At 35.1% G+C, this 261,679-nt stretch overlaps 19 protein-coding genes, 8 long non-coding RNA genes and 1 other non-coding gene across 72 annotated transcripts; 13 read left to right on the plus strand and 15 right to left on the minus strand.

The window, feature by feature from the left end:
- The first annotated feature begins 1,822 nt into the window (after window positions 1–1,822).
- On the plus strand, window positions 1,823–6,552 carry LOC126874860 (uncharacterized). The gene is made up of 9 exons (XM_050637385.1): window positions 1,823–2,010; window positions 2,854–2,934; window positions 3,014–3,062; window positions 3,138–3,228; window positions 3,290–3,418; window positions 3,581–3,759; window positions 3,823–6,024; window positions 6,112–6,217; window positions 6,375–6,552. Exons 1-8 carry the CDS (start codon window positions 1,858–1,860, stop codon window positions 6,156–6,158), a joined length of 2,931 nt encoding a protein of 976 aa, XP_050493342.1. The 5' UTR covers window positions 1,823–1,857; the 3' UTR covers window positions 6,159–6,217; window positions 6,375–6,552.
- Window positions 6,553–9,823: 3,271 nt separating this feature from the next.
- Window positions 9,824–32,077, plus strand: LOC126874847 (homeobox protein ceh-17-like). Of its 15 annotated transcripts, none has more exons than XR_007693040.1 (6): window positions 26,829–27,527; window positions 27,613–27,728; window positions 27,837–28,032; window positions 28,171–28,255; window positions 28,339–28,416; window positions 28,496–29,131. XR_007693040.1 is itself a non-coding variant. In XM_050637361.1 (3 exons), the coding sequence occupies exons 1-3, from the start codon at window positions 10,919–10,921 to the stop codon at window positions 29,384–29,386; spliced, it is 945 nt and encodes a 314-aa protein (XP_050493318.1). In that variant the 5' UTR covers window positions 9,824–10,918; the 3' UTR covers window positions 29,387–32,077. The 15 variants fall into 15 exon arrangements, 1 of the variants encoding a protein (XP_050493318.1); XR_007693042.1 differs by having other exon boundaries at window positions 26,830–27,527; window positions 27,648–27,728; XR_007693032.1 differs by having other exon boundaries at window positions 26,830–28,032; window positions 28,496–28,843; window positions 28,991–29,129.
- On the minus strand, window positions 26,470–27,240 carry LOC126874883 (uncharacterized). Its single transcript, XR_007693084.1, has 2 exons — window positions 27,104–27,240; window positions 26,470–26,776 (listed from the first exon to the last, which is right to left on the minus strand). It is a non-coding gene; the product is annotated as an uncharacterized LOC126874883 (long non-coding RNA).
- Window positions 32,078–32,623: 546 nt separating the features above from the next.
- On the minus strand, window positions 32,624–48,771 carry LOC126874839 (muscle LIM protein 1-like). Of its 13 annotated transcripts, none has more exons than XM_050637340.1 (9): window positions 48,609–48,771; window positions 45,546–45,670; window positions 43,466–43,628; window positions 39,290–39,416; window positions 36,017–36,113; window positions 35,495–35,579; window positions 34,010–34,306; window positions 33,326–33,646; window positions 32,624–32,981 (listed from the first exon to the last, which is right to left on the minus strand). In XM_050637340.1, exons 2-9 carry the CDS (start codon window positions 45,658–45,660, stop codon window positions 32,705–32,707), a joined length of 1,482 nt encoding a protein of 493 aa, XP_050493297.1. In that variant the 5' UTR covers window positions 45,661–45,670; window positions 48,609–48,771; the 3' UTR covers window positions 32,624–32,704. The 13 variants fall into 13 exon arrangements, with proteins under 13 accessions (XP_050493297.1, XP_050493292.1, XP_050493293.1 ...); XM_050637335.1 differs by lacking the exons at window positions 35,495–35,579; window positions 36,017–36,113 and adding exons at window positions 35,307–35,394; window positions 37,326–37,422; XM_050637336.1 differs by lacking the exons at window positions 35,495–35,579; window positions 36,017–36,113 and adding exons at window positions 35,307–35,394; window positions 37,326–37,422 and having other exon boundaries at window positions 48,487–48,744.
- LOC126874885 (uncharacterized) lies at window positions 43,635–45,603 on the plus strand. Its single transcript, XR_007693085.1, has 2 exons — window positions 43,635–43,916; window positions 44,011–45,603. It is a non-coding gene; the product is annotated as an uncharacterized LOC126874885 (long non-coding RNA).
- Window positions 48,772–48,899: 128 nt separating the features above from the next.
- LOC126874874 (uncharacterized) lies at window positions 48,900–53,229 on the plus strand. The gene is made up of 2 exons (XR_007693073.1): window positions 48,900–49,189; window positions 49,282–53,229. It is a non-coding gene; the product is annotated as an uncharacterized LOC126874874 (long non-coding RNA).
- Window positions 53,230–61,229: 8,000 nt separating this feature from the next.
- Window positions 61,230–62,966, minus strand: LOC126874881 (uncharacterized). The gene is made up of 2 exons (XR_007693082.1): window positions 62,512–62,966; window positions 61,230–62,401 (listed from the first exon to the last, which is right to left on the minus strand). It is a non-coding gene; the product is annotated as an uncharacterized LOC126874881 (long non-coding RNA).
- Window positions 62,967–64,559: 1,593 nt separating this feature from the next.
- LOC126874854 (muscle-specific protein 20) lies at window positions 64,560–66,553 on the minus strand. Its single transcript, XM_050637373.1, has 4 exons — window positions 66,387–66,553; window positions 65,521–65,732; window positions 65,143–65,263; window positions 64,560–64,893 (listed from the first exon to the last, which is right to left on the minus strand). The coding sequence occupies exons 1-4, from the start codon at window positions 66,414–66,416 to the stop codon at window positions 64,702–64,704; spliced, it is 555 nt and encodes a 184-aa protein (XP_050493330.1). The 5' UTR covers window positions 66,417–66,553; the 3' UTR covers window positions 64,560–64,701.
- A 3,017-nt stretch (window positions 66,554–69,570) lies between these two features.
- On the plus strand, window positions 69,571–74,832 carry LOC126874838 (brahma-associated protein of 60 kDa). Of its 5 annotated transcripts, none has more exons than XM_050637330.1 (7): window positions 69,571–69,682; window positions 70,277–70,411; window positions 70,484–70,659; window positions 71,001–71,346; window positions 71,432–71,629; window positions 71,829–72,087; window positions 72,384–74,832. In XM_050637330.1, the coding sequence occupies exons 2-7, from the start codon at window positions 70,298–70,300 to the stop codon at window positions 72,788–72,790; spliced, it is 1,500 nt and encodes a 499-aa protein (XP_050493287.1). In that variant the 5' UTR covers window positions 69,571–69,682; window positions 70,277–70,297; the 3' UTR covers window positions 72,791–74,832. The 5 variants fall into 5 exon arrangements, with proteins under 5 accessions (XP_050493287.1, XP_050493286.1, XP_050493291.1 ...); XM_050637329.1 differs by having other exon boundaries at window positions 70,280–70,411; XM_050637334.1 differs by having other exon boundaries at window positions 70,280–70,411; window positions 71,016–71,346.
- A 586-nt stretch (window positions 74,833–75,418) lies between these two features.
- LOC126874858 (protein phosphatase 1 regulatory subunit 14B) lies at window positions 75,419–79,066 on the minus strand. 3 transcript variants are annotated; one of them, XM_050637380.1, is made up of 5 exons: window positions 78,900–79,066; window positions 77,571–77,786; window positions 77,401–77,490; window positions 77,274–77,315; window positions 75,419–77,038 (listed from the first exon to the last, which is right to left on the minus strand). In XM_050637380.1, exons 2-5 carry the CDS (start codon window positions 77,775–77,777, stop codon window positions 76,997–76,999), a joined length of 381 nt encoding a protein of 126 aa, XP_050493337.1. In that variant the 5' UTR covers window positions 77,778–77,786; window positions 78,900–79,066; the 3' UTR covers window positions 75,419–76,996. The 3 variants fall into 3 exon arrangements, with proteins under 3 accessions (XP_050493337.1, XP_050493338.1, XP_050493339.1); XM_050637381.1 differs by lacking the exon at window positions 78,900–79,066 and adding an exon at window positions 78,815–78,891; XM_050637382.1 differs by lacking the exon at window positions 78,900–79,066 and adding an exon at window positions 78,744–78,890.
- A 356-nt stretch (window positions 79,067–79,422) lies between these two features.
- On the minus strand, window positions 79,423–80,434 carry LOC126874859 (60S ribosomal protein L31). 2 transcript variants are annotated; one of them, XM_050637383.1, is made up of 3 exons: window positions 80,326–80,434; window positions 79,720–79,946; window positions 79,423–79,606 (listed from the first exon to the last, which is right to left on the minus strand). In XM_050637383.1, exons 2-3 carry the CDS (start codon window positions 79,938–79,940, stop codon window positions 79,456–79,458), a joined length of 372 nt encoding a protein of 123 aa, XP_050493340.1. In that variant the 5' UTR covers window positions 79,941–79,946; window positions 80,326–80,434; the 3' UTR covers window positions 79,423–79,455. The 2 variants fall into 2 exon arrangements, with proteins under 2 accessions (XP_050493340.1, XP_050493341.1); XM_050637384.1 differs by having other exon boundaries at window positions 80,268–80,402.
- A 1,024-nt stretch (window positions 80,435–81,458) lies between these two features.
- On the plus strand, window positions 81,459–92,045 carry LOC126874824 (THO complex subunit 2). Of its 3 annotated transcripts, none has more exons than XM_050637265.1 (28): window positions 81,459–81,666; window positions 81,807–81,850; window positions 82,437–82,528; window positions 82,625–82,738; window positions 82,836–82,951; window positions 83,042–83,172; window positions 83,250–83,629; window positions 83,693–83,871; window positions 83,978–84,570; window positions 84,651–84,885; window positions 87,508–87,625; window positions 87,707–87,869; window positions 87,957–88,138; window positions 88,273–88,557; window positions 88,636–88,748; window positions 88,831–89,026; window positions 89,109–89,237; window positions 89,301–89,429; window positions 89,492–89,737; window positions 89,818–89,969; window positions 90,047–90,176; window positions 90,252–90,357; window positions 90,540–90,574; window positions 90,646–90,756; window positions 90,822–90,882; window positions 90,959–91,020; window positions 91,565–91,629; window positions 91,748–92,045. In XM_050637265.1, exons 1-28 carry the CDS (start codon window positions 81,602–81,604, stop codon window positions 91,776–91,778), a joined length of 4,263 nt encoding a protein of 1,420 aa, XP_050493222.1. In that variant the 5' UTR covers window positions 81,459–81,601; the 3' UTR covers window positions 91,779–92,045. The 3 variants fall into 3 exon arrangements, with proteins under 3 accessions (XP_050493222.1, XP_050493221.1, XP_050493220.1); XM_050637264.1 differs by having other exon boundaries at window positions 81,460–81,666; window positions 88,273–88,554; window positions 89,492–89,749; XM_050637263.1 differs by having other exon boundaries at window positions 81,461–81,666; window positions 89,492–89,749.
- LOC126874841 (Golgi resident protein GCP60-like) lies at window positions 91,874–94,177 on the minus strand. Of its 2 annotated transcripts, XM_050637350.1 has the most exons (5): window positions 93,722–94,177; window positions 93,512–93,628; window positions 92,965–93,398; window positions 92,764–92,894; window positions 91,874–92,683 (listed from the first exon to the last, which is right to left on the minus strand). In XM_050637350.1, exons 2-5 carry the CDS (start codon window positions 93,534–93,536, stop codon window positions 92,218–92,220), a joined length of 1,056 nt encoding a protein of 351 aa, XP_050493307.1. In that variant the 5' UTR covers window positions 93,537–93,628; window positions 93,722–94,177; the 3' UTR covers window positions 91,874–92,217. The 2 variants fall into 2 exon arrangements, with proteins under 2 accessions (XP_050493307.1, XP_050493306.1); XM_050637349.1 differs by having other exon boundaries at window positions 92,965–93,628.
- A 575-nt stretch (window positions 94,178–94,752) lies between these two features.
- LOC126874829 (DNA repair protein complementing XP-C cells homolog) lies at window positions 94,753–98,638 on the minus strand. Of its 2 annotated transcripts, XM_050637288.1 has the most exons (6): window positions 98,493–98,638; window positions 96,545–98,363; window positions 96,268–96,473; window positions 95,934–96,198; window positions 95,682–95,850; window positions 94,753–95,555 (listed from the first exon to the last, which is right to left on the minus strand). In XM_050637288.1, exons 2-6 carry the CDS (start codon window positions 98,234–98,236, stop codon window positions 95,203–95,205), a joined length of 2,685 nt encoding a protein of 894 aa, XP_050493245.1. In that variant the 5' UTR covers window positions 98,237–98,363; window positions 98,493–98,638; the 3' UTR covers window positions 94,753–95,202. The 2 variants fall into 2 exon arrangements, with proteins under 2 accessions (XP_050493245.1, XP_050493244.1); XM_050637287.1 differs by having other exon boundaries at window positions 96,545–98,542.
- Window positions 98,639–98,884: 246 nt separating this feature from the next.
- Window positions 98,885–101,231, plus strand: LOC126874864 (uncharacterized). Its single transcript, XR_007693048.1, has 8 exons — window positions 98,885–99,039; window positions 99,354–99,445; window positions 99,798–99,856; window positions 100,073–100,220; window positions 100,417–100,477; window positions 100,663–100,711; window positions 100,891–100,946; window positions 101,124–101,231. It is a non-coding gene; the product is annotated as an uncharacterized LOC126874864 (long non-coding RNA).
- A 644-nt stretch (window positions 101,232–101,875) lies between these two features.
- On the minus strand, window positions 101,876–106,504 carry LOC126874842 (carbohydrate sulfotransferase 4-like). 2 transcript variants are annotated; one of them, XM_050637353.1, is made up of 9 exons: window positions 106,295–106,504; window positions 105,462–105,589; window positions 104,730–104,777; window positions 104,229–104,362; window positions 103,924–104,159; window positions 103,656–103,854; window positions 103,403–103,582; window positions 102,964–103,298; window positions 101,876–102,888 (listed from the first exon to the last, which is right to left on the minus strand). In XM_050637353.1, the coding sequence occupies exons 2-8, from the start codon at window positions 105,579–105,581 to the stop codon at window positions 102,977–102,979; spliced, it is 1,239 nt and encodes a 412-aa protein (XP_050493310.1). In that variant the 5' UTR covers window positions 105,582–105,589; window positions 106,295–106,504; the 3' UTR covers window positions 101,876–102,888; window positions 102,964–102,976. The 2 variants fall into 2 exon arrangements, with proteins under 2 accessions (XP_050493310.1, XP_050493309.1); XM_050637352.1 differs by having other exon boundaries at window positions 101,876–103,298.
- Window positions 106,505–108,625: 2,121 nt separating this feature from the next.
- On the plus strand, window positions 108,626–168,315 carry LOC126874837 (beta-1,4-glucuronyltransferase 1). The gene is made up of 6 exons (XM_050637328.1): window positions 108,626–109,188; window positions 154,164–154,710; window positions 158,594–158,971; window positions 162,076–162,411; window positions 164,281–164,523; window positions 165,134–168,315. The coding sequence occupies exons 2-6, from the start codon at window positions 154,345–154,347 to the stop codon at window positions 165,329–165,331; spliced, it is 1,521 nt and encodes a 506-aa protein (XP_050493285.1). The 5' UTR covers window positions 108,626–109,188; window positions 154,164–154,344; the 3' UTR covers window positions 165,332–168,315.
- On the minus strand, window positions 120,543–125,505 carry LOC126874872 (uncharacterized). The gene is made up of 2 exons (XR_007693071.1): window positions 121,300–125,505; window positions 120,543–120,892 (listed from the first exon to the last, which is right to left on the minus strand). It is a non-coding gene; the product is annotated as an uncharacterized LOC126874872 (long non-coding RNA).
- On the minus strand, window positions 159,139–164,274 carry LOC126874843 (uncharacterized). Its single transcript, XM_050637354.1, has 2 exons — window positions 163,311–164,274; window positions 159,139–160,889 (listed from the first exon to the last, which is right to left on the minus strand). The coding sequence occupies exon 2, from the start codon at window positions 160,480–160,482 to the stop codon at window positions 159,325–159,327; it is 1,158 nt and encodes a 385-aa protein (XP_050493311.1). The 5' UTR covers window positions 160,483–160,889; window positions 163,311–164,274; the 3' UTR covers window positions 159,139–159,324.
- Window positions 168,316–171,239: 2,924 nt separating the features above from the next.
- Window positions 171,240–179,620, minus strand: LOC126874827 (protein phosphatase 1D). Of its 7 annotated transcripts, none has more exons than XR_007693030.1 (8): window positions 179,482–179,620; window positions 178,782–179,424; window positions 178,062–178,412; window positions 177,760–177,980; window positions 177,542–177,688; window positions 176,026–177,410; window positions 174,184–175,898; window positions 171,240–174,103 (listed from the first exon to the last, which is right to left on the minus strand). XR_007693030.1 is itself a non-coding variant. In XM_050637285.1 (8 exons), the coding sequence occupies exons 2-8, from the start codon at window positions 179,083–179,085 to the stop codon at window positions 175,526–175,528; spliced, it is 2,724 nt and encodes a 907-aa protein (XP_050493242.1). In that variant the 5' UTR covers window positions 179,086–179,424; window positions 179,482–179,620; the 3' UTR covers window positions 171,240–175,525. The 7 variants fall into 7 exon arrangements, 5 of the variants coding, with proteins under 5 accessions (XP_050493242.1, XP_050493241.1, XP_050493240.1 ...); XR_007693031.1 differs by having other exon boundaries at window positions 171,240–173,312; window positions 173,410–175,898; XM_050637285.1 differs by having other exon boundaries at window positions 171,240–175,898; window positions 178,062–178,280; window positions 178,338–178,412.
- A 281-nt stretch (window positions 179,621–179,901) lies between these two features.
- On the plus strand, window positions 179,902–182,903 carry LOC126874877 (uncharacterized). The gene is made up of 2 exons (XR_007693077.1): window positions 179,902–180,907; window positions 181,105–182,903. It is a non-coding gene; the product is annotated as an uncharacterized LOC126874877 (long non-coding RNA).
- An 846-nt stretch (window positions 182,904–183,749) lies between these two features.
- LOC126874836 (protein maelstrom) lies at window positions 183,750–189,228 on the minus strand. The gene is made up of 10 exons (XM_050637327.1): window positions 187,768–189,228; window positions 187,191–187,392; window positions 186,717–187,100; window positions 186,473–186,636; window positions 186,146–186,394; window positions 185,903–186,031; window positions 185,758–185,800; window positions 185,619–185,687; window positions 184,494–184,550; window positions 183,750–184,407 (listed from the first exon to the last, which is right to left on the minus strand). Exons 1-10 carry the CDS (start codon window positions 187,990–187,992, stop codon window positions 184,391–184,393), a joined length of 1,539 nt encoding a protein of 512 aa, XP_050493284.1. The 5' UTR covers window positions 187,993–189,228; the 3' UTR covers window positions 183,750–184,390.
- On the plus strand, window positions 184,772–185,596 carry LOC126874876 (uncharacterized). The gene is made up of 2 exons (XR_007693076.1): window positions 184,772–185,428; window positions 185,554–185,596. It is a non-coding gene; the product is annotated as an uncharacterized LOC126874876 (long non-coding RNA).
- Window positions 184,851–185,042, minus strand: LOC126874889 (U2 spliceosomal RNA). Its single transcript, XR_007693088.1, has one exon. It is a non-coding gene; the product is annotated as a U2 spliceosomal RNA (small nuclear RNA).
- Window positions 189,229–189,695: 467 nt separating the features above from the next.
- On the plus strand, window positions 189,696–209,341 carry LOC126874451 (uncharacterized). Its single transcript, XM_050636522.1, has 3 exons — window positions 189,696–189,823; window positions 204,292–205,295; window positions 205,646–209,341. Exons 2-3 carry the CDS (start codon window positions 205,129–205,131, stop codon window positions 207,564–207,566), a joined length of 2,088 nt encoding a protein of 695 aa, XP_050492479.1. The 5' UTR covers window positions 189,696–189,823; window positions 204,292–205,128; the 3' UTR covers window positions 207,567–209,341.
- On the minus strand, window positions 198,637–204,281 carry LOC126874449 (uncharacterized). The gene is made up of 5 exons (XM_050636520.1): window positions 203,762–204,281; window positions 202,881–203,078; window positions 200,766–200,974; window positions 199,720–199,860; window positions 198,637–198,849 (listed from the first exon to the last, which is right to left on the minus strand). The coding sequence occupies exons 1-5, from the start codon at window positions 203,877–203,879 to the stop codon at window positions 198,832–198,834; spliced, it is 684 nt and encodes a 227-aa protein (XP_050492477.1). The 5' UTR covers window positions 203,880–204,281; the 3' UTR covers window positions 198,637–198,831.
- Window positions 209,342–209,931: 590 nt separating the features above from the next.
- On the plus strand, window positions 209,932–212,526 carry LOC126874446 (putative uncharacterized protein DDB_G0294196). Its single transcript, XM_050636515.1, has 2 exons — window positions 209,932–212,128; window positions 212,407–212,526. Exons 1-2 carry the CDS (start codon window positions 211,319–211,321, stop codon window positions 212,410–212,412), a joined length of 816 nt encoding a protein of 271 aa, XP_050492472.1. The 5' UTR covers window positions 209,932–211,318; the 3' UTR covers window positions 212,413–212,526.
- Window positions 212,527–222,538: 10,012 nt separating this feature from the next.
- LOC126874733 (uncharacterized) lies at window positions 222,539–227,495 on the plus strand. Its single transcript, XM_050637091.1, has 3 exons — window positions 222,539–222,589; window positions 222,925–223,158; window positions 227,009–227,495. Exons 1-3 carry the CDS (start codon window positions 222,539–222,541, stop codon window positions 227,369–227,371), a joined length of 648 nt encoding a protein of 215 aa, XP_050493048.1. The 3' UTR covers window positions 227,372–227,495.
- Window positions 227,496–261,679: the final 34,184 nt, after the last annotated feature.

Here is a 261,679-nt window from a genome sequence, read left to right on the forward strand (position 1 = left end):
ATATATATACATTATAATAAATGTATAGGTATTTACTGTAATGAGTATGAGAAATATATTGAAATTTCTGTATATTACGAATATTACATAGTATAGAGTAGAGAAAAAAGGTATAATACTACACAACTATAATATCAGAGGTATATAACATGTTCCAAATAAGAATACACTTACCCTTCAACTTTCCAATGGTAGGAAATGTTGTAGTAAGCTGTCAACACGTCTGATTATTATCATCACTAACTCAAAGCACATAAATATTTGTAACACAACGACCATTAATATTATTAACACTCGTAAAACCACTAATTATACCGAAAATATCACAAGATTCCACGACGCGTACATTTCCAAATTGAATTCGGACAAAACTAATATGGAGTCGACACAAATGGATCAATTGAGTGTTTTAATATACATAAAAATAATTCTTACTAAAATATTTCACCCCCAGAAAATCAATTTCTGTCTATTTATTAACGTTTACGTTAAAACAACTTTTTAATATAATAATTAAAATTTGTAATTTTGAAAAAAATTGATCTATGTACAGACACTTGACTTTAGCTGTCTTTGAATGTATCGTGTGAAGGGTAAGGAAAAAGAACGAGAAACGTCTGTTCTTCGTGATTTCCCATTTTATAACATATTTTGTTTATAAAAACTAGGATTGCAAACCTATCAACGATTGTAATGTTCAAAATGTCTCTATAAGATATATAGTATTAAAGATTTGGTATATTGGTTACAAATAGGGAATGTTTATTTTGTACTGGAACAAAATACAGATAAAAATTATGAATATTTTATTAATCGTTCTTTTTTATGACGGCTAAGTTATAAACTTCATTTTATGAACGATACAAATGGATTCATTGAATGTTGTTCCTTTTCTAATAGGCTAAAATATTGAAGCTTAATTATTTTCGCAATAAAACTTTTTAATGCTAATCTTGTGACGTAATGGCATTCTTGCTTTTCCCCTTACCCTTCACATTAAAAAGGATATGCTTACTTGCCTGTGTTTATGTATATAGAACACTTAAAATATTTTAAAATATTTCCAGTGATTTAAAAACAGACGATAAAATATTCTTTTACAGAATAATCATTGAAAATAATATTATAAAACAACTATCCACTGATAATAGTGAATATTACACGCGAATCAACACCTCGCGATACGCATGTCAACAAAAGACTAAATGTCCTATCGACGTTTCCTTTAGACCTTTTGCGTCATGTCGTTGTTCATTTGTTTATGAGACACTTTTTTATTAAACCTATCTTTATGGAACCAAAACTAATCTGACTCATACATTACATTACGTTTCTCTGAAATTTGGAAGCTATTACATTATATTACACATCCATTAAATTTTAAAAATCATTACTCAATTTTATTTTCAGCAGTAATGGATGTGTAAATAAAAATTCACAGTATTTGTCATCTCTTTTTTTTTTTAAAGAGGATTTGTACTTTCCAATACTTTTATTATCAAAACATCATTAAGTTAAGTCAGATGCAAATTTACGTAAGTTAAACGATTTCTTATCTTTAGCAAATCTAAATTTATTTCGATATACATTTTAAGCTTATTTCCGATTAGAAAATACGTTTAACGTACTGCAAAAAAAGATGATTTAAAACTGATTTCTGAGTCGATAATATTACACATCGCTCGGTTAATCGCCTGATGGTGTTATCGTCTGAGAATGAGACAAAGTATGTCGATATTGTCATTCCACGTGATACTTGGAGCATCATAAGAAGCGAGGTAACGAAATGTAAACAAACATTGAAACGCTCGTCAATCTCATTCGAAAGGCGCAATTCGTCTTGTCTCCTATCGTAAAATGGGGAAAGCAAGGCATAACATCGCGGCCAGTGACATATCTGTCGATGGACGAAGAAAAAGTGTTCGAGAAGAACAGAAAATTCGTAAGAAAAAGAAGAGACGTAAAAGGGACTTGACAGATCTGCATCAGAGAGTATTCAAATCGAAGAAGGTATCAATATACACATCTGTGCATATTATTATCACATTTTAATAGTATAAATTGTATATTTTGTCTTAAATATTTTATTTATTTTCATCTATAAATCAAATATAGAAATATATGTAATATTATATCTGATAAAAGTATATTTCTAGTTCTACGACAATTTTGGTTATGTCAGGTGATTGACATGTGTCATTGAAAATTTTATGAGTTACTTCAATGTTTTCCTCTTATTTTATTAACAGATATTGAATAATATTTGGGGATTTGAAAAGAATGTTTCGTAGACTATGTTATATACATACATATATGAAAATAAATATATACATTAATACTTTGCTATAGAATCGAATAAAGAATAAGTTTTAAGTTAAGGCTATGCATCTCATGAGATATATCGATAAATCGAACAGTATGAAAATAAGAAAACGCGCCATTCTTTTTATTTTTTTCTTCATTATGCATATTACGAAGAAATATGAATGTATAATCTTGTATAATTTAACACGGTTATTCATCTTGCTACGATATCAATTTTAATAACTACTAATTTTGTAATACTTGAAGCATATCAGAACTATTATATAAATTATTTGATAAATTAATTATTGTATATTTAGTTTAAATAACAAACTTTTTTATCATTAATGTTAGGAAATAATTTCTGAAATCGTAATAATATACGCGCAATTTTTCAGCAGAACCGGATGACATTCAAATTTTGGCTGAGTAATTTCGTTGAACTTTTGCAGCATTTCGACATACTAAAGGAATATATATATTTGAAAACTTAATTTACCTTCATTCCTCCACTTTTTATATTTATTACTTGCGGACAATCTCTTCCAGGATAAAGAAACGAAGATCGATGGAAAATCGAACAAGGCGCCAAATTCAAAAAGGCTGTCGAACAGGATTCTTCCGGGACCTGTAAATATAAATAACACACTATTTTAAAAAATTAACGCTATTTACAGCAATAATAAAAATTATGATTTTTCTATTCTAGTTGGCTGGAATATACAGAAATGGTGCTGCAGGAAAAGAAATACGAAGATGTACGTCTCATAATTTATAAATATATATCGTTTTATCAAAAAAAATAATTGATTAAATACTATAATTATTTATAGTTCAAACGAAAGCAGCTTTGAACGATCTAAACAACGCGCGTCTACAGGGAGACGTGCTTAAATTAATGGATGGTTATGACTCGAAATCAGAGTAAGTAAAAACACTATAAAAAGTTACTCTCGCTCTAATGAATGTATTTTTTAATTCACAGAGACGTTGTAGTTGAAAATGGCAACATAGAGGTTCAGAAAGAATTACTACTCGATTCTACTATCAAAGATATTCTCCAACCAACTCCTCCTGGTGTCCAAAGCAGTCCTATTTTGGGTAAAGTGGATGGGTAAGTCTCAGGTAATTTTCGTTGAATATTTTCACACAAGATATATACAACAACCAAAGATGTAAGTTTAGAGAGTAATTAAGAATCAGATCTTTTTATTTTTTTCTTTTTTGTAAAAGAAAAATGAATTAAATCATTATTATAATTACATACTTTTTATAGAAGAAGGAGAATTAAAAATGAAGGACACATAGAGTTCCCTCAAAAACCAGCAGAAAAAAAGAAAACGATTGATCCTGAAAATTTACGAAACTTTGCATTAAGTAAATACGAAGAATTATGCAGGGTTGTTTGTTCAGAAAATTTCGAGGAAGAAAATTTTCCAGACTGTTTCGGACCAGGTATCTTATTTTACATTTTTTAATTATTACAATATTCTCTTTCTCATATTTTTTCTTCGACAGATCCGCTAACGAAGGTGAAACAAAAATTAAGAACTATTTACGCAAAATCATTTCAAAATAAATGTTTACGGGACATGATTAAACGTGGTAATATTTTGAACGAATGCGATACACCGAGTACTTCGATGGATGATTCTTTTCCTCCAGACACTGCATATTGTCCTTCTGGGTATCCTCAAGACGCGAACTTAGTATCTGAAACTATTGATAATCCAGACTGGCATATTGATATTAAAAGTAACAAGGATAACGACAGTTTACAAGAAAGACAAAACCTATTTTTAATGCCAAAAATGAATTTAAGAAAAAACGAAATTAATACGTCCAATTTATTATTTCATTCATCTTCGTCAAACACCCTGGATGCAGGAATAAAGAACAGTCTTGAACCGGAAATGTCACACGAAATGAATAACATATCTAACAAGGATGAATCGACAGATGTAAGCAATCGTACTTCTCTAGAAATAAATTATTCTGCAAGTTCCACACACAAGAACAGTATTATGAAATATTTTGAAATAAATGAATTTGATTGTGAGAGGATAAAGGATAAGAATAAACCTCTCTTATTTGCACAAACAGAAGCAGAATCTCAGAATAGTTCTATTGATAAGAAACGTTTAATAAAACACAAAACTCAACGTAGACAAACAGTGCATTTTTTAAACAATGGATTAAAAAAACACGCGGAAGGACAAAATTTTAAAATAATGCAGCAAGTTAAAATGAAGAATTTGAAGCATATTCCTGCTATATTACGAAGGTGTAACAATGTTGTGGCGAATAATAACAATCGGCTAAATCTATTCCAGGAACCGATGCATATTAATAAAGAGTCTCGGAAAATGTTGTTCGACGTTGCACCGAAGCAGAACGTTCTCTTCACTTCGCAATCCGTGGTAACGGAATCGAATGAAGATTCAAAGAGGCCGCAAAAATCGAAGACTGCAAATACCTTATTCGATAGTACAAAAATGAAAGATCTGAACGTTCAAACATGCGTAATGGATTCACCAAGTATTTTTAAACACAACCAAACTCAGCAGAATCTCCATGCGAATGACATTTTAGTGAACAGAACAAATCCGCCAATACAAAAAACAGTAATGTTCACGAAGAAAGACTCGCGGAATATAGGACACTGTCTATACATAAACAATATAATTGCAGATGGAAAGACTGATAAGTCGAACGTCTGTATCATACGAAAAAATGTTCCTTTGCAGCATGAAAGATCGAAAAATAATTGTACTGTATATAAACACTACCAGGAAGCGCCAGGAAATTATTATAAAGCGTATCGATGCTCGGAAAATTCTGATAGTTCCAATTATAATAGTCAAGAATTTAAAGAAGCAAGCGCACCAGAAGTGCAGCACGTACAGGTACATCAAAAACCAATGGTTTGTGAAAATGGATTAGTAAGAAAGGTTATTCAACCTTCTAAATCTGAAAACGGTAAAAAATACCATAACGATCAACATGTTTGCTATGTGGTGGTAGATCAATGCAATGATGTGAACAACATGCAAGAGTATCCTTATGATAATGTGCCTGAAATTGAGAAATCTAGAACGGTGCAGAATGGACGATTCTGCCAAGAAGATATAGCTGATGTTGGTATCCTGAAAGGCGTGCAGAATTTAAAGATCTTGCCCATGGAGGAACAAGAGCCTCCGATACAAGTCGTTAACGATCAGTGTATCAAAAATGCAGTGATATTGGAGAAACAGCCGATTAAGTATTTGGCATTTGAAAACGATTCCAAGACTGAAAAAATTCCTATTTATATGCAAAGGAATAAGCACGTTGCTTCCGTCGATAATATAGAATTAATTAACTCGGGCGTTAATTATCGCGTGGTATCATATCCTCAAGAATCAACGCAGAAAATTATTTTCGTGCCAACGTGCGAGCAAAACAAAGTCGTATATGTGAAACAACAAAATTTGCCTCATTCGAATGTTACTTTTGAGGAATGCTCGCATCCCAGAAAGGTAGTTATGTGCCGACCTGAAGTACAATACGTCAAAGAGTCCTCAAACGTATGTGAAGTTCACCTTCCAAAACAGAACGTGGTGGAAATAGGAAAATCAGATTGTGACACGATTGTTACTAATTTACAAAAGGCGAGCAGTATGAAGAGCTCGAGGCGGGGTGGAGTGAATCGAGAGGGACTTCATTATCGACCGAATCATGGTAATTGAAATTAATTTTTTAGTAAGAAATTCCTAGTTTGCGACTTCATTTTAATTTTGATTAATTTTGTTCATTCTTTCATTTCAGAACATGATGCTTGTGTGAGGAATCAGACAATATTCTATCAAAAATAAGAATGCTGCGTTAATTGAAATGTACGTTAGATACATTTTTGCTATTATATCTTAATGAGGTATGTAGGATTATTTATCTATAATATTATGTATAATTATTCATTATTATGTGTTGTGTTTGCTAGTATTCACAAATATTGTATAAAAAATAGTGATACAAGTAATTGTTATTAATAATTCGCTTTCACTGATTATTGTATAATTAAATTTTTTCAGGTTTATTATGTATATTTATACAAGTGCGATATTTACACAGATAAGTAGAAACTGTCTTTGGAAGTTTATTTAAAGCGTATTTTGTTTTGATAAAACCGTTTGTTTTAAAATATAGAAAACAAACAGTTCTGTAATTTTTGTATGTTGCGTATAAATCGAATTTAATGTAAATTTTTCGTTGCGATTACAAATTACTCAAATATTTGATATTGATGTTTGCTTTGTATAATTTCTCAAATATTAAAATTGAATGTTTAAATACACCTAAGTTTGATTCTCCTAAAAATTAAAAATTTCGTACCAAATATTAATTTTTCTATTAAATTACAAAATATTGCAAATTACTATGTTTTATATATTTCATCTTCCAATAATATCACGATAGTTTTTAGAATATTGAATCCATTCATTGAAATTGTATTTTTGTTTTAACAAGATTGGATCGAAAAGAAATGTTGAAATTTACCTTATACAGATAGATATGCTGTGACTCCAACCATTCTGAGAATAATCAACACTACTTTCATAATAAATTAATAATAAAACTACTTTTTATTACCACTTTTGATCTTCGTGCCGTTCTACTTTTTATACTTTTATAATACGCGACTGCGCCAATAAAAATACTTTACCGGAAACAGTGGCGCTGTCTGTCGCATTTAAAATATTTGAATTGTACAAATTAAATTAAATTTAATTTAATTTAATTTATATCTAATGTAAACAATAAATTATATTCTATAATTTACTTATTAAAATTCAATAACGTTTTAGGATGATACAATAAACTACGTGAATTTTAATTATTTCATTCTTAAGTTATAATTTTAGTATTCGAAATGTCACCTGGTGGTATATATTTAAAAAATGAGCTGGCATTAAGTACGCATTTCCTGTGTTAGTTGCAACGACGTTTTATGGGTAGTGTAGAGCAAAAATATGTAATTTTTAAGATTATGGTGTTTATCATGGATAGAAGACGGAAAAATGTTGATTCATTGAATAAATTTGGTAAGTTCTATTTAATATTCCGTTTAATAGTTTCTATTGCGTTGAATAATAAGTTCGTTCGTGAAGTATACATTTCGAAAAGTGTTACAAAAGTTACAAGATACATAAAACAATTTTTTGATGAAAGATACATCTATAAATAAAATACTTCTTTATTAAATAGATTTTACGTAAAAGTAATGACAATTAATGTAAATAAACTTATCGCTTAACCTAAAATTCAAGTTTGAAGCTTTCCTGCATTTTCGTGTATTAACACATCGCGACATAGAAAATAATTGTAAATGTAATGTGCTGTAAACAGGATTAGCGGATAATAACGTTGCATAAAAGTGGATGACAAACGAATAATTGCAAGCCATTTTAATCAGCTCGCGGTAACATTTTACAGTAAGCTAACGAAAATTGTCACGTTAATAGATTTTATGCTTCATTATATCAGAAATACCGACACATTTTCTAATAATTACGTTTCAACAATAATGATTATTCGCTAGATCATGGAAGAATTATCCTAATGTTTTACTAAATATATGTTTGTAGTAAATATCTAATTACCTCACGACAGTCGTTTCTCGTTACAGTGCTAATGAGATTTCAAAATATTTTATATAATATATACGTAAAATGTTCTTAGAAGTGTACAAATATTTTCGTGAGCTTAATACTGTAATTATGAAAACGTGATATCCTTTCTTGCGAAATATTTTTTAAGACCAACAAGTATAAAACGATTTCATTCGTGAAAATGAAAGGTGATAGTGACAGAGCCGCGTGTAAATCGGAAGAAAAATAGTCGGCTATCCCTGGGACGTGAAAATATTAAATTGTATTCCTATGGGTTTTCGAGTCGATGGAACGGAAACGGAGGGGGGTAAAGGGCATCTGAGATCACTAACCAATATTTAATCAACTTTCCAGGAGAATATTATTCTCCCGACAAATCAAGGACATATGTATCAGACCGCTAAGGGGGGTTGACGTTCTCTCACTCTATTGATATAAAAGACGAAACGCCGTTTATGCGAGTGTGCGAGTGTTTACACGCGCACGCATGTTTGCCGTGTTCCCATAGACGTAGACACTAAACTTATTTTAGTGACAGTTTTTCAACGGATCCATCAATTCACTTTCCCTTTATTTATATTTAATTTACATGAATAGGTCGTCGATTTTTTATCTATAATTTTTCGCTTTGAATTACACAAGTTTGTTCATTATTATACGATAAAATTAAATTATGTACAAAAGTTATTTGTATCATTGTAAATTTCTTGTAACATTTTCTACCAATCAAATTTACCTCTATTTGAAAAAATATTATCACAGAAATCTAGTTTATAATAATCGACGAAGAAGATAAAGATAAAGAGGTATCTTCATAACGCATACACGTAAACAGATGCAACAGTGCAACAAAAAGTTCATATTATTGTAGCTTACACTAACATAATCTCTTATATAAGGTACGTGCAAGTTCGAGTTTCTATTGGAGAAGCATGGAGAAGTTGTGGGAAGGTCTACGCCAATGGATGAGTTCGTTCCTGTGTGTTCTCAGTATATACACTATGGACGATTTGGTGTTGCACGACGTACTACGTTCGCGTACCCTGGAAGAGAATTCCCCTGAGACGAGACACGGGGAAGAGGGTCGCGCACCAGGACTGCTCTCATCGTGGCCCTTTCGTGAGAACAAGTGCGAAACAAGTGTCGCACAGGTTCCTACCACCTATCTAAGGTCGGTCCCGTGTCATGTTTAGTCATGTAATTTCTCTATCTGCAGATAAATCATATTTCATGCTCTCTAGTCCCTTGGCCTTTATGTATACGATATTTGATGTTTCTACTGCCTTATGTAAATGGTTAAGAGATGTAAAAGCATGGTAATTCCATAGGAATATTATCGTGAATTTCGTTTATCAACGGTTATTGTCTAATAATAATTTAATGGGTCTAAGCACAATGAAAGATTATTTGTGTTTTATCCTGCTTAAAATAGTAATTTTATTTACAGCCCATTTTTTAAGAATTTTATTTTTCAGGTCCAAAATCTATGTTTTACAGTTCTCTTATGTTTTTGAAATAACTATTTGTATTTGGATTTTATTTGTAGTTCATTTGAGAAATTGTAACTTTTCAATTTCTATGATTTTTCAAATAATTATTACATTTCAGTTTCATTTACAGCCACATATTTTTAAACTGATTCTTTCTCAAAATTTATTTACAGCTACATTCAGGAATATTTCACAATAAATCTACAAAACTAAACGTACAAAATCTGTTTCAAGCAGCCCTATCTTCATTGTAGCCACCAAAAACCTGTAATTAAAAAACGACTCAAGCTCAGCCTACTCACCCCTCGAGGTAATCCATCATGCTCAATTCATGTAAAGACTAACGATGCCTAACATCAGCACTATCATCCAGGAAGCGAGGCACTCATTGTACCAAGGCAGCCGCAGAAGGAGCCAGGCGTAAACATACGTAGGATGGCTGAAGAGAAGCGTGGCTCTGGTGTCCAGCGGAAACGGCCTGCTCCGGAATCGATCGTAAAATCGAGACCAGGGGAGAGGGCTGGCATCATCGAATGATAGCGTTCATTCGGGCTGATGGCTGTTAGGGAGAGGTCGCCCGACGAACCGGGGGTGGCACACCGACGGGGATGAACACAGAGATTCGGAGGGCGGCGACTGTTCTCTCATCCAGCCGAGGGGTGGCACCATGGATCGACGAATCAGCGCCCAGAGAACGTCAGACAGTGACCAAACCCGTTTCTCCGTAACCGACCGGCGGCCACACCCCCGGCGTGCACCCTCTCCGTCCGTTATTGAATTAAGCTTATCATTTGATTTTGAGGAGACCCACCAGTCGGTCGTCTCGGGCTCTCTTAAGCGGGCCGAAAAACTTCTTTCTATCCGCGGCTATAATCGCAATAATTTGATATCGCTGATCCGATTACGCGTCATAAGCTGCTATCGAGCAACCGGCTGCCGCCCGCGTCCCTTAGCTCTTGTCCGCGATCAGAGAGAATTACGTGACGCTGCCACCGTTACTTGTACACCCTGGCCTGCTGATTAACCGAGATTTCCACGACGGAAGAAACACGCCGCTGCTAGGGCCAAAAGCAACGCCGCGGCTAAGGCCCGGCTGGGGCCCTCAGTTTCTTTTCTCGCGACACTCTCATCTTCTTTTTAATCCTGTCTACGCTCAGATCCCTTGAATCTGCATGCTGCAGTGAATGGAAGAACCAGCTGATCCTATTTAAAGTCGTGGAACTATCAGGATCAAGCCAGCCAACGACCCGGTGCTACTCAGATCAGCCAGGATCTACCAACAACCAGAAGGATTCAGTTTTATGGGATTCTGATTGAGTGAAGAGTCAAGATGAGGAAGAGATAAGAGAATTCGATGAACTGTCCAGGTGTTCCGCGCTCAGTGCCCTCGTCTATTCGCCTCTGACAAAGTCAGACACGCCTGTGACGAAGGAACTCTGCACTTTTGTCTTGGAATTTCGGTGCTTCGAGTGAACCATGGATTATTCGTACTTGAACCAGGCGGCTGCCGCTGCGGCCGCCGGTTTCGAGGCTTCTAGCTGTGCTCTGGCTGCCAGTGAAATGCAATGTGGATACGGGGACTTGAGTTCTTGCTCACAGATGAGCCAAGCTGCTTATCGTTACACAGCTGCGAGGGCTGCTGGTTATCCAGGCAACGCGGGAACTACGAGTACAGGAAGCACCACGCCGCTGGGGGCCCATCACACCACCCACTCTCATGCCCACGCGCACCACGGGGCCCATGCAACCCCCTGCTCGGTAATGGCCGCCAGATCTCAAGAGGTCCACAGACACGCCGCCTCGATCTTCCCGTCGGCCATTAATCTACAGAGTGAGTGCTTTTATCTGTTCTTTTTGGAAGAGGGGAATAGATTGTGTTGAGCTTTCTCTGGACGAGAAATGTGCTTTTCTATTTTACTTTTGTCCTACATTATATTTTATGATTCTATGATGATTTTATTTTGTATTATATTTTATAATTTTATAATCATTTTAATTTAATTCTTGTTTTAATATGCCAGAGATTGTTTAGGATTTTGGTAGCTTTTAGTTTAACGTGATTTAGTTAGTACTTGAAGGGATTGTATCGTAGAGTATTTCTAAGATCGTTTAAGCGACAGGGAATATTTGTTTGTAAATTTCTTCAAAAAGGAGAATTTGGTTTGACAGTGGCCACTCTCTTCTGTTATTCTATAATAATTCTATTCCATAAGTCTTTCATATTCCTCCACCAATATCCTTTAATTCTGTAACCCAGCTTGTGTTATCCACTAAAAAAATTAACCAAATTCATAAGTAATTTCCTTTTTCCATAGATGGGTACAATTTCTCTTTCACTAAAATTTAATTTATCTAAAAGATATCATAATAAAACTTCACAGTGAGTTTATGTACTTCACTTCTATCCGGTCTCTTTAATAGGAAGATAAAAAGTTAACATCGCTGTTTATTCAGAGATTTAAAACCCTCGTCGCTATCTTTATAAATAGTATCTTCTTGTTTATCTCTATTATTTACACAATTTCCAATAAATATATTTTAGGACATAACCATGAAACACTAGATCCGGAAAATTCCAAAGCAATTCCAAAGCACCAAAGTCCGTATTAATTGTAAATAAATGCTGCAGAGAGAATCTAATGAAATTCTCTCTTCGATCCAGCAAACTCCCGTTCCTCGAGGACAAGCGAACAAATCAAACACGCTACGTCGTTAAAACGATAGAATTTACAAAGGAACAATCAATTAGAGGTGCAGGAAGGCAGCTCTGAAAGGCGCAGGCGGGGCGAAGAAGACGGTCTTTCCCGCAGAAAAAAAGAAGAGGGTGGTCCTTCTTTTCTCAAGGGAAAGTTGCCATTGCATGGTCTCCATGCTCGAACCTACCACTGTGGTATTTCCTCTGGAAACGACGACAAGATGGCACTGAAAATCAATGGATGTGTCTCGTCCCCTCTTTCCCTCTCTTTCGTATTCTTGCTTCTCTTTCTTCGTCTCTCCCTCATTTACCGGTTCGTTCATCTGGTACCAGCTCTGCACTGTCTCATCCCACGTTTCCTTCACCCCTGGCTCACTCTTTCTCGCCCTCTCCCTCTTCAGTCACTCATTGCTATGGTTACGTTGCTCGCTATCCCAGCCATCCTCACCTATATTCTATAATCTATAAGCTACCTCGTGCTCACAGACACAGAGCTCTTCGTGCAAACGTTGCACCTTGGACCAAGTAATTCGACCACACTGATTTTCTTCATATTTTATCAGCCTCGCCAATGTGTGGCTGATTTAGAGGAACCCTGGAAGTTCCGTCTCTGACTACTGATTAAGAGAAAGTTGGGATAAGTTGATTTAGAGAGTTGGTGCAGTAGGTGAAAGTTTTATGCTAATGTAAGTTCGTCTTAGCAAGGTTTATGTCGGATTGATCAATTCGTTTCCTACATTTTACGTACCATGGATTTGGTTCTGAGATTTTGGAAACTTTTTAAAGAGGTTCATGAGGTTTTGGTTAACATTTTGTGGATTTTGTGATGCATGGGTTTAGTCGTAGAAACATAGAACAAAAGGTAGTTGGAAAAGTGTACCAAGAAATAACTCTGAAAATTGAAGATTAGGTAATTGTTCTGTTTGCAGTTAGAATTATGAATCGTGGATTTGGTTAAAGATTCTAGAAATACATGTACAAAAGGTACATAGCTAAATTGCAAATTGTCCAATAACCAAGAATCAAAGATTAGAATCAAAGAATATTAAATTGAATTCTTCCTCTGAACAATTTCGTAACACCGTTTTAATAAAATACAAATCATTTTCACTGATTCAAATATCTTTCTTTTCTTATTTTCAGGTGGATTAGGATATAAGGCTTACTCAGGACACGATGGTTTAGCAGAGAAGAGAAAACAACGTCGGATACGAACGACGTTCACATCGGCTCAGCTTAAAGAATTGGAGCGTGCCTTCCAGGAGACCCACTATCCGGATATCTACACTAGAGAAGAAATTGCCATGAAGATCGACCTGACGGAAGCTAGAGTCCAAGTAAGTGGTGTTTTAACTCAAAGAAAGAAGATAGTGAAACCTACAATGAACTGATCAGCTTCATTTTCTGTAAACTCAAATATGTTATAAATTCTATCTTTTAATATCCAAGAAACAGGTGATTTATTTCTACAAATTCATTCATTATAAAATTAGCACGAATAATAGTAAATTTATAGATGCCTTTACGAAATTAATATTTCTAACATCATTATTTTATTATATTTCACAATTTATAACGTTGATCAGTGTAGCTTCTGAATGACTCAATGTTGTACAATTCACTATCATTTTCTTTTACTCTCATGTGTATAATAGTCATAGCTCTAATTGCTGTTTGAATTTGTGCGCTTTTTTTATGATTGCAAATTGCGTTTTGAAATACAATTATAATTGAACACAACGAAACTCAACTAGTTAATAATGATAAAATTATACTATCCTCGTGAAAAGTATATCTCAGAATTATTGTATTTATATAAAGAATGTATTGCAAGTCACTTAACTTAGTGACTGTCATGATAGCCAATAGGATTATAAAAATCTTATATACTATATCATTATCCTAAAGAAATCCTCAAGAAAGATTTTCTCGTATAACTTTTAAAACTTAAATGGAGAATTCAATTAACCCAGCGACTGTCGCAATAATAAAATTGATACTATTCTTTGAAACAAGTGTAAAAACTCTAACGAATTTGACGATTTTCCTCAAAAGAGCGTTCCAGTCTGATTGCAAAGATCCCAATCAAGAAAAGCTGGAAGAAATAAGCTGGACAATAGATTATTCTTCCGTTGACTTTTACTCGGAGGTCCTCCCTCTGGCATCACCTAAAATGAAGCGCCGGAAACGGAGGGACAAGGGCGATGGTGGAACCCGGACGCTATGTAATTGCATTACAAGCCCCATTTTCGTTTTCACGGTTACCTGCAAGTTGCTGCTTGATGGATTATACCTTCTAATACATGTGACGGATTAACTTGGACTTCTTACACACTGAAGATTCTGCAGGGAGATCCTCGTGTCTTCCCATGACGCACAATCGAACACGCGTTATTTATGATCAAATTAATGTGTTTTGCATTTTGGCGGCTCTCACCAGCTCTTGTGGATAAACCAGTTCTCTCTTAATCTCAAATGCGTCGATATCCATTCTCTTCGCTTTTCTTACGTTTTCCTTTTTGGCTCTTTAATCATAAATTTTAGCGGTGCTCGCCTTCTTTGTAGTTCTGTATTATTTAGATAGAGCGACTCATATGAGGCATTAAGATCGAAAGAGCTAAGCCACATTTTTTCTGCGAATGTAGGTTTATAGATTGAGTGAGGATTTTTATGTAAACTGATACTTTTATGAACGCATCTAAAGAAATGGAAATTTGTACTGTTCTATTTAAAATTATAACGAATACTCTGCCTCGAATATTTTATGATAAATTTGTATTCTCTTCGTTTTTGGCTTTTAATTGCCATAAAAGAAGAGTATGATCGCACGTTCACCTACAAGAAGGGAAACTGATTGAAGAGTAATGTAAATTACAATGATCTGTCGTTGTCGAATATCTAGATAATTAATTGCTCAGCAATAGATCAACATTAAATAATCAAATAATAAGATTTATTTTCAATTATTTCAATTATTATCCGATACGTGATGTGCTCACGAATGGAATTTCCTCGTGTGATATAGGAAACATTGAAATATGAGATATTCATAATCTTGAAAGAATTCATTGATGGTGTTTTGCATTTGTACACTAAATTGTACAACTGCTGTTTCTTAAATCTATATACTAGACAATAGAATTTACATAAAAAAAATGTCAACATATTAATAGTATTCCATGTTTCTTATTAATATTCATTGGCATTCATGTGAGTTATGTTACGTCTAATTACATTTTTCTGTGTTATATACATTCTATGCATTTTTGAATTCTGTGCCTGAATTCTTAAATTGCACTGACTGTTTCGTGCTCGTGTCTATTTCAGGCTGCGAATTGCTCAGCTTATCGAGTATTGCTGTTAGCAATGATTGGTGATGAATTTGGAAATTGGATAAAATTCATACACTCTTATCACAAATCTACCAAAGTGTCAGGAAAGTTACGAAGCAGAGTTATTAGAACATTTAATAGGTGAAACAAATTCCAGCTCGGCTTCTGTTCCTCTAATTGACCTGGTAGTAACTTGAATTTGATCCTCCATTCTACCTAACAAAATTCGCACTTTCAATAAAATTTGATGCGAGATGAATGAATTCTATCTGAATGACTATTCACACCTATATCTTTTTACATCACAAATAACTGTATTTCTCGTATTATTCCATTTAATCACCCCTTCTGACATCAATCAATCTCACCCTCATAATTTTTAATCTTCAGCGTCTCCCTGAAGGAAAAGAGGATTATTTCAGTAATTTTCATCCTGGGGATTGATGAATCCAAAGTGTATGACTCTTTCGTCTATCTTCTTACTTTCTATTTCTCAATTGAACTTCATGAATATAAGGATACCTTTGACGATGTCTCTACATTTTAGGCAGATGTCTGGTCTCGTTCCAAGAATAGATGGCTTTCGATAGACAAGGATTGTGTGAAGAACCAACGTCTCCCTTAATCTTGATCCTTCTATAATAATAATAATCGTGCTTGCCAATCACAGAGGCTGCACGTTAGCGACCTGAGAAAATGGTAGTCACAGTGTGCTATAGTACGCCGAACTCTTGCGTCGGATTAAATTTATCACACCGTCCAAGTGACGGGAATTGCTCGTGCGACGATCATCGTCGTCACGCCAATGTGAATGGAACTGCGATATAGCTTGTTAAACAGAATTATTATAATTGAACGTTGGTATAATCATAGCGAAGAAGATAATTTACAGGAGCAGGTAAAAATTTCCGGATAAATAGATTTTTTTGATTTCTGTTAGAACAGTGAAACTTTGGGATTTTTGTTGCTGAGCTTTTCGTTATTAGTTGTCTCTCGTTATGGACAAATTTCTGTGAATCGTTTCTATGAATAAGAAGGATTTATAGCAATGGAAAATTATATCAAATCAATTGCAAAAGAAGAGCGTAATAGGAGATAAAAGGAACATTTCTTTATAAATATAAATAATAATATGTAATAAACATATAGTAGATTTCATTTTATCGACACTAGAACTACTGATAACTGAAGCGTAAAGCTTGTAAAAAATTACAGTCATTTTCATCACTTGATCAATATCAATGCTATTGATGTGCTATTGCTTCAATATCAATAATAGAGTTTTGTATGTACATTACACCTATCCGTGGGATTATCCGTTTCAAATATAAAAAACGTGTATACGTTTATCAATTAATTTAATAGAAAATTAATTCACTGATAAATAACTACTACAAACAATAAATATATATATAAATATAGAATATGTATAAGCATTAAATCCAACGTTTTCAAAGTTGCACTATCAAGGAATCATTTATTAATTTAATAAATGTTCCTCTTATTGTCCTCTGTTCTGTATTTGATTGATGTGTAATTCTGAAAGCCACGATGTACCGTGGCTAGTGTAATATTTTAAGAGCGAAAATTGCAGTTGCGCCAACAAGTTTAATGTCATAAAATCTGTATTTTGCCTAATTGCGAAACAGGCTGTTCACTTTTGACACTTATTGCCAGCCGGTAAATTCAGTTAGCTAGGAACTTTATTGCTGCTAACACTAATCACCGATGTCCCAGAAACATATTCTGAAAACATGTTCAGAAATTACATTATCAGGGAAAATGTAATCTCGTCGATGGCAACGGTGCAAAAATATATTGGAAACAAACGAGCTTAGGTGTTTCGGATTACGATATCATCCGCGACAGTTGTTTGTGACGTAAATGTCATGAGTCCTCTAACTATAGTATTAATAATTGATCCTCTAACGATAGTATTAATAACTAAAAATACGAATTATTCTATTATTAATAAGCAGCTTAGAATATGTTCAGCTATCCATTATGAAAGTAGAATTCCCAATTTGATAATCCTATAATTTCTATTCTATTAGTTCGTTGATAACAATAACGAAAAATTAATTATTCTATTATTAACAATGAAGGCAGTGTAATCTATTTATCGTGGAAATAGAATTTCTAATTCTGTCATTGTACTATATTTCAATCGTAATGGAATCAAGGCAATGAATTTTTCCATTAATCAAATTTCTAATTTAGTTTTAACTTTTTCTAATTTCCATACTTTTATATATAATTTCATCGCTTGATGAAATTACGTTATTGAAGAATAATAAATTATTTTCGCATTCCTATTAATTACATAGAGAATTTGAGAAATCAATGGCACAAGGAATTAGAATTGTTTAGCTGTAACCGAACGTTCTGCTTAGCTCATCTGGAAACCGTAAACGTGAACGTACTACGCACGCATGATAATTAAGCACGAAGTTACTATCAATTTTCTATTAGTTTGCGGCATCACGGGCCGACCGCCATTTCTAGAGAGGTTTTCCCTGACGTAGGGTAGTCGCTTCGAATCTTCCCTAATTCCTTAGCCTAAGGTCCACCCTTAAGACATCTGGAAACTTTATCGATTTACATCACAGATTCTCGTTTATTTTGTTGTAAGATACTTTACCAATATTCACCTGCAATTACGTACGATCGTCAAATTAACTTTGAGACATTTTCTTCGTTCTTTGTAGATCGTTTGAGCAACTTGGTATTTTGTACTCTTTGCAACGTCCATCGTTTGATTAATTGTGAATTAACAGTGTCGCACGACGCGAGAGAAAAAAGACAAGAAAATTATATTGTATTGTATTGTATGAAACTGAAACTGGACTCTGAAAGAAGCGAAAGGAGAGGATGAACAGAGGGATAACCGTGAAACAACGCACAATGGATTTCATTAAAATTTAAAAGAAGGAGAAACATGATGAAGAAGAGGAAAAGATGAAAAATGAATAGAGCTAAAAACAAAGAGAAGAAAAGGATCTGCAGTTCTCTTAAAAACAAGTTACCTTAAAATGGAACGCAAAACAAGATCTACAAGTAACAGATTAAAAATTCAATCACTTTATGATTGGCTCCGTTCGTCCAAGGACCAGGGCACCTCCATCGTTCCCCATAAATCAACATCTTGGCCGAGGAGCTGATCCGCTCAATTCGCCAGCATTATGTATGCTCGCAGGTTGTCTGGAACGTTAATGGAGTTGTAATTCATACGGAATGACATGTGACTCAGAACAGTGAAACGTGTCGCCACGCGACGTTCTGCCACCCCTGTCCATGGTGTCATCAATGGGATGTAGCACAGAATAGAAGCTACCAGAGGGTGAACAGGCTGGTGTTGCTCTGCTGGACCAACAACCGTTGCTCTTACCAGCTCCTGAGGGTCTACATTCAATTGAACAAAGTGGAACGATCTAGCCAGCTCGATTAATTCCATGGTGGAATCATTTTCTATCGCTTGAAACTTGTATGGTTTGGCGGAACATGGAGATCGGTTGGTCTTCTTGAAGTTGAAGCAATTGTGACATCTGTAACAGAAGTTGCAAGCTTAGATCTTTCGTTCAGAATGCTACATCAATTTATTGATTGAAATCAGAAAAGAATTGTAGAGTTTGCGTTAACAACTTTGAATTCTCTGCTTCGAATACTATATTCGCTTGTTCATGCGTGAATTTAGAGAAGAAAATTTTGTAAAATATTATGTAATATAATATTATGGAAGATATTTGATATATTTGATATAGATAAGATATGGAAGATATGGAACGTCGCTCCTAAAACTATAAGAACTATTATGGTAGACTGTTACCTTGGATTTTATGCCCTAGGTATTACAATAGTTATTTGTGATATGAGATCAGAAGATATTACAAAGGAGAATTGTCGTGTTGGGAAACTATGGAAATTGCATTAAGATGATAAGATATTAATAAAGTAATATTAAGATAATACATAATGGATATCTGAAAGCAGTACATTTTTACATTATGGAACACTATGGAGGCATTTAGAGGAAATCTCCCTTCTAAATATATTTCTGACATGTTATCATCAGGTTTATATATCCCAATAAAATCCAAATTTTGATGAAATTTTACTTCCACGAAATAACAAGTTTCCAGGCGTTATCAAAAACTGTGGCAGAGATATAACAAAGGAACACAAAGGGAACTAGAGGAGAATCGAGTAATTTAGAGATAGACAGCCTTGGGAGAGTCCTGGAAAATCAACATGAATTTCTTTTCCCCGGTGGGACACAGTCGAGCACCGTCACGGGAAGTTGGAGGGTGATCGGGGAGCAGTCTCTGACGAAGGGTCTTCGCCGGTAAGAAGAGGCAGTGTACTCAAAAAAGAGGAGAAAAACACACTTGGAAAAAGTCGAAGCAGAGAAGAAATACAAAGATGTATTCCACTAAAACGCAGACATAGAAGAAAAATAAAGGCGTCCTCCCCTGGGAGCAATAAATATCCTCATCTCCCATCTATATTAATTAGACGTTAGTATTTTGTGTCATAACTAACTACAGTATAAAATGATAGAATATACAAAATAGAATGAGAAGATAATTTGCGAATGAAATATTCATGACTAAAATGAGAAAAGATGTACATAGTGTAACAATCAATGGTATTAATAATTCTACTGTTAACAATTCTCTTCTGATAATAGAGAAAACACAGCCAATGATTCTGTCTATGATATATAGGAAAAAGGTCCACTGACGGTATTCCAAAGCAACAGAAAATAGCAGAATACAGTTTGCAGCCAAAAGGAGAAAGCCAGGAGGAGAAGCAGAAAAACATATCCGGCGTAGAAGAATGAATGATAAATGAACAGGGAAGATGTAGAAAGATCAAAAAGCAACGACGAGATAGGCAATAACGCTTCCAACGAAAGGATCCTCGTTGGGAAAGAGGCAAGGAAAGAGGAGAGAAGGGGGATCGGTTGGTTCGCTGGCGTCGAGGGATGAAATGGGGAAAACATTGGAGCTGGCTCGACTCTGGTAGGCCGAGGGTGGCTGATACACAAGGGGCCCATGGCCGGAGTGTGCCCTGGTAATTGCGAGCTCTATGTAGATCCACTTACGGTGATTAAAAACTGTCCTGCTGGGTATCATCTACGGAGAACGATGTCGACTGTTGCAAACACACCGGTGCACAACGGTATTCGCCGTTTTCCACGGAACTCCTTCGACGCTGGCCTGCGCGTTATCGCGCTGATAGTTCAGATTAAGCTGGGTAATTGGTGTTAAGAATGGTCTGAGTGCGGAATACAGGGACTGGTATTTAGTTGCCAGTTGGAGAACCGTCAAGGAGGTACTAGAGGAATTTAGTTAATGCGAATATATGTGGGTAGCATGGGATCTTTTATTTTTGTTCGAATTACAGAGTGAAGTTTTCTTCCTTATTTCTTGCTGCGAGGACAGGTCAGAGTATTTGGAAGAAGAATTAATTGGTCGAGAGGTATCTGAGGAAGTTTTCTTGAGTTAGAGTGAGGATTTTTGGTATGACGCTCCCATAGCAGCTATTTGCAATTAGAAATTGGTAAGTGTTATTATTTCTTCTGTGTTAGATGTCAGAATATTTGAGAAACGGATAAGGTGGTAAGGACATCAAAAAAGAGATTCTAATTAAAAAAAAAAACTAGTAAAGAGCATCAAGAGAGATTGTAATAATTTAAAAGGAAACGTGCAAGGGTATCAAGAAACAATCAAGAAGAAGACTCCAGCAGTGAAAAAAGCAGTTTGGGGAGAACAAGAAACGGATTCCACTCCGTGTAAAAGAGAACTTGAAAGTCAAAAGGAAAGATAAAAGAGAATTGCTGGGATGAAAAATAGCAGTGCAAGATACTGGAAAGAAATTCCAACGGTAAGAAAGTACAGGAACTTTAAGAAGACGCTTGTAATAATAGGAAAGAACCAGGACGCACAAGCATTAACAAAAAAGAACTTACAAAGACAATAGAAGGAAAACTCGATAATTGAATGAAACGATAACAAAAAAGAAAATTCCAATAATAAAAAATCTCACAGAGACAGTAGGAATTGAAGAACAATTACAGCCGAGATACGATCCTGACCAAGATTTCTGGGATTCTACTGTTCTCATACGTGAATCAACTATTAATTGCATTACTTAATCGATCTTACAGTACTCCTCATATCTAAGTTACTATGACTAGAGTCGAAAATACTGTTTCGCTTGACTTAAGTAGTGAAACACAGCAATGACAGCGAACCGTGACGGTTGTGGTCAGACACGAAAGTGGATACACAGTTAATGAGATCTGTCTATAGCGATTTATTCATCAAGCCGGATGGCATCGGCCTGTCCGATGCATCTCTTAATCAAGATTTTGTCTCTGCAGAGCCATGCGTTTCCGTCCCGAACTTATTTGGTTAATTGAAGAAGGTAATTTCTGACGGCTGAGAGTGTAGCAATCACCATCAACTGCAATTCTATTATCGAACGTCTGATTTAGTACCCTTAACGAATCCTTAACCGCTCCGGCTTTATTACTTAATCTTTAGACGAGCAAAATTGGAATTAGTTTTATATTAATAAATTAATAAAGGAAGATCAATAAAGGAGTCATGGTAAGAGACAATTGTTTCCTATTCAAGCATAGATAAATATCGTTATTGTATGAATATTTGTAGATCAATTATATTAATCTATTTTGTAAGGTCTATTATCGAGAATGATATTTCTAAAATTTGAGATTCTAGTTTGAGGTTCTGAATACAATTTTGCTCTGCCACAATTCTATTCGTCGTTTGTTTAAGAAGGATAAAGACAAAGTCAGTGATCCTAGAGTCCAATGATCTCTCAAAGCTTAGAACTAAAATTGAACGTTCAGTTATTAAATAAACTTTCAAGTTGATTGGATATTACATTTCGCTACTTTGTAACACGCCAGGTAAAATTTTGCTTCGTCTCGCGGTAATTCTATTTGCCAATTTCATTTAGCAAGATTAACAAAGAATGTCTAATGATCTTTCGAAGCTTGAAATTAAAAAGTTGCATGTCCTAATTTTTTATTGATCATCGATTAAATATAGAAATTCCGCTACTTTCGCAATTTCTAGATGAAATATTGCTTCTCTGCATAACAAATCTATCTCTCCATCTGTTAATAAAAAAAAAAAAAAGAAGATAAAAATAAGAAACAGCAGATAGTAATCTGCTTCCAAAGCTTAGGTTTAAACGATCGAATTACTTCATTTGTATTATTCAATGGAACGTGAAAATTGCGCGTTTTCTGATTTATCGTCAAAGCGGAAGTGATCAGGCGTAACAATGACTTCTCCTGACTTCCTGCCGTCGTGATATTGATAGCACCGCTTCGGATATATCCTTATAACTCGCTTAATGTGACGCATCGAGAGAATCTTGGACGTGCCGTGAATCTTTCACGAGCTTCAGCATCCTCCGGTATGAAAAGCGAATCCTTTGGTCTGATCGGGCGTCACATCTTTCACTTTCAACGTCCGCGTGACGAGATCTTAAAAATTCATCGAACGACGGTCAAAATTGAAATTAACATGAAAATCAAATAAGCAAAAATTACGTTATAGACGAATGGGAAGTGGTGAATTTGAAATCTGAGAGACGCGTTTCCGATCGTTGCGCATGATCCCTTCTCGTCGCTTTCCTACGTAAACGAACTTAGTTCCAGGCAGCTTGTTCTTTTTTCTAATCTTGTTATCGTACTTTTCTAACTTTCACTTCGCTTCTTGTACAAATTCTTAGCAGTGTCGAGCAAGTTCTTTAAAATTCGAAAGATTTCCAAACTCCTATTGTTCCCGCCGGAACCTTACCATCCGTCGGCAATTTCTCGCGTTCCAGCATTTTAATATTTATTTTGAGGTTATTCCGTCTGCTAATTCGATTATTTCCATATTCCTGAGATTTTCTTTTCCTGAAGTTGTATTTATAATTACGTTGGTTTATAGGTTTTAGGTTTGTGAAGCTTTATGTTTTTTAATTATTTCATAGTAATTTGAATCTTCTCAAAACAGGTGAAAAGATTCTGGGATATTAATCAGTGTCTCTACTTACATTTTTGTTATGCCACGTTTTTACAAGACTAAAAGAAAGAATCATAGACCAGATAACAATACGTAGATGGTATAAAGTGATGTCAAATTTTTGATCTGTCGTATATCTGTTTCAATGGTTCGATAAAATATTCTTTACTCGTCTCACGACATCCCACCACGTTGCCACGTCTTTCAATCCTGAAATATTCTTGTTTTCCGGTTAGGATCTCCATCGGTAAGTTGGGATCAGCCCCTCAGGGCGGCAACCGAGCAAAATCCTCTGTTAACCTATCCAGAAGGAGGAAATCACTACGACTCACAATCGTTAGGGTTAATCTAATGAACAAATACACCGCAAACTTGTTTCTATCGACACAGAATCCCTAATGGTCCGTCCATAAGCTTCCACCCTCTCCCTACCAAACTGTTTACGCTTGCTTTCGAAATATCTGTCCTCCTTTCCACTTAAATTACAAAATCCAATCGTATTCATATTTCAGTTGAAAAGGACGTACTATTTGGAAGAAGAAGAAGATCGAATAGAGCATAGATTTAATGACTCTCTGTTTGTGACTGAGATAACCTCGAATACTTTGGATGTTCCAGTTGCTGCCAGAACTTCCAACTTCGTCATTTTCTAGGTCTTCGTTTAATCGGTGAATTTAATTGCATTTATTTTTATGGATAAAATCGTTTTTCTTTTTGGTTACTGTTTTTTTTTTTTTTTTTTTTAATCTATAAATTTGAATCAATTCATTCTCGTTCAGTCGGTGAATTCAATTTCATTTATTTTTCTAGGTAAGATCATTTGTGGTTTGGTCGTCTTCTCTTGCTTGGAATCTATTTGGTTGAAGCAATCTTCGTAGTAGACTGGCTAAATTATAGTAAGGAATATCGCAGAGAAATAGTAATTTTCATTAGCGTTACGAGTCAAAGTTCTAATAACCGAGGAAAGTTGCCTCGACGGATCCGTCGCTACTCCTTATCCTATAGACGTTACTTTCATTGCCATCGTCTATTTCTCCATTACTTTGTACAGCTTACAATCAACAACAACCTTACAACAATAATTTTTTAATTCGTCCATTTTAATGCTTTCGTCGATTCCATTTTTCCTTTAATTCTCTCTGAAATCTATCAAAATACCTGTTACAGGTTCTTCAAAATCCATAATTCAGGATTCAGAGGTTCAGAAATTAGTGATAGAAATATAGAGGGTTGATCATACGAAGAAGAAGAAAATTTCCGAGGAAATATTTTTCAATGGGATCGTCATCCTACGTTTTATTATAATCGCCAAGATGAGGAATGTCATAAATCCGAATGAAAATCCCCTGCCATTGTTATTCTCTCGCACTGTCGAACGTTTAAATTAAACTGAGGATCACTGGCAATTTTTAATAGCCGTTTAATAAATGAACAGAATCTTTCAACCGCTTTAACCTTACCAGAACAGTAGCATGAAAAATGGCATTAATATTCGACGAGATTTCCAAGTTCTCGTTAGTTCTGAGGTATTTTTGGTTGGGAGAGACACGGATGGTTCAACGAATGTAACGTCGTTGCTGACTGTAGCCTGATGAAATTACGTCACCGTCGGGCAAAAACTATGTGACACACGCAGAAAGCCGCGGGTACGTGCCAGTGACAACACTAATAATTCGTATTTGGCCACCGACCAAACCCCGAAGAGACCGTAGAGCATGTGTGCCGTTGTTTGCCGAACGGACGACGACGACAGCGTGAATTAGGGAGACTACGTGCCGGCGTTAATGTTAAATAAATACGGTACGCCTAAATAAAATGCAACGAGCCGCACCGACAGATGTCCACCTCGTTTTGGATAAATATTTAAGCCTCGCTTTACGCGCCCCGTTGTCTCTGCTTCGCTGCTTTCCTCTGCTGTCAAACAGCCCTCGCTTGTCTTTGCAAATTTTTCTCTCAGCCGTTTCGGCTACCTTCATCTTTCTTCAAGTTCTCGCCGCAGACTTTTGCGACTGGCTGGCAGCTTCTCCGTTGAATTTCACGCAGAAGTCTCAAATATCTGTCTACATGCTCGATATTCGAAATCTTGCTACGTGGGAATTATAAAATCAACGTGAAGCTGTGTAAAAGAGCGGAAAGATATCACAGGGATTCAGCGAGGATAAGAAGGATCAACGGTATAAACCTAAAGAAACCTGACCTCCGACTGGCTATCGACTGCCAGGAATTTGTAAAATCATCCTTTGATTCATGGCTATAAAAATTCTAATAATCACAATATCAGAAATGAGAAGACAAAGGATGAATAACGTTAACCCCAAGAACCTCAAAATTTCCATTCTTTAGGCAATCTGTTCCAAAAAAAGGTACATTCTTTACCTTGCAAAAAATTCCAAATGACAGTCTCCTTGATTCCAGAAGCCTGCAAAATCCAAACCTAACGCTGCTGTGCGTCAAATAGGGATCATGAAATCATCATTCGGTTAATCGAACAGTGGAAGGTCTACAACACGCTCCACGTTCTTCTCAAAGTTTACACGAATTTCTGGAACGGAGAAAGCGCGGCTGTTGAGCAGAAGCAGTAGCAGCCAACAGCAGCAGCAGCAGCAGCAGCAGCTGATAAAATCCAATAGCAGTGTTTGCCGTCCGGAAAGGGCAATCACGTTCATCATGGTGTTCCGCGCCCCTGACTCTCTGAATCCACCCCTTTCCCCCTCTTTCCCGGCTTCTACCACTCAGCCTGCTCCTACAACGCAGCCGCACCTGGAAAATCTAGGGGTGGGATCCACGTGCGCTCATGCCGAGGAACGAACGAAAGGGGATACAGAGAGAGAGAGAGAGAGAGAGAGAGAGAAAGAGAGAAAGAGAGAGAAGATGAAGAGAGACGAACGATGGCGGGAAGAGGGAGGGCAGCTTTACTGGTCAGATAAACGGTAAAGCAAATAAATCCGCTACTTTAACATGCAGGTCACCGCCGCTTTCCGTTTATTTTATTCGTTAAATATTTCATTTGGCCAACTAGAGCCAATTACGAGCGTTGCCTGCGCCGACGTTTCGCTCTGACGAGCTGGACACGGACATGACGCGCTTTTACGCCATCCAATCCCCTCTTCCTCTTTGTCTCCGTGAATCCATAGACGTTTTTGGTCGGTTTTTCATCATCGTACATGGTCGCTGGAATTTTTTCACTCGAAGTGGATATAGCAGCGTAGTAGGCAAATGTGTCGAGTTGCAGAGTTTTCGCTATTATACTGTAGATTTTCTATAGTAAAAGAAAACAATGCGTGCAACGATGAAATGGAAATGATACGTCAATTAGATGGCGGATTTTGATTCGAAAATTCAGTTTTGTAGAAAGTTATTTTATACGTGAGAATTGGAATATTCCGAAGTGAAATTCGGAATGATAATTTAAACGAACGAAGGAACACGATAATTGAAGAATAGTCAAGTACATAGCTGATATGTAATTCAAGCAGTTAAAATACTTGGGAGACGAAACAAATTTTTACGTACATAGGTTCCCTTCCTTCACATTTCTTCGTAAAGATCTAATTACACATAAGATTAAATTGAGTTGGATATTTACCCTTTGCACTCCCATGTGGAGTGTGATTCGACATCAGTTTTTATCTCAGGAGCTCCTTTGTCGTGTCCCATTCGACATTCTTTCGTGTCCAAATCAATAGATGTCGCGCGCACATTATCGACGCTCTTACCAAACTGGCTTATTTACCTAACTTATATCAGTCCGCTCAGAGTTTGAAAATTGTATACCTGTCGTCCTGTAAATATTTACAATGAGTGAAAGGAGCGAAATAAATAAAGACTTTGACAGTAGTGATAGTGATGACTATGCAAGAAATAGATCTTGAGTATATAGTCGCTAAGCCTTAGGAGCTGCTGGTAACGAAATTGAAATAAACTTCGGAGTGCAAAGGGTTAAACGTGTTGGTTTGTTTTCTAAAGAGACGAATGATAAAATCGTAATAGTCAATTATATTAAAAACACTGTAAGTACAAATACAGAGATAGTGTATGTACGCTGATCGTAATCGTCGCTCGTTCAATGCTCGTAAGTCGATAACAATTTATTAGGTTAGCAACTAAGTGATTGCGGATTTTGTCATTAGGTGGTATTGCCAACCTAATAACTCTTCAACTCGCTACCTATTCGATTATTCGACTAGCTATTCGACTGTCCAAGAGACCACGTTCGTATATTTACATCGACAGGTGTCATTATAAAAAGTTCAAAGTTGGAGTTCATACGTAACTCCGGTTGACGATTACCAGTAACGACAATAATATTTTGTCCACAGTTCGTTTGTCTTTAGACCTTGCAAAACAAAACAACGTTGGTATTCCAAGGCACAATAATATGAGTTTCTGCCGATTCAAATCTTCCATTGACTCGTGTGTCGCTACAAAACTAACCCTTTGCACTCGATGGTCTTCTCGGTCGGGCGTAGCAGCAACTAGAGGTGATTTTGCGCATACGTGACGAGTGTCTTGTAGGTAATATAAAATGATTTTATAAAAAAATTAACTTAAAAAACATTATATTTTAATAATCTATATATATTTACATCTTCGAACATATCATTTTTTAATATCTTTTCTGTATTTTTTTTTTTTTTTTTACGATAATTTTAGAACATCTGTCAAGATGCATCCTTGGCTTGTCGGGACAAGTATTGAAATAATAAGTTGTTTTGTGTCTTTCTCCTGCTTCGTTTCGGTAAGAACACACCTTACAATCCTTTTTTGTTCTCGTTAAAATTACATGGAGCTTCACATTTAACCGAATTCCATCACAATTAGCAGTCGACGTCGAAGCTGGATCTCGCGGTTGTCGAATATCTCCTCTCAACTGGTCTACTAAAGTTCTTGTAAATCGTGGTTAAGTAGACTTTCGTTCTTTTGCTTTTTTACAGAATATAAGAATTAATTAAACAAATTTCCAAATCCATTTTTTTAGAGTTTCTAAATTTACGAAACTGTAACACTTCTGCCACCATCATCGAATGTGAACTAGCGTCGGAGACGTTGCCAGAACCATAGTTCCGGAAGAATTTCAGCAGAAATATTTCATCTGCAGCTTAAAGTGTAACACTTCACACTTCATAACAAACAATATAAAGAGCCAAGGAATCTATTTACGAACCAATACTGCGCTCTCATCAACTGGAGAGGTGGAAATTTAGCATAAACAGGGACTATCGCCTCTCATTCCCCTCTGTAGTGGCCACGCGGAACGCCGTGGTCACGGAAAATAGCCTCTCGAATGCAAAGGGTTAATACCCTATAGCTATAAGGACTCTTGAAGGTCCACGTTTAATTCCTTTACAATTTAACCGAAAACATTTGTCTCTTCAAAATCAAGTACTCGCGTCAAACCATCCAACGTTCCCTCTCTCATACATCCGCCTCTCATCTAAACAAAATCATCAAAATCTGTGTCCTATAATTGCAGGTATGGTTCCAAAATCGGCGTGCGAAATTCCGGAAGCAGGAGAGGCTGGCCCAGCAGAAGTCCACGTCCCAAAGCGGTATAGGAGTAGACAGCGGAGCTTCCAGTCCCGTAGGAGGCAACGTGAAAGCAGAAGGTCGTTCTCCAAGAAGTCCAGCGACGCCACCAGGCAACTCGAACAGCGTGATGTCTACGAACGAGGCGAAACCAATTCCGAATCCGAATCTCGTGAGCGTGAAACACAGCAGCGACACGGCTACGGAAGGAAACTCGCCCAACACGCGAGGAAGTAACAGCGGCGGAGGAACATGGGGCTCCTGTAGCCCCAGGCCCTTCTCTGCAGCGCTACCTCCGTATCTATTGGACCCGCTGCCTCTGAAAACCGCGAATCTCTACTAATCGTGGCGACGAAACCGCTCCATCCCGGCGAAATTATGTAAATATAGAAAATATCGCACGCCAGAGCGAAATACGGATGCTGTTCAGGCTCTTCCGTCGCAAGGTCGTTTTCATTGGTTCGTTGGACGCAGTCAAGCTTTCAAGCTTTCCTCGTCAAGGAAGCAATCGAAGGGAACAGGAACTTTTTGCTTTTGGATCCTTTCGGTGAGATTTATTTTCAGTTAATTCTAGTCTTCTGGAACTTTAAACGATCAAACAGTGAACTTGGAGGTCTAAATATTGAAATATTTGCAACTGTAGATACCTAAGAGTTTGGAATTTGAAGAAGCCAAGTATTTGAAAGACTAGATATTCGAGGATATTGTGGAGTTGCGAAATTCAGGTATTTAAAATTCTAGAAACTTCAGGGTTTGATATTTTAGCCGCCTAAATATCTGTAGCTCTGGAAAGCCAAACGTTTGAAATTTTCTAGCTACTTGAATACTTGGAACTTCAGATGTTTAATTGTAAATTTTGGTGCTCTAGATATCTACATTCTTTTTCTGGATTTCTCTAATGAGAATTGTTTTTAGCTACGTTTGATCGTTTACCTTTACAATTTTTTCATTATTTTTCATCGCTGTCTGTATTCGTTGCTTGTTGCTTTAATTTTTCATTAATTTGGGGAGTTTATTTAGATAAATTGGATTCTTTAATGTTTTTATTCTCTTTTTTTCGTGATTTACAGGAATCTTTGGTTTTTAGACATTTGATGAGATGCATTGCTAATTACATCTGCTTTTTATTTCTATTCACCTTTCGTTTTATAATTTCTTTCAGTGGTAACTGTGTGCATTTGTCGCCGATTGCTTTAATTTTCCGTAAATCTAGTCTCGTTTAGGCAAATATAACTTTTAATTCTCTTTTTACTGGCGCGTATAAAGTGAGATCATGAGAAACGACCTCGATGGAAGATATTTACGATGATTCGAAAAGATTCTCGCTGGAAAACCTAGTGATACCGATATCTAAGTACCGTCCTACATTCCTCGTTGATTAGTCAATGAATGGGTAGCATTTATGTGGATAAATCGCACGCAAAGATGTCTAAAAACAAAACCAATCCGGAGCAAGTTTGTGAAGAAAGAAGCCAGCAAAATTTTCCAAAGAATCTAAAAGAAATTTGAAATGTAACTTGAAGCTAGCAAGATAGAGAATTTCATTCGACTATCAAGATGAATGTTTTGACTTTAGACGTCTTAAAAGCAACGAGGAAAGACCGTGAACAAAGAAAAGATCTGAACAGCGTTCTCTCCACCACTTTTGTCAAAGTAAAAATAAGCGACACGTTATGGAGAATATCGATGTGGCCGGCACTTGTACAGTTGTTGCTATAAATATAGAAGATTAGTGTTTTACACCGTAAACTCATACTTACTGGTCCATCGAACAGGGAGCAAGGATTCTTTTCCCTTCAAGGTGAACAAAGAGAAGAAGAAAACGCATGTTTAAGAAAAGAAAAAGAAAAAAAAAGAAATAAGAGCGAAAGCTAGATTGTAGCTCCACCGACGTGTGTATCATTGGCCATTCAATATACATCCACAAGAATTATACATTAGCGTAATAAGATTTATTAAGGTCCATTCGTAATAAGGTGTATGTTAGTCCATGTCCCTGACGATACGAGAACCTTTCTGAGTGAAAGCGATCGAGAGAAAGAGTGAGATAGAGCGAAAGGTAGGAGAGAAGAAGGAAAGGCAGCCAGTTCCCGAAATGGTCGAAGGAAAACTTATCGCTGTTCGTTTCGCGGGAATTAAATCCTTCGGTCGAAGAGAAACGACGCACGTCCCATGAAGCGCGTTTAATCTTTAAGTACCGCGATAGAGATCGTTAATCGATAGACTACGGATTTTTATGCGAAATTAAATTGCCTGATGTAGCTGGTACTTCGATAAGAGTACCACGATTTTCTTAGATCTTTTGAAAGTCTAAAAGGATAAAAGGAATTAGACACAGACGTGAATGTTTCAGGTTGCGCATAAAGAATTAATGGATAAAACGAATCTAAATTCTAATTACTTTGATAAAATCCAGGTCTCTCGGTCGAGTTTGTGAAGATAATAAATTCGCAGGAAAATCCGTAGCCTGGTAACCAACAGCCTGGTGATTTATCAAGCCGAGAGAAGAAAAGGTATTTATTTTACACGAACAACTAGCTAAACGTGATCCACCGATCTCTGTCCGATCTGTGTTCAGACCTTCTGTCTATTTGCGGCTACTTAAAGATTAAATCATTGATGATTTCCAGCATCCCTAGGAAACGCAAATTCCTACGAGACTCTCGCAGTTGGAGGAACGTGTCGTTACTCTCTCGACGTTCAAACATATTTTTATATAGTAAATGCTTCGGATCTATCGTCTAGAAGAATTATCGGTAAGGATGCGCCGAGGCTTACTTGAAACGATGACTTTTCCTTCGACGAGGTCTTCGATCAGACACAATTGGAATGTCGAGAATGCCGTGGAAACGACGTTTCGCCGCTTCCCTTTCCACGAAAACACAAGCCAACCCTCTGGTTTGTTTTTATCTTTTTTTTTTTTTTTTTTGGTTCTCTTATTCTTTTTTTCTCGAAATATACATTTATTGAAAATAATCATATTTTGCATCTGTTCTTTTTCGCTCGTCATTTCTGTCGTTAACTACAATTGTTGCTGCTGATTGCGGTCCAGGTATTTGTCCTTTGTACTCTCTGTGTCATGCTCGTCACGCCTTTTCCCTCAGACAGCAGACCCTAACTGGAGAAAGTAGATGGAGTGGAAATTTGGCCCAACATTGGTCCCTAACGGAAGTGGACAGGATGCTGAGTCTGCTTTCGAAGAAAAAAGGAGAGCACCGAGCTTCGATCCCGCGAATTTTCGCCATACAAAAGTAATAAAAGCTTGCTCGTTTACATGTGGTTCGATTAATCGTGGTATCTCGGTCGTTCGTGCGCCACGTCGCCGAAGAGCATCGACGAAACGTGCGTGCAGTCTTCGTTACGATCGAATAATCGGTGTGTCGTCGTTTAGCGAACAAATTTCTTGGCTTTCTGTTTGATTTCTGGAGCAGCGTGTTTTTCGTCACTTCGTCGGAGTTAGTCGAGGAGTCAGGCGTCTATACATATACATATTCCTATACACACGAATAAACGAAGAGCCCAGTGCAGTATCGCTTGCCACGGTTCTGGTCGTTTATTCGGCTGTATATGGCGGATATAATTATATTTATGTGTATATTTATATTTATATATATATATATATATGAGACTGGTTTCCAGCGTTTCGACGTTCCTGAAGAAGTTAGGCCATCGTCAGGGTACCCGCCCCCATGCCGAAGCCTACACCCTTCGGCCCGAAATTCCGGTTGTAACAGCCACGGCAGTAAATGTCCCCGTCCGGGGCATCGTTCAGATTCGTAGAGTCTAACGAACGGTGGCACTCGGCACAGCTGAAGCAGCGCTTGTGCCACACGCGGTTCTTCGAGATCATCTGCTCCGCAGCGTACACTGGGTAGCCGCAACGCGCGCACCCGTGACCGTCGTTTCGCTTCTGACCCACCTGAGGCTTGGCATCGATGCTGCAACGATTTATGAAAGCGTCAGAAAAAGCTAGGGACGAGTGTTTAAAATCTGTCGAATAATTAGTCTGCGATCAGTGACTGTTTAAAACTTGACGTATCTGTAATTCTCTCTTTGGATTCTAATCACGTTATTGATGCAGATTCTCAGACCTGCCATGAAGAACTGGAAACCGGGAGGATCACGAATATGTCATCTATTCGTCGTTAAAGTTTAGAATCCGAAGTTGATTGTCTCTACGGGGAGAACTACTGTTTGAATCTTCTTCGGATTAGAGTCAAGATACTCGGATTCAAGACGGTTCAGTTCACATTAATCGAGCTATTAAGCGTTAGAAACTTACTATGAGGGAGCGTGATCTCCATTGGTTGAAACGAGAGTCGGGGTATGTCCGAACCCAAATCCTTTGGGTCCGAACAGTTTACTGTAGCAAGATCGGCAGTGGATTTCCTTGTCAGGTCCATCACAGGCTAGCATGGAGTCCAGAGGTCGATGGCATTCGGCACAGTTGAAGCATTTCTTGTGCCACATAGTACCTTTGGCGAGCTGTTGTTCGGCGGCAAATACCATGCCACCACAGCGGGGGCATCCCTGACCAGCTGGTGCCTTGATAGCCGTCGTATCAGGATTGTAAAATGGGCGAGAGGCTGATATTTCTTCCTCCCTGGAAGAAAAATTCTCTTTCACATCCTGTTCTTTCTAGAATATTCCCTTTCTCGTTCGTCGTTGTTCTATGGTACTTTGTTTGAATGCCTGAGACTCTGCAAGCTCGAACATCTCAGACTAAACATCTCGATACACTTGGGAAGCCAGAAGACAATTTTTGTTCTTTTGGAACCCTAGATGCTTGAACGATTTGACACCCAAATCTTTAGAATTCTAGAAATCCAAGTGTTTAGAACTCTAAAGACCCAAACGTTTGAAATTTTGCAAACCCAAGAATTTAGGACTCTCGTGAGCCAAGCGTTTCAAGTTCTAGATACCTAAATATTTTAAGAATAACTAACGAAAGGAAAGAGTTGCTCACGTTAGGCCATCGGTTTGTAAGAATCCCGATCCACATGCGAATCCGTATCCGTGCGGTCCCCATTTCTTTCCGTAGCAAGTCTTGCAGTAGACGTCTTTGTCGGGCCCGTCACAGGCGATGATAGAGTCGAGAGTTTTGCTGCAGTCGTGACACTTGTAGCATTTCCTGTGCCATTCGCGGCCCTTTGCAAGCACCTGTTCAGCAGCGAATACAACGCCACCACAACGTGGACAACCTTTGCCAGGTGGGGCCTTGATTACGGCGGTGTCGACCACGGTTGTACGAGGAGCAGCATCGCTGTATTACAAAAATTTGACCAACTTTTACCATCGACCCTTTCAGTCACCGATATTAAAGCATCGAGTTGCACGAATGACAAAATAAATTGTTTAAAAGTCGAATGTTTCTTTTTTTTCCATTTTACAGGAGAAGCTCATCTTTATTGAGAGGCTCGATGATGAAATTCAAATTTATTCTCGTTCAAGCGACTCGACTCTGGTTTGAATACTGGCAAGTGACGAAAAGAAAAAAGCAATCCATGCAAATGACCGGCTAGTCCATACCGATCGGCAATTAACATTCAAAATTCTCAATGCTAATGAAAAACACTACTGAAGAGGTTTAGAATGCAAGTTGGTAACGTCAGATACGAATGGTATATTTTCTCGGAATTTTATTTCATTCTTTCTTTTTTTTTTTTTTCTTTTTCTTTATAGTACTATCACGTTTGGAATATACGAGGAGGAGCATGCGTTTAGTGCACGATGCTGAATTAAATGTACCAGAGGTGTTATTTACGATGGTGTTTTAAGAATTAGTATAGTCAACACTCGGAGGCAAATTTAGCGGCTGAAAAATAAGACAACGGTGAAGGTGAGTAATAGCGCAAAGCGTTAAGGCGTCGATTCCTGTGTATGTATGTATGTACACGTATATCCGTGAAGATACATGCAAACGTCCGTTCATTCCATCTTTCACTCGTCCGGATTTCTTCAACTTTGAGAGGTAAATGGAGCTCGACCGGCTCCTCGAGTTAACTCTTCTCGTACGATCAAACTTTAACGAAACACAAATTACTCCATTACTGTTAAATTTGAATCTACTCGTTATATGCGAAGAAGAATTTGAATTTTCTCCACTTGAAGGAAGAATTTGGAAAACTACATTTGGCGTGAGAATTAGTTGAAAGAAAAACGGTGCACCCTAAAAATTGGGCGGTCAGGCGGACAGACACACACACACACATGGAGAGATGGAGTAGCTGATAATGGAATAGCATAACTATGGGGGCGCGTACCCCTCGTCCTCAATATCGCACTGCAGCCCGATCCACATAACCCCAGCATGGCCAATGCCTCGCGGACCGAATTTCTTCGGATAGCAAGCTGTTAAGCAGACAAGCGCATCATATATAGTGAGAGTGTAGAAGCCGAGGCGGGATATCTTTCGTTTATTCCCGTCTCAGTCTCGGCTCTGAAAACCCACCCATTGGCGTAGCAGTCGCTTTGTAGGGCGCCACCACCCTGACCATAGCCATAACCCTTCGGTCCGAATCTCTTTCCGTAGCATACTGCAGAGAACACGTGTTAAAGGTATCTGCTCGTTCTTGACCTAGTTGCCTGTCGTCCTCAGAGTATGGCATACTTGGATGTGTTCTATATAGCCTTGTACATTTTCTTCTCTTAATCTTCGTCAATTTTACAGATTGTTCATTACCGGTCGATACTCGTCTTTAATAGGTACGAATATTCAACATGGTTTTTCCGTTTACATTATTCTAACACCAGGGAATTTATAGAGTTTCCGGTAAATGTAGGTAAAAGTAGACTAGATCGGTAGTAGACCAGAATATAAGAACAGTGTGAATTGATGAGTCATGAATTATAGGAGGACACAAGTTGAACCGAAGCAGACTAGATTGGGTACCGACAATGATTGTTACCATCTTTGAATGAACACATCCAGTACTTCACACCTGCGGATCTTAGAAAAGCGTAACGTACTCACCTTTGCAGTAGATGTCCTTATCAGGACCTTCGCAACAGTTGACCGAGTCTAATCTCTTGGAGCAGTTGGCACATTTAAAGCATTCCTTGTGCCATTGCTGCATGGCACACAAAGGGACGTGTGTTAGTCACTGAAACTGGGAGGGACCGCAACGTGTCTTACGTTCTATTACACATAGTTATTCCCAATTTTTGCAATCGTTATTCTCTAATAAATTTAGTTGGAAAATCATAGTGCCTATTTCTATCGAAACAGAGACTGAGGCGTTCTTGCTGCTGTTACTTTCCAACCAGCGTCTTGAAAATCGTAACAGAAGTTGTGAGTGAAAGTGAAACAAAAGGAAACAAAGGTCAGAACACTTCCGGGGGCATCTCAGGACAACACGTTGAACCTCGCTCCTAGAAACGAGGTCTCTCTCCCGTTTTCCAGAGGAAAACACGTGGACTAAGTCTTCTTCACGTTGGAGCTCGTTTTGTGTGACTATTTATGGAACACTTTGCGCCAGTGTATACCACGGATCTTAGTTTTAACTATGGATCATCGCTAAAAAGGATACAGAGGATCGACCAAAGACAAAGGATGCAAATCGTTACTTAGGTCCACCAGCGACTACATTACATCCTCTCTCTAACTTTTGTTTCAACAAAGATATTTCATCGAAATTGGACTCTGGTTCTTCACATCGTCATTGTGCATAGGAACTATAGGAATTTTCTTGGTATTTTTCCCCATCATTTCTTCTTTTATCTAAATACTACGACTTTACGAAGTTTATCTCTGCACTGTGATAAATATCTTTCTTAAATCATGGAAATTTTGTCGTTGTGCTTCTGATTTGTTTACTGAGCTTCTGTAGAGTATCAGTTATCCTTAAGAAAGTAATAAGCAAGACAAAAGAATCGTATTTAATTCAGTTATAAAGTTGTGGATCTCACAATAATTTTTATAGAAACGATTAATTTTTGTTGAGTAAACAGAACATAAGATATAAATTATTTTTTACGATATTCCTTTCATTATATTCTATCCATTTCTGGTTACTAGGATTATTATCTAAAAAGTGAAAAATGAAAGCTTTCAGAAAGCGAAATATTATTAAAAATATTATCTAATCAAAAAATGTTCGTTTCATTCAATATTTCTTATTATCTGTTATTATCATTTATATTGTTTTTAGAGAGAGAGTAACATACTCATTGACTGACCTAAGTATCTTCGATACACATTTGGACAGTGTGTGCAACTGAGATAAAGAAACGAGCAGTGAGAGAAAAGAAAAAATACAGATTTGTTGGATTGCAACAGATACCTCGACAATATATCTCGCGATCAGGACCATCGCAATGAAGCGTCGAGTCCAGAGACCGTTGACAGGTTTTGCACTTGTAGCATTGCTTATGGTAAGCCTAATCACAAGAAGTAGGAATAACCATGGTATCTCAGGGACAAGTTTCTTCTCATGATCGATTCGATAGAATATTGGTCTTGGTACCGCGACGAGCCGTACGTAACGAAAGGGTTAATATCCTAGCTTGAACTTGCAAACACAAGATACTATCGATTTGTATGATATACGTTCGTAAAAGTTGCTTGCAAGCACTTGATGTACCTCCAATTGGCTAACGTCCCCGAATGTCGTCATACACGGTTAACAATAGACTAGAAAGATGAGACTAATCGAGCTTTCTCTTGAACATTCTGAAATTTGATCTGTGACAAAGTATCGTTTGAGAATTCTGAGGATGAACGTTTATCTGTTCTTCGATTCGCTCGTTATATGAAATGACTTTAAAAAGAATTGAAAAATATCGAGGAAAGAAAAGAAAATTGACACATAGAGGAGCAGCTCAACAGCTATAGTCAGTGGTCTATCTTGCCCAGTTCCTTTTTACCAAACACCTCTATAAATCTTGTCACTTATATACCGAGATTAAGATAACTATGAAAATTTATTCTCAATAAGAGACCTTGACACGAAAAGCCCATCGACGATCACATTGTGAAACTTTTAAGCTCCATGATCGATCAAGGCCGCTTAAGATTCTACCTGACCGACGTACGGTGACACCATATCGAAGGTAAAAAGGCCGGACAGTGTCCTAAGCAGAGAAATTAGCCTGCATCGACTTAATCCGCGAATTGTTCCAAGTTATTTTCCAACATCGAACGCGGCAAGGGCCAGTTGGTTCACTGCCAAGTCCGACGAAGACAGGAAAAACTCTTGGGCCAGCACCAACGGCAACAAGCTGCCGTCGACTCATCCTCCAAATTCTCTTTCCGCTCTTATTTTTTCCTTCATTGTTATGAAATTACGCGTTTCGTCAGACGAGAAGATTACGGAGGCCCGTCACGCTCCACCAACTACCTGGCACCTTGTCAGCCAGTGATCTAGTCAATTTTAGCATCGCATAACGCGAGGCCGCTCTCGAATGCTCTGCATACGCCACAAAATTCGATCAATTTTATCTTGCGTTTTCTAAATGATCGAAAACCAGTGTTTTACAGTCTAGGTCTGCGCAAGATCGAGGCTACCGTGTTTCGACACTGGTCCTTCCAGAACGTTCAACGGAGTAAGATTAGAAGTGACTAATCGTCGGCAACGAGATTCTAAGAGGAATTCGTTCAGTCCAATTGGCGGCTCGATTAATAACTCCGGATTTCATGAACTGTTTACAACTCCCCTCTATTTGGATCACACGGTATCGGGTTGCCTGAACAAAAATAAAGCGGTCGCGGGCTAAGAATACTTTGTTAGTAAGACTTCTTCCTTTGGTTTCTTCTACCAGCGAGACATAACTTGTGGAATTGTGGAGTTTTTTTAGAAAGGGCTCTAGAGCTCTATGGTATATTTAGGCAGCCTGTGTGTTTTCTAGTCAAATAGTTCGATCTTTGCGACTAAGCTACGACTATTGTAATCTATTTAGTACGGTTGCAAGGAATACCGAAACATCTCCCAACCAAGAAATTACCATTTTGTCTAAGCTACTCTATTATCATTCGAAGAATTTTTGTAGCAGAACATTTGTACGACTCGAGTGGAGCATCCTGAGAACAAACGTGGACTTTTGGCAGCATTCGATACTGTCAGCAACTTTAACAAATTTGATTCGAGTTCAAAACTGGAATATCTTTTTCTATGGCTGAAATATTTTGCAACGTAGACTTTTTGTGGATTTTTCGTGGAGCTTGACGGCGGCTTTGACGAGTCGCGGTACCAAGGTATAGCACAATGTCTCGAAAGTGAATGGGGCGAGCAATTCTGTGGAAACTCACCCTTCCTCGAGCTAGCATCTGCTCGGCGGCGTACACGTATCCTCCACATCGGGGACAACCTTCCCCTTCAGGCGCCTTCGCGATGGCTCTCGGTTCCAGAACGGCGTTCGATCCCCTCGCGAGCTCCCTAAAAACGTGTCCCTTGTAGAGATCAGATTGTCACTCCTGGCTGGTGTCATAAGGTCAAGCTGTGATTTCCAATTGGCGTGCCAGCGCCCCACATTTCCACCAAAAATTATTCATTCTGAGCAGATTGGAATTAACTTCTTTCACAGCCGATTTTTTTCTTTTGTGTTTTGTCTCTTCCAAAGATCTTGTACAATTGAGATAAGAACTGAAGCTGTTTACAGCAGGGTTCCTTAATGCCATGAGGATAAAATAATAGAAAACGTTGGAAGTATTCTGTTTGCAACTGCTTGTTTGAAACTTGTTCGTTATCTGTACTCTGCACATTTAATAGGAAATATTGAAATTATTAGTGAAAATAGTTAATACTTGTGAACGTACGAATATTTATTAGACCTATAAGGTGTTTCAACATTTCTAGTCAATTACCTGTCATTCTGATACACTTCACAGTCGTGTGTAACAAGAATACAAAAGCTTTCTGCAGCATTTGTCAATAGGCAATCGAGGAATATTAAAAATATAAGAATCTTTCAGTAAGTAATCAAGAATTATTGAAAACACAAGACTCGAGAATCTATGAGTAGGCAACGAAGAATTATCAAAAATACAAGCTGCTGTATTTTCCAAGTTTCATTAACACAGATAATAATTAGACAAGATAATTTCTCTCGTTATTTCTGAATTTTTCATCGCCACTTGCGACATTTAAATGAACACAGGGTATGCCAGAAAATTCTGAAATGTCCACTTTTAGCTATTTACGTTGGAGGATAATTTTAGAAAAATTCCAACCAGCTGCAAATAAAAACAAAAAGGAAACGTAACTGCGCGTCACCGGCTGCGAAAATGTTAATTCGCCATAGGATACCTGAATTAATTTCAATAAATTCTTCGAATCTTTCTTCTTTTTTTTATATCTGGTTATAAAATGACTTATGGGGGTATTATATTATTGGGGGGCGTTGGAACACCGGGGGTTGGGGAATCACCAGGGACAAGCAGACAGTACAAGAAAACACCACTGCAAAAAGCAGAAGAGGGAGAGTCGACCAGTAAAATGACGAAACTTCGAATCTGAAACTGGCTCGGTGAGAGAACGTGAGCAACGAATTTCCCAGATTTCCCTTCGAGATTCGATGGCAGTTTCCGTCGTCTACGGGTCGACGCACAAGACTCTAGGTGAACAACTGATTACCAGAAACCGGTGAAAGAATAACAACCCGGCTGTTAGAGTGTTAGGCACATGTTAGTAATCGGTTAGTGACCCGTTTCCCCTTCGCAACCACGCAAAAGTGGCTTCCGCCGAGCCCCGAGAGGAGAGCCAAGAAGCGGATCGTGTGATAACAAGAAACCAAATGATAATACGTTTTATTGAGAAAAAAGAAAGAAGTGAGGACAGAGCAAGTGGCACAAGAATGAAAAGAAAGAAAGAAATAGATAGAAGTAAAAAGGGAGATCAAAAAAAGGGATCCAGAGGAAACCAAAAAATAGGATCATAGAGAAAGCTGAAGAAGGTTCTTGATTAAATCAATTGAAATAATTAAATAAACTGAAGCAGTTCTAAAGAATTCTTTTACATTGTTTGTTTTTTTTTTTTTTTTTTTTTTTTTTTTTTTTTTAGGAAGTAGCTGAAGGAGGAAACCGAAAAAGCGTTCATCTACGTATAACATCTGTATGCGTGTGTCTCTGTAAGCGTGCATTATTTGGATGCCTATTTACGTATATGTATGCGCGTGTACCTGTGTATGTATGTATGTATGGAAAATCGCGTCTATAAACAGAAGCACCCATAGAGTTAGACGTGTTAGCAGGGTTACGGGGTTACGTGTGTTTGAAAAAAGAGGTACGAGAGGCCGTGCAGGTGTGTACCATGGATCGATCAACCGAGATACGTTTGTCGTTATCTGTGGATGATAATAGTCGTAGGGGGAAAAAAAATCACAGAAAAAAAGAAAAAAAAAAGACGTTTCTCTGAAAAGTTTCAAGCGATTGGTTTCCCTGTGAGGCGGTAAGAAAGAGAAAAGGCAAAGAGAGAGTCAAGAGATAAGATAGAGAAGAGAGAGGCGGAATCTGACTCGGTGCTCACCATTTTTTTCTTTTGTTACTCGCTAGTTCCCTTTATCACGAGGATTTTCGAGGGCAGGCTCGTGATAAAGCGACATATATCGTTCGATCATGGGCCTCCGGTTGGCTCGCACTCGGCGGGGCTGGCGGGGGTAGCAGGGTATCTTTTTGCTTTTTTTACATTTTTCTTTGTTTTTGTTTTTCTTTTACTTGACTTTTTCAGTCGGTCGTTTACTTTTCGTTCGCGCTGTCGTACTTTCTTTCCTTTCTTTCTTTAGACAGAAGAAAACAAAGAGAGACGGGGCACTCGAAGTTGGGGGTGGCGAAAGGTGAAATTGGGGTTTGCTAGAACGGTTAAAAGAAAATTGGACGGGCCTGGCTCCTGTGTACACACAGATTTTTCGTCCTCGAACCGTGTTTGCTCGGTTCGTTCTCCGTTGTTGCATCGATGATGCCAGGTGGATATTTTTCAGCACTTTTTTATATGTCTAAATGTTTAACTATGTATGTATATATATATATGTATAGAGCTAAGTAGGTGTGTAGGCACGTACAGTGGGTCAAAAATGTTTTCGACATGTACTAGATTTATAGCTTCGATTTCTTTCTCCATCTGTACCACAGTAATCCTATTTTCTACTTGAAATTTTCCTATCTTCGAACTCTGTCGTCAGAGAGATCCATTTGTTTCATGGCAAGAACATTTTTGTCCGACCGTCAATGCGTTTGAAAAAACACTCGAAGCAAGTGTCAATGAAGAACACCAGATTCTTCTGTTTTTTTTTCTTTCCCTTTTTAAGTCTTTTAATGGCACTTATTACAGATGGTACAAATGATTCTATAAACTAGCGTAATGTAGTGTAGTAATCGCATAAAAGAAACGAGAAAGAGTATATATATATATATATAGTAATATATATCTGTATGTATATAGATACGGCTCGAAAAAAAGAAAAAAAAGAAAAAAAACGACCGTTCTTGATCCAGTCGTTCACACGGACAGAGAGAAAACGTGAGACAACAACGAAAAGAAAGAAGACGAAAGAAAATAAAAGAAAAGGAAACTGACGGAGAGAGAAGACAACAATGAAGTAAGACAGGGGGACAGAGAAAACAGGTGATATAGAGAGAGAAAAAAAAAAAAAAAGAACAAAAGAAACGAAAAGAGCGAAGACAAGAAAAAGTACGGGTAGTTAAACGTGACAAAGAGAGAATAGTCGACTAGATTAAAACACAGTTAATTATCAATTAATTATAACGTCGTCGTCGTTGTCGTCGTCTTAGCATCACCATCACCATCACCATTATCACCATAATCGCTGTCGGTGCCGATGCACGACGAGAGAATCATAAGGAAAGTGAGGAACCGAAGTTAAGGCGTTTCCAGGGAGCAGTCAGGATCAAGGACGATAAGACAAGAAGAAGAAAAAAAAGAAGATGGCAATTAGAAGGTAGGAAGGTGAAAACGAAGAATTAAAGTTAGAAGTTCCGAATGAGAATAAAAATAAAGTCAGGCTAAAAGAGAAATTTTGTTGAGACAGAGAGGGAGAAGTGGTTACAGGGACTCTGGAACAGGCCAAAATTTAAATGGACCACGTAGTTCGACACAGTCGTGATGCTGTATACACATAAACGCAGACGCATGCTCTCGGTCCTTGGGTTCTTAGTAGGCTGCCTTTGCTTCTTCCAATTTCGTTTCTTCCGGATACGGTTTATTGTACCAAGAAGAGGATCATGCTGTTGGATCATTGGGCTGTCGATGATGGTTGAGTCGGTCGTATTCATTCGATTTACGATAATTATTTTTTTTTTTTTCTTTTTAGTTAACGGCACGTGTATGGCTCTGAATGGGAGGTGGTCTGATCGTACAAACGACTGAGGGGAGAATCTTGTTGTTGTTTTTTTCTTGGTTTGGGAGAAAATAGGAGTTAAGGCTAGGTCAAAAGGGTGAGGAGAGGTTGGACGACGGGCAGGTGCACTCACTCGCTACTCTTCAAATGTTCGCCCTGATCCATGGACAGGCAACCAGCGCCTCCACCGAAGCCGTATCCTTTAGGACCGAACTTGCGTCCGTGGCACACTTTGCAAAATAGCTCACCCTCGTGCTCGGAGCAGTTTGTCGAGTCGAGCAATTTGCCGCACAGACCTGCAACACACAGGCATAGTTCGTTTGGCTTCCACCTAATCCATCATCCTGATATTCCACTCGAATAAGTGGATTCGCCCATTCATGACCAGACTATACTTAAAGCATCTGTAATGCGAGAATCTTTAAGAATCCCTTCTTCAAATTAGATACGTGCTCGGTGGAATTTGAATGGGAAATTGTTTCAAGAAATTGTGGGATATTTGAAATTGTGAGAAACAGTAACCAAAGGGTTGTCTTTGTGAGGATAGGAAAGCGTTGAATGGAACTTGATGGGGAGAAAAAGTGGTGAGCTTTTGTGATCTTTTTTTCTTTTTTTTTTTTTTTTTTTAAGAAACTATACGCTATTTCATACCATAAGCTTGTTGATGTGTTTATCTAGGTTTGAAGCAGCTTCAGGAACCTTTTGATGGAAAAGTAATGAATATGATGATAACGAAAGAAAAGTTCATGACCCTATTGGAATTACTGGCTAAGAAAGATTTAAAAAGCCATTTTTGATACAAATTGAAAGAACACAGAATTATGCCTGGCAATATTTGTCACTGGATCGAGTTGACAGTTTACAGACTTGTAATTCAACTAATATAATTAGATAGACAGAATGCTTCACCTACTTTCTTCACTGGCTGCATCTTGCTAATTACAGAACAACCTAACCCAGTTGAGAGTTAAATTTATCAAGATTTTCTTATAAAAATCACACGAACAGTCCACAGTAAAAATCACGAATTTGTTCCAAAATCCAAACCTGACCCAGATCGTTGAAATACTCAAAAATACGTTCTTGTAAAACCACCAAATTTTTATACAAAATTCCAAACTGATCGCTTTGACTATTCTAAAAATTCTAATTTTAAATTTTCCACAGATGTATGATCAGCCATAGTCTACCAGTCGCTATAGTCGAGATGGCCCTACGACGCTAATCAACAACCCCATAATATAATAATCCATAAGCATTCAGCCAAAACTTAGCCTTGTTTGGTAATAAGAGAAATAAAAAATCCATAGTTATTTATTTATTAATTACTATAGCCACCAATTACTAGCCCTACTTCGACCATTAACCAACAGGCCCATAATAATTATTTATGTAATTATTAATTATTCAAAAAATGGCCTGATTTTATAGGAAAAAATTTGTTTAAATTTAAAATATTCACGAATAAGTGACAGTAGCGGCTGAAATTTTCTATGCAGCTTATTTCCGCTGGTACCTAAAGCCGCGAATGAATATTCAATGGGGGTTGCTATTTCGAGTAGGATCACGAAGTCCGGATTTTTCTCGGCGAGTTCGCGCGGGTCGTTGCACCCTCGGCTTGACGTTGGGTGGCGGTTCTATTTGATTTCTGGCTAGCATACAAAACTAATTAAGGCCAAGACAAACCATCCGGGACTGGGATAAAACTTATTTATAGAGGCGACTAATTTTGAAAAACGGCCGATGGTGTTTTTGCGCAATGGGCTGCCTCGGCCCCCAACACCCCCGATAATTCGTCGTTCGATTAAGAAATTCTGCAACTCAGATTATGCCCCTGTATCGATCGGTTAATTTATAGAAATACATTTCAAAGAAATTTTACGTTTTTGAAGCAATAAAAATTTCAGCGAATTTGTATTTTCAGGTAGATAAGTTAAACGCTTTTGTATAGAATTTAATCGAATCTTTTTATCCTAAGTTTAGCGGAAAAAATAGTTTGAGAATCTGTGACGTGATACGTTTGTCGAAATCGGTGAAATTTGATAGAACGAGAAATTTTACGAACACGTTATATCAACATATTATTTAAATGGATAAAAGAAGCTTGAGAATGTTTGAAGAATCGTGTTTGTCGAAGTTGAGTCTTGAACCATTGGCTAAAGGGAAATACGTAGCATACTCTCGAAATAGTAACATGCGATACAAGCACTTACCACACTTGAAGCACATCTTGTGCCATTTGAGTCCTCCGGCGACGCGTTCTTCCGCGGCGTATACGGATTTGCCGCATTTGGGACACTTGGGGTGTTCTACTGGCTTAAAAGGCATTTTGTCTGTACTGAAAAACAAAGAAAAATCTTCGATTATTATCTCGATTATTATCGACTATTCTAAAATATTTCATTTATTTATTTTCCCATATGTTTACCACTCTTCTATAGGTATGAACATTTTATTTATTTTCACATTTTTCAGATTATTTTCCAAATAATTAAAGATCAAATTTATCCTATTGTGTGCTGTGATGGAATATTTTACGAAAGTTTTCGAAGAAGATCGAGGCAAGAAGATTGGAATTGAAATGTGGAGAGTAAGTCTCGTATTTTTCGTATATTTTACAGTGCATAAACAACGAATAACAATAACACCGGTAACTCAGCCACCGATTACCTAATCCCGCAAGAGGAACATAAACAGTTTCAATCTCCGCCCTACTGCCGGAGAACGAATCTATTTTTACCAAGTTCGAATCGCAACGTGTATTCTCGGTGGCTAATATCCGCGAAAAATACGGACAAAAGAACAAAAACGAAGAAATTGAGTTTCTTCAGGAATTTATTACGATCACAACATACCATCTTATGAAACATTGGAATTAACTTGATTGACAATGATATTGTCGATTAACATACTGTATGTTAACCCATTGATAAAATTAATCTCAATTCTTCGTCGAACGATCTGTATTCATAGAAACGGGACGAAGAACGTAATGGAATGATGAAAATTGCAATAATCCATTCTAAGAAAAGGCCACACGGTTCCCTTAAAGTTTCGTTAATCATCATTCATACGTCGCAAGGAGCTCTTAATAGAAATGATAATAAAATTACTCTAGAATGGGAATTCGATACTTAAATATTGCAAGGAAAAAGATTTTTAAGTGCTATTCTTCGTCAGTCAATGATAAAATGTCAGACGAGCTTTGAAAGATTGGAAATTTTTAAATTTCCCGCCACGTGGCTTAACATAACCTAAAATAAACATAGGTGTAAAAGGCTGAGGAGTAAAATAAACATGACGACGAATAAATCATTCGTGTGCCAAATATCAGAAGTCGTATTGCAGAGATAAACATGCTATTCGAAATACAAAGTTGCAAATGTGGAAGTTTCGACGATGTGACTTTTGGAAGCGGCTCTGGTGACGAGTATACTGACCACGGTATTAGTAGAAACGCTAGAGAGACCACGAGAGATCAGGAAGAGAGACAGAGGATTCTATATCCGTGCAGACGCAAGCCGGATCGCGAGGCCGTATTAGGGAAGGTGCTAGATTCTCCACAACGCGGTCGCCATTACCCCTACCTTCGCGTCCAGTTGGTCCTTCCTAACCTATACATCGTTTTTCATGTTGTCTATATCTACTCTTTCAATATTGTCTAAGATAACAAAATTATTTAATTTGTGACTCGACTAGCTGACGAAATATTTCAATGCCTATTCGGTATTTGCAAATCTTCCTAACCTATACTTCATTTTCTTCCATTTGCCTCGGTACTTTTCCATCATGATCAAGGACGATCAAATTATTTCATCGTAATTCGGCTAACTGATAAAAAGTTTCATTGATTTCCTAATCTGTATTTCATTTTCTCTCAATATCTAAAACAACAGAAATATTTTCTCGTAATTTCGATAACCGATCAAGTTTGAAAGTCTTGTCAATATTTCGATCTTAAATAAAAATCTCTGATCGAGAAAGGAAATAAATTTTAGAAATATCGAAACGAGATAATAGTGGATTATAGGATCTATGATGACCCTAACGTGAATTCGAAATTCGGATCTCGTCTCTTCTGATGAATTCGATTGAGAAACTTGGTAACTTAACTTCCAAGTATTCTATCGGGTGAGTCATCAGGAAAAAGTAACGACGATACTTTTGTACGCGGTTGTTTGTACATACATATCTCCGTCTATGTTACATCATAAGAGCCGAAGAATGTCTTCTCCACCCCCGTGTATACTAAATCCGGACGATCTCAAATTTCATCGCGTTTTAGCGAACCCGTCACGCGTTTTAACTTTACGGCCCGCGTAATTCTGCTGTGTAAGACGCGTCTGACTAAATGTAGCTTTCCACTCGGACAAACATTCTCATCAAATTTTCCGATCCTCTGGCTTAACACCGAAGATTACGAAAGCCAGATTCTCCATCCTCCGATACGCCTGAATTCTTTTAATTGCCATTTCAACAATTCTTTGTCCAATATAAAATATACTTTGGTAGCGAGAGATGAGAATCGAAATGATACTCGAGCTTTGCCTGAAAAATTATTCGCTCAACGACCATAAGAAGAAAAATATGACAAGATCAACAGTTTTGTCAATTTTCTGACTTTTGCGTCGTTTGTTTGCCAAAAGAGAATATTCTAATATAACATTGTCAGTTGCAGAGAAAAATGGGGTACAGCTACAAACTGCAGCGTATTCAAAGAGCCAAGGGTATATTCTGTCACACGAAAGAATTCAAAGATACTATTCAAATTCGATGCTGTAGGACCTAATGATCTAAGGCGACAAAATAATCTCCTCGTAAGCCAATTAACCGCTGAAAATGTTTGCAATGCTTGCAAGGTACTAAGCTTATCTTCCACCAAATGCCATTGTCTGAAATAACAAAATTGAAGTCTTTCGTAGGTCGATCGGGAAACGTAACAATTTTACCTCCTGCGATCTTCACTTTGAATACCAACATAATAGAAGAGGGATAACTGCAAAATTCTCACTTCCAATATGATCCTTATTATAGAAAGCAACTAACTACGAGTTGGAATCTCCAAGCGTAAAATTATCCAAACTTAATAGAAGAGGGATATAACTCCAAAGATCTCACTTCCAATCGACAATTCGATCGACATCGAAAACCAACCACTCTCTAACGTTTTCTTGGGAGAATCCTGAAAATGGGTGTGTTGTAGGTTGTACGATGATGTCTGGATGGCCGTGGAACACTGTTGCTTACTTGCTCGCTGCGTGTACTCTACTACTCACCACCGGATGTCGGGTTCGAAGTCACGAAAATGAAAATCGGTAAACTCGGGGAGGAAGACAGGCGTGAAAGATGAAAAAACACCGAGTAGCACTCTACACCGCACTAATACTGGATTCGAATGGCTGTTCTCGCGTCGTGCCCGTCCTAGTCATAGCCAGACCTTTGCACACGGCACGTGTGCATCGGAACGTCAGTGCTGTTGACGACAGCGTCGCGGCGGCAAGAGGGAGTTACACTAGCCGCCTTCCATCTAGCGGGGGTGTTACACTATACTTTGGGATACCGAAACGGCCGCTACTCGTTAACTCGCTTTTCTTTTCTTCGCACCTTATCCTGACTCACTGTCGCTTGATTCCATAAGAATTCCAAGCGATCCTACATATTTATCTGAATTTCTATCTCTATAGACACAATCGGAGGAACAGCACATCAGCTCCTATTTGTTTTATTTCCATGTTTTATACAATTTTGCACGTTGCGAGAATTCTGTGCAGCTTTGCATCTTTAAATGTCGCATAGAGTCCAAATTACATGGGAACATGACTGTAGCTCCTTTTTGCTATGGAATGTTCCACAAATTGTGAGTATTCAGTTGCAGTAGAATTTTGCTTTTTGGATATAATCGAGTAACGTTGGTTCTCGTTACTGCTCATATCGGTATGTTTCTTGTAGAGGATAATGGGGTTTGGAAGAAGTTGCGACGATCAGGACACGTTTGGAATTTTAGAATCCAAGTTACATGATATTTGGTGTGGCTGCTTTGCGTTGTTGAATATTTCACAAACTGGAGATGTTAGTGCGAATTTTCAGGAAATTGAAGTAATTAAGAGATATGGAAGTTGGTAGAGGATATTGGACACTAGTCTGTTGCTGCTTATTGCTGTGCAACTTTTGACAAGTTGAGAATATTAACGTCATCAGTGTCGCTTCTATCAATGAGTCGTAGGAACATTGGATGTGAGGTAGTAGAACCCTTGTTTTATGGCTGCTTTTGTTACCGCCTGATAAGTAGTCTAATAGATCTTATTCTATGACTATTTCTACCGTAATCTGACAAGAAAATATTAATAAGGAAGTTAAGATGAAACTTGATGCTATACGAAGAAGAACAATGTAAAGGAATTTTATATGAACAAACGATATGAAAGAAACACAAATTTCGAACAGTCTTGATTCTCGTACCTGGTGCTCACTAAGATCATCGTCTCTATCTAAAATCTAGGTCAGTTACATTGAAAAAGTTGTAACACAAGTGACAAGGAAAAAGAGCAAATTCCTTTTTCTTTAAAGAACCATCTTTTTCTGCAAATATCCATTTTGCTAGGAATAATTTGATGTGTAACGATAGATGGTATGTAAAAGATACTGCAAACATTGAGATAACAATCGGCATACTTCGGAAACGTAATATTTACGGCAGGAGAAAGAGAGATATTCGCCACGGGAACGTTAGAGAAATATACAATAAGATGGGCCACGATTTTGTAACACCGTAGTAACGGCGTGGATTTTTAGAAAGAAACCGGAACGCAGCGAGAATATATCTATAAACGAGCCGAGAGAGCAATGAAAGTCGAAGCCTGTAAGAAATTTCAGAGAAACCTGAGAACTCTCTACGCGAGATTTTATTTCATGGAACGTGAAATACAGGCCTTGGAGGAGGTTCAAGGATCTTTCTCGTTCAATCTTTAAATCCACTCTGTTTGTTTTATTAACGCCTTTATAAATATTCCAATTTTTATGTGGCTCAAACTTAATCAAACATAAATTAACGCTATTATTTATCATGTTGTTAGAGTTGGTTCGTTTCACTTTCATCTAAATCTGCTCCATCTTATTATTTTTTTTTTCTAAATATTCAAGTTTACATGGTCTAAATCCAATCTCGATTTTTACTCAAGCATAATCAAACCTGAATTAAGCTATTCGTTGTAATATCGTTGGAATTGTTTAATAATATTTCAATTTCGTCCACATCAACTTTTTACTCTTCTACATTTATTGTCAAGAATGTTTTTCAGATGTTGAAAATTTGGTATCAAACCTAAGCCCAAACTAAATTAAACCAAGCTATTTGTCATGATATTGTTAGCGTTGGTTTATTTCAGTTGATGATTCGCTAGCTTTTTCAAAATGCAGCGTTTGAATCATGCTTCCATATTTTTTTACTTAACTCAAACTTGAATTGGTTTACTTCAAACCGTATCAAACTTCGTCAAACTTAGCCTAACTGTTGATCGCTATCTCTTAAAATTGATATACTCTTTTAACCTGATTGAAAGTTTGATGGGTATAATTTTGGATGAAAATTTAGGAGTGTTTGAATAAGGAGCTAAAAATTTGTCAATAGCGGTCTGAATCATGTCGATGACAATGCGCCACGTATTTTGGTATTCGTTTACATTGTGCTACACAGGAAAATATGTTTTCTGAGCGATGAACCAGCGAGAGAAATACCAAAATAAATTTATTACTCATACGTTTTGGACTAATTCCCGGGCCCTAATGGCATTCGCGAATTACAGCAACGCGATACCATAATTTTTAAATTAACACCAGTCGAATTGGCACTAGTTCAATTTTTAACAAAATCTTTCCCCCAACTTTTTCCTCCAAAAGTAAACTTTCTCCTCTATCATCATATCATTAATTATAATTTTTATTCTAGAATGAAAACGAAGAAATCATTCAGGGAAGTAACTACATATATTAAGAGACTATAATTCAGAAAAATCTTAAGGCCAAGAGATTCCAATTGAAGGAAGAAAATCCAACACACAGTCAGCATAGGACAACATGGAAGAACTAACTAGCCACTTGGAAACGAAGAAAAATGACGTTTCAAGAGATAACTTGATAACTACACATTTATAAAAAATTTCAATATGCAAAAGTATACAAAGTACATAGACTGTACGGAAATATCGAGAAGCATGCTCAAAATATCAAAAGCGAAGAAGCTCTGGTATTATTTAAATGATACGAATACAAAATTCTACTTTGGTTCCATTACTCTACACCTGTTCGTAAAGATACGAATTTACTTAAAAATCCACAATCTATTCAGTTGTCATTGGGTTGTATTGACAAAATCCGCAATCACTTAGTTACCAACCCAATAATAATAATATAAATTCCACATAGAGATGACAATTTAAATTAATCCTGAAGAGGAGAACTTTCAAGGAGCAACATCAAAGTATGAACCAACCAGCTCAAACGATAAATTTTAAAAGAAAGCTTCCAGACAAATAAGTGCGTACATTAAGAGTGCATAATTATATGAATTTTGAAGAGGAGAAATTCCAAGGGCTGAGACAGTTGGACGAAAAGAGTCCAGCACAATGGCTTCCTGAATGCTGAGCTTGCGTGGGCGTAACCGCGGTGCGATCATATACTCGGCGAGCTTTTTACATAAAGCCACGTGCACGCATATAAGTCTTTCTAAAAATAGAAATTTGAGCAAGATACTATTAATAGTGGATGAGTGTGTTGCCACAGTGGATGTGTGCGTGGCTCTCACTCGGTTTCGCTCGCTGCTCGTTACCGACCAGCTTTTCGGAAAGACCGCCCCTAACCAAATGAAAGAAAAACGCAATTCGATCCTTAGCTACCACTAGCCCATTTTCGCGCCGAGATAAAAGTCCAACTAGCCTTCCTCCTATAGTTTCGACCTTGTTCCTCGTTTCATCGTTATGAGACACCAAAATTATAAATTTGATCCTTTCGATATGAACATCGCGGATGATAAACGTAAACGTCGAATTTTCATAGATCTTTCTGATGTTCGATCGATGTTCCGATGATGTTCTGTTACTCGATAGTTGACGACAAGAATAATATTTGTTGAAGTCGAAAAAGTGACAGGAAAAATATTTTTTTTTTTTTTTTCGTAAACGACTCGAGATATTTTTGATATTACCAGAAGGATGAAGAGTTACAGATTTATTCTTCGCTCGAATCGGATTTACGATTTTGCTCGAGTTTAGATAGTCGTTAAATAAATATAGGTAATTAAGTAAAAATACGTGATGGAAAATTCGCCATCGCGATTTTCGAATTGGAAATAAACCGTAGTATTTTATTTTAGATAGAAAGTTGAGTCTCAATTTTTACTTAGGCCAGTTTATGATCTCGCTTCTCTTTCGTTTCTTTCAAATGGATTTTATCTTTTTAAGTGTTTTTTTTTTTTTTAATTTTTTATTCTATAGGAAGAAACTCACACGACTATTTAGATATATCACGGGTGATCCCTTATGAAACATTCAACCCTAACGTTCTCCGTTGCTATTTTAACGCGTGGACAATAAAAAATGTATAAGTACACGTATATAATTAGAACGTTGTCCGGAGACACGTGACACGTCACCGCGAAGCGTTGTCTCGCTGATTGACAACGAAATTCGATTATGCGCCTGAGAATGGATGTCCGTTCAATCGCGTCAAAAATAGCGGAAACCACAGCAAAGAGGAAGTGCTTAAAAATTCATCGCTACACGAAAAGTGCTCGCTTTATATATATTTAACCGAGAGGTGCAACGATCTCGTCGTGTATCCATTATGCAACGCGACTGCAGAGAAAATTCATGAGATGTTCAATAAAAAGCTTAAAAAAATCAAGTAGATAATCATACAGCATGATGTATTAAAATACTCGATTCCTAATAATTTCTACGGATGAATCTCTTTTCGGTATTCCTATTTTTATTATTTTGTTGTTTTAATTCTGTCATAGGAAGGAATTCGAAATAATTAATTAATAATAAAATTCTCCATTGTTTTCGCTTTAAACGAATAAACATAGCGTGATATGCTAATTTCTAATTATCCTGAATTTTTTTGCGCCGAAAAGATACAACCTAAAAACTTGTGCAATAAATTTTCATAGTACTTTGAGTAATGGGTAAAGTCAAAGCCAAGCTGTTATCGCTGCTCGAAGCAAATCTCTTCAGGCGATGAAACTCGGCTGATAACAGGAGAGATTTTGCACAACATCAGAAAGGGCCCTATTAGCAGCTATTAAATTGAGCCAGTGCACATAATGCAGAAATTCTTGACTTGTTCCACTTGACCGTCTCTCTCCTTCGCTCCTCTCCACAGGCTGAAATTATTTCCGTCCCACTGCGGGTGTTACATGATCACGGAAGAGCTGACTTGGAGCCCATCCCCGAATATCATCCATTCAGTTCCCTAGTTCATAGAAACCCGCGCCATTTCTCTTCCAATCTAACCTTATTTTCTCTCGTAATCCAAGGAATATTACGAAACAAAATTTTCTACATTACCCCATCGTTATATAAACCTAGAAAAATGCTGATCTTTGGCTACATTCAACTTGGTTTGACTGTGTTTAAACTAAACTTGGTATATCAATTTGGACATCAGATTTCCCTCAAACCTAACCTTAATTCTTTGATAAGCCCGTAAGAAACCTACCACAAAATACACCATTATCGTACCAACCTCTAAACCTAAGAAAACACTGAAACATTTACACAATTGCCCTTCGACTTCTACGCGTTTCTCTAACCAAAGATTCATTTTTCCACGCGAAATCGCGACCAGACCTCGCAGGCCCATTTGTCTCGCGGAAGATAAAGTAGAAACCATGTAAAAATACCGCGTGTTTACAAACACGAAGCGATATAAATAAAAAGAATAATCGGCACACTTTCCCTAAATCTTGGATTCTTTTCAAATCGTTAATGTCCCGACGATGTGAAGTTCATGGGGATTTCTTGAGAAATAAGAACGTCGGTTCTTTGGATGGCGAGTTTGTAAGACTTACTTCCTCGTTATCACAACTGGTTCAGAACACGAAGCTCAGGAAAGCAGATATAAGTATAGAAAGAGGACGGCCTAGTTGCCATCGCGGCCATCCGAAATATTAGAATAAGCCCACGCGCGTAATACAATCCCGTTGGTAAGGTAACCAAATTTAGCATGTGACTTAGCAGACGCCCTCGAGACACTTGCACGCACGATGACTCAGCCTGAACAGAGGAGAACGGAATCGAAGGAAGAAGACGAAGGGGTAAAACTGACTGGGTAGGGGAACTAACTGCAGAGAAAAAATAATTGCTAGTGGTCTTCATTGCACAAGAGACTTCGACTGATTTTTGGGATGCCTGGTTTGGCTTTGAATTCTCTAAGGTAGCCTATTATGTTGGTAGGATTGAGGAACAATGGTGGGAAGGATTAATTTTTCATTACAAAGTTTCTTCGCATTTGATAATTTGATTTTTGGATCTACATTTAAGTTTAATGAGACTTTAGTCATTTAGGGATATGAATTATGATTCTTTTCCGAATGTGTTGAGTTAAGTTATGTTAAGTTTGAAATGTCTCCGCACTGTATTCGATATTACACCGAAATTGAGTCCAACTTGTTAAGGTTAGGTTTGCATCAATCTGAATGGAGGTTAATATTCGTTTTGGATTACTTTATTCGTAGTTTGCATTAAGTTTGGTAATTTAAGTTTATCATGACATAATTTTGATAACTAGAGCCCGATTTAAAATTCCAAACTTAATACTCCTTAACTTATATCCATGATGAACCAAATTCCCTAACTTATTCGAGTTATGAATCCACTAAGATTGGACTCCAATTTAAGTTAGCATCGTGCCGGGTTTAAGTATCCCAGCTGTCTTTCGCGTACTAAGTTCCAACTTAGTACATCTTAACTTATATCCACAGTGAACCAAATTACCGATCTATGATCCGAATTCGGGCTTCACCATGATTGGATTCCAGTCTAAGTTAGCCTCGTGTCGGGTCTAAGTTAAGCCTGCGTTTAATCTAGACTATCTTTTGCAATAGTCCTTGGTCCGGTCGTGGTTAGGTCAGGGTTGGATCGGAATTAGAGGTAAATAAAGTCTGACAGGAGGTTCTCGATGTAAATCTCGAGTACTTAGGGTATTTTTTCCAATAATCCTTGGTCCAGTCTAAATTTAGTCCGGCCATAATGTTGTTCCTAAACGAAGTTCAAGTTTATTATAACAGTCGTTTTAAAGTTTTCGTCGTTTGGATATACTTTGTCCGAAATAAATTGAGGATTATATTCGTTTTAGAGCCACGTTAAGCTCAAATAGATCGGTATAAGTGGAATTTCGGTTGAAAATTTATCCAACTTGTTGGATAAACAGAAATATTCCATTGATCACGCTGAACATTTTTATTTCTGTGTCTGTATCTCTTTGTTTCTATTCATTTTTTCTTTTCTTTCTTTTTTTGGGATACTAAAAATGTCATGTGACGTACCACTAATGCAATGTTTTGTTGGAGTTTGAATCACGATACCTATTGTTCATTTGTCAATGTTTAGTTCGGGACAGAATTATGATCATTTTTCTTTCTTTTTTAATTTGGCAATTTTTTTTATTTGATAGAAATTTGTAAGAAGTTTGTCTCGTGGTTTACAGTTTTACAAGCGTAATACCCTGATTAATGTCATGGCTTTACTTAAGTGAACGACCTACTTACAAAATGTTGCAGTTTGGCACAAACACAATGGCTCTCATTGAAAGAGATTGATCACGAGAAATTTTCATTATAAGATATGCTACTCTAACAGCGGATTAATAATTAAATGGATTTAACGATTACTCCCATTTTAAATGAATGCAAATATTATTTCGATTCTTGCAACATTGTAGATTTAGGTTACACGTTTAAAACAGGTAGTTACTGTGATTACGTTTGAATTTGGTTTGATCAGGTTTGAATAAAATTTGGATTAGGTTTCGCTAAGTTTGCATTTCATTTAAAATGAAAACTTCCACCATGGTCACGTTTGAATGTGGTTTGATCGAGTTTAAACTAGGTTTGAATTCTTTCGAATTTGTATAAATTTTGGTGCACATATACCCAAAATTTGGCAAAGTTTGAATTAGATTTAAGGTAGATTTGCGTAAGTTTGAACAGAGGTGAATATAGATTAGGTTCGAATAACTATAATAATAGTAACTCGAGATAAGTTTAAAGTAGATGCACAGTTTCAAACACCCAAGAGTCTGCGAAGGCGAAGTGTTACTTCGCGGTTGTTAAAAGTAGAATCGAGACACAATGATTAGTGACGAATTATACATTTCGCAAACTGGTGATTCACGAACTCTATCTTGGCTAGAACAAGATAGTTGGCCACAGTATTCTCGTGCATTCCACGTAAACAATTTTCTTAAATCCTTAAGATTTCGCTTTCTTCCTGTTTGTTCGCTGCAACAATGTCATATCAAAAAACTTGAAATTCCTAGAATAAACACTTTAGTCCAGCATATTCCAAAAAATGGAAATCTCAAATCTTGTCAGAATACCTTTAAAAAATTGTCTCGGTGTCAATTAACGAAATCAAAATTATTATTATTTAATTCGTCAAAAATCTAGGAATCCAGAAATTCGATGTAATAGTTACGATATAAAAAAAAAGAAAAGGATCGAATCGTGGAAACACTTTGCAGGGCGACAAGAAATCTGGTACAGCTCACGGGAGTTAATTATTGGAAGATTTACGACGCAGTTTCCGGTAGCCCGTTGCCTATCAATCACAGTGAAATATGCGACCCATTCGCCATCGAATTTTGGCTGATCGAATTTATCGCGCTGGAGAATTTATGTAAGAAATTTGGCTGCAATGTGCCACTGAACTGTTACTGTAATTTCCATAATATCGATCATTTTATACGTCTCGGTACTTCCTTGAAAGGAAAAAAATGACGCATTATTTGTCGAGATAATTGTCATCAAAGAAAGCTCTATTCCTTATGTTTACGCGCTTACTCGTACGTAGTTAAATATAGAGATTCATTATTCACTAGAAACTACTCTGCCAATATTACTTGGATAATCTTCAATTCCATTTTCCAATGACACAGTCAGCATCCTAATTTTGATGCAATTTCGCACACTTTGTTGCGGCCGCCACACGTCGAACATCTAGCTTAATTACCTGCCATTGTTCATCAGCTTTTGCGATGTAACGTTCGCCGAATTAATCGCTCGGTTTCACATATGAATCGTTAATTCGAATTGATGTAGCCATGTTCTATTAAATGATACTCTATTTTGGAAATATTAATTATTGATCGTTAGGACATAAAGAAAGATATTCCCTCACCCTTTTCGTTAGCCCAAATCTACTGCAATGTGATATTTCCGATAAGAATTCTTCCCGAACCTGTTTAATCCTAACCTAACTTAACCACATTATGATTCCTATTTAATAAAATTCTCCAGAAAGCAGCATTTAAAATCTAACATAACCTATTTTTTCTCCCAACCCAGACTCGATATGACATCTTCAATGAGACTTTATCCGAAACTTTTGTAATCCGAACCTAACCTAACCTCGTCATAATTCCTGACTCAACGCAAAAAAAATAATAATAAAAAAAGGTAAACAATAGTAAATAGTAAATAAAAGTATGTTAAGAATTTTTACAAAGCAGCGTTTAAAATCTATCTTAACATACTTTTATTCCTAACCTCCATTCATGTTCAGTAATCTATCCTAATCAAAGACACAACACAAATCTCTGTGTTAATCTCTTAACGTCTAGGGTCGATTCCTCAACCGACTTACCGCTCGTTAATCGCTCATTAACGCATTCGTTAAACGTGACAAAACAGATTAGTCGGCCCTTGTCGCACGTGCGACAATTTATTTCGCGGCCGCGGATATTTCGGTGGCCAATAAAGTTTCTTCAATAATGATGATATCTGATAGGGATCCGATAATAGAAAGGCAGACTAGAAGTTAGGCAGCCGGCCCAGTTTTTCATGTAGCCGTAACAACGAGCGCGCGAACGCACGGGCTCACGCTGACAAATATTTTTCAAGGTAACCTAAGCTGAAATATACCACCTCGACTCCTCTGCATAGCCGATTTAATAATTCCCCCCTCTGGCTGCCAATTCCAAGTCCGCTCACTTGTTACATTAGAGTGACATAATGACTCGGTCGCACGCGAATCGCTCTGGACACTCTCGCGAACGCGTTACGCAAGCCGCGGTCGCGTGACGAAATAACACCGCGACCTCGGTTGCGTGGACTTAACTTTGCTGGAAATATAGGGTTGTTCCTTGGAAATGATTTTTTAATATTTGCAGTTAGAGTTTCAGGACTTTTAAGACTATTGTAACGTTTCTGGGGCCAATCTTAATTAATATCAGTGACAGATTAAATTGAGGTTAGGTTTCTGTTACACAAACAGTCTTTATGATATTAGAATAAAGAATATTTGGCTCCTTGGAAGATGCATTTTTAACCATGAACTTTTGCGATTTTTCAATTTTGAAGAGTACTGTAACCATTTGTTTACTAATATCAAGCAAGTTTATATAATGATTTGTCGAAACTAGAACGTAGTTTCGATTCAAAGAAATTTCGAGAAACAAAGAAACCGAGAAGTTGGCCCGCCATTTCGCCTGTTGAAATATGAATATGTCATCCGAGAGATTCGAATGTCATATGCAGTTTCTGAACGTCCTGCAAATGCCAGGAATTGCATACGCGGTGTAACATGAATTCAGGAATAATGTACCATAGTTGGCATGAAAAACGAGCGAGGTGATCCTCGTTAACTACTATCTTACACGTCAAAAACCTCGACTACAGCAACCATTATTTTAAAGTAACTTTGAATTAATAACGCGAGAGTTAAACATCTCGATAAGCAATAATTCGTTATTTTTAAACATAAATATTTTACTCAAATTTTCAAACTCTAAATCGAAAAATTCCAGTTCTCAAATTTTAATCCAAATTTCAAATTATCAAACTTTCAAATTTTCAAATTAAGGTCCAGGAAATTTCGAATTTCCAAAACCACGAATCCAAAAGTTCAAATTTTCAAGTTTGACGATCTAGATTTTTCGCAATAACTCTGTTGCGATCGAGGAGAAATTTTCCTCCCCTGGTAGAATTAAACGAACCGACATCCAACTAATTAAAATTTCCCCCAATTTTTTTCGACAGTATCCAAAATTGTCTCACCCTCGCATCGTTTTATTTAAACGTAGTAGCTAAATATATTGTTGGTACATTGTTTACAATCTCCTTAGATCACTACAATATTTAAATCGCGCATCGCGTAACCAATCGGTGCCAAGATTTGTAAATTGGGAAATTTAGTAAGAGACGAGTTGTAGAAATTTAATACGAAATCACTCAAATTAACTCTCTGCATCTTGAAGAATACCGGTAGGAAAGGGTTTTAAATTAAATCCTGGTGCCGGATGCTACGACTATGGCTGGCGCCATATCAAAAGGCACAGTTGCTTCTCACGCCAAGTATGTAAGAAATGAGAACGACTACCTCGATCATGTCTATTCCTGAGTCCAAGTTTCCTACCCTGCTCAACTTCGTTTCATTTTATTTCACGTTCACCACCAAGAAAAAGTTACAAGTCGCGACAGTCTCATTTCGAGGTTAGTTGGCCATTTTTCAATCAAACCTGTTTACCCTCTCCTGTCAACTTCGTGCATACCACTTGAAACGTTCAGGAACGCTTGAAACGTTCTCGTGTTTGTATATCGTTCCAGGAAATGAGATGAGTTTCAAAGATGAAAGATTTAAGACGGTGTCTTGATATTTGAAAGTAAAATCGCGCCATTTGTAGGTCCCTTCCGTTTCTTTTCTTTCAATATGGAGGCCAACTGAATCAGAATATCAAGTTAATTTAATTTAGATTTCTTTTTCAAACCTGGATTATCAATTAATAAAATTAATAATTGAAAATTACTAGCATTTATGTCTATGTGTTACACTCAAAAACATTGAAATGTACGGATGGTGCAATAAATACTACTGTACTGCCGCCAGTAGCGCTTTTTTTAATTGAACAGGTAAAATTTTTTAAAATGTGTTGTTCAATGGTTAATTCTTTGTTGTACAGTTTATTTGGAAAAACATTTCAGCAATTATTAATTTCAGTATCTTGTTAATCAAAAAATAAAAATTTTTAAATACAGAACAATTAAAAGATACAATTTTTGCAAACACGTCGTTTCAAGTCATTCGTCTTTGTACTTTTTATCTGGGAATGCTTTTTATTGTTGTAATTTCAATATCAGAATATGAAATACACATATAGTTGATGTAGAGTCATCTACTCGCAATTACGCCTGAACTACGATATTTTTGCAACTCCGCTATCCGCTACGTAGTGCCATCTTCTTGAAACGAATGTAAACACTTTCATAGACCATACGATGGTAAAAATAATATTACCATTGCAATTAAACATACACTCCAATTAAATTACTAATTTAATTTTATACTATTGATATTCGCCTGATGTTTTGCACAAAAAGCAATATTCGTCGTCTTTTTCTTTTTTGTATGTAATTATAAAGATTAGATTTTTACACAAAATTAATTTTTAATGAATAAATTAATTTACAGGAGAAAATAGTTTCCAAATTTTCTATGATGCTAGAATCTGTGACGACAATCAAGATTATAGCAAATAAAGTTGTTTACTTGTGGAAAAATACGCTTCTTGTATATAACTGTAGCAATAGTAACAATAATAATATGATAAACAAGTAGAGGGGCATGCTAAGATAAAATAAGACCACGTCAACTTGTTTTATATCTTATTTAAAATGTTGTACATCATTTTCATTTTTTTTTCTTTTATTTCCTCTTTATGATTTTACAATTTAAATTTAGAAATGCAACAAATGGACCAAATGAAAGTCCTTTAAAGGTGTCTGTTATAAATACATGTGATTACATTCGCACCTAACCATGATACGATTCCTATCTTTATCCACAAGATTTATTATACTTATCCACGTCAATTTGTCTGCATAATTCACCAGAATATTACATTTTCCCGCCTCCAAAATTCCAATTCAATTCCAACAGTCATCCCCCTTCAATCGATCTAAAATTAGATTCTGAATTTTAAATCAAGAGCTTTTAATTTTGAATCTTCTGGAATCCTTTACTCTGAAACTTTATAATTCCAACCAAAAACTGACCAAAAGAAATGAAATTCCCCTTCCAAGAAGAATGCTCTATACAATTTTTAAGAGCGCCGAAATGGTGGTTTTAAAATTCCTGGAATTTTTTACAACGAGATTTCAAAACCTAACCTAAGCTACAGCCAAAGAGAATTAAATTCTCTTTGCAAGGAATCCTCTATAGAATTCTATACGACGCCGAATCCAAAAAGTTCTTTCAAACGAAATATCTGCTGCGTCAAATTTTCTGCAATCTGTCTACACTAAAATTCGTAATCCTAACCTAAACCATAGTGAAGAATAATTAAGTTCCGCTTGCGAGGAATGCTCTATACATTTTTATAATACAAGTCGAATAGCGCGCGCGGGCTTTTTCAAATTTCAAATTTCGCATCCTAAGCTAAAAATTAAGTTCTAATTAATTTCTATCGCTCGAGAAGTCCTGTAAAATTAATACGTAGAACTACGGAAGACATCAAATCATTCTTCGTCTATCGTTTAGAAAATTAAAAACACACCACGATTTTTACCTGAGAAACGAATTATGCAACAGATTTTCAAACGTTTATAGTTGGCAGTGAACAATAATTTTTCCTTCTGTAAATAACACCGCTATACCCACGGAGTCTGGTGCAGCGGATACATAGATGTCGCCAATCTCGAGTCCTCATTTCATAACCGATACGTTTAATTATTCGTGATTGAATCGTTAAAGCTGTCGCTGAACGCAAAATGGTCGAGACTGTCAAAGGATATTAGAAACGATGATGGAAGACGTTCCTTCGCCGCTTTTCCAGAATTGTGCGGCGTAGATTCGCGCATCTGGAATAAACGAAAATAATTTTAGACCGGCCTGTTACGTCGAAGGCCGTGGCAAACTCTCGAATCTCGCGGCACATGTGTCTACAACCGCTATACACAATGCTAATTACAATATCACTATTTTCGTGTCGTCTCGAAGTCGAAAGCCAACACGTCTCGTTGTGATTTCAATTTACTTCCACCTGTTGTTTATCGTCAGAAAATCTTTTTCATTATTATTATTATTATTCTCGTAATACGTGGGTGTTTTGGGATTAAGTTGGAAATAGTTTGTCTTGGTAGCAAAGATTTGCCCGAACGAATATCGTCGTAAATTTTAGGTCTGCGATCCACCGATTCTTCCAACCTTTCAGTTTCGAAACGAAAGTTTCTAGGTATTTAGGTTCGAAAATTGTATTTGCAAATTTCAAACTAGACATTTTTACGAGATCTCGAACTTTTAAATTTCTACTCTGAAACTTTCGCGATTTTTAAATTAAAGACATTTCGAATATTTCGAAATCTTCCGAATAGGAGAATTTCTCGATACTCGAAATCGATATCTGAAGCTTTCAGTTATCCCCTAACCTCGAAATGTCTAATTTCCAATATCATGTGTTGGCAACTAAGTGATTGCGGATTTTGTCATTACCACCTAATGAGAAGATCCGCAATCACTTAGTTGCCAACCTCACACAAACTACATAAATTCTTCAAAAATTCAGTTGCTCGTAACGAATTTAGCTTCTATCGAGTAGAAGCAAAGTTTTTATCGAATACGATAGCCTGAGTCTAATTGCATCTGTAAAACAAGGATTGTGGCTGCATTTGCCAGAACAACGGATGTATGAAACCAGTTCAAACACTGTTAAACATTCGTCTTGGTCAAACATTCGGTGTACACACGCGCCAGCCATTCAGAATCGAAATGACAACAGAGAAATTTCTTACAAATTCGCCAACTACAAGATGCATCTACACTTCAACAGATAATACGACGTTTTTAATAAATCTCGTTGTTTCTGCCCATTAACAAACTCCTATATGAATGTTCTGACTTAACCCCAATAGAATGCAGTCGTTGGTTTATTTGCTTCTCTTTCTATTAGGAACACAAGAGTCTAGACTTTCTGTAAATCATCGTAACCTTCGAGCACCGGTGTATTTTTATTTCCAGCGTTCTAATTATACTGTGAGAATGTGGTCACGCGATTTGCCAGAATTCTCTCGTTTCTCCACTATTCTTCAAAATTCCTTCTATCTTCCCTTTGTTTCTTTTTTCCGACGTTGTTTCTCATTCAACTTAACGTTGATCGAATTTAATCATCGATTAAACGCACCAGTGACGACAGAAACGAATCTAGAAATGCTGGAGCACGAGGTCTCTGTGATTTCTGTCGTCTGAAAATTTCTATCCTTCGTCCTACTTTTTCCCCTTTTTTTGTCTTTTATTTCGCGCGATCAACGCAACATCGATCGAATCGAATCATCGATCGAAATGAAATTGAAACGCGCCAGTGACGACAAAGACAAGAACGAACGTAGACACTCGCAGGAACGAGGTCCTCGTTGTCTGGAAATTTTTATCCTTCGTCCTTTTTTCCCCCCTTTTTTTATCTTTTATTTCGCGCGATCAACGCAACATCGATCGAATCGAATCATCGATCGAAATGAAATTGAAACGAGTCAGTGACGACAAAGACAAGGACGAACGTAGACACTCGCAGGAACGAGGTCCCCGTTGTCTGGAAATTTTTATCCTTCGTCCTTTTTTCCCCCCTTTTTTTATCTTTTATTTCGCGCGATCAACGCAACATCGATCGAATCGAATCATCGATCGAAATGAAATTGAAACGAGTCAGTGACGACAAAGACAAGGACGAACGTAGAGACTCGGAGGAACGAGGTCCCAGTGAAGTTGAAGTTTCGAAAATAATCGCGATAATTCGGGAATTGGCGGTATTCAGAGACGAAAAAGACGAGGATCTGGACGTTGATGTTTCTATAAAACACTGGCAGCCGCTTTAAAAACGCTGTTAACGTCGATCCGCAACGGCCACCGTCACGTTTGTAGTATTTTTACACCAGCCTCGAGAATACTCTAGAAACCTTGGAAAATTTCGAATGACGAAACGACACGCGGCAATGACCTAATAAGGGCGAGGATAGATACAACCAGTTCTTTGTTAAATAACAAATATATATTATATATATTATTTAATTACAAAATACAAAATAAATACATAATATATATATTTATATACATGGTACATACAAAGTATAAATTTTCTTTAATCTAAACCTGTTGATATCGCGTTGATTCACTTTCCTAAGAGGATCTTGCGGGTGGCACCGATACTTTGGCCAGATTGGGTGGCACCTTTGTTGGAACCGGCCTGCAGACCGATCATCGTCTCACCGGCGCGCAATTGTTCCTCCGTGAACTCGCGTTTGCATTCCTCAGCAGGTTTAGGTCCCAGGTATGGTCCTTTCCATTCTGGATGCTTGTACGTCTGTGGGGAAGATTTTATTTGCAATTTAGCGAAACTTTTCGTGGAATAATCAAAGGATGAAAGTAACGTGGAAACCGATTATCGAGGTCAAGCTAAAATATTGTATTTCGTTACAGAAGTTAGACACTGGGACGATTGGAAATTAGAGATTGTAGGTGGCATGGAATTAAACTAAATAATTTATTCGATTGCATAATTAAGCTACGCGCCTATTCAATACCACTGATCCGGTTTTTTCATTAAACTTACCGTACGACCAAGAGCAAAGAGGGTCGTCACCACCTGTGCGATGTCTTTCTTCTCCCACAAGTCGACCGTTTGGAACACGTCAACGTCGTTCACGCCGTACTCTTTCAAAGCTTTCTGGAACCTGATAGTAAGAAGCTGATAGTTTCATCTCGTTTTATTGATACAGTTCAAACTGCAGATATTTATACAAATTTATCAATATCATTCAAAAGAAAGAGGAACTTACAGCAGAGGCAAAATGTTTTGTCTATTAAATATCGCAAGAGAGTAATCATACTTTGGATATTTTATCAATTTTCCTGCGTATGTGTTCTTGCATCTTCAAAGATTCAAACTTATTCTAGGTTCACTTTTAGGTGATTTGCAAAATAGACTTACGAGTTGATATTTTCCATCATTTTGAATTGACCACCGCTGCTATTGATCTTGGCGACGGATCCAGGGGAGATCTTGTTCATCAGATGGCACAACACCTGTCCATCCTTGAGGACATCTTCGAAGGCTTCACCTGGTGGGAATTTCTTGCCCAAAATCGACTCGATCCATTCTTGGGCCTCTTTTTCCTGCTCTGGGTTACGCTTTGCAGCGATCTGCAACGAGACAATCGGGTGAAATCACTGTTTTCGCGAACTATCGTTAAACAAGTACAGAATTAAAAAATAAATCATCTTCGAACTGGGAATTTCCCCTAAAATACATCGGCTGTATAATTCCCGAAAAGTTCCGATAAATACCGCGAGGATATCTTTCTCGAAACTTATACAGATCACTGACGAACCATCCACGTGAAATCCTTCGAAATTTCGCGGAAAAAGAATTTTCTGGAGAACACTTGTCAAATCCAAAGAACGAGCAATTTTAAACATCGAAACCCATGAATCTTCCCATCCGTGGTCACCGATATCGATTACGAGATTCACAAAGCTGCAAAGCTCAGCGCAACCCTTTGAAACGCAGAAGCTCGCACGAGACAAATTCATAGGCTTGCGTGAAACGATTTTACACATTTGCATCGCACGAATTTAAGAATTTGTCTCGTACGAGTCGGAAGATTTACAAGACACGCAAGGATTGTTGGAAAGGGTAGCAGAGACGAGCGGAATATTCACGATGGATGGATTCACAGCAGAGTTGGCAGGATGCGACTGAGCGAAATAAAGTTGCAACGATCTCGCACAAGGCAAAATGTTTCCGGATTCTTCACGAAACGAACGTACGATGCACGAAAATCCTCGAGCTCATACCTTGGCGCGCACTTGTCGTTCGAGAGCCATCCTCGTGCTTTGCGGTGCTTGTCGAAGAGGACTGAAATGCTTGGTCCTAGAGCCGATCCCTCTTATAGTGGACGAAGATGGCGGGAACACGGCCCACGCTTTGGAGGAAACTGTCCAACACCTCGGCTGCAGACCTCGTGTGTTTCGAAAATGACGACGCCACGTACGTGTCCATGTATCTATGTTTACCAGTGTAGGAGTACGTGCTTTCCGCAGTTTTCGACGATCTAATATTAGCGGCTTATTCACTTGGACGTAGAATTTCCAAAATCGCCACTGCCAAGCTGCGACTCCACGATACACGCGATAGTTGTTCCACGTGCGACAGCATTGGAAAAATCATGCGTTCGAGTTGGGTAAATTTGATCCAGTAACTTGTATATAGTCGTTGTATTACAGTGGAGTAGGTGAGGTCGCAGCAAGTGATCACGCGCTGGAAGCTGCAAGAGGCAGAAGATTAGGATGGTTTTGCAACTTGTGCAAGTGCAGATGGGATTACCTACTCGTTTGTGTACTTGGTCGTGAATCGGAGTTTCTATAAATTGTAGTCCTTTTCGTGGTTTCATATTTGCTGATTCGTCGCGAATTTTGGAATTTCCGTAGAGTAGATTTCGAGATTTGCACGACGCAATTTCAGGCATTTGTATCACGTAGGCGATTAAAGGTGGTTTAGCAACTTGGGAAAGAGCTTTAGGAATTTGGAGATAGGTGAACTGTATGCTTGTGTACCTGCTTCTGAATTGGAATAAATTATAAATAACTTTGAAATTGAGCATTGGCTGAACTGAAATAAATTGTAGCTTTTTAGTAGTCTAACTTTCAAGATTGGTGTGTCATAAATTCTGAAATTATGCATACTGTACGATATCAGAAAGTGTTATAATAATTAACCAAACATAATATAACTAATTTGTCGAAAGTGCTGAAATTTTGTTGCTTGTAAAATTCTCCACTAGATCGTAATAATGTTTCTCTTATTGCTGATGTATTTTATTTGCTCCATTTCGGTGGAAGCGCACTGTGGACTGCGGTGGGTGGTGATGGATTGAGAGGCTGACTAATTCTAGACAGTTCTCCTTCCGCTTTCTTGGTCGTATTACTTATTCACTGTGTTGCTTCCTTTCCACGATTTTAATAGCTACTCTTATTAAACTTAGCTACTTGATACTATAGTAAATAAGTAACTACATATGAAACATAGTAGGTAGATTATAGTTGCCAATAGATGCAAATTTTGTAAATAAATCTAAACTTAAATTAATTTCTAAGAAAGATACTATACAGAATTTCAATTCCAAATTAAATTAAAAAACTGTTACATACCGCAAATGAAAATTTCAATATAGAATTAAATTAAAGTTGAAGCCGAGCTTTATTTTCGTTAATGTTGCGCTGGAAAGTAAAAGATTTAAGACTTTATCATCTTTCATTTCGATAATAAAAGCCGCAATTATTTCAAATTTCCTATTAACTGATTTATAAACTTGTCATTTTAACGAAAAATACGATCTTTACTTCGTTCCATATTCTGTTCCTCGACTTTTGTCTATAAGTCGCCATATTGTTACTCAAACGCACTCCTTCGCTGCATTCTACGCTCCAAATATTCGACAAAAAACGGGAAAAAGGAAATTCGATTGCGCAAAGAGTATCAGAGGTTTTTTCTTTAAATAACCAGCCGTCATATGGGTCGAGTTATTATTACGTTGATCCACTTTTTGAATTCACGTGAAGAGCCAACAGATTGAGGATGAAAGCCCGCCAAAAGACGGGAAATTTAAAAATTCTTATTTAAGATGGCGCTCTTATAAAAGAATTATTTAAAATTCAAACCTAAAAAGAAATACATTCTTTTTAAAAAAAAAAATAACAAACATAGTGTAAGTATGTAAATAGAAACAAGCTACGTCATTTATCTCAAACTAACATAATTACAGAATGTTTTATATTTTATGTATTTTTTAAATCATCATTTGAAATTTGAAATTATTATCTCAATAAAAGAAATATATATATATATATATATATATATATATATATATATATATATATATATATATATATATATATATATATATATATATATATATATATATCTTGAAATACGTGTGAATGAATGCACAAAATTTAATGTAGCCAGTATCTGTAGTTTTCAAGAAAAAAAAATCACGAGACATTACCATTTCTAGTCTAAGCTTAAATATATTCCTAAAGCTGTTTCCTATGGGGATTTTTATTCGCGATAACGGAGAATTGCGTAATCAACGTAACTCTTATTCCAACGATATGGAAGATTCTTCACTGGCGAAATCGCTGGCTACTGACTCAGATTTAAATATAATCGCGGCATCTTGCGTATTTCCATTTCCCCTCTTCGTTGTCAACGAGCAAAATTTTCGTCGAAATCTGATAATTTCGGTTATTTCGAACACGTGATCAAATCGAAAATCATTATCGTTCCTAACGACCATTTTGTAACTTGAGTGGCCGTGCCATAATTATCGACACCTAATCCCACTTTAATTTGAGCGCGTTTTACGATTTAAACGCGGAATCATCCGGGATTAAATCCCCACGCGTCTCATGATTAATTATTGTTTTCATGAGAATCCGCGTGCGCAGGTGGTATTCAAGGTATTCTATTATTACTATCTTTTAATTGACTTATTCAATGTTACAAGAAATTCAGAATGTTATTACACAGTTAAAGAATTTGGAAATTTTATATATAGGAAATTTATTAAATTACTTTTTAAAGAAATTTACTATTATTTTATTCTAAAAATTCATATAAAAGAACAAAACTAATAATCGATATTTTATCACGTAGAAATATATTCTCATCTAACTACTTTAGCTTACATGAAAACAGTGAATAATGAAATAATTAAGTACTTTTTTGACAGAATTTTGTAAAGTAAGTTGTTAATAATACTTGAAATGCGTTAAGGTTCATATTATAGTTTCATTATTCTATAATTCTGTATTGGAAATTAGAAAGTCTTTAGTAAACAATTAGAGGAAATAAACAAAGTCATGAAAGATTTAAAAAAATGCTTTTAGCGTAATTCTACAATATTTTAAACTAAGTTACGTTATAATACAAAAACAGGTCCTTAGCAAATTAAAAATTAAGTTTAAAAAATCCCTGCAGACGGTACAGATGGTGGCGCCCTCTCATGAATCAGAAAAATTATTCCCCCATAATCTGCCGCTTTTCGAGAACTTATTAAACCTGGAGGAAAGCGGAAAGAAATTTTGAAGGCGTAGGTTGTTTTTCAATTATTTGTCAAATTCGTTTCACTTGTTCGTCGTTCTTTTTTCTCTTTTCATACTTTGATTCACATCAAGCCATAGAACATTGCAGTTTGAAACGTTCCAAGTGCAACTGTGTTGTGATGCAAAAATGCACTCAATTCTGACGGAAAAGTTCTAATTCAGCTTTTCGATATTCATCTTCTTTATCTTTTTACCGATTGTTTTATGAAATTTACCATTTTGTTAACAATGTTACGATACTTAGAAAAATAACACGATTAATTGCGACTTAAGTAGAGTTGTAATTAGGTACGCTTTTTCAGGTTATGTTTTTGTTTTCTAGTTGCACTAGTTTGACAGAAAAGCCGGAGTGTTTATTGAAAAAGCATTGTCTTTTTATTTCTGTGTATAAAAATAAGTAATTTTATGTACAAGGGACATAAATAAACTTTCTTATGTAATAAAATATTGTATATTTTGATAGCAATTTGTGTGACTTTGCTGTAGAATAAAGTTTGATAAAGTTTCATTTAAATTCTTTTGTTTATTGTAAACCGTACAACAATATTTGTATGAGTGAAACGTTTGTTGATTTCAATCAGTAGGATTATCACCAAAGAAACATGGCACAAAGGTTTCCTGTACCAAATACAGGAAATAATGGCCCTCCACCACAAAGGTATGCTGCATCATCTGTACCTCCTAATTTACGGCAGTATTCTAGCCCAAATTTTCCTGTAAGTATATAAGAATTAAGATAACTGAATTAACTGAAACAGTAAGGAACTTCTAAGTTAATTTTTATATAGATGCAGCAGAGATCCGGATTTACTCCTCCTCCACAAATGGCTAATGCAGGTCCCGGACCAGCCAGTATAATAAGAGCCAATCAACCATATTCGAACATGCGTCAAGGGCCTATGCCGACTCCACCTGTTGGAAAAAGGAGCGCAGATCAACGTATTCCTATGTCACAACAGAAACCGTAAGTACACTAACACTGCATGCTTTTATTTAATTTTGCGTCCATATTTTGTATTACTTTGCTCATTAACTCATTGCATTATACAATGTATTAACTAATTGTTTTTGTTGGAATAAACTAGCTTTTAGTATCTATGATTTTGCACATTTCAAAAAGCAATATGTCAATTAATTTTTTATCAATTTGGTTACTTGATTATTAAATTATTAATTTATTTGTCATCATCAAAATGTTAAAAAGAAACCATTCACTGAATTCACCAGGAACTTCACTGCATTTCATAAGCTTAAAAATTGGTTTATTGATTTTTGAATCTATGATTTTTACACAAACTCATATAGGTATTTTTGGAACAGTGATTTTTCACATTCCACGTCCAAGAAGAAGAAAAAGCTAGCAGACAAGATATTGCCACAAAAAGTGCGCGATTTAGTGCCTGAATCTCAGGCTTATATGGACTTACTTGCATTTGAGAGGAAATTAGACGCGACCATAATGAGAAAGCGACTTGATATACAAGAAGCACTGAAACGCCCAATGAAACAGAAAAGAAAATTGCGAATATTTATTTCAAATACGTTCTACCCGGCGAAAGAGGCTGGCGAGGGTGAAGAAGGTTCAGTTGCATCCTGGGAACTTAGAGTCGAGGGACGACTGTTAGACGATACGAAAAATGATCCTAATAAAGTAAAAATCAGTTTATTCTTAGAAAAGAAAACAATAGATCATCTGAAAACAAAGGATAATTCATTTATATTACAACGATTTTTAGGTAAAAAGGAAATTCTCTTCCTTTTTTAAAAGTCTAGTTATAGAATTGGATAAAGATCTATATGGGCCTGACAATCACTTGGTTGAATGGCACCGTACATTGACAACACAAGAAACTGATGGTTTCCAAGTGAAAAGACCTGGAGATAAAAATGTTCGATGCACTATTCTCTTGCTTCTCGACTATCAACCCTTACAGGTAACATTTCTTTTAAATAAAAGGGATGTACTAAAATTTGTAAAATTAAAAATGCTTAACATTCTAATTGCTCTGACTACTTTAATTTAAGTTAATTAAATTTTCCCAGTTTGACATCCTCTGGTTCTTATACATCCTTATTAATGAATAAAATAAATGTAAGCTAAGTTGGAATTTAACAGAAATTTTTTGGTTGCAGTTTAAGCTAGATCCTAGATTAGCCCGACTTCTAGGTGTACATACCCAAACGCGACCTGTTATCATCTCTGCTCTTTGGCAGTACATAAAGACACACAAGCTTCAAGACAGTCATGAGAGGGAATTCATAAACTGTGATAAATATCTCGAACAAATATTTGCCTGCTCAAGGATGAAATTCGCGGAAATACCACAGCGTTTAAATCCGTTGCTCCATCCTCCAGACCCGATCGTAATCAATCACGTTATTAGCGTCGAAGGTACCTATCAATAATAATTAGAGTGCGGATTTGTATGCATCTATAGGAAACTTGAAAGTGTGAAATTGCACAGAATGCACATAGTGTGAGAAAATGTATAATATATCCAAAGTATGGTGCTTTCTATAATACTTGATAGGCAAAACAATTTTCTGCCGAGCCTGTATTTTGTAATTATATTCTCAAAAATATGAGTTTGCAAAAGGATCCTCCAATAATAATTAAGAAGTGCACACCATATTTCAAGATTTGCAAAAACAAAAAATAACCATTTGTTCTATCACGTTCTAAATTAGGTACAGAAACGAAACAGACTGCGTGTTACGACATAGACGTGGAAGTTGACGATACGTTAAAAACACAGATGAACAACTTCCTGTTATCGACTGCAAGTCAACAAGAAATCCAGAGCCTCGACAATAAAATCCATGAAACGGTCGAAACGATCAACCAGTTAAAAACGAACCGAGAGTTCTTCTTGAGTTTCGCTAAAGATCCTCAGCAGTTCATCAACAAATGGATTATCTCGCAAACGAGGGATTTGAAGACCATGATAGACGTTGTTGGCAACCCAGAAGAAGAACGCAGAGCAGAATTCTATTATCAACCATGGGCGCAGGAAGCAGTGTGTAGATATTTCTACACGAAGGTTCAACAGAAACGCGCAGAATTGGAACAGGCGCTCGGTATAAGAAATTCATAAGTATAATCGAAGAGGCTTCGCTACAGTGTACGAAGTAATTATATCGAACAAAAGAAATTATTAAAAAAGTTATTAATAAAGTATTTGTTTAGACAAAATTTCTTATTTATTAAATTCGTATTACAAAATGTGAAACTGATAATATCACTTCAGTTAATTATTTCAATTTTATCTTAATCAAAAGCTGAATATTTTAGAACAATGAATAAAGTAATTATAGCGGACAAAGTAAAAGATTGATTAACATATATCTTATCTCATAATGATCATTGCTTAAAATCTTTGTTAGTAATTTATTCCAATTAAGCGATGAGATGTTGAAGGATTTGAAAACAGATATGTTAATTTATTCCCATCCTCCATAGATTGTCCTTTTAACATAATTACTTCGCATACTGTATGTAAAGTATTTATATAAATTTTTCTCTTGTTCCAATTGCAAAATCGATCGATTAACGTGTCTTACGCTTCATTCACAATGCAGTGTCGCTGTGACATTATAGTACGAGTGACATATTTTTACGAATAAGAAATGATGTATAGTAATCATAGAGGAATCTCATGGATAACAAATTTATTTAGTACGAATACGTATATCGATCTCGTATATCTTTATTCAAGCTAGTTTTTCAGAAGTCTTTTCTATGAGGATGTGTATCGCAATCAGCTACCGCACACTATAAATGCGAGAAACTTCTGTATAATATAACGAATAAACCTTTGATATAACTCGCTGAAACCATTTTAAACTGAATTCCATATTGATGAATAAATATTTTCAGTACAATAATGTAATTACTGCAGTTAAGATTTCATTTCTTTTCTTGATTTTTTTTAATTTTTAATGAAAGATTAAAAAAGATATTAAGTATTCTTTCGCACCTCACTACAAAAAAGAATTAGTCTTTTTAGTGTAACCTGCGCTTATAATTGTGAAGTAATAAATTTCCAATTTATTAATATTGAATACTGTAATTAGTTCATTGGGTGAAAGAAAAGGAAAGAAGCGAGCCATAAATTTTTCTGTTATCCAATTCTTATTTTGTTTGTGCAAGTAAATACAATCTCTTACATAATCAGTACATGTTGATGCAAAATATTGTTTCCTCGTGGAAACGGCAATATCGCCAATTTAAAACGTAAGGAACAAGAGTCCTAAATTTCTTATTCTTTAGCTATTTTTTTTTTTTTTTCATCGCGGAAGTTTCAATTTTATTTCGTCAGTGTAAAAGTGCTTTCCCCTCTTACTTAAGAGTATTATGGATTAATTTGATTCAGTATTACAATATTAACATTCCAAGACATTCACACGAGGATGAGAAATTCCAGTGCCATTTTACGGATATAAATTTTCGTCTTTCATCGTGTTTTCTTCTTTTTCTTCGAGACATTAATGTATTCCACGCATTTCTTGCAAAAAACGACTCACCGAGAAAATAACGTTGAAATCGCATCATACCAATTACACACGAGTTCCCTACGCCTTTCTTTTTTTAAAGACACGAAGCCGGAACGATACATATATATTACGAAACATTCTTCACATGCCAACGAGCATTACACGCAAAGCACTTGATCCACGTTTTTATTTTATAACGCAGGACGAAAGAACAAAGGAGCCGGTTTCTACAGCGACATTGTTTTCTGGTGATAAAATTTAAAAACTTCATAATCTTCTTGTATTTTTTCCTCTTCTCCGTTTTACGTGCCGATTCGATGAACATAATTCTATCGAAGGTCGCATACCGTTGTACAACACTAAATCACAAGTGCACCAATTGATTGTATCGTTTCTAGTACAATAAACTCTGATTGGATTCTGACGTCTTCGTTCGACATAAAAATCAATCGCTAAAATGTGTGTCATATAGTCATATGACTCCACTTGATCAAAAGTGAACGAACACGTCACGATTGCACCGTTTTATTATGAGATCAAGGTTTATTGTATAGTACTTTTGTTTTTTACTTCCCTAATCTTAATTACACATTCACATATATTTTGTCGTATAAAGTTTTAAATATATATAATTGAGTGACAAGACCTTTTTTTCTCCTTTAATTACACGTTATTCACCTAAATGGAAGTATATTTTTTTTGTTTGAAGGATGGGTGAGTAGAAAGATATTCTAAACACATTTCTCTATGCCCTCAGATCAAGTCTACAAAGATCACATTTTTGCCAAAAAACAAATGGCAGTTGTGAATCTCTGTACACTCAAATATATCTCGTAAAATGATAGTGATTTACTAAGTCTTTGCTTGGATAAAATCATTCTTGTTTCTCCACGTTTTCTTCTTTTCTTCTGTTCTTTGAATGGGGATTAATAGCACTAGAAATATGGCGTACGAGGTAGCCACAAAGTTCTTCTAGCCATTTCTTTCCTTTTTCTTTCACATGAATATATATTTTTAAGTAATCACATCATATAGGTATTGCTTTTTACGTTTTTGTCCAGCATAAACAGAAAACTTTTTGGTTCCCCGTTCAACATCCGATACTGTGTATTCGATCTTCAATAATATATCCATCTTATCCATCCTGTTTTGCCACTTACTGTGATTTCTGTACGCATCTATATTATAATATATGGTGTCTAAGAGGAAGGTAAATTCCACTTGTGCAGTCTTTTTTTTTTTTTCATTTTTGGTTTTAAGTAATTAATGCGAGATACATCGGTGCAAGAGATCCTTTGGGTTATCCGGAAGTTTGAGTTAAATTCACTCCCTTCCTCTTTTACAGTAACTGTGGATACATTTTACACAATAGCTCGTATGTTAAATGACTGTCGGTAAATCGTATAAATGTCACCTATGATTGCACTCTGTTGCGACGGTGAATTATTTTTTTTTCTTTTTTCATAACACAAACGCTAATTTGTACTACATATAGATATACACGAATAATTCTACGCATTTACAATTATTTTATCCAAACGAGGCCGTCAGAACAGAGGACTTGTACATTCGTTCCATTTGTTCTTTCTTTTTCGAGACAAATACGCGAATTGATCTATTAAAGATTCATTAAAGATGATCGACCGATCATTTAAACGAGTATAACACGTCTATAAATAGAAATTTAAAATCTTGAAAATTAACAACATGATTATATAAGTAACAAAGTAATTTAAAAAAATCATCACTACATCGTCATTACAATATAAAGAATTTAATATCTTTCTAAATGTAGGAATGTTTTTATGGTTTTCCCTTCATTTTTTCCTTTTTTTTATTAACGACTTAACAAGAACTTTGAAAAATTTCAATCAACAATTATCCAAAAGAAAAGAGGAGGAAAATGACAAACTTACGGCAGAGTTAATTTCTGCTTCACGATAATTTTCAATACTGATTCGGTACTGGAGCAACGATAGGTGTCATTTCCACGTTTTAATTATTACTATGCCAGTGATAATATCATCTGAAACATACACGCTTTTATTATATTATCAAACAGATTCCATAATTTTTTTTTTTCGTTTCTTTCTTTTTTTCCCCTTTAAATTCATACAAGCATTCGATGCGAAATTTTGCATATCTGCCCCCTTAAAGTATCTTCTACAATAAATAAAAAAAAGTTTGTATTAATTTGCTACAACATAAAAAATATTAATCGTTTCAAACCCAATCATATCCTCAGTTGTGACAATTCAATGAACTTAGGATATGCATAGAAATTATTTCATATAGTTACAGTGTTTTGGAAGTATCTTTGTTAGTTAATTATCCCCTAATAACATAAATATTACTACGAACAATGGAGTATAGAATGCATACAAAACTAGAGTGTAGAAGAACAAACGTTTTCTACTATACATCACACTGGATGGATCGTACAGCAAGGCAGTTCCGTGTACTGTGAGATTTATTACTTGATATGCGATGCGCACATAAATAACTAACAAAGTTAGCCGTTGTACTGAGATAAGTCAGATACTAATGCTTACGATTTCAATATGAAATAATATACGCTAGAATAAAAATGTGCAGAGTCATTTGATGGATTAGATTTTTTTTCATTTTCTTTTCCCCATTATGTTCGATCCAAGTATAATGATAAATTGGCATTTAAGTCACGTATGCGCGCGACTCATTTAAGGCTTGAATATGTCTTTGACTCGTCCCAAAATCTGAGCAAATTTGTTCATGCTTCAAAAAAGTCCTTGCAAACACGTAAGTGTTAAGAAGAACACGGAAGTTCTTCAAAGTGTTTTAGCTTTTTCAAGTAAATCGTTAATGAATTTCTGAAACATATAAATAAAGAGATGAACTTCCGTTAGTGACAAGGCCCCAGTTTATCAATCAAATTATTCCTCTAGAACCATAGGTACACTATAATCGAGCTTATTAATTCATTAAAAATACTAGATATTATTTTCAGGTATATATTAGTCACAAAGTATTAAATTTTAGGAGAAAGAATATTGTTACAACAAATAATTGCAAATTTATCAAGACAAGCTTAGGAGCTGCACTTACATTTACATCATGTGGTGGTTTCTTTGTATCAACCAGTAACTCCTATAACAACAAAATAAAACAATAGCAATAATTAATGTATATCAGCTTTGATAACAACCATCTAATCTAATTTACAAATACATACCTGCAAAAATCTTCGTCTATGATCATCACTGTCCATATCAAGAAGTTCATCTATATCTATTTCAACTTCCCGATTTTTACCATTTTCATTCTGTCAATGAACGAAAATTGATAAATAATTTATATCTATGCAATAACTTCTAGTTACAAAGAGATTAATTTTAAACTTACAACTGATTCATATAGTTTTTCTAGCTCATCAAAGAGCCACATTTCAACTGCAAGTCTTTTACGGATAAGAGACATCTGATGAGAGCCATACTTGGCTGTTAAGAATTTTTCCCTGCGTTCCTTTACCTCACCCTTTTCACTGAAAGCTACATGCAGATTCGCACGTGCAGGACTGCGTTCTGCTGTAAGTACTCCACCTCCTTCCATTATAAACTACTGAATAATTAGAAAAAGAAAAATTAAAAAATATATAAAAAATTGTGCAATAAAAAATTGTATGAAGAAAGAAAATAAAAAATGCAAGATACATTTGTTAGTATAGTATTCTTAAAGAATTTATTTAAACATTGTATTATGTATGATATATGTGTTTAATGGGACATGTTAATAAAACAGTTAGAATAATAGAGGAAAGGATAAGAAACAAGAAAAAGAAATAGTATATAGAAAATACACAAATTTTTAATATTGTATATAGCATAGAATATGCTTATACAAAAAATAATTGCATAAAATATTAGTATATAATAAGTTTCAATCTATATTTATATTATTATGCGGAAAAAAATTTATAAAAAAAAATGAATAAAAGCTAAATAGAAATTTTGTTTTTTTATTTCTTAATACAATTTTTTCTTTCTTTTATAGAAAAATTATAACTTATAACTAAGGTGTACCGGTTAGAGGAAGGATCATACGATAATAATGTACGGTAAAAGTAAAAAAGAAATGTGGGAACGAAATTCTTTCTTCACGGAGTCACATCCGTTCCCACAGACTTAATTATGTGCGCGATTTATTTGATAAAAAGTAGCCGCGTGATCGATCATTGACAAACCGAATCGAATTAATCGGAGCGAATAATTATAGCGCCCAAACCAAGTCGTAAATCATAAGCATACAAAAATTTATTTCTCTTTAACTATATGCGTTTACGCACATGTTGGCTGCGTTTTGCATGCTACAATAAACAATAGGCTTATTATCTGAAGTTATTGAATGCAAATGCAGCCTCGATGAGACGCGACGCTTTGATTACACAAACAGCTCGAGAGCATCGAAATAAAACTACTAAGAATACTTTGATAAAACTGTGAGCCGGCGAATTAAAATGAAAGAAAAAAAAAAGATGCCGACACTCTTGTAAATAAAGCGACATTAGTGGATTCGTACTTTGCATTTTAATAAATGATCACCGACTCATGTCAGCATAAGTATAAACAAAGATCAAGTCAATTATCTACCTAGGACTCAATAAAATTAATAGAGAAACGAGAGAGAAAGAAATATTGTTAGCGCGCCTTCGTATGATCACTTGATATTACTTACACTCACTGCTCCTATTTCAGAACGTACACTATTCGAGCCGTAATACAGTATCGTAATGCCAGAATCCATACGAATAATAAACTTTCCTGAAGTTCCTCGACTATGATAAAACTTACACTAACTATGATTACCATAGGATGCTCGAAATATCACTATCTTATAGCAAATTACAGTAAGAATTGGCTAGGAACATTACAGCGTGGGAAGCATATATAGTGACATTGTTGTCGATATGTATCGATAATCGACAATATCAGATCGCAGAAAATTTTTATATTTGAACCATTTAAAATTTTAAATTATTCTAACTTAACGTAGGATTTTAAAATTAATTTATCTTTAATATCTCTGATTCTGATGTTAAATATAGACTTTGTAAAATGTGCTAGATTGGGTAAGTGAGTAGTATCATTTCTAATATTAATATCCTAAGTACATTAAAGAAGTTGAACGTTAAAAAATAATAAAAACTATTGAGTGTGAAATAAACAAGGGAATATTGAAATAATTATAAAGTCAAAGATTGATGAAAACTTATTTATTAATCAGAAACAAATCAATCTTGGCTTGCATCAACATTTTCTGTCTGTAAACCTTTGAAAGAAGCAACTGGTATGTATGTAACAAGGGTGTACAATTTGTTTGCGGAATCTTCATCGTCATTCCTTCTTCTGCTCAATCGTACACGAACTCTGAATGGTACATTTCTAGAAATATACAATGCAAATTAATAATATAAAATACCAAAAAATTCAGACAGTGACAGTTCAATCATAAATAGTTACAAATTAAATCAAACTCAGAAATATATAAAATTTACCTGATTCCCTTAGACCACAGTTGTTTGTTGAGTCGTGTATCAATCCTCACATCTGGAGTTCCCATTTGTTTTTCAGCAAATTTGCGAATTTCTTTGATAGCTCGTGGAGCACGTTTTTTAAATCCAACTCCGTGGAGACGTTTGTGGAGATTCACTGTATATTCACGAGTGACAACCTCGTTAATAGCACTTTTGCTTTTCTTCTCCTTAGATTTGGCCATTTTGTACTGAAAATAAAAATTGTCAAATTTACAGTTACAACGTGACATAACCAAATTTATCATAGTAAAAAAAGAGAAATATATAAAATAATTTTTAATTAAAAAGAAACTAAATACAAAACATACATTCTTACAGCACTAATATATATAATAAAATATTAAGTTTTACAGTTGTCTAAATTATTTTATATACAGGAAGAGTAGTAAACAAAACAGCGTTACACTCGTATATTCTAATTATAAAGCATGTTATATTATCGACGATAATATTAAACTCGTGTTATTGTGCAGTAATTAATCGATATAATTATACCGAAACTTATTTACTATTAATAATAAACAGCCGGATGTTCTCTGATTTTATTTGAAGTAAAAATGACAATACCTTTCTGTTCTATGGCTGAACGTAAAAGAACTGAAGTTCTTCGCGTTCCTAAACCCATCAATTTCTAACGGTAATATTTTGATAAAACCTAACCTATAAAATGTATTTGTAAGGCAAATGAATTTGCTAGTAACTTATGATATTATGTATTTGATATATAAATAAAAATTATTCGTATTTAGTACTGTTTTTACATTTTTCCCATGAAGCCATTTAAAGCGCGTATGTTCGTTTCTTGTATTACGTAAAGTATAAATTTAATCTTCAGAGAAAATCAATATTCTATAATTATATTTATATCCTATATATATACTGTCATAAGATAAACAACATATTTTTTATAAATCAAAAGTAGATAGAATAATATACTGATTTAGTAGTTTCAGTAGTTCATAAAACATTTTCAGTGAAATTCGATTACACTTTTTCGCTAAATGTCTCTTTAATCAATACTATATCTTTAACTAATACTTTATTAATATTCGAAAACGTAGCTTACTATGTTCTAATGTATTTTAAATCAGATATTAGAATTTAGTGCTCCTCAGATTTTTATTATGAGTACTGGGCGACTCTACTCGTTGGGCAGAGTATGGTTTCCTGAATTACATAAAATATAAATTTAACCAATAAATAAATTAATATTTTATAACTATATTTCTTCCTTATATACATATATATAATTCTAAATATATATATATATATATATACTTTATTTCAGTGATACAATCTTTTCATAAATGAAAAGTAGATAAAGTGACCTATTATTAATTTTGCTTTTTATTAAGTGAAACATTTATAAAAACTTTTTATTAAAATTAAGTTTGAAAGAATAACAAAGATAACTTTATAAACTAATAAATGTATATAATTAATGGCATATTTATTTCTTTACAATTGATACTTTATTAATAGACTGTGGATTTTAATGCATTTTTATATTTTTGTGGGCATAAATAAAGAAATAGAAATATAAATGGAAATTTGTTTCATCTATTGCATATTATGAATATTTTTACATATTATATGCATTTGTAGAATATATATAATATATCTATATAATATAGTATAAGGAATAAAAACCCAATATAAGAAGCTGGAAAGTAGAAGGAAGATTTTAACAATAAGGATACCAGTCTAGATATAATATATGGCGTAAGAAAGATCGCGCCACGATAGCTTCGAGGACGCTTGCAATGGTGCAAAATGGAGTCTATTAACCTGTGATGTTGATACAATTGTTTTTAATTATAAAAAAGCTTTTCATGGAATTAAAATGGCTGGTAAAGTGTGGAATACAGATATATGGAAAGCATGGGATAAACATGGAAAAAATGATTTGTAAGTGGTTAACGTCCGAAAGTGCGTTCGATTAATATTGAATTGATATTGCATACTTCTGTGCAATTGATGGTTGCAACTTATCTCTCCTGTTTCTCGCTCTTCTGAAGAGTTAATTGTCAATTAACAACTGTTTGCAGCCTCAAGTTAATCAAGCACAAATTTAAGGAAGGCAACACTGCAGGTGAGATTATAAGAATTTCTCTTAACAGCTTGAGCCATGTTTCCACACAAAGTGACAATTTTACGCGCGCTGAAATCTATCAATGTTACACTTATCATATCATCAACGTTTCCATCTGTTTATGAAATAAACGATGTTCACATAGAAAATATTTCTCCCTGTTTGTTATCTGAGAAATATATTCCGAAAAGTAAAAATTTATGAAATGTATTTAAGCGCCAACGTTTTCTTATATCCTTTTATCTATGAATGTAAATAATTAGAGTGTGGATTTTTATGCAAATACATATCTTAATGAAAAACCTCAGTGGAAAATTGTTTTACGCATTGAATATTGTAAAAAGTAAAAGAGTTTATATATGTGAATAAAATATAATTTTGAACTATTTTGTATTTCAATCAAATTAATAAAAAGTTGATTCTCAAGTTCTTTGTTAATTTTGCATTATTTTTAATTTTGATATATGTAACTGTAAATTATAAATTATGAGGAATAGCATTTTTGAGATACATTTTACAATATATAATTATCATTTGATAGTTCTATATTTTTAACATATTTATGCGGTGTTCTCTTTAATTTTAGAATGGAGAAGAGGATTATACGAATTAATTTCAAATGGAATCCGTGGGAACATAAAAAAGGACAATGTTGTTCAAACATTAGGTGAACTAACGGTAAGATCAATGGTCAATGATAATATTACAATAATTCATTTTTACAACTATTAGTCTATTTTAGTTCTCTTTTATTTAAAATATATTTATTTGCAGAATATTGATGGAGCAATACCATCTGCAATAGTGGATATATTTACACTGATAGATGCGGAAGCACATAATGAAGAAAGGAATAATTTTTATTATCTTGTAAAAGAATCAGAAAAGGTATCATTTTATAGGATAACAAAAGTGACTGAACTACTGGCTACATATTAAGATATTTCTAATGACATAATTAATTTGTCATTTGCTTTCTATATAGTTTCTCACAGATAGAATATTGAAGGAACGTTTAGAAATTGATACATTGCAAGATGTAGGAACTTTAAAAAACAAGAATTTCCAAATCAAATTTATTAAAGTGAAAACAAAATTGTAGTATGTATTTTTTCCTATTTGTTTAAGTAAAATATTCAATATAAAAATTAAACTAATGAAGCGAAATCTATATAAAATATTTATTTACAGTTATAAACAACGGAAATTTAATTTATTTCGGGAGGAAAGCGAAGGATATTCTAAACTTATAGTGGAATTGAATCAGGAACGTCCAGAAAGTGAAGTAGCATCAATATTGGAAATTGTTAAGTCTCTTATCGGTAAAAAAATTTTGTTCCGATATATTCTGAATTGTATATTTTAAATGGATGGAACTATATGTATATCGTTCTTTTAGGATATTTTAATCTTGACCCTAATAGGGTACTCGATATTTTATTAGAAACTTTTGAGAATCGACCTCAAGATGATGCGCTTTTTATCCCTTTAATTCGGTCATATATGAGTGACCAACAGGTACTCTGCGAAGTTTTAGGATTTAAATATTGTTCAACCGTCAATGCTACTCCATTTTCATTGCAAAAAGTCACTGCACTCATGTTACAACATGGTGTTATTAAATTAGATGATATATTGCCTTGGTTGGTGCCAGATGATAAAACTATTATTAAAGAACACGAACAGGCAATGAAACAGGCGAAAGATTATGTTCGCAAATTAAGCGTAATCTCTACGAAAGACAAAGAGGACGTACCAGAGGAGAAAGAAACTCCACAGGTATCTAAACAGGTATAATTATATTTTATTAAAGATCTTATTAACGCCATTATTTTTTAAAAGGATAAATACACGAGTAATCAGAAGTTCGGGTTATGCGAAGCACTTTTAGAGACAGGAGCTTGGGAAGTAGCACAAAATTTATTCAATCGATTACCCGAACACAGTTTCACCGATCAACGTCCAATTGCATTAGCGCTGTGCAAAATGATTCAATCTCTTATCGAACCCGTTTATCGCAAGTAAATTCCATTCTAATACTTTCGTTACAGAGAATTCAATTAAACAAATTTAGAGTATGTTTTTATAGTTAAATTCTGTTACTGTACCTGCTACATTATATTTCAGAAATTGTATAATATCGCCAAAATTACAAGGTAGGAGAGTTCCACAATTAAAGAGCTCTCTTGCTCCGAAACTAATCGAGAGTCTCGAGGAGATCCACGATCAATTATTACCAATGCTTATAGTCCTTGGTCCCAATCTACATCATGATCCTGTTCTAATGTACAAAATCATGCGATTGTGTCATGCGGCCATAAAACAGTGTCCGTTAGATTCCAATAAGCAACCAATTGATAAAAATAACAATTTGTATTACGACGTGTTGACTATTCTCGATGTGGCGTTACTGCCATCGTTATCGTTTATGGACTGTAACTGTTGCGTTGCCGAAGAATTGTGGAATATCTTGAAATACTATCCATATCAAAATCGATATTGTTTGTACGCTCGATGGAAAAACGATACACCTTTGCAACATGCTGCTCTTTTAAGAAAACGAGCAGATGCGCAAAAGAAAATTAAGTCTATCATGAAAAGAGTGAGTAAAGAAACCATAAAGCCCGTAGGGAGGTCAATAGGCAAACTTACACATTCTTCGCCCGGTGTATTGTTCGATTATATTCTTATACAAATCCAATTGTATGATAATCTTATAGGTATGTAAATAATTTTATGATACATTCGTAAACTTGGAGATTTTCATTTTAAATAATTTTTACTATTTCGTGTGTTACAGGACCTGTTGTAGATTCCCTAAAATATTTGACTAACATTTCTTATGATGTACTTGGTTACTGTCTTGTGGAAGCTTTAGCTGGTGCTGACAGAGATAGGTTTAAACATGATGGCACCAGTATATCTCTTTGGCTCCAATCCCTTGCTTCGTTTTGTGGAGCCATATTTAAGAAGTATAATATTGAACTTACTGGTTTGCTGCAGTATGTAGCTAATCAACTTAAAGCACAAAAAAGGTACGTTGTATATAAGAAACTAATTTCTTTTCAGTTAGTTTGTAACTGTCTAGATTTTGTACAAGTTCTCGTTCATTTTTATGATGTAATAATTACTTAATTGAATATTGAGTATAATGCGGGAAGTTCAGAAATTTTTAAGCTAATTAAGAATAATTATCATTAATGTGATATTCTTAATCCCTTTTTGATTTTTCCTAATGTAGGATCTTACTACAATTAGTTTATATAAAATGGATTAAACAGATATTGGTTAAACAGGAAACAATACTTGTTTAACGTGAACTAAATACAATAACGTACTATAATCAAGACAACTAAATAGTTAATTTGCAACTCTCGTCAGCACGGTTCCAACGCTCTGTCTCACGCGGACTACACTCTTTCGACAACGCAATTCGCACTCTCTGACTTCTCGATTCACATTTTCTGACTTCTCAACTAACACTGACTGTTAATTCGTCTTTCTCCCTTAGCATCCCTTTGTCTTTTCTCTAAGCCCCACTACGCACGTGTTCTGTAACCGCTCGTGACCAGGGTCATGCCCCCGTAACTATTCGATTGACGGACCGGCGATACATTGATGAGCCTGTCGGCACTTAGGTTTTCTCGCGACATTGTTTATGGTTTGCCTGATATCTCTTAGGCCTCTCATCCACGATACTACATTAATAAATTACGAGCTTTTTTCCGTTAACAACAGAAAGCTTTTACTAAATATATGTTATGCTCTTATGGCTCATACACTTGAATACATAGAAATTATCAATTGTATTTCAATTCTGCTTAAGATTTATCCAGACAAACAGTGTATTTCTTAAATAGAGAGTTTCTTTAAACATGTGTGATTTAGTACCACGTGTAATATGGCAATAGAGATATTCGAAAGAAACCAAAAAGATTTAGATACGAATTTTGATGCACTGTTTGTAATTTCAGAATAATTATTGCTCACAAAACATGAAAAAAATTCAATCGAATTGTAACAAATATACTATGAAGACTTTTTAATTGCAATGAACATACATACACTATCATTCTGCCATAATAGTTCCTAAATGGAAACATCTAGTATCACTGAGTAAATAAAATTTACAAACTTTTCATTGCAATGGAACTTTACCAATGATGATTCCAAACGTGTGGCAATATAAGATTCTCTCTTCATTTTTTTAAAACGTATCTTTGGTTGTAATATATTTTCGTTTTTTATATATTGAGCTACTTAAAATTCAATAAAAATACAAATAATTGAAGAACAGTGGATTAAATTTTATGGATTTTATTCTGCACTTCTGTATTAACAATCCATTATTGCAATATTTTTACGAAATGCGAATTTTCTATTTTGGTATAATAAGATATAAATGGTTTTTGGCATATACGTTCATATACATTTTATTGATAAAGGAAACTGAAAAAATGACTAAAAACAGTTGTGGGAAAGGGAAACATAGATACTGAATACTGAATCAACCTGTGTAAGTAAAAGATAAATGGATAGGAAAATGAAACACCTTAGCATCGAACATTATAATTTGCAAACAAATATAAAGATCATAGAGAAACTCGCATTTATAATATATTAAATACAATAATTTAAAATTCTATTACTGATAAAAAGAGAGCTATACACCGTAAAAATATCAATTATCTTAAGATGTCAACAACATGGAATAATAGTATTTGATAGAAATGTTTGATCAAAGATATCTAAGTAGAACAAGAGCTGAAAAAGCTACTGAGTTCAGATTTAAAGAATACAATTAGTGAGAAATATTGCCACTAATGCTATGAAAGCCTAGAAGGACAAGGTAAATACTGAATATTTGTTGTAGTAAAACTTGCTTTGGTATTTATTTAAGAGATTTTAATATTGATAAAGCATGTTGCAAACATATTAAAATATTTCGAATTGTACTTTTTCTTCCTAGATATTAAAAAGTTTGTAAAAAAAGAGAGAAATATTAAAATTTTAATTAATGGACAAAAGGCTTTGGATAATATAATTTGAACGGAACAGATATAGAACAAAAGGTGATAAAGGCTAAGCAAATGTATGAATCTCTGCAATAAAAAGTATGAAATGAGGATTCCTTATAATAGTTTTCAAAGGAACAGTAGAGATGTTTATTGTAAAATACAACACTAGATATATTAAAAAAAGAAAGAATTAACACAGATTATAAATCTGTCATACATTAAAAAATAGCATTATTAGTAGATTTGTATTTTGTAGAAAATACGGAGACAGGATTTAAGTCTTATCGCTATAGATTTAAAAATGAAGGAAAAAGAGAAAAATTATTTGATAATTTTTAGATATATAAGTTCATTTATATTATAACATTATATAAAAATCTCATAACTGTTAAAATTACGCATATATTCTCTTACGCAATAATCTCATTTCTTATGTTTTCATTTATCATATTCCAATTTTTATTTTTAAAGTTATTTAAAAGTATTCGTTAGCAATCATTTTTATTCGTAAAGTATCGATAGTAGTATTCGTAAAGTATCTTGCATAATAATGCCTACGAAAACCGCGTAATATTGCGCAATGGGAATAATAAACTTGAGATAAATAATAGTTATTTTATTGCTCACTTTTATTTTCAGCCTAGATTTATTAATATTGAAAGAAATAGTACAAAAGATGGCGGGTATCGAAGCCGCTGAGGAGATGACTTCGGATCAGTTAGATGCCATGGCAGGTGGAGACTTATTAAAAAATGAAGTAATTTCATTAATATATTTAATTACACTATACATAAACATCTATTATAAAGATGTTTTACAATTATACAAAATGTTCCAGGCTGGCTACTTCAGTCAAGTACGCAATACAAAGAAATCATCGCAACGTTTAAAAGAAGCTCTAGCTGAACATGATCTTGCTGTAGCACTATGTCTTTTAATGGCACAGCAAAAACACTGTGTTGTGTATAGGGAAACAGATAAATCTCATCTTAAACTCGTGGGTAAGCATTATAATAATATTTTTAATATTTTATTCTCTTAATATTTACAAAAAAATTTATTTGCAAATTGTGTACTTAAAATCATAGGAAAACTATATGATCAGTGTCAAGATACATTAGTTCAATTTGGTACTTTCTTGGGATCCACTATGACAGTAGATGAATATGTAGAAAGACTTCCCTCCATACATTCTATGCTCCAGGACAATCATATACATTCTGATGTCGCATTTTTTCTTGCAAGACCAATGTTTGCACATGCCATTAATGTAAGTTTCTTCTTGTATAATAAATATTACAATTGTATATGAGAAAATAGTGATTACATTAATCAATAAAGATATAATCACCAATTTAGGAAGTATTGTTATTGAACAGATCTAATTTTACATGTTGTTCTCAGATTAAGTATGATGCCCTACGTAAAGCTGATCCAAATTACAAAAAGATGTCAACTGCTATGAAGCAAGCAAAGTACGCAGAAGCTGCACAAGCAGTTATGGCACCTGTTGCTCAGTCAGTCAGACCTTTACATCCATTGAAAGTATGGGAGGATATCTCGCCACAGTTCCTGGTGACATTTTGGTCCTTATCTATGTACGATTTGTATGTTCCTGTGGAGAGTTACCAGAGAGAAATTAACAAATTAAAGCAACTCGCGGCACAAAGCGCCGATTCCAAAGATGTGGTGTGTTAATACCTTTTCATTCTAACAGCGATTTTTATAGTTCGCTTTTAAATTAATATACCTTTTTCTTTTTTTCAGAATGTCAGCAAGGGAAAGAAAGAGCAAGAAAGATATACAACTCTAATTGAGAAACTACAAGATGAAAGGAGAAAACAGGAAGAGCACGTTGAAAAAGTATTTGCATATCTAAGGTAAAATTTGTTCAATTTAATATTTATATGCTCTGTGGAAAAACTTTTTAATAATATTGTTTTATTAATATCACTTTATTAGACAAGAGAAAGATACATGGTTTTTATCTCGAAGCGCAAAATCAGCGAAAAATGAAACGATAACGCAATTTCTACAACTGTGTCTGTTTCCTCGATGTACATTTACAACCGTGGATGCCATGTATTGCGCCAAATTCGTTCATACTATACATTCTTTAAAGACTGCGAATTTTTCAACCCTTCTTTGCTATGACAGAGTAAGTGTATACTTTATTAGAAATTTACTCACTTTATGTATTACATATTGCATTATTTATCACGTAATATTTAATCTTATAGCTTTTCTGTGATATAACATATTCAGTTACCTCATGTACCGAAAACGAAGCGAATCGTTATGGAAGATTTTTATGCGCCATGCTGGAAACGGTAATGAGGTGGCACTCTGAGAAAGCCATATTCGATAAGGTATATTATTTTATAACATACTCAATAAATCCAGATGATTTTATATGTTTATCTTTCTTTTAGGAATGTAGCAATTATCCGGGATTTGTAACAAAATTTCGAGTTAGCAATCAATTCTCTGAAGCCAATGATATGGTAGGATTTGAAAATTACAGACACGTGTGTCACAAATGGCATTACAAAATTACAAAGGTAATGGTTTTATGTGATAAAATTCTTTTTTAACTGTAGATTAATATGCATCATTTATACAGGCGATTGTAGTTTGTTTGGATTCTAAGGACTACGTACAAATAAGAAATTCCTTGATAATATTAATAAAAATATTACCACATTTCCCTGTTCTGGCAAAATTATCTCAAATTCTTGAACGTAAAGTAGAAAAAGTGAGAGAGGAGGAACGTGGACAACGCCAAGATTTGCACGTACTAGCAACGTCGTACAGTGGCCAATTAAAAGCCAAAACTCCAAACATGATTCGCGAAGCAGATTTTCATCACGTAGGGGATAAGGTCTGCCTTATTTTTATTTCATTTTTATTTTCCTTACTTAAAAATCAATTTTTATATTTATCTAATAGACTGGGAAAGCACAAGATACTTCAAATAGTGATAATTCGGATAAAGCTGGCGATGGAATATCGAGTAAAGAAATTACAAACGGCGACTCTAGGATAGAGAAAGAGAGTAAGGATCAACGAGAAAAACGAAGTGCATCGAATCAATTGCATCAGTAAGTCGAGCGACACATATTTCAATTTTTACTTCGAAAATAATCAGAAGATTTTACCGAACTTTTATTAAATATAGTGACAGCTCGGAAAAAATTAGAAAAAAAGAAGAAAGCAAGGAAAGTTCTGAAGGAAAAGATAAACATTTAAAAAAGGACGAGATTAAGGAAGAGGACACAATAGATAAAAAAGACCGAAAATACTATAAAGTAACTATAAATTGGTTGAAAAATTATTCTATATAGTATAATAAGTGCATTGTCATGTCATTAATTTAATTACAGGAGGAACACTATTACGGCAGTGGTGTAGATAATTTAGACCGTGACCTTTCTAGTGTATCAAATAGTAGTGCTAGTTCTGGACCCACGCAAGATGGATCTGATAGAGGTTTGCATTAAAAAGTTCTAAATATTGCCATTACATTAATATCTTTTAGAGAATATAAAGTTGTGTCAACTGCTGACACAATAAAAGAAAGTACTTAGGCAAAAAATACGTGTATTACATATATATATATATATATATTCCAATTTATTCCAAATTACAAAACCGATAATCTTTAATTTCAGATGCCAAAAGAAGAAAAGTTGAGAATGTACAAAAGGTGAGAATTATTAAATTTTACAATAATATTTTTCCTATATATTTGTGTAATTTGATTTTTAATGTTAACAGGAGGGTAGACGTGCTGAGGGAAGTCTTGACAAAAAAGAGCGCTCGAGTAAAGGCAAAATAAGGGACGAACAGAAAGAATTGCGCAGAGAAAAGAAATTTGCACGAAAAAGGGTATGCCTCAAATTTTTAATAAATGACACATTAATAACATATTCTAGTTTTTTCGTATCTTGCAGGATAGGACAGACGAATCAGCAGTCACGACCGAACAGAAAAGAAGAAAAGATGATGAGAAAGGTAAACATTTTTTCAAATAATATAAAATCTGTTCTAACATCAATCTCTTTATATAAATAATGAGGATGGTTTTCAGCAAAAGGAACACATCAAAATGGTGATATCCCGGAGCATAGGGAAAAACATCATTATAACAAGGTTAGTAATTCTAATTGAAATTTTTCACTATTCATGTATCGAAGATATAAGAAATTGTATCTTTATTAAGATACATTCGAATAATTTCGAATACTTCATTCGTATTATATTCGATTGAATAGATTTTCTAAGGTATTTGCGTATTGTTGAAATGGTCATAAGTAGGTCATTACTTGTCTTTCCCATATGTACAGAAAACATAAAGAACTTGAAAGAGACTTGCGTGTAACAGTCCTATTGATAGAAACGTAGAAGATAACACATTTCGTAAAGAACGTGCCACACTTTTTTTTCGTAAATCCCGTTACATCAGTCTTACATTTTGTCCTAAACATTTCTGCCCATAAATTAACTTTTTAATCATTTTTCTAACACTATTCCTTGACCCCTTAGTTGATAAAGACGTCCGCTTCGAGTACATTGAAAAGACGAAATGGGAGACAATAGCAAAGACCAGAAAAACTAGGTGATACTATCAAATACCCAAACGCCAATTGCAGGATAGCATGGCATTCAGAAGATTCATATGAGAATGTATTTTCAGGAAAAGTCACCCTACACAAAGGAACGTACTCATGAACGGGAGGGCCGCGAAAGCCGGGACAAACAATATCCTTTGACGATACATATTAATAGGCAGAGAAAATATCGCAGTTAATAACATAAGAAAATTTCCATTTTCAATTATTTAAAAAAATAGAGAAATATGATCCTTAATTTTGAGTACTAGGAGAAGTTCGGATCCCAAACGAAGATGATGTACAACAATGGAAAAAATTTGACTTAACATTTTATATACTACGTTTGGTGTTGCATGTAATTAAGGTAGAATTCAAATAATAAAGAAAAAAGATAGCGAATAAATTGTATATTATATTAACGTCCAATTTTATAAAATAAAGTAGGTAACAAAAGCACTTTGGTACATGTTCTATTCAGTCTTAAATTTGTACATACGATTCGAATTTTATATAATTTATAATAGGACTTATCGATCACCGCAATAAAAATTCATTGATGCGGCACTTGTTTCATTCATTATTGTTCCCGATTCTTCCTTAATAATCGAGAAGAAATATTACGTTTCTTTCTGTATAAAAAAAATCAGCATAAATATTTTATTATACAAATTACATTCATATATCTTTTTTTCGGTTTTTTTCATTTTACTTCTATTAGATTACTGTAACTATAATATCATGGAGAGTTGTTGATGAAATTATAATAATACTGATCCGCTTTCAAACTTTCTTCCTCTAGACGTTTAAGTCTCATCTTCGCATCCTGGAGAATATCTTCCGTTGAACTACTTTCGCTAATAACTGTATTTGTATTAACAGTTTGAGTTGGAACTTCTATGTTAATGGGTCTTAATGAACGTATTCCTTCTACTTGTTGAGACAACTGAAGAGCCCGTTGTGTTATCTGTTCTATTCTTAATTGTTGATCTTGGATAAGAGCATTTAATTCTTCCTTTTCTCTAGTAAGAACCTCAATTTTATCCTCTTGTTTTATATCGTTTACAATATCTGTTTGTATTTCAATGTTTCGTAAATAATGATTAGATGATTCTACCAGATCTTCAGTTTGTACACCTTTCTGATCACATGTTTTTTTTAATTGTTCTTCTAATTTTTTATGGTCATCTTGCTCCCTTTGCAATCTATGTAAATCAGAATGTGTAATAACAAAAAAGAAATTGTTAATTTTATGAATATTAATGTTATAAATCATATATTATACCTATCTGCTTCTTGTAACAACAATCTTTCCTTTGATGTTAATTCCATTTCTTTTTGCAAAACTTGTCGTTCATTATTTTGCCTTCTTTCTTTTAGTTGTTTTTCTTTCAAACTCATATTATGCATAATATTCTATAAAAAAGATTTATATTTTGTTATTTTATTTCAGTTGAACTAATTATAGAATAAAAATTTGTATTACCTGAACTTGATGCAATTTTATATTTAATGTTGCAAGTTGTTGCTCAATGAACATTGCCTGTTCTTTTAACATCATTTCTCTCTTGCGCAGCTTATTGTCGACTATTTGTTTGTGCATGGATATTTTCCTTTTCAATGCAACTAATTTTTCTACATATAAACTGTGAGCTTGCCAAGAAAATTCAGTTTGCGTGGACTCATTGCAAAGAGATATATTTTCTCTTATAGGCACATCATTGTGTATGTTATAGGAAAACATAGTTATACACTTTAATATGCATAAAAGCAAAGGCATATCATTTTCTATGTACTGCGATATAACATACTGTCCTTTAGGATCATGCGGATTGATACCTAATGTTTCCAAAACATGTAATATATAATCACTTTGCAATTTTTCATTACTCTCCTCCTTGCTGCCATCGGTTTTTTGAACTGTCTTAGTAGAAAAGTTAATTAACAGAGGTGCTTCACTAGCAAATACAGATAGTGTGTATGCGTAATTGTGATTAAATAAATATTCTGCTACTAGTAAATCATAAACGTACTGTTTCGCAGATTTGGGCTCATCATTTTTTAAAACAACATCTTTGTTTTTTAATGCATTTATTAAATTTTGACGAAGATGCGTTCTTATGTTTGATATTATCCCACATTTTTCAAACCTTGAAACATAAAACCAAATAATAAAATACGAGTTATTATTTATTTAACCTTAAAATTTCTTCGTAGTAATTTTCAAATTTTATAAAACTTACCATTTGTACAAAGTAGAATAATATTCTGGGTCCATATTACATTAAAAATCTGAAATAATTATTATAAAAGCTTCTCTATAAAAGACTCAATTTATTTATTATTTAGTAAACGCTGTTGTATATGTATACAAAGTTTATATCCCATATGTTATATATCGATCTGTCGATAATATTCAAATAATAACGGTTCTAAAGCGATAAATACAACATTTATATAAATATATATTAATTTATTACGCATATAGTTCTTCAAAAATTGCTTACATTTATGTACATTCTATAGGAATATCCTATATAAATTAAGTATCATAATTATACAGCGGATTTTTATGCAAATTCGTATTTTTGAGAATATAATTATAAAAGTAGAACCTCGTTGGAAACGTTCATACTATGTGCATTCTGCGCAATTTTGTACTTTCAAATATTTCTTACAGATTTCCTATAGATGTAAATTTCTTACAGATGCATAAAAATCCGCAATCTAATCATAATTATCATTAATACACTAAATTAAATGGATATTTATGTATATTCAACCAGTAAAACAACCCGCAAAATGATCCTTAGCGTACAAATAAAATGGAATTTGATGCGTCCGAAGAATACTATTTAATCTGGCTCAACTGAACTGTTACATGCAAGCTTAGAAACAGAACATTTTGTTTCGAAATTTACATTGTTGTATAATATTTAATCAGGTTGATATATAATGTTAATGGACAGTAATTAAGTAACATTATAAAATAATAAATTAATAATTCTATAAAGTATGATACATTTCAAAACATGTAAAGAAACTAAACATTTTTTATTAAATTAAATCAATATTAAATAAAACGCCTGATTTTCGGCGTTCGCCGGAAAAAGTTCTTGACGTCTCGATGTCAAAGTCTACAATGGCACATGAAATGGATGACGTCTCTCAGACGTCATTGTATGCCAAGGGGTTAACAATATCTTAAAAAAATATAGAAACACTAGCTGCATATATTATAGCAAAATACAATCTGAAAAATATCAAACGAAAGTACATTTGAAAGACATATATATTAAAATTTTGTACAAGTTTCATTTACAAAAATCTATCTCGCACGATTGTTTATAATACTGAAATAAATATAATAGTAATAGCTGCCTTATTATTAGTTTATTATCATTAATTTATTATTATTAATATTAGTTGCCGATTTTGTTTTTTCCATAAACTCGTATCTCGTTGGTAATCGCTTTCTTATGGGCAAACCTTGAATCAGTCTCTTCCAATTTCCATAAACTCGTTTCTCTTGATTTCTTTAGTTCGCTTAATTGCCTCAACTTGTTCAACTTCCCAAGCTTCTCGTAAAACATCTTCGTATTCAGAAAAGATTATGTTCTTACTTGAAATTATAAGTAGTAACGAAATAATAAGTTGCATCATTCCTGTGATGTATACATTATTAAGATTTTTTACAAAATGATTTATAATTTCGTTTTACGGTTTAAAATATTTTAGTCTTCTTTACTTCTGTTTTCTTATGTTTCGTCCGTTTATTAGTTGTCGATTTTGTTTCTTCCGTAAACTCGTATCTCGTTGCTAGTCGCTCTCTTATAAGCAAACCTTGAATCAGCCTCTTCCAATTTCCGTAAACTCGTTTCTCTTGCTTTTCTTTAGTTCGTTTAATTGCTTCAACTTGTTCAGCTTCCCAAGCTTCTCGTAAAGTATCTTCGTATTCAGAACAAACGACGTAACCTTCGAGTGCAGGAACAGCACCCATACTTCCAAAATTAAAGCCTACTACAGCTGGTGCACAATCAATGTTAAGCTTCCGTGCTATTCGATTCAATCCTGGAACTACATCATGATACACATATTAGTCTTAGTTTTCCATGTTTATCAATCATTTCAATCATACATTTGCTGGTACATTTTTATACATATGGTACGTAATATGTATCAATTAATTCCTTAAGAACTTACGATTTATATGAACGGTGCCTTTTGGAAGCATACGTTGTTTAAATAAATCAACATTTCCATACTCATTTCGTGGAACAATACCATCCTTGGCTACTGGTGGTTCATATTCCATAGTTTGCCATTCACCAAATAATTCCAGTGGTGAGTCCTTAATTTTCATTCCCGAAAGCTATTGTAATTAAATTATTTTACAAATTTGATTATTACAGAATAAATATTTACGAATGAAGAGATTGAAATAGTTATATATACTTTATCGTATTTTGGACGAGCTTTGACTATTTTATAGGCCTCTTGATTTGGTTTTACTACTCTGGCTTCTTTTAGCCAAGTTTCTCTTGAACGAATAGTATGTACACAGTGGCGAGAGTAAATGGCTTCACCAGTAGAAGTATGTCCTAAGGGCACACAATCCGGAGGATACAATGCTTCAAATTTGAGTAAATGTCTTTGAATAACGTACAATGGATGACCTTTGATCTCGCTAAGCGTTCTAGGCAAAGGCTGCTCCAACTCCCTAGAATAAATGAAACTGTCAGATAAAGAAGTATTGTGATAAGTAAAAATATTTAAATATATAAAATACCTTTGTAATAGCATTTCATCTTCAGCTCTAGAAATAGCAGTATTTTTTTCTTTCCAATAAGACAAGGTTTCAAGCCACCATTTTTCATCAACTCGTTGCTTACGTGTGACTGTAAGCCATTGTGCACAGTAGCGTCTAGTCACGTCTTTTATTAAACCTTCAGAATTCCAAGCTACTACATACAATACAGGCTTTGTTGCTTTTTTCTATAACAGAGTGCAATTGTTATTACCATACTTCAGTAGATATAATATGAATTGGTTCATAAATTACTTACATATATTTCAGATATGCAATGGATTTTTTCATCCAATACACTTGTACAAATCCAACTTTCTTCTGATTCTAAATATATTTCAGCCCAAATATCTTGCCTTTCCTTTGTTTTGTTTGTTTGATCTTCACTATCAGAGGATACTAATTTTCTGTTTTTTTTAATAGTGTTCTTAGAACTTTGTGATGCCTCTTCTTTATCATTACTCTTCCTCACTGAACGTTTTGGTTTTGGTTGAAATTCTGCTTCAGAATCTGTTGAATCTTTTTCTATATAATATTTTGATTTTGTGCCATCAACCTTTGAAGACAAGTCTGTAGACTTTCTTGCTTTATTATCTTCAAAATTGATATTAACTTTCCGAGATCTTAATTGTCTTAAACTAGACATACTCTTTTCCTGTTCTGCAGATCTAGATTCATCTTTTTTTTCAGTACTTTTAGTATTTGATTTTTTAGTTGCTTTGCTTTCACTGTTAGAGTCTTTACTAGTATCAGATTTGTTTTTGCCCTTATAAGTCTGCAATTTCGAATGTAAAATTTTAGCTGCTCTTTTTTTGGCTTCTGCATTAGCATTTTTTTTGGCCTCAGAACTATTTTGAATTACATTTGTTTTATCAGAAGCTACCTCTTTTTCTTCCTTTTTCTTTGAACTTCTCTTTTTAGTTACATTAGATTTATCTTTCCCCGCAGTTTCCGGCTCTTTATCTAATTTAAAAAGTGGGTTATTACTATATATCCGATGAGGAGGACAAAGAGAGATAACCAATCTACAATTTAACCCCAATGCTCTCAATGTAGCAACGTATAATAATATCAATTCTTTATAGTTAGAAACTTTCTTGTCTTTCAATATTTTCAATAAAGTTTCTTTATCTATTTGTTTATTACCATTACTTACAACAGGCTCAAATGTAAATACATGTATAAACCACTTTGTAAACTTTTCTAGATATATGAGATCAATTCTATCTTTTGGATAATTTGAAGTAGAAATCAATGATAATACACCAGCCATTATTTCAGGCTGATTTATCTGATCATTTAAACGAAAGCCATAAGCCAACCAACAAAGCAATCCTACTTTCTCTACTAATATCTGAGCATCTCTTAATCGTTTCTTCAAGATTGCTTTCAAATCTGGCTTCCCCTTCTTCTTTCTGTTAATCATTAAACAAGTACCTGGTAAAACAATCTTGACACCATCTTTTGGAATAGTGTATTCATTAGGAGGCTCAGTGTCTTCCTCGTTCTTTATTATTGCATCTTCAGAGCCTTTTTTGAAGAGTGAACCTATACTACACTCACCTTGGAGCAAAAGTTCATTTATTTCATTAGACGATGTAGTATCTTTTACCTCTTTTTTTACTTTTTGTCCTTTTTCCTCTTTTTCTTGTAATATGGAATGGTCTGAATGTGATTCTTTCTTTTCAACGTTCTCATCGTTCTGTTTAAATTTTTGCGAATATTCTAAGTTTTTCAAGACCTGAGTGAAAAGTTCGATATTGTCTGTTTGACTGACATCCTCGAGATCCTCGTCATCGGTGCTCTCATCTTCAGTGTCAATCCGATCCTCAACCTTCGCAGCATCAAGCTTCTTTTTCGCGAAGAAACTAGAATTCAAATTAATTTTCTGTGGATCAACCAGAAACTCATTACTGCTATCAGAACTGTCGTCTTCTGATAAACCATTCATTTCAAAAACGCTTTAAAAGCAAAAATTTTCCTTATTACGAATTAATTTCTTGCCAACGTCTTGTATCACATTGCAACAGTTTCTTCGTTCCAAAATGTATGAAATCATGTCTTGTTTATTATATTTACTGAAATCACAATTATAAATAGAATTTTCAATACCAACAGTGATATCATGCTTTTATATTGTGAAATTATTTTTATTTATTGAAATGTTATCTGAGTACATAAAAGATTACAGATAAATGCGTATGTACCTAACTCATATGCGCATATACGTATATGCACACAAGCCCAACAAAGTTTGAGAAAAACTTGTGTCCGTATCTAGTATTATATGAAATACATTTTCTATCCTTGAGGCCCTATCCCTTTTTGCAAATTCATTATCATTATTTACTAGTAATGAATAAATTAAAATTTATTAATTTCTTTTCAAAAAGGTATTCAGTAGATTTCGGTAAAAGAATTGAGAAAACTATTGTATTTTATTAGATTTCCTCCACTTAAATAAATATACAAAATCTGAGAATAGTTAGTCAATCACATAAATCGAAAATCTGGTTATTAAAAAAGAACAATATTAAACATATTTTTATTAATTCAAAAATTTCCTATCTATTTTGTATGTGTATATAAGATTCAAAAAATATCTGTAACGGTTTACTATATTTCCATCAGAGGGCATTTTTGATATATCGATAGGTCACTCTTCAAAATAAGTGAACCTAGACCATAAATTCTATTTAAACTCTGTCGCAGGGACGCTTCTCCTTCATTTTAGATTTCGTCGATAATGGTGAGGTAAGAGTATTTTATATTTTATATAATCCACAGTCATCACGTGCATCGTTACGAAATATCATACAAATACGACATTTTTCAAGCAACAGATATTTCAGCATATCATTTACCATTATATTTTCTTTAATTTGCTATTGCTTCCTCAGAATTTTGATTTTATATTTTATGTGATGATACGTAAATAGTCTCGTTCGTATGAGTATTTCTTGATTACAACCTAGAAATACGACTCTGAATATTTTAACCTGTATTCGATTGATTTTCCTGATTTAATTTAATGAATCATTTGGAATTCGATTTATTTTTTCTTCTAGAGTTAGTTTAAAACGTTAAAATTAGTCAGAAACGTGCTTTGGATGTCCTCTTGCTGATCAACTTTAGTTTCGGCTTGTTTGCAAGTTTTCTGGTGAGTATTATTTCTTTAAAACAAGTTTAACAAAGTATTTATTTCAAAAATAGAATATCTATTTTTAATTTTATTGCATTAGCTTGGTGTCTGCTGTGATTTTCAATTTTCACTTCATTCTTCTCTAGTTATTTTTCAGTAATTTTCTGAATTTTTATTCTCACGTTAGATCATCTCAGATTAATTTTTCGAACGCGAATTTCATTAAAAGTTAGTATTTTATATGATGACATGATACTGCCCCAGTCTGAGTATTATATGAGCGATTCAGTTTCCTGAAGAGATTTATAAAAATATGTATTCAATTTATTTAATTGAGAAGTATGTAAGTTGAGTTTGTTTTTCTTTCTAGGGAAAAAATGCAAGAAATAGAGTTGCAATACATTGTAATAAATTCCATTGATAATCTTGGTAAGTTTTTCTTAAATAGAGTAAAATGTAATTTTAAATTAAATCTTTTTTTTTTATGATTTATTTGAATGAAATATGATGATTTATATAGACCGCCCCGGTCAAGCAGAAATATAATGTAGATATTATGAATCTGAATATATATTATATCAAATATGATTTTTACTCGTAATCTTTAATAAGAAATATATAACAATATCTGTTTACTTATTTCAGATGCAAACAATGAAAATGGTTGAATATGTATCACACCTATAATAATATAATATGTATAGTATATAAATAACTATGGGATAAAGAAGATATATAACATGAAATAGGAAAAAATTTAAACTTTGAAAAAGAAAAGAAAGATATTAGGAAGGTAATTTAAAAGCAGTTTATTTTACAACATAGGCATAAAAGTATTACAAAAATGTTCTATGATGAGTAATTTAAAAGTTATCCCTGTCTTACATGCAAATATGGAGATATTCTTTCACTGATATAAGAATTTAATATTATGAAGTTTTGCTAGTAATGTATTTTAATTATGATTAATTCGAATTATTACTTTGCAGGAAAGATGTATTCATGAAAACAATAATTAAACCATGGAACCTTTTTTTTAAAGATAGGAAGGTAAATAATTTTTTTATTAATAAATATTTCCAAATTGCAATAGTTTCTTTATGATGATATTTGACAAGCATATGTCTGAGTAAATTTGATGTTACTTTTTTTGCTGATTACAATTTATTATTGCAATTAAGTTGTAAAATATATATTTTTTAATTTAAAAAGTCTAACATCTGTTTTTTTACCAGATTTTATAATTTACTTGAGCATGATGTGTATCATTACTTTTTCAAACAGGTGAGTAACCGTATAAAAAGAACATAATTTTATTAGGAATTAAGATGATGATCTAATAATATACGCTAATATGATTTATTATAAAATGACTATATCTTGCCCTCACTGAATTGCAACTTTAATTTATGCAATTTTAATATAAATATGTTGATTTTAAAAAACTTATTTTTTGTCCATAGGTGTTTTGCACATATATTAATTACAAAGTTTAATACCAGAAGACAAATAATAAAAGGTATAGTATGTTAAATAATTAAACAAAAAAAATTCAAATTCAGTTACTATAGTGATGCTTTTAATATACGCTATGAGCTTTAGTGATAATTAGTTTTTTCCACTGAATTTGAACTATATATATATTTTAAATTATTTAATGATATAAAACCTAATGTATTATTAATTTTTGTTTTAGATAAACTTGGAAGACGGGAATTGAATACCAATACGGATTTGTTCTTAAACTAATTAAGTCACATGTATATATACCTTTTATGAATATATACGATTTTCTAACTAAAAACTTTTGTTCTTATATGTATATATTTCTCTACAATTTATACAATACAGTAAGAAAGATAGAAGGATAGATATATCTTCCACTACTTACTTTCATCATAGTTTATTATTAGTTTTCCTTACATTACCTTATAAAAATATTTATACACTTACCACAAAAACCTTTTATGCATACATTGTACGTGTTATATAAAACGTCTTGAAATAAAGTTGGGTAGGCTGATTAAGATTTCCTGTTTCATTAATAAAAGATGTATGATATATGTCACATGTGAATGATATTGTAAAGTAAAACAAAGATAGTTCGGACTAGATGAATTATTTTATTGTTAAACACAAATTCACAAAAAGCCACTGCTGCTGTAAATTCAATTAAATGCTAGTAAGATAATTATGGTAGAAAGTAAGATGATTAAAACTGAAGAAATATTGAATGATCCGATATATAATTTGAGGGAATTTACATAATGAGTATTTGTTAATTTAAACATGAGTTTAAGTACGCCTATAATTACAAAGTACTCATTTGTTCATATATTTTATGTTGAGCACTTGTACTTAACTAACGCTAATGGGCAATTGCTTTTGTAAATTGCTTACTTTGCAAACATAATTATTGCAGAATTTACATATTCAAAGATAAACAAGTATAATGTACACATTTATTAAAAATTCATGTTAATAGCTATATAATACATTGAGTAAAAAATATACAATTGATAAGATAGTAAATATAATCTGATAGCGATTCGAATAAAAGTTTGTGATTTCACAATTTTTTACGAAATTATAGGTAATTAACTAATGCAAATATAACACTACCATCTATTTTTGGCTTCAAGGCCGGTTACGTGGAAACTATTCTCAAAGAAAAATATTTCAGGCATAATAAAACAATGGACACACCAATATTTAACTAGTGCTGATTATTTACAGATTTATCTTGTTTTCGAAATTTCGATCTTACACACTTTTTTAAGAAACAATAACAATATCAGAGTGTAAGACAGAAGCAATAACAATTGTAAATCGAGAGTATTAAAATTTGGCCCATTTACATAACCGGTATTGCAAGTAAAACAATTGCATATATGCATTCTCGAAAGAACTAAAATTACGCAGTAAAATAATGTATTAAAGTAAGACTTTTATCGAAGACCCAATAAAAAGTAACGTTTTATGCAAATGTTTGATATTTTGATATTTTTTTCTTTCTTTAATATTTCAGTGGAAAATCCTAATGTGTTATGGTTACATTAATATCAAGATCGCGACGTTTAAAGTTTGAATTCTAAAAAAGATTATTATTTAGGTTCGTTTAATATTTGCGTTGATATGGATGTTTCCTTGTTGTGTACCAGGGTTTTAGGAACCTCTAATCCTCGCACCTAATACACTGGTCTAAGATTCTAGATTGAGACTGTTCTTTCTGAAGAGCACTTATGCATCTCTTAAATTTTTTAAGGAACAAGTTTCACCATTGGTCTTATGAGGTCCAATAATTTGCTATTTTTTCATTGTTCTTTTTTTTTTTGTTTTTACTAATCTAAAACAGATCAGTAAAGGCAATTGATCATAAGAGTTCATAAGCGCTTGTCTAGACAAGCTATCAGCACCACCTTTTCAATGTGAATGAGGGCACTTGTGATAATTTCGGTAATCTGTGCAAATAAGCTAAGAATTATAACCACTCTACACAGTAATAGTTACATACAGATACTAGACATTTATCGTACACTATGCCACATGTCATAATTGTAGTTGGTAGTCGGTGAGAGGATCGAAATCCTTTTGGTGGCTGGAGTTTGATGCCATAACGTATCCCCACAAACGCATTGCAGCCGCACACACTCTTTGTATCTCGTCGACTTCCTCGAAATCAAGATCTGTTCGCCAATGAAAGGGTGCCACTTTCGAATTTCGAAAAGTGCTCGAGACACCACCCACGTCGTTCTTTGTATGAGTATCTAAAAACTTCTTCACGTTCATGTGAAAGTCCAAGCCGTAGAAATTGTACAGTTCCTTCACGTGTCTATAGGGGTCTACAGATAAGTCTTCGTAACGCACCACCCTGTTAAATAAAAAAAATGTTATTTTGGAATATTTATAGAATATTTGTCATTGTGAATGTAGTTAATTAACGTAGATAATATTCGTTGCGAAAGAGAAGTATACCTAAAGGTACGTGGATATTTTTTTATTAGTCGAACAGCTGCACTGAAGTCTGAAACCATGTCTGCACATACTAATGCAGGGTTAGAACAATCTGGTTCGGTCGGGCACCATTCTCGATGCTTTCTCGATTGTAAAATTCCTCTTGGATCGCGAATCAATAGAACTAAACGTATTCCTAAACTGAACAAATTATTGTTTTGAGGTTTGTCGCATTTATACTATTAATTGAAAAGAAATTGAGCTGCGTTCTTACTCTTCTTGCTCCAGGAGTTTTTCTGCAGCGCGCAATCTTAAACGGACAATTTTCATCGATTGAAAGGGGAATAATTTACAAAATTTCGAAACGAATCGTGGGTCCCAACAAATTTTTTTGTGAATTTGACACTGTTTCCATAGATGAGTATTATGATTGAAGACCCAAGGATGCGTTTTACCATAATCCAAGTATCGATCTAAGAATATTTTTTTAGATAATTATACTGAGAAAATACTTATCTGTATTATGTAACTTAAATACCTACCAAGATTACTAAAGTCACATCTTAATAATGCTTCCAGGTTGCTAAGAGCTTCGTCAGCAAGTGGTGGCCCCCTAATTTGTACAATTCCAAAATCAAGAAGAGGTTCATAGTGGTAAAAATTGGCCGGATGTGCGTTGATCACATCTCCAAAAAACGTACTACCACTTCTCCAGCTTGTTAAAATCACACTTCTCATGGGTCTCCCTCCTTTTTCTAATACTAAGTCTTCTAGCTTACTACAAGAATTATTATATAATCACAGGGAAAGTTTCGTATATTAACTCTAGAAATGAAAATCAATGTACCTAACATTAACTCCATATTTTCCATTGGGATATTTGTACCCTTCCATCTCTCTTTCAATTGCTTTTCTTTGTTGATCAACAACTTCTTGTATTTCAGAAAGTGTAACATTTTCAATGGACCCTCTAAAATATGCCTATAAAGCACACATAATTTATAATTAAAGTTTTTTTCCGTTTATACACTTTACATCCACACAATGCAAACAAAAATAATAGGGTATTTTTTGTAATTTCTGTCCCCGTTACCATATTAAATGTGTTAATTGTTAATCTCTTATTGTGACTGAAAGGATTAATCTCAAGATAAATATTCACTTACCTGAACATATCAAACATAAAAGAAAGAAAAGAAAAAAATAACAATTACTTTAAATTCTATTTATCACTTTTGACATTTTGCTTTAAATGTCCTTTTATTTTATACAATGGAAATCAGCTTGTAATACATATTCTACTGAACAAAACTGACAGTTTATGTAAATCTACGTGCATTCTGCTTACCGTTACTGGATCTTGAATTTTGATGATGCGTGGCCTTATTTCCACATCCTATATTGAAGAAAATATTGATAGTTTAGCATACTGAAAGTGCATAGTATATTGTGAACACGATAATGCTGCTGATGTAACCAGGACAATATCTTTCTCCCTCTTTCATTATATAGGTAGTGCATTAGTATCCAAAATATGCTAGTAGCGTGAACAGAGTTCCATGTACATTGTAAAAAGAAAATTAAAAGTGCAAAGAAGGATGTCAATTTGTGCGAAACATGCAAGACATAAAAAAATCATAAAAGAATAGAAAGCTTCATTACTCATATATACACATATTTTCCTTATAGCCATTTTTCCATAAGTAATCATTCCAAACTTGTATTACTTTGGTATAAAAGAAATTGTGCATTAATATATAATGACTGTAGAATATTAAAATATTTACAGTGTTTTTATTAATTTTTTGTACAAGATTAATATCACATTACCCTAATGATTTATTAAGCAGAATATTTTCAGTGTGTATCTTATCTAATACTGCTTGAACCAAAAAAAGAGGGAAGGAAATGGTGGAAACAGGGAGAAAGAGAGCTGGTAATTGTTTGCAATGGTTTGACAGCTCATTGTTAGTGTACGAGTGGAAAAAAGTTAGGTGCAAAAGTTAGACTTTACCGTCAGAAAGAGCGTGTTTGGCGTGACTCAATTTAGAGCAATCCCCACCTCCGATTTTTTACTGACCGATATCACCGGCTGCAGTCGATGCTCAAGGTAGCTGCTGTAGCGTTGATTAAATGCTAAGAAGAAGATGCAAATGGACGCCAGGCCTATTAGACCATAGAAGCTCAGTCGTTTTGACATCCTTGGTCCTATGGAAATCACAAATATCTTTGTAGCACTGTAGTACGAATGGAACATTGAATGTTTCTTGATTACGACTTTTGCTCATTAATGATATCACAAGTTGTTATCTTATATTTATAGATATAAACACTAGTATTTCATATGTCATACACACTTAAATTCTAAGCACAAATGTACATGTATAAGCTATACTTTTATCTTTTATTTCCAGTACAATTATGATAGTTGAATCTTATTACAGTGTTAATGAAATTTTAAAATGGCTTCTATAACACAAATAAGATATTCATAAGAGATTTCTACAACTGTTTAAATATTTTCACAAACAATTATATCTTATCTTAAAACTAATAGCAACAATAAGAAGCAAAACAAAGTGGAGCTAATATCTATACGAGAATTATGTTAAGTAGAAATTTCACCTACATGGTTAAAGATCATTAAATCGCATTAAAAGGCCAATTAACGTCGCGTAAATGATTCGGATGATTTGTTATCAAGTCGTATTTCATTAACAAAAGTTCCAAATCCGTGGTAATATTTTTATTAATATTCTATGGCAGAGAATGACTACTCCGTCGAACGATGTTGTGATATAAACAGCTGATGTAGAATAAATTCCAAACAAATATCAGCACCGAAATAAAACGCCAGACATGTTAATGATTTGCTGCACGGTCAAAATGGTTCTAACAACAGCGAGATCTCACCTCGGGATCAAACAGTTCGTTGCATTTGGACACTTCCAGCTGTGAGTTATGTGACTGTCGAAAGACCTCACGTTTTTCTTAACATCTTAAAGTAGCGACGGGAAGCACACGACCAACGTGTAACGTTCATCGTGGTCCACTGACGCAAAAAGGCCCGTATTGCGGCTAGCATAAGGTAACCACATGATCCACGGGTTCACGTGTATGTAGGATCTAGTAGAGGCAGATAGCGATAGCGTCGAGTTCAATATATAAATATATACTTACACTGGTTTATGAAAATATTTGAACATTTACTACATAATACTTTTATGTCCATATTGTACGTGTTACATAAAAATATAAAATATTATGTTATTTAACGTAAAACGCTATATAAAATATTTTGAAATTTGAAACCATTAACACTAATGAGATAAAACTGTTGTGATTATATTGTACAAATTTGAAGCTAGTCTGAGAGTGTATATAGAAATTACAAGATTATCTACTGCATTATTCAATTAGTAAAAAATTAATATATAGCAGTACGAACAGCCACCTTACGCACATAGTAAGATAAATACATTTAAGATAAATAGTCCTAATAAATACTGAAATTTATTAAAGCATAATTTTCTGAATATCTTGTAATTTCTCCGTATATTTTCAGATTGATTTCAAGTTTTACTAATATAATCATGATAGCTGGATCTTATAATAGTTTTAATGAAATTTTAAACTTTCCTATAACACACATATGTAATTATATCCATAACAGACATCTACAAGTATTCGAAAACTTTGTGAATTCGTGCATTTTTAAATCCGAATGAAATTCAATACACAAGTTTTATTTCATAACTGTAAATTTTTATGCAAATAATTATTTTTATGAATATAATTAAATAAATGGAATTTAGGTAGGAGATTGTTTTATCCACTAAATATTGTAAAAAGTACTATACTTTGGGCGTTTTATATATCTTTGCATATTATGAACTTTCTGTGTATTTTTATATTTTTCAATTTCCCATAAATGCGTACAAATCTCATAATATATAATGGTCCGTCTATATTGTATGTACCTGCGATTTCTGCAAGCTATTTTCGAACTTCGGAACGAATAAATACTTGTAGGTTTAAAAAATCTTTGTTAGAATAGTATTATGTACATACTTCAATATTAGAATGAATCGATATTCCTTCAAGTACCAATTGAGTCGTGAGAGCGCAGACGGAATAAAGATAGACGTGATATGTATTTTATGGTAGGTGATTACACACAGTTAATTTGCTATTAATGTCAAGTTGAAAATTGCATTAAAAAATAATTTAGATAAGTGAATGAGATTTTATACTGATAGTGGATAAGATAAAAATCTGCTGTGCGGGAGAGGTCGGTATTACGATGATGACCTTACCGATCAAAATCAATATGGCGTCCAACTTGTGTAAACTTATGATATTCATAACTATTAAAATAACTCTGTGTTTTAAAACTAGTATTCTTTGACTCCACTCGTCAAAATTTATCATATGTAATAAAAAAGGTCACAAATTCCGAGTTCCCCAAAATGGAGTTCAGTCCTAATTTTATTCAACGCTAAATATACATAATCCACTTAACTTTATCAGCAAACATCTGTAACCAAATCTCTAAAGAAATTTCCAATTACAGTGAAACTCCGTTTATATAAACTTCATTTGTTCGAATGAAATTTTACACGTATTAAGTTGATTGAATGATTGATTGAGCCCAATTGAATTATCTCTTACAGGTTGAATCGACATATCTGAAAAATCATAGTGAGGAAAATAAGCGAATTATATGTATCTCGAAAAATTCATATAAACAAAGTTTCACCGTGCACAACAAATCGTATAAAAGGTAAATGGCTGTTCTTTCGGAAAAGTTTATGCTCCAAAATAGATTTCCTTTAAACAAAAACAATGTTTTTTTTTTTGCTAAAAAATCGATCATCAAACAACATTCCAGTTTAGAGAAATAGATTTAAAGAAATAGGTTTAGAGAAATATAATAAATTCCAAATAAAAAATGATGTGCAAAACCATATATATAAGGAAAAAGTGATTTACGACGAAACAAGAGGAAATTTGGTTTCAGTTTGGAAAACTGAAAAGTTATCTCAATATTTGGATCCCCGAGGATCCTTCTCTTAAACACTTCTTTTATCTCCAAAGAATTTATTTTCAAAATATCAACCAAATCGGAAGACTGTAATTTCGTCAAGAAACTGGAGGAAGATGAGGAGTTTGTCGACTATCAGTGAAATTCACGGAAGTACGCCAGACGTCGCCACAGCTGCCTGGGGGTTGGCCATGGTGTTGATGGGCCCAGCAAGGCAGTCGGATGCTGTTGCTCGAGCAGTGCGGTCGCTGTGAGGGGTGTAACGCTTTTGAATCGCATGTTTCTCTCGTCTCCCTTTCTCTTTTGATCCGATGTCACGCTTTTAGACTCGGATTTTTCGGAGTCCTCGCATCGTTAAGGTCTTGGTTGCGTCTTCACACGCGTCGTATCTGTTCGTCTCTATATGCTGGCGTATTTCTCCCTTACGGAGCAGCCCGAACATACGCACTCTGCAACGTCGTGGGGTATATTCTCGAATTGCATAGACCTCGTGATCGTCGTGCGTGGAATAAACGTGAATCCACGCGAGTTTCGGCTAGCGGGCACTGATCGTCCGCCGGTGAAAGAGACGTGGAACGCGAGCACCGTGCATCATCAGTATGCACGTTGTTCCCCGCTTTTTGTGACTGGACGTGATTGGGATAATTCTTGGTGGCACTCCACTGTGCTAGGCTCCGCTGCGTCGACGACAGGGTCGAAAAATCGTGCGCGACATTTTTACCAAGCACTCGGCCACGGAGATGTCACGCTGAAGAGACCTACGGTGAGTTCCTTCGCTTCACTTTGGATCTGAATTCAGATGGAATTTTAGCGGTGCAACTGGTTTGACCACTTTTTTCGGAGCAAGGCACCCAGTGTTTTGATGAGGATCGGTCGTGGCGCTGTTTCTACCGGGTAAATTAGGATGGGTCAGAATGTATCTAATACTTGTTGGTGTAGGGGTTGGCCCCATATTTAATAGATCAGCAAATATGAATCAAAACTATAATCGTTATAGCAAAAATTTAAGATGTATGGTTAGACTGTGGATTTTTATGCATTTATGGGCATAATATCTCCTTAAGTCATATTGTATTTTTGTACTTGTGTTTATAAAATTTGAAATTTGTATGAACATCTGTAGTTTACATAATTATGGTATAAGAATTCATATTTGAATTTATATCATTTTGGTTATGAATAATTATTATACAATATAAAAGATGAAAATTTTGCTGGTTACCGATAATCATTATGAACTGCGAAAATAGTTTTTGATTGCCGTTAACTACTTTTGATGTCAGAAACTTTCTTTTCATTACTTTCGATTATTGACAATTTTTATGAAAATCATTGATAATTATCTGATAATAATAATAATTAATTGTTACATTCTGGTATTAATAGTAAAATGTAGGTTCCGTATGTCAAATAGGAATTTATTATAATGAATATTATGACGAGTAATTAACACTTTTTGTAAAAATTTGTATTTACGATTAGGAAATTTACATTCGCAATTCTGTTAATAAAAATCCGGATTCTTAACATTATAGATTTTCTGTTGTTTTAATCAAATAAATATTAATTTCTTATGCTTTAAATATTCTAATATCTGGCGTTGTAGATTTTTTTATAGCCTCAAATACGTCAATAAAAGGGGTTCGAAATATTTTTACCTTTTTAAAAAAATAGGATTTGAGAAGTTGTTACATTTTTCGAATGAGAGAAGCGAATACTCGGTCGTTAAACTCATACTTCACTCGTATGTATGTTCGATTTTCAAGGTATAACGGTCACCACGCGATTCATCGGAAGATTTGACACGCGTAAAATCGGTTCTAATAACGGTTTGAAAATTCCAGCTAATTTCGTTCAAAAATATCTACAAAATTTTAATTTAATAAGTTGGCATTATTAATTATCTAGAAAATTTACTATATATATCACATTTTATAATACGCATAATAACTTTAATGTTATAAACATTATAATAATCTGATGTAATATAAACTAAGTTTAAAAAAAGAGAGAAAAAAGGGTAAACTTAACAAATTTACATATCAGCTCATAAATCGATATAATATTATCTTTATTGAATTTACTATTTCTAAAGAAGGAGGGAAAAAATATATTTCGCAGATGAGATAACCTTGATAAATTCATACGTATATCGAGCTCGTAAATCGATAAGTATCGATAGCGTGGGATCAACTTTAATTTAACACGCGAGAATTGTGAGATTGAGGTTAAATTTCAATTTTCCTTAGTAACGTAATTTTTCTGACGAAGATATGTACGTATGATAAAAAAATGGTAGAAGTGGCGAAGTAAAATCATAAGGCGACAGGATATCCCTCTTCTCGTCTCCTTATTCGGTTCTCTTGCCAGGGATTATTCGTCCGAAATTTAATTGCGTGTCTCCACTTTTTGGCCGCAGTCCAAACGGCAAAAACGAAAACTGCCGGTGAATCGGGACTCGCAATGCGGTGCAGGAGAAACGATATGACGGAAAATATACTATGAAATTCCGTGCAATCGTGCCAGGCAGTAAATAGAAGTGGAAATGAAAAGTTTTTGATGGATTCCGTTTAACCCTATACGCAATCACCATACTGACAAAATATATGGGGTATTCTAGTAACATGGTACAATCGGTAAGGGGACGGTTCTACATGTATTTGCTTGGTTTTCGGGAAGAAAAATTGTCAAGCATACTTCAAGTCTATCGATGCTAGAATAATACTAGATATAAACAATAAAGAGCTAGTGTGTTTTAAAAATGGCTAAAATAAAAATATGAAATTTATATCTACAATTTAAAAACATAGGGAATTTAATATCCTGCTTATTGGCGTTCTACAATTAAAATGAATTGAAACCGGTTTGTTTTATGTACATGTTGTTTAAACATACACACTTACTAAGGTTAAGGTTTTATAGCGAGGTTATCGTCGATGACGCTATTTCGAGTCTCTAATAAATATTTAGACTATCATTCTTTTTTTATCGTTGCGCAAAGTTAAATAAGAATAGCATCTTATGCATGCGAAATTCGCGGACGTAATACCGTACGTGACAAGAATTGGGAATATACTTGCACATGGTATATATAAGGGACTAAGTTAAATATCACATTTATGACATTAAGTAATTGAAAGGTTTATTAAAAAATTCTCTTTCTAGTGATTTGTATCTATTTCAAATTCAAAATCCTTTTATATATATGGTAGTAGTAACAAAGTTTTTTATTATATGCCAAATATGCAAAATTAGTAGAATAAATTCACTTTAATTATTTATTATTAGCAAAAAATAATGCGAAGCACAATTTTTTTTAGATTACAATGATGTAGTGAAATAAAGCTCTATAGGGTAAAATCTAATATCAAGTTGCATTATAAGATTATGTCATTTTATGTAATTTTACAATATGCGGATTTATAGTTTTATAATTTATATGATTGTATAATAATTTTATAATTTTAGTAACTATCACTCTGTACTAGCCCCCTTTTCACCAAGTGAAAGGAAAATAACTAAGAATAATACGAAATGGAATCGTCTCTGTATTATTACAACAACTCAATTTTAATATTAATATTAATGATATTGTAATAGTAATATTGAAGTTTACAAAATTCAAATAAGTTCGATAATATTTTTTTATCGCCAATTAAAAATTGTTTCATACGCAAACGGGCTGGTAACTTGCTAACTATATTGATTTAAAGCATTACTACCGCAATCCATGAAACTGAAAGTAGAACTTGCTAATTTTAAACATGTAACTCTGTAATTTCAACTGCAAATAATTCTGAAATTCGAGTCTACAAAACAACTTGCGCGATATTGACTTTAGTGATTTTTAAAAAACCACAAGATGTTATCTAGGGAGAAATACCTATATGTGGTATACCTAAATAGAATAGTTATCTCTTATTTAATAACTAAACGTCACTGTACCACTTAGGACCTTCTTATACAATCAAACTGTTAACAGCGAGCAGTTATTGTACACTTAAACATTATTATTGATGAGATAAAAATTATTAATGAAATTGTACAAGACACGAGTTACAACTATCTTACCACTATCTTCTATAATAGTAACAAATTCAATAGTAACAAAATTTTACAAATAAATCGTACAAATTATAAATCAACTGATTATCTGATTTAACGTAGAATTATAAAATTACTGATGTTGCTTTACAAAATATTAAATTACTCATATTAATAGTTGATAAATTCTTGTGCAAGAGGATCCTGACGATAAATTACCGACGAAAAATCACTATATTTTTTCGTTGCATCGAGAACGGTGTGTAACGCAGGTTAGGTTACGTCATGTTTTTGCAGTGTCCCTTTATCCTCCGGTTTATTCGCGTTGCTTAATTTTTCTGGTAGGCGGGGAAGTTTAATAACCGGAATTATAGCAACTTTTACTCGAAATACGCTGAGAATGTTCGTGATTTAAGGAAGGTAATTGTCCTCGACAGGCAACGCGCATAAGTCGACCCCGTGAGAAGCATTAGTGAATGAACTGTGTAGAAAAATACTCAAATGCGAAGCTTGCGTGCCGTCTGGCTCGCTTTGTTGAATAAGTTCGGGGGGAAATGGGAGTATTATAATCGATAGAGAGCGCACTCGTCCGTTGATTCATCCACGCACTGTATGCATTATTTCTGACGACGATTATAATTCCACTTTTTCCATGCATCGTCAAATAAAAATACGCTTTTTTACCGATGTACTTCTTCCTCGATACTTACAGTTCAATTAATTTGTTTTTCGTCGACTGCAAATAGAACTTATTTAATTTGTTTATTGTAGATAACATTCTAGTGAATTGTGTTTATTTAACATTCAAAGACCATGTAATTTTATTTTCTCATATTTTAATCCATCAAGGGCCATTGTTGTATTGGCGTATTTTCATTTGCAATTTGTTTTTTAATCATTTTTCACCAAGCATCGAGTTCTATTTCCTAATATGAGATGCTATGAGAAGAGATCCAACGATACGCTTGGTATTTTTCTTTGTCAAAAATAGCATGGATAAATATTGATTATTGACACGTAAGGTAAAACCTTAGAGGGTAAATAAATTACAGAGAAAGGAATTCACTTTACAAAAAATGATCATTTATTGATCATCGTGTGGAGTTTACATTTATAATGGAACGGCAATATTTGTAATTTAATTTAGCTGACACAGCTATTGACACAGAAAGTTAAACAAATCGGGAAGCAAGTTTCAGGGTCAAGAAAGAGAAGTTTCAGAAAAACATCTTTCAACAATGATTCCTTGGGATTTACATCTACAATGGAAAGGAAATAAGATTTAAGTGATTATTGTAAGAAGTAACCGGAAGTCATCCGTAACTCGCACAGCGAGAGGACTACGAATAATAAATAATAAGCAGTGGAATGGAAATGTTTAGAACGAGAATTATTTTTAACCGGTTCGTTGAAGTTCTGTTAGCCGCGTTTTGTCCATTGACTCTCCTTGGTTTTTTCCCTAGCCAGCTAAAATGACTCACAATCAATATGGCATACGCAATACTAAATGCCGCTCAGTTATTGATATTCGCGGCGTTGGACATTATCCGTGTCTTTCTCTCTTATAGAAGCGAACTGACCCTATCGAGTGGATTACCGAGTTGCCGCATATATTTCTGCGTTTCTGGCTTATCTTCATTTATTTCCTCAAAGCACGCAAAATTCCTAGCAGGAGAATCGCAGTTTCCTGATACAGTAACCAGAAATGCAACCGGGATAAGATTATCGTCGGCTCCTTTTACCAAACAAACACCGGCGAGCTACACAATACAATGAAACGAAATAATTTTGCTCTAACAGACGCTTTTCTGACGCTGAAAAATTGATTTACGTAATTCAGGGGAATAAGGTTACGCTGTACGTATATTCTATTCGTTAGAGGTTAGATCGATACTTGAACTTCCGGTATCTGTAGTTCTTCAAATTTCTAGGGTTTTTAACAATTTTAATTGCATCGCTTTGAAAGTTTTAATTTGGAATACTTTAATTTTTAATCTTTGGATCTGACATTCTTTGATCGAAAATTTTTAGATTTGCAATTCTGTAATTCAAATTTTGTCGATTAAACGTTTTTTCATTTGGGATCTATCGATCTTAAATAGTAAAATTTACAAGGTTTTAATTCTAGATATTTCAATTTGTAAGCTCTTAATCTAAAATCTTTTAACTTGGAATTTTTAAATTCAAAACTATCGAGTTTCTCAAATTTCAGGTGGCAATTTTTCTAATTTAAAATTCCGAACTTGGTCATTTCTCTAATTTTATGTTTTTAGCTTTACAGTATTTGTAACGTTAAACCATTTAAGTTTCTAATTTTCTAATTTCCAAATTTTACGTCCTAATGTAAGTGTTGACCATACTTGCATAAAATTTCATTTTATCAGAGTTTAAATTTTCCTTTGTCAAACATTTCCTGGTAAAAATATTACCCGGGAATTTAGTGAAATACTTTACCTTCTTTGGGGAGTCGGATTACTCACCAAGTCCAGGTTGCCAGCAACTGTTCGTTGGCCAGCGCCAAAAGCAAATAAAGTATATGCAAGAACCCGTAAATATACGGCTGTGTACGCAGTGCATGTTTTACGTAAAATGGCGTCCTCATAGGGAGATTGTTTTTCAGTCAAAAAGAGTTAAAATATTGAAGCACAGTGGTTAACCGGGGCTACGACACGTGTGTGCCATACGGTGTTTGTAATTTGATACCATCGTTGTCCGTGATACGTGAAATTGGGGTTAGCGTCGACCAATTGCCGTAAAAGTAGATCGTTTCCAGTCTACTTTTCATAGCTCCCCTAAAACCAGAGAACCTGACCGATTTTATTGGAAAGTGTCAGAAAAATAATCTTTAATCTTGATCTTTATATAGAGATTCCGGTTTCCTAACTGAGATGTATGGGAAGATAAAATTGAAGAAAGTCTGAAAATAAATTACTTCGAAGTTGAATCTTATATTTAGTACAGACTGAATGTAAACTTAACTTATTGGAAGTAATTTTAGCTTTTAAAAGTAGAGTAGACTATTATAGTGTGTCCAGTTATTCATTGGTTTTATCGGAACAGGTGATTGGAAAGGTAAAAAGATGGAAAAATATTGTTTTAAAATATGAACGTCGACACGAATTGGATATAAAATTAACTTTTATTGCAGACTGTTTTAGTTCCTAGTACTTACTTACTATGCTTAATATAGTATGGTATAGTGTACTATACTGTATTTAATATGCATGCGCCGGTGATTATGAAAGTGACCTAAGTCGAGAATCTAAAAATAATGAGTTTATCAGTTATTTTGCGTTGCATCTATTTTCATTACAGTAACCTGAAATCATTTTCGCTATGTAGTGGAAATTGAAGCGTTTAATTGAGTTGGTTGTTGCCTCGCTAAATAGAATTCAGTTCATGCATCAAACGCGAAACTTTAAATATCTCGAAATGAAAAATATATGACGTAGGTCACTTTCATAATCATATATACATAATCATATATACTATAAAAATGAATTTTTAATTTTGTAAGGAAATGTTTAACGTATAATTGAAATTAGATAAATTGGGTTATACATAAGTGTTCGATAAATGACAGTGTCGAAAATTAGATCTTAATCAGGAGTAATATCTTCTTCGTTAAACCTAACCTAACTTTGAATATATAAGATGAATCTAATTCAAATTTAGATTTAGTTTGAATCAAATTTAATCAAACTAAATTTAAATCAAAACCAAAGTAAATTTAGACTTAATTTACTTTGAATTTAAGCTTAATCTAAATTAAGTTTAGATCTAATTCGAATCGAATCTAAATCCAGTGTAAACTGAACTATTTACTCTTAATTGAAGTCAAATGTAACTGTATAACCTATATGAGATATTTGTCTAGTCTTGCTACAGTAATTATGGATAAAAAAATTGCTAATTTGATATCGCACGTCTTTCACCGTAGAAGATTTGATCTAAAGACGCTTCTTTCATGTATATAAGGATAGATACTCAGCCTAGCGAATTATTAGTCCATTATTAAACTTAGTTTTACAAATTTTTGAATTTTACATATTTTTACATATTTTGAGTTTTACATATTTTTACGTTTCTTTTTATAATATTCGACCATTTGAATTAAAAAATACCAGCTTTGAATTTGAAAAAATTTAAGTTTGATCGTAGTTTATTTCAATTTTAATTTGGACATAATTTTTTTTTTCGAAGAAATTACCTTCTCGAGTAGCATTAGAGCAATATTATAGCGAAGGAGGAATTTAACCTAACCTAGCCGAAGATCCACCGAAACTTAACCCAAATTTGATCCAAACTTAACCTAGCCTGAAACTCTAATACTCTAATGTCAAACCCAACCTAACTTACGACCACGACACTGATTTAATACTTGTACTATTTTCACTTATTTATTTACTATATTTATTTACATCTTATTTATATACATCAGATATTCAGAATAAGCATAATTTAAGTAATATCTAATGCCAAATTCAAATTGGAATTGGCCTATAATAATTATTATTTTCACCGCGAATAGATTCTTGTTCGAAATAATTTTTGAAACAAAATTAACGCTCGTTTGCGAATATTTTTTAAATTCGAAACTGATATCTCTTAAAAATCGATATGTCAGCTGTTACTAAAAGATATGAAATTCAATGCTTCAAAATTTTTAACTCTTCGAAATGGAAGTAAACTTTATCGAAAAATTTTATCTCAGCGTAAAAATAAGAAAAATGTAAAGACTGGGTAAAGATGAAAATTGAATTTAAGAGCTTTTTGAATAAAATAAATCCCCAAAGGAAATACGCTGTGACGTGCAACTGCGACCAAGTTGATCAATATTCAAAGAAACGAGCAGGAAGGAAGGGAATTTTGATAAAATCAACCGCATGGTCTCTGTGGTTCTCACATCATTAATTACCATGTTGTTATATTTCGTTTCCTAATACGACCACCTTGGGGCGCGTTAACTATCAAGTAGCCATGGGTCATGAATACATCAGAACACTTAGGAAAGAAATCAAGTGGAGCATCTTCGCTAATCAGTACTTAAAGAAACAACGAAGTAGCAGAGGAAGCTTGATAGGATCCTTAGGGAATCCTTCAAAGTTCCTTCGTCTGTGAATCCCTATACTCGTGGCCACGAGCAAATTATCGAATCTTCAACTAATTCAGCACTCGAGGATGAAGTAAACTGACGAGAGAGGTTTCATACAAAAGTAAAATAAATTAAAAAAGTTTTGTATTCAGGAAGATAATGCAGGATCTTGGAGTCTAGAGAACGTAATTGAGAATGAAAAAGTGAGCTTTTTGGAAATGGAAATTTCAAATGAAAAAGCTCTATTCGACTTATTTTTACGCATGGAATAACCGTTTATCGTATTGTCTCTATTCAATTCGGAATTACTTAAGCGCACACATATCCGACTAACTTTCAAACTCGATTTTTTCGAAAACGAAGCTTCGAACGAAAAATCATTATTCCACATTTGCTGCTTATTTTTGTACGTAGAATAACCCCCCATCAAATTATCCTATCCAATTCAAAGTTAACCAAACGCGTACATACCCGACAAGTTTTCCAACTCGATTTTCGCGGAAACGAGACGTCAAACGAAAAAACATTATTCTAGATTTCTGACGTATTTTTATGCGTAGAATACCATCCTGCCCCATTATAACCCTACAAAATATGTAGATACGCCTATGAATAAATATCTAGAAGATTATTCACTACCCTTATAAAACGTTCTCGATTACCGCACACAACGTATTTCATCGTCTGATTCATCCAGCACGACAGATACGCGATACTTCTTTTTTCTCACGGCTAACGAGTTACCTACATAAGTACAAAGAACTCTGCGCGTCTCTTGGAGCGTGCTGGCAGATTATTAAATATTTACCGGAGCCGAGTATATACGCTATCCGTTGGCTGGTAGCGGGCAGGCATGCATATTCCATCCGGAATGACGCAGAGGTCGACTAACATCCTCGAAACGACCTTGACGTCCAACACGTCGGAAGGGGAAACTAGAAACGGGGACTAAGGTGAAAGCTCGGCCTTCTGTCTTACGTCGACGCAAAGTTGAGCGGACGATAATGATGATGACGCTCAGGGACGCCGTTTTTATCTGTTCGACACTGGTTTACCGCACCGATTCCCTATTCCAGAGCATCGTTAAATCCTTAAAAGATTATGCTACTTTAACAGTAGATTTACCAAATATGTTCAATGTCAGTTAGTCGCTGAATACCCATTAAATGTTCCTAGATAATTCAGTGTTACTCACAAGTACATATACAGGATGGTACAAGCGGAAAGGGGGTGATTCTACGCGAAAAAAGAAGTCGAAAATATAGAATAAAAATTTTTCGTTCGAGACTTCGTTTTCGAGAAAATCGACTTTGAATTTTCGTTCGGTACGCGTGCGGTACGTTATAACGGATCTCACTGTAGATCGTTGTCTCGATGGAAAAATTAAAAAAAAAAAATTAAAAAAAGTAAACTAGGAATTTTTCTTTTTTACAACACATTTTGTTTACGAGAACTGGAACTGCAAAATTGTCAAATGAGGTAGTACTCGTGTGTATATATTTTTAGATTGGGTTCAAACTGAATGTAATAATGGCAATCGAGTTTCCTTATAACGCTAATGAAATTTCAAAATATTTCATCTAACATGTACAATTATACGCATAAAAGTTTTCTGTAGCAAATTGTACGAATACGTTCGCCAGCCACTGTACGTCCGTCAGGGACGTGCAGGAGTTTCAAAGGTTTTATAGGGACCTTAATGGCTCCAAATGGTACTATATATTTTGTTACACACTACTGGCCGCGTCTTTTTATTCTCTATAAAAAAAGGCATCAAGGTACTTGGGTTGAAAATTGAATAGTTTTAAAAATACTTTTCCAATTTTATGAAATTGATGTGTCACAAGTTCATATGTTTCCCAAACTAATTTTCTAAACAATCTTCCACCTTCATGGAGAATGAAAATTAGTTCTAAGAAGAACTTCTTCATAGAGAAATTATTGGCTCCAAAAAAATGTCTAGTTTCGTAACAAAAAAAAAAAAGAAAAAATGAATTAAATATCTTTCTAGAACAATTCAATTAGCTATCTTTTTTTATTTTCCTTTGGCCCAGTAACAGCTTCCTTTCCTAGGAAGCGTATCAACAAGCTTCCCAAGTATGTACATAAGTGCGTGATTACTTTCACGACTCTTCTTCGCCTTTCCCTATCTTTTTCCTCTGCTACTCTCTTTCTCTCTCTGATATTCTCGTTTCTTGGATATAACGAGATAATGCCATCTGTGTGATCCTGATTCGAAGATAACACGTGTGTATACATTCGCACGATAGGCTGGCCTGATGTAACGATTATGTAACACTTTCATCCGACCTACTGACACCCACAGGCCCGGCCAGTTTTACTTTCGACTACTGGAAAAGAATGCACGGCCGCCTTAAAGACGAAGAAAGTGGCCAGACCTCTTAGACTTTCCCCATTTTCACGGTTCCCTGGGATTCCACAGCACACTTTCCCGCTACACTCGGCTAACAGCCTGCAATAGTAAGAATCTCTCGCAGAGAAACTACAACGCACCTTCTTGGGCCTTTCTTGCTACTTGGTGATCCGATATTGAAATACCTTTTGACGATTTTGTAGGACTGGAATTCTTTTTAGACTGTAAACTTTCACAATAGTTACTAGATCACATATTTGCGGTTCTGAACTCGGCTAACAGGCCGATAGGGTAAGAATCCTTCGCAGAGAAACTGCAGCGCACCTTCTTGGGACTTTCTTGCTACTTGGTGACTCGATATAGGGATATTTTTCGGAAATTTCGTGAGGTTTATGATATTTTTTAGATTTGATATCTTCACGGTGGTTATTTGGTGACTATTTGTGGTTCTGAATCAGCGGATACAGCGAAGGATAAAAGAACATTTTAAGGTTAGGTGGCCTTATCTTAAAACTTAATTACGCCTCGTAATTATGTTGCGTCTAGGTCCTCTAAAAAGATATAAATGATATTCTGAGGATAAGTAGTATAAAAGACACAAAAATTTGAGAAAACAGAATTATATTTGACAGAAACAATTAAATTAGGTAGGTAATATATCTTAACTTAAGTGTTAACAATATTCTAAACTTATCTTAACTGTTATCTTAAGTGTTATCAATATTCTAAAAGATGTCCACTACAACAAGGTACTATTAATGCAGTATAATAGCTATTATACATAAACATGAATTTTAAACTTGCTTTATCAGTCAATGTATTTGCATACTATTATACAGGATGTTTGCAATTTTTCGGACGTTTTAAAGCTGAGAATTTTCTCCTTCATATGTCAAAGTCAGAATACGCGTTTTCCTTGAGATATGATTTTAAGTTTTTCACACTTATATACATCTACAAAGATAAAAGGATTTATTGATTAAAAAAAGATAATTTCGAAAACTGTTGTGACAAAATCGGACATGTCGTATGGTACGTTAATTTTACATCGTTAATTTAAATGTAATTGTTTTTATAATATATTGTTCGAATTCCTTTAATATTTTATATAAAAAAAATACAGTGGTTGGGAAATGGTTAATTTGCAAGATATTTCTAATTTCAATTACAATGTAAATTTGACCTATTCGAGTTATATGAATCGCTCTGTATAATTCCATTAAAAAAATTAGTAAATTCCTCGATATTGAAATTGATACGAACAACAGTCATAAATATAAGCGACGATTTTATACAAAATTTTGTATGAAAATTTCTCTTCGCGAAGCATCGTCGATGCTTCGACAAATAATAGAGTTTACCTGTGAATAGTTGAAATCTTCGTTCACAAATACACACTACGACTAAAAGCTCGTAGAAGATGCAAGAAGTATAATACGTGTCCTATTGTTTGCAGAAGGTAGTAGTGCGCAGCTCGACTTTCCAATCCAATTATTAAACGCAATGTTTGAGTTTCCAATTAGAATCCGTATTTGACTTTCCAATTGAAAGATATATCAGAGCAAACGATTTCGCAACATTAAAAGTCTATTTCTATTTTTTCCCTTCTCGTTTCAGTGCCTTTGAACATTTATTGTATAGATACTTCAATGGCTATTTCCACGAGTTTCCATAACGCGAATCCCTCTTATATTCTTTGCAGCATATCTTCGACAAATATAAAACATTATATCAATGCTTGAATTTTAGAGAAGTATAGATTTCACGAAGATATTAATTCAATTCTTATGGTATTTTCACAAAGAAATTAGAAGATATTTCAATTAAAAATTTGAATCATATATTCGTCCAACATTGAAGAAGGTTATGTAGATTTTTCTTTTCTTTTCTTTTGTGAAGAAATAATAAATATGGAATACTTATAATATGTGTAATACGATTGTATTTTTGCTCTGCATGAACATTAAAAGATTCAACATTGAAGAAGGTTATGTAGATTTTTCTTCTTTTTTTTGTGAAGAAATAATAAATATGGAATACTTATAATATTTGTAATAATCTTGCTCTGCATGAACATTAAAAAATTCAACATTGAAGAAGGTTATGTAGATTTTTCTTTTCTTTTTTTTTTTTTTTTTTTTTTTTTTTGTAGAAATAATAAATATGGAATACTTATAATATATGTAATACGATGGTATTCTTGCTCTGCATGAACATTAAAATATTCAAAATCACACGTGGAAGTGAAAATTCTCAGTTTGAAAATATACACAATGCTATTCCATTGGGTCGGCAACTAAGTGATTGCGGATTTTGTCATTACCATCTTTATTCATTATTACCATTAGGTGGTAATGACAAAATGGTAATAATGAATAAAGGTGGTAATGACAAAATCCGCAATCACTTAGTTGCCAACCGATATACATCTAGAAAGAGAAAGATATATCTTTGATAAAGATATTTCTCGAGCAAAGAAAATATTTGAAAGAATCGGTGGAAAACGTTCTCTCGTCTGAAAAACAGTCATACATTGAAAGATTAATGTCCTATGAAGCAATCAAATCCAATTAATGGCCCCACCGATTTAATGAGTCGAATCTATTTGCAGTGGGTAACTAAGTAACGAGTATAGTCATCCACAAAGGAATCTCTAGGATTGCAATAGATATTTTAACGTCCTGTTTATCGCACGAAGGAACGTCTGTATTAATTATTCCGTATAATGAGGCAGAAATTGCTGGTACAGTTCCAAATAGAAAAAAAAAGAAAGAAAAAAGAAAAAGAAGAAGAAGAGGGGGAAAAAGAATTTTAACGATTAGCACGGAGGAAGCACAGGAGAAGGTAGGAGATAATTAATGATACGGAAACTGACGTGATACGATCAACAAGATTTTTAACTCTACTTATCGACAACGTAAATCAACTTAAACAACCTTCAATTTCCTGCACGTATCCTCTTTTTTCTTCGATCTAAGATAGTACAAATGGTTGAACTGTGTACATAATTCTAAAACACTTGGATCTATTGGAAAAGTACAGGTATCGCGCTACCGCACATGTTATTTATGAATAATAATTTTACGAAACGTAATAGCAATTTTCTACGATCCTCCGTTTTCAGAAACGATAAATAGTATTTCGATAAATAGCAACAGATAAGTGAATGATAAATGTAACAAATAATGTACAATGGTAATAAGCAAATAAATAATAATAATAAAGAAACGTAATAAAAAGATAGAAATAAATAAATTAAGTAATAATTAATAAATTAACAAACGATAAATATAATTCCTACAAATATAGTTAACACGAACAAGAAGTAGTAAATAAATAAATAAATAATAATAAATAATAATAATAAATAAAAAAAATTAGTAGAAGTCGCTTGTCTGATTGGAAATATTTTTTAATTGAATGATATAATACGAATACATCGTTGTATCGAATTGCAAAGTACATACGCACATATGTAGTAAGAATGGTAGGAACGAGTTTGTACAGTGTCTGCACGTTGTGTATATCGCTCTGGATATTATCTCGAATATAATTATCTCGAAACGATCAGAGGCTGCAGCCACGTTCTCCTCGCCTAGCAACGTACGGTTAACAAATGTGAAATATAAACGTCGGGCACGCAGCTCGGAAACTTGCAGAAAGCTATACGAACCAGAGCTGTACGCGCATGTAGTTGTTAGCAATTTCATACAGGTTATGTTAGATTGAAAAATTCCCAATGATACAAAGAGAAAAGTATTTGCTTGAAAAAGTTGCACAATTCCTATGATTTCTAATATTACTGTTGTTATTTCTATACTCAGAGGTAGGATCACAATTATTATTGATTATTTTATTGAATGGATAAATCTATCACACCATTGCAAGCCAAAAGAACCTTTATTGCACGCGCTTACTAAAACTAGGGATAAAAATAAGAAAGCATCTTGAGCCTATCGATTAAATCTATCGATTGTAACTAGGACCATCTTCTAGTTACTATTTCTTATAACTAACGCATCTGCATATGGATGGCGAGCACGAACTCACCTTGTCATTTTCAACAATTACCATATATTAATTGACTTTGGATAATTTGGCAAACATTTGGTCAGTAATTAACATGCGAAAATTTTTAATGAAATATTCTAACATTTGTACAGTGATACTGAATTCTAACGTTCGAATATAGTGGAACACGATTAATATATTCCAACATTAAAATTCAGAACGGCTGTACAAATTTTGCAAGAAATTTATCTTTATCTCTGTCTTATTAAAAATTCTCGCTTACCGACGAAAAGTTTCTCAAATAATATTGGGTTGCCAATTAAGTGATTGCTAATATTGTGGTTAGGTGGTATTGACAAAATCAATATACAAGTGAGATATCAGCAGTTGAAAATGCGTCAAAAATTTCACGTTGAAATAATTTTTCTGCTGTTTTGAAATTCTTTTCCAATTCGAAAGGAGAGAATCAAAGACAATCAGAATCAAAGCAGTATATATATCTATATCGAGCTACACACTCTTGAAAAATTATCAGAAAATTTTCCAGAATCTAACAGATACCTTCGTATCTTTTCGTAAAAAATTTTTTTCTTATATGGGAACTTTTTGATAAGAACAAGTTTTTACGAAAAGATAAGAAGGTGTTTGTTCATTTGATTTGAGTTTGTTAATTTCTGAAAAATTTTCTGATAATTTTTCAAGAGCGTGTGGCTGAAAAATTGTTAAGGGCAAAATATCTTCGAAAAACTAGCGTAAACTGAGATATTTTCAAAAATTCACTCTAAGAGTGGAGATATTTACGAAGACATTTACACGATGTAATAAAATAAGGTAATACACACATCGAAAATGTGAATTTTTTCCAGCGTTATAATTTCTCTTTTCTATCAAAATCACGCGTTTTTTTTCATGCTTGAACAAACGTGCGATATTAAGTAAATTGACGCAATCGTTCGCCTTTGGTTGTTTAGTTAAATAACATGTGTCTCGTTTCCGTGGAAATCGAAGCGGAAAATTTGCAGAGAGCAAACGTTTATCGGTTAATGTAAATTGATGGATCGTGATGATCACGCTAGTGACGTGTTATACCTGTTTGTTAAACAATTTCAGACGTCAATTGGACCGAATCCGGCTTACTTGTGTCAACGATTCGGTTTCATCATAGTTCACGTGACACGCGAAGTTTCTAACGTGTAAGTGACACACACGTTATTAATCATTGCGTAATTAGCGTGACTTCATTTAACGAGAGAAAACAAGAAAGGCAGAGAGTAGAAAATGTGTGACTCGATCTCCTTCAACATAATGTAGTCGATCGACTAGCTTTTTTGACGAAAAAAAAAAAAAAAAAAAAAAATTCCTCGTCTACTTTCGTGTGTCCTTCGAAATTAGAAACTTCCATTATACGCGAAATAAATGATAATTAAACGAGATATTGAGAAAGCCACGTTAAAATGAATCATAAAGTTAACCGTATCGAATTGCAGACCTTTTGCTAAAATTATTCGATTCTATAGCTGTTCTAAAAAATTTATCGAACAGGCAATTAACACTTTACCGACCGTTAGCGGTTCAACAGCATACGCACGTCCGACCGGTAGCTCAGGCGCAGATTCTCCCTAGCGCTGGCTCTGTTTCCGTTTAGACTCTCCAATACCATTCTTTTCGTTCATCGCGAACGGTAAGTTTTTCAAATTGGTATAAAACTGTGGGAGCTTACAGAGCAACGCGACTGACGCAACTGACCAGGGTACTAAATAACAAATCACTGCTCGCTTAATGAGAGAGATTGTCGACGAGAAACAGCCGATTAATAGGCTATCGGTCGGTAAGCGTCGGCGACAAAAAACCAAATAATAGATTATCAGTCGGTAAGCGTCGACGATAAAAATCGGTCAGTCGGTTATCGGCCGGTAAAGTGTTAGAATAATTCTTACAGGGCAAAAAAGCTATATGGGTCGGCAACTAAATGACTGCGGCTTTTTTTATTAGGTGGTAATGACAAAATCCGCAATCACTTAGTTGCCAGCCCAATAGTAGAAAACCACTGCGAAGCGGATGCTGATATTTCTGATCGAATTTACTCGATTCCTCGGCTCTTACGACAAATTCGTCGAGCAGACTAAAAATGGATAATTAATGTTTGCCAGGGGTAAACAGAAGCTAGATTAACGAAACGAGGACGCGGGATCTTTTCAGAAATAACAAGTTTATTCACGTCGCGTGTTTGCGAGACCTCGAACGAGGAAAAAATAATTAATCAAGGAAAACCCAGAAACGTCATCCTGAGAAGGATAAGAAAACGAGTCACGTCAGATCGCTATATCTTTCGCCAATTTTATCCATTCCACCGATTGCGGATTTTGTCATTAGGTGGCAGGCAATCGCTTAGTTGCCTGAGATAGCAACTCTCCGTCGCCACTTCGATGGAAACAGCAAAGCAACGAATCGTCAGATGGTCGAATTTCTTGCTAGCTTTAGTTAAGAAAATTAGTTCGCTCGATCGTTACAATTATTACTAAATTGTTCCATCAAAAAGCAGGAAGCTGCACTCGGTAAATGCGCACAGCTGAAGCAAGATACGCGATAGAATACGAAGAATACAGAGAAACGTAGATCAACTAAATAGGAAATTTGGTGTCGAGTTCGTATTGGCCTATTCAAAGCAGGCGAAAATGTAGGAGCGAGCGAGCAAAGACAGCGAGGGCAGAGAGAAGAGCAAAGAGGGCCAGGAAGACGGGCGAAGCGCAAGGATGAAGACGTAAACTGTGGAGAAACGAAAAAGTAGATGCCCCGAAGAGAAAATTTGTTATCGATCGTTTCTCGATCGGTCTGTTAATTCACTAAGATTAAATTGGTAGATGGCGTTCGGAAGTCACTTGCCATGACACTTTCTTCGAAAGTAAGAAAGAGGGGAACAGATCGGACGGACGAAGAACGAGCAGACAGACATTAATGACTCGCGTTGTAATACGTGGAACGAGGCAAAAGGAATAGGCGCGAGTGTATAGTTTCAGAACCGGTTAAACTCCCGCGACAACCTTGAGCAGAAGTCTCGTACAGGCCAAGCCGAGGCAGACCACGTTTTCACCGCGGTGGGGAAGCCTTACAAATTCTAATGGGCAAGTTCACGGTTCCTCAGTCCGTTACCACCAGCGATAGTCCACATGGGACGAGTTTACGATCGCCTATACGTTTTTTCAACTACACCCTCCAGCGATCCACCATTTCTCATCAACTTTTCCCATCGCGAACTACCTCCACTGTTAGATAGGACAATCGTTGCTCTACGTATTCAACGAAGTAAATCAACGAAGAGACGAATCTTGTTTGAAGTCAAAGTGAAAATATGAAAAAAGGGTATAGTTTCCAACACGATGTAACGAGTTTCGTCTATAGGTGCGAATACAAATTTGTAAATATGGCATTTTTCGATGGAGATGCGATTCGCTTGTTGCATTGGTTGCATTGGCAAAATATTTTGTCAATAGCACCTAATGGCAAAATCCGCGATCACTTAATTGCCAACTTTACAGGTTAGGTGTAGGGAACCATAGATCGCGCGGCAAAGTCTAGAGAAACGTCGAAAAAGAAAGGGCCCAGACGCTTGGACCTGTGAGGCGAACGAAGATCGACGTACGAAGCTGTGGGAAATTTGCCATGCGGCAAACACAGAAAACACCACAGTCCAGTAACAAGAAACGATGGTAATGGTAATTTGGATCGACGAATAAAGAAGTATAGCTCCATGCGGCATTTACCGGCGGAAGCTAGGGACAATTGCAGGATGGAAGGAGGCGTAGAGGGTGTGGCGATCGGACATCGATAAAGCGTCCTCGATAACGTCAAGCAGAGCGAGAGGCGGCCCTTGAAAATCGTATTATTCATTACGTCGCGTTGCTGGCTGATGAAATAACGGGTAACCAGCGCATGCCAACGTACTATAAATAATCGCGCGGACCCGTTTCCTGCTACAACGTTTAATGCGTTGCCATGGACAAAGTGATGTTTAGCCTGACGAGCAGTCGTAAGAACCGGACGCGAGAAAAATCTGTGGTACCCAGTTGCGTACCTGTTCTCTAAAAGTACCGAGACCAGAGTTGTTGCTACCCGACACAGTAGCGGGGTGCTTGGGAAGTACCTAACAGGCTGACAATATGGCGTTCTTCGAATCAGCTGGCGCTGATCCTATTTCGGAACTGTTTGTCGGTGTATTTAAAAAATTTTCATCGGCTTTGCTTTGTTTCGCTATTTCAGTCTCCCGTGGGCAGTAACTAGACTCGATTCGATATTTATAGATCGGTAGAATATTTATAGATCGGATGGATTTTCGAAAGAGAAAAGCTTCAGACTGGTTCACATAATGTGGATAATTATATTTTGTTGCAGTTAGTATTTCAAAAGTTTCTATTAATTTTAACACGTTGGTCGCCGTGTCATCCATATCTATGTGACGGCTATGGTTCCGTGGGGGGCCCACCTAACCCAAATATGGGTGACGTTCTCCTTGTTCGAGTTAATTAAATATAAGATATTATATATAGTATATACAAAAATATTAAAAATTAATATTAAAAAATATGAGAAAATATCAGAAACACGTTATACCGTACTTTTTGTTAATTTATATTCTGGATGAAATATTGCATTACGCTATGTCGCATGGTATTCGTTAAAATTGATTATTAAAGTGGTATTTTCTTCGGTCATTGGAGAACGTTTCTATTTAATCGTGGAAGGGGTACGTGAAGCTTTTTTCGTCACGACTGTCCATCCGAAGGAAACAATTTTATCGCGAGTTTTCAACGATGAAAGTAGAAAGAGAGGGTTCGAATGAAACACGTTCCTCGGAGCGTTAATTAAGCGAAAGAAAAAAGAAAAAAATACCGGCGGGAGGGAAAACGGGGGAGGATTTATTAGCAAAAAAGCAGCATGGCGGATTAATAAAGCTCGAATGTCCGCCCGTAGCCCAGCATTGAATAATTTATGGTCGGCAGAGGGGAAAAAAGAAAATGAAAACGGAAGTATAAAAAAAAATAATTAAAAAAAAATTACACTACCCGGACCCGCTGAATCTACCTGCACGTCCGTTCGTTGTACATCGTCCAGCACGTCGTTAAGGTCGAAATTGTCTGCCTTTGAACCGTAGCATGCGCCGAGACTTTAATACGAAGCGTTTTTTAATCCTCTGGTACGAATTTTCGACGTGCGTTGCATATATTTCGATGATTTTTTGATGATACGAAAAACCAGCGTAGGAAAAGTTTGTTAGTAGTTGGTAATAACTACTGAAGAATTTTTTATCATCCGAGCTTTTTGCATTTTCAGTTTGTCGATTTTTTATATTTCACATGTCGAGGATTTTCAACATTTCGATGATTTTTATATGATACGAAAGAATTGCAAAAGAAAGAACTATTTACGAGTACTATTACGAGAACTACTACGAGTAGAGGTTATGTTTAGAGGATGGTTGGTCGGTGAGGTTTAATGGACGAGATTGCTCGTTGTTGAAACCATCGAATATATTTAAAATGATAAATTAGTATACAGATAACGCTCGTACTAACCGATTCGCTAAGAAAGTGTATAAGTCGTAAAATCGGATCGCTAATGACTCCTTAATTAGATCGCTGATAATTCGTTGATAACTGGTTGATAACTGATCGACGACTGACTGTAACTAATTTCCTCTCGATCGCGCCCGTTTATTTTTACCGATCGAGGCAGAGTCAAAAAATTCAAATTCGTCTTTGTTCGACGGTTGCACGTAACGGCGACATTGTTTTGCTCAGAGTTTATTTATTCTTACATTACGTGTATCCTAACGATCTTGATACTCCGAGGCAAAACAACAACATGATTTGAATTGACCTCTAACTCATGTGCCGCCACAGGTACAGTCGGTAAGGGAAACGATCACCTTACATAACGAAAGAATCGTTATCGATAGATCGGTATTTTAAACGCTATGAAAAATTTCCTAGAAAAAAAAAAAAAAAAAAAAGAATCAAATTAATTTAATGATCGATCCAGTGGCAGGCTGGATCGCTTAGGAATCTCGATAGTTACGAAGGCGGACACCTGACAGATTCCAGCTGAGCGTGCTTCTTACGTAAGCCTCGGAAGATGTGCCAATAGGCATTAGCCTGATTTATATAATCTCGAATAATTTAATAAATTGCCGGTGAGGCTTCGATCGCGTATTAAAGGGACTCGGTCGTTGTGAAAATCGCCAGACCAAATGGAAATTGCCCACGGGATATCGGGTACTCTGGTGCACTGGTGCGTGCACCTGGTTCGGTCTCGGATTTCGTGCACCCGATACATCGAAAAACTTTCACGCACGGCCACGTTCGACCGTTTTTGTTTTTTAGCCTGAAAAAATCGGGATCGATGGCAACACAGGAGTTGAAAGAACGACTGTTTGGTCTACTGTGCCAATCGTGATTTAAATTGGCAACTATGTACATATATATAGGGAGGAAACACGAGAAGCTCGTTTTCGGTTATCTTACGACCTCTGGGATTTTTTGCTGAGCCCTGTGATTGTAGTATAAAATGGATACTAAAGGGAAGACTATTCTGCTTGATTTTATGATTTTTGTGACTTGCCATGGTTACCACAATTGGAATATATATTGGGTGCTATAAAGATCGTTCTTGTCGATTTTATGATTTTTGCGTTATTTGGTGAATACTGCGATCGAAGTATGAAATTGGTACTTACGAAAAGACTGATTTGCTTGGTTTTATGATCATTTTTTTTTTTTTATGAACACTGTAATTGATCTATAAGTATTCATCTATCAAGAAAATGCTATATTATCTAGTCTGGAGGAAACCCGGTGAACTTATAAAACTTATATATTCGTCTTCTCCGATTCTGATAATTTTTGAATATGTCGTAGAGCTGGAAATTTTGAACAAGTTTTCATTATACTTACAACCATCGATCGCGCTTAGTTTTCGAGATATTCGCAAAAAGCTGCAGGTACGTCTAGGGTTCACTTCTGTCCATAATTGTGCGCCTGTGGTATTGGTTCTGTTTATATTATATATTATGTATCTTACTATTTATATTATTACATTATTTATTGTTATATACCGTATATTATTTATCTCCTGTTTATAAACGAGAGTCGGTCGCCATCTTAAAGGCCTCGTGCGCAAGCAGCACCTATAGTTCCTTGCGAATATCTCGGAAATTAAGCGGAAATTAAGGTTTCATGTAGAGAGGAAAATTGCTCAAATTATCGATTTGTATAATATATCAAAAAATCATCGAGATCAATGAGGAAGGGGCGATTCTGCAAGTTGATCGGAAGATCAATTAACGCGAACCTCACCAGTACCCGGTCAAACGATTTCAAAATCTAATTAAAAATCCTACTTTACTTAACTTTACTTAAATAACTTTCTGTAAATTAAATTAAATAAATAGCAACGAACGTGCAATATTAGATGAAACTTTGAAACCGGTCGTCTGACCAGGCCTGGTAAAATTACAGTCGCATGACTCACATAATCGAAACAAAAGTTCTACGAGACATTCTGCAAAAGATTTAAAAGACACGTGGTCATTAAAAATACTTACGCAAAATTGTCTTATTAAAAGCAAAACGCGAGAGGCGTGCAGTCTAAATCGGGATACGTTTGATCATTAATCGCAAGCTAGCGTACGCGTCATACGTCACTCGTCTATTTTATGTTCGTCATTTTTACGACATGTATTATTGCACGCCTCGCGATTCGTTTATAAACCAGGCTAGGCGATAACGCGTATTAGTCATCGAACCGTGACGTACGACGCGAGGTGAGGATAATGAACGAGTTTGCAATCGACTGGCGCAATTAGATTCGCACGAAGATTAAGCCGTGCTTTCGTTGAATGCCATGGAAGCCTCGTTTAGAATCCCTTTTCACACAAACGTAACGAAACTCCTGCAATACCAATCATTCGCTCGTTAACACGCGAGAAGGCGAGGCGTGGTCGTGACGCGAAATTTTAATTATTACATTTGCTAGTACGATCTTGTCTAGATGGATAAGCAACGGTGATCACACTAATGCGTCTGTGGGAAAATTAAGGACGCAGAAAAGCTCACGATACGCAAAAACACACAAGACATGGAAAATAAAATAAGATGGCTTGGCAACTAAGTGGTTGCGGACTTTGTCATTAGGTGGTATTGACAAATCCGCAATCACTTAGTTGCCAACCCAATAGATAGTAACGCAATACCGTGAAGTAACATTTTCTTGGCGACTTGTAATATTAATATTTCCTCTGCAAGTAGTCGATCTGTCTATTTTTCAATCTTCAATCTGGTCTTTTTTCAAAGTAATACCGATCTTTACTTGTTTTAGCAGTTTCCAGCGTATCGTTAGTCGAAATATAATTCAGGTAATTCAGGTTCGACAGCGTGATCGGGTATCAGGATACTATGCCTGCGATTTATTTATAAAATATTTCCTATCAGCCAGTAAAGTGGATCGATGACAAATTCATAAAATAAGAAAAGATAAAGTTATCGTTCCCGTAAATTTTTACTCGCGAATCATATCGATAGCTAATTGAAAAATTGCATTGGCGAGACGCAGTTCACAGCTTGTTCCTTCCACAAAGGAAGGAACAAATATTATTCTCCGTCTATGATTTCTAATATTCTTTTCGAACAAAAATTTGATAAATTGTCCGCTTTAGAATTCACTTGGTCAAGCGACAGGACGTAATTTATAAAACATCCAAAGGGGAATTTATCATATTTATATGGATTTATATGTGCTGCAACAGGTGGAATAAATGGTGGGCTAGGTGATTCTCGGTAGAATGCACAGTGGAAAGGGAAGATTCGAAGAACGAAATTTTTCTGTGGCTTTCGCGAGCGTTCGAGATCGCTGGTAGTCGATAGCAGAGAATACGTACGTAACCGATTGCAAAATCTGATTTTCTTAACTTGTTCGAAGCCCGTGTCACAGCGAGTCCTACGCTTATCGAGCGTAATCCAATTAGCGACGCACCACGTGCGCTTTTAAAGGGAATTCGTGTCGACTACGCTCGGAAAGCAAGCTTTTTCTTTATTTTCTTGTCTCTCCGCAATTTGTCCGAGAGCATCGTGAAAGATTTGCGTTCGGTAAACGACTATGGCTGATATTGTTTCATCGGATCGAACAGCAGCTAGGGACGAACGAGCAAATGCAGTGAGATCAGAAAGGAGCACGAAGAAGGCCCGGAGCACACGGGAAATCGAAGAATAAAGAAGCCTGGGTGGAACCCAGGTACCTCGGAACCCAGGTACCTCGGAACCCAGGTACCTCGGAACCCAGGTACCTCGGAACCCAGGTACCTCGGAACCCAGGTACCTCAGAATCTAGGTACCTCAGAATTCAGGTACCTCAGAACCTGCTTCTTCTTCTTCATTTCCTCCGGATCCTGAACCTGGATGCTACCTCAGGACCTGGGTTCTAGCCCAGCTTCCTCTTATTCGAACCCTACAGACACCAAGGAGCGTATTGCGTGCTCAGATCGTGTCCGAATATCTGAGAAGGCCCGAAAAACTTCGTAGACTTGGTCAGAGTGGAGCAGAACCGGATAAATAGGACGACAAAAGGATAGAGGAGCGAAATAAACGGTGAAACTGTGGAACAAATGTTGAATAATAGAAATTGAGATATCGAAATGTATTTGGAGTCAGATGTCACGAAATGTTCGTATTTGGCTGCACTATAGGCGACACAAGTTGGCCGACAAATCGACCCAGATTATCAGGAAATAAATGTTTAATACGACGCTCATCCAACGAATATCGCTATAGTCGTTCGGCCGTTTGCAACGTCACCTTTTATTTTCCTTTCTGACTTTATCGATTACGTCGAGGCTCTCCCTCTCTGTGTCGCCCTTTGTTACGTGTCCCAACGTTAGAGTGGCTTTTTGACCGGTCGCTCACCTGCTACCTCTTGCCCTCTGAACGCACCACCTCTCTTCTAACACATGGGCGATGCAGCCCAGGTGAAAAAAGGGTCAGAATGAAAGCTTGCGAAACTAACAATACGACACGTACAAACACGACGTCTTTAGGTCTACTGCTGGATTAGGCTAATTTTCTCTAGTACCATTAGGACCTATTAGGTTGTGTAAGGTCTCGTAAATAACGATACTTACACGATCGTGATAATTACGATCGATTGTTGGCGATTACACACTTTTTTTAGCAATGGCTAACCCGCAGCTGTTTAGCCTGGTCGTAATTTATGAACACGCTCATAGGGTTCAGCAAGGACCCCGGCAGACTGGTCGAGTGAATGTTTGGCAAATGGATAGTCAGTCGCTCGAAGGACTATTTTCCGCTTGCGACTTGCCAAGTATCGCGGCTCCGAACAGAGGTCAGCTTTTTAATGAAACCATACAAATGCTGTTTAACAGATTCGTTTAACCATCTGCTATGAGATTTCTTGTAGAAAGCGAGTAATCCTTTTAAACTTCGTTTAAGTCATTTACGCGATACTTTGTATCTGATTTGGTATAACGAGAGAAGAGGATAATTAAATAGTTGAATTAAGGTAATTAGGTGGAAGCGTGAAACAACTTTCCTTTCCATCCATGTTGTATTTTCCAGACACGCGGTAACGAGCATTCTCCATTCCTGTAATAAATTACAGCTGATTCATTGTGCAATGAACCTCTCGTTTAAATGGACGTTTCAACAGAGAGAAGCCAGCTGTTTGTATGCGTTTTCCGTCACGTGTTCTCCCATCAACAATCGTCCACATCGATTCCATCGTTTTTCTCTCCAATAAAAACCGATGACTCGGTTGTTAAACCACATTTTTCTCGTAACACGTGGCATTGACACGACTGTTCGGAGAAATCACGTTTGCTCGGACGTTTACAACCCTTGTAAGAATTTTACGTTCGTATGTGGTCGAATGATCATGATTGATCGTAATGTACGATGTGTACAAATTAACTTGTCAAACGTTTACTGTCTTCATCTTGCTGCTTACGCTAATGAAGCCAACGATTATGCTATTTACGTGTCATCAGGATATTGTTAGCAGGCTTATGACTCATTATCTCTATCTTGAAGGCTTCGACTGTTAAGAAGCAGTGGGACACGAGTATCATAATTCTTCCTATAATAGAATTAAGTGTTTTCTTCTTGGAATATGGTAAAAGCCTGTACTTTTTCTGCCTTTTTTTTTATCCTTGCAATGCTCCATGAACTTTTCATCTATTTCAACGTTCCGTCAAAGTTCCATTGGTCTGTCCTCATCCTACGTTCGCCGTGACGAGGTTCTGGGATCTCGCGATGTTTTCTAGAATAAATTTCCACTTGTTGGAAGAAAATTCGATTGCATAGAGTGATGGCGATAAAAACTCAGAAAACCAGAACTCTTCAGCCTTCAGGTTTCAGGGTGGTGGATAGGACCTTTTGATAAAGAGGACAGTGGGGAGAACAGCAATCGGGTTGACCTTTAAAATGGTGCAGTCCGGGAGAGACTCAGGCAAGCAGCCAAATATAGCGTTCGTATATATTTCACATGTGAAATGTCATCAGTGATAATTCATGGTACGTAACATAGTGAGTTAATAATTACTCACGTCCTGTAAAAAGTCGAGAGTACATACGTTTGACCTTGAATGCCGTAAATGCAGGAAACATGTAGGACAAAGGGATAATCATGGTAGTGGTGTATTTATTTGACCTTGATTTATTGCAACGAAATTTTATTCAATGGCAGATGAACTATGTGAACGTAAGCTGCTATTATGCGAAGAAAAATAATAGGTAGAAAAATTGTCGAGCTGCTGCAACTGTAATTATTAGGCGAATTAAACGTGTTCAGCTGTGTAACAAAAACATGGCTTAATGAATTTAATTTTAGGTCCATCTGTCCAATGATAAGAATTAAACGGCTGTAGTATAATTAACTGTAGCATAAACAATTGTTTTTTAATTAAAAATTTATTAAAATTGATTAAAAAGATATATACTGTCTCATATATACAGGGTGGTTGGTAACTGGCGGTACAAGCGGAAAGGGGGTGAAAAAAGAAGTCGAAAATATAGAATAAAAAATTTATTTTCTTTTTTTTAATTTTTCCATCGAGACAACGATCTACAGCGAGATCCGTTATAACGAGACGCGATAAAGTGGACGCGTACCGAGCCCAAATTCAAAGTCGATTTTCTCGAAAACAAAGCCTCGAACGAAAAATTGTTATTCTATATTTTCGACTTCTTTTTTCGCCTAGAATCACCCCCTTTCCGCTTGTACCACCAGTTACCAACCACCCTGTATATGTAATTAAATGAAACTTTTAGTAAAAATGCTGAAATAATTTTATGGGACGATGAGATCCTATAGAATTTTATATTGATCGTTGTAATTACTTTATTTTAAATATTAATATTTAAATATGTAAACCAAATGGTTTATTGGAAATGGACAAAATTGTCCCCTGATCAGTTGCTCGGTCAGATATTATACTTGGTCCTAGTCTGTAAAATATTTGTCTGTAACATGAACACACAGAGGAGCAAATAGTTTAATGCTAACGAATATATCACAATATCTGACTAGAGATCAAATATAAAACTGGTCAGGGGACAAAATATTTTGTATAATCGCAGTTCGTGTGGTAGTACAAATATGAACAATTCGTCTGTCGAGCAACAAGTACCAACTATTTGCTCGTTGACTGGGACCAAGTATAATATTTGTCCAAGAAACTGGTCAGCGAACAAAATAGTTTGTATAATTAGAATTCGTGCGATACAAGAAACAAACAATTTGTCTGTCCCAGGAACAATTGTAAATTCTTTATTGTAGTCACGGAAGAATGAACTATCTGTCGTGGTCAAGAAACAAATAGTTGTTTCTTGACAGACAAATGGCTTGTATTTATTCGTTGACTGGAAACAAGTATAATATTTGTCCAAGAAACTGGTCAGTGCACAAGATAGTTTGTATAATTGGAGTTGGTGTGTAATAGGATCTCACCAATTTTCTCTCGAATACAAACTATTCGTTGCTTGACCACGCAAATGCAATTATATTCTTTAAATCATCGTACTGTATGTTTTGTCATTCGATTACGCCGTCCAAATGTTCAAAGACACGTAGAACGACCATGGTCCACTTACGACCCTCTCTAACGTTATGGGGACCAGTACAGAGCCGGTACACGCAGGTAGCTGACAAATTACTCGGCCAGACTCTGTTTAAATTGCCCCATGACCGCCGCACTAAGTGCGTAACTCACGTTGTTTGCCCATTAACGTCGATCATTTCAAGTATGCACATCTATGTCACGTATGCTCTGTAGATCCATCCTACCTTTCAATCGGGCCATTCTCTGCTCTGCTTTACGTCCATGAACTCGATTCGACTGCTCTCTCGCGTCCCCCGAGCTGCAATCATGTAATATGAACGGCTCGACCACGTGCTCCGAACTATTTCCCCGACTCTCGATGATTCCATGATTCCCCATAGAGGAATATGGCGTGTCAGTATAACCATGGTACGATCGACGAGAGTTTGATTCTAGGTGAAAAAACAAGTGGAAAATATAGAATAAAATTTGTTCCTACGACGCTTTGTTTTCGAAAGAATTCAACTTGAAAGTTTGTGGGCTATGCGCGCACCCCATCGATTTAGGGATAAGAGTAACAAGAGGTTATCGTAGAAGCATAAAAGAGTCGACAAAAACGAAGAATAACGACGAATGGTCCTTTCGAGGTTTCTTCTTCTCTTTCTTCTTCTTCTTTTTTTTTTCTTTTTTTTTTTTTTTTTTTGGAGAAAAAGCAATTTTATTTTATTCTCCAACGAACAAATGTTTCCCTTTATATTTGCATCAATTTTGGCTTTCCTGGCTATTTCTACTTTAGCGCAATTTTACTTTTTGTTAGACTCTCGAGCACCGGTACTGACCAATCAGCGTTTGAAAGTAAAAAATTTGATCGCCGAGTATAAACATACCGAGTGGTAAAAACATACTTGAAGGACCGGTTTGAAAATTCGAAAGGAACGATCTCGTCAACTATGTAATGAAACAGTGTTTATGCGCAATCCTGATGTACATAATACTGTATTACACAATGCTCCAAGTCATCGACGATCCGAAACGCGTGTTAACGATCGGCCTTTTTATTCCTCGGACAAACGTGAGTCCTTCGTCGCGCGGTAATAATGCGATAATGAAAATGTATCCTTGAGAACGATGCATCGTTTATCCGTGTCTTGTTCTACACCTCTTTGTTTTTATGAAATCGTGCAGCGAAGAATGTTTCGTGTCAAGGTGCATTCCAAATCTGTTTGCTGTCATGTCGATACTCTCATGGTGTAAAAAGAAAATATAAATAAATAATTGAAAGCGACCGTGGCTGATGCTATTAGTTTAGCAAAGTTTGGGGTTAGACCACTTCAAACTTGGTTTTTCAATGCAAGCTGATTCAAAGTGCACGTAAATCTACGTGAAAAAATAAAGATATTTCACGGAACAATAAACTGTCAGCGAATGCTGATCGAAGCTCGATTTAGTTTCAAAACCCGATGCGACTAACCCAAACTTGCCTGAAATTCAACTCGAATCTACCCCACGTTTGAACCAGATTAAATTTGAGACTGGAACAACCGACTTTGAAAATCCCAACTTTTTCAATCTTAAAACGTCGTTAGTTATACAGAATGGTTGGTAACTGGTGGTTAGGTTGGGGTTAGGTTAAGCGGCAAGGGGATGATTCTAGGCGAAAAAAGAAGTCGAAAATATAGAATAACAATTTTTCGTTCGAGGCTTTGTTTTCGAGAAAATCGACTTTGAATTTGGGCTCGGTACGCGTCCACTTTATCGCGTCTCGTTATAACGGATCTCACTGTAGATCGTTGTCTCGATGGAAAAATTAAAGAAGAAAAAAAATTGTTATTAATCACCGGTTACCAACCACCCTGTAGATAAACAATGTTTAAAATTAACTTTCCTAATTAAATTAATCGCAGGAGAAGATAAAATAAAGCGACGAAATATACGGAACGTTACGATGTTACGGAACACGGAGAAACGATAAAGAAAGATATCGTCCAGTTTTTACAGTTACACTTTATATCGTAAATTTCAAGCCGTAGTTGCCTTGTTCGCGCTTATTCCGTGACTAAACAGCCGAAGGCAAATTGCACGGTGTAATTAACAGAAATTTTCAAACTAAAAACAACCAGTCGCATCCATGTTTACGGACGTTAATTAATCGCAATTTCCGACAGCCGGCCACCAATTCTAAATATTGAACATGGTATTTATTATGCTCGTAATTATCCGCGATCGATGCCAATTATTACATTTCACAGAAAGAAATGTTTTTCGTTGTAATTTCCATCGCGTGCACTGGTCGCGTGCATTTGCCCACGTGCACGTACATCACGGTGTAATTGCTGCGTGCAATTTATTTTCTACTGAATATCATAGAGATGGTTGTCTTGTAATTCGCAATTAATTCAAACTCTGACAGGATATTTAAATTATTAGTTTAAAAGAAGAAATGTAATTAGGACGAAGAAGGTCGAATTGTTTCGTTTATCCTTGGATAATTAAATTTAAGCTTTTCTGTTAACTTGAACATCACAGCATTGTATTTAATTAAGGAACAAATGCGCGATATAATTTATGAACAACTGGCTAATTACGCGATGTAAACTGATTCGTTAAGGAAAAGAGTTTGCGCAAAGTAACAAAGTTCTTTCAAAGTGTAATTCCACCTTAATTCAAGGTTAATTGAAATCTATTCTATCGAGTTGGCAACTAAGTGATTGCGGATTTTGTCATTAGGTGTTGTTGACAAAATCCGCAATCACTTAGTTGCCAAGCCAGTAACTCTAACTTGAAGGGAATCGTTGGATCGAAGACTCGGTGAGAAAGAATTACTGGAACATTCTTTATCTTATCGTAAGAGGAAATAGTAAAGAATTAATAAAACAGAAATAGAATGCTTCCGAGAAACGAAAAATAATATTCGTAGAAACTCCTCCCCTAAAGTATAAAACTGACGTAAGAGGGGGACAAAAAATAAATGGCAAGCAAAAGATAAATAGCAAAAGATAAATAGCAAACGATACACTATCGGTATAATGTTTTGCTAGAAATATAAAATTGATAGAGATATTACTATCTTCTTCGTCTTAGAACCAGTGTGGAACGAATTAGTCGAAGGATGTGTTCGATCGATCTTTTCATTCAGTGTTATTAATCTAGCTTATATTCGAAGAAGATTTTCTTAACGTTTTGCGGACTGGAGACGCGAATTAGCTTCTTTCTAACGGGCTTCACGCGGCATCCGATAAAAATCTGAACTAAAACAGTAAGTTAAATAAAACAATAATAAAGAAAGAAAGAAAAAAAAAAAAAAAAGAAAGCAATGGATGCTGTAAGGGAAATGTTACGAATGTGCCTTTACGTTACACGCTCGAATAATACGAAACCGTTATCGATATATTACGACACTGATCGGTCGGTAAGTTGGTCGCGACTTTTAACGAATTTGATAAAATAATACATTTTTCTTAGTGCCTTCGACTCAAAGTCGATTTTCTCGAAAGCAGAGGTTCGAGTGAAAAAAATGTATTTCATATTCCATACCCCCTCCAGGTTGTACCGTCGACACACCCTGTATATATCGTTATATATTATATTTCACGAATATAATTAGAAATTATTACAGAATCTATTTCTCTAGTCGTGTTCATAGAAAAATGAAATTCTCATGATACCGGTTACGCTATAGTGCGATATACAGGGTGGTTGGTAACTGGTGGTACAAGCGGAAAAGGGGTGATTCTACGCGAAAAAAGAAGTCGAAAATATAGAATAAAAAATTTATTTTCTTTTTTTTAATTTTTCCATCGAGACAACGATATACAGTGAGATCCGTTATAACGAGACGCGATAAAGTGCACGCGTACCGAGCCCAAATTCAAAGTCGATTTTCTCGAAAACAAAGCCTCGAACGAAAAATTGTTATTCTATATTTTCGACTTCTTTTTTCGCCTAGAATCACCCCCTTTCCGCTTGTACCACCAGTTACCAACCACCCTGTATGTACGATGTTATGGCATAGAAAATCGATTAACGTGCCAAAATGCCACGTGGCTCGCAAGTTCCAATGTGTTTCCCAAGTTTCACCTGGTTTCCTCATCGCTCTGCCATTGTATTCTATCGTCGTTTCATTACACTGTCAGCCAACATTCTATTCATAGCAATTACCACTTCCCATCATAATAAAAGCCCGAGTTTAACCTTCTTTCGGTCTCTTACCTCCTGCTCCTCCTCTCCAACTGAACTCAACTCTGTTCGTACTTCAAATTAGAATTAATTAGACGCTTGAAAAGGTATCCTAAGCTGCTTTGCGTAAAGTATAAAAATTATCGCGTTAAATGCAACCTTGACGGTACAAGAATCGTTTTCTTTCCTTCTTTTTTTTTTTTTTTATTGTTATGACTTTGATTTTTAACTTTGACAAATTTCTTCCTTCTTCGCGCACCGGGTCAGAACGGACCTCCAGCGAAGTTCTGTTCGCTTCTTTGAATCTTGTCGAATTGAAATGAGAAAGAAGTTGGAATTCGAATTTTCAAAATAAATGACGTATCCGATTTCCATCGAACGTTCAGCACTTTGAAACAGACGTTACGGAACGACTGGGTCAGAGTGGACCCGGACGGTTAAAGCATCGTCGGTCTGTCGATCGTACGGGAGAAAAGATTCGATTTCTTGACTCGTTGCCTCTTTCCAGGAGAAACGGTCAGGATGCGAGCAACTCTGTAATTTCTTGGCCGTTGCCTCGATAATGAGGCGGTGAGTCAGTCGTTTAACACTAGCCTCGTCCTCGACTCGGTGTGTTCGATTTTTGCTCAGAGGACAAGCGAGCGTAAAAGTCTGAAATACGCTGGAGCAATCGAACAAATCTTTCGTTTCGATTTTACTCTGAAACTTTATAAATTAAATTGTATTGTTAATTTCAGTTAATTTTATTCAATGCGTGTCAGCAGATACAGATATATTGCATTTAGAATTGAATTTTCATTTAAACATTTCTGACATCCAATATGCTCGGTAACAGAAGGATTTGTTGATCTTTTATTTCCTTTAGCTGCCATTAATTTTGAAATGCCAATGACAATCCATTTTTAACATCCTTTGTATCTTACGAAGTCAAGAAATCACGGCTCTTATCGTCAGTTATTGTCAGAAATCTAAGCGACAAATAATACAAATTGAATCGTTCCTCTCAGTTATCACGTGGTCTTACACGGACACTCGTATAGTAGCCGTATCCCTGCTCCATAATTCATTTCATCGTTACACGACCGACATGTACACGTGCTTTTTCATGGTACGCGACACCAAAGCGTGCATCGATCCCACGACGATCGAATGGAAAAAACGTAGATAGGAAAATGGCCCTAGACAACTTTCAAACTACCTTGCGTGCTTTTTTATTATTTCACGAGTAAAGATCGTAGCGAGGAATTAGAAAAATTCCCATCACACTAAACTGACTATAAGAAATAACTTGGAAGATTTTTGCGTTTCGTTTTTTTTGCGATCAGAAATCGTCGTTATAATTCATTCTATCGTCTTCTTAAGCTTTATCTGTTGTTCGTTATTCGAGTTAGAAAATAACCTGGATATTTTATTTGAATCTGCATGACAAACACACCGACGTAGAATACAAATCGATCGAGATCTTTTGTTCGTTCAAGACGATCGTCGAAACGTACGAATGTCGTTAAAAGACAGTCTCCTCCAGATTTCTTCGCTAAAAAATTAGTGTACCTCCCTCCAATAGTGGTTGATATCTCTGCAAAATTTTAGGCCGGAATACGCAGCAGTTTCTTTGGAAAAAATTCGAGAAGATTTAGACCTGGACCTATCTCGTAGGTCCTCCGTAACTGTATAACGCTGTAACTGTCTTCCGCGACTAGGTATAGTCTTCAGTTTTTCTCGAGGTTTGATAGGTGAACTTGTGGTAAATATCTCAGCAAAATTTTACGTCAGTATACGTAGTAGTTGGTTTGGAAAAAATTTGGGAAGATTTGGAACTGGGCCAATCTTCGTCCTGCATTTGATAGAATTGGTTAAGAGCCATAAAATATATTCGATATTCGTGTTTCGGTAACAACGGTGACAAGGCTGTCACCGTCCAGGCGGACGTCGTCGCCCTCTTTCCTTTATCGATAAAACTTGCCTAATTCGGGGCGGTGCTATTATTAAGAAAGCGAACCGATGAGACGTTTGAACTCTCGCAAGAGTGCAGCCTGTTACGCGCCCCTAGCACCACTTCTAATTTAGAGATGGGTGGGATGACCTGTATTCATTCGGTCCTATCAACTGACCTTGCTTTATATCGTACGCGTTGACTATCGCAATTTCCTTAATATCAGTTTAGAAACGCGCCTTTATCTCACAATGGATGCCCAAGCACTAAGGGAAGCGTATGATGATACTCCTCTATCAAAGTTAATTGCGTTCGAGTGGCACGAATGGTTTAGAATTGCGTGCTAGATGGAACAACCCATTGTACCGTAGAATTACTTTCTTAAAGCTTTTTTAGTAGATAAATTAGACGAATAGCATGTAGATCTAATAGGCGAACGACTTTAGTAGATCTCGAACTAATAACGCACCTTGCGCGTCGCGTGTTTTCACTAGACCATACTAGATCTTTATTTTAACGTTTGTTTATTTTGATGTCGCCACGTTGCCATGTTTCCGGTCGATGAAAAATATTTGAATTGGGTCGTAGGTTGTTTGGTTATTACCCGGGACATCGTGATTCGGAAAGGCAATATTTCAGTACGAAACGTTCACGTTTCTTTGCTGTTTCCGCAAAAGAGAACATAACGATACGTAAGTCCAGTTTCACTAACAGTAGATACGCTTGTCATGATTTTGTGTCTTAAAAATAGGCATAAATATTGAGAATGAGAGAATCAAGCGACACCCTATATATTTTCGAATAAATCCCCAGCCACATAAGAATTGCAACCAAGAAATAACTAAGAAAAGATGTCAGAAGGAGCTAGATATTTATTTCTGAGCTAAGAATCGACCCAACTAATCACTTTCCAGACCTTCGTAGTTTGGCTTCTTAGAGCTATCGTTGCTTCCGGGTGAGAACGACATTCGTTTTTCGCGATGGGCTTCGTCGCAGGCCTAAATCAGCACTGGTACCAACGGCTCGTTAATAAAATAGCCACTGTTCGAAAGGAAACGTTCAATAGTCACTAACGATCACAGTTGGTCCAATTCCCTAGCTGCCGATAGACACTAGAAGTGGCAATTCGATGGCCTAAATTCGAAGTCAAAGACGCGTGTCTGCTCGTGGACACGTTGATACGTACCTAATGTTACCTTGTAGAATCGATCATCTCTGATTCACGCTACAAACGATAGGTTGGTATGCTACGTTGTTATAATGACTTGTAGCGTTAAATGGAAAAATAATCGTATTACTGGCGTAAAATTATTTTAGTACGTTGAAATCAATTTCAAAGTAATAATAGACCTGTATTCTACTTTTCGATTTCTTTGAGATTGGAAATATTTTCATTTTAGAATTTTACACGCACGCGTCGATATCGATATTGTCCACAAATAACCTACAAATTGTTTTAGACTAAGAAGATAACCTCGAATTAAATTCGTGGTTAATATTTCACGATATTACAATGTTATCATGTAACACTAACCTTACTCGGTCAGATGACCGGTTTCAAAATTTCATCTATAATTAAAAACTAAAGTAAAAAATTTTATGTAAATCGTCATATTAACAAAAATTGAGAAACTGATCGATCAGGTAACATAAGAATTTACCTAAAGTCAGAGGAACAAAAGAAATAGCAATGAACGTAGAATTTTAAATTAAGGTCTGCTAAGATTAGTGTTAATGATAATAATATCTAAAAAAATAACCTTCGTATAAATAATCTACGAATAATACATTAATATCTGTAGACAACGTGGCAATGATATTTCACACTTCATTAGGACGAAAATAACTGGATCGTTCCAATTGGTCTGAAAAACCGATAGTCCGGATAGGAAAAAGAACCAGGCGTCGAGTAAACCAGAAGCTTCCGGTATCGATTTCTTGCGGAGATCAAACGGCACTAGGGAATTCCTAATTCCGCGGAAAAGAAACCGTTCCGCTATTATATTTCTAATTGAATTGTTGGTCGATGCACGAGATAGCTTTCAATATGATAACAAGTCTATTACCAGGCATCCAGAGTAATACTAATATTCTTTGCATAGCGAAACACAGAGGCAGATGGAAGAGTGGAAATACCAGAACAAAAGTACCAACCTAGAGAAAATTTAATGAAACTTTCTTCGGAGAGGTCGAACGACTAGTAGATAATTCTCTTCTGGTGGATAATGTGATTCGAACGGCGATGATGTTAGGTTAGGTTGGGGATAAACGTAGGATTAGACAGAGTTTGTGAGGTTATACATCGAGAAATATGGCGATGAAGAGAGAGTTCCTGTTTCGTTTCTGTAGTTCGCGTGTGGCATTGAGAGAGAGTTTTATTTTATTCTATAATTAGAGTCGTTTAAATAATTGTAATTTTTAATCAGACGCGGCCCGAATGCTAATATTCTTCAACGTTCGGAGTTTCGACAAAATCCTTGAAATCTTCCGTCACGCGCTTCACGCTGTCGATTAGACAAAAAATAATTCCAATATTTTACAATAACATAGAATACAATTAAAGTAAATATTTAGAGTAATTAAAGTAGAATTACGATTAAGCACGATTTTAAAAGGACAATTTTATTACTTACCAGCTTTACACTTGTCGTTCAAAATCACCTAACCCTGAATAACCTAAAACCTGATTAGAATATAACCTCCAAATGTCATCAAAATCTTCCTCGAGTTTCGAGGTTTCAAAAATCGGTGTCTTTTATCATACGCTCGAAACTAGCAATTCGTTGAAGATACAATTACATCGTTTTACAGCGATACAGGAAAACACCACTCGCTTGACGAAGAAAAAGCAGATTCGTCATTTTTGTGGAATTTAGATAAAGATCTTTCTAAACTTTCAAAATTTCAAAAAGGTCATTAGAAACCTTCTATCGTACGCTTGAAGCTACCAATTAGTTAAAAAATTATTTCCATCGTTGCACGTTAATCGGAGAGGGCTGCTCGTTCGACGCAGCGCTCGATAATTCCAATATATTTGACAACTAATCCAGGAAAGCTATCTAAACGAACGTAAGCCGGCTACCATTCGGCGCAAAGCAGATTTTCATCGAAATCGTATGAAATTCCAATTAGAGGCAATTTCAAAATCGCAATTCTATCAGCGATCCACCCGGTATGCATCTCGTTCTAATTTCGTTAATGAATTCTGCTTTCCACGTATCGATCTTGATCGCGATTCGAAACGCCCACGACGTCCGGCCGTCCATCCGGCTGCTTCCGGAAGTAGGCGTAGGTGACCGAAATTGATACGAAGGAACACGAATCCAGAAGTTCTCGGTTACCTCGTTGTCGTTTACGTGTCCTATCGCTGCTATGTTCAGAGGCAAAACGTCGTTTCGCGTACTACGAAACAATGTTATCGGTTTTCGTTCGATAGTGAAGTAGATACACGTACCTTCTGACGCACGATGGACGCGCGTCACGGTACAGTGGAGATAGACGCCTTAGCGAGAAAGCTGCTCGTTTTTTGATAGACGAAAAATTTCATATTACGCGATAGAAATATCTCTACTGGTAGTATCTCGGAAACCGTTTCGATAGAAACTTTGCAAGTTTCTTTGTATCTAAAATCTCTCCCCTCTCTATATACAGGGTGTCTCATTTTTATTTTGCCAAACAATGACGATACATTGTACGACTAAAAGACACGAAATAAATAATTTCTATAGAAATTAGTTGAAACATTTGCGTGTACAGTGTAACGTGAAATTTTCCTGAAACTTGGCTTCAAATATTTTTATAAAAAATATCCCTATTAATGTATCCTATAAAAAGGTAATTTCCACCTAACTGTTGCTGTTATCGTAATATTTATAAAAATGTTATTTTAAGTAGCTTCGTCGCTGTAATTACCACCGGCAGCAGTAGACCGATAACTACGATATTTGTTTCATCTTTACTTCGTTAATTTTACAACAGCTCTGACTTGATTCACTTATACGCGGAATGTACATGGAAGAAAGAGAGAGAAAATTTTATTTGCAGGGGAAGAGACGGGGGAGGGATTCATTGCCGCTGAAAGCTCGCAACACTCGCGGGGAGTTTGATCGTGGCAGATAATGTGGTTATCGTGTGCGCCTGCATAGGAAACCATTAGGGGCGATGCGCGAAATTTCACCGGAAGCGGGATAGCCGCGGCCTTTCAACCCGAAAAACAGCCTTTTCATCCACGGGTTTACAAGTTTTGCCATGTTTGCGTGTAAATATCATTTTCACAAAATTAATCAGACAATTTCCGAATAAACGACGATAAGAATATAAATATGTAATATTTATGTCGGTTTTTGAAGTTTTAGGACAAATTTTTGGAAATTTTCTATTAAACGCTCGAAGCTACCGATCGGTGAGAAAAATAATTCCAACGTTGCAAATTAATTCATTTTGACGAAGGGAAGGAAAATTGATGAAATTCCATGCGAACATGTGCAAGTGTTTTTCAATTTTTAAAATTCCAAAATATCTTTGGGAATCTTTTGTCGTACATTTACGAGCAATCGGTGAAAGAGAAAAATAATTCCAATATTCCAAATTAATTCATTTTGACGAGGAGGAAGAGAATCGATCGAATTCCACGAAAAGGCGTAAAAATCTCTTTGAATTTTTGTAGTTGCAAAAATTCTTTGCCAACTTCGCTTTCATATACTCGACGGTGTACCAATCAGCGAAAAAAAAAAAATAATTCCAATATTCCAAGCTGACCGAGGCATACAGCCGCTTTGAAAAAGAAAAACCAGCTTCGCTATTCGGAAAAATATTTCGTCGAATATTCGCAAATTTCTGTAAACTCCGATTCTGTTTAAAAAAATGTTTCGTCCGATATTTGCGAATTTGCAATAAACATTCACGGTTTATTTGTATTTATATCGTTCTATTATACAGGGTGGTTGGTAACTGGTGGTACAAGCGGAAAGGGGGTGATTCTAGGCGAAAAAAGAAGTCGAAAATATAGAATAACAATTTTTCGTTCGAGGCTTTGTTTTCGAGAAAATCGACTTTGAATTTGGGCTCGGTACGCGTCCATTTTATCCCGTCTCGTTATAACGAATCTCACTGTAGATCGTTGTCTCGATAGAAAAATTAAAAAAAAAATTTTTTTTATTAACCACCACCAGTTACCAACCACCCTGTAGATAAACAATGTTTAAAATTAACTTTCCTAATTAAATTAATCGCAGGAGAAGATAAAACAAAGCGACGAAATGTACGGAACGTTACGATGTTACGTATGTTATTCACCGCATTTTTACACGGTCCACGTGTTTCGTGTTTTAAATACAAGAATAAATAAAATATACAAATTTTTAACGACCAACACTGTTTACCGGTGTTTGCTTCGGCATTTGCAATTTATTCGTTCTACAATATATAAAACATACAATTTTAAACGACCAATACTGTTCGTCTTATTCGTACTTACAGTCTACTTATTTTATAACCTCGCTGTATTCGTTCGGCTCTTACGCATCAAGTTTCCAAGATCTTGCCAACATAGCCAGTAGAGCGTAGAAACAATTTCTTTCTACTTTATTCGCTTTCTACGCCATCAGTTTAGAACGCAGACGCGATTCTCTCTCCCCTCCTCTCATCATCCTCTCATTCTTATCAACATAAATACACGCTAGTACACATCGTGTACTTAGAGCGGCGCATCCTCTGCGGAAGTGCATATTAATGTTGTGCATCACGTTGGCTGCGCGCGACAAGCGAAATTGTTTTTAAACAACCCGCCGGGCTTTATCGCCGGAACCAATCGTAATGGTTAGTGGGAAACGAGTTACGATTTACGATTCTTGGAACGTTCGAAAAATACATTTTCAGGCCGATACCTTGTCAGATCATCACCAGAATAACACGAAATAGCATTGAGAATAATAATTTATTTTTATCTAAATTCCATTAAGTATATTTCTTATCGTTATGGCCTGATAATAATCTCTAAATCCTTTCCAATTTTCTTCCCATTCCCCCCTACCCGTACCATAACCTCAAATGGAACGAACAATGACTATTTATAAAGGAATTGTTGTTTGTAGCTTGGAAAATCTAATTGATCCCAAGTTTCGGTAAAATTAGATTACTTATCTAACTCGGATTTCATTCTGTATGATAACGGATGAATGATTATCCCAAACTTAACCTACATTTAACTGTGTAACAGAGAAAAGGAAAGAGATGAATGGTTTAATTCAAGTCGAATTTATATCTTCGAACAGAGATGTTTAGGTAAAACAAACCGTACAGGAAATTTAACCCAAACTTATCTAAATGTGAATAGCCAAACGCGGAACTGGTCTTAAGGACAGACAAATCTGATTCAAGTGGAGAAACTTTTACCCAAACGTAATTCGAATCTAACGCAAGAGTGTAAAAAGATGCGCCGAAATCTAATGGAAATTTAAACCAATTCTAACCTAACCTAAAATTTAACCTATAAACTTAACCTTGCGTATATGTATAGGAAACGTGATTTCTAGTTGAACCCACAAATTAAATCGTTCTATGTGAACGAACCTACTATGATACAAGATAAATAAAAGACATAGATAAGCATGGTGTCTCACCATCGTGATTCAACCTGACAGCATCTTTTTCCATGGCGTAAAGGGAGATATAACGGCTACTGAAAGCTATTGCCACGATGTGACGACAAATGGTTTCAATGTTGTGCCCTCGACGTGTACGAGTCACGACTACGTAACATCTCGTGCGTTTGCACGGTAATTGAGTGCTGATGAATCATTCGTATTAACAGTTGCATCGATTTTCTTGCCCCCCGGCTGCGTTACACCGCGATGACTTTGCAATACGACAAGTTCGTCGACCGTTCGTTCGTCTCGTGTCTTCTGTTCGCGTCGAGCGATTAACTATACAGGCTGGCGTAATCGTTCGTCGAAACTCGCGAAACGGTGTCCCATTCTCGCTACTTTCGAAAGCTAATCAACTTCTTATACAACGCTAGATCGTTTCGTAGATAAAAAATGTATTATACAAATATGAATTTAAATTGAGATTAAAGACGACGTACGTTCGATTTAATTTAAAATAGAATTACATATTGCCATAACCTCTCAAAAATGATTGGATTAATAATTAAGTCGAACCAGTAGATCCAAATAGACCAAAGTAAGTGGTTAATGTGAATTTGAATTGAGATTAAAAGCAACGTAGATGAAATCCAACGAAATTTAAATCTTGATTATAGCCTAAACATTAAATTATAAAATCAGAATATAGGTTAAGTTAAATTTGGATCTAAATATAATACCTCGTAACTCTGTCCAACGGAACGGATATCTAATTCAAAGAGTAATTAAAATATAGTGGAGACGTAATTTAAATCTATTGAAAATTTAGCGCTGTCATAACCTAAGCATAATTAGAACGTAACCCAAGCCTGACCAAAATCTAATCAGAACGTAGCTGTGAACGTAATCCAAGCACATTGCCGGAGCCTGAAACCCTAACCTAAATTTAGCCTTATCCTAACGTTCAATCAAAATCTATATCGAACCTAACCTAAACAATTGAAAAACAATGCTCGAACAATTATCTATCGTCGCAACAAAGTAATAAAGGAACTTGCAACAACAAACAGACGACAATTTCTCGAGTTACAGGTTGCTTCATAACCTAAAACATTAAAAAGCATATTCGAGCAATCGCTTATCACATAAAATTCTAAAAAAAAAAAACTTTTAAAAACACTTTTTTCAAATCGTGTATTATTTTCTAGGGAGTCAAGAAGATTGGAAAGTTATGGAAAAAAGAATGACGAAACTAGGACTGTCCCATTACCGGTTGATTCATTATCCTAATGAAGTGCATACCAAGCTCTAAAATCGGTCTCGGAAACGTCTTCCAACACGCGAATACTTTTTCCCTTTCTTTTCCCCTCAATTTACAGAATGTTTTACATAATCAGTTTAAATATCATGCTTAAAGATCGAGAAATTGTATTCCCACCCATTAATTATGTACTTTTTAATGCAACACAGTTGGCAATTATATTCAAGTTTTTCTTAGAGGTTGCGAGTCCCGCCGGAATTTCGATTAATCCAGTCTTCAGTCTGCCATCAGATAATCGAGTTTCTACCGTGTTATTACGCACACATTATTTCTAGTAATGTTATACGTGGCGATCGAGTCGACGTAGAATTTGCCACGATAAACTGTAACATCGAGCTCGAAGGGTTCGACTTCCTCGCTTCTTACGTTTAAATACATTTGCATTAACGGTATCAGAGCATTGACTGCGAGTAATTTATTACGAGTTCGTTTGCATTTAGATAAAGGAATAATTTCATAAATTATTTTAGGTTAGAAAGGGTGCCACATAATTTGCTGTTTAAAAGTTTCGTACGAGCGCGTCAATAGGAACGACGCATGGCAGGTTGCCTGACGCCAGGGGCCCAACTGCTAAATTTTTAAACATTAGTTACTCAAAAATGGAATGACTTTGGATATATGTTTATTAGACATAAAATACCCTTTTTAATAAGCCACGATTTATCGTCTATAGTTTTGTAAATATTCGGTATATAGTGTGTCTCGAGATAAATAAGAATTAAAAGAAACTTTTACTCGTATAAATGGTAAATAGACTTTCACCCAAAAGACTTCAAGTTTCGACTATACGCATAACTAAATTTCACCCGTTTAATCGTATTCGTCAAAATCTAAATGTTTGCAAATGTTCGCATTCTAATGACACGAATCAAGAAACTAACCTAACCTAAATACCCAATACCTACCCTAACCTATCGGCACGCGTAAATATACCAAAGAATCTCTGCGGACAGATCTTCCGTCACGTCCTCGTCTAACAAAAACCACATACCTGCACATTGTGGCGTAAAAAATTGCAAAGGCAATCACGAAGCTTAGCGTAAATCGGGTTCCCCTCCGTTGGATCCATTCTCGGGCAATAATCGTCGGAAGCAATACGTCGTTTCGCGTGGCTCCCAGTACGACGTTGCCTAACTTCTTCCACCGACGTGCAATTCAACTTCAGAAACTGCTGTCTGCTGTACATATATTGTATTAAGTCGCGATACAAAGTGCCGCGCCAATTTCCACCCTGTCGTCGTTCGTTGCTAATAACTGTGCCCAAGAATCGTTCGACGACTGGAACAGGCCTTTGTACAGTTGCCTGGCAGCGATACAAGGGTAGGAATGACAAAGAGCACGCTCTCGGATAATGCCAGCCGAAAGCAAAGGGGACTAAACGGCGGACGCGTTGTGCATGTGTTGCTGTTAGAGTTTCAGGAGTTACAGTACTCCTGAACTTTGCATCGGTCTGCTGTTAATGTATCAGGCAGCTGTCGAATTGCTGTTCCTATATGGCAACTAAGCGAATGCGGGTTTTGCCATTAGGTAGTATCGAGAAAATCCGCGATCACTTAGTTGCCAACCCAATAATCACATTTCTTTTTTCCAATTTCTATGAAATCAGCTGTTTTACGTGGATTAATATCGATTGTTTCCGTCGCCGCTTATCTATGATCTCTGAGACACAGGATGTATCAGATGCACGCACCGGGTACAGTAACTAACCAGTAGGAATTTGCTTCATCCGCAAGATATCATAACGATCGTTATACTTCAGACATTTCATATATTTTTGTGCATTTTCTGCGTTACGTGCGATTCTACGCTTTCGTGATTCCTATTCGACGCACTTTTCTCTAATTTACGATCAACGAGGTCGTTGAATACGGCCTCTGAGAAGCTGGCAGCTGCACTAAAACTCACTTACTTTGCGAATCGCAATAACTCGATACCGATACTAATTTGACGCTCGTAAAACGAAACGTTAATTTTACGGCTATTTTTCCTATCTCTGATAATGAACCGTGTCGAGCATTTAATGGCCCGGGATCTTACAATGAAAGCATCGGCATTGCTCGTTGGCAGTCATCGATGCGTAGTAAAAGTGGCAAAAAGAATCGATGCCGACCGCAGAGTGTCATTATCACCGATGGATGGAATTAGGTAACTGAGTTACTAACAAGTCGTTAACGATTCTCCGGGCAGAGAGATTCTGTTTCAGAATGCATCGCCCTGGGATCACGATCCGGGTTTGTGCAATGGCCAGTGAAATCCACGTAGGCTCGGTAGAAATTATTAAACCTGTTATAGACGGGGTCGTTTGTTAATCAGGGACTGCTTTGGTCACGGAGTTGATAAATCAATAAAGACGAGTTAATTTTAGTCAGATCGTTTGACACTGCCACGAGCAAACCGATAACCCGTTAAATCTTGAATGGAAATTGTAACTCCACCAATATAATAAACGAATATAAATGATAAACATGCTACAATGAGTTTACTATCTACGCTAGCTTCGTATCTGTAAGCTCATACAATGTATTTGCGAAGTAGGTAAATATTTGTATATATTTTGTGACGTAAAGATCGCTATATGAAGGCGCGATCAAGCCACAATCAACTGCATCAAGATAGAATCACGGAGATCACCGAGTAGTTGCCATTAGAATCCAGAGAATTTGTTGCCAATTTGAACGAGACTGTCCAGCAAGCTCGAAGCAAGGCTAAAGAGTACTTGTCACTAGAAGAGTGCTCGTCACGAGATCTCAGAGTAGCAATTTCTTAAAACACCTTCAACCCGTAGAATACGCTGCGTTCAGATCGCTGATGAAAGTGCGACATACAGGGTGGTTGGTAACTGGTGGTACAAACGGAAAGACAACGATCTACAGCGAGATCCGTTATAACGTACCGGACGCGTACCGAGCCCAAATTCAAAGTCGATTTTCTCGAAAACAAAGCTTCGAACGAAAAATGTTTATTCTATATTTTCGACTTCTTTTTTCGCCTAGAATCGCCCCCTTTCCGCTTGGTAACCACCAGTTACCAACCACCCTGTATAAAAGAAAAATCGAATGACGAGGAAATCGGCCCTAAACGAAGTCTAATTCGTGTTTCAGAGGCTAACCAGAGGGAGGAGGTCGAAGCTGTGGCCAACAATGCTCAGATCCTGATCGCGGAGCATCAGGGGCCCCATAGGGGTGGGGAGGTGGTGGAAGAGAACAGCAAACGCATCCATCCGCGCTTGGTTACGATCTCCATAGGACGGTAACCGGTTCGTGGTCCTGGAGGAGGCTGGCGATGAGCATGTTGAGCATACTACGTAGAAATTGGGCACTTCGGGTGTCGGTGGTGCTCAACATCTGCGTGTTGCTCTACGTGTGCGCCCACTTCGGCTCCTCCGGGCCCTGGATCGAGGAACCGCCGACAAATTGGGCGGCGCCGTTGCAATCCGAGACCTTTGGCGCCGTGGACCTCGTAAATGGTACTCAAAAGGGCGCCACGTCGTCAGCTGTGCCTGCCATCAAGGATGCCTCGAACAAGAGCGCACGCGGTAACACGACCAGTCTAGCCAGGGCGAGGTTGCTCACCACGAGGCCAACGACCAACGAGGCCAAGGCTGATAACAAGAACGGCGACGGGCCAGAGCACAGGCATAATCAGACGGTGAGTGGAATTCCTTCAGAGTTTTTGGCTACGCTGTAGCGAGCAAAAGTAAAGTTCAAGCGCGTACATACGGTCAGATGCAACGCTGTATTCGTACACACTTTACGCCTTAAAGGGGAATACACGCTTTAAACACTTAGCTAACGCTTTGAAGGGGACTAAGTTTGTAAAAGTTGGACTCGAAGCTATTCGAGCCCTGTCGAGAGGCTGAGGCATGGAAAGAGACAGAAGGATGGAAAGGTCAAAGACTGGACTCATGGCAAACGAGAAACAGAAAAATAGCTCGCAATAACGCCTTGCTTTCAGACGAGTAAGGGAAAACCCAATACAATACGATACGACGGAAAAGTGGGGGAACATTCGCTCGTTTAGTGCGAACGCGCCATAAGTTGTTCAAAGAGGAACGTTACGATGTGCAAACAATACGCGCATTGAGACTCAAATAATTCAGCTTCTAAGTAAAATTACCATGGAACAATGTGTGCATTATTTTGAAAAGAATAATCTAACGCAAGCTATTCAGCCATCTTTCTAACGGTTCTTGGTAGTATCGCCCATATTTAAGATAATGCCACGAACCAAATAGAACACAGAGCAGCTAAAAGTGGATTTTTTGAGATCGTCTGAACGAGCTAAATAAATATAACGATGATACAATATAATCGAGAATTTAGAAGGCTAATGTATCCTGTGCCTCAAAATTTCAACAAACTCGTTGTTAGCGGTATACTCGATTTTCCACAAACAATACCATATTCGTTTTTCCATATATTCCTATATCAAGCTGCTTACACGTACACGTATAGCATAATCGAAGAGAGGTGGTAGAAAATATTGCCAACAAGTTGCAAGAAACAAGTTTTCTTTGACCAAGAAAAAAGAACTTGTGCATCACAGCGTAGTACAAATTCATAAAAAAAACAAAGTGTACTTGTGGAGAACCCGGTACGCGTCAGCTGCTAGTTGTGAAAAAAACTCAATGTTCTGTTCATCTAGGTAGCTAGCATGAACAAAGGCCGGGAAATAATTAACCAATATCTGTTGGTATTTCTATTTTTCACTATAGAGACGACGTTATGACGATGTAATGTTGTGACTTGTAGCACTGTTGATAACTATTTAGCGAGGTAAATTGCACTTCGATTCTATACCATAAAACGACTAATTCTGATTCCAGAAGGAAACACGTCTGGATACTGGATAGGATACTGAATAGTCAATGGTAGTAGGTAGGCCTTGATCAAAGCAGATCAAACGAAATCGACTGAAATCGATTACGGTCTTAGACCATAGATTATAAACATTAAGTATCAATGAATTATTCACAGGTTGGCTATTTATACCGTCAACCATAACCAATTTCACGGATCGATCGTTGTTTCGATCAACAGCTCTCCGCGTACCATTTGCTAGCATCACAATCTTCAACAGATTACCCCGGCTTCGATCGATAATCACGTTCGATGCCATGCAAGTAACGTGAATCGCGCGCGTTGCGGCGATAATTGAGCAAAAAACGACGAGAGAAATCTCGTCCTATCGGACTTTCCATCAAACCACTCGCTCGGATCTCGGATGACTAATCCGTTCTACGACATCGTTCTACGTCTTGTGTTTCTGGGTGAAGTTTAACATTGTCGTGTGAACACCACTTCCGAGGTAATTATCGAATGAAAATAGATGCCATTACGGTTGATTGTGCAGTTGGTTTTAATTAAGCGTGGTATTGGTCGTGGAAAATTGATTTCAGTTGCACGTGGAAAATGTGAAATTGATGCCAGGAAAGTGATACTAATTGAGCGTAGAAAGTGTGCAATTGGCCTTGGAAAATTGATTCCAATTGCACGTGGGAAATGCGAGACTGATGGCGGAAAATGGATTGCACATTGGATATGGAAAAGGTGGAAATTGAATTTGAAGTTGAACCGAGATAATTGATTCTGATTGAATGTAGAAAATGTGCAATTGATTCCGGAAAATTGAATCTAATTACACGCGGAAAATTGATTCCGATTGGATGTCGAAGATGTGGAACCGAGCCTGGAAAATCGATTGTAATCAGATATGGAAAATCGAGTGTGCAATTGATGGAAGAAAATCCATTCACACGGGAAATGGGAAGTATGAAATCGTTGGTGGAAAATTCTATATGCAATTATATATGGAAAATATGGAATTGATCGTGGGAAAACGACTTTAATAGTAAATGGAAAATATGGAATCGTTTTCTAGAAAATTCGATAATTGGATATGGAAAATATATCTTTCGCAAGAAGCTACTGACGATGATAATACTAAAGAAATTATAGTATGTAATATTATTTATAATTATAATTACTTATTAAATATTTTGGATTTTCATAAAATTAGTAAAGTTCAAAATTAATCGTAAATCCTTTGATTTCGTGACATCGAAGAAATTACGTTTCGACAGGGTCGATGCAAGCTGTATATGACAGGAATATGAGCCAAGTAGAGGGTTCTTGGATTACAGAGTGTCCATCGCCGTGGATATTTTCTGTCCCGGTCTTATCTCGCCAGATCTTATCGCGCAAAAAAGTGTATTCTGCCCGAAACGATCGACTTTCATCCAAAATTCAACTGTTCTCGCCGCTGGATGAGAAGCGACTCGACCTCGTTCAAAATCCTGATCATTGGATAAGATCTGTCGACCCTTTCAAGAAACTACGTCAGGTTCAGAAGTGGTCGCTCTTACATTGTCGTATTACATGCACGGTAGTCACGATAACGTTCGTGAACTGAGATTCCAGATACTAGCTGCGACCAGTGTAACCATTTTTAACATTAACTGTACGTTACCTGATTACCCATTCACATGCATAACAGTTCAACATCATTCTAGTAACCGCGTTGAAATTGTTTAATCTACCATGAATATCTGAAGTATCAAGTTACACTATTTACCTTCGAACGTTTCGAGAAGAACTTTAGTTCGCTTAGCTCGTTGATAATGGGAACGGCAATGACTGGAAAATTTCCATCGGTAAAAATATAAAAAGAGACGAAATTTAAAATAAGTAATATTCGTGTCCAATTTCGAGGCACTTGAAATTACGCCGGATAAGTTTCGTCATCCAGAAGTCTTCGGAAGTCTGTATAATTCACCAATTGTTCGATATACGTAGGTCTAAGGTTAGTCGTTTAAGGTTAGGTTAGGTTAGGTTCCCTTTTTTCGCGAATCAAGTTTCTCGCAGTTTCCTAGGGGAGCGTAGAGGAATTAAGTCGCGTAAAACCGGGCTCAGAAGCCGCCTCCTACCGCTTTGCAGTTCAATATTTCAAAAGGGAAAACTTCAACGTGTATCTCCGCCCGCCCCCTTTCGCCTTTCCTCATCCCGTCACTCTGCAAAATTGGAGCGAAAGCTTTTACCATCTCCTTCTACGACCTTTCTGATGGATACTGCTGCAAGAAACTGTATCTAACAATAATTTAGTAATAAAGGGGAATGCCGGTAATGTCACGCGCAAAATTCAGTATAGAAGATTGTGAGGAAGTAAGCGAGGCAACCGTTGTGGTATTATGTTTTATCGAGAATAGGTTCAAGAGTGAAATTGCATCGTGTGACCTGCTTATATACTGTTACATTGTATTTGAAATCGTATTTGTTTCCTATATCTCGATGTAAAGGAACCATTATTCCCTAGGAGTTTGTCTAGGGATCCCTATAATTGACAAACATTTTCCTTTCAATTGGAATCACGTTTTAAGTTAGATTAGATTTTCTAATTGACTTTGGTTTGGAATAAGTTTCAAGCGATGTCTTACTTCTCGCTTGAGTCAGATTTGAAGACCAATATTCTTTGCCAGGGTCAGAAGACCTCGCCTCGGTTCCGCCAATTAACCAATTTGGCATTCCTGTTACAGGCAAAGAGCGGTTTGCCGGTCGTTCAATCAACGATGAGCCTAAACGAAGCGGTGCAGTGCAACGAAAAATCCTTGGAACCGAGGAGGGCGCAGCGAGGTGATTACTGGGTCCTCTATAATTACGTGCCGATGAGCATAGCGGTGAGATGTTGGGAAAGCGTGACGTACACCACGCACGCGGATTACACGTTCCTGGACAATCTGGAGCCGTTGCTGGAGCGATGGAGAGCGCCGATATCGATTGCAATGCACGCCCCTGGCACAGACTTCGCGGCGACCCTCGACGCCATCAAGTACTCGAGAAACTGTGGCAGCTCTCTGGTCTCTCAGCTGGTCACCTTTCATGTATTCTTCAGCAGCAAACACGTGCCAAAAATGGTGAGTATTAATGACTTCCTTCCTCTCTGTACCTTATTTATGTCCTATTTGTTGGACCGATTAGTGTTGCATCTACTTTAAATTACTTTATCGTATCTATCCTCGGTAGATCGTTATTATGGAAGTGTACGGTTTGAGATATTAGAAAAGTAATAAGTATAATCGAATTTAGGTGCTATTTCAATTTTATTTCTCCAATTACAATGGGTTTCTCTCAACTGCTCTTAAAGATCTTAGAAAGAGCAAATAAATTATTCTACTTCACACAATCCTTAGAGATTTCAATTTACATAAATAAATAAATAAATAAATAAATAAATAAATAAATATTCTCTTACATCGACTGCTGCTTTCTATACACCTATCAAGGCGCGTTCCCTAACCTCCAAAACCTTCATAGGTTGCTTGATCAACATCTTAGGTTTCACAGCTGAGTAGAATTTTGGTTTCCCATACTTAAAATGAAAGTACTTAAAAAAGGTTGGCAAGGTTTCTGGTTCTATTACTAAACAAGAACACTCTGGATCAAAAACCATCTGTTCCCTAAAAATAGGCACCACAGGAGCCACGATCTCCTCTTCCATTTCAGAAACAACCACTCTTTGCGGTATAGGCTCCACAATTTTCTCCGTACGAGTAATCTTCTCAACAACAGGTACGTCAATCTCTTTCGGTGAAGGTTGGACGATGTTTACGTTGGTTTGAGAACCACCTTGGCCAGGGTGGATCACCTGGACAGTCTTGGTGTGCTGAGGACCCATTATCACATTTGCAGAAGTTTGATCGCGTTGAGGCTGAATCACGTTCAAAGTCTGAACTCCTTGCGAACCTGGCTGGATACTGAGAGTTTGAACAGAGTTTGGAGCCTGGATGCTGAATGTTTGAAGAGGTTGTGACCCTTGGATGGTGAAGGTTTGGACTTGAGAACCTGGTTTGATGCTGAAGGCTTGAAGAGCTTGTGGACCTTTGATGCTTAGTGTTTGAACTCCCGGAGAACCTGGCTTGATGTTCAACGTTTGAACAGGTTGCGAACCTTGAATGTTAAGCGTTTGAACAGATTGTGGAGTTTGAATGCTGACAGTTTGAGCAGATTGTGAATCCTGGATACTAATAGTCTCAGAAACTCCTGAATCCTGATTGATACTCAAGGTTGGACTAGATTGATCTTTGATGCTGAATGTTTGAGCAGGTTGTGAAGTTTGAATATTGAGAGTTTGAACAGATTGTGGATTCTGGATGCTGACAGTCTCAGAAACCCCTGGAGCTTGTTTGATATTCAGACTCTGAATATGTTGTGAAGGAGTTTGAATACCGAAACTCTGAGCTTCTCCCAATGCTTGGTCCATTAAGAATACCGATTTTTTGGATCTCTCGGTGTCTTCTCCAGTCTGTTCTATCTCTAGCTCCTTCTTGTTTAATTCTTCTTTGATTTCTTCTTTCTTCTCCGCTGGAACTGCTTGACATATCGTCAAACCAAGTAGTGAAAGCACGAAATACGTGTTAAAATACATTTTGTTGAATTTTTGATGTATTTCTCCGTGAAACTGTGAAGATTCTGGAGATGAGGCTGGTTTTTAAAGGAATCCACGAGATTTTCTCGGCACGTTTGATATGGAAACCACTCACGTTTTGAAAACACGAGACTGTGCTGATCGTGCAGAATTTCGATGCTATCGGGTCACTTGTTGACGCTTGCCGGTGTATTCAGTTCGGTCGAGTTTCCACTGCGTGACATTCACGCATCTTCCGCTATTTTGCTTTTTATTTTCATGTTGTTCATTGTATTTAGACGTATGTTATGACGATGTTACTTGTGATACCAGGTCCAGTATTAAAGCCTTCAGATAGGGATCGCAGTGTCGTTTGTATTTCGTCAAGTTTCGGTTGTAAACTTTTTCACAGCAAACTTTTATTTTTTCTAAATAATAGAAATTTTCGAATAAATAAACATTTTTGTTGAACATTTGACTTAAAAATTGATCGTGTAATGTAATGAAGACTAAATTAAAAATCGAAACTCTAAAAACTTATCGATAGAACAACATCCCAGAAATATTTTAAAAATTACAGAAAATAATAATCTAAAAAATTGGCCTACTTTTTCCTAAGGATCCAAAAAGAATATAAAAAGATAGTTATATAACTCACTTTTCGACAGTCTTAGTCTTAAGAAGATGGGACTAACAACAAGAGCTCAGGTCTATTTCTACCTCTTTGCAATCAAACATTTTACTGTAACGTGTTTAAAAAAAATTAAAAAATTTTCAAAATCGTTCTGTCCTTTCACTACCGTTAATAACACGTCAAATCTTTGGTAATAAGTTACAGAAATAGAATTGAACGAATTAAGTAAGGTAAGTGGATAATATTTTGCAAAAGTGAAATGACTTGGAGACAGGCGGCATGAGAAAATAGATTGGCAAGAGAAGTACTTCCTGCGGCTGTACTTTTCTGTGGCGAAACTCTGTTATTAATTCCTTCTGTATCACGACGTAACGTCGATACACGTGCACGTAATTAATTAGAACGCGAAATCACGATTGCGACTCCTAGTACCTCGAAATACGTGTACCAATTACACGTGTGAAGGCTCTACTTTGTTTCCAGGACGACTCTCTTACTGTCGTATTATGCATGCACTGCGGAAAGAAATAAACAGGCATTCCCTATCGGCCGCTGATTGGTTCCACGGTTTAATTACCACTTTCCCGACCTTTCATCTTGTTCCACTTTTTATTCTGTCTCGACAGAAAGTATTGCATCGTCTTTCCAATTCTGCCTATTCGATACGCATCTCATCTTTTCTACTATCTTCGCCTAGAGTCTTGAAAATGAACGTTCGAGAAAAATATATTCTAGGGAATTTACTAACGTACTAGATATCTGTTTTATTATATTCACTGAAGAAATAACCACCATTATCGTTATTACGAATTTTCAAAAATATTGGTCACTGGAAATTATTTTCTAGTAAAAATTTAGGTAACTACAAAATAACCAAAAAATAAAATAGCTATAAAATTATCAAGTATAACCTTATACATATACCGTCCAGTCTGTAAGCTGTTATTATAATGTGTGGCACAATCTGCTTTCTGAAATAGGTACCCCCGACCGAGAAAGTTATGTCTGACTCGTATAACTGCACGCTGGGACCACCGTGGGTGAATGTCACGCTTTCAAAGATGTATAAAAACGAGAAGAAGCTGCTGTACCCTGTGAACGTCGGACGTAACATAGCCCGTGAATCGGCGCCGACGTTCTACGTGTTAGCAAGCGATATCGAGCTTTACCCGAATCCAGACTTGCCCGCGAAATTCCTCGAGATGATCAGAAAGAGGGATCAGCCCGCCCTCTACAAACCTAACCCCAAAGTTTTTGTATTGTCCATCTTCGAGGTGGACGAGAAGAGTCAACCGCCTAATAATAAAACACATTTGGTAAGTTAGAATTGGAAAACCTTGCAAATTTTTAATGTTAGAAATGAAATGAAAGTATTCTTATTATATATATATATAAGAACATTTTATATTTTTAATGCTGGTATTTCAGTATTAGTACATACATGTATATTACAATGCATGGCTTGAAATAAGCATATTTATCATTTAATCAGATGTTGAAATATTGGAGAAGAAAGTTACTAGATTGTCACTGTTCTATTTAACTCCCATGTCGGATTGTACTTTCGATCTAAAACTTTTATTTTGTGTTAACCTTTTACGTTGTGACATTCGCATACAACCAAATGCCGCTATGCAACCGTTCACTACAGGATTTTATTTCAGTCCACGCACGGTATATCAATAGTATGCAAAATATCCAAAAAGCTGAAGATTAAATAACTTAAATAATTAATATTCTTTATTCTAAAATTGTATTTACGATTAAAGCTATTAATTACTCATCGTTACAAGTTAACCTCAATTACATTTACCCTAAACTAACTTAACCTAACTTAATTTCGCTCCAGATATAATCTAAATCTAACCTAATCTAATTAGCATTTTAATTGGCAAAAAATGCGAAATGTCTGCACCATCGTTATACAATTTTTATATCATTCTTTTTAAGCTGAATGCAGTGAAATTGCACGATGAAACGTATTTAATTACCGGTAAGAAGCGATCTTCACGTTTTTTAATCAGAGAAATACATTTTGCTGAACTTGGTTCATTCGCATTTGACATTTTAGTTGAAAACTGAACTTGGAGCTAATTAAACGGATAGGGAAGAGAGCAATGACGGCTGCATAATATCCGACAATGCGTTAAATGGCATGAACGCAAGGGTCGTTTAATCAGTGGCGCTTCCTTTGACCGTGGACCTTGATACGTACAATTAGCAGCGTTGCTGTGAAGTGCAGCTGGTCGCTGGCCGCACTTCTATGAAACATTCAATTCAATTCCACCACTTCTATGCACTATTCAATTTCATTCCATTTTTTCAAACGTCGAACAAGCCTTATTTCATTAACCGTGATACACGCTGCCTCCTGCCCCTTTTTTTTCAAAGCATAAGCAGAGAACTGCGCCTCTTCAAACGGTGGTAAAACTGTAATTAGAAACGGTGAAATTATAGTCGCGTAAGAAGACGTTGAACCCGGATACTTTTGTAAAAAATGTTGTAAAACCGTTATCCTTTCGATGAATTATTTTTATGGCAGAATTTTATGATTATATTGTAACGAAAACTACCTTGTGCAACTAAACATAATGAAAATAACACACTAAATGATGTTATATAAATAATAGTATACGACTGAGTTAAATCAAAAGTTCTTAAACATTAGTATTTAGTTATATTAGCATATTTAAAAATCATTTAAATTAATAATAAAGATTAATTAAGTTAATCTTTGTAAAAGAGAAAAATTTATATGAATTGCGATAAAAATTTCAAATGTGAAAAATCACTTTTTCGTTTCCAAATTTTCAATACTCAATATTACCGTAAATTATATTTATCAATAGTCAATTTCTTGTTAGTAAAATTATGAAAATTATAATAAACAATTTTCAACTTAAGAGTCCTTTTCTCCTTGCTAAAGTTTCAATAAATTATAAATTATGCGATAGCCACGTGTTTCTGAAGTAAACGGTATAAGTATATTTCTATATATGTGGACTTCCTACGTATTCTTGAACAACATATATATGCATATGTATATATATATATAGTAGTAGATATATATTTATATCTACTTTATATACTTAAAAATATGTTTTCAGAAATTTTGAAAAAATAAAAAATGTTCTCCTTTCGTATAAAAAATAACGAAATAATTTAACAAATAATTCTCATTTCAGGCTCAGATGCTGAAGGCCGGCACGGCAATTCCCTTCCACAAAAAGTTGTGCTCCGGCTGTCATAACGTTCCTCGAAGTAAAGAATGGCAAGAAGCTGCGGAAACGGAGGATCTTCACGTGTTTCACGTCGGTAAGAGGACAGGCAGTTTCGTTCATTGGGAGCCGATTTTCATCGGGAGCAATAATGATCCTCTGTACGATGAGAGGCTTAGCTGGGAAGGAAAAAGCGACAAAATGACACAGGTACAAATGATTTCCGGCTTATAAAACAACTTGTGTCGATACAGTCACGACCTACTTTTATTTTTACTCGAAACTTTCAAAATATTCGGTAGAATCGCAGGCAATAAATATTTCGCAAAAAATTCGTGTATTTATTTTCATGTATCGAGTGATTCGTTCATATATCAATATCAGTGAGAAATAATTTCATGTAGAAAGTGATCTGACACTCTCAGAGTTAATCTACGTAGAGAGTCTATTCGTCCCTAAATTCGTGAAAGTGTAAACCGTTTATAAAAAAAAATATTTCAACATTTGATGCACTAACAAGTATGAATTTTTTCAAAGAAATTATCGCCAAAATGGCGCCATTTGTAAGAAAAATTTATTGATCAATTCTAAAGGGATTTCACGTCATATACGCCAAGTTCATAAACTTAAAAACGGCAAGAAAAGGAAAAGAGGGAAAGAAAAGAAAAATACATACAAGATTTGCTAAAATAAGATATCGACAGTAATGCATGGGAAAATAAAAGATGACCAAAAAACCGTCGATTCATGTAATATTCATAAAACAACCTCTCCAATGCGATTTCTCTGAATCATTAACCCAGTTTGACTTTCGTTTTAGGGTTACGCGTTGTGCGTCCTTGACTACGATTTCCTCATCTTGGACAATGCATTTCTGGTCCATCGTCCAGGCATTAAGATCTTCAAGAAGGATGTTCACCGGGAGATGCTGACAGCGAAAACGAATGCCTTGATAAGAAAGATCATCGTTCCAGAGTTAAAAATTCTATATGGAACGAGAAAAGGCTGTGCCGTGTAGCCCGTGGAGAAACGAGCACAGCGAGTGCTCCACAGGTGTTTTCCAATTAAGCGGCAGCACCTGAGATCATTCTTGACACCAAGAATGTCCGAAGCTCGGCAGAAGATCAACGGCGGTCATAGCGCTCAAAGACTCGTTTTAATCGCCCGTGACCATAAGGACCAAGCTCGTCAGCCATTTCTGGCCGTTTCCGGTGTCGAAACTAAGTTAAAGAACGTTCAGTGCGACTAACAGATGTCCACGATTGAAAATAATGCCAATTGAACGGTGCCGAAAGTAATAGTTACGCAGGTTAGGTTCCGAGGACGCAACCTCGCTAATGTTCTCTCCTCGTTGAAGCAACAACGACGAACCTTGTTTCTCCCCTTGTTGCTGAATGTTCCAAACGATTTCTTCAAAATGCATGGAACATCGATAAAAAGGTTCTTGTTATTGCTTCGACGAGGACACAACTTATGGTTTCAAATTTCTCCTATGATCGTTAGTTCCTGCAGTTCCTCCTCGTTTCTCATCGCTGACTTCTTCATCTTCTTTGCAGTACAAAAGTGTGATGGCAGCATTAATTACAGAAAAGAGGGAATATTAATGAAAAATCGATTTGTTCAGAGAGACTCAAAGAGTGGTATAAAAAATTTTGCTTTCTCACGATGATCATATTACGTAGTTCGTCTTCGTTATGAAAGGATCTTGTTGCGCATATTTTCACTTGAGAACGCGTTAGGGCGAACAATTGTACATATTTAGCGTTTTAAAACGGTGCCTCGTATATACTTGTACATTTACAAGAGTGTTGTGTGGTTTGTCGGTGAACGCGTGCATTTTTTTTCTCATTCCACGATTTCCCCAAAGAGGAAACGGAAGCCGTTTCTAACGCGAACGACTGTGGTCATAATAACATGCCAAAAAGAAAAAGGTACACTGCTCAAGTCGACTAAGGAACACAGTGTTCGCATAATGAGAGAAAGTATTTTTACCTTTTTAATTGCTGTTAATATTATTATTTGGAGCAGTGGATGTTAATAACCAAACAAAAACTCTGTAGCTCGAATTTGGATGAAAATTGCATTAGACTCAAAAATTTGGTTTCTATAACTGCCTAGAAAATTTATTCTTAAAAAAAAAAAAGGAAATTATGAGAAAATTATTTGTTATACCAGCGTGCAGAGTTTTATACAATTTACTGCAAAACCGACTGAAGCCGACGTTTCGTCGACTTAAGTTTTAATTTTATGCATTTACATAAACATATTCGAAGCAGTTTTTCATTGTTTTTAAAGTCAAGTATCTTGTTTAAAAAATAGAAACATACGAAACCAAATATAACTACTAGGTAGTGGAACGAAAAAGATATGAAAAAGGATGATCCATTACGCACTTGAACAACACGTATGAACTACCCTTATATTTAATTAACGATATAGTTTCGTTCTTGAACGAATACCGTGGTAAAAAAAAAATCAAACAGGGACTATTCGCGAATATTTTACTCTCCCAAGACTGAAGAAACATTTGATAACAGTTTACTAGAACATTTATCCTAAAGATCTTTAATTAAAGAACGTCAAGTCATTAGTTATTTAATGATTCTTTTATCATAGTATAATCAATTAAGGCTAATATATTAACCTTTCTTTGTATATCTTTCTTCTATGTCTGATAAAAATGAATTGGTGCTTCCAATGCTAGATAACAATTACAGCAATCATGAATGGAACGTCGCATTCGCTTTTGCCATTAAAACGAACATTGCATTCGCTTTTATCATTAAAACGAGCATTGCGTTATACAAGATTTCTCATAATTAATAACAAAATCGATAATTAAGCTCTCAAACATTTTTTTTTTTTTTTTTTTTGGCACGTAAAAGCGCACCTAAATTTTTTATCATTATATATAAGAAATAATAAAAAATATTCATAGAAACGTAAAATATTTTTAATAAGCAAGGAATTATTTTTTCGGCCTTGATAAATACAACTTTCAACACAATCAAAATTTAATTAGACGTATAGCTCACTAAGTTTTAATCCCATTTTTATCAAAAATGAAATCCCCGATTAAAGAATGTTATTCCAGATTTTCGATATATTTTTAGTTATAGAATAGGGAATTGTTATCGATTTTACCATTGATTATGAGACACTTTGTATACAATGGAAATTGAAGAGAGTAATAATAAGTCTCGTGATGAATTTCACTCAGCTAACTAATCATTTGGTATCATTTCCCACGAAATCGTGCAAGATCTATTTCGTAACTGTACATTATTTGTGCTAATACTTTTACTCGATAATTACTGGCGAGGATTACGTGTGCGGAATATGTTGAAGAAGGAAGGCAAGAATTTTTATGCAATTGCTATTTGGTGTATCATTATACGAGATCAACTTGAAAAACTTTTCTTTATAAATGTGTCGAATGGTGTATGAAAGGACAATGTAAATATCTCTATATGTTTAAGTATAAGTACATAAGTATGACGTAACCGGTACTACTTTTACACGATTAATTAGTCACTAAATGGGAATTCGGAATTCTAAAAAGATATATTGTCATGAAATGTTCGACGTATCGAAATATTTGTGAATTTTCAGTAACATTATTTTTCAAGCCTTATAGATGATAAATCATAATATTTTATCGAAGAAGATAGCATAATGGTACATATTTATGTTTGCTATTTTCGATAATCAAAACTTTGTATGTATCTGAGACGGCTTAGTTACTTATATCAACAAAGTAGTATTCCCATTTTCTATTTTATTTATCATGTAAAGCCAACAAAAGAGAATGCCATTGTTTAATGTAATACTTTTATTTAGCCATTTAAATGTTATATGTATAATATGAAAAGAACATTCTTGTGAAAGGTGGGAAAAATAATGATTAGGGATGAATTTTAATTTTTAACTTTTATTTTAATCGGATTGTGCAATTAATTTCCATCGTAATGGATACCGTGTCAAAAAAAAAAAAAGAAAAGATTGTCAAACAATGAGGGTAAATGAGTGAGATAACGATGAAAAATGTGCATATTCTATATCATTAAGGATATTTTCATTAATGAAAAAACTAAGTATGTATTTTTAGGTAATGAATTGTAAATAAAATTTAGAATCTTTTCCATAAGAGTAACTCGTTCTTTAAAGAATAAATAACTTTTTTAATGTGAGTACTCTTAATGGCGTGTAATCGTATGCAGTGCACACACACATATAACATTACATACATATATTTGCAATATTTTTTTTATCACCGCCCCGTATAATCTGAAAAAGGCTATACACGTGTACATATGATCTTTCATGATAATAAGACTCATGTAGCAAATGAGTTTAGTGAAAGATTTCTCAAATGATATTTGAGATGAATTTTTAGGGAAAACGAGAGTCTGACTCGTGTTTTTGTGATAACCCTAGGGCACAAACTGACTACTATTTTAGTAATTATGTTTCACTGGTTGTAAAAAAACAAATTCAATTCTCTAGCAAATTATTTAATTTCTAATAACAGTGAAGAAAATATCATTTCTACATGCGGTACTTGAGTCCTCTTAAATTTCTAAGCCTTCTCATGGATTATTTTATTTCTTTAGCAAGAAATTACGTAATCAGAATCTAGCAAGGATAACTTATGACAATTGAACGAATCATAAAATATCATTTGCCATGATCCATATATGAAAATATTAAACAATTTTTTTTTAATTATTTTTTCTTATTATTGAAAATTTAGTAGACGATTCTTATAATGTTCTATTCATATAAATAATTTGGAAAGAAATAAAATTGTAGGTGACATGGTATTTTCACATACGAAAAGAGGGTGATTACTTTATTTTCTTGAAAACTCAGAATTCTATGAAACAAGTTCCTTTCATCCTCTTGCCTTTTTTTCCATTTATCGGGGCTTTGCAATCACGTATAATGATTGCTCATAAGTAATAACGTGTATTCTGTGCCTTATCGTCTTTGTCATTTAATGGGTATGCGTATACATATGGTGCATGAGAGTGTGTTTGAACTGAAGCACGTTAAAATGCCGATTCAATTACTCTAGATAGTTAATTGTAATAATAAATGAGTTTCATGGTATAATAAATCTTTGAAATATTCATGGCTACAAAAAGAAAAATGAATTACATTTTTAACATATAATTGATAATCGATAATGCATAATTAATTATTGTTATTAATTCTTCTAATAGCGTAGTAAATTTTACTGTACCACATCGTTATATCGAATATTTTAACATTTTCCGATTATTAATTCTTTAGAGATTCATTAAGATATAATTAAATATTCTACAAAATGTTCTCCTTTGTATGTAATTCATTTTTTCTTTTTTTTTTAATGAAATATTTTCAAATGATTTGTAACACTTTGTGATACATTTTATTATTATGACTAACACATTGATGAATTCAATACACCTTTTGTAATAACAAGAAAAGGATTAATATTTCTCCTTCTATTGGATGTTCAGTCTGTTATTGTATCAATTTTTTTAACTTCATTGATTGTATACTGAATTAATCTTTTTTAATTAGGCACTTTTATATAAATGAGTACCAAGCTGCAAAAACATTATAAAACTATGGAAAAAATAAATAAAATTACATATATGTATTACAAATACTAATGATACAAATTTTCTGTGTTGTTACAGTGTTGTTCGTAAAACAATGTATTGCTCTTAAATAATTTTAGACTATGATCCTTTATGGCAATTCAAATATCTTCAATTTGATGAAAACTTGTAACAATTTCCGCGTGTCATGAAAATTAAATTAGCAGAATTGTGCAATCACACTATCTTTTACCATATTTGTAAAAATATATAAAATCTGCTTTCATTGTCAATACATTTTATTATCAAAAAATTGTTTTTACATTTTGGCATAGATGCATTAAGTAATTCAGTGTTCTTAAAATGAAAGTTTGAATAATCAGAATTTGATATAATTCTCAAAATTTACACTAATTATTAAGTGAATGTTTTCCTTGCATAGAATTCTGAAAGATATATTAAAATAATTAAAAAAGATATAAATATAATGTTAAAAAAATAGTAATGCATACTTTCTAGCATACATTTTAGGTTTACAAGTTTCAGTATTATCTTGTAAAATTGCAGATAACTTTTATAAGCTTTGGATATTCTATCTGTGAGTTTAATTACAAAAAGACAAAAAGAAAGAAAAAGAAAAAATATGCACTTTGTGTTAGATTATATACAAGTACGAATGATAATTCTTCTAAGGAATCATATTCTGTCGCTTCTTATATTTCTATTTAAATTGTAATCCATCACCAATACTGTATTTGGATATCTTTGTGCGAGTGATGGTTTCAAAACAAAGGGAAAGTATTTATTATTGATATATAAGTTAAATGAATATCTAGCATGTACATTGTTATGTATGATATATAAATTAACATTATACCTTTAAATGTATGTGTATATGAGCTAAGCATATTCGTGAAAATGCCTATAAATAATATTATGAAATCAGAAAAAGAAAAATCTGACTTATTTGTGTCTCTGTATATATGTAAAATTGTATTTTTTCAAATAACAGCATAGAAATATAAATAATCGTTTAAATTATTTTTGAAATATCCAATTTGCATCTCAGTACCAAATAAGTTTGCTGAATTTTATTTTATTTGATTTTATTGAAGCATAATTTCAGTCTTCTAAGAAGTATAGTCTAAAACAATAGAAAGAACAGAGAATTAATTTGATTCTGTACTTTATTAAGAATTGTAAACTTTTTAAACATTTTTATGACAACATAAATAAGTAGATAAATATTTTTTCCATAATTCAAGAGTTATATTCAAGTTTCTAGGCAAAGTACAACGAAGGCTTATGCTGGTATTCGCGAAGAAAATATTTGCTAAAAACATTTGTATATTTCAGTTTATTTAATTAAAATATACAGATTTGAAACGTGATCACACATTTGTTCGAGTATGCCTCCTTCAACCTATGCTTAACCTGAGATAAACCGCTATAAATTTCCATTCTCTATACAATTCTGTGTTCCTCTGTTAAATCTTATTTCTTCCTTTTCCCGTTTATTTTGACTCTCAGAGAAAATACTTAGTTTTTCTATTTATTTGTTTTTAATTCACGTCCTATGTAACGAATGTTAAATCTACAAACGCAGAACTAGACGGATCATTTTTTCCTCGTCCACTCCTACATTTCATTTCCTTCGTTACTATTATAATTTCTCATGTATATAAATAAACGCTAGCGAAGATTTTCTTTATGTCTCTTATGAGCACAATCATCTAAATCTTTTTTTTTTAATTATATCTACATGTAGACGATTTACAAATATATGCGTTTTTATTTTACAATATGTATGTATATATATGCGCCTATATACTTATATATATTTACATACATATACAGTATATCTATATGTATAGATAGTGCTACTTGATCGCATGCACCAAGAAGAGATAGTGAAATGTTCTTATTTTATGTATCTCAGATTTTATCTACCTTGTAATATATTTCTTTCTTATCATTTGGTGTTTATATTTTCACTGGGTAACAATGAAAAAATTACTTTCTTCTTGGCTCATGATATATGTATGAATACACTTTATACATATATATATACAAATTTCAATGGTAACTATTGTAGGCACGTGTCATTATTTTCTTTCCTTTGTCATACTATTTTCCTCTCTGTTTTTTGAAATAATTATGTCTCTCTCTGCACTGTCTATAATAAAACAGAAAGATATAAAAATATTGATAAATTCGTACAAGCATACGCTTCTGAATGTCTTCATTTTCTTTTTTCACTTGGTCAAATAATCCCGGAGAAATGGTAAATTTTCATCAAGTATGATCACTGTACTATTTCTATAAAAAATATTCCAAAAGATAGAAGTCAACTAAAAATCATGTTATGAATAATCTTATTTTAACATAAAACACCCTCTAATCTTCAACAAACATTACTCTAGAAGATATACATATGTATATGGAACAAAATTGTAACATGTGGATGAGAATTTACCATCTCAATCTCTCTGACCATATTATTACTTCAGCACACATGCAACCAAACTTTCAAAATTATCCTGAAGTAAGTTTCACGCTATTCGCAAATTTTAAATAAACTTAAAAATAATCACCGCATTCGTAATAAATGAAAAAAAAGCCTCCAATAGAATACATTTCTATTTAACGATTTAAGCACATAATTATACGAAACATCTGCATCTCAATCATCGTTTTAACGATTCACTGTTCAACACATCTCTAATTTTGCGAACTTCGAAAGGCGACTCTTGTAAATTTTTGCGAGCAAAACGCGACTCTGCGAACCGTTCTTTCTCAGTACCCACAGTCTGCCGTGTTTCGCCCATAAAAATATATATGAACCACCTTCTGATTGTTGCAAAATTGAGAAAAAGCTAAAATTTGTTGAAGAATTATTATATATCCATACAACAAATAAATTTTTTAATTCTTTCACTCACTCGTTCGTTTTCTCTTTTTTGTAGCTGCTATAAATATAATCTAAATTTTGTATCGCATAACAGACAGTCATTTTTCGTACCGCTTCGTACCAAGGTAGACGCTATTCAAAATTATCGTCGTAATTAAGCGAACGACTGAATACTTACAACAGTGAATACAATAGAATCGAACTACCTACGAGTCCCTTTTTTCTTTTTTCCTTATTATATCGAAAGACTTTCTTAGATTTTGTGCTGCCATTGTATAAAGTTAAATATAAAAATTTCATGATTATACACGCCGGTTTTCCCTTAATGTCGACCGAACGAATCTTGAACAGTCACCTCCATGCTTGGCCAAAGCGGATCGCTGTTTTACGTACCTACGTACTAGATATTTTCATTTTCTTTGTAATCTTACTGTAAGCAAATCACATTTTCTCTTTAATGACTTGTTAGTCCTCTTTGAAAGTCGCTCCCATGTAAAACACTGGAACATTTAAAGGAATCATTCAAAATAATTTTTGCAAATCACATACGCACTTGTAGTTACAGTTATCCTTTACTTCTTTTACTCTCATACTCACATATTTTATACACATGTTCGTGTTCTTTATCTTTTTCTGTTTCAAGCTTCCTCAAACTCTACAATTAACAATTTAACAAGCTAGTCAAACATTAGAAAGCATAGAATTAAGAAAGGAATCATTTAATATTAAGCTGACAATTAATGAGATACGCCGTCTTATTAGTTTCAAAAAGTTGGAAATTATTTAAAAAAAATTTTTTTAACAGAACCTGTTTTAAAACTATGCTTTTCGACCTAGTACCCAGCAGGTCTTAAGAGTTATTCATACAACAAATTCAACTTTTTACAAATTGTCCTTTACAAAATCATCTATAATGTATTGTACAATCTCTCTAATATTTTAATATTCGTTATACATTATATTGTAAAAGGTCTAACTTTACTTATGTTAAAATAGTAATTTCTTGTTCCAATTGTTGGTAATACTGGGTTCCAACTGGTTTTGTAATCTTAAACAATAATAAAAGTCTTAATATACTATGAAATAATTACTAGATAAAGCAAATGTTTAGATTATAGTATTCATTTTAATCCTACAAGGTGCTATGCTTTCTTAAGAAAGTGAAAAGTGATAAAAATGTACCTAGTTAGCTTTCTGATGGCAAAATCTGTTCAAATGAAGTAGCATGGTGATCTATTACTTGAGAAAGAGGAATATTTTACTCAAACTTGAAAACCGATAACACTGATTTCTGAAAATCAAAAACTATTCAGAAACTATTACCACGGCATGAAAAAAAGGAAGTATTGCTACATTCGGGAAATTACATACGTGGATAACAGTGGAGATATTCCAATGTATAAATTACAATCTGCAGGAATAGTATATACAATTGGAAAGAAATACACATGCAATTTATGATTGACATGACGTTAAAATCTCAGTTATCGAAACCCCGATTAATGGAACGATCGATTAACGAAAAATTCGATTATTGGAACATCGATTATTTAACGGAACGTTCGATTATTCGAACGGGTTGTCTAAGATGTAAACAAGAGAAATATGTGTTTATGTTCAATGCGTGTATGTATGTTGTGTTTTCATTTCGGTTATGCTTCCTCTTTCTCTCTAATCACTATTCATTGTATGTAGGTATGTACGATGTCTTTGGGTTATTATTAGCATTTATAGATTAGATCCTATTAGTAACGTTCTTATTGCTTACTACACACTCAGAAGCATTCGTTGCTTTAAAAACGAATTTAAGATGGTTCGAAGCACAAAGAGAGAGAGAAAGAGAGAGGGAGGAGAGAGGGAGATAGATAGATATAGATAGAGATAGAGAAAGAGAGACAGATAGAGTACGGCTACTGAAATAATAACATTGAAAAAAGTCGCCCAGTTGGCAGCTAAGTAAGATTGGGAGACAAAAATGAACACTAAAGAAAATTGTTAAATCTTGATTCAAAAGCTTTTGTATTTGTGTAATACTAATATATCTGTATGTATCTACAAAATATTTCACATTAAATGATCTTTGTTCGTATAAAAACAGAGTTACTCAATTATCCGTATGGACGTGCCATGTCTTGTTTTGAATAATCATATTAATGTATGCATTTTTCTAAACGGAACATGAAGAAATACGTTATACTATTCGATTGATTCTACATTATTGCTAAATATCTTTCAACGTGTGAAACTATGCAAATATGAAAAATACGATCAACTCTTGACCCGTAGTGTGCCGTGGAAGTAGTAAAACTTTACTATGTATCGATAAGAAAATTGTTATCCTACTTAGTATCCTCATATACTTATTACTAGCAAATTGTTTTAAGAAGAAGTTAGAACTATTCTAAAATAGGAAACGATGGAAATCGTTGATGATTCTTATTTTTCTTTGCTTTTTTTAACAATTGGTCCATAAAATGCAAACCCAATTCCATCGAGACATTTGGAAAATTGAGACAAGAGCTTGCCTATAGCATCTTCAAGTTTCAAGATAAAATGCAACAGTATAAACGAGAATAGTTAATCTCTCTCAGTTAAATATACCTTTCCATGAAGATGAAAAGCAAGACGCAAAGTGAAGAAAAATTTGGTGAGGGTAAGAAATGATACCCTGTTTAATGTAACAAGCAGTGTAATTAATGTACGTTACCCTACCTCATTTTCCAAGACGTTTAATGCGAGATCGCGTGCTTAATGACCTAGCACTTGGGTTATAGGGTGATTTGACTCTCTTAGCCATTCCGGAACTAGAGTTACATCCGGTATTCGTAGGACTAATCGTAGAGCAAGCTCCGTTCGCAGTATTACTGCTAGTTTGCTTTATACTGGACGACAAGGAGGAAGACCTTACTCTATTTGACTGTAGAAATCCATTATTACTAGAATGCTTCAATTTACACGGTAAAGAGAGCCGACTTTGCTTTACTATTCCGTACTGATGTACTAATTGTGGAGATATCGTGTGACCAGTTATGTCTACATTACGTGAACGTAGTGTTTTTACAGGTGTCGCTGCGATAGTATCTGACCTGGAATAAAAACAAATACAAATATATCAGGTAAGGAATTGCAAAATCACTTCGCGCAAATGCAAGCTTAGTTTCAATACAAGTTAGTAGACACGATAAAAAAAGATCAAACGATAAGGAAACTAACCTGAGCCAACGTTGCGGAACAGTCGTATTATCTGAAGGACCTATAATAGACACGGCTCGCTTTATCCTCCGCTCGTTACAATTATTTGATCTATTACTTCTTCCCTGATCCCACTCTCTTGCGCTGAGACTAGCAGCCCACAATTGTTTCAACAGACCTTTGATAGACGGCCTTCTGATAGCTTTCACTGGCGTAGCTTTTTTCTCCAAATTTCTTTGGAAGCTATTTAGCGACGGTAGCCTTTCCTGTACAGGTACAGTGGTAGCAACAGCCGTAGAACGAGCAATATTGGAATCCGTGCTAGGCCAGCTCATACTACTACTCGCGTCCTTTGTGGCTTGATTCGCTGGATCGTTCTCATCGACCGGGTTCGGACGATCCTCCGATCGCGTCCTCCTTTTAACGCATGGTTCTTGTAACATACGTGACTCCTCAATCGTGTTAACTACACTCTGTGATATTGCACTGTGTCTTCGTTTAGTAGCAACAGCACTACCGCTCGTTTTGCTCGTCGAATTTCTCACACCTTCCTCCATCGTGTTTCCCGATACTGACACTTTTGTACTACGCGATTTAAGTCTAGAATTTACATATGTTTTCGTTTCCAACGAACTAGCATCGCCCAAAGTATTTCGCGGATGTGTGGTTAGGCTGAGCCTTCTCGTGCTTCGAACATCTCTTCTTGAGGTTGAGAATAATGTTGTTTGTCTGTGACGAGATCCATTTAATATGTTAGCTTTTACTTCATTCTCATTACAGCTAGTACTCGCTAGAACTACTTCATTGCTCTCTGTGGTATTAGTAACGACTGTGGAAGAATGTGTACCATTACATTCACTGGAAAATGCACTTTGGTGTATCACATTTGAAACATCAGGATCGTTTTTCATTTCTATCTCAGGTGATTGCCGAGATGATCTCGAATTTTTCTGCTCATTTAGTGTATTATCTTCAGTTATCTTTGTTGGTTGTCCCTCGTTGGTCTTGGTTTTTTCTACTTCTGCCTCAAATTCGAGACTATTTACTTCTATACTGTTCTTTAATATTTCATTGGATGATAATTCTACAGGTTGAAAATTTCCATCGACCAAATTTTCTGAGATATCTGCATGTTTTTCATCTTTTTGATATTGATTTTCTTCAATTTTATCTGCAGGTGTACATATATTATCCACATATGATTCTTTTCGATTCCCCTCAATCTCATCTGAAAAAGCTGGTACAGACCGGTTAAGATCAACATAATGATTTATTATAGGGGAAGGCCTTGGTGTACTTGGAGAGACTTGATTACAGTTATGTCTTGTTGGGGCTTCTGCAAGCGTAGCTGTAGGTGTGTGCATAGTACGATGTGTTACAACACACTCTTTCTGGCTCAATATAATCTTGAAGAACCAAAAAAACAAATTTGTTTAACAATATAACCAACATCTTGCTTTGTATCTTCCAAATAATTTTTTCCTTTTTTTTAATGATATTATTAAAGAGTGGATGGATAATGTTTAACCATACATACCTCACTACGAGATGGACCTGGTGGATCTAACATTAATGTAACCACGCTTGTATTATCTGCACGTAGCCTCTTTAATGACCACTTTTCCAAAGCTCTATCTACTAGACTTTTCGAAGGATTTATCCACAGTTGAACATTATCAGCTTGCTGTTTAAAATAGGAATTACAAATATGTCTCTGTACGTTTAATATCTTATTCAAGTTCCTTTTAAACATACCCCATTACATGTTTGTTGAGAAGCAATCAAATGTTTCTCATTATGTCTATCTGCAGCTTGGACAATAGCCACTGCAGCTTGGGGTGTCAACATATTCCACAAACCATCTGTTCCAAAAATAAGGCAACGATGTGATTCCACATCAATCGCAACTACTTTAACATCTGGTTCTGGAGACACAACAAATGTGTTCAACTCTGAGTTATAACTCCAAAGATCACCTATAAAATACAAAGTTGTTAATCATCTAATGATCCATACATTCTTATAGGTTTTTCCCTAATATTTTAATAGCAATATACCTAAGGATCTAGCAACAGCAAGAAATGGAATTTCATCTATATGAGTTGACCTTCGAACAGGTCCTTTGTGCCCAATACGAGGTCTGTTCCAAACAACTCTTGGAACCCCAGACTTACTAACAACTTTACCACCAGACTGACGTATCCTCATCATTTCTGGCCCACTTTCCGGCTTATGGTCTTTGGTCAAAGCTTCTGCACGCCATTGAGGATCACCATCTGCTTGGTATCCCAATATTATGCCAGAATCTCCTACATGACCCAGGTAAATTTTACCTTTACGAATAAAGGCTATACTAGCCGTGGTCCCGGCCGTAGATGGTAATCCGGATGCGGTTCTCGGCCACTTGTCTATCACAAAAATACATCCTCGTCAACATATATTTTCATTGAGAATTCCTGTCGAAAACCACATTCTACGATTCTTTGCTTTATAACGAACAAATTGCCCATAGAAAAATAAAAGATATCGAATATTTTCTTTCAACTACTTTTTCTCAGAGTTTGAACTTTCAGGTTAGCTCGGATTACATAACCTAAATTCTAACCTAATCGAGCATAGGTGGTGGGGGAAATACGCGGGACAATGAGAGAAATTCTTCAAAAAATAGTAGATACATTAAGTTTCTTTGTAAATACGCGTGAAAAGTGATGGAATTTGGCGGGAAACGAGTGAAGTAGTAGAAATAACGGAACAAATGGCGGAAATAAGATTCCTACCAAGCTCCCGCCACATCGCATAGTGCGTGTTCACGTATCCGTCTTTGATGGCTCGCAGCACATCCTCGTCCCGATCGCTCCAAAAATTCTTCTGCTTGACGATAACGTTCATCAGATGTTCTTTAGCAAATGTGGCAGCTTCGCCGCCTCCGTGGCCGTCGAATATTCCGAAGAAGGCATACTCCAGATCTTTGTCATCCGGTGTCGATTGAAAGGCCACGCTGAACATGTCCTCCATGTACTTACGACCGCCCTGATTACAATGTCCGGTCACTCTTAGATTAACCCCAATACTCAACGGCATGATGGAACACGCCGGTGACCACGGGATGTCAAGAAGACGAAAGTCTATCACTTCCTTTAACTACGCACTGTTTCAACACTCGACACGCACAGGGAACGGAAGCCTCGTATTTACTGGGTAGGTCTGCGCGTAGCTCGAGGGACGCACACACACTCCAACGATCATGGCCCCACACGGCACAATGACGTTGCGCGCACCGGAGTAGGGCAGGAGGGGTCGTCCCCTCCACGATTTCACCGTCACCAATGCGCCTACCACTATACTCCGACGTTTCTCGAGAATCTTCAAACCGAGTGCTTTTGAGCAACGCAATTTATTTAACTGGGAACCTTCCTTAACCTATAAACACACCTTGATTAGTCTATCTTAGAACTATAGAAAAATTATTTATTATACCTTAAGAGGTAGAAGTAATCCTTCAAATTGGTACAGTATAGTTTGTAGTTATAACGTAGTAGTAACTTCCGAACATTTTAGGTTTTCTACCGAGCCCTACTACGCCCTTCCTTAAGAGTTACTTTCGACTTGATAAATTTCTTAAGTTTCAACTATAAATATTAACTACCTATATAAGCCTAATTCTTAAAGTTATTACCATTATTATTTCATAATTACAATGTATATAGTACTAGCAATTTCTAAACATTTTAGATTTCCAACTTAACTCTGCTATGTCTTTTATTACATGTTACTTTCGTGACGACAAATTTCTTAAGTCTGAGTTATAACTATCAACTACCTATACAAAATTAGTTCTTTAAATTATTAGTGTAGTCTATAATTATAATGTAAATACATAGTATTGATAGTTTTTGAACATTTTAGGTTTTGAACTTAACCCTACTACATCTTTCATTATAAGTTGCTTTCGACTCAGTAAATTGTTCGAGTTTGAACCAGATAAGTATCAGCCACTTACATAGAAGCATTTTCGAGCTATTAGTATACATTATAATTACAACGTAATATTGGTTGCATCTGAACATTTTATATTTTTAATTTAGTCCTACGTCCTTTGATTCAGTTGTTAACAAATTTCTTAAGTTTGATGAAAATACTGAAATCACTCGTTACGTTAAACATTTTTGTAAAATATTGAATTTCCGTTCTGAGGCAGAAAAATTGCAGTGGCAGGGTTTCAAATCGATTGGCGCGCAGAAAGTTCCACGCGGAAGCGTATACGATATATGTATACATTATCAATGCGTTCGATAATTTGCAAAACGCATCATGTATACGTATTTCCAAGATAACTATTCCCGTTAGTTCGATTCTCATGTAGCATATGTTCCCCGACGTATAAGTTAACGTATAGCGGTTCCATAATCACGATTGGACGATTCGATTTGCCGCGCTTCGAATTTAACCGGGAAACTAGATGTGCCCCTTTGAAATTTCCAAAAACTCTCCGTAAACAGCAACTTGGTAACATTACCTCGGTTATATTACCCTCACCGACGACCACCACACGCAGAGCGGTATCGCATCCCCCTTTCGTTTCACCGTTTCCGCCCATCCCCACTGTCGTGGAAACTTTTACCCCTTCCCTTCCCCCACCATTCCCCTGACATAGGGCCGGCCCATCAACGTCGCGGTGCTATTCATGCCGCGCATCTCGGCTCACGCAGTTGCTGCGTTGCCATGTGTTCTCCGACGAACCTGAACTTTCTTGTCCAGCTGGTGACTCTCGAAGTCTCGAACATGTCTTTTGCAAAATTCTTCCCAAAATTAAAACATTATTTTACATAAATGCACATTATAACATACAATCACCTTAATTATCAAAATATGATAATTTTTTGTAAAAGAGAACCAAATTGGGGTAAGGATAAATAAAATATGGAATACTATAACACATAATATCTTTGGTCGTTTCCAGATTTAAGTTTCCCTCTTCGTTTGAATATATATTTGCATGTTTTAATGTTGTAAACATGTGATACAAGTTTGTAAGATATAGATATGTCGAGAATATAATTTGCTGTTAAGGAGTGTAGAATTATTGTTTCGTTTTTTTAGGTGGTTTTGCGGACGTAAACGGGAAATGAATGCGAACCAAGTGGAAAGCAAACATTCTGTTTTGCCAGGCTGTGCAGTTATCTCTTTCCAAGAGCAAAACACGGGGCACGTGTTTGAACTTGTTCGCCTCACGAACTGGCAACGTTGTACTTCGTTCAAAATAGCACTCCCAGCTGGCGGCTTTCGCTTAACATCCGATAGGCTATAGTTTGATGAGAACTGTTTTTGACTTTATCGCTAAAGTAGAACCGTTTTCGTTCATATTTTGTTTTCTGATTTCGTTCGCCAAAATCCATGGTTAACAATTTCTATGATTCGCTAAGCGATCGGAGATACGGTCGATATGTGTCATCGATTGCATCATCTCTTCGAAAAGATGGCTGTTCTTTTCTGCTTGGAAACAGTTATGCGGAAACACGGCAATCAGCAATTAAGCTATTTCTTTCGAATTTATTATTAATATTAGATTTGTTATGTGATTAGGACTGTTAATTTTCCAAAGATATAGCTATTGCAATATCCTTATTGTTGAAGCTTGATTACTGATTGTACTGTTAAATTAATAAATGTAATAGTTTTAAAAGTAAATGAAGTTTGGAACTGTCAGAACAGTTGTCGCGCTACCATCTACCGACAATTGGCAGAATTACCGAAAGATCAGATAACAGAAAATGATACAAAAATAAACGCGTAACTAAATAAATAAAGCTGCTTTTCGCAAAGCACTGAAGTCTATTTAATATCTGTTTGCAAAAAACAGTATATATAACAATTGTTGAACAAAATTTTGCTATATGAAAATTTTCAAATGGTTCTATTATACCGACGCATATTTTAATTCAATGCAGAACACTTTGCAAACAGAAAACTGCGCTGTTTTACATACACATACACACAAGCGCGCGCGCTCACACACACACAATCTATCTATAATAATAATATAATATATATAATATAATATATATAATATTATAATAATATTATATATATATCTTTATAATATTCGGTATACAATTACAATAATGATAATGAACCATTTTCATGAATATAATTAATATAATTCAAGATAAGTAATAGAGTGAATGTAAATCTTTAATTAATCCTTCCTGAATTAATTAAATAATTGAACAATTATTGAGAAGTGTTAGCAAAATACAAATTTAAGATATATTTCATATTTTATGTAGTAAGTATAAGACAATGTATGATTAATTACTAACGAAATTATTTTATTTACTATTAGTATGAGTGGAGTTATTCTTTCGCGGAACAACGGGATGCGAATTTTAAATCTGTTTCCAACGCGACGGGTTGGATGATTCAGGAACCTTCTCAGGAATTAGGAACAAGTCGGTGCAGGTTCAGTCCTGTCCAGGCAGACCTAACGACATCTTCAAAGTACTGACGTGTTGTGTTACTAAGCCAAGCCGAATGCATCGATTGTGTCAGAGAAAATTGCTTGATGACGTTTGTTTCGTGATATAGTATACCGGTCTTTTATTTCAAAAGTATCATTCACTTCGCTTTATGCGTTGATTCTCTCATGTGTAATGTGTATCCTTTTTGCAATTGAAATTTGTTTCTCTTAAATGCTAATTCTAACCTTTATGTTTACATATTATGTATATCAGTATGTATGTCAGATCAAAGTAAACTGAATATCCTACTTGAAATGTGATGTTACATTTAATAAATATATGTAGTTATAAGTACATACAAGTCGTCTGTGTTATAACATAATGTTTTGTCATTGATGGTAATTGTATTATATTATTAATAAAGTATGAGTGAAATTATTATTATGGATAAATTGATTCCTTAATTTTTATTTTGTTTTATATGTTGGTGTTTGTAAGAATTTCTCATTTTGTAAATAAAATTTAAGACGATGTAAATATAACCAAATTTGTATATAAACAAAATCTATACAAATAAATATATGTCTAAACCTTGTAATAAATTCCCGTAATGTAATATTAATAATACGTAATTACAATTATTTTGATAATTTGATTTTTTTATATACAATATTTCCCCTCCAGTTTTGTTTATTTTAATACAAATTTAATAAGCATATAAAAACAACATTTTGGTACAAATTATATATAATTATTTCTCTTACATAATTTTGAACGTTTTGTATTTTTATCAAAAGCACTATAGAAAAGGATAAAAGAATCTCTCTTCGATCGTCATTTTGTCTTATAGATTCTTGCTAGACTTGATGGCAACTTGACGGAAAATCAAAATATTGGTAAAGGTATATTCAAGAAAAGTGGGTATATGTATATACTTGGGAAAAGAACGGAAAATTAAGCATATATCTTTGTATTATGAAATCCTACTTATTTGCTCTGCTATCAACAGAGGCACAGGAACATTATGGAGGCTTCAGACGAGGAAACGGAATTATAGAAGGGAGAATATCTATATTTCGTGATCTAACAATATCGACCCATTAGCCAATGAAATTGATAATGAATAAATAATTTCAGGCCATTCTTTTATGAATTTTTCTTAATAATAAAGTTTTACTCAAGTGTAAGTATAAAAATATAACGTATAATAAAGAATTCCATTAGTAAGGAGCTATATGTTCATAGAGTATTACCATATTGATGACTTAAAAATTAAGGTCTGTTAAATGAATTCCATCCATTTTATTTTTAATAAATAATTTTTGTTTATACATATTATGTTTCGAAATAACATATATACATAGATAGTTATCTAACTCGGCGGCACGCCGTCGCCAATTCGAAATGTATGAGTCAGCCATGCACGCAAAGAATGTACGAATCAGCCACTTGTAAGAAGTAAGACTAATTCCACGAAATACTATCATTTATGGAAACCCTCGCATTCTTGGATAACTTTAACCTTTCTTGAATAAAATTTATACATAGTCTAAGATATATCCAAAACACAACGGCATGAAAACAGAACGAGAATTAAAATCACAAAAACTTTTATAAAGCAGTTTAGCATTCTAAATCTTGTAATAACAAAATTACAAATTATTTTGAGATTCAAGGTTTAGATAATAAAATTCACTTTCATTAAAAATTAATCGTATATTTTCTTTATGAACTTTGGTAACAGATCGTGTCTTTATCTTTCATCTTTTTTTATGTCTAAGTTTGTAACAAAATATTGTTCTTTTTTCATAAAACAAATTACACACAAGTTATGTAAGTCTTATTTGTAAGAGTGTATTTCAAAGATTCCATACGAATTTGTTGTCACAGAAAAAGTCCAATCTCTTTCGTACCAAAAGCTATTTGTCCTAACAATTTCCACGTCCTGCATACAAATGTAAAGTAAAACTTATTATAAAATCTTCAAACATAATTGTATATTAAGATTCAATTTAATATATAAAATTTTACCTCTGCCCAAAGGCAGCTTGAACTTTGTAGTATCTTTTTTAACTGTACCTCGTCCTCCTATATTGAAACAAATAAAAATTAAAAAATTAGAAATACTTCATATTAATTGTACCATACAACCCGTTAAAAGTAAAGAAAAATATTTTTACACAAAATATTAATATGTTTTATTATAATATATTTTACTGAAATTATTTGTGCACTATTTTTCTTAAGTTACTATAATTAACTTTCACATTTTGTAGATAGAAAGGCACTACAATTAAACAAGTATTACCTTATATCTTACTCAGAAAAATAATGTTCAAAATAACGTTCAAAGCAATAAATTCAAAAGTCACTTTATGTTTTTAAATAAATTATCAAGCCAATCCTAGCGGCACTGCAATGCTAGGCTGACTCACGACAGAGGTGGAGCAAGCACCAACCCTCCGTCAGATTCCAAAAATCAGTTTAATATTCTGACTTCCCAATGGGAAGTGTATCAGATATTAAGCTGATAAGAACAGATACTACACTTTGATCTTAGCCATAAGGCCGAGAAGCGATACCATTTCTGATTTTCTTTCCGAATATAACATCTGTATCTCCTAAATTTCCTAGCGAGAAATGGTACTCTAAAGAAACCACCTAGCGGTGGGGTTTTCAACTACTTTTATTTATGTATAGGGTGTAAGATAAGCATACGTCACGGTTCATAAAACTGATTCTGTCGTTGATTTAAGAGAGATTATGTAAATAAAGATATTGCATATCATAAATTTTTGGAAATTTTAAGGGAAAGTCAATTATGTGGTATTTTTATCTAATTAATTTTCACCGAATAAACTGGTAATACGGAAATAATCTGATATTTTTCTTACATTCTATACACAAAGTAGAATAGTTGGACACCCTAACCTAATCCTAGCCAAACTCTAACCTCACCATTAAGGGTAAGTGATTTCTCAAGGCTACCGTGTACAAAGTATACATTTTCATTGACACTTTCTTTATACTCATTATAATTTTTTTGTTTGTTGTATACATTATAGCTTTTTAACTCTTCTTTGAAATATAGGTAATTGGAAATTCATAAAATATATTTAAAAAGAAAAAAATAATTTCTAGAAATTAATGTCTCACCAATTGGTGGAAAATTGGTAACATCATTAAGAAGCTCGAAGCCTTCCTGTGTTCCACTAAGAGCTTTAGCTAAAATATTATAAAATATTTAGTTATATCGTACAAAATCGATGTAAGTAGGACACAAAAATATACTTACCCATTGTTTTAGGTGCACGCAATGGTCGCATTGGCAAATTTAGCTAAAAGTTCGAGAAATAAATTATTTTCAAATTGTATACTTTGTACATTCTAATTAACTGCTTGGAAGTTTAGCCGTGACGGTTTGAAACACTTGTACTTACAGCTGCAGTGTTGGATTTGGATGTACTAGCTTTAGCATGATCAACTATGACCACTTTATTCTCCATTCGTCTATTTTTCTCTTCTTCGTAAGATCGTGTAGATACCTTATCCCTATACTCTTTGGATACCTAATTATATTGAAAAAATTTTATACTTGTCAGAATATGAAACAATATCACCCTCTCTCTCTCTCTTTTTCTCACATAATTTTATATACTAAAAATCAATAATTTATTACTCACTCCATTCATATCAGCAATTGTTACCCTGTTTTCCAGTATTTTTAAAGTCTTTATCTTCAGATCAATGTTATCAGTTCTTCCGCTAGCAGTATCTTGTCTATTAATGTCGAAGGAATTCTTGTATGGGCAATGCACACCTTCGATCATTTCAACATTCAGGTATTCACAGCAATAATCACATATCGTCATACCCCATCTTGTTATTATGGATTTACTGCAGTACTGAGCTACATCTACAATTTTATGGAACTATATGGAAATCAAAATAAGCTGTTATTAAGGGTATTATATAGTATTAATGATTAGAAGTATTTTTTGTATGCATACTTCACACTCGAAGCCACGCATAGTGGATAAGTAGTCTTTTGCAAATTCCGTTTCAGCAAGAACAAGAGGAATGCCACGTTCGTCTACGCTCTTTACAGCAGCATTTCGTAGTTCTCCAAACAGTGCTTCTATTGAATAGATTAGATAGTCGTCAACAGATTGACCTAAAATACAATTACTAATTAAAAATGTTGCCAAAATTTTGTATTATCTTCTGTAAACTGTTATAAATATCTATAGTTACCACTTGCTTCATTCAATCTCTGTAGCAGTGATTCCACAATAGGATATGAGTTTTTCAGAGTGAACAATGGAGGATACCTTCTCCCAGTCTTATTACGTTCCATAAATTTGGAGAACTTATCATACATAAGTGCAAAGTCATATTCTCCATCATCTAATTCTATAGGGATTTGGTGTGTTTCCTGACTAGTTTCTAGTGCATCTCTTTTCCATCCTAAAGGTATTTTTACCTTTAATATTTCATGGTATACATTTTGAATACCATTTAGTATACTAAATTCTGCAATTGCAAATTCTGCAGGACAAAAGTCATACTTGTTAATTCCTATGTCTCTTCTATAAAACCAATTGACATGTATAAATATGAATTTTAAATTTTTCAAGTCTGTAACAAATGACAATATTAAATGTTAAATAATTAATCAATATCTTAAAAGTTCTTATTAGAAAAGAAGATTTAATTTGGAATACTTACTATCATGTCTTACACCTACACCAACTATAGATTCTATGTATTGAAGCATGTTTTGATGAAATTCCTCCTGTCTCTTTTGCTCTAACTCTAACTCAGCTACACTTTCACCAATTGTAGTTCTGTTACCTACTGTCATTTGAGCTTTAATCTTGTTGTCTTTTGCTCTAGACTTATAAATTCCCTTTTCATGTGGAGGAAGCTTCTATGATAACATAGAATTATACAAAATACTGTAATTTCCACTAAAAAATTTTATCAACAAATAACTATTAAAAATCATTAATATCACATATTCTTTTGCATATCACTTTATATATAGGGACATAAAAAAATTAGTTTGAGAAATTTCTCAGTCAGTTATTCTACTGTTAAAATGACCTTTGTATGTTAACACAAACATTTACATTTAAATTCTTCTAAATGTTCATATTATGTAAGTATTTTAAATAATGATATATATTTTTAAATTAGAATTATTTATTAAATTGGAATGTTTTTTATTCAAAGAATGGTACGTGGTCAGTTAAATTATTGAAATAAATTGTTAAATAAATAGCCGAAATATGAAATATATCACCTTCCAGTCTTCGCTACAAAGCGATGAAAGTTCTTTCATATTTCTTGGGACAGATATGCCACGCTTCTGTTGCTCTTTTGCCCAGTCAAGAGCAAAGAAATAAAATGCATTTTTTGACATATTGTATATAATGCTCAACAATCCACATTCGACGGAGAACCGGAAAGAACTGTTCCTTTGTTTGATTTTACATCGCATAGAGCTGACATTTGTTGGCAGTGCCATCTTCAATACTGAGGAATTAAAATAATTCGAAATACGAATTACAATCACACGTTGTTTGATTATTAATTATAAATTATGGAATTTTTATATTATATGAATATTGGATAGGACATATATTGACAGGTTGGAGGCAAAGAATATGGAAAATATTAATATTATTAATATATTGTATAATATACATATTAGTTATGAAATTATAATATATACAGATTTATTGAGAATTAATAGTGAAATTATAATATATAATCCTTATATATTGAGATTTAGATAATAATCTTTTTCAAAGATAATTTTAATTTATTATTGCAAGAATATGAAGCAGTTCTCTCATTTTTAAGATATTATACAATAATATATTCACAATAGTATTAATTAGAATTATGCTATCGACAATTCATAACGTATAAATATATATATAGAAATAATTACTATCAGTAAATAAATATTACATATAAATAATAATAGTTGATGAAAATTAACTACATGAGTGAATAATGTAATAAAAACGAAGTTAGAGTTACATATACTTATAACTGTATATAACTGTATATGTATACATACAGTCGATCTCGAAAATATTCGGGCACTAGTATAACTTTGACTTCTATGTTCTATGTCTGAAATAAATACACATAAAAAACAAAAATATTTTGCAATCTATTGAGGTATAGTATGTTTAGATGTCAGAAACTAAAGAACTTTTGACTTCAAACAAATCGTTATTTAAGTATTAGAAGAAATGTCAGAACAAAGTGAATTTTCATCCCACAAAAATATTCGGACACCTTATAAATTATTGTTAAAAATACTAAAGTGGTAATTTTTTTAAAAAAGTTGATGTTTTACCCGATACCCCATTTGTTCAATAATATGTCTCAAGCAGTTTAATATGTTGAAGATTAATGTTTAATTGTTGGAATACAACGATATCAATCGCATGCAGATAAGGTGATTGATCGTGCGGATTCTTCCGTTCGTTGCCCAGCGCCATCCCCACTAGCGTGCGTTCGTGAGATGCACAACGGCAATTAGCAGGTGCATGCTTTTTCAAAAAACGCCGGAAGAAACGTGAGGATATGGATGGAACATTCTAGATGTGCAAGTCGAGAAGCTACTAGAAGGTTCTGTGCCGCATGTGACGCCACACAGACACCCACACAGGTCACACTCATTACTGCATAGAGAGTGGGGTTCAAAACCTTTTCAAGGGCCATGGGTCACTAAGCCAGTCAGTCTGTGAATTTTACAGAATAAAATTACCCTCTACAAGACCGTAATAAAACCTGTCTGGACCTACGGAATCCAACTATGGGGAACAGCAAGTAACTCCAACATCGAAATACTCCAACGCTTTCAATCGAAAACGCTAAGATCCCTAATTGACGCACCTTGGTATGTAACCAATGAAACAATACACCGCGACCTCAAGATACCCACCGTCAAAGAGGAAATAGCAAAATATAGCGACAGATACAGCAAAAGAATCAACAAACACCGAAACCCCCTAATCACTGGACTACTCGATACGACGGACCAGATTCGCAGGCTGAAGAGGCACTACCCGCTAGACCTAAACGTTAGATTCATTTAATTATCCAAATCAAGCATATGCACTTACTTATAATACTTATAGATTATAAATTATATCTATCTATAATAAGTATTAACTTATTGTAAATAAACAGCCATGTCACTGCGCCACGCCAGAAAAATTACTGAAAATTCTCAACGCGAGAATTGATTGTAATTTCAACAAATAAATAAATAAATAAAAAAAAAAAAAAAAAAAAAAAAAAAAAAAAAAAAAAAAAAAAAAAAAAAAAAAAAAAAAGTCTGTGAATAACTAGCCAACTGTCTACATTCCAGAACGCACATTTACAATTCGTGTAACAATTGTTTAATAAATATCACATTATATTATTTCAAACACAAACATTGTGTTTTCCACAGATTATTAATCTTAAGCCCAAGATTAAATTCTAACATTAATTAATAATCGATACTGCATTTTTTTCCTCCTCTAAACGAATTTATACGAAATTTCCCTTTAGCGTCTATTGTTGCTCCTGCCAATATACCAATATGTCCAATATTCTTGCAAATTAAAAATGCGCCTTTCTTCGGTTTATCTCGTAATGCTCAGGCAACAGTACATAATTAATTAATAAATATTTTATTCTCGATAAATTACAAATCATCTAATTTTTTATTTCTGATATCTGTGAACTGTATCGTAATATTTTATGTTATACGCTTTTACGACATTGTATGTAAATAGCAAAAAAAGAATATACTGATTTATTAACTGAGTACTGAAACATAAATCGAAGATAAATGAATTTAAAATTTGTGAGAATACTTCAGTACCGATAAATTTTCTTTGTTGAAATTATATTAGCTGCATGTTTATTTTCTTTGCATTTCAGTCTAACGTATGGACCTCTTTAGTTGGAACAGAATATGCTAACTCTCGAAAGCATATTAGGTATCTTTTCTAGGAATTTGGCGACTACCATATCAGTGCGCGCTCGACTTGTCCTTTTCTTAAACCGAAATTCGCTGCGTAAGCTGTGGCGCGGGGGTCAGTTTAGAGTCGAAACTCGAAGCAGCCAGACGTTTGTTTTTGTTATTATTACTTCGTGATGGGTGTTGTCTTTCTGCAATGTAATAGCAAAGTGGAATTTCCTGGTAGTACTGTTATAGACATTTTTTTAGTGCTGAAACCGACGCTATTTTTTAATTAACGTACGTTTCTACTCAATAATTTATTACAATCTTCTGTAACCTATTATTTGATTATCTTTGTTGCGTCACCATGTTTTTGGTTGTCACATTTGCCGGTAGCTTGTATAATGAACTTTCAAAAAAACAATTTGACCTTGACCATTGTTTCACTTTTATACAATTTGTTCTTTTAATACATTTATTCTATTGTTTTGGTCTTTCGTTGTTGAGATTACCAGCAGATTATGAGGAAACTTAGGAAACATTAGAAGGACGCCACGAAATTAACAAACATGGCGCGGAATGAAAAAGGATGGAAGGTGATCGGCGATGAATTCAACAAGTTCTCGTGGAGATTTGGTAACATTTGATTCATTTTAATAGAGACAAAGTCATTTACATGTTTGTTTTCTAATATTATTGAACAATTGGTAACGTTTATTTAGTATTCGATCAGTATACATTTTTAACGAACAATTCATAATCTTAACATAATTGATACGTAATAGAACGGAATTCTAAATTAATTTCGTGGTTCATTACGAATACTAAGATGGACATATTTTGCGCATCGCGTCTTTTTCGTATTACGCAGCTTTGTTTAACCGTAAAAAAGAGTGTGCCATATTTTATCGGTATAAACTATGTTCGAAACTATAATGGCGGACATTCACTGTATGATTTTTACAAATCAATTATATTATGAAATCGTAAACATTTAACAATTATTTAACAATATTAATAATATTTTTAATGTATTAATTAAATATTTGGTGTTGTTAATATAGTAGTAATATTTTCATGAACAAACTCTCGGAGTTGTTGGAAGAAAAAGAGATATGAAAAAAATATATTGCTTCTTTTCTTTAACCCCTACCCGTTAATAAAGTTTTTCTTTCAGAGAATTTTTGTGATCGCGCGCAATGCGGTCGTTAGAGTCAGTGTTTGTTGCCTTATATTATTTTCAATTTTCTTTAGAGCACATAGCTCTCATTAAATTTCATCATAATAATCATACAAGAAATTAGAGTCAGTGTTCGCCGATTGTTATTTGAACGGGCGCGGTAATATGTAGTTTCTTATTTCTCTTTTTTTTTTATGAATCCTTTTTTTCAAACGTTCGTTTTCGATGGTAGAGTGGCTGGTCTCGTAAGAGGATAAAGCCTCTCTTGGAGTCCAAGAACGTAAGTATTTTTGTATACTATACTTTAATTTATGTTATTATTCGTATTTTAATTGATTTATTATTAGTTTCTGTTGAAATAGAATATTAAAGTTTCAATATTAAAATATACAATAGAATTGTTTAACATGGTTTAGCAATCATTAGATTCTTATCATTTTTAGATTTTAAATTTTTATTTTAGTTTTACAATATTTAGGTTTTAATTGTAATCAGTCTTTATAAAAATTTCAATTCTTATTATCAGAACTTAGAACTTGTATAGAGTTCTATCTTTCATCATTTTGAACTTTTTAAACAATAAGCAGTATATATTTCAGAACAGACTATAATTTTTCACGTGTTTTGTTATAGGTTTTTCACTTTTTCCTGTTCATTGGGAAGGATGGAGTGGTGCTTTGCAACTAAGCATGTAAGAATCTTTGTATATTTTATCCCAATTAATTTTATTCTTCGTATTTTGCTGTATTTACATATTTATTAAAGGATAAGGTCAGATTTTTAATTTTAATATTAGAGTATTTTTTATTATTAAAATTTCAAGTTTTCATAGAGTGCCACATCTCATTATCTTAAATTTTTTGAACAATCATCATTGTGTGTTCCAGAACTAATTATAATAATTCATTTTTTGTTAAAGGTTTTTCACTCCTCCCTCTTCTTGTTCCATCAAAAGGATTTAGTAGTGCTTCAAAAGTTGAGAATGTAAGTATCTACCTTTGTATTTTAAATTTAATTTTATTCCTTGCGTTTATTATTACTAATTAAAAAATACAACTTCATCAAAAATTTGACAAATTTAAACTCATTCTTAAATGGAATATTATTAGAATTTCATGAAATTCATTATTTCAAATTTTTCAAATAATTAACGCTGTCTTTAAGAAGAAATTATAATACAGATATTTGTTAAAACTTTGTTACAAATTTCTTCCAGATTTCGTTTTTTGATTTAATGGTGGTTTCACGATGACTTTCCTTGGTTCACAACGATATAAAGGACAACATTCTTTGCATGTAATTGTAAGTTGCATGTATTTATGTTCCTCTAGTCACTCAATCATGTCGTAGGATGAAAGGTCCGAATCGACACGGGTAACTGGTTGTATTACGTAGAATTTTTGACGAGCATAGTGACCACGGGTATTTATTATACCCGCGAGTAGTAACATTTTCTTATCTGTGTTTTATATATTAGTTCAGGATATATCTTTTTGCACGTCGCTTTTTTTATATTAATAATAATGTCATTGACGATTGAAATATTATATTATTACATAACATTAATATAATGATATTAATTGATACAAACAGTATTATATCAAGCATTAATTTAAATATTTGCAAAAGCCAAATATACATATATAAATGAAATGTGAATATTTGAATAAATAATATGTATTGAAATGACTTGGTTAAATATTTCTTTGCAGAGAAATCGAATACCCTCCGATTTCGTTGCATGAAAAATTCCAATTATTGCATAATGATAGTGACAATAATAAATTTTTTTTCATTTCATCTTGTGTTCTCTGAACATAATATTCTAAAGAATTTAATTGTTTGTCTTTCATATTTGAATTTAAGTATTAATTAGAAAAATATAAAGATATTAATGTTCAATTCGTACCGTACAAAGATGTATTCAATTTCTTGTGCAAGAAGAAACTTCGCGACTGGCAGATTTCGGAATCAAAGCTACAAATTCTGAACATTGCTTTTGTGCTTTTGAAAATATGCTTTGACAAAGGGACTGCCTGAGGCTTGCATTAACATGTAATTTAGAGTCAGTTATTAAACAAACTTCTTATTGTTAATATTTTGTTTTAATACGAATTAGAATTATTAGAAATATATTAGAAAATTAGAATTTTAATAATTAATTAAAATATGAAGTCAGTTATTTGAGTGAATCATTAAGTTGTATTGGTCTTGTTTGTGTTTTCTACAAATAATTTCAGTATTAGAATTGTTGTAATTTATTAAATTAGCCAAAATAGAAAATACAGTGATAGTAACTTGAGATAAAATTCGAAGATGCAGAATGCAGAAAGATTAGCCTGTTAAATACAAAACAGACGTACTAATAATTTTTTTAGTTAGGATTTTCAGGTTTGATCTTTTCCGTATCATTGCCAGGATCTCGCTCACGTGTCCAGGTGCTACTTGGGTGGGAGAAAGGCAATGGGTACGATGACCATTTATAAAACGATAATGTTTGAGCGACTGACGACGCGTTAGTGTATCGTGCACGACGTACTTTCCACATTGTGTGTGTGTTGTTAGGCTGTGGAATTGCGTCGTTTCAATTATTTCGTACACTATAAATTTAAATAATAACAAAATAAATCTACACAAATATTATTTCAATCACAAATTGTAGAAACAGACTCCCTGTTAAATATGGAACTGTAGATAGCAATATTATTAATTTTGTCATCAAATTCTAATAAATCATACCAGATTTCGTATCATTTAATATTTTTTTGAGAAATAGACACACTCTTTGTTTTTTATTCTTTCATTTTTATTGTGTTTGCACGCAATGGTCTCTAGCCTTCGTCAGTCGATTTCAGGAAAACGGTACGTACCTTAGAGCGTGCATGGTGTGTGTTAAGCTCGGGTGTCGGAGGCGTCCCGGGACGTTCTCTCTAGTGTAGGACCTTTGCGCCAGAGCGTTTGCCTGAGAACCGTGGAGCGTGTGTGTTGGTGTGCCCGTTTTGCCATTTTTTAAATATAGCGCTAGGTAGGATAGGTAGTATACTTTCTGGTGTGTCTGTTATAACTATAAGTAGGTAGGGCCGGGCAGGTTGGCACAGTCTCTGGTCGGGTAGGCGCGTTTTCGCGTGACCAACCTGTTTCTGGAAATTTATTTGAAAAATCGACGGTGAAACTGGCACGAGCAGAGCATGCTCTCGTCTCTGGTTTTGCCTATCGATTTTTCGAATTTCGCGGTCGCGGTCGCGAATGGGCTCGAAACGAACGTTTATCGCTCGAGCACGCACATACGAGTGGGCAACGATCACGGCCGTGATCGTTGGCCAGTCCATGCGCACTTCAATCAGCTTCCGCGGTTTATATTTTTATTTCACCTTTATAAGTTTTTTTTTGTTTGCGATTTAGAAGTCTCGAGCTTAGATTTAAGTTTCAGCGAGCATTGCGCTCGAAGAAAGAAGAGGCTATAAGCCGAAGAGGCCCGGCAAACTGTCACTCAAGAGGGCAACTACCAATGGCTTCCCATCCTCTGGGTCATCCAGAGCATGGGAAGTCATTAATGTTACTACTTTGTCACTATGCTCGCTTTTACCATCTGTAGTTGTAGTTGTAGTATTTTCTTTCTTGACCGATGTACATGTCGGTCCATCACCATATTGGGCAAATTGTGACTTTTCTCATTAGTGTTGCGAGAGATTGATTACAATTGAGTCAGAGTTGCGGGAAAGTTTCGCGGCTTTCTATTAGCGTCACGAGAGACTGATTACGGTTTGAATTAGAGTTGCGAGATGACGATAATCGTGTTTGTTTTAGTGTTGCGGGTTATCACATCGCGATTGTCTTTAGTAATTTTGATTTTGAGTTGTTAGAACTGTTTACAGAGTAATATACGTTAGAGTTTATCTTGTTACCTGTCGTTTAAAGCTAAATTTAGAAACGCTAACTTCTCATTAATTTTATAGCATTGCAATTAGTATGTAGCATTCACGTATGGAAATTAACTTTATTTTTGTTTTAAGAATTAGTGTTGCGGACTCCCATCGCGATTATTTTGATTAATCTTTTAATTTGAGTTGCGTTGACAAATGACCGCGTTCTTCGAAGTAGTGTTGCGCCTTTATCATGCCCAATCTTCTTCCACTGGACTGTGGAAACACGATCCTGCATGATCCGATGCAGTTACGCCAGCAGTCTTACAGATGGCTGCACTGGATGTCTCGTTTTTAGCGTTGCGAATACTTAAACACCTGAGTGCATAGGTTAATAGCTATTAGTGTTGCGCAAATAAATAATTCACGCGGGAATCTTCTATTCTTTTTTCTTTTTTTTTTTTGTCAATAGTAGATTGATTAACATTGAAAATGTAATAAAGCACTCGTAAGTTACGTGTAATAAATTTGAGTTGCGAAATACATAGAATTCACGTTCCACTCACGGTTTGCTCGGGTTTATATCGAGTGGATACCCTTTGATGGCCCGTTTGGCTGGTAGAGTCATTTCTTTTTCAGTGTTCTTTATTTAGAGTTTTTTTTTATTATTTAATTTGTACTTTACAATTTGTCCAGCTGGACATTTGGTAAATTTTTCTAATTTTATTGCTAAATAACATGTGGATGGTTACCCCCAGAGGGATACCATCTTCGAGTTTGTTTATTTTATTTCTTTAGTGAAATCAGTGGGGTGTTTTCTTTTTAGTCTTCTTTTTATGTGGGTTTTGCTCGTTTCAACAGCCAGCTGGTTTGGATGTGTTGTCATTCTTTCTTTGTATTTTTGTGCGTATCTGTTGATTTCTTCTTTGACCCTTGGTATTTTTAGGTCTTTGTGTATATCCTTGTTTCTGACATACCATGGGGCGTTGACTATTATTTTGAGTATTTTCGACCGTAACGACTCTAGATGCATGATAAGTGTCCAAGATTTTGTACAGCAGTCCTTGCCCCTTCCCCATCCTCCAATCGCTTCACTACAACTAGCTGTTTGTATAAATAGGGCTCATGAAAACATTTTACGATGCAGATGAAATAAGATTTTCGATAAGGTAGAGATTTTTGAAATTTGTAGGTAGGATACTTTTAAGTTAGATTTATGGTTAGGTAGGGTATTTTTAAATAAGTGCTTACTATTTGTATCAACGGTTAATATATAAGTAAGATATAATTTATAAGTAAGATTTAATTAAGTGCATGCATAATTTAAGAGTGGTATTTTAGTAGATAAAGTAGCGTAAAGTAGATAAGTCGTATAATTCTATATAAGGCGTATATCGCGATTCAAAATTATTTTTAAGAGTCTTATTTCCGATCTTCGTTTCACCATTAACTCGTATATCGAAGATAAAAAAGAACAACATCAATTTCTTTTCCTTCCATAAACCAAAAAAAGCAATTAGAAACTCATAAAAAAGATTCTTGTTATCGACTGTTAAACTGTTAAACTGTTCCAGTTTATCTTTTCATACAGAATTACTTCCTTGCCGACTGTATCACGGTTACTGGCACATTCTGCATATGTCAGGTGTCGCTTCAGGGAAGCTACAGCTTCAAGCCTTGCCTTTCCACGGGCGTCGCTATTCGATAAAAATACATTTTATATTACGACTATAATGATTAATTTACTCGTTTAATTTAGGAAAAATTGAAAAATGAACAACTCTCTTTTAAAAGTGTATAATGTCTTTTAACAAATTTTAAGTATAACTTATCAGAAAATAGGTTTTATTTCACATTTACGTAAAATTTCATTTTAACTCCTTCCCACTTAATTCTACCAAGGTCTCCGCTGTGTCAATAGTCCCAGAGCTCGAAAACTTGAATTCGACCCTGTGTAATGTGTATACCTCCATAGAGCACAATAGGTTAATTTACCTCCTTCGCTTCATCCTGGAACCCAATACCATCAACAGAATTCGTGCAACTCAACGAACGTCTTATCTGAAAATGCCATCGAGCGCAATTTCTCGACGCCATCTTCTGCATGTTCTTCCTGCCATCAGAATACAATTTAAGTTCATTCGACATGATCGTCGTTACGGTCGTGTCAAATTTCCTGTCGTTCATCAGACCTCGTACGTTGCACAGGCTCTTCCATCGAGATCCCAATTTCTGATCTGCATTTTCGTCTCGAGCAACGTCGTTAAGAGGAATACTAAACGTCCTGATAGAAAGCGTATCGCGCGTTTTCAGGCTTGCACGTCCCTTTCTAGGACGCTCATATGGTTGCCTGTAAATGGCCCGCTTCCGAGGGCCATTTTCTCAGTTTAGCTCGCGTGACGCTTTGTCGAACGCCTTAATGGAATATCGAGGAGCAATAGCGGGTTAGACAATGGGCTTCTGGCGTGTATGAGACGCGTCAACTGCTTCGTGAAATCCTTCTGCTAAGTTTAGAGGTTAGGTACGATTATTCGAATGCCTTAACGATCACGCTGACGTTCAGATACACGTTAGAACGTCCTAAGTATTGCTAATCATTTTGATCGCGTGTATGATCTTTTCTTTCTTTTGATTTCTTCAGACGTGTAACAGATCAAGACCCATTGAATATTTATTTGAATATTTCATTCGAATTCTAGAAATTGAATGGTTCTTCAAACACGAGACAGACCATGACTCATTGAATACTTATTTTAATTTTTCCTCTTAGTTTCCGAATAAAAAGTGAATATTGTTTGATAGAAAGTACGTACAATAGTTTGGTGATTGTTATTGTTAATCGCAGCGTAACTATAAAAAGCATTACAAGGCAAGGCATTTCTTTACGTAGACTGACGTTACAATTAAACTTCTACTATGCACAATGTGTGTATATTTCTGTATATTTCTAAACAAACAAGTACAAAGTAACAATGTCTAATCTAAATACATAAGACTCCTCCAAATCGTTACAATATTTTTAAAGTAACGTATATGTATTTCAATTTTTATCCCATTACACATGAACCAGAGATTTTTTCACTGTAAACTATAAATGGTAAAAAAAAATGAAATTATAATAGTTGCTTTTTTTCGAAAAAAAAAAAGAAAAAAGAAGAAGAAATAATTTAGGCGAAAATGTAGGTTTCTGTGATTGTCATCGGTTGAACGGAAGTACGAGTAATTTACACAATTCTCTTACATTTATACGAAAGAATTACATTTGTATGCTGCTTCGATTCGAATTGGAAATTACTGGATGAAGTCTACTTGCCGGCGGGCCATGCAACGGCACAGCAAGAATCCTAGTTATCTCCCCAACCTAACCTAAAACGGTAAAAGAGACATTTGTGTAAATTTGTTATTAAAATCGTGGCTGTGCTTCAGCGAATTCTTTCACGCAAAAAATTATTCTACAGGAAAGAAACGATATTGGAATAATGGCACTTTTTATTTATCCTTCTTCTTTTTCCTTTATCTGCTTTATATTATCCATTTCTAGGTTATAAGAAGCGCTCAACTATAGACATAGCATAATAGTATTAAGTTTAGGTTAGGTTTCAACTGAATTCAGATTTAAGGTAGAATTCGAATTGAATTTAATTCAGATTAAGTTTGATAATTTAAGTTACTTTTCGCTAGATTTCGATCGAACTTAGTTTGATAATTTAGGTTAACTTTAAATTGAATTTATTCTGGATTTAGATTAGTTTTGGATTGAACTGATTTAGCTTAGAGACAGGTTTGAATTGAATTTCATTTAAATTTAGGTTAGATTTGCATTGAATATGTTTCACGTCTAACTTAGATTAAAATTAAGTTTAGCATCGACTCGGTTTAGGTTAGGTCTGAATTTAGTTTATTCTTAGACTATGTTTCAGTAAAACTCGTTTTAAATTTAAGTTAGCCTCGAATCCTCCACAATATTATATTTGGATTCTCTCAAATATATTACCATCTTTTCAATCTACTGAAAGAACCTTTTATCTCTACCACATTCTTAACCACAATTTTCTTTCCATCAAATAAGAAAGAAAAGCTGATCTCTTCACGAAAATTTCTCCTCTCTCATATATATCTATTTGATTTCTCATCAAAAATAAATTCTCCCGTTAGATGAAGAAGAATCACGTTTGAGATTGCTTGCAAGATCGTTATTAATCTTTTCTAAACCTTAAGAAAGTTTCTGTTTCTTACGTTGTCCGTGTTCTCGACGGATAGCCTGGCGGATTCCATTTCGCACGATCGATTTTCATTCAGCTGCAGTTGCTCGGGGGCCTCGGTAATTAATTCGTTGAATCTGGCGGCCACTTGCTTCCATTTCACCAGATCGGCCGGCTGTAACAGCAAAACGATCGATCAGTCGCGTTAAAATCCTTGTCGATCTGCATCGTGATTCGTTTCGTGGCTGTTTCTGTTCTTTGGGTTAAACCGAATGAACGATCCATTCCGCTCGAAGGGATCTCAGAATTGCACAGCCTCGAAAAAATTGCGAATACGCTGTAACAAAGGAGCGTTATATACGTGTATATCTATATATATATATTCGCAAAGAGGAAGCTGACACCGGTTTCGATTGGGCCAGTTAACGTCATATACGTAACATAAGATGCCCCGTAAAAATATGAATGTGCATAAACATGCACAGTCTGCTCTCAACACTGGAACCTACCACACCAGTGAAAACGACTGAGTTTACAATTTTATAAATGTGCCAACGCTCATTTAGGGATCATGGTCCCAGTTGGGTAAACAGTACCAAAAATGTACTGCATAACATGAAATTCCCTAGTGTTTTAGTGCAGTAGTTCTAGTGTTGATAATTAAATTTAAAAAAAATGTGAATTTGCATAAACATGCACAGTCTGCTCTCAACACTGGAACCTATCACACCAGTGAAAACGACTGAGTTTACAATTTTATAAATGTGCCAACGCTCATTTAGGGATCATGGTCCCAGTTGGGTAAACAGTACCAAAAATGTACTGCATAACATGGAATTCCCTAGTGTTTTAGTGCAATAGTTCTAGTGTTGATAATTAAATTTTAAAAAAATGTGAATTTGCATAAACATGCACAGTCTAGCCTTAACAATGTAGTCAAACAATGGAAACGAATCTAACCTTGTAAATCATAGTTTCGATAATTTAACAAATTTAGGGAAATCGTAAAATAGAATCTGATCTTTACGTAGTATAACAATTTTGATTTCTATTCATTCGATCGTGTCGAGAATGATTTACCGTCAAAGTAAAAAAGACTGGAAGAAGTGCGATTGGAAGCGGTGATCCACGAAGCTCTGATCTTTCGGATGGAGGGCCAGAGAGTGTCAAGTGTCTGAGTAAATCAAGAAGGCCGGCTAGAAGCTCTCCGTGACGACCACCGACGTCTTGTCGTATCAATCCTAGTGCATCCTTGGCGATCATGTGCGCAGTCACTCCGGGATTGTCAGCTGTTTTACGAAAAATTATCATTCAGTCATTGGTTCTTTTTATTTCGATGCTCGTATGCAGATAAATACCTTTATATGCGAAGAAAAGGAATTATGAATTTTTATTTATTTATTTTCTTAAATAGACAAATTTTATCTGCGAATGATCAAGTTAAGAAAAATAAAAATTAAATATTTGTACCTAACGTTGGTAACGCTCATTCTAGTTATATTCTAGTTATATATTAGTTAGGCGGTACGCTTGAAGTTATTCACTTAGATCTTTGTATTACCAAGATATGGATTTTATAAGTTACAAATATCTTTCTCTATAAAATACGATAATCGTACATTTCAAGAAAGTAAAATTCTCAAACTAAAAAATAAAACAAAAATCATTATTTCAATTATATCTAAATAAAAGTACTGCTACAAATTACACAGAAGAGAGAAGAGGAAATGAAACGTGATATAACAATAAAATTTCGCGGATAGGCAGTTTGGTAATTCTCGTTTGTTTCTATAACGAGCGTCAGTCGGTTTTAATTACCAGCACGTATCACGTATCAGGATCTTTTATAGCGTAGAATATCGTGTCGAAACGTGGTCATTCGAAACCATGTCAGGAGGGGAACACGAGTGCATATTGTTTCCAAATATCTGCGGTTAGGTAACGCGAGGAATTATTACTTAACGCCATGATGGCTGGACTCGTTAATTTAATCGATGATTCGTATCGTTTGGCTAGATCGCAAACAGATATGCCGCGTTTCATGGATTTGTTTAAGTAAGAGTAATTTCATGTGGAAGTGAGAGGGAACATAAACATATGATATATAAATTGGCAAACCTTTTTTCTAGGGATTTTAATTTTTATTGGATATGAAGATAAAATAAATATTATAACATTCATTGAGTTATTAGAGATTTTAGTTTTTATCAGACATAGACATGATTAGATTTTATATTTTTTCTTTGTGTTTCCGTAGATAACACGATCTTCTCTAGATTTCTAGGGATTTTAATTTCTATTGGACAAACAGATAGGTAGATTTCGTATCTTTCTTCAGATTTCTATAGATCTTATATTTTTCTTTAGATTCCAACAGATTCTTAATTATTTTTCAATGGATTTAATAAAAATGTTTGTCCAAATATAAAGTAAATAAATTTTTGAATTCAGAGAAAAATCGCCGCTTGAGATTTCGTGATCTTCGTAATAGGATTCCCCACCAGTTAACCTCCTTTTTTACGATGCTTAAATAGAGATCGTAACAGTTAGAAGCCAGGGTGGTTTTTAATTAAAGAAGGAAGGAAACACAAGGAAAATTCAAATATCAGAAAAAAAATTGTATGCTTATGAGAATAAAACGTAAATCCTACTTCGATTAGATCTCTAAAGAATTTTCGTTGATGAAGAATAAAAACAGATTTTAATTATTCAGTATTCTTCTCTATAGGATAAAAATGTTAATTCTATGAAATTTTACTAATTAACGTATAGTTGCATTTACTATTATTCAAAGAATTTTCAATTTTTTTAATCCATTCAGTAATTAAAATACCAAAGTGCTTTTTCAAAAATTCTATCTTGTATGTTAGTGAATAATTGTATGAACTGTTATACTGAATTCTTCAATTGTTTAATTCACTTTAATAATTAGGCGAAAAATCACAATCACTTTAGAGATTTTTTCTAAAGAAACTGAAACCTCACGAAATTAGACGAAACTTCCCAAATCACTGAAGGAATCTTTCAATGTTCAGAATCTCCTAAAATTTATCTAAAAGACAATAAACGTCTTTAAAACAATTTAAAAAACAATAAACGAAAAAAAGGGAAAGAAAAAATGGCAAAATTAATTTGACTCGCAATTCCCCTGGTAATCCTTTCAATTAAAAGAAGACGTAGGACTCTTTTGTCTACCAAGAAGAAGTTGTTGAACGTGCTGAGGCATCACAGGTTTCTTCAAATGGCTTAAAAAAAGTTGCAACGCGGCTGCGCATTCCAGAGCCGCGTCGTTGTTTCCTAAATGAGGTTTCTCGCCTTTCTTCAACGAGTTCAGAATTCGTCTTCTAAGATCGCGACGACCAGCACGTCGAAATAGCCCTTCCTCTCTAGCATCTTGAAATCAGACAGAAAGCAGTTTTGTGAGTCTTTAATTAACTTAATCACGTCAGACTGCGTTACAGAAGAAAACGAAAATAAATATACAGGGTGGTTGGTAACTGGTGGTACAAGCGGAAAGGGGGTGATTCTAGGCGAAAAAAGAAGTCGAAAATATAGAATAAAATTTTTGTTTTTAATTTTTTAAATTTTTCTATCGAGGCAACGATCTACAGTGAGATCCGTTATAACGAGACCTGATAAAGTGCACGCGTACCGAGCCAAAGTTCAAAGTCGATTTTCTCGAAAACAAAGCCTCGAACGAAAAATTTTTATTCTATATTTTCGACTTCTTTTTTCGCCTAGAATCACCCCCTTTCCTCTTGTACCACCAGTTACCAACCAACCTGTATATATAATTTTTAATCAATTATGGTATCAAAACAGTGTTCATTATTTTAATAAAAAATTCTGTGCGTTAATAACAGCAAGAAAATGTTATGTAGCCTTTGTGATAGAATTTATGGCATTTAGCTTTAACGGTAGAATTTATGGCATTTAACTTTTATAGTAGAAGTTACGGTATTTAGCTTTTATACGGTAGAATTAACAGTATTGGAAATAAAGAATAAAGATGTATCGTTCGAATAATTGCAATTTAATTAGCAGTAAATTTGCTTTGTAAATTCACAATTCCTTACGTTCTTTCAGAAAGTTGATGATCTGCTTGACTGATTGTAGTGATTTCTTCGATATTATGTCATCGTCTGTGTCCTGTCTGCGAAGAAACATTCGGTGGATGAACATTCGTAGCGCCATCTGCGATTGTGAAGGATCCTTGAAAAAGTAACTAGGTACTTAAAAGTAATTAGATACTTAACACTAGTTCGATGATCGAGAAACCAGAACTTAAAATTTGGGAACGTAATGATTCGTTATTTCGAGAGTTTTTTTTTAGAATAATTTTCCAAGAAATTCCGACAATTCCAATTTCAAAATTTTCCTATTTTTGCATCGTTTCTCCCTATAGATTATATTCTAAGTGAAATAAAATAGAAAGAGGAATGTATGGACGAGTTTCATCTACTTTCAGTTATTATTGTCAATTATTATAAAGTAAATTTATTTTTGAAATTATTCTCATTACATTGTTACGGACTGTTTTCTAATCAAAGAAGAATTTTCTAACCTGATCAAAGTGAAAATTGAGAGGAACAGGAAGACGGTTTAGTAAGAAGAAAAGGTACAGCTTGTACGACGCGCGTGAAATTAGTTGGAAATACATATGCAAATATTCGTGGAACGAGAACTAGGGGCAGCTCGTATTTCACTCCAATCACTTTTGTCAACAACAGGGAAACATTGCGCGTAACATAACAATAAATAATCGGATTATTTATTATTATTTCACTTTGATGACGTCTCATATATCAGACTGAATTTCAGTTCCCCCACTTTCTTCCATATTTACTCAAATTTACAATTTGCAATGAAATCGGTCGAACGTTACGGGAATCCATAATATTTATAATTCTTATTCAGAAAATGGCAAGAATATTTGTCATTTATTGTGTAATAGACCGTCGGAATAATTTTTCTTATCAACGTTAAATATGTTAAATTTATGGTATTTTTAATAAATTCGTAGAAAGAAAGTTAAACGATTGACAAGAAATTGTCCAGAAACTGACGTACAATGAGCGAAATGTGTTTAAAAAATATCCTAATTATGGCAGGAAGACGATAGCTTTAAAACGAATATTTATTTTTTGTACAACATATAATAATAATAATAATAATAATAATAATAATAATAATAACGATAATAATATTTAATAATAATAGTATTTCAACGTTTATGCTATTGCATCATTATAATGTTGATCTTACTGAGGGAAAAGGAGATCAAGGCTAACCCGAGCCAGTAAATCATTAATGCATCTTCATTTCCGGCCACGTAAAGGAAACACGAGATTCTGACGCAACAAAGAGGAAGTATATGTCCTCGTCGCGTTTGTAGCTTATAAAAGCGTCTCGACGAGGTCTGATCTTTAATAACCATATAAGCATGTTCGAACGATCTTTTAGACGACTTCTTCTACTTTGTCTGTTCTTGAATGCGATCTCTGGATCGCCACAGTTACGAAGGTGGGACGAAGAAGAGCAAACGAGAAATCTGAGGCATGCTTCCTGCCCCTCGTGTCGTCGAGAACGACCAGACACCCTGGTTTCATGGTGAGAATTCGAATTCTTCGCGTTTCTTAATTTCATCAGCTTATAAATATCAAACTGTTTGAAATTCTTGAAAATTTTAGGAAATTCCATTTCCATTTTACCGAAAAATGAATGAGCGATAGACCCTACCATGAAAATTAATCCGTTATTATTGGTTTTGCAAGAAAAAATTATCTAGAACAACTTTCTTTTTAACAAAAATTTAAAGAATCCTTTAAATTTTGAATTCCAAGAGATTGACGAAAATTTGAAAGAATTTAGACCTTTCGCCATAAGAATATTTTTTACCTTACAACTCCCAATTTATTTTAATTGACGCTGAAACGTTAGAATTGACCCTAAATTTCTAGGGACACGTCCAGAAGAGAGTATCATGGACTCGAGCCAGAAAGCAGTCCTTGGCAGAGCAGCGAACCATTTAGACGTAACCCAATCTTCCAGCAACCCTACAATTCTCCATTCAATGACCCATACGATAGAGCCTCGTATGATAGAGCCATCAGAAGCAGAGGGACCCCACCTGTCACTAAATCAACAGCCACCTGCAAACGCGAGAATCCCTTTACCATCGGACGAGATTTCGATTTTGACGTGGCTCCTTCGCAAACCACCTCTATTCACAGTATAAATAATCCAGCATCCTCGTATCAATCTCATTTCCCAGTTTCAAGAACTCCAAATAGAACACCATACAGAAAGCCTAATTTCTATGACCTCATCAAAGACCAATCTGACTTGGTACCTTCGAGCAAATTGTATGCGGATTATGGCCTGACCAATAGTGAGTCTTCTATGAATAATTTCAAAAGACAATCAAGTGCCTTAGCTAATGATGAAGAAGATTTGAGGAACCTTGGAGCGGGGAAGGAGTTTAGCGTGAGCACAGGACCTGACAAGTATTTTGGGGATTATGGCTTGTCTAGTAGTCAGTCTGATTTTGGTCATCCAAAGAAATCTTCAAATTTTGGAGTGAGGAAGGACTTTGAGACGAGCTTCAATAACGAGCCTTCATCTAATAATTTCAGAAGACCTTCAGGTCTGTCAATCAGTAATGAAGAATATTTCAGGAATTTTGGGACGAAGAAGGATTTTGGAATGGGTAAATATTTGCCTGGTTCCAATAACGAACCTTATTTCAATCATATCAGAAGACCATCCAGCCTGTCATCTGATAATGAAGATTTGGGAAATTTTAGATCGAAGAAGAATTTTGGAATGAGCTCTAGGTCTGATAGGTATTTTAGTGATTCCTTTATACACGGCAATCCTATGAGTCAATCTAGCCAGCATTCCAAAACTCAAGTTAATCAATATTTCAAAGTTCAACCTAACCAGCATTTCAAAACTGAAACTATCCAGTATCCTAAAACTGAATTTAACCAGTATTCTAAGGTTCAACCTAGCCCATATATCACGCCTGAACCTATCCGATATTCAAAACCTGAACCTGTCCAATATTCCAAACCTGAACCTGTCCAATATACCAAACCTGAACCTGTCCAATATTCCAAACCTGAACCTGTCCAATATTCCAAACCTGAACCTGTCCAATATTCCAAACCTGAACTTGTCCGATATACCAAACCTGAACCTATGCAATATTTCAAACCTGAATCTAACCAATATTTCAAAGCTCAAACCAACCAATATTCCAAAGCTCAAACCAACCAATATTCCAAAGCTGAACATACCCAATATCCTAAAATTCAGTCCAACCAACAATCTGCAATGGGAAATCCTAGAATTCCTTATGAAAGAGAACCAAAAGTAGTACGGTCCCAATTTGTCCAATCTCAAAGGACTCAGACATCAGATGATAGCAGACAGATCTATGCTCCAGAAGTAAAACACAGTTCCTACGATATTCCAGGGGAGTTGAACGTGTTCAGGACGACGCAGAAGGTTGTTGGAGATGGCGTTGAGATTGTTAATAGTAGCAGATGGGAGAAGCAATTGGAGAAACATGAAGATCAGGAGTCTTACGAGATCGATGAAAATGGCGAGCAGATGGGAGCTGAGATGGTGGAGCAGATGGATGACAGTTATCAGGGTAATGAACAACTGGAATCTCGCGAGACGATGCAGCAGCAAGAGATTAAGAGGAAAGGAGACATCACGAGCGAAGATAATAATTCTAGGGACAAGAATGGATTCTCGGGGAACAGGTCCTTGGGCGAAGATTCCCCGAAGACTAGATTGATGCAAATGGAGACGATAGGAGATGACGATGTGTCTGAAGAAAGCACGATAGAGACTATGAGTGGTGTTTGATAGTTTGGAAACGATAATCGGTTAGAATGGAACATTATTAAAAAAGACTGGAATAAAAATAAATTTGTTCGAAGAATTTTTTCAGAATTCGAATAAAATTTTATTCGAAGAATTCTATGGTTCGAATGAAATTTTATTTGAGGAATTTTTCCATATATAAATATTTAATAAAAAGCGATTAATTATTTGACAATCATCTAGATAAAATTTTATTCAAGAAATTAGTTATAATTCTTGGGCAAGTTCGTTTTATTCGTGCGCTTTATTTGAAAGTTATTTGAAAACAATTTTACTCGAGTCATGTTCGAGTAAAAGCTGCGAATAAAAAACGAAGTTACTTAATTAAAAATGACGAATAATTGTTTCCATGTTTATAAAAACATTATTCGTTATTGATCTGGAGATTTTATTTGTTACGCGAAATAAAATATGCCAAATTGCTGGCTTTACGAGCAGAATAAAAATATTAGAAACTATCTAACTTTTGTACAAAATATTTCTATGAAATTTGTATTGTGATAAGAATATTTTACCCATTAAATTATACCATATGTGAAACATCCTGTATACTTCTTCGTATCTTCATTATGTAGTTTAGATTCTAGGGAATTATTTTTACAGAAGCTAGTGAATAATTTGATTGTTAGATGAGAATTTGAAGAGTCGCTTTTGATGGAATAAATTCTCATAGAAGGTGTTTTTCTCTTGCAACATTTATCCTCTTATTTATTTTTGTGTTACGTATTGTTTGGAATAATAGCTTGAAAGGTTGGACTAAAAATGGAAATTAGTGAAATGTATCGCCAATATTTGGTAAACAAAATTGCAGAATATCTTCATCGTTTTTTATCTACCACATCGTGAAACTCGCCGGATATTTGAATAAAAATCTTCTGGGATATTCGTATTCATGAAATTTTAATGTACGCGTTTTCTGATGCGCGAAAAATTCTCGATACAGTAAATATTCGACTGGGGCATTCGATCGTTACAATACTCGTTTTAAACAGTGCAAGAAAATAAATTTTTCTATATCAGATGTGAACAGCCACTTTAATCTTAAAAAGATTACTTATCACCGCGATAAGAAACGATTCATTTTCTGTAGAACTAACCTCCAAATTAGAATGACAATAATGAAAAATAATTAAAAAAACATATGTTCTAAAATATCATTTTAAGTAAAAGAATTACGTTTTGTAATGAGATCAAAAGAGATCTCTCTTCTTATAGAATATTATGTATTAAAAGAACGCATTTCTTTGAAAACCTAACCTAAAAATTAGACTGCTACAGTTGAGAAAACTTGAGAAAATTAGACGATATTCTGAAGCATCATTTTAAATAAAGTAGTTAGGAAATAAAATAGGAAAAGGAGTGCGAAAACAGCAAAAAGTGAATCCCGATAATAAAAAGGCATCCAAAGGAACAATTCAATGAAAAATGTGCTAAGGAACACATTAGAAAAGAAATTGCAAGAAGGCACCAAAGGTAGTAAAACAACAACAGGTAACAGGAATCTACCAATGCAACGTAAAACGGAAGCAGGAAAGTAAAGTACTATTACTTTTACTCGATTTTTATTTTTACGATCTCGTTACGCCGTGCACTCTACTATATATATATATAAGTTTCCATGAAGCTCTCCTACAATGGTGTGTTCTAATCAAAGAGGAGGAAGAAGCACAGTGATTCTTGGAAGAAGAGAGAAGGCACTGCTTTGAGATTAAAACGTATTCTCTCTTCAAACCGACGGGGAAGAAACAATTCGATCATTGAAGAGGAAAAAGAGAGACTCCTGAGGAGAATTACAAAGCAGGTTAGGGTTTCGTGTAACCTTGGTTTGATTCAACTTTGGACGTCGGAGGAAAATGGTCAGTGAAATGAGTTTTTCCCCTTTTCTCGTAGAAGGATCGGTGTATTGTGAAAAATAAACTGGCAGAGAATGGGTTCTTTCAAGCTAGCAAATTTCATTCCTTTTTCTTCTTTTTTTGTAGTATATTGGGTTGGCAACTAAGTGATTGCTGATTTTGTCAATACCACCTAATGACAAAATCCGCAATCACTTAGTTGCCAATAGAAATGAGGATTTAAGAATAGAACAGTTTATCGAGCGATTTTGGATTATGACGATGTAAATTATGACAAGGTGGAATTTTGGTACGTTTGCAAATAAATTTAATTGGAAATAAATAAATAAATAAATACAGTAATAAACTGTTGATGATTTTATGGTACGATGAACATATCGAAATGTGAGAAAGAAAATCAGTAAATAAATGAAATAATAACATTGGAAATAAATAGAAATAAATGAAATTGGGAAATGTAAATAAGCTATGGAAAGAAATAATATATACTCCCGATATTCTTCCTTTTATTTTATTTGTTTAAATCATAAATACGAACGCGTGATCTTGACGAAATATCTCACTACTGTTTCTCAATTACGAAACGAATATCAGCTGAATAATATTGTTCAACCTGTATGCAACATGCATTCTTATTTTGGAAACATTATGCAATAATAACAATAATCATCGTAACCATGACGATGACGAAATCGAGTTTATTAATCGTGTTTCTTAATCGAGTTTATTTATCGAGTTACATGTTCTTGCAGTAAAACGTAATGTCACTGCATCCGATGTTTCCGTATTATTCTCAAACACACGGCTACGCAGCAACGATGAATATTAACCCTTTGATCTATTATATGCATTAACAAAACCAGACAGAAATAAAGTAACCGAGAAAGCCTAGTGAAGAATCGTCCATTTTGTCTGCGAATAATATAATAAAAAATGAATAAAATAATTAACTTGTGTTTTTTTTTAATTAATTTGCGTTTGATTTAAATCGTAAAAATACGTCAATCAATCGTTTAACGTTCAAAATGACAGTCGATCGTTTAAAGCTTCTATAGTCATAACAATAAATTTATGAATTTTATCATCGTCAAACATACTGTTCCGTTAATTTAAAATGGTACCAACATCTGACGCACGTACTGTTATTTTTATGTTCAAAATTTGAAAAAATTTTTTTCTGCAAGTAGAATTCCGTAAAAGATACCGAGTTAATGTTCCTTTCCAGCAAAACTTCGATTTTTTTGTTCTCGAAGGTCTAACCTCGATCAAATAGGCGTTGCTTCGAATAAAATTAACCGACACCCCGTCACTTACACTTACACGAGTCATTTATTACACATTGCTGGTCACTAACGCTATTTTAAAGCTATGAATTTAGAAAAAAATGCAATTTACAAAAATAGAGAAATTGCACAAAACTGTAGATATTTGAAAAGATTGCAAAATGTAAAGTAATTGAATAAATTTAAGAAATTGAGGAAGTGAAAAGCTCTAAAGAAATTTAGAGAGTTAAAGAAACTAAAGAAATTGGAGAAATTATCTTTTTTTTGTGTCTTGTATTTCCAAAAATATCGTATAATTTGCATATTGCCGCATACTTTATAAAATGCTTGTAAAGCAACTTAATACAAGAAATTCTCTATCTTGGAAAGTTTCGCGGAACCGTTTCACGCATGGTAACACGCCGACAAACCAATAATCCACTATCGCGTCAACAAAGTGGCTCAATACCTTCAAATTACGCTCACTCAGCACCATTGCGTATATACGCGTGCTTCCTAAATAAAACCAGGTCACTGTATTTCACCAAATCCCTATAAAAACCGAGCTCCTCATCAGGATCCTCACAGTTCGACTTCGAAGAACAATCCAACTAAAAAAATGAATTCCAAAGTTGTCTTCTTCCTCTTCTTCTTGGGTCTGACCCAGGCAGTTCCAATGAACATCAACGAGAAATCACTGGACGAAGGCCATAATCTGAAGATCGACAAGACAGAAGAAGACGACCAGGCTAGATCCAAGAAATCAGTCATCTGTCTGGATTCAGGTAGCATGGTACCTCAAGCACAAACTTATAGCATCCAAGCTGCTCCTCAGCCTGTTCAAACGTTGAACATTCAGCAAGTACCCCAACGAGTGCAAACACTTAATATCCAAGCTGTTCCTCAATCAGTTCAAACTTTCAGCATCCAACCTGCTCCTCAGCCAGTTCAAACCCTCAACGTGATTCAACCTCCTGCTCAAACTTCCTTGAAATTCATCCAACAGCCTCAACCTTGTCCACCTTCTCAAACCAACGTCAACATCATTCAACCACCAAAAGAAGAGAAACCTGTGAAACCAGTGGTTGAAACTATTATCAAAGAGAAGATTGTGAAGCCTGAACCTAAACCAGAGAAGATCGTGGCCCCTAAAATAGAGAAGGAGCCTGTTAGGCCTGCGTACGAGGAACAAATGATGGTGGTTCCCCCCAAGCCTGTTGTGATGATTACTGAACCTGAACCTGTGGCCGCTTATGTCAAGGTACCTCAGTGTCAACAATGTCAACAGAGTATTATGCAGTGCAGCTGCACTAAACAGCAAGTTCCTGCTTTGGCCTCGGCTGTCTTCATGGAGCCTGCTATGAGGATCTATAAGGAGAGAAGTATGGGCCGCCATATGGTTCCCATGACCCATCGTATGCATCATCATGTAAGTTGAAGTATTTGGCGATACTCTTAGCAATGTTTTAGCAATGTTGGTACAAACAATATTACACTAACGGTATTGAACTATTTTAATATTATGTAGTGCTATTGGTATTCACTGAGTGAGAAAGCTTCTGTTTTGGTTTCCGTTCATTTCTTCAGCTGTGTTTATAAAAACGTAAATTTGTATAAGTATTCAGGGCTTGATCAGTATTTTTGTGATAGGATTTTCGATTTCTCTGGATGAGGTGATCAATTAAGTCAAATTTTGCCTTTTTTCAGATGTGATGTGTGCACCTAGCAGAAGGGGTTACCACCAGAGCTGGACCTAGAGTAGTTAAGAAGATCAAAAATGAGAGAAAATATACGATTGTGAAAAATATGAATAAAATTTGAAGAAACATACACACGTCTTGATTTCTCTTTCTAAATAACTACCAGATCTACCGGTTGCCTAAAATTTACCTCACCAAATTTAATCACATTTAGTCACATAAAAGTATCATTAAATGAGACGAACTTTAATATATCTGGTCCTAAGTAATTAGCATGTAAATGGTCTCCAATGGAAATAACAGCGTGTAAATACTGTTTGTAACTACTGTAAATTCATGCTACCAATTCAGGAACCACATCATATCATCAGCAGCCTTCATACGAGTTAACTTATGAAATTCTTCGTAAACCGAGCCACAGATCGATTTTCCACTCACTGGGCAATCATAATAATTAGAATTCGCTAGGATGACAGCCACGAGCAAGATTCATTTACCAAACTCGAGAATATTTCGAATCACTTATAACACGAAGAATCGATCGTCGTCGTCAGATTCATCAACGAATCTTCGACAATTTATCACGTTACGTTCAAGCAAATGGACTATGGAATCTTCTAAGGGAATGCTAAAGTGCCCTGAATGCCACTGGTCGCTAATGGAGCCAATGACATCATCTACAGCGTGTTAAAAAATTGTGGAGGATATTTATATTGTTGTTCTTAGTTAAAATCCCACAATCAATATTTTATTTACATCTAAGGCTGTTAAAGTTACTAATGTATTTTTAATGTAACATTTATTTATTCGTCACTTGACAAACAAGTTACATGATTTAAGTTATGCAAGCCTTTCATAGACTAAAGTAGATGACATTCTGAAATTTTTGAAGTTTTGAGTCAAAACAGTGTTGTGTGCGAGTTTATTGATCGATCGACTTATCCAATTTACCTAATTTCTATATAATTTCATCAGTTTCCTCTGCTTCTCATTTTGTGAAATCAATCAATTTGGCAAGCAAGTTTTATACCTGACTCCTTACAAATTCTGTACAACTGCTTCCCTTACATTTATATTTACTTTTTCCAATCTTATGTTTATCAATATATCAACCATGCTTAATTACTTTAATCAGAAAACAAGTGGCTCATATATTGTGTTGGCAACTAAGTGATTGCTGATTTTGTCAATACCACCTAATGACAAAATCCGCAATTACTTAGTTGCCAACCCGATAGTTTCTTAAATGATTTTTGTACATGAATTATCTCCACTGTCTTCATATCTAGTAACATACTTCTTTTTTTTTTTTTTTTTTGAAATGCTCTGTACATTATCTCGATTAGCATCGTTCAGGGTATCGATAGAACGCAGAGGAGGATGAAGAGTAATTAAGTTGAACGAATGCATTTCCATTAATATACATATGTATTATCCGACGCATTACTATTCGCGGTGTTCTAGGTGTGAGTCATTATCTGCTCTTTACCAATATAAATTCCGCCAGATAATGGATAATCGATGCCATATTTTTAACTTTGGCTTTGATGGAACGTATTCGCCTCCGGCTAGCCACGTATCGAACGACCAATCAAATTTTCCCTATTTTTTGTTCTGCGAAACTATCTTAAATGTCCTTAAAATTATCTTAAATGCAACTTTAAATCGTTTCTCTTTTGTACAAATTGTACATTAACACTTTGACTGCCACGCGAAAATCACATGTTTCACTGAGGACGCCACGGCAGTATTTTTATTATTCAAAGCATATAATGGCAAAATAGTAATAAATTCTTACCCAATGGACCATTTATCTTATTGGGCTTAGGTGGCGCCTTGGTAACACTCGATAGCGACATATTATAACAAGGCTTCGTTTATGTCAACAAACCATTCGCATTCGTTATTCCGTCGTAAGCAGAACGTGCAGAATATATTGTTGAAACGTGTAAAAAATATTAGTAACCAGTACTTGCTCATTCCGTGGTAATATCATGGACGAAAGGCCTAAGAGATATCGGGCGAACTGTAAACAATGTCGCGAGAAAGTCGAAGTGTCGACAGGCCCAACGATGTATCGTCGGTCCTTCGATCGGATAGTTTCGTGGAAAAGGTGTGCGTGACCCTGGCCACGAGCGGTTACGGGACACGTGCGTGGTGGGGATAAGACAGAAGGCAAAGAGATGCCAGGGGACAAAGACGAATTAACAGTCAGTGTCAGTTGAGAAGCCAGAGAGTGTAAATCGAGAAGTCAGAGAGATAATGTTACTAGCGTTGTCGAGAGAGTGAGCGTTGGAACCGTAGTGACGAGAGTTGCAAATTAACCATCTAGTTATCTTAACACTTTACCGACTGCTAGCGAGTCAACGGTATGTCCGATTGGCATCTCAGGCGCAGATTCTCCCTGGCGCCGGCTCTGTTTCCGTTTAGACTCTTCAATACCATTTTTTTCGTTCATCGCGAACGGCAAGTTTTTCAAATTGGTATAAAACTGTGGGAGCTTACAGAGCAACGCGACTGACGCAATTGAGCAAGGTACCTTAGTATTAAATAACGAATTACTGTTCAAATAATGAGAATGATTGTCGGCGACAAAAAGCCGATTAATAGGCTGTCGGTCGGTAAACGTCGGCGACAAAAAGATGATTAATAGGCCATCGATCGGTAAGCGTCGGCCATGAAAAACCGAATATGCTATCGGTCGGTAAAGTGTTAATTATAGTACGTTATTGTGATTAGATCACGTTAAACAACCATCGTTTCCTGTTTAACCAACATCTGTTTAATCCATTTATTGTAAATAAACTAATTGTAGTAAGATCCTACACTATATATAATAGTAAGGTATGTGCATATTTGTAACTTCAATTATACGATTATAAAGCAGCATTTACAGTTATTTTCTAAAGTGTGTTTGTAATAATATTCGTAGATTACCCTTCAAAGATATGGATGCAAACACAATGCACCGTTAGATGCAAGATTTATTCTCTTTTTTTTTTTTTTTTTAGTGATGTTTTAATAAAAATGTTTAATTGTTCAATGAGGCACTTTTTTTTCAAAGTATCTTCTATTTATCGGTTATATTCAAAACTGTCCTAACTGTCAATTTTCATATAATTTTTAAAATGGTAAGAAGTTCATCATCAATGACCACTGTGGCATCACAGGAGAAACCGTTGGCCGGTCATATATGACCCACGCGGTAGTCAAAGTGTTAATGTTAATCGACGAATTGAGATCTTATGTAAATTGAGGTTTTGTATAAATAACACTTCATATGTTACACGTACGCACACGAAGACACAAGTAGAAAGAGTAGGATAACATTTTTTTTTTCGGACGAAGCTATATTGCTAAATAAGTGAAGGAATCTCGCTGCAAGTTATTTTGCCTACGTACGATCCTCTCTATTTCATGCATGATTTTCATAAATGTTACTGTTTCGCCGAGTCACACGTATTTAATAATTTTGTTCATCACTACATTTCATGGAAGCGCTGCATCTATCATGGAAATGTAAAGAACGAATAATTAGTAATGCCATGCATAATTTTCTAAGGATGAAATAATCAACGTATTTGATTTATTAAAATTCCATGCATAGGGAGCTGATACTGAATTATCAAAAGAAATATCGATTCGAGATAATTGTAGAGAATATTTATTAATTAAGATCTTTTGAATTACTACACGATCCTATCAAAATTTCAAGAGAAATTTGTAGAGAAAATTTATTAATTAAGATCTTTTGAATTATTACACGATCCTATCAAAATTTCAAGATTAATTTAAAGCTAATAAACATCTTTTTACTTCGATGGACACGGTTTTATCAAAATTTCAAGTTTCGCTGTATGCAATAAATATTTTTTTATTTTATTTACTCAAGATTTTGTGTACTAAAAAAAACGACGTACCTAATCAAAATTTCTTGAGTAGATAAAAATATCTATGCTTCAATCATTTCAATGAAAATTATAGCTTCGATGAGAACGTAGAAAATGACCTTATATGACCTTATATGAGAGAATTAATGACCTTATATGAGAGAATTATAGGTTATGCGTATACTCTCGTGGGTGACTAATCGTAGTACTAATTCGAATAGTTCGTGCACTCTGGTTATTTCGACTATAGGTCATATTTAGTATTTCACGAACACCTTCTTGTTTTGCCTTTTAAAGTAACAATCTTACGTAACAATCGCTCTTCTTACGTAAAACATGCTAACATTGCGAAAAATCTGTCACGTTTATTGAAATCGCATCTTACGATATTGTTAGGAAATTTAGTTCAACGAGAGAATAGTCTCGTATTTTATAAAATTTGCTAATTTTTACGGTTTTTTTTTATTGAAAAACCAAACGGTATACGAAATTGTATTTTATAAAATTTGTAAAAAATTCAGTTTAATCAGAAAGTAGTCTTGTGTTTTATAAAATATTTTAGTCTCTGTGAAATTTATTTTAATGGAAAAAGTAGTCTCGTTATAAAATATACAGAAGATTTCGGCGAGTGGGTTGGCGAGTACGTGGCAGATGAAAATTGTGAATCAGAAGACACTAACCTCTTGGAATTTTGCATGCCCATAATTCGATTCCCAGTGGCTGAGAGCAACGTGCCGATTCTCAGCCAAGAAGATATCGTTTTACGCTTGGTCACGACGTCTGATAGTCAACCGTGGAATTTTTAAACGTTCATTCGGGCCACGAAGGTTACGATGTGCCGCGTCTATATTTTTCTGCGAGCGACGCACGCGAACGCAGTCTTTTGTCCCGCTCTCGAGGTTTCTATGCTAAAGAATAACGCGAAATTCACTAATCCATCGTATCTCTTTGCGTTTCGATACAATCGAAGCCTCTACTTTTACATTTTGTCCTCCGATTACAGAAACTTTTGGCAATTTTAACATTTTTCTTTTCGAGGGAACCGAGTGTACTTTAAGAAGATTTTTATCAGTTTTTCTAATTTTCGGATTTTAATTACAGACACCTCTCGTGATTTGGAAATTTTTATTTTTGGAGGGGTTAGATGGATTTTGGGGAAACCTTTTAGGCGAATTTTAAACCTATGCGACGATTCGATGATCGGTATTTATTACGTAAATTTAATTTGGAATTTAATTTTTAAAATCAAATTAAATAAAATTCTAAATTTAATTTAGAATTTGAAATATCAATGACGATCTAACAGTATAATACAATCTGACAGTAAGATACCGCAAAACGTATAGTTGAAGTTCAATCTTTTCTTTTCAATAGCGCCTTCGAACTTGTGATATTAAAATTTGATAACATTTATTGAAAAGTATATAATTACAGGAAATCTGAATTTACGAAATTATACTCTTCCTTACTTGTACCTATGAATGTTTCATTTCTAATGAAAATCCAACGATCCAACGTATATTCCTACAAGCATATACAGTGTAATATATTCGTTTAATTTCTAAGCGTTGATTTTTCCGTACGCAATATCATTTCCTATTCAAACGCATAGAAGAAAGTACGAAACGTGGTTGCAATAGAAAGACGTAAGGTTAGAATCTTAAGTTGTAAGATCATTAGGAGAGAAATCTTTCATATGACCACAAAGAAACGTAAAACCTAGAGAAATATGCTGACGATTCGAAAGCTTTTCATCGATAGTGGGAACACGTTCGAGTCACATGGTGTTACAGAGAGGTTAACTTTTCTACTATTCGGTACAGAGCACGTACAGGCAGTGTTCTTTCTTCTTATTCGATGGAAGATATCTTATTCCCGCGGTTCCAATAACAACCTGTCGTCGTCGTCGTCGTCATTGTCGTTTTCCTTCTCCTGCTGTCGACTAGCTGCACAAATACTTACGTTCGGCTCGAAAACCTCGATTGCCTGTTTCGAGAAGATACCAAGTCTGCGGATAGAAGCGAAACATCAGCCAGGATTTTCGTTTCTCCTGTTCCGTCAACGGATAAGAACGAACAAATATTTTTCTATTTTAAAACCTTGCAGAAGAAAGTGAAATGTAGATTTCAATTTTCTTCCAGATTTTATTATCACCGAATCATCTCATTGTTTGTTTCTTTTTTTTCCAGGTAATTCGTTAAGCGAACGTTTGTTCGAGTAAATGTCAATAGAAATTTATTAAAAGTTATTCCGGCATAATCGTTTATTACTACCACGATACGTATTGAGTCATTGAATCGCTATGTTGTGAAGTTTCTCAGCCACGTATACTCGATATTTCATATGTCAGATTTTATGTCTCAGAATTCTCCCACTTTCCTAACCTAACCTTAAACCATCACAATTGGTTGGCCATCTTTTCCTCCCAGATCTCACAAAGGACATAACCTAACAAACACGATGATGGTACCCCGCTGGGAGTAGCCACCCACATGATATATTAGTATACCGCTATAATACTTTACCAAATATCCTACTGGACAAATTGTAAAATTTAAATAAATAAATAAAAAAAAATCTTTTCCTCTATCTAAGAATTTACCATCTTCAATACTTTTTTCTATGCTGTTCAAAGAGAATGTACGATTGTCTAATGTTACGTTTTTGTTTGGTTTGTTTTGGTTGTGTTGCCGTTAATTTTTGAATTTAGATTACATGGTAGCACTGTCTGATGTTTAATGCGTTTGGCAATTAAACTGCACGTTTCGGCTAACCTGCTACGCGCAAGAATACTGGCACTGGAGAGGATTAAAGTTGGTGAAAGTAAATGTTCGCTTAATCCTATTATATTATTAGACAAATATTCTCTACAACAAATGTTTATTCTAATTCTAATTGGATATTGACAGATACAAACACGTCGATTAACAAAACTGACAAGAACTGGGAACTAATGAAACAAAGAACTAAAAGCTAAGGAACTAAAGGACTAAAGAACTTAAGAACTGAGAGCAAAAAAACTAAGAGCTGAAAAACTAAGCAACTAAAGAATTGAAAGGCAAAGGAACTGAGAAATTAAGAGCTAAAGGAATTGAGAACTAATCGCTATGAACAAGGAAATTACTTGCCAAGAATTGGGGAACTGATCGCCAAGAACCAAGGAATTAATCACCAAGAACTGAGGAACTAATCACACACAACTGAGGAATTAACTACTCTGAACTAAGGAATTATCTCTCTATCTTCTATATCGCTACGCTTATTTATAATTACCTTACGACCTTGGAGGGGTCGTCATGTGACGGGTTATTCCGTGGGGGTTGTGAGGCTCGATTTTGGTTTCTATACAAATTCTTAGATTTTATCTGAATCTCAAATTGAAACGCTCACTCGCGCTATTGGTAGTTTTAGTCTACGTTACGGCGCATGCGCAGCGCGGGACGTGACACTAATATTATAATAATAATTTAGAGGATCTATTGTTATTTAATTTCCACGTTCAACCATAGTAATTTGCAATATATTTTTATTGAGCAATATATTTTATTGATATTATTATATTTTAATGAGCAAGCAAGTAAATAAATTATTATTATTTCTCCATCATTTTCATCACCAGATGGAACCACCATCGAATGCACGTATCTCGCTGAAATCTCTACAATTTCACCTCATTCCTTGTCTCGTGTTCCGCAAGTCTTGTTCCAGTTTCAGATACGCATCGTTTTCTTTGGTGCAGCGGCTCGAACCGGAAGCGACGACGATGAGAATGTAGCTTCGTCGTCGCTCAAACCTACGGAATGAACTGGATATTGACGTTCTATCCATGAAATCGACAGGAATCAGCAGTTCGCTCGCTTCTCGCGTTCCCAGCCAGCCAAACACGTACCACCGGAAATGACGATCCTCTGCGTGAGACAATTCTCCTGTCTTCGTTTTTCCCTTTATCGTCTGTTACCAGATAGACACACACACCGGTGTTGATTTTTCGTATCGAACGAGGATTGGAATATGTACGACCAAGGAGACAGGTTTTCACTTAGAGGTTATGACGATTCGAGCAAAGCTTCGACATATATACGGTGTCTTATCTTGAATCAATTTTCGTGAATATATTTGTTCGAAAATTCTTGTTTTAATGATCATTATTTAAATAATTGTTATCTAATTATTAGAAATGCGAAAAATTATTCATATGACAAATTTCTGACGTTTTTCAATAGAAACTGAACAGGATCTGTTCGATTTGAAACTTGGTAGAGATTCAAGGAATTATTTGTGTTTTTAATTATTTATAGATAGTACAAAATGTAATTATTTAAACGCGTATTTCTTGGTCTTTTACAATATTTTTCGATGCTTTTTAAGAATTTAATAGAACACCAGTATTTTTATTTTAGTTTCTCTTTCGTGCAGTTTCTTTTTACAATTTTTTAATTCTAGCCACGAGTTACACCCGCACTCAAAAGTTACGCAACGCTTATTATATTCGCGCGAAAAGTGGGAAAAGTTACGAATGATCGATAGCGGTATTTAATGTCACCACTATTAAGAAATATTTTTGCAGATCTTCGTACATTTCTCAGCAGATTTATTTCTATATTATTTATGTTATTTTGAGAAGTTTCAGGAGTTTCAACAATTTTTAAAATAGCATACGAAAATATAAAAGACCTCGCAAGTGAAACATTTATTTGGACTGTGGATTTTTATACATTTTAAGGAAATTTAAAATTGCAAAAATCTATAAAATATTCCAAGTATGGTAAACAATTTCTGCGTCGGTTTCATTTCTTCCATTGCATTCAGTGAATTATGAATTTGTACAAATATTTGTGCTCTAACAACGATACTTAATACAATTTGAAACTATGGAGGAAAATCGACGGACTTCAAAAGGAATTTGGCCGGTTATTTCCTTAAGATTTTCCGGGATGAATGTGATTAGCTTTCTCGAAAGCACGTTCAATTATGCGATATCTGGGAAACTTTGAATGTTTAATAGCGATGTTTAATGTCAGTGGAAACTTTTAATACCGGTTTTACTTGAAACGAAAGTTTCAAAACGAAAACCAACTGATTCATTTTTCTTCTTCTTTTTTTTTCTAAGTTTCTCTTTGGTTCAGGCACGTAATATAGATTATGGGATATCTTCGAAACTTTTAACGATCTAATAACGACGTCCAATAACGACGAAAACTTTAAATGCTTGATACCGATTTTACTTGATAATCGAAGTTTTAAAAGCGAAAGTGATTCCTCTTCTTCCTTCTGCTCCAGTTTTTTTAGATTTTAAAAATGTTATTTCGCATAATAGTTCAGCTCATAAGCTACAAGGCCTATATAATAATAAGATGTAATAATAATAATTAATAATAAGATATAAGGCCTATAGTAAAGCAATTAGAAAGTAAGTGTAGTTTCGGGGAGACGCAATCGCGAGGAGAGACGTCAACGGGAGTCGTAAATTCCCGTTACGATTATAGCAATCGATCCCCTGATTTCCGTTGAGATAATAGGGCTGATTCAGTTAGTATAACACTGTGATTTACAGAATTATAAGTTATATATTTCCAACACTTAGATTACACTGTTGAGTAGATATAAATAGATAACAACTTATCGCACGAAGATAAGATAGATATGCACGCTAGAGCAGGTCTCTTATAATTGAATTTAGTGTATTAGTGGACGTAGCACTATAGTAGACTTGGTAGAGGAGATGGATGTTCGACAATACTTAGATACAACCGACTTAGATAGTTTACGTGACTTACGCTCCTCTAGCGTTGTGTTTAGACTTAACCGTTAGGCGTTAGATTTAGACTGTGTAGTTGACTTGATCTTCCAGATGTTGCAGAAGAAGTTTGACTTGACTCTCGTCTCGTAGGAGCAGTAAGGTAAGGTGCTGTGTCGTAGGAAAGCTAGTGATGAGCGTGTCTAGCGCACGGGGCCATCGGATTTGTTGGTGACGATTTTGGCTAAGAGAGTGAGGGAAATAGGCTTCGTTGTTAATCGGTTAAACGAAGGTTGGTGGACTAGGAAGGGTCTTAGCTGCCCTCGATAGAAAGTTGTTATTAGGAAGCATCGTACGCGGGAAAACCCAACTTTCCCTTGTCAAGCCGTAGTAAACAATCGTCTTTAGAAAGTGATTTAGAAAAAGACATTTGTTGGATCTGAAGGACCTTAGCTAGCGAATTACTCGGATTTATGACGGGTCCTTAAGGCTATTGAGGGTACGCCGTAAGGATGAGCGGGCATCTGGTGTCCGTCTGGCCCGCGGTGTATGACCTGGTCCAGGTAGAGAGTCGCCTGGCGTAACAGTAAGAATAATGAAAAATATTTCATTGCTACTACGAAGCTGTCCCGATAATTATGGTTGCCGGTGTACATAGAACGTATATTTTATTTTCGTTCAATATCGCACGCTTTACACGACAAAGATCATCGTTTATAATTGCCGTTTCGTCAAATATAAAACATTGAATAAGATAAAAGGGATACTCTAATGCAACAATAGCAGCTAACGATTAATATCGGCTTACTGTCTTCTTGGTCATCAATTTCAATTTTGTTAGTAGCAAAAAAAAAAAAAAAAAAAAAAAAAAAATGATGCCGGAAACGTCAAACGTTAACTCGAAAGACCCAGCGTTTCCTGTTTCTCTGGAAGATTTTTCGCCGTCATTGCCTCTGCTAAATGGTGTCCGATATTTCAGGCGGTAACGTGTCTGCTCCAGTTCGTGGGGCTAGTGGCATTAACCGGCGTTCTAGTCTGCCTCGTTGCTGTGTTACGATTGGTGGAACTGGCCATCACCCTGATCAATCCTTTCACCGTTTTTATGCTTCACCAATCGGGCAAGATAATCATTGTGAGTATGAAAACGAGGTAATAGAATTCTTTTAGACACCCGTTTTATCAATGGCTGATATTATTGGACCATTAGGAACTGTAACAACGTTGGATGAACCTGCCGTATACAGCTAACTCTTCGTTGATTTCGGTGTCCTTGAAATATGTGCTCAAGGCCATAATTTTGAACAGCTCTTTCCTATACATGTATAAGGTGTTTATATAGTTATCGAGTTATACACGAAAGAATTGCATTTTTTTAGCAGGTCGCCGAAGCCGGAAATGTGACACGTTTTTCAGGAAAACAACAAATTTTTGTTTACCTGTCGATGCGCGACGTCCTCGTGGGACTCGATTTGGTACTCTTAAACATATCGTATGGTTTACGCTGTGTGCATTTGAATCGCGAGTATTCATTTTGATTTGGGGTTTTCTTTTTTATTTCCCGGCTATGATCGCATATGATAGAAAATGGTAAACGAGAAAATTGGCATTTCGAGTATTGGCATTGTTGCACCAAACGTTTCCCTGAAAAACGAGTCGCCTAAAATATTCACGAAAAGACACATTCGTATTATTTCTGTATTTTATACTAATATTGTTTTTGTTACTTTTTATACGATTTTGTACATTAGATGTTAGAACTATTGCGCGCGCGTGTGTGTGTGTCAGTATTTTCCCCTATTTTTTAACATCACTGGATTTAAATCGCACATTAATTCCGCCCCCATGCGACTGTTCCCGTTCACGAGGGCTGCAATCACTTAAATAACCTAACCTCACCTACTACTTTCCATTTGCAATTCAATTTTTATTATTTTTCCTTTAATACCTCACCACAGAGGTATTAGAAAGAGTGCTGTTAAAATTCATGCGAAGGTAACGAACATTACTTGTGTTTGTAATTTGAAAACCGAACACCCGATATATGTGTAGGAAAAGATTGTTCAGAATGACGACCTTGACAACATATTTCAAGAGCATCGAAATGTGTGAGGAGGTAGCTATTCGACAGGTCGACTCAATTTTGCATTCAATTTCACTAGACTATAATCCAGAGATCGAAATGACAATTATTTTAAATACTTAAAAAGAGAAAATTATCGGGAAAAAGATTTTTGATTTGAAATAAATTTTTTAGAGTAAAGTAAATTTGTATTTAGATGGAAGTTAGGATAGTGACTTTTTTGTTTCCAATGTACACGGGAATTTTGTATTTTAATTTAACGAAAGGAACTTTATTAAAATTTGTTAGCTCACGTTTCTATGCGCAGATCTATCTATCTGCCTGGATAAAGGAAGCGAGGGACACGATTGTTTGTGAAGTATATTATCAAACTTTAGAAGTAAGCAGCACATAAAACTGAAGAGAAATTCGTTTCTATTTTACTAATCCTGTGTTTCAATATTTGGAGAACTTGTTGGGAAACTTGTTAGGAAGCTTGTTAGGATTTAGTCCATCTATAATAGAATTAGTGGAATGATCTAGGGAATTATGTTGTGATATTCTAGTGAATTTACCGCCAGTGGTCTTGATCGTTTTTTAAGATACGTACTAGATTTCTAACTAAATTAATTAATTTAATTTTTTACAAGATTTATAGAAACTCTCAATTTAGTATTGCCACAGAGAAAAGGTTCTTAAAAGGTTTAGTCTCATTGGACTAGATTTAAAGATTTCCTTTTTAATCTGATTTGATGTATAAAAAAATCCCTAGACTAAAGTATAGTAATAATTCCTAGATTTCATAGACATAACACTTAAGTCTATCGTTAATTACATTGAACAGATTTCAGATGATTTTAAACTTGGAATGTGATGGTCGAATGTGGTGGAAAACAGAAGAGAATCACGTTAAAGTAAGATAAGAGGATCGTTAATGTCGTTCGGATTAATTAGTTTGTCGCGTTGAATATTCGTCGACGAGGGTTTGTCGTGTGCAGTTTGCCAACGTTAGAGAAAATGGAAAACTGTCTGCAGGACTGTGTGAAACCAGCTAAAATATTAGGTTATTACACGATTTCGTAATACCACCGTCGTCGTAGGACCTCGTCGTGCGGATTATTCGCGGAAATTAGATCATCCATTTCATGCTCTCCTCCCGGAATTTTCAGCCGTTAATAATTTCTTATACCGACGAATCATCATATATTTTTTTGCTAGATTCAACTCGGTACATACAGATTTTCTACATTGTCACCAAACTGACAATTCATGATCAAACGAATCGTAAGAAACAAACTCGTGCATTGTTCTATTTCTTGCCCTCTTTTTTTTCCTTGTTTCGATTAGTTCTTCTATAAAAGTTGGAAATATTCTTGCACAAGTTTATAAATTCTTTTATTTCTTATCTCTCGTTCTTCGTCTATTTTCATTGCTTTCTAAGAGATGAAAATATTGCTTTTTAGATTTATAGACTCTTTTATCGCTTTTCCTTTTGTTTCGATGCGTGCAATGAAATATTCTGTTCTTGAAATATTCAGATCCTCTCATCTGTTTCTCTTTTTATTCTATTACACAAGGTGCAAATATTGGTTGGTAAACTTGTAAATTCTCTTACTTCTTTTCCATTGTTTCTCCTGTTTCAATTCGTTTTATCGTGTAGAATGAAGATATCTGGTGAATTTGTAGGTTTCTAAGTTATATTACTTTTGCAAATTCCCTAGTCTTTAGTGCCTTTTGTCATTATCTTGCAAAGAACGAAAGAAACCTTCCTACTGTGGATCCTCATATTCTCTTTATTCTGTGACAGAATAACCAAATATTTTCGAAATTAACAATAATTAGTAATAATCAATTCGAGATTAAGAATCATTTATGTATTTGGTTATAGTGTTAACGAAATTCCAAAATGTTCCAAAATTCCAATAATATACAGTGGCGAACAAAAAGAATTTTGTAGAATAGAATAAGAAATATAAAACGACATTATAATTTTACACAATTTGTGTACAACACGGAGTAGATGACCAAACAACTGTAAACAATATTTGATACAAAAGTTACTAAAATTCATAGTTACCAATTTTAAACTTTCTCTTGTTCCCCACTGTATACGTAAAAGTTCCCTATAGTAAGTGCTGAAATACTTTCGTAAGTCATTATACAGGGTAGTTCAAAATTCAGTTCCTACGATTTTTCAGGCATTTCCGATAGTCGGATAGAAAGATATCTCGAGCAAAAGTTAATCAGTTTCCGATCGACTACAACGTTAAGAAATTCAAAGAAGGTTTCACTTGCACGAAAAGTCAAGGTCATACGTATTTTTCTAAACAGAACACTACATCTTTTAACACACCATCCGATGCATTTCTTAATCCTCTAGGAAAAAAGTATGAAAATACTCTAGTCGAAGAATGATTAATTTAAACGATATTTGAACTTTAATGTCGTGAAACCTATCGCTTGAAGGAGGGGGAAAACGTTAAACCGAAACAGCACCGCACTATCTTCTCTTATTTTTTATGCGATAAGTTTCGCGATATTAAAGTTCAAATATCTTTCAAACTAATCATACTTTGATCCAAGTACCTTAACACTTTTTTTATGAAGAATTAAAAAATATAACCTATCTGGCATATAAAAAATGTCGTATCGTATAATTGAAAAAAAAAAAATACAGCGACTTTAATTTTTCCATCGAAATAAAAGTTTCTTTGATATTCATAATGTTTCAATTCGTAGTCGTTCGACAGCTGAAAACCTTTGTTCGAAACATCCTTTTGTCCGACTATCGGACAAAGGCTCGTGGTTACTGTACCGCTGTGTGGATCAAACGAAATATTTAAAATACGTCGATAAATGGAAAATAAGTGGCAGGGCCGGAGAGCTCGTGGCCAGTTAATGTTAAATGCCTGGCTGTCCGCAGTTTGGGCTGAAGAAGAGTAAAAAGCTGACATCCAACGCTTACCATAAGATGCGCATGGATCGTGGACGCGCACCTGTCTTAGAATTAGAGATAGGTATACGTCAACCGGAAGTGCTTTACAACAGAAACGTGGTGTCAGGCTTGATGGAAGAAACGTTCCCTCGCGAGGGTGATAACTACAGGGCCGTACAAATGTCAGAAGTGGCTAGCGTCGGTCAGGATGACGAGGAGCAGGACGAGCAAGAGATAGAAGTTCACAGTCCCAACGAGGTGGAAGTCGAGAAGGTTGACGAGGACCGAGAAATCGAAGAGGCTGATGATGATCGTGAAACTGAAAAATCTGCTTCCGAAGAAATTGGATAGACCAGCGACAAGGAAGCAAACGAAACGCTTGAAGAGTCCATGGGAGAATAAATCTCTGAAGTGAATAACGACCATGGTGTTTAATGAAAATCGTCAGTCTGTTTTGAAATATATACATGTCTTTTCGACGAATTAAAAGAATTGTGTTGTTATTGGGTTTGCAAGTGAATTTGGTTTTTACCTTTTTGTAAGAAATTTTTATCAATATTAAATAGAACATAGTTTTATTTATATCTTTCATAGAACTTGATCTCTTATCTTCTTAAAAAGAAATTTTTTTATTAATGTTTTAATAAAATTCCGACCGATATTCTAACAAACTTCGATCTTTCACTGTTGGAAAACATTTTGTTTTCAGGTTATAGCAGTGTTTTTTAGGTTAAGTTAGAATTTTAGGTTATGTTAGGGTATTAATTGCAAATTATAAGACTAGATACTGATCTGACAGCAGATCAATCTTCGTATCGATAACGTTTTATAAGATTTTATTCATAAGACTGAATTCTGGGAAAATCCAAATTCCCAACATTTTTCTTGCCACCGATAAACTTGTTCATTTATTTTGTTCGAGTCTGGTTTCCAGATTATAAAATCACACTGTCCAATGGTTGCTTTTTAAAGTACTTTTGACACTCTGGTTTCCGATTCTCGTTAAACCTGTGAAATTAAATTTTCCTCCGTTTTCCGATTTTCACGCATGCCTAAATCAAATCCAAAGTAAATTGCACAAATCGTGATAAATCGTTCAATGGGAATTAAGCGCGGACAACTTTCTCACAAATTTCTCAAAGGGAATCAAACGTTACGCCTTTAAAATTGAGCGTCCCTTTGATATCACGGATTCTCTCTGTAATTGAAGTAATCGTATAAATGTCTTTAAAATCTCGTCATCCGTCGATAATTCATTTTTCTCACGAAATTCCAATTAAAAACACGTCATCGTCTACTCGACTTTACACCGTTGGATGATACGTTTCACGCGATAATCGATCACAATTGGATATTGTTACACTTGCTTTTCGACATCTTCGATCATTTTTTTTTCTCCTTCCCTTTACTTTTGTTTTCCTTCCACTTCATAGTTTCTGGAAGATCCTGTTAAAAATACAAGAAAATTGTATTTTGTGCAAAATATTCCTTTTATTAGGAATTTTGTTTTCTCTTTGTCCTTTTCCTAATTCGAGAAAGATCACGGTAACGGTGTGACAAAAATGCTATTTAATGCAAAATATCGTTTTTTTTTCGTGTTTTTCGCAAGTCGCGAAATATCTTCATGACAACACTGCAAAATTTCATTCGAAGCAAAACACTCACTTTAGTAGAAATTTCCATATTACATCGACTATTTCCCCTTCCTTTTCTCATTTCTATTTTGCAGAAGATTTGATTAGGTATACGAAAAAATTCTGGTTGCAATACAAATAAATATTTATAATCGAAGATTCATATATGTGGCGGCACTCGACAACAAATACCGCCACTCGACGCTAATTTCTACCGGACGACGGTAGCGCAATGGTTAATGCGTTAGGTTACGAACGTTCGGGACCCGGGTTCGAATCCCGGTCACCCGTAGTCCGATTTTTCTTCCACGCATCTAAATTAGAAGAAAAATAGCAGTACCCCATCAGCGACATACATCTACAGCTCAGCATCTACAAGTATCGCGGACAACAACACTACACTTCATATATATATTACATTTCACGCATTTCAACATTACATTTACATTTGAATTTAAGTTCATTATAGTAGATTTCAAACATCAAAGGATTGGTTGGTTGTATGTCAATAACTGCATAAAAGTATTAACATTTCTTGCAATAATATTTATTTGTTAAGTAGAAATAGAAGTATATAAAAATCTTATTTACAGCAAAAAATGCATGTATAATAATGTCAGATAAATAAATATAAAAAAACATTATTTGGTGTAAGAAATATTGTATGGATATAATACTTCAATATATGTTTGCAATTTATTTATAAACATAGAAACTTATATAAAAAACTAAATATTCAGTTATGAAAAAGAAATATTAGAGCAATATTTATTAAATTAAATTTTCAATAAAGTATATTTTTTAGTGTATCGTCATTGTAAATTTGAAAAATTATCGCATTAATTTGATCATTTTTCTTCATTTTCTTCTCTTTTCGTCTAATTTCCAAGGGATCTCGTTAACATGTATTCTACATGTAAGAAGAATGGAATTAAACAATGCTAATTTCCAAGAACTTTAATTAGAATTGCAAAAAAATTCTAATTCTAAGAATTCACCGTTGCAGTTTGGAAAATCCTGTTTCTCATCTAATTCTTCTATAAAAATTCTTCTCAGCCTTTAATGAATAATATTAGAAATGCAAAAAAAAGAGAAAGAAAAACAAGAAAGATAGAAAGAATATTAGTATTTTATTATTTTGATTATAGAAAAATTGGTAGAACTTTCGCGTCAAATATTTTGTCGTTATTTTCAATATTCATGGAAAATCAGGGAATTTTGGATGAATTCAGATTTCGCGATAACTAGTGGCTTAATTTATGATCGGTCCACAGTTTCGCGAATTATAATACATCATTCTGATGTCAGGATAATTAGATTTATTGCACGCTCGACTAATGGCTTTCCATCGCGAATGAGAATTTTTTCACCTATATCTTCGCTACTTTTATTTTCTATCAAACGAGCCACAGATAATTAGGTTGGAAGAAAATGTGCCAAGCGAAAAGCATGCGAAAAAATTCTTTCTGTAACATCACAAAACGCTATCTGTCTGTTATTTGAGTTGAAATTAAAGAAAAAGAAAAAATATATAATTTTGAAATAAAATTTCGAAGATATTTTTTGAAACGTCTTAACAATGTGAAAATTTTCAACAGTTTTATTTTTCCGATGCTCGTCCCCGGTTTTCCAGAAGATTTAAAATGAAACTGGAAGCCGAGGGAAAAAGGCGCGAACATTTTTGCATAAAAGATATTTTCATCGTGGACTCTGTCAGTTTCTTTTCCCATATTTTACTTTTTTTTTTTGTCCCCTCCCCCTTTTTTTCATTTCCTGTCAAATGCGTTCTCTTTTTCATTAGGTCATCCTGCGAGTTCAGGTCGCGCAGAGAAATTCATTTCGCTTGGCAACAAAGAGAAGAAGATGGCTTTAAAATATGGGAACCATGCTGTGTTCAAAGTAAATTAGGAGCAGTATGTTATGAACATGAAATAACGTACCTCAGAATATTAACTTAGGGCGAAGAAACTTTCCCTTTGATCTTGGAAAATGAACGAAATTGCAGCAGAGTATTTTTCCATTGTAACATTCTTAGAGTAAAGGAAATAGTTACTCTAAAAAATTATTTACTACATTGCAACAAGATTTTCATAGAATTTCGTTAAAATCCTCTAAGGATATTGAAATCGAAGAACATGCTCCTTTATCACGTGAATTTTCAATCTCGACATCATAAAGGACATTTTTTCCCCTAGTTAATTCGGCAAAATTATTTTCCAAGAAATTTCTAAACAATTTTTTTTTTATTTCTATTTAATAAAAATTTCATTAAAAGTTCTTTCGATATTTCGAGATTTATTATTATTATCGTTTCAATTGAAGTTTACGATATTCAAAGAGATCGAACGATTGTCAATTATGATGAAATTCACGTAGGTTAGTTGAGTCGACGGACAGTGAGCAATGTAACGCGAGATGAAAAAAGCATGAAAATATTCGTTTATGAATTATGGTAAATTTTTAGCGTTCGTAATCTCGTAATAGAGATACACAAATATGAACGTAAGTAAATATTAATGACGAATATCGTGGAAACCGTGTGACACTTCCTAACATTTGTCTGTAGACAATTATTTTATTATATTTTATTTTATTAAATGTTAGAAAAATATATCTGACTAGTCGATTGTACGTCTGTATGCATTTAAATACATTGGAGTTTTACGTAAGTTGTTTTTGAATACGTAAAAAGTGAAAAAGAAACTATTAAATATGAAACATGTTGCTTCAGGAAATGTTTATTTATTATATAAATAATATATACACATATACATTGACTACTGAGTGTAAAAAATTAAATTAATATATTCAACTGCAGCATTATAAATACTCGTATTATACGTTACATTCGTGCTATTAGCCAAGAGAAAGCAAGTTGTTTCACGATCGAATATTAACACGAATTGGCAAATAATAATTATCTAATTATCGCAAAAGTGAAAAATTATTCGTATGAGAAATCTTTGACGTTGCTCGATAGAAACTGTACAGGATGTTTTCGATTTGAAACTTGGTAGAAATTCAACAAAATATCTGATTATAGGAATTATTTGTGTTTGCAATTATTTATTTATAGATATTATTAAATATAATTATTTAGACGCGTGTTTGATGGTATTTTACAATATTTTTCGATCCTGCTTCTTAAGAATCGAATAGAACCATCAATTTTTGATTTTGCTTTTCATTAGACGATCTCTGTCTTCTCCTTCGTGCAATTTCTTTTTGCAATTTTTCAATTTTACGACACTCTCGATCGACACTGTAAATCTGTTTGTATTTTACGTACTTTGGAAAATTTGTACTCGCTGGCTAACATACTCATAAATCATACTAATCGTATTATAACAATGCGTACGGGTAACCTCGTTAACGCGAATAATTAGAGCGTAGGAAAATTTCCAGATTTATTATCTATCAATTTTTCACGCAGCTCGAAGTTATTCTGACAGATTTGAGCGCGAAATTCCCCGGCTTAAAATATGTTGTACGACCGGAGTACGCGCCATATTTGAATACAGCTGGTACAGTGTTGCTGGGTTGGCTGATAGTGTCTTGGATTTCTTACGTAAGTTCTATCCTTTTTCACAGTTTTATACATCTTTTACAATTTACAAATATTTACTCGCGATTTTCCTGGGATATATTGGCCTGGCAACTAAGTGATTGCGGATTGTGTCATTAGGTGGTAATGACAAAGTCCGCAATCACTTAGTTGCCAACCTAATATCTGCCAAATTTCTGCCCATTTTTATTTTCACTTACTTTCTCGTTTATTTTCATTTATTCAACGAACGTTCCAATTACACGGCTGATTAAAGCAGAACAAATGAAAATCTGTTTCGTACCGTTAATTAATCCGTGGTATTTTTCCATTCGTCGTTTGCTCTTTCACGCATCGTCGCATTTACAACATACTCGGTTTAACATTTACATTCGTTCGTTAAATATGTCAACGTCATCGTTTACTCGAACAGTAATTCAGAATAATTTTTTATTCTGCATCAGAATTTGATTGCACGAGATTTTCTTTCAAGTATTGGCTTGGCAACTAAGTGATTGCGGGCTTTGCCATTAGGTGGTAATCCTGCCGAACGACAGCGTGTTTTACATAAATGTGAAAATATTCAATTAACCATGTAGTCTCGCAAGATTTGATCCCAAGTTTTCCCAAATTACAGTTTTATTATCGAATATCGATTATTCAAAAGAGTTTCCTTTTAGTGGCAATAAAATCTCAAAATGTTTCCTATAAAACACACGATATATTCTACAAGTGTTTTCGAGTCAGGGATCAAAAATAACGGTTATGTCTAAAATCTTGGTAACGAAAGTCATTGATAAAGAAAAAATTGAAAAATTGAGAAATATTAATTTTTAAGTACTCTAGTTACGAATTACCATTAGTGACCATCAGAATGTTCTTCATTGTCCATAAGCATTGCATATGATACATTTTTTTTTATTATTTATGAAACATTTCATTTCTGTTTATTTTCTTTCCACTTTTATTTTCATTCTTCCTCCCTTCACCCCTTCTAGATAATGGTTATTGGTGACCAAAAAAGAATTTTGCCACAAACGATGATTATTTATTTATTAGAAAAAAAAAACTATAATAGTTATTCGTAAAAAAAATCAATTAAATCAACCTACTACTTCTTACACAGCAACTTTACTCATCTCGACTATAACTATTATGGTCCTTGGTTCGAATGTTTCTGTAAAGAGTGTTCATAAAATTTGATCATTTTTGACGATACTGTATTTCATTGGGAATTATAAAAGTCCTTTATCTGTAGCTTATCTGGGCGTTCCTCGCGCCCCTCATGATCACTGTCATCGCCATAATCCTGATTTGCCCGACGACGGCGAAGTGGTGCGTCAAACAAACCATCCCCGGCATGGAAACCATTTTCAACGAGTTCTTGGAAATGTTCCGGACCATTTTGTCGCAAATACGCGACTGATCAAATTTTGACAACGGCAGTTACGAGTTTAGTCGTAGTTGCAGCACGTTTTGTAACTGTGTTTCATCTAAACCTTCCATCGTTGATAAAAACGTTCCAGGAAGAATAGTATTAGCTGTAGAAGTGGAATTAAGATGAAAACTAATCGACTGTAAAAGAAAATTACTCATTTCTGTCAAGAAATTGTAATAATAATTTACAAAATAAAATTGGATATGTATTTCTATTTTTTTTTTTTTTTTTACGTTAAAAGAAATTTGAGACGTTCAACGTTGAATCATAAATCGATACGTGGTATAAACTTGGAATAGAACACGCAGAAACATGAGGAAATACGGGGATGCGAGTAATGTCTCCGATTACCATCCAAACGGCTCGTGTTCTAATCCCAACGCACCCATCTGGTTTTTTTTCAACGTCAAAAAATACTTTTCCCATTGCACGATGCGCGTGTACGTCTTAAAATAAAAATAAAAGTCAAAATAAAAAAGCTCTCATATGCATGAAAAGAAAAAAATAATGGAAAACAAAAATGTTAAGGTAGTGAAAAAACGTATTAGAGGGTTATTCATCATAATTATCAGAGTAATCCAAGAAACAAGAAAAATATTCAAATTTTCCACAAATCGAGAAAACATACCAAATACATGTATATTAATAATATACCACAAAACGAAGTTTATGAATCTGGTAATTATGAATTTGTCGAATATCTCTAAATTATAAATTGTGCAAATCCCTGAATGTAACAATATAAACATTATTTACGTTAATTACTTAGCAGTATCAAAATATTCTAATAGTCAATCAACAATAATTAATGTGTTCGTTATTACTAATGAATTTAATGTTCGTTTACAACAACTAAATCCCGCTATTTAAATAAAATTCAAGCTTATCACAGTTTTAAAGGGGATTACCTGTCCGAAGCTGAACAATTTGAAAAGAAATAAAACAAACCATCGATAACAGGTGTAATTACTATTGCAGAAGATTGTGATAATTTAAACTTCATACTTGGGAAATTCAATAAAAGATAAATCCTGTGTCTGAATCAGCTCCATCCTTAAAAATCCACGTAACAAGAAAGATGGAAAATTAGAGCTTTAGAAAATCCACCTATAGCTTTCGAGAGAAGATACATCTGGCTAACTACAATATTGGGTTTTTCCCATCCCACGTGGCCAGACGAATTTGTAATACGGTTGTTCACAAGGTTACAGTAGCCATTTGTCAGGAAAGCGCCCAGGCAGATTAGTTGCAATTCGTGGGGCGTCGTTCATTAAAACGAGAACACAGTGTTGGAAGGTATTTTAATTGCCTTCGCGATCTTCTTTCTACTCGTTCTCTCTAAGTGTGGCATATTCGTGGTTCACAGAGGGATGCTGGATGGAAATAAAAAGCTGTTCGTGAAAAACAGGATTTTAATCTCATTCTGGAGGATCAGGAATACCTTCGAGCAAAGTCCACGATTTCCTCGAACGAATTTCCCTGTTAACGGTTCAGTGGTTTAATGGTAGGAAATTTTCGATTTCGAATTTGAAAATTCAGTGAATCGAAACTTCGAACAGTGGCAAATTTTCTACACTCTGTAATTTCTGAATTAGAAAGAAAATTCGAGAATGCGAAACTTGAGATTCGACGACTTTAGAAGTTTCGAATTTTCTAAAATTTCGTAATTCGAAAGTTTCACATTGCGTACGGATAAGTTTTTTAGAAGTCTGAGAGGAAATCGGTGGTTTGAAAATGCGACATTTCGAGACCCGGAGAGTCGACGATTTTCCAGCTCGCGGGAGAATTTTCAAATTTAAAGACTCGGAAAATCGCGATGTTTCCTAGGCCGAAGCTTTTCAAAATTAAAAGAATACAAAATCTGACGATTTTGAAGATACATAGATTGGAAAATCTCAGTTACTCCGAAAGCCCGGAAAACTCTAAGCTCCGTACGTTTCCTAACTTGTACGTCATCAATCGTAGAAAAGCAATTTCCCATTCCTATACTAATTTTCCTACATTTTTCATAATATGCGTACGGTGCGAAATATATTGTTCGATGCTTGAAAAGTTTTCCAGTCCAATCGTTGGCCGTTTCATACTCTGTCTGAATGTACGAACGCACGCCGCCTGCGTGTCACACGTTCAATCAATGTTAATTAGAAATTAATTTCCACGGCTCTCTGTTGCCGGCGCGATCGCAAACGGCAGCTCGATGATTTGGCAGCCTCGAGGCTTCGGCACAACACAAATCCGGCCTGTTGTTCAATTAGCGAGCCCCAGACATCAAGATGTAAATTTCGGCCTGGTTAATCGTTTTCGAATGTATCGAAATTCCACGAATTTTTCGTCCGATCGACGAACACGAAAAGCCGCGTAAATGGAATTGCCGATTCCGGAATAAATTCCTTCGTTGTTTCGTCACTACATATCCTAGATGATTATTTGGTCGTTTATTCGGAAATTTCTGAATCATCGACTGCATGAAATGCTCGAGTCACGGACTTGAAAAGGAGGTAACGACATTTGGAAAAATATCTGGCTTCCTAGCGAATGATTCACGGATTAGGCGAATTTTCTGTCATCCAGCCTTGCAAGTTACCCACTGAATCGGAAAATTGATGAAACAATAGAAATTTTGTAAATACGTGAAATTTAACGAGACGATTGTTCAGTTCTATGTTGTTCTATTGGGTTGGCAATTAAGTGATTGCGGATTTTGTCGTTAGGTGGTATTGACAAAATCCCTCAATCACTTAGTTGCCAACCTAATAGATACTCTGGAAACATAAAATTCCAAGCTTTTCCCTTAAATCGCTACCTTTTTAACCTCAGCCCTTCAATCATTAGAGGAATTTTAATTCATCACCTCGACAGAGTGAGAAAACTGGAAGAAAAGCGATAAAAGCAATTCGTAGATCGCTAACGACTGGCTGTGGTTCCCCTGAAAGATACTGAATTACCGGCCGCGCAAAATAAATACTTTGCGCGTTAAAATATCGACTGCGCACAGATTTAAGGTTAGGATATAATAAATGCCTGATTAACGGTTATCAATATTTATTTACTCAGCGAACGGTACTTTACTTTACTGGACGTGAAACGGCTGCGTTATAACATCGAAATTATAAAATATTATATAAAAGGTTAATATAAAAAGTTTGCGAAATGGTTACCTATGCGTGAAATAACGTGGCAAATGCGGAAATAAAGAAAGAGACGGAAAGGAACGTAATATAGAAAGTTTTATAAGGTAACTCTTCGCAAGGTAGAGAAAATGATCGTTTCACCTTATAAAGGAGAATTTACAAGTAACAAGTTGGAAGTTCCATAATGGAGTGCTTTTTTTTTTTTTTTTTTTTTACTGAGAATTGCAGTACGCAGATAGTCGGGAAGTTTTTTATGGTCCAAATAGAGGGAGCCACTTAAGGGCAATACTTGAGGAAGCTTGAGTGCCTTTAAGAGACGCGATTATTTCCAGTTAAGGGAAGAATATAGGGGCCGATTCGCCATCCCAGGCACTCAAACGTCTGATCTAAAAGCATATAAGACTCCAACGACAGGAGAACTACAAAGTTGAGCGCTCGATAGGCTGCTAAGTAGCACTGTGCTAGTAGCAGCGCACTTATCTCGAAGCAAATGGAGTTGCAGTTACTGATTTTCATTGAAATGAAAAAAGAAAGTAAGAAAGGAACAACTAAAAAATAAAAATTAATCCAAGATAAGAAGGTATCGGGATTGTAAAATTTTTGAGCCGTGGAAATTTTTCATTAAAGAGGACAATTTTTCACGGAAAGCTAAAGAGGACGATTTTTCACGGAAACGAACGATTTTGAAAATTTGGCCTCGAGAACGAGGGTTTGGCCAACGAACGTTTCAACTGTGGAAACTGTACACGATCACGGTCGGAAAATAAAAATTATTCGATAATAATTCGATACTCGCGATTCAAATGTACACAGAGTAAACCACAGAGTAGGTTAAGAGTAGCAAATGTAGAAAAAGCACGTGGTCAAAATTAACGAGGATGTGACACATCAACAGGTTGAACGAAATTTGTTGCGTCTCATTTCCGTGAGAGAAGACCCAGATTTTCCGCCTCGACGAGCTCAAAAACCACTAAAATCTGTCATTCTGGCCGAATATTTTTCAGTCCGGGTACTATACTCGAGCTTTAAAACCAACGATTCGTAACATCAGTGTTGCGTTACACATACAGAAGCAAAATATTGTTGGCTCGAGCGAGGTTGGAGTGGAATTTCTTGGATCAGATTTCTCAGATTTCCCTTGTGAGGAAAATGGAATTAAGTTTCACGTTAATTAATGAACATTCCTGGTAAAGAGTGCTAGGTAATTGGAAAATAAACTCGGACGAGTGGAAGACTTACTTGGGGAATAAATTAAATTAAGTTCCGATTAAATAACGGGATAAGAAAATATCAATTTGTCTAAAGTTTGAATGAAGAAATTCTCGGGAAATATCTTTTATTACGCGAAGCAATCAAATATGAGAAAGTTTTGCAGAATAATTTTTTCGCGCTAATTGGTTTAAATAGTATTGAGGTTAGGTTGGGATCAGGTTGAGGTTAGGTTGGGGTTGGCAACTAAGTGATTGCGGATTTTGTCATTAAGTGGTATTGACAAAATCCGCAATCACTTAGTTGCCAACCTAATTGTACGAACCGGAACCAGGTCCGAGGTATTACGTGTCGGATGGACAAAACGAAAAGGCTATTCTTCCGGTGGAAGGAAAGAAAAGAAGAGAAAAAGACGAGAAGATCGTCGACGCGAATGTTTCGTGACGACAAGCTATTAATTTGCGGTGCACGTTAATCGTGGTTTGTTCCTTGGAATGATTATTACGTTTCGTTACAATGTAGGTAAATCAGGTTCGATAAAACATTTGATTAACACACTGATGGTTGAAAGTAACATCTATGAGGAATTTTATAATTTTATAATATTTAATTTTAACTTAGAATATTCTTTTTTTGTTTTTTTAAAGTTTCTGAATGTTCCAATTTTTCAAACCATTGATTTTATATCTTTTCGTATCTTGGAGTTTTTAATTTTCAAAATTCCGACACTGGGAGTTTGGGGTTGACAAGTTTTCAATTTCACGAGACCCCAAAAGTTTCACAAAAATGGAATTCTCGAATTTTAGATTCTTCAATTTTCGAAGCCCGCGGAAAGAAAAATTTGTTAATTTTGAGATTCAACAATTTTCAAATTTCTATTACGCTTCCAAATCGCGAAATTTCCGCCTGAATATTTCGGCCTTGCGGAATAAACTTCTCAGAATCTCAAACACTCAACGACTGAGAAATTCTCAAATTAGCAAATCTTCTTTTCCAAAATCGAAACAAAGTTTCGAGAATTGCCACCAGTTTCGAAATTCCCACTCTTTCAATTTTCCAATTGTGAAAGTTTTTCAATTTCGTAATGTCACGTTTCCGCGTTTTCCATTTCCTTTACGACTCTGCTGCCCTTTGCCAGCCTTCTGCTTCTTTAAAATTTACATAAAATACATAAAGACGTACGAGGATACGTAAAGATTCGCAATACGTCGAGTATACTCGTCGAGCATTTGCTAGACGAGAGTAATATCTGTTTAGAAACCAATTTATCATCCATTTGACAAAATTAATGAAAATACGAATTTTTTGGGCTGGCAAATAAGTCGGCGCGGCCGCTCACGATAGCAACAATGACGGTGCGGCCACTCGAGCTGGCAACTATGTCAGTGAGGCCGCTCGAGCTGGCAACTATGTCGGTGCGGCCGATCGAGCTGGCAACTATGTCGGTGAGGCCGCTCGAGCTGGCAACTATGTCAGTGCGGCCGATCGAGCTGGCAACTATGTCAGTGAGGCCGCTCGAGCTGGCAACTATGTCAGTGAGGCCGCTCGAGCTGGCAACTATGTCGGTGCGGCCGATCGAGCTGGCAACTATGTCAGTGAGGCCGCTCGAGATGGCAACTAAGTCGGTGCGGGTCATATGATCTGGCAACTAAGTGAGTGTGGGTTTTGGCAATACCAACTAATGACAAAATCCGCATTCCTTAGTTGCAAAACCATTAATAAACTTCGAAATAAATGTGCCTTGCCACCATCACGAAGCATCGGTATTTATCAAAATCTAGAAAATCTAGCACTGCGAGTAGCGACGAATATTAATCGAAACTTACGTAGAAACTTGCGGTCGTTTATGAAAACGGAAAAACAAAGGAATACATTAAGTTTCCTCGTGGCTTGTTTGAAATTCAACCGTCAGCGGGCAATAACGAAGCGCGGAATATTAAAACTCTGGCGTAACAAACTCGGACATCAATCTCGCCGTAACACCATTTCTCTTATTTTCCGAAAAATAAAAGGGGAAAAAAAAGAGAAGAAAAATAAGAGAATGGTATCCCTTCAGGAAATGGCTGAAAAATCGTTCTCGCTGATCTATTCGGTCACGAAGCAAGAGATAAGCTTTATCTTTGATCATTCCTTAAATCATGCGGAAATAAAAGTGGAAAATTCAAGCGATTAAAAAATAAAATAAAAGAGAGGGAAGAGAAGGAAGATAGAAAAAGGAGAGATCCGCGATTTTTCTGTGTGCTGTGTTGCGTGCATCGATTGCGTCTATTCATTCAGATTCACAAATCTCGCGAACATGGAATCGACATTTGGTCAGGGGAAAAATTTGATCTCTAGTCCACCGTGGGAGAGGAACAAAACGTTGGCCAACCTGTCGTTCCAAATTTACGACCCACGATATTTTACAGTCGTTCTGAAAATAGTTACAACACAGATCTGGCCACCTGGAGGCCGGTTTGTGGCTCGTGATATTTATAGCGATCGTTAAGACCCACGGTTCATATGGATGATCTTTTACATCACTTTGTAAAATTTGCACACGTGTCGACTATAAATTGCAAGAGACTGGGAAAATTAGATCGAACCAGTTACTTCTTCCTTCATATACAGAGATACTTTATTTGAGATGAAAGTATTGGGTTGACAACTAAGTGATTGCGGATTTTATCATTAGGTGGTATTGACAAAATCCGCAATCACTCAGTTGCCAACTTAATATGTGAAAATTGTAATTGAAGAATCTCTGTGTTAGGAATAGCATCATTTATCTGAGCCATCTATCGATCGTAGGACATGTAGAACTTTCGTACAGTTGTTGAACTTTGTAGGTCCAGAGCCTCTCAGGATTCATTAGTTTATGACAAATGCCAAGTGTAAAGATTGACGTAATTGGTCTTTTATTCTCTCCACTTGTTATATCCAGAGTGGTTTCTAAAATGTTCAAGATTTAATTGCCACATTTTGGATACTTGGTCTTGAACCTTAGATCCCAAATTTTAGATCCTAAACCTTAGATCGTAATTCTGATCTCAGGGATCAGATCGCAATCCCGAAACAGCCCACTTTCTCTCATTGTCTCTAACAGCTCACAAAATCAGCTAATAAAAAAATCACTAATCAGCTCATAAAATTATCTAATATTACAAGGACACTTGGTCTTTATAATAACTACAGTGATGGACAAAGAAAAATTAAAAATCGATGCTGCACGAGTGCCTGAACTACATTGGACCAGCTATATTGGTAGCCTGTTCTTAAGTAAATGTTACATTCGTTTATTACTCTTTTCAAGTATAATTCGATTTTGTAAAATTACGATACCTCTTCGTACCATCTATCTCTTAAACTTTTCTTTCTCCGCCATTATGTATCACTAGCCAATAGCCTATCCATTATCCAGCATCACGCATAAGCTTACGCCAAACTTACAGCCAATTCTTTATCTCGTAGATTACATACTTCCATCGAGTGAAACATTAAGCACAACCGTCAATCACTCGAACATGATCGAAAACTAGTTGGAAACTCGCTTCAACAACTCGCACCGGTGCCTACGAAAGTCTCATCAGTTTCGATCGGCGTTCACAGGTCGACTCCCATGAGAAGTCGGCCAAATAACTTCGCTCGTTCTTCCAGCAAGTCTCTCCACCTCATAGATACCTACGATTCCGCGAAACTATAGTACAATTGATTGACAATGGATACACTCATCATTTTTGTCATAAGATAGTCACTCCACATCGGAGCCAAATTCCAAGTACAGCAAAGATTATTTAAAGGTAGAACACATCTTGATGGGGTTAGGTTAAGTTTCGTATCATACTAATATTCGAATGAATGATTGTTCAAAACCTAGGCTCAAGGATCAAGGCTGAGTATGCATGATTTTGAACGTAATGCCAAAATATGAAGGAATTCACGAAAGTTCTACGGCTTTGAATTTAGCTCATATAGGTTAGGTTTCTACGAACAACAAGTGGTTTAGGATAGATTCCATACTCCCGATAACATACACTGTAAAGTCTCACAAATCCTATGGTGTTTGAAATCTCGGATTAATGCAACACGTATCAATTTACACAGCTCAACAGCTCACGACACCTGATACCCACTATCTGGATTAACACTACTAATCCTAACCTTAAAATCGCTGATTCTGCTGCCGAAACAAAGGCACTACGCGCAGTAAGTGATACTTTTCTGACAAAAATGATAAGATAAGTAATATAGTGACAATCCTTTTCTATTACAGAAAGAATTGTCTGTTCCACTTTAAACTGTCGTTTAAAGAGTGCAGCGATTCAAAAATTGCTTTAACCTATATTCGATAGTAAGATCCTTTTGTACGAACCCAAACCTTTAGAATTGAAAGACCTGTATCTAGATTGCAATAATTGGTTGCTACATTATCTTTCGAACTTAAGAAAGGGAGAAATTATGTTAAAATAAGGAATTATTATAAACAATTCTAGAAAGAGAAATGATCAATAACCTTAAAAGAAAAAAAATTACAAGTAATTCTAAAAAGTGAGGTTATTAATAATCCTAAATGATAAGAAGTAATTCCAAAAAAAAAAAAAAAATTATCAATGGCCCTAAAAGATAAACAGTTACAGAGGACTCTTCTCTTCTCTTCTCTTCTCTTCGAGACATAAAATAAACACGCGTCGTCGTTTCGAGAGCCGTAGCGGAAGACAGCTGAAATGGATCGAACACGATCCCGAATCGTCCTCGACGGGGACGTATTCACGCGTGGCTGCAACCTGCACGAATGCATGCGCAATATCTGCCGTCTGGTGCACATAGAATCGCGAACAATATCGTCTGCTGCATGGAAATGAGGAGAAATCCGATTAGATCCGGCTGTTGCGTCTTATGAACACCAATCTCTGGATTATTCGTCCTCATATTGCGTTTCCGGGCCCAAGCTACCAACTATCCTAACCTCTACTCAACGAATTTAGGACGGTTGACAAGAGTGGAGGAAAGTTTCGAGCGCGGAGCAAAGTGGCTTACCGATTCGTCGAGTGCACTGCTTGATAATATCCTTGTTTTCGATCGTATCAAGAAAATGGAATTGGTGGAGTCGTGTAAATGATATCTCGTAACTACGCTTTGCACCCTTAACCTGCCCCTTTATTGTTTCTTTATTTGATTTTGTTTGTTCATTGTGACAACTGGTTAAGAAAGTCAGGAATAGGTTAAGAAAAAGGTTAGGAGGATAGAAAAGAGGTTAAGGAAAAGGTTAAGAAAAGGAAAGAATCTTTCCTGGTGACTCGCATTGAAATTGTCTTTTGTTTCTTGGAATTGTTGTTTTAGAGAGGTTAGGATTGAAATCGAAGTAAGTTCCAATTAGTTCAATTAGACTAGGTATAAAAGTTCATTTTTGAGGTTAGGTACCACTACTGTAAAACTAATAGCGTCGATACTGTTAGGATAATATACAGGGTGATTAAAACATTTCGATCCACTTTTGAGAAAGATAGTTATTAGAAATGAATCGACGCTTTATAATCATCTTCTATATGAAACGACAATTTGTTCACATGTTAAAATTATCAAGTTTAAGTTTTAGTCTGCCACAGTGAAATCTTTTGACTTTCACAGGTTTATTCTGGAGGAAACATGGCAAGTTCAATACGGTACGCCTCACAAATCCATGGATAATCCGGAAGTGGCAAGGTCATGGAACTCTACACCACCGGAAAGCGTTACCGAAGACTATCCAAGACGGAATCGTACGGCTTATAATATCCAGACCGATTTCCAGATTCACGTGTTACCTTCGAGCCACGTAATCCTGGTATTAAGTCTGGTTTCCAACAATTAAGCTACGTGTCCGCCTGTTGTGCAGTTCGATGGATTAAGGAGCTCGATAATTAAGTGTTTTCCTGGCAAAATTTACGCTCCATTTATCTCATTGGTCGGGAAATACGACTCACCTAACGGAACCATTAATTTTCCTCTCTTTTCCATTCTGGAAAAAATGCGGCAAATTTAAAACGATATACGTCGACAGTTGTTTAACATAATTAATAATTAAAAAATAAAAATGTTACAAATCTTGTTAAATTCAAAAGTCCAAGTGAATATTCATCGCACACCCATATTAATATTCGAATTAACGATATTCGATTGACGATCGATATTTTTAATTGAACGATTGACCCACTTCTCACCAAGATTTCCAAGTATTTGTAAATTATTAACATCATATATCAAATCCACGACAATGTTTTGCAATTAATTTCTTTCAATCATAAAAATTGATCAAATTAAAAATCATGACGAATTTGATGTCTAACAGTGATTTAGTAGAATCAGTGGAACTAGTGGAATAAGACAGATGTGTAACGTGGTCAGACACGTTAAAGATCGGATGTAGAAATTCTCGTGGAAGTTGAACATTAATATCGCGAGGAATTCTCTTACGAAAGGAATGCTATTTATTTAAATTTAGGATTATTTTAAACGCAACAAATGTTGAAAGTTTATCAACTAAAATGCGAAATGTAATAATTCATATAAATACATTCGTTGATGATGGATTTCTGGAGATTTAAAGACAAATCGGATAATTAGCTGGCACTTTATAATAAATTAATTTTATGATTTTAATATTTTAGTCGTTTCTGAATGTGCTTGGTGAATGGACTGTTCAGTGGAGTAGGGAGATTAATATGAAGGAGATGTTTCTTTTGTCGAGTAAAATCGACGAGGCGACGCGAGTTCACCGAGATTCCGGAAATTCTGCAAATTGTTTCCACCCTCGTGAATTTCGTGTATGCCGAGCCAACTAAGAATATGGTTGACCAGAAATTCGGAATTGTCCTGACATGGTAATCGTCGATTATAATTTATGCGAATATCCGGACTGAAACTATCGCAATGTTCGATATGTTCCAAAGCAAATTGCTTTGCGTTTCATTTATTTTCTCTTTTCTAACGTGCTGATTCACGAAAAGTTATGAGAAATTGTAGCGAAGCTTCTTCTTCCGGTAACAATTTTACTGAAATTTTAAGTGAAATTCTCGTCTCATATTGGACTTTTTTCGAGTATGTGAAGGGAGTTTGAATGAGCTTCGGGGATTTAAGAGCGTTGACGGAGCATCAAAGTGGCAGGATCTCATCGGAGATCTATGCAAGACGACGAGGAAAGTAACGGAGTCGAACAGTCATGTCACGGACCAATAGCTTACAGCCGATGCTAATTTTGCGCTTGAACTGCAAGCTACGTGCATCGAAGTTAGATGAAACGATCGCTTATGATCGTGTTCTTAGATTTGCGCTGGAATATTTCATCGATCGACTCCTCGAAAGCTGTTCTCACAGAGTGCAACCGTAATATCTTAATCTAAATTTAAGCCAATTCTGATCGAAGACTAATTTCAAACCAAATTTGTCAATCAAACGCGATTAGCTATAATATGTTGTCACAGAAAAAATAAATAGACAGATACAAAACGACTAAAAGGTAGTTCAACATTTCTATTTGAAATGGAAAAATGGAAATATAAATCAATATATATATATATATATATATATATATATATATATATATATATATATATATATATATAATCAGACGTAAAATATTTCCAATATGATGACGACAAATAAACGTAGTATTATGTTAAACATATTGTTTAGATTGTTAAGCAGCATCCGAGATTTGAGTTTAATTTAAGAATTTAACATGTTTCGGAATACTTCAACATACTTTAACATAGTCAGTATAATCCAATGTACTTCAGTTTATTCAAACACAGTCCAACATATTTCAACACACTCGAATACATCTCAAAGATTGTTTCATTATACTTATATTTGAGCATAGTAACCCAATCACAGAACACATCAGCCGCTTAATTTACCTTAACAAATATAGATTAATATCGCAATACCACCAGTAAACAAATTTATTCCAACATAACAGCCGGTAATTAAACGCGTTCAAACATAGTGCAACATATGCCCAGGCAGTCTAACACGTCTCAATTTATTCAAACTTATTACAATACAGTTCAACTCACTGCGACAATCTACAAAAGTCAACAACGCTATAACCGATCTGACTTTGCTTCAACATAATACGACTTACTGCGATCTACTAAAATCTAGTCTCGTATGACACATCTTAATTTTCTTCCAATATGTGTGAACCTATCTGATCTCGTTCTAACATAATGCAAGCCAGCCGAATCTATGAAAATGTAACACACGTCAACATAGACCACGCAATATGGCAGCCGAGCCGAACACTAAACACTGTCAACCAGAATCCGGAAATTGCAAACACAGAGGAACCGCTCGAAACCAATTAGGCTTGTCGACCGCAACAAGCTAAAATACAAAGCAGCAGCGATTAGAATATTCATGGTGGCTCCTTAACAAGGCGATTCCCTGGGGGACAGGCGACGGGTGAAAACGCCGCCATACAACCGATCACGTTAAACAATTCAATTGGTCCCGGGGCTGGTCTTTATTATCGAGCAGATATCGGGCAGACAAAGCAAATGCTGACCGACGCGACACTCGGTCCACCTGGCTGGCCAATAAACATTTCACGCTACATCGTATCTGTACGATCGGTCCCAGAAGGATTTCCGCTTCGCCACCGCTTTATCCACTTCGCCGCAACCCCTCCGTACTGAATACTTCACAGTTCAGAGGAATTCGTACTGTGGTCACGTGGACCGCTCGTTATCCGAGAATTCGAGCGAACGGCTGTAAATCGTCGAGATCTCACGTATCGGTTTCGTTGGTTACGTAAGGATTTCCCGGTGTGAATTTTCGTGGTGAATGGGGTGTTGTCGATTTAGGGGTGTATCGGCCACGAAATTTTCGATAGAGGGTTGCAAAGGACGTTGAAGGGGCGATGCGGCAGCAAGCAATCGGGTTTGCTTTTATCGACCACTCGCGTCAGCTTTTACTGATCTGGAAGGTTTGACGATGTATCGTGTGCCTTGAAAGCGTGACAGTTTTGATTTGTCGAAAAAGCCTTGAACGAGAGAGACAGGAAGAGGAATGTCGGTTTTGATTTTATCCATCAAAACGGTCGCTTTGACTAAGGTAAAATGTTTGACGCTGTATCGTGTAGTTTGAGCGTGTGTCGTGTAGTTTGAACGTGTTTCTTGTAGTTTGAGCGTGTGTCAGTCTTGGTGTGTACTTCAAGAGGATTGTTTAGGGCGAGATTTGATGTCTTCGACAGAAGTTATAATCACTGGTATTAGATTTAATCGAATCGGAATGTTTGACGTTGTATCGGATGGTTTGAGGTGGTCTCATACCAGTGAAATTAATTTATCGAAAATATCGCGCCCCTCTAAATCGTATAATCCAAATAGAATCATTTATCTTCACTACACGGTACATTTCCCTTCAAAAAGAAGAAAAGAAAAAATTCCTGAATAAATTGTGTCTCGATAACCGAGATTGAACTATTTCCAAACTATTCTCCAAACTATTCTCCAAACTATTCTCCAAACTATTACAAACTACTTCCAAACCCCAGAGGTATAGAATATCAAGTACCAAGTGTTTTCTAAGATAATAATCGCGGAATAATTCAGTGTGCTTTAAGAAACGGACAAAGTACACGAGTACTTCACAGGAGGAAATTTCGCGGGAAAAACGCGGTTGGAATTATTTCATGCCCCATTTCCCGTTGCCATAATTCGGGGATCGCAGTTGTAGAAGGATCAGTGAACCATGCGCGCCATTTCCTTCCTTCTTGGCCGGTTCCCACGGCTCCCATAAACACAAATCGTCCACTACTAAACGCCTGGATAAAATCGCGGGGAAGAAATGTCCCTGGATATAAGTGTCGGTCGTGTCTGACTGGTCACGGTCTTTTCTACTTGCAACGTCGCCTTTGAACAACCTCGCCTACTTCCACCTAGTAAACCTTCCCTTCTTCTTCTTCTTCTTCTTTTTGTTTTTCGCCTTTTGTTTTTTCTCCCTGTATTCTTCTAGCTTTTCACGCGGATTTGGCTAATTAAAAGAGATAATTGAACGAAGAACGGCTAATTAGGAAGCAAACAGGAGAGTGCAGTTTGTCTGGAAGTTGCCTAGTAAGCTTTCCCGTGGTTTCTCAAGCGTTTGTTTATCCTCGAGTTTAATGCAAATTTGCATTAGAATCGCCAGAGCAAAATTCTCATTCTACCCACTATCATCCTCCATCACATTGGGAAACTAAGAAATTTGGCAGTTTGGAAGCTGAATGATCAGAAAGTGAATACGTGGTCTAAATTATCGCCAGACATCCATAAACTTAGCAGATTCGTTAACGACCCGATTCTACTTCCTTTCGTCCCGTTTCATCCCCGTACGCGCGCGAAAAGCCATCAGGCAGGTGCATTTCAATAGGGATGCAGGTACTAAAGGTTCATAACGCTGATAATTTAATCGGCGTTTCGCGTGAAAATGCTGCCAAACGAAGTTCCACTAAATTAACCACGAGAGTGCTTCAAGTACCGAATAAACCGATCGCTTATCTGCAAACTACCACAGAGCCAGCGGCTGTGTTTCCGTGTGTGAACGCACAAATAATCGAACGACAGGCTAAAATGGCGAACACATACGATTAACGGTGATTAATGTTAGGATAATAAGCAATTCTCAAACACTTCGTGTCAGGTAATCGAATTTATTTCATCTAGAATTAAAGTTACTGTCCAGATAGATGAATAGGCGTTGCGGTTGTCCGTAGTTGTATAAACAATAATTACGTTGCCCTGTCACCGATAAGTAACGATTAATGAGTGGGTAAATAATGAATCGGGAAATTGAAACAGGATTCCAGCCAGTGTGTCATCCTTTCGTTACATTTCCAATTAGCGAGAGTAATTAACGGCCGCTCTTTACACGAACCACCAAATCATTAAATTTTAGGTGTAAATTGCCTTTTTAACTGTTGCCAAACAGACAGTGAATTATTGCCTGGAAGGTCGAATCTTTTATCTCATAGCGAAAAGATTAAACGAAAACAAATTTTTATCTCTTTACGACAACGAAATTCATTGAGAAAGTTACATATTGCAGTAGATGCAACTTAGGAAGAATTCAGCACGAAATATACGCGCGTGATAAAATTCATTCAACCTTAATATAAATATAAATATCCACCTTTTAATTTTTAAATACCAATTAACCCTTCAAATATCCAATTTGATAAATTTTCAGTCATATTTGCTTTGTGACGTCTGTTCGGGCTCATCCTCTATCACGAAATTTCTTTCAATTTGACATAACCTCCAATGAAAACCGCGCGAGATTTAAATTCAGATCGGACTGGAAGAATGTCGTAACGGCGCTTCTAGTCACTTTTCTCTTCTCTATATCGATATCGATGAATTTCACACGCTATTTGTTCGATAATCTCTATTCAAAATCACTATGCACCACGAAGTTTTTTTCCCAATTTAACCGCCATTAAAGCCGCCATATTAGATGCTGCACGAGCAAGCATAGACACGTGTCTAATTTTATTCGCTGTCGTTGGCTTTCGAAAAATCCGAGAAAATTCTCGGGACACTCGTTGAAGTCTTTACCATATCGTACAATCAATTCCAACGTTTAAAAGGTTCATCAGGAAAAATAAAAATTCACGAGCTCTCGATTAGCTTGGTTACACACAGTTCGATTCAAATTATGTTGGAACAAGGCAACCGTAATGGCACTTGAGCTCACTTTTCTTAACGAATACTGAAACTGCAATCGAGTCACGTTCCAGCAAGACAAATCACCAATACAGAACTATTTCACCGTCCGTAAATCGAGGCTCTCGAGTAAACGAACCATCCCCGTGAAACTTACGTGTCCGGTGGTTCCAGGCGTTCGCCGTTAGATGGCTTTCAATTACGCCGCGCAAGAAAAACAAATCGCTCTGTTTGCTTCGACACGTTCGGCACACGTCGATCGATCGAGGCCGGTTTCCGGTAATTTGTTGCTGCGACCAGCCGGACAAATTAATGGACACGGTTCGCGAACAAGTATACGATCAAGTCGAACGGAATCGTTTTAACGCGACTTTCAAACTGAAACCCGGGGGAATTTCGCGTGGACAAGTTGGCAACGCGCCGACAAGACCGACCGAGCGGTCCTCTAACGACCGGGAATTCATTTAATTCGACCTCGACGTGCTCGTAAAAGCTGGGGATTTTTTCTTTTTTCTGGTAGTCGAATAGGGGAAAAAGTATGACTTTTGGACGATTTACTTGGACGATTGGTAGTAGATTCTAACGTGAGTTAGTTATATACAGGATGTTTCAGATTTTGTAGTTCGATCGTATCAGCGTTTTTATTATAATTTCATAAATGACAAAAAGACGGAGGACAGAAGACGCGAATTTTATTTTATTTGATTCTATTTTATTTTTCATTTTATATTGCTTTCACATGTTTTCCAAAACCGTGTGAGAACTTGGGTAAAGCATAAAATTTATCTCACAGTTGAGATACTGTGTTTTAAGGTGAAGTCTATTTGTTACGGTATAATGTTGGAGTTTTATATTACGAGCTCAGCTCAGCTTTCGTAGGTGAAGGATTGCAGCATATACAGGGTGTCTCGTATTGTTTCAAGGTACTGTGAGGCCAGTTTGTTAAGTTATAACGTTTTGGTTTGTCGTACACGTACACTATAGTTTACCTCATCGGTATAGTATACTTCAGCTCGTAGTTAAGGAGCATATACAGGATGTTTCATTTGTTGAAAACGATATCTCGACAATTTGCCGTTTCTTTACGTATCTTTTACGAAATCTTTTGGACGTATTTCCAACAGTTATAATTTTCTATTAGTCCATTTTATCTCGTAATCTATCCTAAAGAAATTTAAATACAGACTTAATAACAAATATTTTAAACCCGATATTTTTTTAACTTTCTAAATTTAACATTTTATATATCTGACAAAGTATCATTATTCTTCCTTTGAAACAAAAACACGACATCTCAAAAATAATAAATTGTGTATGAGTGAACATAAAACGACGAACGTGTTCGTCACCATAAAATCGAATGATCAATAGCAAATAGAGACCAAGTTAGTAGTCACAGAGAATTGGAGAAATTAGAGAAATTTTATTTTGACGTTTCGATCAAAGTGCTGTAACCCAAACATCGAGTGACTTTTAGGACTGTCAACGCGATCTGATGTTAATAAACCGACATATATTGTTTTCTATTCCATTCAAGCCGCGACCGCTGACGTTGTTCAAAAGACAATAGAAAGAAACGCGATGAAAAATTCATACGTTCTGCTACGCGCGCAAGAGCGTGATCCCTTTAACCCTCTACGTTTCTGTATTCGTAGTTTCGTATGTAAATCCAGCTCCACAATTCCGACAGCTCATCCGTTCGCCCGTTTCAACCTGCAACGATGCGGTTGAAATTATTATAACACTCTCTCGATGGGATACCATCCGTCTGTCAGTCCTTTGATTAACTCGGTGTTTCGGTTAATCCGCCGGAAAACTATCCATTGGTCCCTGTTTATCGTTAACAATTTATTAATTAATTATGCGTTCATTTATATTGCAGGATTATGTCGGACTGGTTGTTCAAGTATTTAGATTTTAGGATTTAAGAGGACCGTGAACGAAATTTGAAATGAAACTTTTATGTCTTTTTGGAAAAATGTCTAATGTCGAGTAGTGCATCACGTTGGTCGAGGATTTAGAATTTTACTCTGAATTTTTTTACAGTCTGGAAGATTATAGTTTGTTATTTTTATGCGATAACAATAATTAGGTAAAATTTGATGGAGACAGAGTTAAATTATTTCTGATAGCCATTAGCGAAGAATATTCAAGGTCATCAATGATTTTGAAACATTTATAGGATTTTATAACGTACTGTTTAATTAAAAAAAAAAAAAAAAAAAGAAAAAATAAAAGTAGAAGTACATTGAATTATATATACGAAACATAATTTTTCATTAAAAGACATAAAAATGGTGCTAAAATTTCTGGGAAAATTTATACGTCACGCGAAATCGATTAATTTAACCGTGCTTCAAAATTCTCTTCGATCTTCAATCATTTCGACTCTTTTCTCTTCGTTAAGAGAATCGCTTCCTTTTATGTACAACCTCTTATTTCAAAACCGGGCTGCTTTCAACCGGATACTCAGCGCTATTTTCGTTATAGGTTATAAAAACTTCGATGAAATTCTATTTTTTCGATTTATATTTCGATACACGACGCATTAAAATTTGTCTGGACACGAAACACGTTTGTGTAGGCGTTATTCATTGAATAAAGAGAGGGAAATATCCGTGGGCCTGAATGACAGATTGATTAACGAGCAATCGTCCGATTCAGAAGAACGTCTATCGCTGATCGTGCGTCCACTAAAACGCTTTTCGTAGCCCGGCTGTGACGCATCATCATTTATTTCACCGAACGAGATCGAATGTGATCCTGATGCACCTCTTTCAAACGTGTTAAAACTACTCTTCAATTAATTCTTACAGGTATCAGGCTTTGCTCTTCACGGATCTTTCGCATTTAACGCGACATTCGGTAATCACTCATCATCATTCACTACCATCCACTGTCATCTATTATTATCAATCACTATCATTCGCTACCAACTACTAAAATTTGTACATCTTTCTTACGGCAAAATAAGTATAAATTAATGTATGCGACAAGTTTATCTTCTTCTCTGTTGTAATATATACAATTACCATTTTCTCTTCATTATATTGTGCAATACCCCCGCTTTCTCGCAGGCCAGCATTCCCTTACTGATAAATCCCCTAGCAAGTCCCTAGCAAGTCTCTAGCAGGTTCTTAGTAGGTCCCTAGCAGGTTCTTAGTAGGTCCCTAGCAGGTTCTTAGTAGGTTCTTAGTAGGTCCCTAGCAGGTCCCTAGCAGGTCCCTAGCAGGTCCCTAGCAGGTCCCTAGCAGGTCCCTAGCAGGTCCCTAGCAGGTCCCTAGCAGGTCCCTAGCAGGTCCCTGGCAGGTCCCTAGCAGGTCCCTGGCAGGTCCCTGGCAGGTCCCTGGCAGGTCCCTAACAGGTCCCTAGCAGGTCCCTAGCAGGTTCTTAGTAGGTCCCTAGCAGGTTCTTAGTAGGTCCCTAGTAGGTCCCCGGCAAGTGCCTAGCAAGTTTCCAACAGCCTCCCTAGTAAGTCCCCAGCAGGCCGCGAGCATTTAACAGACCGTTACTAGACCCTATGAGTTGCCTAGCAAGTCTCTAACAAATCCTATGAATCTCCCAGCAGGCCCGTAACAGATCCTATGAGTCTCCTAGTAGGAGCTTAGCAGATCCTATGAATCCCCTATGAGATCCTACCTGGTTACGACAGAAACACTACAGCTTTAGTTCAACAGTATACGTAGTATCAAGATGTCACACATCGCCATTATGACCATTCATCTATTCGCTCCAGTGAAAGTGAACACTTTCTAGGGACTTTAACACTTTATAAATGTGAACAAATCTCGACAATAGTATACATTAGTCGTGGATGCACCGTTTCTAACCGTGAAGAAAGGACCATCGCTGAAGTGCCTTTTAATGCAGGGAGTCAACTAAAGGGGATGTACGTCTATCCGGCACATTAAGTATAGATTTTCGTACGACGCTCTCGGTAAAATGTCGCGGTTCATTGATTTACGAGATAGAGTGTTCTATTTGATTGGAAGGAAGATATAGGCCGAGATTTGGCTAAGCTTTATTAGGTTTGGGAACGTCTGCTTCGACAATTTGGAAGTTTGGGAATTTGAAGATCAGCAGATTGCAAAATTCAACGATATGAAAATCTGAAGATAGGAAAATTGAGCGGTATGGAAACTTGCAATTTTCTAAATTTAAAAAATTATTTATTACTTAAAAAATTTAGAATTAAAAATTCGGAAGATCTTGAAGACTGGGAAAAGAAGATCCGAGGAATCGAGAACCGGTAGACTGCAAACCTTAAAAATTTATTAAAAGATTCCAAATTTAAGGATGAAAGTAACCTTCACGATTATGAACCTGAATTTCGCGATCTTAACTATCTTTCCAATTCCTTGAAGTATATCATTCCAACACACCCCTCTATGAATGTCTCATGGTTCAATACGAAATTCCCACGAACGAAGATTAATTTCCCTTTACAAACTCTTGGCGAATAGTGGTATTGCTCGGTTAGCTAGAATGAACACAATCGTCTAGGGGGGTGCGATCCGACAAAAAGCGTCGATACGTGCCTCGAACCAGTTGGAGGCGTGACCGATTCCCCCTTGGCGTATTGATTTTACACTAAGAACCGGTTTAAAAGCATCTTTATCCTCTTCCGCGTCGTAAACTGCGGTTTCTTCGTGTACGACACGCTTTTCAGGCTTGTGGGAACGTGACGAAGATGCTCGCTGTATAATCGTACGAATAACACATAGCTTCGCTCGTATTTTGGAACGAAGCATTAAGATTTGCAGCGTGTCGTAAAATTTCGAGACTACCACCTTCCTCGAGAAGATTCCGTCAGTTGCATCTGACACTGACAACGTATATCTTATATACAGGGTGTCTTTGTTGTTACGGTATAATCGACAAGGAGATGAACCTACGTAAGAAAATAAATAGGAAGCGTAGAATATAATTTTCTCTCGCGAAGCTACGTTCTTGAGAAAATCAGATTTGCAAAAATACCATTGAACTCAATTTTGTTTTTTTTTTTTTTTCAAAACAAGGTCTTAAACGGAAAAATGTTATCCTACGTTTTTGACTTATTTTCACACGTACAACATCTTCTTACTGATTGCCTTACTCTCGTATCGAATCGTTAATTATTATCGAAAACGAAGCGCCGTAATGAAAATATTTCGTTCTACAATTTTGATTTATTTCTTCGTGTAGAATCACCAATCTTGTCGATTACATCATGGTTATCGGGACACCGTGTATACGTAGGTTTCTTAAACTCGTAGAATGGTTGGGACAAGGTTGCATAATTGAAAAGTTTGTGAATTTTGAAAAGGTTCTTAAACTTCTTATCGATCCGAGCAGCTCGTGCTCGTTTCAATTTTTAAAGCAAAGGAAAGTTTTAAGCGAGCGCGGTACGTCCCTATCGTATTAGTTGTCCGATACGTCTGACCATAACGGGCTGCTACCACTTAGCCTCGTGTGCAAGTGACGCGATAGTGAAATTCGTGGCGCGAGAAAGAAAATAGAGATTTCTTATGGGAAAATAAGATGATCTGAAACGCGATGTAAATGCTAAATAGTTCGAAATTCGGAAGTTTCGAAATATAGAAACTTGAAGATTTAAAGAATTGAAAATTGGCTGATTGCAAGACTCAGAGACTTGGAGGTTTAAAGATTCGCAGATTGAGAGACTTGGATACGTGGTAATTTATATTTATAAATTTATATTTATATTTAGAGATTTCTAAATTTGGATTCTCAGAGATTTGGTGATTCGAAGATTACGAAACTAGCAGATTGTAAGGTTTGCAGATTTGAAAAGTAAATACTGTAACAATATTGTATAATAGAATTTTTACATATTATTTCTGTAGTGAGTGCTAAATGAGAAACTCGTCGCGCTACTGAGATTCCTCGAGCATTAATTATCATTAATTTGGTCGCGCGTACGAATTCGTACAACCACCGATCGATCCAACGCATTGTTATTGAGGCGAGATGGAGGAGCACCATATTGGAAACGCTAATTGCTATCTCTGTATGTGTATAAACTCACCATATACTCTGCTCTGGCTGTCTTATTGCTTGTCTACAGACAAAGCAGTTATGCCTACATAGTAACTTTGATTAAGATGAATCTAGTAAATTTTGGTAAAACACATTAGACGAATTATTATATTCTTCGATTAATTTATAATTGTTTTGTTGCAAATAACTTCCATGTCTTGTGATTGAAGAGTAGAAAAAGTGGAAACATCAAATTCTCTCAAATGTCGTTTTCTGAATTCTAACCTAGAAAGATATTTCGAAAATTATTGCACATCTTGTTTAATTTACCTTCCAAATACAATATTAACTTGAATTTTGGTGACTGTATAAATAAAGTACATAATATTGATTAAAATCTTTTAAGATACAATTTTCCGACCATAACCTAGAAAACCTATCTTGTAATTGTTACGAAATTGTTACATAACATGTATAATTATCTTTTAAATACGTCAAACATTTGAACTTTCGCGACTGTATAATGAAATACACAATGCTAATTAAAATTTGTTGAGATACAATTCTCCGAACATAACCTAAAAATTTTTCTTTATAAAAGATTTCCACATCTCGCTGTAAGTATAATTATCCTTCATGCACCATTGAAAATTTGTAATTTGACGATTACACTAATATTGACTAACGAAAGCGTCAATCTTGCCGCAATTAGCTGACCTTATCAACAAATTTGTCTGATTAACTAATCAATCGGTCGAATGTCGATGATCATCAAAGTGGACGACTGTAAAACATCCTCTGCAGCCAGTCTCCTGTCGTAGTAATAACGTGTAGATCCTCCTGTTTATTGAATCGTCCGGGGAAACACATCCCCAGTTTGCATAATCAATTTTAATGCGACCTGTAATGGTGACATGATGCGCGTCGATAAGCTAAACGCGATATTAATTAGGATATACAGATAATTCGCATGTTGGTTGCTATTGCCATTAGATTTGAGGCTTAATAACGTTGTTTAGCATTCAAGGGAAACTGAATGAGATTAATAATTAATATTTAATACTTAAATTAACACTTAGGAACGAAGAAGGAGAGGGAAAATATTCGCGTCTGGTTTTCTGAATTATTTTTGAGGTTATGTAGCATTAATTCGTTTAGAGGATGAAAAAGGTTTGAAAAAGCTTGAAAAGAGAGGAAGTATTTTAACACTTTACTAGACGAAACATTCGATATTAGTAGCAGAGTAATAATAAAATGAAAATTTAATAAATATTGATGAATATCAGTTAATAAATATTAAAGGATGCAAGTATTCCATTAACTACGATATAGAATTATTATTAAGGATATTACAAAATTTTAATAATGATATTGCATCAAAATAATATTATAAAATTCACAACAGAAATTCTCTTTAAAAATGCTAACGAACTAATAATTCCAGAAAGAAAATGTTGATATATTTCTGACACAAAAGATGCGTGATATTAGTTTGCATCAATTTGATCAACTAAAAGTCCCTAGTTTGAAAATCTAACCTAAAGAGAAGCATGCAAGCTATTTTTTTTAAAATAATGAAACGTACACGAAATTGAAGCGTATTTCGATATTTCATTTATTCATTTATTTATTTATTTGCTGAAACACTTGCCCATGGCAAGGCACGTCCAGTTACAGACAAGAGGAGTGTCACATGAAATCGATCTCCTTAAAACCAGTGTTTTTACCCTAGGAATGGAACTTATACATTCGAAATTACTCGATGATCAATCGAATAATAACAACATATATATATTTATATTTATATATATGTACACTACCTTCATAAGTCACTGGACACTTATAGTTCCTTCGTAATAACGCAACATCTCATTTTGTAGTGAATTTCCGTTCTTAAATTCTGCTGTCTTTAATTTTCAGAAAATTTCATGTCAAGAAATTTCTAGGTTTACTTTTGTTAAAATTGTTCGACAGTTTGCAAAAGCTGGAATACTTGTGATAGATTTTTATGCATTTATGAAAAATTTGAACATGTAAAAGTGCACAGAGTGCATATAATATGCACAGCTATATAAAATATCCAAAGCATGGTATACTTTATAATTTGTAATCTCTAATTTAATTCCATTTCCTTTACTTGCGTTGATAAAAATGTAAATTTGCGTAAAAATCCTCGGCATACTCGTATAACATTTCAATTAAATTTCATTTCACCAAGAAAAGTAACTAGATGTCCAGAAACTTATGAATCACAGCGTGTATAGACTTATTTATCAGCTCGTCTTTTCAAGCTTGCAAACGATCCGTGCAACGATGAGAATAGAACGTGTGATTTTATCGACTAAATTCGTTCCTCGAGCGTTTCGAGCGTCTTCTCCGTCGGGGCCAGAAAAGTTTGCCAAGTTTTTCGAGCTGGAGAAACTTTCTCGAACTATCGTCGGATCGGGATGAACAAGCTCGACACAACTGCGAAGGAAAAAGCACGACAACTCATAGAATCTTGCGAAAACAGTATACGAATGAACAAATAGTCCAACCTATTCTTTTTCTCGTTTCACTTTTGCTGCGAGAGAAAATCGAGGCAGGACTAAAGAATTAAGTGGGATTAAGTAGAATCTTAATTCTGGGCAGAATAAAGAGCAGTTGCAGAATGCTGGAATTTCTCTGGCTTCGAAATAGCTTTGAGGAACGTAGGAAACTCGCAGCAATTTGAAACATTTGCAACGTAGCTTAAAAGTTGTTTAATAATTTGTAATTTACGTTACTCCGTACCTGGAACACGTTGAATTCCCATCGTTGGTTATCGTTCGCTTTCTTTCGCGTCTTTTGTGACTCTAAGGAATATTAGAATTTTGCTTTGAGAAACTTCTCCAATTGTTGTTTATCATTTTCACGTTGATACATTTTGTTTGATATAATTGGAAAGTTTAAGCGATAAATAATATTTGTTATCTGCAATCATAAGCTATTATTATATAATTTAATTAAACAGTCGTGGAGTATTTATAGATTTTTGAGAATTTTTGCGTGATTTCGTGACGAGAAACTTTGTTAGCTTGAATATTCGTTAGAGCCACTGATTTTAACAATTTTCCATAATTACAGCAACGTACGAGCATCGAATTTGGCAAAGTGAATTAACATGACGAATCCTTTACTTTCTCTCCTTCAATAGACGATTCAAATTACCCGCGGTGTGTCGTGCCAATATACGGCAGACAAAAGTGCTAGTGTTGCTAGTGAATTTTTAAGGAAAATAAATGTGACGTACGATATACGTTTATTTGTCTTCTGTAATGTTCCTCATCTTGAAATTCAAGAAGCAGAGCGGAACTCGACTGGTATTTCTTTCCTTGCAATATGATTCGATCGAAGAAATTAGATATTACGAAGGTAAATTAAAATCGACGCGTCGATGTTCATTTTAGATGTAGGTTATGTTACAACTACGATGAACCAGTTAACCTACATTCATTTAATGACTAATGTAAGCTATAGGATTAGGCTTGGATTAGTTTCAGATATAAGCTAAATCAGAAGGTTTATTGAAATTGTATTAGTATCTAATCTGGATTCAACAGAACCTTAAATCAAATCCAAACCTATGTAGATTTAGTACAAATGTCATTTTCCTACCTACACCCTGTTCAAAGGCTGTTAATCAAGCTAGATCCAAATCTAAGCCAAATCTGATTTGAACCTAACCTAAATGTAATATCTAGGTTTAACAAAGATTTAGCTTACATTTACTCTGTTCAAAATACATTAATCAAACTTATCTCAAACATAATTTAGATTTGCATTAGTTTATGTCTGTTCTGCTAAAAAAATCGTTAACAAAATCTTCTTCAAACTTAACCTACATCTACCACAGGTCTATTTTACGTCTGTACGTTATTAACCGTAATCATAACCTTTCATAAAAATGTGAAAAACGTGAAAAGATATGGAAACGGTACATGTCCTAAAACAAAATGTTTAAAAAATACCAGTACCGAAAACTTAAATTATACGACAGAATTATGGTAAAGAGAAGCAGAGCACGACACAACGCAGGTTTCCTTCATGACTCGATCCTTTATTAATTATGTACAGAGGTTATGTTCGTTTTTTCTCTCTCCCTTCGAACAACTCGTTTTTAATACCATGCTGCGCTGATTTAATCAAGAAAGCGATATTGCTGATACTCGTTATATCTACGGTGTTTCTCATTATTATAGAAGTAACATGATCCCTTCGCGTCCTTTGGGAGAAGAATAGCTGGAGTTTTCGGCCGGTATCGATGAGAGTTTCTTATAGACAGCTTTCATCGAAACTGTTTCACCGGAAATTGCCATCTTTCCCCTTCCAAATCGGTCACCCAGTAGAGCGTCAGACTCGATTATCGGGATTTCACCCTGCCTCCCGCCACAATATTCGATACCCCATGTTTCCAATGACCGAATATTGAAAAATTACCCACTTTGCCTAAGTTGCGAATTTTCCCGTAGTGATTGGTAATATTGCGTGATTTGTTTTCTTTCTTGTACAATAAACTAACAGACACAGAACAAATTCTGTTGTTGATTCTTCTAACGTAAAGCTGAAAGGCGCGAAAATGAAGTAACTTAACCTAAATTTTTGTGGATCGCCTGCAGTCAAATGACAGCAATTCGAGGTAAATGTAACGGAAGGTTTTAAAGGCTTGTTGATATCGGAGGGTACAAGAATATGGAGAAAAGGAACATCGCCATTTTGCCTCTTTATGGGCTGATAAAAATGGCGGCCGGCTGTAAATCAAGAAAATGTCTAATAACGGTTGACGTTCATCGACAATTGGCAAAAAAGATTGTAACGCGAGAAATTTTCATATCGGATTAAACTATAAAATAAAAACCGTAATTCTTTTGTTTAACTAATATTATCCTTTTTCGTAGTTTTTTTTTTTATAACCTAAAATCATATTTTGAAATTATATCTTTACGATTATGGTGAAATATCCATGAAAATATTTTCTGCATGATAATACTTGTTTGAATAATATTTTTCTAAGAAGAAAAAGGCAATTGTCTTTAAAACGACGTAAAGTTTGTTTAAGAATAACAGAAACAAGATATTGAGTTTTATGCGATTTTACGAACAGAAGGTTAAGGGGATTTAGATTTAGGAATTCGAGCAACCCTTCGATCAGAGTCCCTTGCCATTTAAATCCAATATCGCCAAGGAAACGGACTGAATTCTGTACCAAATAAAAGTCTTTCGTTTCTAATACTAAAGTCCCTTCGATAATAAATTTCCAATTCTTGAACATTACAAATTCTTACAGTTGGTAGGTCTGCAGAGATCCCGAGTGATCTAAAAGATGCATGTAACATTTTATAAATATTTTTAAATAAACAAAAAGATCATTTTAATTTAATTTTTATTCTTTTTCCGTATTATTTTTTCCTTACACTGTGTAAAATATGATTCCATTTTGGTATACTAAGCATTACTTGTATTAAATATTTTTCATATATCCAACAGTTTTATCCTTTTCATTAAAGTTACCATTTACAATAGAAGCTTTCAATGATTGTATCTTTTATATAGATCACAAGACAATAAGAATTTTTAGGACCTCTGCAGAGTTAAATTTATCCCGAGAATAAAAAATGCCAGGAAGTCTAAAATATTTATTCCCAATCTCTTTAAACGATACGCTTCCCGTTTAGAAATTGTACCATCAATATCAAGAATCTACCAGGATTCTAATCTTAAAAATTTATTCTATTTCGATGCATTAACCTTAACTCCAACGTCCACATTGTTGCCATTATCATGAACATCTAGCTTCTCTGATATACCAATAATTTTATTAACAATATAACCATTTTATCTATGAAAATTTTTTGCATAATTGAATTAATTTTCAATTTTCTTTTTCTTTTTAATTTTTCGTTATGGGCTGAGTGACCATCATAAAATTTCACATTTTTCATAATTGTTCCACTAGATCATGATAATTAAATAATAATTCAAACTCCTTTTAGAAGTGAGAGCTTTGTAGTGAAAGCATAACATTGGTGTAACATAACCTCGACTC

Source organism: Bombus huntii, chromosome 16 (genome assembly GCF_024542735.1).
Source record: "Bombus huntii isolate Logan2020A chromosome 16, iyBomHunt1.1, whole genome shotgun sequence".
NCBI lineage: Eukaryota > Metazoa > Arthropoda > Insecta > Hymenoptera > Apidae > Bombus > Bombus huntii.

What these genes read in the sequence shown, in the direction of transcription:
- LOC126874860 (XM_050637385.1), top strand. Translation starts at nt 1,858, where the DNA reads ATGGGGAAAGCAAGGCATAACATCGCGGCCAGTGACATATCTGTCGAT. An exon ending in AGGAAAAGAAATACGAAGAT is followed by an intron (nt 3,063 to 3,137) that starts GTACGTCTCATA and finishes AATTATTTATAG; the next exon opens with TTCAAACGAAAGCAGCTTTG. An exon ending in TCATTATCGACCGAATCATG is followed by an intron (nt 6,025 to 6,111) that starts GTAATTGAAATT and finishes CTTTCATTTCAG; the next exon opens with AACATGATGCTTGTGTGAGG.
- LOC126874847 (XM_050637361.1), top strand. Translation starts at nt 10,919, where the DNA reads ATGGATTATTCGTACTTGAACCAGGCGGCTGCCGCTGCGGCCGCCGGT. An exon ending in GTCGGCCATTAATCTACAGA is followed by an intron (nt 11,274 to 13,280) that starts GTGAGTGCTTTT and finishes TCTTATTTTCAG; the next exon opens with GTGGATTAGGATATAAGGCT. An exon ending in TGACGGAAGCTAGAGTCCAA is followed by an intron (nt 13,475 to 28,990) that starts GTAAGTGGTGTT and finishes CTATAATTGCAG; the next exon opens with GTATGGTTCCAAAATCGGCG.
- LOC126874839 (XM_050637335.1), bottom strand. Translation starts at nt 45,660, where the DNA reads ATGCCTTTTAAGCCAGTAGAACACCCCAAGTGTCCCAAATGCGGCAAA. An exon ending in CAAGATGTGCTTCAAGTGTG is followed by an intron (nt 43,629 to 45,545) that starts GTAAGTGCTTGT and finishes TGTGTGTTGCAG; the next exon opens with GTCTGTGCGGCAAATTGCTC. An exon ending in GGAGATCACGCTCCCTCATA is followed by an intron (nt 32,982 to 33,325) that starts GTAAGTTTCTAA and finishes AAATCGTTGCAG; the next exon opens with CATCGATGCCAAGCCTCAGG.
- LOC126874854 (XM_050637373.1), bottom strand. Translation starts at nt 66,416, where the DNA reads ATGGCTCTCGAACGACAAGTGCGCGCCAAG. An exon ending in AACGACAAGTGCGCGCCAAG is followed by an intron (nt 65,733 to 66,386) that starts GTATGAGCTCGA and finishes GTCTCGTTGCAG; the next exon opens with ATCGCTGCAAAGCGTAACCC. An exon ending in ATGATGGAAAATATCAACTC is followed by an intron (nt 65,264 to 65,520) that starts GTAAGTCTATTT and finishes TCTTACTATCAG; the next exon opens with GTTCCAGAAAGCTTTGAAAG.
- LOC126874838 (XM_050637330.1), top strand. Translation starts at nt 70,298, where the DNA reads ATGGCACAAAGGTTTCCTGTACCAAATACAGGAAATAATGGCCCTCCA. An exon ending in ATTCTAGCCCAAATTTTCCT is followed by an intron (nt 70,412 to 70,483) that starts GTAAGTATATAA and finishes ATTTTTATATAG; the next exon opens with ATGCAGCAGAGATCCGGATT. An exon ending in CCTATGTCACAACAGAAACC is followed by an intron (nt 70,660 to 71,000) that starts GTAAGTACACTA and finishes AAACTCATATAG; the next exon opens with GTATTTTTGGAACAGTGATT.
- LOC126874858 (XM_050637380.1), bottom strand. Translation starts at nt 77,777, where the DNA reads ATGGAAGGAGGTGGAGTACTTACAGCAGAACGCAGTCCTGCACGTGCG. An exon ending in ATAGACGAAGATTTTTGCAG is followed by an intron (nt 77,316 to 77,400) that starts GTATGTATTTGT and finishes TTGTTGTTATAG; the next exon opens with GAGTTACTGGTTGATACAAA. An exon ending in AACCACCACATGATGTAAAT is followed by an intron (nt 77,039 to 77,273) that starts GTAAGTGCAGCT and finishes TATATGTTTCAG; the next exon opens with AAATTCATTAACGATTTACT.
- LOC126874859 (XM_050637383.1), bottom strand. Translation starts at nt 79,940, where the DNA reads ATGGCCAAATCTAAGGAGAAGAAAAGCAAAAGTGCTATTAACGAGGTT. An exon ending in CTGTGGTCTAAGGGAATCAG is followed by an intron (nt 79,607 to 79,719) that starts GTAAATTTTATA and finishes GTATATTTCTAG; the next exon opens with AAATGTACCATTCAGAGTTC.
- LOC126874824 (XM_050637263.1), top strand. Translation starts at nt 81,602, where the DNA reads ATGGCTGGTAAAGTGTGGAATACAGATATATGGAAAGCATGGGATAAA. An exon ending in GAGACTTATTAAAAAATGAA is followed by an intron (nt 87,626 to 87,706) that starts GTAATTTCATTA and finishes AAAATGTTCCAG; the next exon opens with GCTGGCTACTTCAGTCAAGT. An exon ending in AAGACCGAAAATACTATAAA is followed by an intron (nt 90,177 to 90,251) that starts GTAACTATAAAT and finishes ATTTAATTACAG; the next exon opens with GAGGAACACTATTACGGCAG.
- LOC126874841 (XM_050637349.1), bottom strand. Translation starts at nt 93,756, where the DNA reads ATGGACCCAGAATATTATTCTACTTTGTACAAATG. An exon ending in TATTCTACTTTGTACAAATG is followed by an intron (nt 93,629 to 93,721) that starts GTAAGTTTTATA and finishes TTATGTTTCAAG; the next exon opens with GTTTGAAAAATGTGGGATAA. An exon ending in TAAAATTGCATCAAGTTCAG is followed by an intron (nt 92,895 to 92,964) that starts GTAATACAAATT and finishes TCTTTTTTATAG; the next exon opens with AATATTATGCATAATATGAG.
- LOC126874829 (XM_050637288.1), bottom strand. Translation starts at nt 98,236, where the DNA reads ATGAATGGTTTATCAGAAGACGACAGTTCTGATAGCAGTAATGAGTTT. An exon ending in GATGAAATGCTATTACAAAG is followed by an intron (nt 96,199 to 96,267) that starts GTATTTTATATA and finishes CATTTATTCTAG; the next exon opens with GGAGTTGGAGCAGCCTTTGC. An exon ending in CTCGTCCAAAATACGATAAA is followed by an intron (nt 95,851 to 95,933) that starts GTATATATAACT and finishes TAATTACAATAG; the next exon opens with CTTTCGGGAATGAAAATTAA.
- LOC126874842 (XM_050637353.1), bottom strand. Translation starts at nt 105,581, where the DNA reads ATGTCAAAACGACTGAGCTTCTATGGTCTAATAGGCCTGGCGTCCATT. An exon ending in GACTGCAGCCGGTGATATCG is followed by an intron (nt 104,778 to 105,461) that starts GTCAGTAAAAAA and finishes TCTTCAATATAG; the next exon opens with GATGTGGAAATAAGGCCACG. An exon ending in AAATATGGAGTTAATGTTAG is followed by an intron (nt 104,160 to 104,228) that starts GTACATTGATTT and finishes TAATTCTTGTAG; the next exon opens with TAAGCTAGAAGACTTAGTAT.
- LOC126874837 (XM_050637328.1), top strand. Translation starts at nt 154,345, where the DNA reads ATGAGCATGTTGAGCATACTACGTAGAAATTGGGCACTTCGGGTGTCG. An exon ending in GCAAACACGTGCCAAAAATG is followed by an intron (nt 158,972 to 162,075) that starts GTGAGTATTAAT and finishes TTTCTGAAATAG; the next exon opens with GTACCCCCGACCGAGAAAGT. An exon ending in AAAGCGACAAAATGACACAG is followed by an intron (nt 164,524 to 165,133) that starts GTACAAATGATT and finishes CTTTCGTTTTAG; the next exon opens with GGTTACGCGTTGTGCGTCCT.
- LOC126874843 (XM_050637354.1), bottom strand. Translation starts at nt 160,482, where the DNA reads ATGTATTTTAACACGTATTTCGTGCTTTCACTACTTGGTTTGACGATA.
- LOC126874827 (XM_050637284.1), bottom strand. Translation starts at nt 179,085, where the DNA reads ATGCCGTTGAGTATTGGGGTTAATCTAAGAGTGACCGGACATTGTAAT. An exon ending in TGCGATGTGGCGGGAGCTTG is followed by an intron (nt 178,413 to 178,781) that starts GTAGGAATCTTA and finishes TTTTTGTGATAG; the next exon opens with ACAAGTGGCCGAGAACCGCA. An exon ending in TGCTGTTGCTAGATCCTTAG is followed by an intron (nt 177,981 to 178,061) that starts GTATATTGCTAT and finishes TGTATTTTATAG; the next exon opens with GTGATCTTTGGAGTTATAAC.
- LOC126874836 (XM_050637327.1), bottom strand. Translation starts at nt 187,992, where the DNA reads ATGGCACTGCCAACAAATGTCAGCTCTATGCGATGTAAAATCAAACAA. An exon ending in TTTGTAGCGAAGACTGGAAG is followed by an intron (nt 187,393 to 187,767) that starts GTGATATATTTC and finishes ATGTTATCATAG; the next exon opens with AAGCTTCCTCCACATGAAAA. An exon ending in TGTAGGTGTAAGACATGATA is followed by an intron (nt 187,101 to 187,190) that starts GTAAGTATTCCA and finishes CATTTGTTACAG; the next exon opens with ACTTGAAAAATTTAAAATTC.
- LOC126874449 (XM_050636520.1), bottom strand. Translation starts at nt 203,879, where the DNA reads ATGGCGCTACGAATGTTCATCCACCGAATGTTTCTTCGCAGACAGGAC. An exon ending in CATCAACTTTCTGAAAGAAC is followed by an intron (nt 203,079 to 203,761) that starts GTAAGGAATTGT and finishes TCTGATTTCAAG; the next exon opens with ATGCTAGAGAGGAAGGGCTA. An exon ending in CAGTCTTTTTTACTTTGACG is followed by an intron (nt 199,861 to 200,765) that starts GTAAATCATTCT and finishes TTGCTGTTACAG; the next exon opens with CCGGCCGATCTGGTGAAATG.
- LOC126874451 (XM_050636522.1), top strand. Translation starts at nt 205,129, where the DNA reads ATGTTCGAACGATCTTTTAGACGACTTCTTCTACTTTGTCTGTTCTTG. An exon ending in CCAGACACCCTGGTTTCATG is followed by an intron (nt 205,296 to 205,645) that starts GTGAGAATTCGA and finishes CTAAATTTCTAG; the next exon opens with GGACACGTCCAGAAGAGAGT.
- LOC126874446 (XM_050636515.1), top strand. Translation starts at nt 211,319, where the DNA reads ATGAATTCCAAAGTTGTCTTCTTCCTCTTCTTCTTGGGTCTGACCCAG.
- LOC126874733 (XM_050637091.1), top strand. Translation starts at nt 222,539, where the DNA reads ATGAGCGGGCATCTGGTGTCCGTCTGGCCCGCGGTGTATGACCTGGTC. An exon ending in CGGTGTATGACCTGGTCCAG is followed by an intron (nt 222,590 to 222,924) that starts GTAGAGAGTCGC and finishes GTCAAACGTTAA; the next exon opens with CTCGAAAGACCCAGCGTTTC. An exon ending in AATCGGGCAAGATAATCATT is followed by an intron (nt 223,159 to 227,008) that starts GTGAGTATGAAA and finishes GGCTGTCCGCAG; the next exon opens with TTTGGGCTGAAGAAGAGTAA.